Source organism: Chelmon rostratus, chromosome 22, assembly GCF_017976325.1.
Source record: "Chelmon rostratus isolate fCheRos1 chromosome 22, fCheRos1.pri, whole genome shotgun sequence".
NCBI lineage: Eukaryota > Metazoa > Chordata > Actinopteri > Chaetodontiformes > Chaetodontidae > Chelmon > Chelmon rostratus.
Window position 1 is genome coordinate 17962062 of NC_055679.1, and position 288358 is coordinate 18250419.

General features: G+C 45.5%; 2 protein-coding genes across 12 annotated transcripts; both read left to right on the top strand.

Annotated features, from left to right (window-relative positions):
- Positions 1-12012: 12012 nt before the first annotated feature.
- Positions 12013-198794, top strand: celf2 (cugbp, Elav-like family member 2). 9 transcript variants are annotated; one of them, XM_041964189.1, is made up of 15 exons: positions 12013-12201; positions 51147-51182; positions 125200-125396; positions 140311-140393; positions 155723-155771; positions 160309-160443; positions 167396-167475; positions 176558-176719; positions 178958-179021; positions 184348-184482; positions 187838-187966; positions 191723-191902; positions 193328-193471; positions 196517-196689; positions 198730-198794. In XM_041964189.1, exons 1-14 carry the CDS (start codon positions 12149-12151, stop codon positions 196642-196644), a joined length of 1575 nt encoding a protein of 524 aa, XP_041820123.1. In that variant the 5' UTR covers positions 12013-12148; the 3' UTR covers positions 196645-196689; positions 198730-198794. The 9 variants fall into 9 exon arrangements, with proteins under 9 accessions (XP_041820123.1, XP_041820115.1, XP_041820117.1 ...); XM_041964181.1 differs by lacking the exon at positions 184348-184482 and having other exon boundaries at positions 176558-176800; XM_041964183.1 differs by lacking the exon at positions 184348-184482 and having other exon boundaries at positions 176558-176800; positions 187838-187954.
- Positions 198795-214457: 15663 nt separating this feature from the next.
- usp6nl (USP6 N-terminal like) lies at positions 214458-287860 on the top strand. 3 transcript variants are annotated; one of them, XM_041963885.1, is made up of 15 exons: positions 214458-214741; positions 223078-223184; positions 263106-263179; positions 268567-268646; positions 269863-269902; positions 271273-271353; positions 276315-276422; positions 277499-277608; positions 278057-278105; positions 278409-278529; positions 279621-279715; positions 280121-280186; positions 281292-281391; positions 281474-281626; positions 285763-287860. In XM_041963885.1, the coding sequence occupies exons 2-15, from the start codon at positions 223181-223183 to the stop codon at positions 287352-287354; spliced, it is 2673 nt and encodes an 890-aa protein (XP_041819819.1). In that variant the 5' UTR covers positions 214458-214741; positions 223078-223180; the 3' UTR covers positions 287355-287860. The 3 variants fall into 3 exon arrangements, with proteins under 3 accessions (XP_041819819.1, XP_041819818.1, XP_041819817.1); XM_041963884.1 differs by lacking the exons at positions 214458-214741; positions 223078-223184 and adding an exon at positions 237388-237705; XM_041963883.1 differs by lacking the exons at positions 214458-214741; positions 223078-223184 and adding an exon at positions 255731-255909.
- Positions 287861-288358: the final 498 nt, after the last annotated feature.

Below are 288358 nucleotides of genomic sequence, written 5' to 3' on the forward strand. Positions count from 1 at the left end.
GTCTGTGAATCGTGCTTCGTCTGGCCTCGTCCCTGCGACCAATTTACCCTCCCAGCGCCCCAAACAGCACAGAGTCACAGGGACTCCTGCCCTCCTCCACAGCGATAGGGTGGGGATTCTCAGACCGGCGTGTAGAAAGAGATGTATAAAAATATTCAGGGTGGAGACAGGTGCAGGTAGGCACACACACAGTGCAGAGGTAGGGCAGTCACTGGTGACCGGGCCCCCGAGGCGCAGGTCCACAGATGCGGTTCGAGATTGTTTCCTCCTTGCGTCAAATCTGCAGGGCTTTAATTGGCTCCTGCTCTAACTGACCTCTGACCTTTCAGCTCAAATGACCACAGCACCTGAGACAAAGAGCGATTTCCCATCAGGCGCCGGTTAGTGAAAGGATTCCCCGGACTGATTTATGTTGCCGGATCAATGGGGAGGCCAGAGGGAGAAGAAATACTTTCACAGCCACTGACATGTTGGGATTTACAACATATTTTGCTCTGATATTTATTGTTTTATTCGCTTTCATAACTGCAGTATGTCCCGTCTCCTTGGCAGGATAAGAGTGGGATTTGACTAAAATATATGGGACTGATATTAGCCTTTTATTAACATGAGAAATGGTCCAGACACTGTCGTCTGTCGCTGACAGGCAAATCTACGATTTATATATGTTATACAGAATTGATCGTGACGGTTTAAAGTCCTCTACCAGAACTAATTCAAATACATTTTAATTTCATGTGGTGATATTTATAAAATTACAAATGCATGAAGCAAAGCAGTACTTAGTCAGTAAACCCCTCCAGATGAACCGTATGTTCTCAGTCTTTGCGGGGTTGTTATAGTGATATCAGCCAATCGATGGCAGCATCGGCCGTCCATCAGCGTACCGCTGTTGTCCAGACTGAAATGTCTCAACAGCTGTTTGACATCAGTAAACATTAATCCAGCATGTTAGTATGATCACAGTGAGGGTGTTAGCATCCCACCGCCGCGGTTGTCTCAAGCAGAAAAACAGAGCTGCATTTAGTTCCATTCGTTTTTGTATGTTACATTAATACATGACCAAACTTTGACAGATGCATCAGCTAAATATACCATAACAAAATGCTGGCACACATTTCTGGAGGTCGCACTTTATGTTCTGCCTTAATTTTGTGTGATATTAAAAAATGCAAAGAATTGGCTCAACATGTCGGCTGTAAACTAAACATACCGATGTTGGTATCTGCCTTGGAAAACTCGTGTCAAAGCCTGGTTTAGACCCTGTGTGACTGGTAGCGTTATTTTATTCATGATATGAGTGAATCAGTGTGGCGCACACTGCTTTTTAAGCTATTCACACAGAGAGAAGAGATGGAGAGGAAATTGGGTGAACTGCATGAAACAGAGACGCTGGGACAGAGAGGGGTTAGAGAGAGTGGGAGTGAGAGACAATGCAACACAGAGGAGGAAACGAGAGAGAAAGAGCGACAGAGAGAGAATAAATGTACCAGATTTATGCAGGAAGCAATGAGGCCACCTCTCTCCGGCAGAGCACCAAAGAGGAAGTGAAAGTGAGGGCACTTCCTGTTAAAGCGTGCCCACCGCTTTCATAACCCCCCAACAAATGCAGCAAAACAAACACTCGGCAGAGAAAAACATCCTGATCGCGCAGATAACGCAACACTTGTGCAGCTATTTGATCACGGTTTGGTAAATAAATGCAGAATAGCTAAATATAGTTTCTGCAGAAACTTTCAGAGCCTCTTGCTAAAGACAGCTGGTGGAGGGAGTGACAGACGTGCAGGAAAATCACCTCCTGCATCTCCGTCCTCTCCTGCGAAGCTGCTGAAGTCGCAGCTTTTAATAACAGCTTGTTCTCGTAATTCTATAAATCGCTCGTTGCTCATTCGTGTAAAAATAAGTGGACGAAAACTGCCGCAGGAACAGCTTCTGACCTCTTTAAAGGACATTTATGTCTGAATAACAAGCAGTCATGAACAGGACCGGAGCTTCAGTTTGTGCTGGATAAAAACACATCAGCGATTAAGACAGTTGTTATAGCTAAATTAGCGCACGCCAAACCAAATCGAAAGCAGACAAACGTCCCTAAAAAAACCCTTTAACGTCCCATAAGTGTACATAAAAATTAAATTGGCATGAAATAAGCTAGTATAAGGAGTAAAACAACAAATTAAATCCTCAAAAAGACTGCAGTGAAGCCCGAAATGTTGCTTAAATGCTTCTCAGATGTAAGCTGTTTATTGCTAAGGTTTATTTAAGTGGCATTTCCTCTGTTCTGGTAAATTAAGGGGAATTTAAGGTATTAAATGCAGAAATGTAAGACACTGAATTCATACCAAGCCAAAGCCAACAGAGTGGAGGAGAAAAAAGGGAAATGTGGTCTTAATGTTGTGCAACTGTGGCAGCAACAATGCCGCCAGAGAGCCAGAGGTTGCCGGGGTCAACCGTGGTGTCACCCGTTCCCACTAATTTCTCCCACTCATCAACATAAAGTGCAGAATAATGAATCGATGGTTAACAAGAGTTTACAGCCATGCTAGCAGCATGCACATGTAAGGACAGTGTTAGCATGCGGCTGTTTAGCTGGTTTAACGTGTTAACCATCTGAGTCATGCTAACACAACACAAACTGCAGCTGAGACTGATGGGAATGTCATCAAAGTAATGAACAAAATTTTAACCATATGATGCTGCTAGATGAAAAATTTTTGAGTTTTTGTAATTAATCCTTCAGGTGGCATAAGTGTGTGTACCAGAGTCCTTTTTTTTTTAATCCATTCAACCCCAACTCGTCTCATCTGGATGCTTGGTCTGGACCCCTTTGCGCCACATTTTAATGTATTGGGTACCGCTTTCACCTCATTTTTGTGTGTGCGAGGCTCCACACACAAGTTAGCAATAATAAATATGCAGCATCCAGTCGGGTTGAGAACAATAATAAACACGTGGTTAACTTTGTCGGTCACGCTTTGGTTAGGTTTAGGCATCAAAACCACACCTTTTAAGGTGGTATTGTAGCAAAGAATTAAAGGAAGTCATAAGATATATGTAGATCCATGTTGATATGATATGTCTTACTGAAAGAAGATTCAGATCTTCCAGTAGTATTATTAAGACATGAGACAAGAACACTACATATGCTATTTCTTAATCATGCATGACAGTAGATACACAGTATATTCACTGGCAGGTCCTCTTTGGCTTTGTTGCTGCTTATTTTGATAATGATGTTAATATAGTGGAAACGTGTCTGACAGCAAATAGTCAAACTCAGTTCCACAGTTTGTGCATTGAACACCTTAAATATATGGAAATAAAAATCCCTCTCACAGTTTCTATAGGATGCATCCACCTTGATAAACATGCATGAATCCATTTCTGATAAACTGTATTTACTGTATATTTTCGTTGATTTGTTTTCTTCCCTTCAACCAAATTGTTCGACAGTCGTCTTTTAGGACTCGATGAGCCTTCACACCTCCTGTTATTTACTGCTGTTTTTCCTCTCTGGCTCTTCTCTCCTTCCACTCCCACAATCTCATCTCAGTTTACTCACAATTTGTCCTCAGCGCTGCCTCACCCCAAACTCACCCACACACCCTTTGGCCCGTGCTCTCCACTTCATAACCCCCCCCTCCCGCCCCTCTCAGGTGATGATCACCTATCGAGCACCAGTTCACGCAATCGTTTGGTCAATGCTCTAATTGCGTTTTCTCTCTGTGTGGGCTACACAGGGAGGGATCGATCATCGGCTAATGAGAGATGTTGGGCGGGGAGGGGGCGGGGGGTGGAAGCAAAAAAAAAAAAGAGGTTCTAAAAAGAGGCTACTGTATATGAGCTCTAACCCTCCTCCTCCTCTATTAAATGCTCTCATTGCTTTCATTCCTGCATCTCAGCTTCATTATAGCCCACACAGTATTGACCTTAAGTCAGACCCATCAATATCCACACACACACACACACACACACACACTCACTGAAGGATGTATGTGCAGCTTTGGTGTGAAAAAGTTGATGAACCCTTGAAACGAGCTGTAATTTAAAGTCCTTCACTTCTTGCAGTCAGAAATCACAACAGAGTGATTTTAAAAGTGTCATTACTGTTTTCTGTTGTTAAAGGAGGGGAAACAAAAGCGTTGAGGATCTATCGAAAGTGCTGCTTTAGCCTTCAGGCCCCTGATTGGCCGGGTCAGAGTTCATGTTTAAGTGATGTCAGAGCCATCAGGGCCACATTGTTAACAAATGCTTGCTGGTAGCTATAATTTGCCAGCTTGTTAGCAGTGGTATTGAAGAAAAAGAACCACGCCGTTTAGCATCTAAACTGTCTGACGTTGAAATTCAAATTACTACACCTAGCCAGCTAATTAGCTATTTGGCCTGCAAGCTGACGTTAGCGGTGCATGTTCCCCCAGAGGACGTTTGGTAGCTCATTCATCAGGAAAAGGATAAATGTCCTTGTTTGTGGAAAAGGAGGCGACATTGTAAAGCAAGGCAAACCTAGGGTCAAGCTAAATAAAGCCTGGTAGCTAAAACCTAGCGGCGAACTGTCACTCAAAACAGCCATGCCCATAATAATGCTAGGATTTAAGCCTTAAAATCATTTAAACAAGTGAGTTATGTAAAAAATGTTTATTAGCTATTGAGACCAAGCACCACAGCTGCTGTAAAGTTGGACATGTTTATATGGAGGTCTATGGGAACTGACTCGCGTTTGGAGCCAGCCTTCAGAGGCCATTGGAGGAACTGCAGTTTTTGCCACTTCTGCATTTGCTTTGTTTTTTTAACGGGGAGGTTGCTGCTTTACAATCACGGCCAAGTAGACCTCAGTTCATCTCCTGGAAATCAACAAAAACAAGGTGTTTACAGCAGATTTTTTTTTTTTTTTTTTTTTGCCTCATTGCAATAGTCTCATGTCAAACGTACGCTGTACGTCACTTTGATCATTCCCCGTCATGTTCCAGTAAGACTCTGCTGTAATGAATGAGTGACAAAAATCTACAGTTCTGGTTTTAGGAAGACAAAAGTTCAGCCAAAGCGAATATGAGGCTGTAGAAGTCAAACAGGTGTGTTCATCCTGACAGTTGTTAGCAGGTTTAACGCCAGCGTTGTATTCCGGACGTATCCCTCCGCCACAGGGAAACACAAAGAGGTACGAAAGACGGAAAGAGACTGTAGCTTCGGAAGGTCTCCACATGATTTGACTGACAGTGCCGGACCCTCACATTAACGTCAGGAAGCTTCCACTTATTTACGACGTAGCACATCCAGGTGAAAACTGTCCTTTACGTGGAGCTTCTCCCTCTCTATGTATGTATATTTGTAACATGACACTTGCATCCACAGTGATGAAACACTCCTCATCCTCTCTGGTCGTCTCATCTGTCTCTGCCTCGTCCTGTCGTTTTTCCTGTTCTCCCTTTCACCCTCTCTTCCTCTCTCTCGCCGCCGCTTCCAGCGAGCGAGTGGGCTGCATATTGATTTTTAGTGTTGAACTTGCGTGGCTCTATCTCTCACTCTGCCTCTCGCCCCCACAGACACAAACTGACGGAGAAGTTGATTAGGAGCAGCTCTAAATATATCCTCCACCTCCTCCACCTCCTCCTCCTCTTCTTCCTCTTCCTCTCTCTCTCTCGCTCGCTCCCTCACCCACTCGCTCTCCCACACTGGTTCAATCGCTCATTCTCTCGCCCGATTCGCCTGGACGCTGCTCTGCCAAGCGCTTTCTCTTCCTCTCTTCATTTCCTTTCCACTCGCTCTGAGCATATCATTTGTCAACCCCCCCAAAAAAAGAAGAGATAGAGAGACGCAGGCAGTGTTGCCAGGTTTGGCTGAAAATCATGATAATTTAACAAATTCAGGAATTTTGGGTAGATTTTTCAGAGCGGCGTCCGTTTTCTCAGTCTTCGGGGAATTAACATGAACTTTTATTTGCAGTGGGCATGTTTAGATGGAAGTCAATGGGAACATTACTGGTATGCATGCAGCACACACATACTGCAGTTTCTCCTGTATTATCTCTACAGGAATTAACCACTTTACACACACACACACACACACAGGTAATGTGACATGCACAAAGCTTGTTCTCATCAGGTTTTCGCTAACACGTACGAATAATTTAAAAGCAGTTGTTGCGGGGGGCAGGTCAGTTTGTGAGAGTTTTGCTGGATTTTCCGTCAACGCGTCAGTGAAATTTGTTGTATCGATCACTGCAGTCTGCAATAATCAAGGTCCGGTTGCAACCAGGATGGATCAGATAATACTCAGAGGAGTAGAAAGTGAAGGGAAAACTGCAAAGAAAATGTAAAAGTTTTATATATATGTATATTATCACACTCTGAGACTTTTTGGTATCATTTTCTAATAAGGCATCCTTTATAAAGACTTAATAAGTCTTAACTGATGTCTTTATTAATGATAAATAAATCATTTACTGAGGCTCTATCGAGCTTATAAGACAGACGTTTATTGGAAAGTGGCACCAAATTTTCTTGCTTCTTGCAAATTGTTCTGATGACACACATTGTTGTTTTACAAAAATTGCGCAGTCTGACGTCGCTTTGAGCTCATTTACATCACTTTTCCCAGATCAGATCGACAAGAAACAAGCTCTAAACACAACACTGACATATGACTTACACATGATCACTTCTAACGTTGATGTGGCGAAGTCAATAGCAAACAGTTGCTTGTTTACATCCAGCAGATGCTGAGAAACATTAATCTGGAGTGTGTCCATCTGATAAAGTCTGGATCCCTAGCCGCTAAATGCTTCAGTTTCTCCACCAGGTAGTGGCTAACGTCTGTCTGCAGCAGGTTTTCAGAGCTTTTTCACTGAAAGCAATGCTGGTTCGAGTGAAACAGTGACGTTTGTGGGCCAGAAAATCAAAACAATGGGCTGAAAGGTGCTAAAATACGCCGGTAATTGTCTGTGAGTTCGGAAAAAATAATTAAAGCACGCAGGCCGGAGAGCCAGTGTTTGCTTTTTCTCCAGCTAGTTCTGCAGTGAGTGGTGTGTGAGCCAGTTAAAAATGGAGAATTTTATTTTTGATGTTATAATTCGTGGTTATGGCTGATTCTGCAGCAGATTCAGCAAATAGAAAAAGCAAATAATTCAGCAAAGGACAAAAAATGGTGACGGAGAGAGCACAGGCGAAAACACAAGTTGGTCGGTGATTCAATAGATGGAGAGAAATGAAGGATGTGAAAAGATTCAAAACCGACCCTGAATTGGCCCTTTTCCCCGTAGACAGCTTTGTAATATGTCTGTTTTATTCATGAAATACGGTGTGAGATGTAGTTTTACATCAATACATGAATTCATGCTGGTGGCTACAGCCAAACTAGCTTACCCTTTGGCTTTAATACACCTAGCATAGCATTATAACATAACACTTTATGTTGGCCTTGCCATATCTGGCTGTTGGTTTATTAAAAACATAACGTTCATGGGGAATGTTGACATGTGTAGCTTTCTCAAAAAAGCCAAGTAACAGTTTTCAATGTTACACAGCCACAAATACATACACGACTTCATGTGAGCACAGCTGTGTTAAAAAAAATAATAATAATGAGAAACACTTCCATATTTGTCCACAGGGGTCGCCAAAATCAACAGAAAATAAAATTGCTTGTCGTTGCTCGAAGGAACTTTTGTATTAGCAGCCTTAAATTTAAACAAATTTAAAATGAACACAGACAATGTTATTTATTTTGACAAATAAAAACTGGAAATAAGGAATCCAGCGTGTGTGTGTGTGATATGGTGTTAGAGATACGCAGGGTCCAGATGGGAGAGGGAGCCGCTCTGTTTATTCTGCATCTATGTCGACCGTCCTGGAGGTAAACACAGCAAACAAAGGCCTTCTGCAATTTAGCGCGCTGATTGCGGCGCGGGACAAACAAACAAACAAGCTCGCCGGGCCGCTCTCCTGGGCGCGTGTGCCACTTTGCGTCCCGCGATTTAAATCTCATTTGCCTTCTCTTGGTTTTACAGAACACTGAAGCCGAGCAGCCAACCGCTCCGCTCATTGTTGAAGGTGGTGGTGGGGGGGAGGTTCTCATAAACTGAGCATTTTTCAGACAATGAGCACGTGGGCGTATGGCTTTAGGCTTATTTGACAGGATCAAATGACTTACACAGAAAAGAAAATTCTGTCGTTTATGAAATAATCCCCCCATACTTATTTCATCCACATCCTCTCCTCTGCTTATTTTTTTTTCTTTTCTTCTCACCTCCAGCCCCCTTTTAAATGGATCGAGGTAAAATGGGAATCTGTATTCAGTGGGTGGTTTTAAGATACACGTACTGACTTTGTTTAGATTTGAAATGCACATCACATATGCATGATGACATAAAACCTCAAGGCTCGTCCTCAGATCTGCCTGATTTTGTCGAATGAAGAAGCCGAGGGAAATCCAAGGTGTTTATCATGCTGATATTGTTTTTGGCTCCATCCGTGAGCATGTGGTTTTTGATGAATACTTGAATTCATCTTAAACCGTGATGAATATTGTATCACCAGTCGATACCGCGCTTTGAGCACCGCTGCTGTCTTGGCCGCCACGGCCGTTGTAATCTTAGTGGTGCTCACCTTGTTAAATAATGGTTTAATCGTTTAAAAAAAATGTTTTGCATGCGCTTGGTGTTAAATCCTTTGCTGAATAACGGGATGAGCGATCAAACATTGACGGCATTGACGGTGCAGGGTGATCGGACTCGTTTGCGGTTCACAGAACGACGTGAGTGTGAATCCCGCGTTGTGCCCTGCTGTCGCACCTTTGTCCCACTTTCCTGACTCACTGCACCGCATCTGTTTGTCCCTGTTTTCTGCCTCACAGGTTAACAGGCGTGAATCTTTCTGCCATTTTAGTTACTGCACATTTCAACCTCCATTTTTTGACTTTACACATTTGTGCTGTTTAATTAAGTTATATAAAGTGTGACGTGATATACTTTTAATAGTGTCACTTAAATGTATTACACAGGCTCACTTAAGTTCCTACCTGCTGTCGTTGTACAGGGGACAGTTTTGAGTGTAACAGGAAGTCTGATGTGAACCCAAACAGATCAGATCGGTTGTTTTACCGGCCCAGAATGACTGCAGCACGTCGAACATCGAGAACTGAACAGAAGACATGTTTGGAAAAGAGGATGCCAAACCTTCTGTTTCTCTTTTAATGGCCACATCCATCAGTTAAACCCTGTTTCCTGGGATTTGCATGTCGATACAACCGATTTAAACCATCTGAAATATTTTGAAGGAAACGTGATGCCGCCCGGATTAAGTTGGCAAAAAATGTTGCTCCTGAACCTTCAGTGAAATGTTCGTTTTCCACCAAAATATCTGATCCTTTGTTACAACATCCTCTTGTAAAACTTTTTATGGTTCTCTTTGTCAGGCGTTAGGAAACATCACGGTCTTGGTTTAATTCAGAGGAAGCATTTAAGAGGAACCGCGTTCTTTCCCCAACCTTCACTAGAGAGCTTTTTTATATTCCTGAACCTAAACTCAGGCTGGAGTCCGGCTGGAAACTGAAAGTGCTGCACGGTGTGACTCCTGTGTGGTCGATGCTTTCGTCAATCGAAGAAGCATCATCCAAGCAGCAAGTTATTAAGGTTTAATTGTGTTTTCTGTGTTTTACGAAAGCACAACAGTTCACAAAATGCCCAATCCAACTAATCTCAGACTCTCATCTTTTACAGTGAATGAATATTTTCCATTCTTGAACACAGCCTGCGTCTTTTTGAGCAGCTCCTCCAAACACGTTCTTTAGAAGAATCCAGGCGAGAATCAGCATTTTTCTTTGTATCTGAACGAAGCTCCGTGTTTATGAATGCAGCATGAATGTTCATGTTTCTGCTTTTGTTCGGCTGATTGTGTGTTTTAGGAAAGCAGTTTTGGTTTCGTGCGAATCCCTGAAAGAAAGAGCTTCACCATCATCAGCGGGGCCGTATCGATTCAGGCGACGCTCATGAATGAGCGTTTCATTAGCTTCTCAAAACACTCGATCTCAGGTAAGAATTAATGCTAATTAATGCTCGCCTTCGTGGTTGATTCAGAAATAAACAGAAACGAGCTGTGATAGTTAGCAGGAACGCTTCAAGTTTCACAAAGGAAAACCTGGCAAACAACAAATGAAGACACATTGCTCGACAGTCGGTGCAACATGTACCGTTGTTCCGAAGATGAAAACAAAGTTTATATGAAGATGATAATTAAAAGCTCGCAGCCAATGGTCTCGCCCTTCTGTTCTCTCAGCCAGGTGTACGCTGGGTACGCATTACTAACTACAGATGCATCAACACCTTCTCCGAGACGCCGGGCCTGCCAACGCGATTATCATGCAGAATTAGAGCCGCGCCGAGCAGAGCTAAACTCTGTTTGATCTTACCGATGTGCGCACGCGTGTGTGCGTTTGCGTGAGCGTTCGTGTCTCCACGAGCGCGAGAGACAGAAATAGAGACAGAGGAAGAGGAGAGAGATGCTGTCAACTCTCTCCATCCTCCTCCTCCTCCTCCTCCTCGCTGAAGCAGATGTCCAATTGAGTCTATTTAAAGCCGGTGCGGTATGGCTGCTGATGCTGAGAGCGCCGAGCTGTAGCTTTGCATTACTGTTGTCTCACGTACAGGGCGCTCGACTCGGAGCTCAAATTCTCTTCCATGTGAACGAGCGTTTCCGCTCCGCAGGATGTCAGCTGGAAATTACCTCAAAGCTCATTACTGAAGAGAACCTTGAAAACCTTGAACTGCTGTAACTTCTGCAGGTGGATCCTCGAACTGAACGCTCAAAAACCAGCTGGTCCAGATGAAAATGCACAATGATGAAGATAGAGCAAGACTGAGTTATGTCATATATTCGAGGGCTTTTTTTCCCCAAGCCAACTGTCTAAAATGAAACCGCAGCAGTTTCCTGTCAAACGGGCCATTATCAGCGAGTGCATGTGCAATGACTAATATTGTAACCCTGAAAATAACAGACCTCTTGTGTTGTAACTCCAATGGCTTTGGCAGAGACTTTGAGTCCCAGCCTGTTCTGTTGTCTCAGACAATTATCTGAAACAGACACAGTTCTGACTCTTTTTTTTTTTTTCGCTGGGGCTCATCTGTTTTTTCCCAATGAGCAAACAGATAGAAGCTCCGAATAGGTGGGACTTGGCTGTTGCCTTGTCATTCCTCGGCAGGGATGACGCATCTGCTGCCATGTTGAGGGGAGGGGACGAGAAAAAGAAAAAGAAAAAAAAAACGACAGTTATCAACAGGATGTGGTGGTGTCAGACAGGAAGTCAGCGCTCACAGGGGTTTGCAGAAGGAGCGAGGTCTGCAGGGTTCGTGGCTGCAACACGCTGACGGAGGTCAGCTTCTGATCAGCCCTCGATGGATCCTGAAACATGAGATCGTTAATTATGCTTTGGTCTCATAGGACTAAACCTGCTTTAATTTTTGCTCTCAGCTTGTTTTTATTATTTTTTTTTTTTTTTACAGAGCATGCAGAGAAAAAAAGTTCAAATATGACACATCAGCTCTTTCAGCAGTGTAATTCCACTTGTCTCAGTGCAAACAGACATGTTACATTCAGTTTCCTCACAGTGATCTGCCTCTTAAAATATTCTCGTAAAACATTTCCACTGACAAAAAAAAAAAAAAAACATCCTCAAAGGAGAAATCAGCCTGAAACCGGAACAAAATAAGACGGATTTTTTTGCAGTGTGCAGGTTCTACAGTGTGCCAGCCCCCTGTCCCCCCCGGTGCGTTTAAAAAAGATGGGTAAATGAGTTTCCTAGGTGGGGTTTACCCTCCTCTACTGTACATCTCTGCATTTCCAGCAGCAGCCTTCCTGTCAAAGAGGGACCGGAGGAAGCTCTGAGACGCGACTGCAGAGCGCAGGCTTTGTACAGGAGGGGGCGGGGGGAGAGCGAGAGAGAGAGCGAGGGAGAGAGAGAGAGAGGGTGAGAGAGAGACGCGCAGAGGGAGAGAGAGAGAGAGCTGTGACAGCGCTCATCACCCACTGAACAACCAGGACGGGTTGCATCCGAGCAATCGCTGCCATTCGCAGACGGAGTTTACAGCCTTTGCGCCGCTTTTTCTTTCGATCTTTTTCCGCCGCACCCCCTCCCTCTCCCGGTGCTGCCCAGCCAGTCGACCATGGTTTCTATAATTTCAGACCTGGACCCTCTGAAAAGCTGGAACGTGTTAAGGTAAGCGCCCGGTCAATTTCTCCACAGCCTCGCCATTGTGAACGGGTTGATAGCGGAGTGGATGGGGACAGAAGTGCGCTGGTGTTTTGGAGAAAATAAGGGTGGGACGCGGCGCAGGCAGGAGGTCGCCGCCTTCTGGGCTCTGGTTCCGGCGCTGCGCTGCGTAATTACGCACGGATTGCGCCGTTTGGCTGTAATGTGCCCCGAGTACAGCGCTCTTTCTACTTTCTCTCCCTCTTCTCCTCTGCTCTGTCATGAGTCTGACGCATGCAAGCTGCTCCGTGTCTGCGTACATCTCATTAACCCCCGATGCTGCCCCGCGCGGCGCTCCATCATCACCAGCATCTCCAAACTTCGTCTCGTTCCAGCGTAGCAGTAAGAATAACACTCATTTATCACCATCACCCCCCCTTCCTCCCGCCCCAGCACCCCCCGCCCCAGCACCCCCCGCCCCCTCCCCTAGTTCCACCCATGCTGATCTGGTCCCTCCAAATGTTGAAGAGCCTCGTGCACTGCCAGAAAAAGTGTGCCCCTGCAGGAATTTATCTTGAAACATTTACTCATGGCTGATTGCCTGCAACAGAGCGCTTTTAGAGAACATTAAATTTTATCTCCCGAGCCGCAAAACATGTTTTCAGCGCTGCTCCAGCAACCAGCCGTTTACTGCCTGGCAGGAGGAGGCGGCTCCGACCCAGACCTGATCCACGGAGCCTCCCGTGAGGTCAAAGGTGAAACTTGTCTCGAGCTCCCTCCCTCCTTTTTTGTCAAACAGCGATTAGACTCATAGGCAGGACACGCGGCTCGATCTCGGACCTGCAAATCACTATGAATACATTCAGTGTCATTAAGCATCTCAGCAGAAAAGCCTATGAATTTAAAAGCCGGATTTTAAAAGGCCTTGTCCCTGAATATTTCAGCCATTTGATAAATAAGTCATTATTCCCTCGACACACTCGGCGGCAGCGGCGGGGGCTATCGCAAATTCTATTTTAGAAACGGAGAGAGGAGACAGAACCCTCAAGACCCTCAAATTATTCCTTTAATGCTGCCTCTCCCCTCTTTTATCATTTTATCCCCCCCCTCCCCCCCTGCCCTCCATCCCACCATCATTATCCACAAATCCAAAATAGAAAGTGAGTGGAGTAATGTAGAGCAGGCATATTTCAGTAAACTGCTGATGGACGAAGGAGGGGGCTACATGATGTCATTCCCAAACAGGCAGTGATGACCATCCAGACGGAGAAATGGGGCACGCAGCTGACCTGACACACACACACACACACACACACACTCACACTCTCTCCACTCCTCTCGGTCTATTTGCTGAACGGGGACAGATCTCCTGGTAGCATTAAAAATGTCACTTTTGGCTCATTTTAGCACCGACAGCGAGTTGATAATCGACACGCCGGCCCTGCTGCAGCCGTGTTAGCTTTAAAGGTCAAAGGTCAAAGGTCAGAAGTGAGGATTTAAGTTTTGAAAGGACGTATACGGGGCAAACTTTTTTTCACAGGGAATCGGAAGAGAGTTTAATTTTTGTTGTCGGCCGCAGAGAAGGAAGCAAAGGAGGAGAGAAAAGGAAGGATGGAAGGAGACGAAGAGGAGGTTATTTACCTTCCCTCTGTCTCTCCTCTCTTCTCTTTATTAAACCTTTGTCTTCCAGATTAGAGGCAGGAGCAGCTGTCCCTCTCCAAAGACAGCACATCTTAATAAAGACCAGCTTACCGCCGGCCCGTCACTCACACTCTCTCGGGGTCACACACACACACACACACACACTTCCACCAGCTCGATCAGTCCCACACACACACACACATACACACACACACACACGAATGAGCACTCACGCCCACAAGCGTACTTCTCAATCATTCATGATGATGAAGCACCTCGGCGGCGTTCACTGCGTCGTTTTCCCTCTAATGAGACTCACCTCCGTCACGCTCAGACACACACTTCTTAACACACACACACACTATCACGAACACAGCGTTAACCAGAAAGTGTGTGTGTGTGTGTGTGCTGCTGCTGTTGCTGCTACTGTGGAGCAGAAGCGGCGGAACAAAAGGCGGCGACAAGAAGCACAAACACTTGATTTAGTCGGGGATCATTTTCTGAATTTTAACACATGACAACGCGGCTGAAGCCTGAATTTTGTCGCATTGTGGTTGAGCGACGGCGGCGGCGGCGGACTCAGCGTTTGATTTCGATTTCTGCTGGAAAGAAAGATGACAAACAACAACAAAAAAAAAGATGCTGCACCGTTAAGATTTAAACAGGGACGTCACATCAGCGCAGATGAAAGATGAGACCTCGCTGCTGGAGCACAATTAGGCAACATGATATGCACATTAGCACAATTAGCTGATTAATGCAGCTCTGTGGAATTTGATTTACTTTAAACGCAATAAGGAGTTAATGCAACGTGTGTGCGCGCATGTTTTAAAGCCGGTGTCACCCGATCGGCGGCGGCGTGTGTCGTCTGACGTCTCACGTACCGTTTCGGCCTAAACACACACACACACACGTAAACACACACCCATGTTCCAGAGGGAGGGCAGTGGACGGGTGTTGAGATCTGTCCGTGCCGCTCACCGTGCACGCCACATATCTGAAGTGCAGTTCAGTTATTCCATAATGAGAAACAGCATGCATATTAATTCCATCTGATTACATCCAGCTACCTCTCTCTCACACACACACACGGCAAAGACGAGGTGTGTTCTGTATTAAATTTGCTCATAAATATGTCATTTTGCTCATTGCTGGATATTCGGAAACAGGAGAGACAGACGTCTGTTTTTAAAGCGAAATGCGCTCAAACTGGAGGTCTTCACGTGAAAACCTCCTTCGCTGCTCCTCTTCCCGTCCTCGATCTCTTCAGGGTCCGTTTTCACCGTCGCCCAATCGTGGAAATCCTCTCCGTCCTGCGGCTGGAGCGCGGCGGCGGGACGAGGGGAGGGCAGCGTGAGGAGGTTGACAGCGTGAGGGGGGCTTGACCTTTGACCCCGCTGTGTTGGTTTTAATTAATCCACTTAAAGAGTTCGTCCGCTTGCGTTATGTGTCGCTTTTTATCCCGCGGGACCGGGAGGAGAGGCACAAATCCATCTGCCTAATTACCGAGACCACAGTTTGAATCTTTAAATCCCCTCCGATAGTGTGTGTGTGTGTGTGAGAGAGAGAGTGTGTGTGGTGCTTTATCTAGAAGCCAGACCTTTTCAGCATTCAGGATTATGCTGCTTTTAACTAAAGGGTTGGAGTGAAAACATTTCTTAAAGGCGGTTACTGATATTTTCAGCATGAAGCTGCCGACGGTGTTTCATCTTTAAATTTGAGCATTTTCACTCATTCATCGTCAAGTGTTTCTCCCAGATTTCTTTCTCGTCGTGTTGGAAAAGGCTCGGGGAGCGCGTGTGACACGGTGGCAGGACCTGGTCAATAACAGGTAGTTTGCCGTCAGTTTGAATCTGGACTTGATAACTTTGGAAGAACTCCTCCCTTCACTTCCTCTCCGTCTTTCCATCACTTTGTTTTCAGCAGAGGAACAAGGTTTTTTTTTTTTCCTGAGCGTTTGCAGCTGAATTTGACTCATGCGAATGATGACGCTGTTTCAGTCATGTGACGTCCTAACAAGCTGTTTCCAGGAGGAAACACCTTAGAAGGTTCGGTGGCCCCCTCAGGAGCTTTGTTGCTTCGCTGCTTTGGTTTGAATGAGGGCTCGTTATAGAAAGAGAGCTCAGACTCTGAATTTACCTTCATGATTTGCTTCATAAACTTTAGCCTTGGGGGGGGGGGGTTCTGCAGCGTGGAGTCAAACTGATTGTAGGCATGTTTAAATCATAACTATAGGCCGGACATTTTTGTGGTGTTTCCGCCAAGTGATTCACCCCGACTGCAGCTCGTTTTTTAACCCCGCACCACTTTAAACGACACGGTGCAGGAAAAAGCTGGGTGACAAGCTTTTAAATGGAAGCGATGGCAGCGGGAGGGAACGAAAATTCACTCTCCGCTTCCCACATCCGTCAGTCAAAGCTTTGTCGCGGCGAGGAACAATACGGCATTCAGCATCCGAGTGACGGAGGCGGACGGGGCGGGCAGAAGAGAAAGAGAGGGAGGGCTGGATTCCTCAGAACCCCCCCGGAATCAGCAAGGGATAATTACATAGCTGAGGCGAAAGTGCGTCACAAAACACAAAGGAGATGGAGGAAAGATGACAGAGAGGGAAGAAGGGACTGGAAAAGATACAGGAAGGATTAGAAATTACAGGCGAGAGGAGGGAAAAGGGACTCATCCAGGTGTGTGTCGTCCACAGAGATGCTTATTGTTCAGTCAAAGCCACCTCTGACACCATATTTTCATTACAGGGTAACTTACTCAGAGCATTTCCGAGGACCTTGTACTTTTACTGCACTTCAGATCTGCAAAATAATCTGCATTCATCAATTGTTAAGGCGGTAAAATGGGAGAAAAGTTTGCCTGTTTTGTCTGTGCAAACCCAAAAATGTTTGTTTTGCTGTCATCTAAGTCAAAGAAAAGCAGGAAATCGACTTAATTCATTCATCTTTAAAAAATAAACAATAAGTTGAGCCTGAAAACAGGCGTTTCTGCCGCATATAAAGTCATTAAAATGAGCTCAGGCTTACATAATGTAACATAACATAATAATCCGGAACGTATACATGGCCATAACAGCTGGGGGCTTCCCTCTGAAAAGCCACATGACGACACATTTAATCTCATGATCAGTTCAGGTTGTAACGTTAGTGCCTCACGCTGCACCGAACCGTGCAGCCTGACGGGAGTCAAGCTGCACGTTCAAACCTTTTGATGCTTCGCTTACTGTAATGTGGAGTTCGTGCCTCGTGGTTTTTGCAGTTTCACTTAAGGATCTGGCTTTTTTTTTCTCTCACAGCCGGTGATGTTCATGCAAAAAATGTTATCCGAGCGGTCGCACGCAGGCGTGGAAGTGTTCATTATCTCTGGTTTGAAAGGGGAAGTTTGTGGTCAGGTGCCTTTTCGGAGATGTTTTCAGAGCATCAGGGGAAACAGAACGAATGTGTGTCAGCATGTCACCGTGTAGTCGCTCCTCCTGCTGTCAGAGAGATTGTGTGTGTGTGTGTGTGTGTGTGTGTGTGTGTGTGTGTGTGTGTGTGTGTGTGTGTGTGTTCTTGTCCTGTCCTCTACATTTGTCGGCACATTTTGCATTCATCTCACTTGATTTCCTCCAAAAGTGAGATTACCTACTGCACTCTTACAGATCACACACACACACGCTCACACTCACACACACACACACACAGGACACTGTCTGCCTCTTTAATGTTGTTTTTGACTAAAACAAGTGTTGTTGCCTGTCGTGGTGGATGCAATCGCTGCTTTTTTGTTCTTTTCCCCCCGTAGAGGGATCAGCTTAGTCAACAGCAGCCGCAGGGATTTAAAACACAACTGTACCACACACACCTCCCATGACTGTGTGTGTGTGTGTGTGTGTGTGTGTGTGTGTGTGCGTGCATACAGACAGTATATGAGTGAGCATGAGGTAATGTGACTGCATGTGTAAATCATGCTTTCAGTATAAGAAACACCAACTTTATTTTTTTCTGTTTTTCCTGCCTCTTGTCCTTTTCGTTGTCGTCTTCTTGCTTTCTCTTCCTGTGTTGTTTTTCTTTGTCCTTTTATGTCTTTGTCTTCTTTATCTCTGCGTGTTTTATGATCTCTCCAACCTTGTGCTTTCCTCTGACTTTCCCTCATTGTTTTCTCTCTGGCTTGTTCCTTTTTGTCTTTTTTTTCCTTCTCTCTCTCTCTTTTCTTGTTTCTCTTCTTTCCTTTTGTGAGGCCAGTTAGCTTTTTTCTGCTGTTCATCTTAAACTGCTCAGTGCAACCTATGCATTACCCTCTGCACACACACACACACACACACACACACACAAACCACCATTGGCCCAAAGTGACAAATCTGTTTAATAATGCACCACCTGGAGCACAGCACTCTATCTCTCTTGCTCGTGCTCTCTTTTTCACCAAACCTCTCACTCTCTCCTCTACACACACACACACACACACACAAACACGCACACACACACACACACACACATATTCTAATCATTCCCTTTGGCTGTATTTTAGTGCTGTACTTTGTTATAGTCTTATTCTCACGACGACCAGGCCCTCAAAGAAGCTTTATACCTGTCTGTCTGTGTGTGTGTGTGTGTGTGTGTGTGTGTGTGTGTGTGTGTGTGTGTGTTTGTGTGTGTTTCTCTGATGACACCCCATCACCTTTTTGCCGTATGGCTTAAGAGACACAGGAAGTATGGAGTGGACCCTCTCCTCCACCTTCCCTCTTTACCTCCCTTCTCTTTTTATAATGTCTGCACCACCTCGCAGTCTTTATCCGCGGCGGATTTCCTCCCCTCTCTTCCAACCCACCACCATCCTTCTTTTCCTCGCAGTGATCCTCTACGAGCATGTAACCAGGGGGGAGAAGAGGAAGACGATGAGGGAGAGAAAGAGAGAAGGATGGGGGGGGGGGGGGTGAGAGGGAAAAATAGATCTTGTCTGAATAAATAAACAGCTTTCGCTTGCAACCGAAACGGAAAGCTTAGTAAAGGGGGGAGCGAGGAAGAGGAGGAGGGAGGGATGAGGGGGTGAGAGTCAGCAAAGAAAGAAAAACATTGGCACTCTGCCCGGTGAAAATAAGAAAAAAAAAAAGGAATTAAATCTCTTTGTGTGTATGTGTGTGTGTGTGTGACTGATAGATGCTCAAAGTGAAGCCAAAAATGAAAAAAAAAAGCACACAATGCATGACCAGAGGCCAAATGAAAAACTGACCAATCACAGTGAGCGGTTCTGCAGGGATCAATTCAATAGGTCAGACTGAAGCTGTGCCCTACCGGAGGCTATCTGTAAAGGAGATTGTTATTCTTCATGTAGATGGATATGTTCTCCATTTATTGATGTTTTTATATTGCAAAAAAAAACAAACTAGAAGATAATGATAATTGTGATTAAGCCGATAAATGGGGAAGATATTGGCTTAATATTAAAAAGTCTGGCTCTATGTTGTCATTATGATTGATAAGGTGCAGTTTACTGTGCATCCTGGTTAAAAACACCTTCGGTTTCAATGGGAAATTTTATTGTTCCACGGTCTAAAATATGCCTTTTTCTGAATGAGGTTTGGCATGAAAATTGCCAAATTTAAAACATGCTGAATGGCGGTACAAAATATCGACCGTCAGCACCTTCATGCCGGAGAGGGTCCCAACGAGCTTTCAGAGACCGGCGTCGGTCACACTGCAGACAGAGGAAAATATAGAGAGGATGAGAGGGAGAGCTAATGAATTATGGGTGGCCTGTGAATAGAGAGAGAGAGAGAAAGAGGTCTGTGCTCTGTCGCTCTCTTCCTCCTCCTGGGTTATGGAAGTGTCACGCTGTGAGTGTTGCCATGCAGATGGTGACCCTGGAGTGGTGCAAAAAGGGGGGGGGGGGGGTAAAAAGGAAGGAAAAACAGACCAAAAAGAGAGATGAAGAGCTGTTTCTTGTATTTCTTAAATACAGGAAGTGAAGCTGATTGACTGCACAGTCGCCGCAGTCATGATCACAGTCAACGGGGTACAAGCAGTGCTGGCTTATGCAGGCTGATGCTAATAACTGCCACATTTAGATTGATGACACATTAAGTATTGATCAATTCAGCAATAAGATCAGTCCAACTACATCATGATGGAGATTGACAGCCGTGTCTGTCTCTTCTTTTTGAGAGCTGGGTCTCCAGATATCAGTTCAACCCAGGTTTAGATTTATCAAGGAGGGTTGGGGTTAAAGGTCATAGGCTGGGAGGGGGGTGGGCTTGAAGCCGAATCCAGCATGCAGTTAAACCAGAGCGGGAATAAGAAATCGGACATACACAGCTCTCATAAAGGAGACACGCTCATACTTACATTGTGTTGCAAAGGGAAGAGTGCTGCAGGGTGGAGTCCAGATCGCGAGAATACTGTATGATGTAACAACCAGAGCTGATTCGCTCCAGATTCTGAGTGGTTATGTGTGTGTGAAAGAAAGGAAAACCCCCAGTACTGAACATGAGCTCTTCTAGTAAGCCCTTTGAAATCTGAATGTAGGTTTTAGACAGTGTAATGTCTTGGACAGACTGCATGTTTATGTGTTCTGATATCACAATTTTATCTTTACAATAAATTCAAAGAGATCTGGTGCGATACTTGTGCTGGGTGTCAAGACTGCCTGCGTGATGTTCAATGATAATTCATTTATAGTGTTCATTTAGGGAATGGAGCACAATATTAGAGGTTTTTATGGGTCCACTCCATTCCTAGTGTCCGAGATCCGAGTCAGGTTCAAATTACTGAATATTGAAATCAGATAAGGCCCAGATATTTTGCCCTGACTGGGTCAGTTTGTTATTATTAATTAGCCCAGCCTGACCTCACCGGAACAACACCCGTATAAGTTGTCTGTGCAAGTAGGCAGTGACCTCTAGTGGCCGCAGTAATTATGACAGGAACAAAGGAGGAAGTATTGTAGTATAAAGAGCAAGAAAGTCTGCATATGGTGGAAGCTGGGGTGCATGAATGGGTCAAACAAACACACTTTCACACTGCTGTTCATGTCCCGTGTGAAGCCGAAAGTCAGTGTTGACTTGACACTGGTAGTCTGTGGTAGCCAAGTCTGTCCTTTTGGAAACATGATATATTCGGTCATTTAGATATGAGTTGGTTTCAAAGGTATTATAAAATATCTGGTTCCTTTGCCATCTTTGGTGTTGTTGGACCATCATTTCAACAAACTCCCGCTGCCAAAGAAGACGACAATGTGTGGAAATGTGTATGGGAGAGTTTTCAAAGGTTTAATAAAGTGGATTCTGCTCTCCCTTAGCACACAATGATCAATGATCAAAGTATTACTTCACCCTGCTCTTCAACACTGGAGATTTCAGGCTTTCAAAACTTGGGTTTCAAGAAACTTGCAGTCATCAAAAGACATTTTTAACCAGAAAAGGAAGTGGCAAAGCAGGATTCATATTACAACATTTTGTACCATGACACTTTTCTGTTGGATCTGTGCTCTGATTGGCTATCTTAGAGGCATGTGACTGTGTTATTTGTGGTCCATATTTCAGCTTGTCTCTGGGATAACTCATTGATTGTTCAGTGCAGTTTAAAGTCACGTTATCAATAGAACCTTTACCTCACATTACTTTTACCATATTTTAAAGCAGCCAGATTGAGAAGCGAGTTGTCTGCTTGACTTCACTGAACTTGGCTGTTGATCACCAGAAAAGTGGATAAAGACAGAAAGACAGACGGTGTTGCTGCAGCTGCAGAAATAGTGAGTGTTTCTTGTCAGTGGACTGTTGCTTAATGTTCTGCTGACAGTCAGATGACTAACGAAAAAGCCCTGGAGCCATCATGGCCATTACATCAAATACTGTGTGTGTGTGTGTGTGTGTGTGTGTGTGTGTGTGTGTGTGTGTGTGTGTGTGTTGTTTTCATTTGTTTTCATTACCTCTGGAGAAATAACTTAAACTCAAATTCACTTCCTGTAGTCTTACCCCAATCCTAACCTTGAGAAGTCATCACCCTGAAATTTACTGATTTACATTATGGGGTCCAGCATTTTGGTCCCCTCAAAGTTGTCGGACCTCACATTGTGAGCAGGTTTCTGGTGCTGGGACCCTATTAAGATAATGTAGAAACACAAGCACAAACACACCTCTACATGCCTGACCCCACACACCGACACTATTCCTGAGCAAAAATCAAGTCTGAACACTAAAATTTCAGAGTTTACCTTGTGGGGACCTACTGTTCCCAAAATGTGTCTGTGTACTGGTGTCCCCACAATGTGACTTATACAAGTACACACACTCAGCGGGAGCTGCCCTTGCAGTCCTGACTAAATTTCTAGCCTCCTGTCTTGGAACTTTGCTTATTTCTGTCTTCAGTTCTTTCTTGTCTTTCCTCTCAGGACTGTGTTGCCACTGTTTTAAACAAAGCATCTTCTGATCTTTTGTGTGCCTCTCTTTGACATAATCCTGGTGTCTGTTGCCGTGGTTACACTGTCTTAATGTGCCATTGATGTAACTGTATGTATTAAAAGCGTCGCTGACTCCCGGCAGAAACTTTAAATGTGTTACTCGGTCTCTCTCTCGACTGTCGTGTTTTGTTCGTGTGTCAAACACAAGTGCACCTGTCGCTGCCGTTTTCTTATTGTTAGGATTTAACTGATACAGCTGATACAGGCTGATATCTGATACTACTACTCACTGTCTTTAAAATTAAAATTCAGAAAATGCATGTTTTTGCCCGTGTGGAAGCCTCTGAAAAGCAATTTAGGCCACCATGGCACACTAAAACTCTCCATTAAAATCAATAGAAATCATATAACAAGTGTACTTGTGTGTTGTCTCATCTGAAAATGTAGAATCAAATCAGGGTTTTTCCAATACACAATCAGTCTAGTATTAATTACATCAGCATTGAACATGTAATCAGAATTGATTTACGGTTGTAATGCCGGTGTGTGTTCGGTGTTATCATCCAGTATGTGTCACATCTCGTGGCCATACACACTGAACGTGCAGGCAATGAGCTCCGCCACGGCAACATTATGACAACATTTCATCTCATCCCCTCGACGCCGTGCTTTGGAAGATGACGGTAATTTGGACGAGATGTTTTGAGGCCTTGGGTTCTCTCTCCTCGCTCGCTGACGGTCCCCGGTGCACTGCAACATTAAAGCGAGACTGGAGCGTGAACGTATGGCTGGCTATTAAATGGCAATCACACAGAGAAGAGCTCTTTTATAGATGAGCACATTTCTGCTTAATAGCTCTCGGAGCAGAGTCGTCCGAATATGACATTTCGAATGAAAGCCCTCCAAACGCCAGCGTTTATTAAAATCTTTGCTGAAATCTTTGAATTTGTCAGTTTCTTACGTGATGTGGGTCAGGATGGAATCTGGATCGCAACCTGAAATTGGCATCTTAGTGACGTGATCATGCTTAAAAGATTTTCATGAGTTGTATGGAGCAGCCGGGGTCTCTGGCTTCCTCTAATAGCGCCACGCACGGTTAACTCACCGTACATCGTTGATGTTCCAGGCCGCTCGTGGCTCCAGCTCAGCCCGTCAGCAGCATTGGGAACCTTTTGCGCCTTCTCTGCTATGTGTCCTGAGATTACTGAAACCTCTCGCCCCCTAATGGCTGCTCGAGGGCGGAGTTAATGTCATCAGCAGGCCCTCTGCTTGCCCCTGGGAGTCCCGCTCCACCCTGCCCCATTAATTTCAAGTGCTACTATCCTTGGCCCCCTTACTTTCCACCTCTCAGCCCCCTCCCTCCTTCCATCTTCACCTTGGTGCGCCCAGCCCAATCTCGGCGCTCTCCTGGCTCATTTTGAGCTGTAATTGGACAGGAGTCCCGTGGGATGGTCGTCAGCACGCCCCAGTGCCTCGCGCACCATCTCCAGAGTGGAAACGTGCCCGGCCATGGTCGATAAGCAGCGCTCCCACTCAGTCCAACATTCCCTACTCAGCTAACTTTCAATGGGAAGAAAGACTGGACACCACTTTAAAACAAGTGTTCTCAAAGAGCCCAAAATAGGCCCACAGCAAGGTACGAATGCCAAACCTCCATATGGAAAACACTCCATCTCCGTCTTATCAAGTCATTTCTGCCTGTGGTATGAGTCAGTCTGCTGTAGAAATATTTCAGCCTGTTTCCAACTCAACTCAAATTGTTTAAAGACTTTCCTAAAATCAAGTTTGCATTTTCTTGTAAGCTGCACTTGTTGTATAAAAAATCTTGAAGGAAGGTGATTAATTTCAGAAACTTCACTTGTTTGAAGAATCTAGTTTTCAGTATCAGCTTTTCTTGTGTTTTTTGCCCGGATCCTGAAACAAACAGGACTAGCGTAAAAATTGAAACTCATTGTTTCATTGAAAGGAAATAAAGACTTTGAATTGAATTACAGAGTAAAATGGTGTTCGCCGAATTAGAATAATGTCTATTGTAACACATGTATCAGATTCAGTTTATTTCAGTCCAGATTTCTTTGTATAGTGCCAAATCAGTTATCACATGAGACTTTTCATATGGAGCAGGTCTAGACCATATTCTTTAATTTACAGACACTAAGAAGTCACCATGAGCAAGGACAAACTTCTTTTTAAAAGGCAGGAACCTCGAGCAGAAGCAGGCTGTGGGAGGACGATCATCTGGTTGGGTTAACTCGTCCAGGCAGATTGTCGTCCAGGTTTTGGTAGAGGAGGATGAAGACCAGCCTTAAGGACTTCATCACAACCTGGCAACTAGGTAAACTATACCTAATAAGAAAGTGGCACCAAAGGCTCAGAATCCCTCATTTTTGAAACTGAATCTTAATTTCTGTGTGGACCCTCTGAGATCCCGGAGCTTCACAGAGAACCACAGCCAAACGTGAGTGATGTCCAGCGTTTTCATGCCAGAAGACGTCTTAGTACATCCATCGTGACTACATCAGGCATGAATATGATCCCGCCATTCTACCGGATACCGTCCGTCTCTCGCGGTCTACACACCACCCGCCATCCAACAAACACACTCATATATCTGACTGTGATGTGTTTGGATCTCTCCCTCTGCCAGCTTTTCCTCGAGCAGCATTTGCGCTGGTAATCTGTCATATGAGCCCTTCTCATCAGAGGCACAGGAACATTTGGAGCTGCGAACAGAGACGCAGGATAACACCCTAAAAGCTTCCTGCTCCTCTCTTATTGCCCACAGCTCAATCCCAACTATCTCAAATCTCTCTCCTTATCTCCTCTCCTTTATTGCCGGGGCTTGACGGGCACTTGACAGTTGAGAAAAATGCCCCAAATTGGGCCTAACATGAGCGATGTTGGCCATCAGCGCATACCTGCAGCTCCCCCCAGAGGCTGGCCCGCCGAGGCTGAGAAATGTTCCAGTGAGTTTTTGAATTTAATGATGCCTTAATGACGAAGTTATTTTCTTTGTCTCCGATCATCTGTTCATGCTGAAGAGCACTCAGACGATCTCAAAGCATCCAGTTTTATGCAATCATTCTCACCGCTGACCTGTCCTCTCGACAGCTCTGCAACAATTACAGCTGAATACCTGATGTGTGTGTGTGTGTGTGTTTGCCTGTTAGCACATAGAAAAGAGAAGAAGGCAGCCGGTGAAAGTGTGTGTTGGAGCTGTATTGGCATTCACGCGCCAATGGATGAAAGCGTCTGCGCCGTTAATAATTGAAAGAGTACTTAACAACAGGAGCGCTACCCTCGCAAGACAGCTTTTAATAACTAGGAAGGTTTCACATTTCTGGTTCTCCACTTTTTCATGTGTGCCCCCTCCCCGCCGCCGCCGCCGCCACCTCCTGCCCGCTCCTCTCCTCTCCTTCAGAAGCTTTCTCCCTCTATTCACCGGAGCAAAGGAACGCTGCTGAAGAAGCATCTGTGTGTCTTAAAAAACATAGTGGAAGAAAAGGTGTGTGTGTGTGTGTATGTGTGTGTGTGTATTTACTCTATTAAAGCGGGGCACATTGTGCTGGAATGGATTGCGTACCTTGGCTATTGACAGAGAGGTGTATTTATTACGTCTTTCACATTATCCCTCTGTCCCTGCTGTCTAGTTGAGAGATATGTATTTGTTTATGGAGGCGCTTCGTCTCTACTCTTAATGTGCTCACCGCTCACCCTCATTAATTCGCTTGATGGTCTTTGATTTGCCGGGCATCACTAAGTCGCATTAAGAAATGTATTTCCCAGCTCTTACTTAACGACGCTTCCAGAACCAACGCAATTAAATGCACATTTAAATGCTCAAGGTTTCCCTCTGCATTCATGAGCGGAGACAGGCGTTTGATTAGCACCCTGCAGAAAATTAAGCAGCTTGGGGAAAGGTGATGCCGAGCTTTTTGGTGAATGCCACCTTCTTTAGTGCACTTTCTTTTTCATAGCATAGCACTCATCCTGATAATAGGAAGCTAATAAAGGCTTTTGCTATCATGTTTTATTCAGAGAGCACTGTCAAGACTAATTGTTGTCCAATAGATGGTGCTAAGTATGATTTTAATCTACTCTTTGTTGGAAAATATTCATTCATGCATTTGTTTTTTACGCATGCTTTGACTAATAAGACATATTTTCCCACTTCTAACACATCAAACCATGCCAGTGGTTGTGGTTGGATTAACTTAGATTTTGTTGCCTCTGAAACGAGCAAGTACAATGAAAGTGATTTAAATTTAAATCCTAAAAATTACATTACCTTTTTAGACAGGTAGCTCTGGATGGTCCACAGGCCTCGCTAGGAACTATTTCTTCAGCAGAAAGTAGTTCCAGTGTAAACTTCCAGAGACCGATGACCAGAACTATCTGCACAGCTTGATGCCACCGTTAATAGAATATAATTTTTTTGTCCTTGTAGTTTGGGTGAACTGACCCTTTAAGAGTTATTGGAAGCTGCGGCCCTTTGCAGCATACCAGACAGAAAAACACCCTTGAGACATCCTCAATCTATCTGAAAGCTTGACATTGACACACATTCACACACTCTGTCTACCTGTCTGGCATGAATCTGAACTTAATGAGGAATCCAGCGACTTCGGAGCAAAATCAAACATTGGCTCTAAGATAAATAAACACTGGCATCAGTTCACCCCAGCGCTGATGTAACTACGCGGCGTTAGGCTGCTCCTCAGCAGCTGGCCTCTGAAGTCATGTGCCGCCATTCAATGTGTTGGCACTCGTGACATGACATCCAACACTCATGACTACACTATAAAACACCAATCCACCCCCATGTATGTGTACAAACAGTGTACTCAGTTGTTGCCACGCTTCACTCCGTCTCTAATGACGGCATATTTTCCCCCCAGTTTATGTTCACGCATCTCATTTGGACGTATCCATACCTCTCGAGCTCTGCAGCTGAATGGGCCTAATTGAATAGTTGATCACATATTAATCTAATTAGTCTGGTTCAGTCCTGGTCATTGTGCGCTGAATTCATTTATTCTGTCTTGTTATTGTGTTCTCTCAGGCCGGAGGCTGTCAGCGGCCCCAGATGGTTTACTATAGCTAGCGCCGCTGATCTAACCGGGAGCTTCTCTCTTTGTCTCCGGATCAGACTTCCATACTGCACTCTGATCACAGCTGTAACGGGGAGAGAGAGCGATGGCAGAGTGGAGACAAGGGATCGAGAAGTGGTGGGGAGGGGGGGGAAGTTGGGGAGAAAAGGGAGAAAGAAAGAGGCAGAGAAAGATAGGACCATTACCGTCGAGGGTGATCATCACCATATCCGAGTTTTCCATGAAAAGGCAACAAGTGGAGCCTAATGGGAAATATGCAGATGTATGCAAATGTGTGTTGGATGGGTCGCCCAGAGGCCCAGTGGGAGATTAAAGCTCTTCGGGATGGAGAGGGCTGTGGAGGAGACTAACACTATGAGCTCAATGCTGCCATATTAAACAGAGAAAACCAGCCGTGGACCAATTGTAGGCCTTGTTGTCAAGCTCATCGCCATTAATCTCTCAAATAGATTCAAGCCGATTGCGGCAGACTCTAAAGTGATCCGTCAAACCATGTGGGTAGCCAGTGAAGTGATCCACAACGGACATCTTTAATTTGATTGTATCTTTGTGATGATGGAAGCCCAGTTCTTTCATTGTTTCACCGTGATATCGAATGTGGTTACCGTCCTCCACACGGGGCCCTCCGGGGCCTTCCACGAGGATTTGATGGATGAGATCCCAGCGTCGCTATTTCACACCCTTTCGCAGGTTGATCGGCCCAAAGTGGCTCGAGCAGACTCCAGCTTTAGCTCTACACCATTCACGCTCCGCTTCCACGTTTGATCCACGGCAGTCGCTCAACCTGAGTGTGCAGCCGCTGGGATGGAGGTGATGCTGAGAGATTTACAGACTGAGCAGTAGCGATAGAAGTAACCCTGAAGGCCCTGGAAATGCTGAAGTACATCCTGTGAATTGTTTTTATAGACAGTGCAATGCAGTAACCGGCAGGTGGAGCACTTAAGGTTTGGATGGGAGTGAAACACCTGTGATTGAATCATGAGTACAAAAATGAGCAATTGCTTTAGAGAAAAAAGCTTCTTTGACTTAAGTCGACTGCATGACTCCCAAAGAGCATTTTTGTAAGATACGTCCAATCAGCAAGCTTAAAATTTAGTTGTGTTGCTGCATGAAGTTAAAGACTCTCATTAATAGAAGGCAGATAAAACATTAATCAGTTTAAATCAGCTCACTGTTGAATTCTGGGTCAACTGAGTTCTGCACTTTGCATCTCAATCAGACCTTTCATGCATAATGCAAGTCGCTGGTTTCCATCATGGCGCTCGCTTTTTCTTTTTCAACTGTATCACCAGACTGATTGATGCGGGACGATTCTGCAAAAAAAAAAAAACAAGTGTTTCAGTACAAATGTTCTTATTCCTTTATTTTGTAATGTAGTGGCAGCTCTGAATGACAAATAAGCTATTGTCAAGCTGTGGTTACAATATTGTTAAGGTTTTGAGAAAAAAAGTCTATCAATTACTGGTCTGGGACGGGATACAAACGCTGATTTGTGCCATGAAATTGAGACACATTATACACATCTATCAACCAGCCAATCTCACACCCTGTGTTGCTACATAACGGTCACACTTCTTCCTGTATTGCCCCCAAATGTTGGCATTGCATGGAAATCATGCGCTGCAGAACTGTCCCATGTAGAAGCGATTCCTGGGATGCTGGGCGGCTCCATTTCCGGCCATCTGCGAGGTTTTCCAGTATGTGGCCAGCTGCCGTCTTTGGAAACAATGTTATGACTAAAGTGCTGTATGTGCCAGCTCTGTGCATGGCCTCTGCGTCTTAAAGCCGGCCTGCATTGGCAGGTGTTAAGTCTCAAATGTTCACATCCGTCCAGTGGTATTTGGCAGCATCGTAAATCTACAGTTTACTGTGAAACATACCATTCCTGCTCAGAGAGCGCCTATAAATCAATACTCTGACGTTTGTGAAGAAGCTTGTGAAAGACTCTCATGTGCGGAGGTCATGCATGTAAGTTTTTTCATGTAACTGTGCAGTGGTTTGGTCCTCAGAGCTTAATCAAGTGTATTTTCAAGACAAGGAGGGAGACCATGAAGTGCTCGGGTTATCGCGGGTCAATTGCAGCTCTCTGACTCTCAATCTTTTGAACCCTGTTAGAGCAGCGTAGGGATGATACTCTGCTCAACTCCTGTCACATGTTTGTTGTTAGCATAGCAGCATTAGCTTAATACATTTCTACCAAGAGGGCTGCACGGGCCGGCATGTGTCGGGACCGCTGCTGCTAATTGTCTTACACAAAGAGTCGGGCCGTGCAGACGTTCCCGCCATTGTAAATCCGTTTTTCATGCCTCACCACAGATTGTCTTCCTTTACAAAAGACTCTCTGTTTGGTCGTGTGCCTTTTGCCAGGACTTCAGTGGAGATGCTCCTTCGTAGGAAATGACTTGGTTGGGAGCTGTTCTTGTCAGTGGAAACAACCTCGCTTCACCCGTCCTGTATTTTCCTTTTTGACTCGCCTCGTTCTGCCACACTCGGCTCTGCTCCCCCAGCTTGTCTTTCCTCCTCGTCGCGCCAGCTGCAGCAGGACGAAGTGAAACAAGCCGCGATCAGCCTAATGTGATTCTCATGTATCGACAGCCTCTTAGCCTTGTCTGTTTTCAACTTACATAACCTCTTCATGCTCCTCAAACAACGCCGGGCCTCTTTTCCCCAAACTTTTGGGGCATGTTCTCATAAAGTGGGAGTGTTTTGGGATGTCTTGGCTGTATCCATGGAGAAAACCAAACAGTGATGATTTAGCTGCGAGCCCAGGTTCGGGCACAGAGCCAGCCTCTGATTAAGGCTATTACTTCATAACCAGGCACTGCTGTTTTCTAGGAAAACTCAGAGCATGACATACACCAATAAAGAAATCTTTACAAGAGCTAATGGTGTGGAGGATTGTGCAGCGGACGAGAGGTGCTTCAGTTCGAGTGTGTGTTTGTGTGTGCGTGTGTGTGTGTGGGGGTGTGATAAAGGCTGACATCCCCTGGGTTTCAGACCACTCTGTCTGGACGTGCTCTTGCAGTGCTGCCTTCTTTAATGCTATTCCCCTGCACATCCACTCTCTGTTACATCCATCCGTGCTTTCATCCCTTCACTTGTCCCTTTCTTCATCCTCTCCGCTCTGCTTGCTTTAAGTACATGGACTTTCACTGCCCTGTTGGTTGTCCAAGTGTAATCAATCCAGCAGTCCTGGGTGGTTTGGACGAGCATATAATTCTTTAACAATCAAAATAAGGGTTTTAACCCCGTGCCTTTAGCTGCCTTTCCACCCGAATACTCATCCAAGAGTTACGTATTGAACTAAAGCGTCTGAATGGAGAGTCTTTTACAAAACTTACTCAATACTGTAAAAAAGAACAGTTTTAACATTTGCTTGAGGCAGAGAGGGTTTTCGTCAATAAAGGAGTTGTGCAATAAATGTCAGTCGCATTTGTCAAATAGCTGATGTTGCGACATTTACAGCCTTTTGGGTGAAACGACTGTCCACTGCAACTTCTCCAGAAATGTCACTTCTTGTTGCGGTTTGACAAACTTTACAGTGACAGGACAAGAGATTTGGATGGAGTTCAATCTGTTTCCTGGATTAATTTAATCAGCTGTTTTCACAGTAAACCGCAGATCTCAGACCGTGTGTGCAGTTTGATGCATAAAATCAGGTTTTTCATGCATCCTTTATATTTATTTCACCATAACCACTCTGTACAGTGAGCCACATTGTATTTTAAACTATTACAATACACTTAGTCTGCATGTCAGTGAGTCTCATTATGAAAAGCAACTCAGCACATCATTCTTTTACTGCACTGAAGAACAAATTTGCAGTACTTGTGCTTTTTTTTTCTAAGTGTGGTACTCACAGTGAAATATTGTATTTTTCCTTCTGTTTGCCAGCTGTACTTAAGATTAAGATTTCCCATTCAAAACATGATGATCAGCTTTTAAAATATGATGCTTTTTATAGTCTGAACTACTCAGCAGTATATCATGCAGTTAAAACTGGCTTTAACTGTGCCAGCTACATTAAAATACAGCTTCACAGCAATTTCACGAGTACCATTTTGCTTATAATATGTACAAATGTACTTATACTCGAGTAATATTCCAACGCCTAACATTTTCTCGTAATTGCGCATATTTAAATTGTGCTATTGCTGCATTTTACTTCAGTAAAGGACCTGAATTCTTCTGTGCATGAACAACTTCAGGCTTTCATTATGACTGTATGAGTAAATACACACACACATATATATATTTCCTGCACATTTGCTGTCACTAAAGAGCAAGAAGTAGATTTATCTGCTGAGGAAATTCACCGACTGTAATTCTCATTTCTCAAAGTTTCAAAAGTTATCTCACTCGCTTGACATTTTGACTGAAGGAGCACCTTCATCAAAGCCACTGCTCTTCTCCGTCTTATCTTTTTATCCTGGGGCAACGTTCCTTTATCATAAAATCTACAACATGCGCTCTTTTGTCTGCTTGTCATTTGTTTGGCACTTTCCCTCCTCTCTGCTGCGGTTATCTAACTGTACACAGTCTCCTACATGTGAAATTAAGCGAGCCCACTAGAGACACTCTCACAGGGTCTGGAGTGGGACTTGTCCACCAAGTGGGGCTAATTATGCAAATCCCTGCCTCATCCTCATTGGCCTGGGTCAAAGCTGTAATATTAATGATTAAGGAGTGACAGCAGAAGGAATGGAAAAAGAGGGATTGTGTGGGAGTCCGACGGATTAGAGGAAGAGGCTCCTTCTTCACGTACACCCCGTGTACGTGAAGAAGGAAGAAGGACACACTGTACACATGAGTACGTACAGTACGTGTGTGTACGTTCAGTTTCTTCCCTGGCAGGCGTTCAGCGGGGGAAGAATCAAGCCCTTTATCTCTCAGCAGTCGACACTTCCCGTTTCCACAGCGACAAGCTGCCGCGTAGCTGCAGCATCTGGGTTGTATCCGTGGCGACCTCGGAACCCTGACAGGCCCTAATCTGAAGTCACAGGCCGCAGCAGGCCAGATTCTGTACTCGCTCTGTGCGGATGATCTTTCATATCCATCCTCCAGAGGTCTGAATACCTTCACAGAGATAAAAAAAAAAAAAAAAAAAAAAAAAAAAAAGATGAGCAAATTCCATCAAAGTGGAGACATTTACTGAACTTCCACACGGGGCTTCAGATGAAGTATAATAATAAGGTTAAAGGATTTTTTTAATGATGGTATGCTGCTGGCACTGTCTCAAAAGTGAGATCAAGAACTATTAGCTACTCTCAAGCTAAATGTATTGATGGTCTTTGGAGTTCTTCTAGGATTTGCAGGCTAATGTGGGATTTTAGGAAGGAAATTAGCTTTAAAGTTAATGTTTTTTTCTTTTTTAGGGCCATTTGGACATGAGTAGATTTTAGCTCCCATACATACTTATCTGAACAGGTGATTTTCTATATCAAAAACATTAGCAAGAAGCTACTTCAGTTCGAGACGGGCTGAAATCTGATTCCTCAAACCACATCGAACGGTGGGAGCGAGTCCGTCTCGGCATGTGATCCACGTGTTTGTGTTAGCTTAGCTAGCTAAACCGTTATTGTTGAATTTAACCTGGTGCTCCGTACTTGTTAGTCCTCTCCTGACACGCTTCAGGTGCATGAAGGTTCATGTTGAATTTTAGCTGAAAATAAGTCCGAACAGGGCAGGAGAAAGAGTCTCTTCTCTTAGTTTGGATAGTACTGTGTACACGGAGCTCTGAAGGCTTGTGCAAAGATATTCTCCAGTTACACAGCAGGGTTGATAACAGATGCTCACATGGTCACCCCCCAGCTATGCAGAAGATTTATAGAAAGTCACTTTTTAATGCCGCTAGTTTCAGTAATTACAGGACTGCTTGATGCTTAATGAAATTGCTCTTTCTTCAGATGAACTCGGAGCTACCAGCTAAAAAAATGGCATCTTACTAGAGCTACAAAAAGTCATTTGAGTGGCAGCTGAAAGCAATGATTTCCCATAGCCACAAGGATAACTTTGGCTTTTGCGGTTGCCAAAGCGCCAATCTTCCCAAATCCTGCTTTTTCTTGTCATTCGGGGGGGAAAAAAACGCAGCTCTTGACAAGCCGAGCGCCACGAACACCTGCATGAGTAGCGTGTGAGCGCGTTAGCAGATGTGTGTGATTGTTTTAACAGTCCCCTCCCTCGGATACTGCAGGGCGTCTCATTTAACGAGTGTGTAATGTGTTTTCTGCACTGCTAAGTCATGCAGAGCTCGAGTGCGTCAGTATTGGATCTCTGCGTTAGCGTCGTTAGCTCGGAGCTGCTGAAACCAGAGCTCCTCTATGAAACCGCCTGAGCCTCGAGAGTCCAGAAAGACTGCCAAAACTGAAGCAGGCCAAATCCTCCTCTCCTCTTTCCCTCCCTCCGCTTACTCTCTGTCTATCCTCTTCTCCCCCGTCCCCCTTTTTCCTCTTCCCCATTCCCCAAGCATGAGCAATTCACAGTTAATTCAATTTTCCCCCGGCTGGGCTCACATGGGACAGCATTGGAATTCCGGTTTGTCATGATAAAATGATTACACGGCATTGTGTTTCTCCGGGCGCCTCCCAGCGCATTTATTAGAATCTGTCAGTGTCGATGTAGATCGGCCAGCCAAAGTGCACGTCTCCGCCGCTCCTCCTCGCCACGCCGCTTCCCCTTCCCTCCCCGAAACTGGTTATTCCTTATGAAATACGTCGCTCCTGGCAGACGCATAATCTGATTACATCCGCTAGATTAAAAATATATTGAATTTTTCCCCCCTGTTCTCCTCTCCTCTTCTCCCGTTTTTAACCCCTCTTTCTCCACCTCCTGCCTCCTCTTCCTCGCCCTCTTTTCCGGCCACCTGCCCTCCACAAAGCACTGGTTTGTTTTTCCGCCGGCTTTATTACCTGGAGTTTGACTGATCAGCACTGGCCTTTTTTTAAAATGAGATATGGGGCGGTCGTATCGTCCACCCTCAGTGAGACAGATGCCGATATGCCGATTGATATGTTTTATCATTAATATTTGATATTTCAAAGGCTTTTCCGGACAACACTTGCAGGAGAGGAAAATAATCAGTCCGGTAGCTTGTCATGCAGAGTAAAAACTTACGACTTGCAGGATTTGCTGCAAAGTACGAAATGTTCACAGTCACATCAGCAGGCAGTGATGTATTTAAGAAGACGTCTTTTAAGTGCACTTCTCTGTTCTCTGTCTAATGACCATCACACTAAACGGCCCAGGATGGATTTCATGGGAGCACAGAGTTCATTAGTATGCATGAAATGCTCTCATGTGCACATGATATACAGAAAATGTTTGAAAATAGATGCTAAACATGCACAAGTCAATGCTCGTTAGAGCCAGACTGATGCCAGATTATTAAGATCTCATACCAACGTTGGTTTATTTTAAATGAGAAAAATACAAACAGTGAGATTACGGGCATTAGTTTTTCATGAAGATTCCTCCAGTTTTGAATTGTGGCCAAGATTTGGACGTTTTATTCTAGAAAAACGTTCATTCATATCTGTGATCAATCTCAGGTCACCAGGTTGATGGAGCACACCAGGCAAAACTGATGGAATTGAGATATAAAAGCTGCTCTGTTTGTTTTCTCTTCACCCTTTGCTAAAGTCATTTTGGCATTTTTGTCTTTGTTCGATCCAATTTTCACTGAAAAATCTTTTTCGCCCCAAAAACAGCACAAAACCCCCCAAAAGTTTTCTCGTTAACAGAAACGAGCTCTGATTCTCGTCAGACTCCCTCATCAAAATAAACAAAAGAAATGTTCACCTAGTTTCCATCCAAAATTCATCCATTTCTGATTTTCAAAATAAACAAAAATGAATTTCAGGGGGTTTTTTTTGTTTCTTTTTGAGACATGAAAGGTAAAATCAATCACAGTGAACGACAATAAGAGACCTTCCCGCCTCTGACTGTCGATTCTTTCTTTTCTGCGCGAAGTAAGAAAACGTGAATGAAACGTGATGCTGGAAGTCATGGCTTCAACATGTAGTTTTATTTTCCTGCAGCCTCACCACCTCACATCTCCTCTGTCCCTCCCCCTCCCCTGCCCTCCCCTCCCCTCCTCTCCTGTCTGGATAATATTACAGCTTATTATTTTTCATATTTCCATTCCTCCCTCTGCCCATACCGACCTGTCAGTCAAGCTGTCATGTGTGATTTGGAGCTGTCACTCCGGCTCTGGGGTTCGGGCGTGGGGGCTCCATGGCTTGTTTACTGGGATGTGACTGGAGGTGTCACGCTGAATAAGCCCACCTCACCCTCCTCACCCCTTCCTCCTCATCCTCAAACCCCCCCCCCCCCCCCCTTGCGCCCTGCGGCCGGGCAGCCCCTGTGGCCGTGGTGGTTGGGTGGCTCGTGCCAGGTGGGATGCGGCTAATGACCATCTCGGAGTGCCACCTTCGATTTTGGGTGGTGGGTTTGGCGTATGCGCAGCCTTAGGTGCATGCACGTGAGCGTGTGTGTGTGTGTGTGTGTGTGTGTGTGTGTGTGTGTGTGTGTGTGTGTTGGCGGATGTGCGCACACTCATTCTCTCAGCCAACCAATTACTGTCCCGAGGAGCCGACAGCTGTCGCCACCGTCGTCTTCTCCTTCACCGCCATCTCTCCTCCTCCTCCTCCATACCTCCTCTCAGTTGGCAGGGGGGAGTCAGAGGGGAGTCTCAGCCCTGGGTCCTGCTCCCTCGGGGAGTCATTACACCACTGTGGGACTCTTTCTCTCACACACACACATACAGAAACACACAACTTGTCTCCTCTGTCTCTTTCTATCTATCACTGTGCCACTACACCCTTCAATTAAGCCTGTGGCCGTCGCTGTGGGGATTTGATGCACATTCACGTCAACACACACACACACACACACACACACACACACACTCATCTAATCCTAATGTTCCCTCTATATTTGGCATTACCCGCCTCCCAGATGGGACTCGGCCCATTGGGTTTTTTTATATAATAGAGCCTTGCTGATAGAAGCAGAGTGTATAGAACTGACACTTCATCCTCAGCAGCTCCAAGTTTTGTTTTTCGGACCTTTCTGCACACACCTCCTCCCGATGCGGTCGCCACGGCGGCGCTGATTTGAGCGAGTGTGTTGCCACCGAGGTGCCATCCCTCCGCGGCGCTCCACTATCTCCCCCTCACCACTCTCTTTCTTTATCTGAGACTGTAATACAAACCAGATTGGGCTTATCTCGCTTCTCTCACAACACACACACACACACACACACACACACTCCAAGCTAGCCTTATTCTCACTCTCCTGCTTGCGTCTGCATGTAAACACACACACACTCTGCTAGAGCTTACACGTGCTATCGGTCTCGATCTGTGAGTGGATATGCCAGCTATTTCACTTAACCATGCAGGGTACGAATGTTGGCGGTCGGGGGAAAAAAGAATTTGGAAGAGGCGCGGAATATTTCACTCCAACCGTGAATGCTGTGTATAGATAAGGAGCGCCTCACTCCGAGTGTGTAACTGTTTGTATATACGTGCTCGCACGTGTGTGTCAGTCTTGTAGAGATTTACCTCCGACACACTCGTTAATCACAGAATTCATTAGTCACCGAGTCTCTAATTGTTTACTTTCCCCTGCGGCGGTACAACACAAGGTTGCCGGCCCTCCCTGTTACAATTTTGGAGGAACATAATGGTAAATTAATTTTCCCGGTAGCTCCGATTCGATTAGTCATTTCTGAGTACACTCTATTAGCCGGGAAATTGTGTATTTCGAAGTCAGAACGGAGAATCTGGGTTTGATCGTGTTGCCTACCTGGAAAAAAGACAAAGTAGCAGAGACTGAGGGGGAGACCTGTGAGGAGGGGAGGTGGAGTAATGAGGGATGAGCTGGGGGTCCGCCTCGAGTGGCTCTGTAATGTAGACTGAAGCCTAGAGATAAATTGATCTATTAATAGACCCATAATCTACTAATGAACTCAAATTGATTCACTAACTGGTGGGTACATCAGAAGTGATGCAATAAAACAAACAATTCAAATGAAACGAAACACAACAAAACATTATTTTATTTCATGCATTTGAGTAAATGATTACTAACCTGCAGTCATTTAGACAGGCTGCTCTGCCGGCCTGTCTTTACATGCTTTTAATTATTGTATTTATTGCACATGTTGCCAAAACTCCTTCTGTTTCTTCTCTTTGAAACTGATTCATTTTGCCTCAATCGTGACACACAAACCACAAGAGGAAGTGACCTCTGTGAATCTGCGTTCTGTCAAAAGAGAAATCATGTGTGTGAATTATGGCCTAAATACACCGACTGACTTATCAAACCGCCGCAACAGCAGCTCCGACCTCTTATTTATTTACTGCGCAATAACCCAAAGACATGTTTTATTATTCAGATTTTGCTCACGTGCAAATCAAAATCCGCTGTGAAATTCATTCTTCACAATATTTATATTTATACTCTTTTGTTTGTGCCTTATTTCATGTTTAAATAAGGCACAAGAAGAAATAGAAGAAGCTGTTAAAGACGACAGGAAATGACCCGCTTGTGTGATGTCATTCCTGTCAAAGTGGATTTCAGTAACACGGTGAGAAATGATTCTGAAAACCAAAAACATACAAGTCCAGGCTGGACAGGACGCCTTGTTTGATAATTCGAGCAAAAGGTGTGATTGTTTTATTGTTCACACCTGCCAGTTCAGGGTGACATCACCGCGACAGGTCAAACATGTCGGCCGCTGGCGATGGTTCGACATGCCGAGTCAGCCGAATGGTCGCCGATGAGGGCCGGCTGGAGCCAGGCGGATGAACTGCGGGCGATGTTCGGCCCCTGACGTCGTGGCGTGTCGGGCCCCTGTTTCAGGCCTTTCTGTTCCAGTTTTACGCTCCAGAAACCGGTTTGCGGGCTGGTTTCTGAACCGGTTGCAGCGTTTGACTCGGCAGACAGGAGGAAGCGCAATCCGGAGCGGCGAAGGCTCCTCTGCGAGTCAGCATGTATTCACGTGTGTATTCATGTCACTCGCTGTGTTTTTATGTGTCGCGGCCTGAGCTGCATATGGATGAGCTAACGCGGGGCAATCTGCGCACACGCGAGCACGTCCACTTCTCTCACAGCACTGAAATACAGATGCAATAGACCATATCAGAAGTGAACTTACTGAAACTATGCATTATAGATCAACACACCCTCTCTCTCTCTCACACACACACACACATGCATCCTCCGTCTTCCTCCTTTCAATGAGTCTCCACGCACACTCACGCGCCACATCACAAATGATGGGATTTAAACATCAACAGTATGAAATATTCATGTGTCAGTGCCAGCCACTCGAGCAGAACTACCACCAAGGGGGATTTGCCTTCAGATCTGTGGATACTACTGCATTCATCCCTCTCTCTGCACCCCCCACCCCCCCCTGTTGTGTTGCAGCATCCGGCGCCATTGTCACGCCGTAGCGTTCTTCAGTATTGTTCTAGTTCTCTATGATACCCTCTGTACACTCTCAAGTGTTGTCATGTCTGTGTCTTGGAGGGGTGGGGGGCAAGAGTGGCACCCTCCTACTCGCCCCTCTTTGCTCTCCACTCAACGTGTGGGGAAGACGGGGCAGCGGCGGGCGAGAGAGGGCGACTGAGAATCAGAAGAGAGAGGATTTTGAGTTCAGGACCGGGCGGTTGAAGTGGATTTCAGAGCTCTGTGGTTTGGGAGTTTAAACAAGGTTCACGAAGACGTTAAGAAGTTTATCTTATGCAACACTACCACGACTTCCACCACTAATAATTATAATAACACACATACAGTCTGTGACGGCAGTTCTCGAGAGCCGAGCTACAAAGTGCGACGCACGCAAGATAATCAATTAAAAGCCACAGATTAAAGCAAACACGTCTGGATGAATAAAAGACGAGGATCTGAACCAGTTAACAAATAAAAGATCTTGTAAAATAAATAAAGTTATCTCATATAGAATCAAGTGAAAACAAAGGTACAATCAGGACAGGCTGAGCTTTTCAAACGTTTTCATTTCAAGAGTTCTCGCTGGATTCGCTGTATCGCCGAAGGACGCATGTTTCTGGCAACGTGATTAGTAAACTCACCGTCTGTTTCAATTTACTTCATTCCATGAGGATAATTTACTCAGCATCAATAAAGCTTCCCAGGGAGTCTTTGCCACGTACGTATATTAACAACAAAACAATAAAAACACCGACATCGAGCTGCAGCGGCGCCGGAAAAGCTGCATTTTGGGAAAACAAGTGACCACAAGCAGCGATGTCCGCCTCCGTCACGTGATGTAGTTAAACTGGATTTCAGTGACATGGAAAGGACGAGTGAAGCATCATTTTATTGGCTGGATTCTGTTCACACCAGTATGACATCACTGTTGCAGATTTTCCAGGAAGTAGAGGTGTTGATTTCATTGGCAGAAAGTTACAGCTGCTCTGGGTTAAGCTTTGAAATGTTGCCCTTCGTGGCCACGCCCCTTTAATGATGTCACAACAGGTGTTTACAGCTAATGGAGAACACCTGCTGTGACATCACTGATTGTACAGTTTGAGACGATGTTGTTTCCACGACACGCGTACTAAACAACACGAAATGAGAATGTCTTCCTCAGACTGGTGACTAATCGTCTCAATATTGTACATGAGTAAACAAAGCCGGCTAAAAATTCGGCCTGAAGGGTAAAACTAAAGCAACACAAGGTTTAAAAAGTTTGAGGAGTTGAGGAGAGAAAGCTGCAGAGTAAAAAAAAAAAGGCAGAAAAGTTTGATAGCTGACAGAAAGTGAGTGTGATGGAGTATACCGAGACACAAAGAGAGCCAATCGGGGGACCGGGGAGTCAGATGTGGGTCCAGTGGTCATTGTTCCTCCGGAGATTCATCCCTTTTTCCATTTAAAAGATGTGATTACGCCGCAACAATGCGCGCACGCTGTTTCACGCACGCGCTGCCGGCGGTGGTGATCCAATTTAGGAGGTTAGAAGGGAGGGATAAGGAGATAGAGGGAGCAAAGGGGGGGGTGAAAGGCAGCCATGTAGGAGATGGGAGGAAGAAGAGGAGGAGAGCTCTCTCTCTCTCTCTCTCGCTCGCTCTCGTTTGTCATTCTGTCGGCGCCGTATGCAGATGAGGAGCTAATATGATATCTCTGCTGATGGATGTTTAAAATGATACGGCAACCCTGAGCAGCCTCGCCGCATGCTGCCTGCCGCCGAGGGTGTGCGCATCACTTAGTGAAAACTGCATCCGAATCAGTGCAGCGGTGACGCCCAAAACTTTCTTCTTGTTCTTCGAGTTTGTTACGACTTGGATGTTGTTTTTCATCGTCTTCTCAGGTTACCTCAGAACATGTTGCTACGACGACGTAAATGACAGAATCATGACGACCACGAGCCATCAGAGGATTGTACACGACAGATTGATTCATCTTTGATCAGGCGCATTTTACGTAGATTTAAACTTCTATTTAAACTACAAATAAAGTGGTTTTAGGTCATGTGACTGCTCCTGTTTCCCACCTGTTTGACTCTCGGTCCTGATGTTGCCACGTTCCAGCATCTCAGTTGACCAATAGAAACAGTGGCCGAAACTAAAACTGAATTTGCGACTAATTCCCACTGATTCCTTCCATTATCGATTAACCAGTGAATCATTTAGTCCTCAAAATGTCAAACAATAATGAGACGTTCCCAGCAGACGAGCGCAGAAAAAGGCAGCACATCGTCACTGTGGAGAAGCAGCAACCGGTCCTATAGATCTATAAACCTCTCCTGTCTGTGTGATAAGTATGACAGCCAGCTGCTGTTTAGCTTAGCTTAGCACAAAGACTGGAAACGGGGGGAAACAGCTAGCCTGGCTCCTGCCGACACCTCTAAAGCTCACTCAGTAAGTCAAACTATTTTGTTTGTTTTGTTCATGCAAAAACTGGAGTGAAGGCTCCAGGGATCTTGTTGTCGCCCTGCGGTTGCCAGGCAACCAGCAGCGATTCCAGGAAGTCACTGCACCTGGCCAGGAAATAGTCTGGCACATAAACCCATCGTAAAAGCTCCTTTTGTTGCGCTGTAATAACATCAGCTGCTTGATTAATCAATTAATTTAAAGCATTAGAATACTTTTCAGCACTGTTAACTGTAATTTGTGTTCGGAGGTGCTTCATAATAGAGAGTGAAATGCACATCGACGGCTTGCTGTGGTGAAACCTGGTTTGTGCGGATCAATATTCAGTCAAACTGCATAATATCCATCACGTTAAAGGTCAAGATAGTCGCGGCCATCGCACGAGCAATCGCTGCTGCTGACAAAAAAAAATAATAGTTTCACATCTGCAGCAGTGTGAGTCCGTGCATCAGTCTGTGCATTTTTCCACATTGTCATGGTGGTAATGAGAAGTGGGGGTGGTAGTGAAGAGTGGGGGGGGCAGGACTGATTGGATTCTCCACAGACTTCATTAGTTAAAACAAAGCCAGTTGTCCATTTGGGCTCTTTCACAGCCTAATTGATATTGATTTACTGATTTGCTCAAGGGTGATTTAAAAGCATGTTTGGTGCTGTCGTCAATGCTGCTTTTCCTGCGCTCTCGCTCTGTCTCTCTCTGATGGCATTAGCGCTCCAGAAACTCGCGGCGAGGGGGATTTTTTGGCTTTCTGGTGACGTGTGTTTTCCTCCCACTGGCTGACGTTTTCTCTTCCAATCGGTCTTAACAGCCGTGTGTCTCTACACGCCGTCTCCTCCCACTTTGTCGCCTTGTTGCCGTCGCATTATTTTACGACATAATGAGAAAAGCTGAGGGAGGTAATTCTCGTTTCTACCTAATTTCCCTCCATGATCCAGGCTTGTCAGTGCAAGGAATTAGTGAGGGTTATCTTTTCGTCGTGGACTCTTCAGCCGCGATAGCGCTGATAGATCGTCGCCATCCCCGCAACTGGATAATGATAGTTATCATAAATGGTTAGCGGTTGGCTAAGTGAAGCGTTGAGATCAATGGCAGTGGTGTTAGTGGTAAAATGAAGGAGGCCTTTTATCAAGTTGATGGATGGCAGGCCTGTCTTTAATGTGACATGTTATGATCATATCAATTTGTCCTCAGTTCTCATAGACATCACTTTATTGCCTCTCCGTCTCTCACAGTCCATCACCCCACACTGTAAATTCAGACTTGAAATGGCAGCGTGCCACAACGCTCCATAAACCGGCCATTTCTCTTCCTCTGCTGCCATCCTTCCTTCTCTCGTCCACCTTTTTTTTCTTTCTGGCTTCTGCTCTTTCCCTCTCTTTAATCCACCTGCTCTTCACTCTATTTTGATACCTCTCTTTCTCTGTTTACTGTCCCCCTCCCCTCGGTCCTTGACAGGCGTCGGCAGACAGCCTGAACGAAAGAGTGAAGGAATCAGACCGGGATTAAAATGTAATATCAGACTATTAAAGAGATTAGTGGTCGAGATTTGGCCGTCTGAGCCGCCCCCCAATCTGATGAACTGGCATTCATGATATTGATTTATTCCCCGGCTGCTTTTATCGTCGCACGTTCACGTGGACGGCGATAGATCTGATACGGTGGCCTTTTATGAGGCACCTTGTCACCGGTGCCTTTGCGCTAAGCAACCGCCGCCCGGCTGCCAGGAATGATTGTTTATGGAAGTGAAGTTTATCCATCAAATCGGTAGTTCTGAAAGCGCAGCAGCAGGAGGACGGATGAGGACGTGACTGATTTCCATTTCTCAAGTGGACAAAAGGAAGGTCCTGGTATTAAAGCTGCTAATGAAAGCTTCAGATGGAACAGCATCGCCACAAAAGAGCCTTAATTATTTCCAATTATGACAAACCATCATTTCAGCTCAATTATGCTGCACATCCGTCAAGGCTAACAAGGTAGCAGGATGTGATTGAGGTTCCCTATTAGCCTCTCTGTCAGCACCTTTGCAAAGAGCCATGAGCATCACTAGCCGGGATCAACGGAGAACATTTGTAGCTCTCAGATTCTTCTCTCCATTCATGCTTTTTCACGTCCATTTGTTGTCACCTGATCCTGACTCAAGTCCGCCGTCCGTGCATCCACCTCTGCGCGCCTCCGTTGATGCATCCATTCAAACCTCTTGTCAGTTGGATGCTCCACCAAGTGCCCCCGCAGGTATTTTCAAGAACAAGAACAGTCACATGAGGTTTTTGATGGTGGCCACAGTACAGCTGGAGTCGTCGGCTGGTCCTCGCAATACAGTTTGACTTTGAGACTGCGGTTTATAGTAGCATGTCATCGCTTTCTGATTGGCTGGAAGCTGTTTTTACATCTTTACCAAGGACACCGACAGTGTAACCGCTGCTCTGAATGTGATTCTTAAAGCTTATTAAACAGCACATCATCTTATTGTGGATGACGATTTGAACAAAGGGACCGTAGTATAAGCATGATTTACACTCGAAGGTGTCCTGATAGTGATGATAGTGAGGGTGTTCTCATGGACATGGTCTGAGACAAAATCACGTGATTGCTAATGAAAATGCTAACGAATTGTCAAACCCACTGTCAAAGATAATTTGCCTTCAATAACAGCGCATATGAGCATTTTGTCATCTGTTAACTCTCTGCTCAAGTTTAGGCAACAAGAACTACTTTGAGGTTTGAGGTCCAGGAAGGATTGTGGTCATGGTTTGAAGAAACCAGCGTTGGTAAAAGATGCAAACTGCAGCCTTTGGTGTCAAAGTCTCGCACTTTGTGCAACCAGCCATCATTCCACCTCCTCTCTGCGTCATTTGCAGCGTGTACGAACTTCATTTATAATTGCTACTGACATTAAACATTCAGTACGTCATTGCAGCAACCGTTGCTGTTATTCTTTTGCTGAGGACGGTCCTTCAGAACAGTTGTTGTGCATTATGAAACACACTCAGGCAGAAGCCGATTTATGTTTCTTATTACCCGTCATGTAAAATGTTATTAATTCAGATTCATGTTTGCTGTAATTAACTTTGTAAAATTACTTGTAATAACTTTTGAGACCATAAACGCAAAAAAAAGCGCTCACAGTCAGCTGTTACGCTGAATATTCTCCTTCTAGCCCTACTTCTCACATCTAATTTTCCCCTCTATCCCGTCTCCTCCAACCTCCGTCCTCCTTCCATGTTCACTTTGCACCATCCTATCATCCGGCCAACCGGTAATGGCCTCGCTCTCGGCGCCACACGCGCTGGCATCGTATGCGTCGCCCCAATCACAACCTTAATGCATCTCAATTTAAGCACTGTTGTAGCACGCACATGCACAGCCCTCTCTCCCCGTCTCTCTCCGACACACACACACACATGCAGAGTTTATTGTGTTGCGAGCGGCGACGGGTCGGGGCGGGCGGCATCAGTAATGCGTGACGCGTGCCTCCATAACGCCGGCCTCATTTGCATGTGTGAGGAGGTCTGGGCTAATGGAGCTGATCTGTTGCGCTGTTATTAAATGGGAAAGAGAAGGGGAGGCGGGGGGGGGAGGAGGAAGAGACAAAAAGGAGGTCTTCTCTCCTCTCCCAGAGGCATGATGGATGATTCAGGAGTCTCTCCTTCACTGAGTTTGGGTTGTTGTACAATTTGCAGCGGTCACACAGCAACACACACACATAAGGTATGCATGTGTGTGTGTGTGTGTGTGTAAGCGTGCTGCAGCCAGCCTGCAGACCCTTTGAACATCACAGGGTAAATGAGGCCTAACACACTCCTACCACTTCTCCCTTTTGTCGACCCTTTACCGCTCAGGTCGTTTCTCTCGCTGCATTTAAATGTCCTCAATATGTCACACATGCATGCATGAACGCATGCACCCTGCTAACACACATGCACCCGCTCGTGTGCGCACACACACACACACACAGAGTAAATGAAGCCTGTTGGGGCATTTGTTTCAGACCCTTTTTATAGCGCACACATGCACAGTTTTACTGCTGCGTGTTGCACTGTAATGGCCATTTCCCAGCAATGCCAGCATCAAACTGTGGAGCAGTTCCATTTCAAATGCTGATTGAATAGACTGTAAAATAATGTTTTATTATTGCACGAGTTTCCACACTGAAATCAACAATCGTGATGTTTTATTTTTCATTATGAATTGCGGTTAGCATGTATTAGCATGTGGGGAAAATTAGCAGATCTAGGTTCATTTGTTTGTTTGTTTCGTTCACTGCTGTATCACAGCACCTTAAGATAATACATATATACAGTCTAATATAAGAAAATACAGTTAATGCCACCAACCTTTAAGATTTCAAGGAAGTAGATGTGGAAGATTTTTCTTTTAAATAAACAAAATCAGCATTTAAAAGCAATAAATGAGTAATTTTGCAGCAGCATCCACACATGCGAAGCTACTTTTCTCGTCACGAGTTAAGAGCTCAAACTTCGATGGAAAATAAAATGTGTGTGTCTGTCTCCTGAGCAGGGCTGTGTGGTGAGCCTCAATACTTCATGAGTGCTGAGCGAAATGTGTCCATAGCAGCGAGTGTCTCAGCTGTTGTTGGCGTAAAGTATTGAGCATAAAAAACGTGAAACCTTTCTAGATTTGCTCTCATCTGTGTTTAAAACCGATTTATACTCCCCAAACTAAGATGTCGAAGAAAGGATGCTTTTAATAGCTGAACTAAACCTCTTTTCTTGCAAAGAAGCTGGATTCACGACACCAGCGAGCTGAGAATCCATCTTGCCAGGCGTCAGGTTGTTCGCTCATGGCTGAACCAATCAGCATCCTTTGAGGAGCCACTGGCAGGTGCAGGCGAAAGCAACAATGGCGTCTCCTGAAGAGGTTAGCGTAGATGCTGCTGTAGCATCGGTTACATCAGACCTGGAGAGCATATCTGAAAGCTTCGCTCTCCTACTCCGTCACGTGGTTTGATTGGTGATTGGCTGAAGCGATAGACGGATGGTTCATCCAATCACCTGCCAAGTATTTTCTGAAAGTGCCCGCCCCTTTTTCTGACAGCCTCCATCAACGACTTCCCAGATGGTTCAATGCATCATGTCACCAAATCTCAGGTGTTTGCATTGAAACTTGTCAAAGGTCGTCACTCAGCAGCTTTGTTTTTGACAGCTGGCTGTAGAAAGTATGTTTCTTCCTCACTGGTGGTGAATGGAGGCTGCAGGTTCTGGCCGTCCACAATAGTTTTGCCAACATGTGGCTGAATGCGCTGCTTCTGGCAGTGTTTCAGGGTGCACATGAGGACGATAGCATGACATGGAGGAAGTCCATTTATCCTTTGTTTGTTTGTTTGTTTGTCTGATTTCCTGGTACATGCTAAGTATGGATGTTGCAGGACTGGTTTGCAAAGTTTCTTTCCCCTGAAACCTTTAAAATCTTGTCGCCATTAAAAAAACCTTTGATCCTAACAGTTCCGCACATGAACACGTGTGAGTCAGTGCTTTTATCAACCGTTGAGTCACTCCGAGTTGCGTCTTTCCCGGCGCACCAGCACACACCGTGAATGCAGCATCTGTCAGAGGATGATTAATGAAATGGCAGCCCGACGGTGTCGCTCAGGTCTCGATTTCATCCAATCCTCAGCCCCCCTCGGCACATTGGCGCCGCCATCTACGGGACTCATCCTCCAATGGGAGAGTTTAGATCCACCTGGAGGCGGGCCAGCAGCCCACATCTGACATCATCTTAAGACCTGGCACAGTTTGGCAGGATGACACTGTCTGTCACACACACACACACACACACACACACACACACGCACCCACCTGCAAAGGAGATAAGATTAAGATGAAGAAAGAAGTGGGAAGGCTTGGGAGGTGTGAAAGTCAAGTGCGTGAATGTATTTATCGGTGTTTAAAGACGGCGTCCTCCGTGCTGGACGTGTTGATTGGTTGGGGATTGTGGCTGCGGTATGTGAAGCCGGTTGTGTACATGTGAAAAGCAGGATGGCAGGTGAGAAGGAGAGAAGTGTTAAAAACCGAGAGTGTTAGAATGGCACAGATGGGCTGCAGAGACGAGGACGATGAAGGGGAGAAAAGCATTTTGGAGGAGAGAGAAAGAGCCGGCTCGAGCGTCTCTGCTGTCGTTTGGAACGATCGGGTATCAAACTGAACAGTCCATCGATCAGACAATCAGCAAAACACTATTTGACAACAGTTTTGATGACACGTTAATCATTTAAGCTCTGGATTTTCTTTGTGTTGTATAATTATAAGTAATATCTTTTGGTTTGGAACCGGTAGCCAGACAAAATATTGCAGCGTAACACAGCAGTGCTAGCTTCATGAAGGTTATCATTCATTATACAGAGCCGTGTACTGTCACTGATATGAATGGGGTGGACAGAATAATAGAAACATGCCAGAATAATACAACACAACTCAACTGCAGCCTCTACAAGGAGCATAAAGTTGAATCAACATCATAACCTTCATGAATGTGGGATTGTTGTGTCAGTTTTGGCAAATGAACAGTCGATGCTAAAGCTGCAAACATCCATGCATTCAGGTTAGCATTCAGGTTAGCACTGCTTTTATGCTGTAACCTGATTTCTCACATGTCATAACCTTGAGAAACCTGATTTCCATAACCAGGATTGAGAGAAACCAGAATTCTGAGGCTGGATTTCTTTTCTTGGCCATGTTTAATCCCAACCTGCTGGTTTCTGCTGGGTCTTTACAAGAAAACACCACAAAATCCACAAACACAAGTATATTCATCTTGATTGTTCTATGGCGGAGGAAATCTCGGATATCTCAAAACCTCAACCTAAACAGTCTAAATGTAGGTGCACCGACCCTTTAAAACCCAAAATCCAAACACCAGAAAGATGGATAACAGCTTCATGTGGTCTCAGTGAAGTTCAGGCACATGGCGCTGCAGGTTTTGCAGTAACCAGGTTACTGCAGTGCATGTGAACTCATTCTCTGATTTCCCTCTAACCTGATTTCTCCCAGTAACCTGGTTTCTTGTGCCGTTAATAATGAGTTAACATCAGTCCCAAAAGAGCATCAACACGGTGTCGCATGTTTCACGCCCTGGTAGAGGCATCCATGTCACTTCCAATATCTGTTTGTGTGCGTGTTTATTAAAAAGCGAGAGGTGGAGGCGGTGGGGGGGTGAGCACTTTAAAAGCTCCGACGTGGGAATGCTGTTGTCATCGATGGTGTTTAGAAGTGTGGTGACAGCTGGCTCCTTCATGTAGCACTGATGCACAGTGTGTGTGTGTGTCCAGATACGGCGGTGGTACTCGCCGGGTGCCTCCACCTGCTTCGCGGTGGCTCTGGCGCCGTCGCCCGAGGAGTCCCTCATGTTTCAGCTCCGTTTTACGTCTCCGCCAGGCCCGCGGCGGCGTGAGACCTGCAGAAGTTTGTGCTCGGGTTCGGCCAAAAAGCTGTCCGTCGTGAAGCATAAAGTCTGGCTGCCTTCCACCTGGACGCCGTTGTCCCATCTGCTTCCATCCCGCTGATCAATTCTGACCAAAATCTTGTCGGCTCGGCTTTTGCGGACAACAAGGGGCAACTGATATCCTCGAAATCAGAGCGTTTTTTTTCTGCTTTAAACAGAATTCTGATTCTGTAAAGACGTGTTTGTTTTTGAAGCAGCTAATTCTATTCAGAGGAAAATGTTGAAAGGGGAAGATAATGTCCAGACCTTAAATGTTTTTTTAAAAAAACATAAAGTTTTCACAGTCATTTTTTTAAAAAAAAGCTTTTTTTCCACGCAAATGTTCTGTAAAAACCTTGTATCGCCACTTTGTTTTTGAGGTAATCCTGCTGGATTTTAAAGGCAGAGCTGGATTATTGCTTCCAAACATTTCTATTAGCATTTGGCTAACATAACAAAGTTTCTGCTGGACTGTGAAACAGTCACCAAAACAATTTAGAGAGAAGTAATCCAGATATTTAATCCAGCCCAGCTTTATGAGAAGCCAGAGAAGAAGAAGATGAAGAAGAAGAAGGGGGCCGTTAGCATTAGCAGAGCTAGCCGGCGTTACGAGAGAGAAGTAAAAGAAACTTCCCACGGTCGCAGCAGAGGCCGCGCTGTTTGACTGACAGCTCGTCTCTGGGAACAGCAAAGCACAAACAGACCGCAGTGACGAGCGCTCATGTGACCAGATGCAGAGATTATTTTTCAAAAACAAATCCTGAACATGGAAGCGGAGCTGCAAGAGTCCATGCAATTCCACTTTTGTTGTTCACCGTCTTCTCTCAGCAAGAGCGAGAAGCGAGTTATTTCCACAGTAAATGACTTTTTAAATGAACGTTTTTCCAGGTTGGATCAGCTTCGGGCAGATAATTTACAGATTCAAACGTCCAGCACGTCTTGAATGTGAGCTATCATCATCCTCGGCTATATATCAACCCCACGAGAGGAGCTCTTGGACGTTTCGCTGTCTTCGGTGTCACCACACTCACGAAGTCACTCTAATGAAGTTTTATTAGCGTCTTTATAACCGGTTCTGTTGCATTTACGCTGCAGCTAATGTTTAATGTCCAGCTGTTAAGTCAGAGGAAGCGTGGAGTGCAAACGTTTTGCTTGTGTGGAAGTATGTGGACTCAGAAATATGAGAGATGCCGTGTGTAGTGGAGTTTTATGTGTCGTACTTTATGAGTGTCGTCCTTGTAGGTGTGTGTGTGTGTGTGTGTGTGTGGTGTGTGAACCTGAGTGCGAGCAGTGTGTGTTTGATGTTCCATTTACCCTTTTTCATAATTCATGGCATTGGGAAAATGGACTGAAGCGGAGGTGGCTGGTGTGTGTGTGTGTGTGTGTGTGTGTGTGTGTAGCAGGATAACAGGATGAGTGTTCTGTGGTCGGAGATGAAACAGACAAAAGTGTGTCTTTGAAATGCAAAGAGTGACGATAGCAGTGATTGGCCACTGTGTTGAGGAGGAGCAAGGAGTTTTTTCTCAGCATTTCATCATGATGCACACACACACACACACACACACACACACTTTCTCTCTCTCACACACACACACACACACACACTGGTTATTAATGACAGCACTGTTAATTCATTATTATTTTATTTACCTCTGTGACATAAAACCCGGGCTAATTCAGTGCAGCTCTGAGCTCTGGGGGCTTTTGTGTGTTTGTGTGTCTGTGTTGCATTGAGTGTAATGCTGGCTCACACACACACACACACACACACACACACTCAGACACACTGTCTAGTGGTGGGGCCTGGGGACCAATTTATTTACATGCAGTGGAAGAGGAACAGAGGATTGGAGGAAGGGATAAAACAAAAAGGGAAGGAGAGAGAACGAGGAAACAGCAGGGAATTACAGAGAAAACCCAGTGGAACGAACAAGTTTCTCTGCTGTTCCCAAGGACAGACAAGACCAATTTACTATTTAGATCGCTGTGTGTGTGTGTGTGTGTGTGTGTTTGTGTGTGTGTGTGTGTGTGTGTTTTGTTTTGCCTGTATCTTGTGTGATTTGTATCATATTTCCAGCTGAAGCTGCAGAGCTGCTGTGCATGTATCCAGGCAGCGTGGGTGGAGGACAGGGCCTCATTCCTGTAATATATATAATGCATACAGTGTGTTCATATGTGGCGTCATTGTGTCATCTTTCTCTCTTTTTAAATGATACAGTGAAAGTATTCTGATAGAAATTTGTTTTGCGATATTTTTAGGAGCTTTGTCACTTCCAGCCTCCGGTGACAGCAGGTTGTCATCAGCGTAAAACGAGAGAATAATTAAAGGGAATGAGATGTTTGGCTTTGTCAACACTTTGGCAATTAATGTGAATGAATGTTTTTAGCAAAACTGTTCACTTTTTGTCACCTTGGTTATATATTTTTTTTAATATTTGTTTTTATTTTTTAAGGTTATTTTTCCACACAGCTTTTCACAAATCATCTCTTTTTCTTGCCTTGCAGGCAGGACGCCAGTGACCTCTCTGGACCGATACAAAGGTACTGTTATACATCTTTTATTCTTATTCTCTTTCCCCTCACTCCTTCTCTTCCCTTCGGCCTCATCCTCAATGAGGCATGCAGCAAATCTCCAGGCTTCGGGCCAAACGCTGACTACATCAACAGGCGTTTTCCCTTCAGCGCTCGAGTGGTGTCGGCGGTGTTGTTCGGGGGGCGACGTAGAAGGACAGGACGGAGACGAGATGAGGCGGTGGGCAGGCAGAGAGGGAACTAAAGGGACGAAGAAAAGGGAAATTGGAAAGGAGAGATGTGAGATCTGCGGCCGAGGAGGGTCATTAAACCAAACCCTTCGGCGACAGAGCGACAGATCAAGCGAGGGGAGAAGAAGGTTTAAATAAGGGCCGATCTTAAAATAGCACTACCTATTTCTCATCTGAGGCAGAATTAACAGGAAAAGGACGAATATCCTGCCCTGAAAACCATCAGCGCCCCCTCCCCCATTTCTCCCAACATGGAGAGAGAGCGAAAAAGAGAAGGACACTTTATCACCTGCTCCATCCAGTTATCATTATAAGAACGCTCATAAAGAATTATAATGCAGCTGTAATGCTTGATGATCTGGGTTATAACGCTCACTGTTGCAACACTCGTTAAATATTACAGTTAGAGTGATCGACAAGCGTTGATGATCCTAAAGGCCCTAATAATAGAACGTCTCATAAACATTATAGGATCCATAACGCGTCAGCAGATGTGGCTGCAAGTCATTAACTGTTCGAACTCGTTAGGTTTGTTGTTGTTTGGGTTTGAGGTTGTATTCTGGGTGAAGGGACCCTTTAAATACTGAGTGGATTCTCTTTTATTTGTGCGTTTTTTGAACCAAGTCTTGTACGTCAGCGCGGTCGCATCTGTTTCAGAGGACAAATAAACAACACGATGCCTCAGATATCGCACCAGATAAAACCTCAGCCGTGAGTTCGGACTGGTTCGGACTGAGCAGACAAACAATAAAGAAATGTTGCGTAGAGGAAATTGTGAGCATGGTCTCTCCAAAGCTTCTCCGTACGATGCAAAGGTGATGAAATGTGCATCGGCGGAGTGGAGCCAGCTTTAAGACCCGGCAAATTCAGCCAGTCTGTAATGAAATGAACTGCGTCTAATGGCTCATGGTGGGAAACCCATTTAAAAACTCTTAAATATGGAGGATTTGCAGCAGTAATGTAAAGAATATGCGATTTTAATGGGCTGTATCATGTGCGACCACTGATGTAGTCCTTAGAGAAATGTAACTTTTATGTTATTAATCGTTGTTTTCATCGATTTTACCTTTGAATACGACGGCGCGGGAAGAAAAACGGATAAATGCGATGATCAATTCTGCAAAAGTCTGCATCATTTTCTCAGAACGGAAGTGGATGATATTGATGTTTAATAATAAAGTCCCCGTATAGTGTCGGTCTGAAGCTTCTCCTGATGGTATTCATGGGAGCCCAGCAGGTAAATCAGCTCAGATCGAAAACAAGCTCCTGCACAGCGGAGAAGAAGCAAAACACGGGAGGAAAAAGAACGAGACGATGACTGTGGCTGTGAATAATTAGGCAAAATAGTTTGCTTTTGTTTTTCTCTCTGATTGGAGAAAACAGGCGAGGCTGTGACTGGCGCATGAGCTCACACACACACACACACACACACACAAACGACGTGTGTTACACACTAATCCGCCACGCAGCTGCGTCATTCCAGAACGTGTGTTTACTTCCTCTCTGCCTTCACCGCCGCCGCCGCCGCCGCCGCCGACCCCCCACAATCCCCTGCAAACACACACACACACACACACAATCACACAAAAGAGAACTGGGCGTGTAATTTGATCCTGTGCGCTCTCCTCCTCTAATGAAGCTCTCTGGCGGTTTGACTGACACCCGGCTCGTTATTTAAGCGTCTGTTTTGGGCCGGGAGGAGGAAGAGGAGCCGGGAGGAGGAGGAGGAGGAGGAGGAGGAGGAGGAGGAGGAGGAAGGGGGGGTTTGGGAGACAGAGATAGGGAAAGTGGAGACAAGGGAGCTGAAAGAGAGGATGGGGTAAGGAATGGCGAGGATGGGGACGGATAAACGGACAACAGGAAATGAAAACAGGCTGCAAAGGTGGAGCAGGGGTGGAGGAAAAGAGGGTCGCGGGAGTCGTAGGGAGCAGGAGGAAAACATGGAGTTCAAAAAAAGAGAGGACAACAACAATCAAGATGGTTTGGGAGGAGGAAGAGCTGATGCCGGAAACAGGGGTGATAAAGGGTGTGAAGCGTGTGTGTGTGTGTGCGTGTGTGTGTGTGTGTGTGTGTGTGTGTGTGTGTGTGTGTGTGTGTGTGTGTGTGTGGGTATAATTGCAGGTCTTTGTGCTGATAATGTTCTTTGAAGGCACACAGCTGATAATTAGCGAGCGTGGCTCCGCAGATGCCTTTCAGCATCGGTCATTATGAGCCGCAAACCCGCTATTGGCTCTGACACGACCTCCTGAGACGGGCAGGACGCCGCGCCCGTGCACGCACGCGCCCCCTCACGTGAACAGAGATGCACAAATCGGCGTGAACAAGCGTTGATTAGTGTATGAATAGCATCGGCTCACGAGTGGAACAGATACAACGGCTCTCTGAAGGCCTCGGGTTCCTGTCTGGCACGAGGGCTACAGGTGTGTGTGAGACGCACAAGTGCACACACACACTTCCTGTTTACGGAGCCAGACACACATAGACAGCAGAGACTATAATTACAGGGATTCATACAATGTGGCGTCCCGGTACGCTGCGTCCGTTATTGCCTCCCCAGTTGCCACATGACAACAGCGGTCCCTCGCTACGGCGGCTGCTCGGCGCGCCGCTTCTGGCCCCGCCTCCGCCAGCATTCCCGCATCTGCATATTCATGAGAGGGGAGCAGGCTGCAGTCAGAACACACTGGCTGGAGTGTTCGCTCTCCTCGGCGGTGACAGTTATCAGTGTTAAAGGCTCCTTCCTGAGCTCTAATTTATCCCCCAGTGAGAAAATGTCCGACGAGAGCTGCGCCCCGGAAGACGGGCTTTCAAAAAAACGCTGCCAGTCAGCATAACTGGCAAAAAGGTGCCGTCATTCTACTTCTTGGCGCCAGAACTTAGACGAGCGGTAAAACAGGACGGCTGCATGCGTTCTGCCGATGGGTGGAGAGACGTGATCTCACAGGCCTCAGGAAGCCTGAAATCTTTGTCTCGAGGAAGAAAAACCTTTAACACCTCTCTCTTCCTCTTCCTCTTCCTCTTCGTCTCTTTCTCCTCCTGCAGAGCATTACCTCTGCAGCCTTGCAGACTTGTTTTCGGTTGGTTTTCAGATGCTCAGACCTGAAACGGGAGCGTGGAAGTTTATCGATGACCTGAAGTCTGTAGCCGTGTTTCCGTCTGTCGTCAAGCAAAAAAGAAGAATCGAAGAAAACGCGAGTTAGGTTTCCAAAAACTGGTTTGGAGAAAATAAACTCGCAAAGCGTAGCTCCGTCAGAAGGTGGCGGTATAAGCTGTAATAAACAGAGCAGAAGAAGAAGAATGCCGAAACCTGGAAACAACACGAGTCGCTGCAGTGACCTAAGAGACATCTGCAGGAATGTGTTTGTTGTCATTATTCTCAGCTGCTATCGGCCATGTTCATGCTCTCTGGAGACGAAGAGCATCATGGGAATATCCACGGAAACAGCCTCTTCTTCTTCTTCTTCAGGTTTTGTAGCAGAAACAGCCGACCTTCGTGGCGAATATTGCGTGTCCATCAATCTTTTCGAATGCGAGGTTTCAAAATAAGCATAAAAACTCCTCGATGGAAACACGGCTGCTCAACGCAAGGTCCCCTTACTGCGCTTCGATCCTGGCTCAGGTGTCACGTGACCGAAGCGTGGCTGCCGGTCAGGTGGTCGGATCAGCGTGGGAAATCAAAGCCTCGGTCTCACTTCAGAGAGGGTTGACGAGCGCCCTGAGATCCGGTTCAAAGCTCCACTAAGTGGGCCTCGAGAGGAGATTATGCAGATACAGCCTCTCAAAACCTGAGCAGGTAAATCCAGAGCTGACCTTCGCTCTCTCGCCTGGTGTCGCGATTCAAACCGTCGCGGCCACCATCTATCCTCGCGGCCCCCCTCTCGCAGCGGGAAGAGTGGGATTGAAATTCTCACCGGGTTTTTGATTGTGGGAGGCTGCGCTGGTGTCAAGCTCGCCGTTCATCCATTTTTCATCCAAACACATGAATTATGAAGAGCTGCTAATGACGGGGAGGGGCCGAGGGGGGGAGGAGGGGAGGAGGGGAGAGGTAGTCTGCAGGGAGCTGGGGGGACGTTCACACATCTTTTCTTCCTTCACTTCTTCACAATCTGTCCTTTCTCTCTCAGGAACGTTTTTCTTTCTCTCTGAGTGACACGAGTTCAGTTTGTGGACAAACACACACACACACACGCACACACACACACACACACACATGCACACACACGCACACACTCACACACACACTGGGTGGCAGGTGAACATACAGTGGCTCGGGAGGGGCTTACTTCTTTGTGTGTGATTCAGACCATTGACCTGGAACACATTGGGTGCTGAGAGAATAAAAACTATTACACACACACACACACACACACACACACACACACACACACAGGGCTCAGAGCTCAGAGCCTTTATTATTGCTGTTGTGGCTCTAACATTTATAATAATGATAATTGTTCCCATAACACTTTTTTTAATCATTATTATCATGTTCTGTATATGTTGGCTAATTTATTTCATTTTCCAACTTATTTTATTTTCACATTTGTTTTTTAAATGTATAATTGTTGTTATCGTGTAATTTATTATTAATTGCTGTTCCATAGAAATGGTACTACTGCTGCTACCACTATAATGCTACTACTAATAATGATAATGAGTATTATGATCCATATTTAATGTGTTATATTAATGTATTCTTTATATGATTAAATATAGCTAAATTATTTATTATTAGGTTTATTTCATAATTCCATATTTATTATTCATGTCTTATATATTATGTGTTTTTATTTTGAAAAATCTTTGCATCGCTGTAATAATGGTCTTTCATAGGATTTGATGTTTGTCATCTTTACATTATTATTATTGCATTATTTATTCTTAATTTACTCACCTTTCAATATTTCGTACATTAATATCGTTTTTTTTGTGTGTGTATTTGAGACCTTAAAGTACTGCTATATTGGACTAGTACTGCTATTGGATTATATTATTATAGCGCTTATAATATCATTATTACTGAGGCTAAGTCTGCTCCTAAGATGGCAGCAGTGACAGAGGTTACCATGGTTATCAGCAACACATCCTGACTGTTCTGTCGACGTCGTCTGTATATCAACACACACACACACACACACACACACACACACACACATCTTCCATCCTCCTGATAAAACTGCTGGTATGAGAGCAGACTCATCCAAACCACCATCGTCACACACACACACATGCCACACACACACATGCACACACACACACACACGCCACACACAGTCAGAGCGGCATGCCCCAGGGTTTTCTGGGATAGTGGAGTGTTTTCTCTTCCAGCTGATGCTCTCTGAGGTGGGGGGGGGGGGGGGGGGGGTTGCTGAAGTCGTGGGTGTGTCCTCTTCACATTCCAGTGCTCTCCTAAAACAATAACAATATTTATTTATACCACGTCGTTTGTTGTTACCGCGCATTCATCCTCATTCTGTCCTCATTCCGGGCTCGCTCTCACACCGACTTTCACCACAGCAGAAACCTCGTCGTTGCCATAATTAATCATTATCACGTTAATTCTGAGCCGTTTGTGTGATTAGCATCCCGCTCAGAATAGAGAACGATACACTGGTTGTTTTTGCTTATTAAATCATTTCTGCAAGCAAGAACCCTTCAACAACGAGAGCGTGGTGTGGAAGAAATATCTTTAGATTTGCTCGCACCTCTCTGTTTCATTTACATTTGCTCGTTTGCACGTTTCCATATTTGTCTTCGCCTGTGAGTGTGTGTGTGTGTGTGTGTGTGTGTGTGTGATGTTGGGGGAACTCGGTGTGACGTTTTTTTTGTTTTTTTTTTTACCCTCTTTTTTTGAGAGGCTCCAGATGGCTGAGAGACAGGTGAGCCAATTAGCGAGTCTCACTACACAGCAACATCATCACACCGGCGGAGCACGACAGCCAAACACACACTCACACACACACACACACACACACATTTCACATGACTCCGCTGTAGTGTTTAACATTACCACCATAACACGCTGATGTGTCTCTCAGTCCATCAATACGCCATCATGAGCCCGTCGATGTCGTCGTGGATATGAAATTGATTTCACAATATGTAACGATGTTTGGAATGATGACAAATGATCCTCTAATTTTAGCTTATTATCATGGCTGCCTGCGACGTACAGCGCCGTGTGCCTATAGTGTGGCCCATTATGCATGTTTCATACGACCCAGAAAACAGGCATAATGGGCAGATTTGAATTGATTTACTTGTGTATTCATTTATTTTCAAGGAGCCAAAAATACTTCAGCGAGCCTCGCTGATGTTCATTATAATTCTAATGAAGTCGAAATCTTCACAAAAGAGGAGAGCGGCAGGAAGACGGCAAGTCTAAACACAACACAACAACAACAACAACAGCAACTTCCATCCTTTCTCTCTTCATCCCTCGTTCTTTCTTTCTAGCCCTCTTTTTCCTCTCGCGTCATCCCTTTCGCTTCATTTCAGTGCTGAATAGCAGAATATTAGACACAGAAAATGCAGATTTTTGCCATTAATGAGCCATCAGCCGCTGTGGAGGCACCTGACCCCACACGGCTTCTGTGCGCCAACTATACGTGCACGCATATGCATCCATACGATGCGGCGCGCACACACTCACGCATTGCTCATTATTTGGACGGCTCCTGTTTGTTTGTGTATTTTTCTTTTTGTTAACAGATAATTGAGCGGCCATGACGGCTGCTTTCCCACCTAATGGAAGGGGACAAATTAATCTCCCTGTGCTAATGTCTGCAAATGGAACAGGACCGCCGCCGCCACCTCCGTGCTCAACCAACCCGCTGCGAGCGAGTGCGTCTGAGCGAGTGTCAGGTTGAGGCAGATGGATCTGATGGTGGATGTGATGCAGCTTGTTTGGTTTTTCTGTTCTCTTGGGCTTCAGGAAAGAATTTTAGACATCTTGATGACGATGCAAAAATCTGGAAATAATGATGCTTTTGGTGGCGTGGTTTTAAGGTTACCTTGCAAGGCGTGAGATCACATGACCTGTGGTGGTTCGGACAGCGTCCTGTGAGCAGCTACAGGCGAGCGTGGTTTAGAAGTGCTAACAGCACGGCTGCTCATTCAAAAACAACAATGGCGGCTCCTAAAGGTTAGCTTAGATGCTACTGTAGCATCAGTTTTGTCACTGAAAGAAGAGCAAAGGCTTTTTTATCCAAGAAAAACCTTATTTCACTCTCCTTCCTAGTCATCTTGTTGTTTGATGTGATTGGTTGAAGTTAGCCCTTGATAGATGGCTACAGACAGGTGGCTCATCCAATCACCTGCCAAGTATTTTTGACAGTGCCCGCCCTTTTCCAAACACTTTACGTGCACGCCTTCCCTGATTGTTCTGTGTAACAAACATACCTGAATGTTACCTGACTATTCAGGGTCTTATTTTCCTGGTTATGTCCAGCAAAGGTGAATGCACCTGCAAATGTCAAAGCATTCAGGATGCACTGATGCAGTTCGTACCTGTGTCAGTGCTGATAGCAGACTGACGAAGTGAGCAGGTCCTGACCACAAATCCACATTAAATACGCCGTCTTCATCAGAAATTCCTTCTGGCCTCATGCTACCTCACAGAAAAGTGATGTATGGAGGAGAAGTTCTGGTTTCAGATCAGATTGGTGCTCAGTAGATGAGGTATTAAATCAGTATCGTTGACTGATCGTACCTCAGCACAGATGCAGACAGCTGCAGACTTGCACACACACAGCAGATACGCACATCATGATTCACACTAGAAAAAAGATGGCAGCATCCCGACAGCATGAGGGGGAGCTTTGTTTGTTGAAGAAAAAGTCAAAAAGACAAACGTGGTGTGTGACCACATTAACGAGGATATGACCACGGATGGCAAAAACAAAATGACCAAATTTACATCACACGGACGCCTGATTCCTCGCAGACGTGTAAACCGTGAATTTAAGCTCAGTGCAGACTGCAAGGTGTCCTACAGGTGTTGGAGACGTCACAGGTGGAGACGGCGGGACGAGCTTTCAGCTGTGATGAAAACATAGGTGTGTTTACTGATCGCTTCTCCAGGATGTCTCTGAACACATACGTTTAGACCTACTAAACTCCCACAGACTTGTGGGATATGGTGGTGACTTGCAGTTTGCTGATGAAGACTTGTGCTTTGACTTGGACTTGCTTTAATAAGACACGAGACTGAAACCTCTGCAACGTCAAACATGCACTATAACGACTCATTAGCAGCAGCAGGCACTAAAATCTAATTAGCAGTGATCACTTTAAGTGACTTTGTCAGCACTGTTGGTTATGACTGATCACTTAAGATGAGTCCTAAAAAAATCTCTGCTGTGAAGTTGTGAGTCAAACACCTGACCGCCGTCTCCGTTCATGTTTGTTGGTATACATAATGTGTGGAGGAGGGGAGACGGGGCGGGGGGCCGGGTGAATGTCATCCTATTTTCCCATCTTAATAGCCCGTGATCCAGCAGCCGACCGCCTCCTAAGCCTCTTCCTGTGGATGACCTCCAGGGAAGATTGTGTTGCTGCTGCTGGAGTACAGAGGAGTTGATTACGCGGCAGTGCCGGGGCTTTGTTCTGAGCATACGCCCGTCCTTGGCTTTGGAGGGGGAGAGAGGAAAAAAAAAAAAAAGATGGATGAAGAGGGAGAGGAAGAAGGAGAAGAGGACTCTTATCTCTCCCACGGGGTCTCGCATCCTTTCATTCCAGATTGTCTTGGTGACCTTCCGGCCCCGCCCGGTTCATCCCGACCCTCCTCGCTTGTTTACCGTCCCATAATGACATTGTCAATGGCAACAATACGTCCGCTTATCGCGAGGTGTCGGCCACCACAATGGCTGAATGGCGGCGTAATGGAAAGGCGGATTCGTCCCGTTGTCATCTTGAAGTCTTCGGAGGCGCTCTCCTACTTGGCCGTGTGTGCCAGCGAAAGATAAGATTAATTCTTCATATCGCGGCTGATTGCAGAATCTTGTATCTAATGCAATTTTTATTTCTCACCACCACCCCCCCCCCCCCCCCTCCCGTCCCTTCGTTCCCCCTTTCTTTCAAACTGCAGAGTCAAGCATTTTTTTTTCTCTTCTCTCTTTGGGGAAAAAAATCTAAATAATTTATCTGTGTTTTGGTACATTTTTTCCTCTCCTGTACTTAGAGGGAGAGAAATGGAACAGAGACAGACAGGAGGAAAGGCAGATGAGAGTGTTTTTTCTTTTTTTTTTTTTGAATGGGATGAACGTGAGCAGCATGCTGAGGAGGGTAAGAAAAAGGGAGCGAAAGATGGCAGGAGGGAGGCGGGGGGGGCAGAGGGAGCGAACCCTCGCTCGGCTCTCGGCTGGAGAGGGGCCAAAGAGGAGCCTGCAGACTTTGGTAATCCCTCTTTTATTAATGTGAAGCCAAGCTCAGCAGAATGCCGGCTCACAGACATAACAGAGCTGCTCGCAACTGGCCGTCTTTAGGCCTCGCTGTCTGTCTCGCACATGCAGATCTACTTCAGGCCCACCCCTCCCGTAAACCGCCACTCAATCAAAGCGGCGTTCAGGCGCTCGGTCCGGTGCGCTTCCGCCCGGCGAGTCGAGCTCTCGGGTCTTTTGATCCCGCCCGGGTCCCGGCCTCGGTGTTTGCCGCAAAAAAAAAAAGCATCCCGCGTCCTCGCTGAGCCCTGCGCGTTACCATGACAACCCCCCTTACATCACTCAGTGCCCCCCATGTAGCCAATGGGCATTGACCTTTTGCTGTCAGAGTGCGTTAGGGAGCGAGAGATGCAGAGACGGAGGGACGGGGAGAGGAGAGAGAGAGAGAAGAGAGAGAGAGCGAGCGAAGCCGGCGCTCGCCGGAAACAACAAACACAAATAGGTCATTAAATCGTAAACACAATTTAAAAGAGACCGAGGCTGCTCGGTTTGAGCCGTGGCCTCGAGTTACCGCGGTGTCAGCGGCAGAGTTTGTGTGGGTTCCTGTGAATGACAAAAACAAGATGCTCGTCTTCACCAGGCATGATGTCACGGCTCAGCAGGGGGGCGAGGGGCCGCCGACACGGAGAATCTAAAAGCAGTGACTTCAATGGGGCTAAATTTGCCATTTTGCAAACAGGGAGCTTCCGGATGGTTGCCCCTCGATGCGTCCCTGAGCTTCTGTCTCTCCCGGACGCTGCCATGTGTCCCCTGTTCTCCAGCGGTGGCCCTTCAACCCTTCAACCCTTCCACGCAGATGCATGTGCAGAGAGCAGGTTTAGAGCAGCGGGCAGATGAGACGGGCCTTCACAAGAAACGAAGATGTGGAAGCACCTATTTTAAAGGCTGCAGCTGCGTTGGATTGCTTGGTTTTGAGTATTTTTGCAGATACGTGGAGTTTTATTCAGTGAATTCAGTTGCTTTTGACACGTATTTGCAGATTTTCTATGAGCTGCATGAAAACAGTGTCAGGGTCTCAACGTTCAGCTCTTATGGTAGGCTTGAAGGCTGCGGGTGAAATCTTTTGCCTGAGCTGACTCCAGTAAAGATGTTTTGATCAGATTCTACACATTCACTCATTGTAAATTCCACGTTTCTGTTTGTAGTGTCCCGCAGAGTCGATACAGGAGCGTCTGTCCGTGTCGCCAGCCTCACACGTCAGCGGTTCTTTCGGTCAGCGTTTCGTCCTGAACGGTGATGTGAGGAAACTGCACGCAACTCGCTCGTGTTTGCCTCCCCCCGTCTGACATGTGATTCCAGAGAACAGGGAGAGGCAGAACGTCTAAAGGGCAAAACACACACAGGCTGTGTCACTTAGCATCGCGTCATACGACACGCTGGACGTGCTGCCCAGACAGAAGAAGTAATCAAGGTGCAGTGGATGGTTTAAGCCGATTCGAGGGGTGGAGGTGGTGAAGTTGATGCTTTTCATGTCGTGTTGTGGGATTACTCAGAGGACTATTAACCTTTCCACATCGGGAAATAGGACAGAGGCGGTGACCTTAACAGTGATGAGTCTTGTGAGTAAAGTGTGTAACAGAGCCGTCAATCCTGCATGAAAACGACACGCATGATGAAGATGCAGTACCAGCAGGGGGCGATAATGATGAAATGTAGTTAAAGAAAGCAGGACTTTCACCCAGGAGACCGAGGTCAGTTAGCTCTACATACGTTATGTAACTTAACTTGCATCATGTAGGTATGTAACATATTTATTTAATGTAGTTAAATGCTGAACTCTGATCTTTTTTAAAGCCTAACCGGGTAGTTTTGGGTAGTTTTGGTGCCGAAAACTGGGAGCATCACCAGAAATGCTTCCCAGCAAGCTTTATTTTGAAAGTGTAGCCAGATGTTGCATATTTCCTTTAACTTGACCGCAGAATAAGAGCGTGTTCTTTTGACAGGTAGGCGAGAGTAATCGTGACACTGACACGTTGGACCAGCGGGTCTATTACATGCTTGGCGTGACAGATGAAGAAGCAGCATGCACACGTTGTGTTTTCAAGTTTTTTTTGTTTGTTTTTTTACTTCCTGTGTGTGGAGCAGTGCAGCACAGCTGATGGAGAACATAACTCACACAAAAATCTAAAGGGGGAAAAATAGATTACAGCCTCATTTTGAAGTTTAAGCTGCTAAAACACGTGTCCTTTATGCAAAAACGCAGCCTAGTGCAGCGCTAATAGCTCAATGTTAGCAGAAATATGAGCTATTGTCTGTGCAAATAATAAATCATCAGTCATCACTGTCAACCCTCAAAAATCCAAACATTTGTAGAGCTAAATTGTAAATGTTAATTTGAAAGCGTCGCTCCATTCATCGCGCTCTCTTTATGCTCTGTATTATTATGCTCTTTACATTCTGCTTTCGCTGTAATGAACAGACAACAGCGTATGATCAGTGGCCGCAGCATCTGTTTGAATCATGATCATCATTATATACGAGTGCTGCTGAGTCCTGCGCTCTTATTCACCGAGCTCGCCACGCGTCAATATTTGTCATCGCCGCGCACCCGCCGTCAGTTTTGGCTGAGACGAAGTGCGATGAGAGGCCGATCCGATTTGAATGGTAAACAACGGAGGCGGAAATGGGTAATTAAGTTAGAAGTTAGCAAAAGTGTCTGCTGCATTTTAATGGCGATGGCCCGCACGCGGCGGATAATTTAGGATTTCGACTGTTGTTGTTTTTCAGTGAAATGCAGGTGTTTTGTGAAGACAGACGATTTTGCCCTGTATGCCAAACATTCTAATGAACCTCACGTACGATCCATAATTTTAACTATCCCCCACCTGCCAGCGAGCCACGCACACACACACAGCACACAAACAGGCATAGGCATGGTACCCACACACATACACACAATATGCACTAATGAAGCTGTTCTCCTCTCTCTTTTCCGTTCCTGGCTCGGTGAAACATGCATAAATCATAATAAACAGAGAGATGAATTTTTAATCAGCAGCTCCCTGCCTGTGTCTTCAGCCCCAGCCTCCTATGGGGAGGAGATGCTGTGATGTGCCAGGTATATGGAGCGGGATCTGGCAGCGCCTCCTCCGGGAGGGCTGCTCACTGAGACATGCCTGTCTGGGCTGCCTCTTCCCGGGCACGATCTGCTGGACCGGGCCGTCCCTCCGGAGACGAGGCCGGCCCGGCCCGGAGACGCTGCCTGTACCTGCAGGAGGCTGAAGTCCAGGCAGGATGGGGCATCTGAGGAGAGGAAGGCTCGCTAATGTTATTTCATCAAGGCTGCACAGCTGCGGTGTAGCTGTAAGTAAAGAGCGTTAGTCAATCACGTTGTCAACTGTTGGCATTCATCAAAATACATGAGCATGAATAAAATATCTATTTATTCTCAGCAAAACTCAACAAACTCGACTCAACATATCTTTTTTCTTTTCTTTTTTTATTTTAATGATTGGATTGTTTTACCAGGTGAACGCTTAATCTTTTTATTTTTATTAATGTTAATTCATTTTTCTTATTTTTCAACTGGGAGAAAGTGAATAGATTTTTTATAGATGTTGTTTTTTGCCTTTCTAAACTTTGTAAACTTTCTAGCAGAGCCCCTGTTTTCCGGAAAGCATTCGCTTTTCTCTGGAGAATGCAGCCCAGTCATTTCCTCTACGTATTTCTGGAATACTTAGGTGTGAAAGAACGGGATGTGAAGATCAAAACAGTGTTTCTCGTTAGCGTCCTTCATCGGATTTTAACCGGAAACCATAGATTTTTAGAGAAACTCTGGGATTCACGTCAGGATTTGCGGATATTTCCTGTTTCTGGGGCCTCAGCGAGCTGATTTCTATCGGCCCAGAATCTCCAGAAAGGATTTGTCTCGTCTTTTTTCCTCCATTGAAGCCTTTTCGTTTGGAGAATAGAGCGACGTGGCTCGACCATTTGCTCGGGGTGTGTGGACGGCTCGGGCGAGAATGGGATGCCTGAGCTGGCGAAGGCTCCTTGTAAGTTGTGCAGCCATTGATGTAGCTGCAAACAGAAGGTCAGTGAAAACACCGCGTTTAGTTGGTTTCATCTGCTGCGACTCTGAATATATGAAGCCTGGGAGTAAAGCCAGAGCCTGGACATATTACATTACTTTGTAATACACTCATATCTTTTGAGGTTATTTATACTCTCTTAATAATCTGTGAAAATTCAGCGCACGCTTGACTTGATGTTGAACTTTCCATCAGTCCAGTACAGCTTTACTGTGATGTACAAGATTTATTTATCTCATTAAAACTTCATGAAAAGCTGCATTAAGTTTGGTTTATTTTCCGCTCCGTCCCTGGCTGTACATTTAAAGTCTGCGCTGGGCCAACAACGCCGAGATGATGTGCAGTAAATGTGAGTCGTGGGCATTGTCGGCACGGCGCTGTGCCCGACTGGGCCGGGCCCGGCGGCCTCGCGGGCAGTCCAGAGCTGGACTGGGGCTAGGCTGTTCCAGGGCTGTAGTATTAGACTCGAATAGGCCCACAACATAACAACATGAGCCGAGCTGTCACGAGGGATTACTTCAGCTCGGCAAGCCAGCGGGGTCTCCGCTGCTCTGCTGCTCTACCAGAGAGAGAAAGAGAGAGAGAGAGGGGAGGAGGAGGGGGGGCTTGTTTCTGCGTGAGAGAAAAGGGAACAACGGCAGAGGCTGAGAGGAACAAGGCGAGAGACGGAGAAGCAAAGAGCGGCAGCTTGTTGAACGACGAGCGGCGGGAAAAGGGAAGAGAGGCGAGGAGGAAGAGAGCGAGCGCAGCCTGTAGCCCGAGAAGGTGCATTTGTTTGTCTGCGATGTTGGAGCACTCGTCCGAGCTGATGTTCGTGGGGAGAGTGTGTGTCGATGGCGTGTGCCGCCCCCCTCCTGCGGCCGCCAGCACAGGATCCGTGAGGAGCGACGAGCTGCCGCTGAGGTACGCGCACACACCTGTGCACGTTCACACGCACACACGCACACACGTGGTCGCCCATCTTTCTGACCCAGATGCTGCTTCCCTGCATCCCCTCTGGGACTGTGACACCTCCAGCTCAAGGTGCGCCATTGTTGCGTGGTTGGTTTCGTATCAGCGAGATTTGTGAGGCTTCTTACGTGGGGGGGGGGGGTTAAGCAAAGAGCAGGCGCTGGCTTATTCCTTCATTTGAGAGGATCTGACATCTGGCGTGCTCGCTCCTAACAGGTTTTACTGTAACGCCTCCTACCTGGCGCTCTGTCTCAGTGTTGTTGTTTGATGGCGGGAGATTTCTTCCTGCAACTGTTTGCCCAGTCGAGCGTAACATCCAACGCTTGTACTTCTTCCCTTTTTTTTCCTTCCCTCTCGCTCTCGGTCTCTCGACTGAAACCTCCCCCCGCTGTGTTTGCAGCGTTGCGTCCAGGACGAGCAGTTAGAGCTGAAACGTTGGTAGAAAAGTCGACTGACGGCGCCATCAGCAGCTATTTGTTTTAAAATTAAATCTCCAGCAGTTCAGTGTCATTCACCTTTGACATCATGGATCCATCCAGTTTGTTTTTGTTTTATTTATATACAGTATTTATCATACAGTTGTTGTGTTTGCCCTTCAGCTGATTTACATTTTTGTGTTATTCCGCCCACATATGCATGAATATGCATCATTTATATTCTTTTTTTCTCCTTTCCTTGGTGTCAAGAGTTGTATTATCTTGTTGTTTCGGTGCTAATTTTGAAGCTTCTAATAAAAATACAATTTTTAGATTTTTAAATCCTTGAAAACAACATTTTTTCAATCTTGCCTCGCTCTTACCTGCAGAATCCTGGTCGGTTCACGTCAGCCAGGGCAGGGCTCTGCTGGTGCAGGTGAAGTCAGGTGTTCCCACACACCTAATTTCATTATTTCTGGGGTTGTTTGTTTTTGTTGCCATTGAGCTTTTTGCAGTTGATTGAAAGACATTGATTCATGTTTCTATCAGCATTCGCCGCCTTTCAAAAAAAAGGCGGTTTGATTTATGGCATTGATTATTTAAGATACATGCAAGGGCCTCCTTATTAAGAGCAGAGGTACCCACTGGACCACAACAGCGTCTGACATTTCCAAAACCACGAACGGAGCCTCCGTTTGTGTCTTTGCTGTTCTTCATCTCCGTTTATTCGGGTCTGTCTCATTTCTTGCATGTTTTATACACAAACAGAGGGATGATGGATGAGCGGGAGGTGATGGAGGAATGTCTCGCTCTGTGTGTGAAACTGTTGAGAAATGGACAAAATCAAAAAGAAAAGGGAGGAGGAGGAGGAGGAACAGGAAAGAGGGGTGAGGAAGAGCAGTGACAGCAGTGTGTAGTAAAGAGGAATCCCTCCTCTGACAAGCAGACAGCCAAACAATGGAGCTAACCAACTTTTCCTCTGCATCCCCACTGAATTCCATCTTCCTGAAAATCACACATTTTTATTTTCAAGGTGCCGTTACTGATACCCCACCAGTCACAATTCGCCTGAACTCCCCTCCTGTTGCAGAAAAGATTGAGACGAGCGTTTGCCGCGCACCTGATCATGAAAAACAGCCGCGCCGAGGTTGACTTGTTTTGCAATGAGTGAACATATTTCGTTGATGTTTGCAGGTAGTAATTTATTGCACCGTAATTTACTGACTGAATCCGCGAACGCTTCATTGGGTGACAAATGAAACTGCTTTTGAGGCATGCACTTCATTTGCAATTTCCCGATGAAAAATATGACTTTGAACGGTTTCTGCATCGAGCGGTCGCTCTGAGCGAGGAACACGGGGGAAATTTTCCAGAGGTTTGGCCCATTTGCAGGACGGTAGAGTGGCTGTGGTTGGGTTGATGTGGCGGCGTACGTCAGAGGGAAATGCCTTTGTAGTGCAGAAGTAAATAATGCAATGTGCAGTCAGAAAGATTTCAGCCTGTTCTCCAACACACTGGATATGAAAAGAAACAATGGTTGTGAAGCTAAAATGCCGACTTTCAGCTTTAATTTGAGGGTCTCCACATGCACAGTGGGTCCCCTGTTTTCGGACGATGCAGCAGCAGTCAAGGCAATGAAGTGGTCGTTAGGGCCAAATGGTCTAAGTCCAGACAGCCACCTTCAATCCTCTTCCAAGCAGTGAAGATGGCAGCTGTCCAGGCCTGGCAGAGCGTCACCTGGGACAGCACCAAGTTTCTGCTGATGACACTGTCTGAAGAGGATTTCACAGCAAATATTAGATGTATAATATTAACTGCTGCTAAACCTGCTCATGTGACGTGGACGCAGACACCCTCGAAGTAAAAGCTGTTCAGAGACTGTGCGAGCAGGCCTGTCATGTTGTTTGCTTCTCTGAAGGGAGCTTTTAACAGTCGAAGAAAAACACTCCAGGATCTCAGATTTGGCTCGGACACAAATTTCAAGGTTGCAAACCAGAGTTTTTATCAGGGAAGGAGAGTCTAACGAGAAGAAGCCGTCAAGTTTGATCAAAGGAGGCGCAGGATGGTGTGTTTTTAGAACGGGGGAGTAAAGTTCAGGATTTCTCAGCCTCTGCTTGCTTTGATTCCTGAGATTCTTTTTTTAATCTGACTCTTGCGAGTCTCGGGGTGCGGGTGTCGTTCGCTTCACTACATGATCCAAAGTGCTGAGCCGCAGAGGAGAGACCATGACGTCGTCTTGGCCCGCACAGATTCTGCCACATGTGTGGAAAGATCATCACGTTTTCCTATGAGAGTGATATTAGCCTTCTCTTGCTCCACCCCTCCACTTCCCTCTTACTTCCCGTCCTCTGGGTGTGCTGGCCGTTAAACCAAGCGTCCCCTCCCACTCACCCCACACATTGTGCCTATCTAATGGTGTGGATGATATTAGTCTCCTATTACAAATATGACCGGCGGTTTGGAGTCACTGCCTCTCTCTACCATTACCCTAGATGGGTCAGGCAAATGGGCATTAACCCCCCCCCACACACACACACACCAATCCTCCTCCCAGCCTTCTTGAATCTGCTAAACCAGCCGTCGCAACCTCAGCGAAGGGAGTGCACCTCGTCTCCGCTACAACGATTTAATCTGCCGAGCACCTTTTCAATCAAAGAGTGTCAGGCAGGGCCGCTCTCGACACGGCTCTAATACAATGCATGGACACACACGTACAGGAAGTGGGGGCGGGCAAGGGGGCCCCGGCAAATACTCGCCACACGTGCGGCACACGCCCGGGTGCGGATCGATACTCGCAATCATGCAGGTGACAATGGGCGCAGGTTTATCGTCCCCTGATTCACACCCTGCTATCGCCTTCGCACAATCACACAATGAAGGGGGGGGGGGGGGGGTTAGGCGGGGGGTTTGAAGGGAGAGGGTGCATATGTGAAAGAGGAGGGAGAGAACGGAGCATGGGAGCTTGCAGGTACATGAAATGTGTGAATATGTGCGTGAAATGAATTGAAATGGGTGTGAAAGTGCATCTATTTGCGGGCGGATGCGTACACACCTCCCTTTGTGTTTGTGTGTGTGTGTGTGTGTGTGTGCATGAGTATATTTGCAAATGGTTACTTTCTATTGTGTGCGTATATGTGCGGGCGATGTGTGATCCTCCATTTTTCTGAACGTGTGTGTGTGTGTGTGCGGGTTTGTGCACATACAGTGTGTGTGTGTGTGTGTGCGTGTGTGTGTGTGCGTGTGTGTGTGTGTCAGTTGTTATCAGAATGACACCATCCTGCTCTCTCTCCTGCAGCCCCAGAGGATCAGTGGAGCTGCACCAGTTTCAAATGAAAATAAATGAGAGGCAGTGACCGCTACTGCCTGGGTCCCACTTTAATGAGGAAAAGGAGCAGCGAGGGAGGGAGGGAGGGAGGAGGAGGACAGAGGTGGAGGAAGGAGGGGAGGACGGGGTGGGTGGGGCGGAGGCAGGGGGAGAAATTGGAAAGTGAGGGAGAGATTGGTGGGAGTTGGCGACGGAGGTGCAGGGAGACGAATGGAGGAGGGGGGTTGATGAATGGAGGGCCTCTCTCTGTCACCGATGCGATGGCCAATTACAGTTGGAGCGCGCTCCGGTGCACTGCAGGTGGAGCGTACAGTGTTTTGAGTGGCCGGAGAATATCCCTCCATCCTCCATTTGCATTGAGAGGAGAAATCACTGCAGAGTGCACAACTTAGAGCAGCTTTGGGGGTTTTACTGTGCAATTCAGTAGAACTGCATTAATGTCGTGCACCATTGTAGGTCTGAACTGCACTGAACAAGTGTGTTCTCTGCAGCCTGCGGCCGGAAAGTTAAAACCCTGTATCTCCAAATATGGCGGGTTTTCAGTTCTTAGATAAATTGTAGACTTATATGCTCCATTAAGGATTTTTGCTCTTCTTGAGCTCCGGCTAATTAAACCCTCTTGAGAGTAATAAAACGCTGCCCCCGCCAAAGTGGCCGAGGGTTGGATGTCAGCTCTGTGCTGACGTAGCTCAGTGGCTCCTGGTTGACTCGCTAACAGTGAGGAGAGTGACAACAAAAGCCGAATGCTCCTTTAACTACAAACCTGACTCAAAACGAGTTTGGATTCTGTGTAAAACACGAATACTCACCTGAAATCAGCTTCATTGATTTTTGTAAATATCTTCTGAATTCTGAATTTGATGCAGCAACATGTTTTAAACATGTTGTGACAGGAGCAACAAAAGACTGGGAAAGATGTGGAACGCTCCAAAAACACCTGTTTGGATCATTCCACAGGTAAACAGGTTGATTGGTAACAGGTGATAGCATCATGATTGAAAGGCTCAGTGGTTCACAGCGAGGATGGAGCGACATGATTGGATAAAGAGATTAATACCTGGACTCAGGAACACTTCAGGAATCTGTTTCAGTCTGTTTTTAGTTGTTTTGCATTTCTGCTTTGTTTGATAGTGACAGCTGGACAGACACAGGAAAGGGAGGGAGGGGGATTACATGCCAGAACATGGCCTCGGGCTGGAATCGAACCCGGGCCGCTGCAGCAAGGACTCAGCCTTGACACGTTGTACTCGCTCTAACAGGAGAGCTACAGCAGCTTTTTTGGACTCTGAGTTATAGCGAGGCTTTTTTTCATGACTGACATCTTCATATGTTTAGTTTTGTAATTTTTTGCAAATTTTTTTGCTTTGGAATTGAAAACTTTTCTGCAAGTTATAGCTGAGCAGGATGAAGCAAACATGTGGAGTCATTTTCTTCGAATTTTGTGTCTGTTGTGTGACCCCTGTAATTTATTAATCCTGTATTTTGCGCAGTGTCACTCGTTTATTCTATGGCTGTAAAAGCCAGTTTTGAAGGATTTTAAATGAAATATATATTTTTTCAATAGTTTATTTAGTTCTTACTTTTTTACTTCAGGTTAAAGCTGCACCTTCATCGTACTGCACAGCTTTCCACAGTCCGCTATAAGGTTGTAAAACACCTCTCAAAACTCTGCTTGATTAGAACCAAAAAGAAGAAGGTGCTCGACCCAAAACCAGCCCAAAGTCATCTCGTTGAGAGTTTGGAGATACGAGGTTCTCTCTGGACAGCAGCGAGCTGTTTCTACTTCAGCGCGGCTGAGCGTTGTCCAGTCCGGTCTAGCAGAGACCATTAAAACTAGCAGACAGCAGCACAGTATAGCCGGGAGGCCTCTTCAGGGGCAGAGGACATCAAGTGTGTTTGTGTGTGTGTGTGTGTGTGTGAGTGTGTGTGAGTGTGTGAGAGAGAGACCCACACTTTAAGTCATGTCGAGACCACCGGCGCAGACATTAGTGTGTGAGGGTCAGTGAGCAGGTCAGGAGGTATTTGCTCGACACTGTTTGACTTGATCAGAATGTCCTGTCACGCCGGTTGTGTGTGTGTGTGTATATGTGTGTGTGTGTGTGTGTGCGTGCATGTCTTCATGTGCATGTGTGTATTAGGGTTAGATGGACAGGATAAGCTTTTTTTTTTTTTTTAAATCCATCCAATCAGTCAAAAATCACAGCCCTGCCTCTCAGAGTCAGCACTCAGTGAGATCAGGACACGCAGACGTCGTACAGGTGATGACACTCTGTCTGTGAGCATGTTAGCTGAGACGTCCACCTGGGATTAATGTCCACCAATCCATGAAGAAGTTTTGTGCAAAAGTCGCACATTTGAGCTCCAGATCTGGCAAATGGTTACAACACGTCACATGACTGCAGCGTTGTGTTTGATTCCAGCTGAGCGTTGTAGCCTCTTAGATACCGTTTGGCAGCACGGCGGTTGCGGGGTCGCGGGTTCGAGCCTCGGCCAGGGTGCAGAGTGTGCATGTTCTCTCTGCTCCGTGGTGTTAAACGTGGGGCTCCCTTACCGTCAAAAAACATGCATGACTAAGGCTCTGGCGTGCAGTTGGACCTGGTCTCCGATGCTGCACCTCTGGTTAAATGCAGAAAGCAAATGCATGACTGCATGTGATGATAAAGAATCCTCTTCTTCTAATCTAGTTGATTGTTGGTTTATGTGTCCAAAAGCATGATGGGAACCTTCTTTCTTTCCAAAGTTCAACAGCGTTCAACAGTAGTGACAGCGTCATGGGCCTGAAAACAGGTCAGGACTGCAGAAGCTGATCCGTTTTACCCGAATCACAATAAATAAACATTTAGTAGAAAATAAAAAAAGCGCAGAGCCGATGCGACAGTCCAACCACAGCCCGCCGGGTCACGTGCAAAGCAGGTCGGCGAACGTTTCGAGGCCGCAGCCTCACAGGTGGAGCTGGGCTCCACGTTAACTGGAACACAGCGTCCTAACCGGAGTCCAGCGAGGACCGATAACGGAGAGGGAGAGGAGGAGCGGGCGATGGAGTGAGGCAGATGAAAGCGTGAAAGTGGAGGAGAGAGGAGGGCTGCAGTAAATATGGGAATGAGATTTGAAGATTGAACGGTGAGTGGCAGCGAGAGTGATGGAGAGGGTGTTGGAAAGAGATGTGGGGGGAGTATCCATCCACTCCATCTCTGGTTTTGTTTGGTTTTCAGTCTGGGCTTCTGTGCTTGACAGAATAAGAAAGTAGAGGAGAGTAGATTGGGACGCCTCCGTCAGCCTTTCATTTAGTAAGAGATTCATCTGCGCGTGCACACACACACACACACACACACACACGTGTCGGCTTGAATATACCCTGATCAGAGTGTGTTTTTCCGGAGTTTTTGAGCTGCGAGGATGAGCGATAGCAGTCAGGGTCTGTCTGGTTTCAGGCTCCTCACATGTCCACTTAGGCTCAAACGCAGCTGCTTGCTTTTCTGAATTATTCATGAGCCCTTCATTAAATATTCACGTGTGAAAAGCCGGCGCCATCAGCTACCCACAATCCTCTCCTGCGGGTGAGATGCGAGCAGGAAGCACAGCGATGCCTGGATGATGGTTTGCGGAGTCTGAGCGGCAGCATCGCGGCCGCTTTAGGATTCTTTGTTTTAATTTGCTCTGTAAGACCACCGCTTTCTGGCCCTGTGTCTTTGTCTCCTTCTTTTTCCTCCCTCCACCCTGTCTCCTCCTCCTCTGCCCTCCCCTCTCCTCCTTCCTAAGTGATCGATTTGTATTGTTCGGGCAGCTGAGCCCCCCTCCAGCCCAAGGTGAGAGAGATGAAGGCGGCGAGGAGACAGAAATAACTAGACAGAGGGAAGAGGCGAGAAAGACAAAAGTAGGAGAGCAGGCGAGGGCAGAGGCAGACCTTGCCATGAGCGGGATCTGGGAGAACACGGGGCCCCGGGGCGAAGAGATGGAGCGTTAGGAGAGGTGATGGGTGAGGGTGGGAAAAGAGCAGAACAACAGCAACAACCGGGAGAAAGTACGGTACAGCACAATGTCTGAAACTGGATCTGACCGCTGACACTGAGCGAGATGCGCCTCCTTCTCGAGGATGCAGCCGCGAAAAGCTGCTTTATGGCACTTTACCGCGCTTCAAAACACGGTGGCCGGCTCGTGTCGCCGTGTCCGAAAGAAGACGTGATCGCCAGCGAGGAGCAGGTGATGTTTCAGCCGAAATGAGGAGTTTGGTGAAATCTCTTCTGGAGGAGTTGGCATTGAAGCAGTATTTGAAGGTTTGAGGCTTCCGAGCAGATGTGTCGTTACGCTCCCGCCGCCCACCGAAGCTGAGGATTTCATTTTCTCAACGTTACTTTGACCAAAGTCTGACGTCCGTGTTTAATTATTGTAGCTGCTTTGCACTCTGTCGTGGTTTAAGTGTCGGCCTTGCAGAACCGTCGAGGCTGGCGTGACGGCAGCCTCCGTCTAAATTTAAGCTTGTTAATATGATTTAATATTCAGCAAAGATCGACAGAAACACACCTGGAAGCCAGTGTTTCCTCTGATCCTTTTATTTTATGAAATGCATCTCATCATTTATCGCATTGACCAGTGAAAAAATGAATCCAAAACTAATCAGCAGTTCTGATTACTGATAAATGATTAAAGCTATTAACATTTTGCTGTTTCAGCTTCTCAAATCTTTGCTGCTTCGCTACATTTAATATCATTTTAAATTGAATATATTTGGAGTTTGGACCCTTTGTTGGACAAAATAAGCAATTTTTCACAATTTTCTGACATTTTAAATATGAAAAGATGAACTGATTTACCAGCAAATAATCAACAAATAAGCCCCATCGAGCAGTGACAGTATCTCCACAGTGAACTCTCATTGCTGCATCCTTGCTTCATGGATTAGCCTTGTGTTCACATGCAAGTTCCTGCAGCACCAAACTACACCTGAGCATGAATCCACCGACAGCGTTCATTCATGCAAAAGGCCATTCAGTTCCAATTCAGTGTCAATAAGCATCCCAAGGTCCAGGGTTAGAGCTTTGGCATTCATTATCCTGGTATGCTCCATTATCACATGGAGGGCACGACGTGAGGATGTGTCCTTCGTAGAACTCAGTGCTCGCCGTACTTTCAGCCCGTTCTGCAGGGTCATGCTGTTAGGAGGTAAGTAAAGTCACCATTTCCAGACGCTGTCTTTTGCAAGTAGCGGCGTTCTCGATTCAGTGATCTGGAGTTTCATAAAAATGACACATTTAGTTGCAAAAATAACAGAGTAGTGATTCAAGTGATGCATGGAAGCATCACATTTGCTTCTTAAATCACCTGCTTTTTCAAGCAAGTGCAACATTTTTCCAGATTTTCGAGAATCCAGGACAAAACCGCAGCAGTGGTGTAAGCACCCTGTCGCTGCACACATGCTAACAAACACATATTCAACAGCTGCAGCTCAAATTGTGCATTAAAACAACGTCACTTTCCTCTCGTAAGCTGTCGGTGTCGCGCGGCTACATTGAAAATTGTTCATGTTTTATTAATGGAAGGATGCGTTTTGCTTGGCGAACAGGAGGGGAGGATTTGTCGAGAATTTGAGGCAAATGAGGAGATTTGATTGCATGATTGTTTAGCAGACGTACACGAGAACATGCGTTCCAGGCTACTCGCTTTTCAGCCAGATGCATTTTCAACGCAGCAGCTGACGCGCCTGCACGTGGTGAGACAGGTGTTCGTAAGCCTTTGGCAAACACAGAGGCACACACACACACATGCAGTTTCTCACCAATCCTCCCATCATCCCCCGCGTTATTCAATCATTATTATCATTAAAGTCTCTGGTGTAGTGGTAATGCTGAGCGCTGTCGTTCTCAGCTTGGTTTTCAGTGCAGGAGGTGTGATGTGGTTCAATTTGACCACGTTCAGGTTTGTGTTTTAATGCTTAAACTGCAGTTTGAGGGTCCTCACAGGTCCTGATATCTGATATTTGGAGGCATGCGCATAGATAGTTTCCGTTTTGATTCTCCAGATTTCAAGAACAAGAACACATGGTCTTCAGTAGAAAGCAGCTTCAATGAAAACTATTAACAGTGAGGTCTGTGGGTTTTCCAAGGTAACAGGGACGCTGTTTCCGGAAGGGCAGATTGCTGCTGAAAGGTAATTTTTCAATGGTTTGATCACCACAATTCAGCTCCATTGTGTTGTGGCGGAGGCAGGAATCTCCCACCGATTTCTCAAAACCTGCGTGTTCAAATAAAACCAAAAAGATTTGCATTAGATTCCATATGAGGAAGTTCTAATTTGTGTGAATTCTAACATGGCTACAACATCTGATGTGCTATTTAGACGAGGAAGAAGGAGATAAGACGAGGCGCCGTATCCAAAACCTGTTGGAAAGGAGCAGGTGAATCGCAGGCGCACAGATTATTGTGATGTCTTCTCTTATTGCTGTCAGTTCGCGAACGTGTGGGATTTGGGTTATGAGACGTCACCGGAAACAGCAGCCGCCGGCGTCAGTTCGAGCCTGAACGCGTGAAATCCTGCGACGGGAACGATTCAGTTGGTTAAATAATGTCCTGCGCACACCCTCCTTCTGTGAGGGGTCAAGTGCGGTGAAACATGCAGCATCGTCGCCGCTCCTGGGACTGCGCTAGCCCTGAGGCGCTGATGTAGGATCAGCCTTTCCCATCCGTGCTCTGACCCCGGTTCCTGCAAGTAAACATGCAAGCTGACCCACGAGCAGTGCCGCGGGCCAAGTCCCACCCACGCCATACACTTACCCGGCTGCATGTGTGCATACTGAGCACATTTTTTTTTCCCATTGACCCAGATACTCATATTCTTCCCCCAGAGAGCCGCCTCTCTCAGTCTAAGAGAGGCTCATTATTTTACTGGAGTGCCTCCCCTCTTTTCTCCTAGGAGGGAGGAAGTGGGGCAACCTGGTCGACGTGCTGCACCGGGGGTGCGTTCAAGCCCACTCCGGTTCCACAGGGAGGCATACAGGATCCACACAATTAACGCGCCGTAAAATAGAGTCAGCAAGTTTGCAGCAAATTATGGGCTGGTTCGTTATTACCACGCTATCCCCACACGTAATTGCGCCTCTCCAAATGTGGCCAACTCATTTGATTGTAAATCACCTAACTGGCGATGCTTCTGTTAAGTCGCCACGCTGAAGCATGTGCGATGTGCTGCTCTGACGGTCTGCAGTTCATATGCTCTGAATCACGATGTGTGCGATGCATTCACTGAGCAGCCGGGCCAAAAAGCCCTGTGTTGAAAAAAACTCGAGGGGACGCGTTGGTGTGGGCGTCGTCTGTGAGATAATGAAACATGATCCAGGAAGGCAGCTTTGAATGATGATGCACGAGTCTGAAGGTTTATATTTTACAGCCCTGGAAACGTTTGCTCGCCCCAGAAAGACAGAAGCTTGACAGCAGTCATGTTAGAAAGAGCGAGCGCTCAAACGTGCTCGATCTGCTGCCGCCAGGTGAAGCCAAGCTCTTCTGATTTCACTGTTTAGCTGCATCAACATGGCGACCACATTGAAATGAATGAGAGGCCCGCATTCGTTTGTTGTAACTAAAGATCTACATTTCATGTTGTGGCGACACAGTGACCAAAAAATCTGCAAGAAGCAGCAAGATCCTGCACAAAATAATAACTTTACCTCATTCCAGCCGTCTGTTACTGCTTCTCGTTACAGTTTCAGCGACTTTTAGGGAAAAATCTCAACAAACATCCTGTTTGTGGTGCACAAATTAGTGTGAAAGGTTAATGACAAAGGTACCAGCATGTTCAAAATGAAATATTTCCCACAAGATGTTTGTCTGATGAAAAAAAAAAGAAAAAAAAAGATGCTTAATGGTTCATCTATCTTGACATTTAGATATCTATGGTTAATTATATCCAGTGGTTAAACGATGCGTCTTGAATAAGAATATCCTGTGTTTGAAGAGCGCCGAAATCATTTCAGCCGCCTCCTATTTAAAATGCTAATGCGTCCTAATGCGTGGAGATTGAGCACATCTGGACATAATGACGCCTAATAGTTAAAGACATGCACTGGTTGAAGGCTGAGGAGACCTAATGGTTAAAGATCAGCTGCAGCGTTGCGCGCCACGCCTCCCCGACTCGGCACCTGGTCCTCCAACAGTCCGTCAGTTGCGCTGTTGCGGAGCGGATTTCCAGACAGGACCGGCGGAAGAAAACCGGCAGAAAGAAGCGAATGGGGGAGTGGGAGAGGAGAATGTGACAACTGCTGGATGCGGACAGAGTGTGTGCGGCTGGCTACACCGCCTTTGGGGAGGCCTCGGCTCTTGCACCTGTCCCTCTCCGTCTCCGCGGCCAGGCGCAGCTCGGGCGAGAGCGACGCTCCTTTATTTATCAGGCAGGGCGCGCAGCGGCGGAGGCGCACACACACACACTCACTCACACACACGCTACTGTACCCACACACACACACACACACACACACACAGGGCAGGCAGGCAACATGACTTCATCCTACAATCTGGATTTTCTGCCCGATATGATGGTGGAGAGCCGCCTGCTCGTTCCCGGAGACAGAATGTGAGTTATCTGCCGTCTCTTTCTCTCTCTCTCGCTTTGATTTTCACTCCTCCTGAAAAGCAGCTGTCCGATGTGGAAATGTTGCTCCGCTGCTGGATATGTGACTGGAATCGGGGTCACAATTATCGCCACAGCCGGCATGGCTGTATCTCTGCGTTATTGTGTTAGTTATGGCTTGTTCTTATTAATATCCGTCGATAAATTGTGCGGGGATCGCAGGAGCGCCCGCGGCTGTTATCAGCTATAGACAGGATGGTGATGAATGAACGCCATTATGGGGAATTAATGCCTCTGTCGTGAATAAACCTGGTCTCCATGAAGCTGTGTTTTCTGCTGCACGTCGTCAAATTGTTGCAGCCCGTCTGAGCGCATTTCGAGCATCGGCTTCCCATCTCGCTCCGTGGAACAGAGGAGGGGAAGTTGCTTTGATTCGCGGCTGCCGCCCATTCTCATGTCTGTGGGTCTCGCCGGGTTCGGGACCGTGCAGCCGGCTGTGGGAGCGCACCGTGCGCAGACACAGAGCCGAGCTCCCCGCTCTCTCCGTCGGGTGGGAAAGACGGGAGCGATCTCAGTCACATGAGACTGATTTCACTCAGTCATCGGGGAAAAAAAACCCAGCGAATAGCAGAGGAGAAGCAACACAGAGGCTTTTTTGAGAACATGCAGGAATGCATGGATGACTGCTATCCCGTGCGTTTCAATTGGATTTGCTGTAATTCAGTTAAAGTCCGGAATTTGTGGAGCAGGGACAAAGGGAGGTTTTCATCCCGACATCATGGTCATGCGTTTTTTTTTTTTCCACAGTGCATGTCCCACTTACGTCCCCTCAGCTCACAGCGCCTAGTTGTTGATGGATCATGTTCTCTTTTCTCCCCGCAGACCATGTAGTCTTCCTCCTTTCATCTTCCCGTGATGAAGGTCTTTTTCTGTCTGTCAGTGTGAAATCTACAGTGCATGTTCAGTGCATGCTGCACTTAACTTCTGGTGACTCATGGTGTGAAAGAATAGAACAAACGTAATGAAGTGTGTGTGTGTGTGTGTGTGTGTGTGTGTGGGAGGTGTTATGAAAAACAGATTCAGTAGACTCATTATGCAGGACGAGACTGTACAAATATCTGAAAACTTCTAAAATGATGCAGCAGCTGGAGATTTTCACTGTAAACTCACTGAATGTGCTGTGAAATACTGCATTTATATCATGGAGGCATGGAGGACAGGAAACCACTGACGTACAGGCGACATATATTGTTAGTCGCCGTGAGAATATAGCTGAAATATTTCATAAATACTGTTTTCTTTTCATAAATATCACAGGAAAAGCTATGTCATCATTAGTTAGCCTATAAAAAAATCCATATAGACCATTTAGGAACAGTAAACCCTCCGTTTAGTGCTTCAGGCTAACTACAATTCACTGTAAGGATATTATAGAAATAATAATATAGTTCAGCTATAGTTAACTGCTGAGTATACAGATGCAGTATGAATCACTATTACATTATTGTAAACATATAATTTACAAAAATGCCACTGTAAGATTATTATAGGAATATCTCACGTTAAACTCTGTGTGAAGAGCCAGAGATGCTCTTGTCAGGCGTCTCCAGTCTGTAGACTCGGCCTCTCTTAAAGGAGACAAACTGCACAAAACGCCAGAATTGCTCATAATTCTTGTTTCCACCGCGATGATGTAGGACCAGGGCGTGCACTTCACCCCGCAGAGTCTCCCTCCATTGACTCGCCATGTAGTCTATTACCCAGATGCTCCAGCGATGAGACGGCTTTCTCATTAATCAGTGTCATCGGCTCTGACGGCGTGGGCCCCCGCGTACGACCGGCGGGGGTGGACGAGGAAGCCATCACACTTCCAGCCACACTTCTCTTTCTCCCTCCGATGCGTCTTGCATCGCCAGTTGCGGGCGTATCTGCCCCGGAGTGAGGGATTTATGAATTATGTGTGTCGCCGGCATTAGACAGGCCTATCTGTGCCCTCTTACCCAGCCGGTGAGGAGGCGGACAGGTTGAGCCAGATAGCGCTTATGGAGATGACACTTTGTATTTACGTGAACACGCCTCTCGAGCCGGGCTATTTAGCTTCGCGAGGGCTGCTCTCGGTGATCTTTTGATTCAGTTGTTGTGTTTAACGCCGCTGTTTTCCAGTAGCAGCGTAAAAATTTGCATTCACTTCCCTCCATGTGACGCGTTATTAAAATTCCCCCTCTTCCTGATCCCTGACGAGTCTGTTTGGGTCCGGAATTAGCCGCGTTCCCTTTTCCAGGCCTTGCTGCTTCCTGTAGCGACTCCCCCGTTTGACACTGACAGCCCCTGACAACATCAGACTTGACAAATATTAGCTGAGATCATTTGAGAACTAAGTGGAACTAACAGTCTAATCTCTCTCCATCCAGTCCCATCAGGGCTGGAAACATGAAGAGGGGGTAAAGTGAGAGGATCAGGAAAAATGGAGCAGGACCTCTGCCCTTTGCTTTCCACTCGAGCTTCAAGCCTGAAGCCTAGACTGGGGTCGCTCTCTGGGAAATATGCGACCCCCTCACCTCCTGTGTAGAATCCCCATCTGGTTCGAAACTAGAAGGATCTTCAGGGTCTATCACACTTCTTGGACACTATTTAGGAATGATTTCTTGAAAGTGGGCAAAGCAAAGTCAGAATATGTTGCTGAAATTCAAGTTCATGTGCAGGAGTTTGCTAAATTTAACAAGTGCGTGTCTGCAGAGGAAGGCACCAGACAGACTCACAAAAATGACACTTTCTCACCAATTGTGCACACAAACCACCGCCTACAAAGACAAGCCACTGCTGCGTTCAGGGGGATGTATAGCTGATTCTCTTTGCTGACACCCTCCCAAGCCTGGAAGAACACAAATCATGAACGCAACAGCTGAAAGGGTCCTGTCACAAGCAACACGGGGGTCTCATGAGAAATTCATACGTGTGTGTGTGTGTGTATTTAGTAGCGAGGGCGGGACAGCCAAACCCAGAGGTTTAGACGGACAAGCGTTGACCACTGAGTTTTAAATCATTTTATTTAAATTTGAAGATTTTAAGCATGAACCACATGTTGCGCTCATCAAACGCCATTTGTTCAAAATCCACCAAAAGACTTGAGTAAAACCCGTGAAAATAATTTAGTCCTGGACACGTTGCAGATGTCACTTCGGGGGAAATTGCAATCTGGTGATCACAACAGTCGCAGAATCAGACATTCCCTGCAGGATTTCAGCAAAGGAAAATGGTCAGATAGGAGGTGTATTTGCAGATGTTCGCCAGTCGACACTGCATATCTAAAATGATGTTTTTTATAATGAGCCCTGGTCAAACAAAACCTGCCTCTTCCAACAAGCGGGGTTGCAAAAACATGAATGCATCAGGACTTTTTCCCCTTGATTTTGACTTCTCAGGCACACTTTAGTCCAAGGCTGCAGATTCAAATATTACAGAAGCTCCTTGCAGCACAACGCAGAAAGCTGGAAACTGCATCATTTATCATTAAAGCCACTAAAGACGTGGTCATCCGCGGTTACGGCAACCGCCAAAAAGTCTGCAATATCCTATTGGTTCTGATACAGATCAGGTTAAGAGGTTCACTCAATCAATTATGCACTGATCAACAAGTAATCAAACAAAACCGCATCTTAACGAAGGCGGATAACAGTTTCTGGCTCATTTATAGCGGGTAGAGATGATCAAACTGATGCGAGATGAAGAAGGAGAGAAAAGAGCCGGGTGGAAATTGACGTGGGCAGACTGGGAGCGGAGGTTTGCAGGGGGGAAGGTGTGAAGGAGGGAGGAGGAGTGATGGTTTGACAGCATATGACTCCCTGGACAGCTGCTCGGATTTGAATTGTGTCTTATCTGATGTGGAGATTAAGAGGAAATGTGAGGGGAAAAAAGAGAATCAGTAGTGGTTGTGGTGGTTTTATCTTTCTCCCAAGCAACAGACAGAGGCCTTTTCATTCTCTATTGTGAGGATCACACACACACACACGTAGAGGAATGAGGTGAAATGCATCAGCAACAGTAGAAGAAGCCCTCCGTCATTTCTGTTATGACTGTTTTTGTTCATAATATTGTTATTTAGGCGGGAAACACGTACAGTACGTGTGATGTATGATGTGATGGAGTCGTCTTCACGCATCACCAGCTGCGATGTTGTTTTATGTCGTTTTCCCTCAACGTGTGTGTGTGTGTGTGTGTGTGTGTGTGTGTGTGTGCGCGCGTGTTGTCATAATGATGAATGTCTTTGCTCTGCTGGGGCTCAGGAGCAGTTGTCTGTGGCTGACACCGCCGTGTGTAGGTGGTGATGTATCACGACCGTGTGTCTGAGGTCTCTCTGTGGATGTGTGTGTGTGTGTGTGTGCAGCAGGGGTGTGGTCGTGTATGAGCAGGTGTGTGTGTGTGGATGCACGGCGGGATCAACGAGCATCTTTATATGTCATAATTGTACGGAGAGGTGAAGGTGAAGGTGTGTGCGGGCCTGCGTTTTCACTTCCTGTGTGTGTGTGTGTGTGTGTGTGTGTGTGTGCTCTGCATGTAAACAACACACCGTTATTACATTGAATGCACCACTAAATTCACTTTATTTTGTTGTTATTGTTAGCTAACGCAGCTCCACTGCTAAAATTACAGTGTGAAAGCCCTACACATGACTGTTATTAAATCAATCTGTTCTAAGTTAGCAAGCTAGCTATTTTGCCCCTGCAATAATGAGAACTTTATCTAGCGAGCTAGCAACTTTGCTACTGCAATAATGAGAACTTTACCTAGCAAGCTAGCTATTTTGCCCCTGCAATAATGAGAACTTTACTGAGGGAGCTAGCAACTTTGCTACTGCAATAATTAGAACTTTACCTAGCGAGCTAGCTAACCTCTGTTGCTGTCTAAAGAGAGCCTGAGTCGTCACTTACTCGTCAAGCTAGCCTCTGTTCACCTAGCATCTGGAACTTAATGGTTTCTCGCTGGCTTTTGCTCATTAATCTTGCTGTTCCTGAGGTTGTCAGCCTATATTCTAAGCTAAAAGGCTAACCTACTACTAAAATGAGTGAGCAGAACAGTGATCAGTTTGTTAGCATTCAAGAGCTACAGGTCAAATTAGCCTTGCAGTGTTTCAGTGGCTTGAACTCATGGGATATCTTGCTAAATGCCAACAACATAACATAAGGCGCTGCACCTGATGATCTGGAGAGTGATGGTGCTGCCTTTGTGGGGGTTTTATGATGCCTGTTAGACACCGGCGGTGGGTTTATTGCACTTAATGTGTGCCTGAGCATGTGTTGTGCTTATTCTAAGCCTCCACTAGCTGATCATCTCACGATAGTCTCATTTCTCTTTTTTATCTGTCAGTGTTGCGTTCAAGGTCTGCAGAACTTGTGTTTTTTTTCCTGATATCCCTCCCTTGTTTCTTCTCTTTGGCACTTTCCACCTTCTTACAATTTTACTGATTAATTGATTTGACTCCTCAAGAATGGTTAGGTTAGCGTTAGCGTCTCCATCCGTCTCCCTTGATTCTTGTTTCCACTGCACGTTAGTACATTAGTCTCCAGCTCTTCGGTTTGCTTATTCAAGTCAAGTACACGTTCAAACAGCACACAGATACGCGCACACTTTCACACACTTTACCTTATGAACTGAGCTGTGCAAAGAGAGTATTTTGTGTGCAATTGTATGTGTGAGTAAGTCGCTGCTGTGTGTGTGTGTGTGTGTGTGTGTGTGTGTGTGTGTGTGTGTGTGTGTGTGTGAGTCTTCTGTTTTCTGAGGGGAGTATTTCATCACTTGGCCTTGAAACGAATGAAGCATGCACATACTTTCAGTGCTGCATACACACATTGCCACCCACATAAATACGCAGAATACACATCACGTGACACACACACACACGCACACACACACACACACACTCAGGCAAACACAAACACAGTCCCCATGTTATTCACATCATGTCCCTGGGCTGTAGTGACGGGCAGAAAAATAACTGAATCCTAAGAGACTAAGAGAACACAATGATGATCTCTCTTCCGCTCTTGGTTTATGTATATCTCTCTTCTGCACCACCCCTTCCCCTCTCTGTCTTTTTCCCTCCTTCCTTTGCTTCCTTTCTTTCCTCTCGTTCTCAATAGTCAGCCATTGCATTTGCACTGTGCAGCGGCATCGCTCTGCCTTGCCAGAGGGAGAGCTTACCTCATGCATGTCTCAGTAGATTTTTTCTACCCCTTCTTCCCCCATCCCTCGCTTTATCCCTCTTTGGCCTGTATCTTCCTCTCTTTCTCTCTGCACTCCCACTCTCTCCCTCTTCCTCCATTCAAGCGTGCTAAATGCTTTACCTCTGTCAACTCTTGAGTCTGAGAGGAGCTCATTATTGTGGAGAAGGAGAGGAATTTGGATTAGGAGCAACATTCGTGGACTGAGGCTCTTGTTCAGCTAAAAGAGCCATCAGAATTACAGAGAGGGATAGACTTACCTGCATTAGTTGGTGGTATTATTCACTAGTCGCCGGGGTTGAGGGTTTTACTGTGATTTTAAATTATTACTTCCCAGAAACACATTATGGTTTTCCAAAGATTTCTCGCCATAAATAACGTTTGATTTTAAACAGAAAGATGGACGATTAATTGTCAATAATTTTTATTCTCTTTCTTCAGTGTTATTCTTTGACATGTGTTAGATTAGGTGGCAATTTATTCAAAAGAGCGACAATTCCACTTTAAAGTCCACGTGGTTATGGGGGCATCCGTCTTTAGGTTATTATGCATCAGCAGGGAAGGAAAACCCGTCACATGCAGCCATTTTGACATGGTAGCATTATTCTTGTTGCAACATTAAGAGCTAAATATGCTTAAATTTAAGTACGTGTTGCATCATCAAACAATGTCTGAATCACACCCTCCCAACGTCAGAATTGGGGTGGATGCATCTGACAATTTACGCAACTTTCTGGAACCAACAGTCCAACAATCACGCCAATCGTTTGCAGTTTGTCTAACAGGGATCAGTTAGCTTGAATTCATTTCAGCTTCATTCGTACACATGAAATGTGATGTAGGTGGTTTGATGTTGAGAGAGACTTTAAAAAAAACCTTCTTTTCATTCTTCACACAACTACGTTCATCAGTTTTTGTGTGGAGGAACAAGTCTGTGTCAAATTTTTATTATTTATGTGAAACAATTGCTGCCATTTCAGCATGAAGTGTAACTGGAAGAACGTCACTGAATAGCAGAGATGTGGTCACGCTGTGGGGTTATATTAATGTCATTTCAGGGTCAGATTTGTGGAGTGTGAAGTGTGAAGGTTTCAGTATGTGCACACAAGTACACAAATCCTGGGAAAAGGCTCATTTTGGCCAGAATTCCCTGAAGTACCAGCACACCAATTCCTGATATTCAACTCCACTAATCACCTCTGACCTTCAAACTTTTCTCTTATGCAAAACGCCCACGCTGGGCTTCTTTGCATAGAGTTGTTGGGCTGGTTAGCTTGCATGAGTGCAACTGTTGGACCGCGTGAGAGGCGGCCCGGTGACATTAGACAGCACAGAAACTTCAAGGCTCCGATCAGATGGTGGTGAAAGGTCAGTGAAAGGGCAGTGCCACCTGCCATCAGCGTGCAGAGCGGCACTTCGGCGACAAATCACACCGCAGTTTTCATTCCAGGCGCTGCAGCAGCTGTTTTGGCTTTTTAAAGAGATAATCCTCCTCGCCCTTATTGTCTCATTTTTTTTGTCTTTGTTTAAACAAACAGCGTCGCTTGGTCTGTGAAATCCTTTTTTTGGTGGCATTTCTCATTTCTGTGTTTGCTCATCTACATCCATGATCATGATCCACGGAGCAGGCTGGTGAATCAGATCACTGTGCATGCAGAACTGTGGTTTTCAGGAAGGCGATCATGTCTTTAATGTGTCCTCAAACGCTGGCAGTATAGGAGGCAGCTTAGCTGGTGTTAGCGATGGAGACCTGCAGGCTCTCCGGCCTGGATGGCACTTGGTTATAGAGGAAAATATTTTTGATGGGGTCAAACTGTCCATTAATGTGCCGTTTCTTCCATGTCTAACCTTTAAAAGTTGAGTATAACCTACATAAGTGGACAGACTGTATTTCTCGCTGCTAGAATTGGCCAATAAGCAGCATCTGTATTGACCTCTTTTCGTAAATCTAATTTTTAATGAGCTGCACCACTAAAAAAAAAAAAAAGCCTGCAGGAACATTTTGTTTGTCTTGGATTTGATGGTTTCAGGGGCAGAAAGTCTAGATTTAGAGTAAAAGTGACCGAAAGAGAAAAAAAATCCTGCACAAATATAAATGACTCCTTTTTCTTGGTGATGAAATATTGAAGTATAAGACGTAAAATGATTATTACAACATTCCATTAGCCTCCAAAAGCCTTCTGGCCTGACCTTATAATGGAATCTAACTAGGAATCAAACCTCCAGCCATGCATGAGGGATTAATCTGAGTCTTCCACCCAAACCTCAGGGTGCCGCCCAGCCTCATCGACAGAGCACAGACTGTACTTCCTACCCATAAATCTCTCTGTCTCGTCTCCTCTTCTCATTCTGACTCTCTTCATTTCCATCTACACCATCTGTTTTATATGGGCGCGGCAGAACCGGCACGTGAGCGCACATACGCAAAAACACACATATCCATACACAGCTGCAGAGCTGTCAGGTCTAACCTTGACTCGCACAGAGAATGAATTGTAATGCAAAGGGGAGGGCGGGGGGGCACAAACAGGATGTCAGAGAGCTCCCGCTCGTCTCTGCCCGACCTGCCTCTTTCTTCCCCGCGGAGTCCGACTCGGCACAGTCTCTGTCTGTCACAGGTATTTTTTCTCTCCTCTCACGAGACAAAGCCGTCGCCTTTCTCTTCTCACCGAACAGGTCGCAGGAGCTTTAAAGCCAAACGCAGGTTTTGGGGCATGAGCACCTTGGTCAGGTGATGTGGACGTGAAGCCGTTCATCTGCGGTAGCTGTGTTCGTGCAGCACAGGTAGTAGCTGAATCAGCTGCCAGGCTGAATCAAATGTAATCTTATATAATATGTAGCCAAAGTCTTTGTGTCTCATGAAGAAAATGTTAACATCTGCATGATAAAGCCTCATGAGAAGCTACTTCACCGGAACAGTGGATGAACTCAGTTCAGGCTTTCGTCTTCGGACAGTTGGTGAGCTTCTGCACCACGCCGTACGGTAAACTATTAGCAACCAGGCTACAATCCTGTCCCCCAGTATTGATTCTGACCAGGTGTCGGCATACTTGTTTGTCAGGTGTTGGCTTCATACAGTTTGGTTTAAGAGTCAGCCTCCCATTCGCAGCGCTCGGCGCAGTCTCGCCTCGTCATCTGTCCCAGATTTGGAAGTTATTTGAAAGCAATAGCATGGACTCTACTCAAACTGACGAATGCTGAAGTGTCGACTGGACTGGCATCACATAAGTGACTTTGGATTTGTTCGTTCCTCAGATATCACAGTGGGTTTTCTTCTTCTGCAGTCTTCATGGACAGGTGAGAACAGTTGAGCTAAATTAAGAAAAGCAACAATGCTTCCCTCGTGATGTTTCCTGGCCAAACATTATCAAACGGGGATATTTGGGGCGTGCTGTTGGTCGATTTAGGGTCGAGACATGAAAACGTTTGCAGAGCTATATAGAGCAGAGCGGTGGGGCCTTCAGTGGGCGAGAGCCTGTGGTAAACTCCCCACTAGTGATAGATGTGTGTGTTCCAGATAGTGAAGTGATCGATGGGAGTATTGTTGGGAGGGGCGTCCAGAGTTGCTGTTATTGTGTTTCGGAAAGCTACGGGGAGATGGGGTGGGGGGGTGCAGGGGAGAGCTTGACGGGTTTATTGAGAAGCGTGATCTAGTGCACCGCCCCGGGACTCTTAGATGTAGTTAGAGAGGGCGGGAAAAGAAAGAGGGATGGATTAAAGAAAAGAAGGGAAGGTGAACGGGTGGAGGTAGAGGAAGTCTGCATCGGAGGAGAGCAGAGAGGGGGGAAATAGAAGCAGGAAGTGAGGATGGTGCAGAGGTGGGAATAAATGTGTAGGTTATCTGTTGATGTTTATCTGCCGTGTCCTGAGGGCTTGTGCAGTCATAACAGTGATCTAATCTGCACCTCTGGAGAGTGCACACACACACACACACTCGCTCTCAGAGCCCATGCCACCAATCATCCATTTAAACCGTCATTTATCTGCCCTTCACCCAATCCATCCATTCAGCCCACATTTCCACTTTTTAATTTATCCTCCCCTTTATACCGCAGAATTTCTTCCATCCTTCAGTCCGTGCTTCCACTCCTACATCCTACTGAAATCCAATTGGCCTCATCTCCCTCTTCCCCCCTCCCCCCCTGCCCATTTACCTTCTGCTGCCGTAGGGTTCGGTGGACTTTTAAAGGCAGAAACTGATGCCAAGTATTTCGGATTGAAGCTGCTGACTGCTGATATTTTGTGCTGATATTCAATATCTTCCAAATTGGCCAATTTCATGGCAAAAAGTGTCTGTAATATTCAAACGGTTGTGCAGAGTATGCAGGTGATAGGTTGGAGTGGGCATGCGGTGTGGTCAGGGTTGGGGTTTTTTTGACACAAGGGGGCGCAGGTGATGCGAGTCCGACACTCTGCGGCCTTGAAGAGGAATTTAGCAGTTTTTGATGACCTCCGCTGGTTTAACCTCTCAGTGTGCCGCAGTGACGTGGAGGTGTGCTCCAGGGTGTGTCACACTGGGACTAACATCCTCCACCCTAACTGGATGGAGTAGCAGCAACAACCGCTCACTTCAGTTACTGCTGTTCAAGTAACGACCAGCAGGCGGTTTCAAATTTATCAGATTTTATGTGTGCGGAAGAATTTTGTCATTTCAGAGCAACAATACTCTAATTTTAGAGCGAAATTAAAAATTAAGAACAAATTCAGTTCATGTTCCCAGATTATCAAACCAGCGTCTCCCTGCAAAGTGTCATCCATGGCGTCCCAGAGATGATCCTCGCAGGTGAGCAGAAGTCTGGATCACGAGACTGAAACTGCTGTTAACCTTGTTAAATCTTAAATACTTAAAATTCCAATTAAATAATCAATTCCAGTGCATTAATTACCAATTTGCACTCAAATTATCAGCCCGACCCCTTACAGGCTCGGCAAAATTGGCTATTTGTCCCGAATCTGTTTCCTTTGTGTGTTAAAAATGCATGAAGTGTTTTTTAACGTTACCATAGTTTTAGGGAAATGTCATAATTTCAGGCATGAACAGTACTGCTCCGCCAATGTGTCATTTTTTAATGAAAAGCCTCTGTTAGCTTATCAATGGAGGCTGGAGCCTCCCTCCACTGTGTGAGAAGCCACTTTAAGGCCCTGCATGTTCGCTGTTATATAACATGCTGAGCTGGCACTGTAAGGACATGTGTATGTACCTATGTGCCTGGTGTGTGTGTCACATGACAGGTGGAGGAGATACTGTATGTAATTAGACTATCCCCGCCGCCTGGGGGTACTGTGGAGGAGTGTGGGCCATTTAAAAAGTGTGTTTATGTGAGCATTAGCCACTCCTCTCGCTTGTGTTCACCTCGGGCAGATTTTAATGCATTTCCCATGTTTGGATAAAGGTTTGAGTAAACAGGCAGCCATAATAGATCAGTGGAGCATGCGGAAACCAACACTGTCTCCTCTGTTTACCTTTTCTTTTTCACTCTCAGAACTAGCGTGGCTAAACTGCGCTGCAGGATGAAGTTCAGCAATTGAAGTGATTTCTCTTTGTGAAAGTGTTTTGCATGGTGTGTGTGAGCGTCTGCATTCGGCGTCTGTGCAGGTCGGCGCCCCGGGTGAACTGGCATAGGTGGGCATATCAGCCGTTTAGCACAATGCGCCGTCTGACTGAGGTCGGAGCATCACATGACAATAACGCCCCGCTAAAACCGACATCGTCTTCTCACTCCCCGTAACAGCCAAGTCCCTTTTCAAAGGAGTGAGAAAACAGAGTGATTCTCCTCCTTCAAACGCCGCCGCTTAGGCGAGGGCACTGTAATTTGCCGCTGAGAAGCCGAAACACGAGGTGTCTTTTGAGCCATTGATTCCTGTTGGCCTAAGCCCTTTTCAGCGGCGGAGGAAACAAGAGGAGGGGAGGAAAAAAAAACGAGGACGAAGCCATTCCTGTAGATGAAACGCAAACATCTGGTGCATTTTAGTGCTTCAGATGGATGTGTGTGTGCATGGATGTGTGCACTGAGCATGCCCGCGAGCGAGGCTGCTCATCCGTGCATGCATGTACGCCAAACAGTGCTATATTCTGTAATAACTCACCACGAGGCCGGGGAGAGGAGAACGGCCTCTCGCCACCTCATGGGAGGCGAGGGAGGGCGGGAGGAGGATGGAGCTAACGTGGTGTCTGCTGATCAAACGGGCTGGAAGGCACCACTGGAACGACATTAACACAGGCCGGGAACAACCTTAAAGGAGCATGGCGGCAATCTCGACTGTTTGGCTCATTTCCCTCAGCACAGATCTATTTTACAATGTCCCAGACCATTTCCCGCTCGGGATGCTTAGCTCGTGTGATCCCTCTGCATGTTCGGATGTGTGTGTGATCAAGGCCGCCTTAAGTCAGCCTAATTTGTATAATTGAAAACAGTTATCTGATGTGCGGTCCAAAGGTTGGGCAGGCCGCGGCAGCACCGAGATGTCACCCAGCGATGCATGATTTAGGACCCAAGATGGGTTAGTTCAGCCAAAGTGTGGAGGCAGTGAGGCTTTGAAGCATCACCTCTTCAAATGCTTTATTTAGTTGCTCAAATATAGATGATTACAAGCCCGAGATATTTGTATTTGGCCGGAAAAAGTATTTTTTCAAAATGAGCCTCGAGTTAGGTGATGATTTTTATCCTTTAAGTTAAAATAAAAGTATTTCAAGTTCAGAAAATGGGCCCTTCACGAAGTTATCAGAGAGAATGAGAGAAGACGTCGTCGTCTAACCAGAAATAGTTTTATTTGTCTCTTGACATTTGGAAGGTTTACCGTGGAGGTGCAGTTTTCACACGACCGCAGCAAAAAAAAAAAAAAAAATCTCAAATATCTCATTTCAGAACAAAAAACTTCTATTTTTCTCTGCCAGACACAATGATTTAAGCCCAACTTATCCAGCGACTTGCTCCCAGTTATCAAAGCTGCCGCCCGATAAGAGTGCCAAACCTATTTTTCAACTAAACCCAGAGACATCGTTTTTGTTTTCACATATTATTGCTGCCGTTTGATGGAGTAATCTGTCAGTGGAATTGCTGATATGGAGGCAGCAACGCTGTGGTCCTGTAGCTGAATGATTGAGCTAAACGCTGCCCGGCTGGAGGGTTAGATTCCCCTCCCGGGCCACCCAGCCTCAAAACACCCCAGCCTGCTGCAGTGTGGAGCTGCGGATGAGCGGCCACAGCAGATACAGCCGAGGTGGTAATAACAGGTAATTTCCCAAATATTGTGATCGTTCTCATCATTTACACTTATTAGTCTGGGTAATTTGAGGAGGACAATTATTCTGCTTTTTAAATCTTTTACTAAAGGGGAACATCTCACATTAAGGGTTCAAATGAACGCACTAGAAAGGAAGTCAATAATACAACATTTACGTTCAAGTTCGAGGGTCGTTTTTAGTCGCTGCTGCTGCGCTTTAACATCATCACTGCAGCTGCAGCTCATGTTAAATATAATGTGTTCATCATGCCAGTGTTTTAAGATGATTTAAGTAGAACTGGCATCTAGACGAGGTGTTATCAGCCTGTTTTTGCTCTGTGCTGCTTTGTCCAGGTGCCACTGTTTCTTCTGGTTGGGGTTGAGGTTAGGTCAGTGTTGCTCACGCTTGACTCCTCCCCGACATCCAGGAATCACAGGATTCACAAAATAATAAAACAAACATGAACCCACTTCTCCGAGCTTTGCACAAAGCCTATATTACGGTGCAAGCTGTGCAGGAATCTGAATGTAAGAAGACGAGAAAAAACACCATAGATATTCCTGGTAGAAACTGTGAGTTACCTTCGGTTTGCCTCCGGGGCAAAAGAGAGCTCCTGGGCCTCTGCAGCTCGAACAGCCCTGCTTCCAAAAAAACTGTCAAGCTGTGCCCAACATAAACAAAACAGAAGGTTTTTCTTAAGCTTTTTGACATGAACTCAACTAAAAACTGCACAAAGTCAGTAAATTTAATGTTTCAGCTCATCAGCTTCATTGTAAATATCTGCTTCTTCTGAATCTGATGCAGCAACACGTCTCAAACAGGTTGGGACAGGAGCAACAAAAGACTGGGAAAGATATTACTGACATGAATGAAACCTGTTTTCATGCCAGTGATGACGGCGGATCTCTGGTCGTCATGAGTGTTGCAGCTTGTGAAGTCACGTCTTGTTGTTTCCTGAAGAGCGAAAACACACCTCGCACCTGGAAGTTCAACGCTTTCACGAACTCGCTTTAAAATGAATAGCCGCTGTGTTGCAGCAGCCGCTGATAGAAAGGGACACAGCGTCCATTTGTTCACGTGGAAACGTCTCAGCAGCTATTTCAGCGATTAGACGCTCTCACATGTGCAATGTATTTTTAAATGATAACGATCCTGCCACAGCGGTGTCTGTTAGTACGGCAGAAAAACAGCCCGAAAGGTTTGAAACGGAGTTTATCAAGTAACCATTACAGACAGATTACACATGAATCACCATCTGGGGGATTTAGAAACCATAAATCCAAGGCTATTTGAAAAATGGCCAAGCTTTTGTATATATACTGTGTGTGTGTGCGTGTGTGCAAGTGCACGGCCTCTGGGCACATTGTGATGCCGTTTTGGACGGCTGCCCTCATTCTGATGTCCCTATCGACTCCCTGGCCTACATGGCCAAGTACAGGCCTGTTTTCCACTGCAGGTCGATACAGACGCAGCGCTGAGGGGACAGCCCGAGGCTTACACACAGACACGCACACACACTTAAACACTTACAAGCATGGAAACACAATAGCATCCCCGCGGTTCAGCCGGGCCGCGCGTTGCTGGAAACACCAGCGAAGAAGACGAGGGATTAATCTGCCCGTGTGTGTGTGTGTGTGTGTGTTGCTGCATGTTCTGATGGGATTTCCAGATTAGTGTGTTTTAATCCAGATGTGTGATACGGTCAGTTATTAGCGGTCGACTGCTGTGAGCTTTTGAGGATAATAATTTTGGATTGAAGCAGATGTTTAAACAATATGTCCTGGCTATTTTCTAAATTTTCAGTATAATTACCTGTGATACGACATTTAAAGGAAAAGTCCGCAGAAAAGCTACTTTTCAGGCATCAAATACTCGCTGCCTGTCGGGCTTGTAGCTTGCTCCTTTGCAGCTTGGACTCACAGTCATGACCAGAGAGCATGTAAAAATATATTAACACCTGCACAGAAACTCTATCACTGCTTTGCAGACTGTAAATTTAGGTATTTATTAGCAGAGCAACAGTTGTTTTGAGACATAGCGAACATTATCAGCTTCAGTCCCGAAGGATCTCAACCGTTAACTGACCTGGATTAAAGGGGAACTCCAGCGGTTTAGTGTTGCACTTCCATAAAGTTGAGCTGCAAAGAGACAACTAGCAAAAAAAAAAAAAAAACACTGGAGCCTGCACTTCCCATGATGCACCTCTTTCTTTTTTTTTGGACCCTCCACTCCCTGTCACACAGTGTTCCTGCAGAACCACAGGAGCTCCTCGTGTCGCGTGAGCTGAACCATTTTTAGCTGAAGGGGTCCTTTAACTGCGGCGTTATCGATATTCACAGCCCAGCTCCTCAAAGCGGTGCTGCCCAGTCCGGGAAGAATAAAATTCAGCCTGATGGAGATTAAAGCGCCGCTTGTTCTTCTTCTTTCCTCTTGTGTTACTTTCCTCTCCAGACTCTCTCCTCCCTCCTTCCTCTCTCTCTTCACCCTAACAGCTAGAGCAGTTATTACTACTTAAAGTACTGCACTTGCTGACAGGGAAGTTCGCGGTTTTGTGTGTGTGTGTGTGTGAGAGTGTGTGTACTGTATGTGTGTGTGTGTGTGTGCTGTAAAACACTGGTCTGATGGCTCCCTTGGGTATTTCAGAAGCTGCAGTCGCTTCTCTAAAGTTCAAGCAATTACATTTTCCGACCGGGTGCCATTTGCCAAACAGTCTCTGGCTGTGTGTGTGTGTGTGTGTGTGTGTGTGTGTGTTTGCTTATATGGGCATCTGTGTTTGTTTATTATGTGTGTGTGTTTCTGTTTAAAGGCATATACTGTACCTCGTACGTAAAGATTCTCAGGCAGGTACAGGAAACAGAGCTGCTGACGACGTGACTCATTTCTTGTTTTCTTTTCTTGGTGGCAAATTGAATAAATATGCAAATATATACAATGACTGAGGCTGATCTACAGTCTGCTCGCTCACACTTCACACAGCTTGAAAAATGCTCTCTCTTTTTAGATCTATTATAGATTATTAGAAAGCGAACTGAACAGTAATCCCGGTAAAATTTTTCTTGCAGAATATTTATTGAATAAAACGGAGAGAAGCTGCAAAATCTCACATTTCAGAAGTGAGAATAAGCAAATGTTTGCCATTTTTCTTTGATCATCACCAATAAATCAGGTGTTAATATTATTGACTGTCTATCAACTCAAATCAATCACTGCATCAGTTCTTTTATTGACAGAACTAGATGCCACATGCTGCTGACGGCCCCTTCAGGGTCATGAAATGAGAGTGATGCGGATCCAAAACAGTAAATTCAGCTGTAAAGTCCCATTTAAATGCAGTAATTCAGCAGTGGGTCAGTGTACTGTGGGTAGTCAGAGTGATGTGTTTGGCATGCTGCAGTAGATGTGTACATGACTGGAATGTGTCCGAGCAGCAGGTTTGTGTCGGCCTGGTGTAGAATTACAGACTAGGATCACACCAATATGTGCTGTTAAAGGCCAGCGCGGATAATTTTGGATCGAAGCTGCCAATAGCCAGTATTTTAGTTCCATGTTTTTGCCAACGATATCTGAGAAAATGACAAGTTAACGGCGTCTGAGATGGAAGGTTATTCTGGTCGGGTTGCAGCGCGAACGTTAAAGCGCTCCGCTGAAACTCGAGATGGTGATGACAAGGCACGGACTGTACTCGCATGAAATCGGATTTAATTGTCACATGAGAGGTGATTCGGTTGTAAGTGAAAACCAGCGCGAAATACCAGACGCGAATCAGCCCAACCCAGTTTTCAGACTGAGTGAAGCCTCTTTAAAGCTGCACTGATCAGTGTTTTGGTTTAAAAAGGGGTTAATGTTCTGGTTCACGTTCGCCACTGTCATCAGCCCCATTCTGGATTTCAACAGGCAGCTGTTTGGAGAGAAAAGCTGTTTAAAAAAAAGCCCCTGAGCGCTACCTGCTCAGCAGCAAACAGCAGACAGACGCAGTTAGAGGTGAGCTGGTGGACATACTGCAGCGTTTAGCAGCTAAAGAGGCAGATATGTCCCTCAGGAGGAAGAGGAGGAGACCAAAACAGAGCTAAAAATGACGACATAATGGACAGAAACACAACTTCAAACAAGTTAAAGCTAATAATGTTGCATATCTGCAGGATGTGCAAACAGTTTGCCATGTGAACTGAAATGAAATGTGTTTACAGCTTATTATGCTGCCCCCAAATGGCCAAAAAAACCCAAAACAATTAATGTAGATATAAGTACAGAAGGAGAAAACTGGTATTTTTAGTATAGAATTGTCACCTGTTAAAAATCAATAACACTTCAATTCAATAAAAGCTGCTAACGTAGCTTTGGAGTTATTGGAATGAGGCTAGCAGTTTCCCCCTGCTTCCAGTGTTTGTGCTAAGCTATGGTAAGACAATCACATCCTGGATCTCTCTCTGTGCGGGACACACACACACGGACGAAACAGGTTTTGATGTTTACGTCTGACTGTGTGTGTGTGACAGGAAACAAGTGAATTTCACAAAATGTTGTTTGTGTTTCTTCCGGGCAGCGTTGGCTAGTTAGCGCTCAGAGTTCAGCGTTGCTGCGTTCGCGGGGACGGTCTGGTTGAGATGACTAGTGGTTTGGGAGATACAGAGCTGGATCTGCAGGGGCTGTTAAGTTTGAGATTTGGTGTGTGTGTGTGTGTGGTGTGTGTGTGTGTGTGGTGTGTGTGTGTCAGTGAGCAGAATGGGCTGCCATAGGCCTGACAGGATGACAGCTGTCACCAAGGAAATAGAGAGAGGAGGAGGAGAGACACTGCCTCAAGGGAACACACACTCTCTCAGACAAGGCCTCCAAGTTGTGTGTGTGTGTGCGTGTGTGTGTTAGCATGTGTGTGCAGCCATGTTTGCGAGCCGGAGAATAGCTGCAATGTGAGTATAATTGGTTTGTGTTTCAGTGATGTACACACTTATCTTCACATCAGCAATTACAGTATGTGTGCTGAAAAGGAACAAACGGACAGTGTTGGTATGTGTTTACAAGGTGTGTGTTCACGTGTGTGTGCGTGTGTGCTTTTCCTGTGTACATGTTTGTGTGCGTTCTATGTATTGAGTTTGGTCTGCTTCATTAGTTTGTATTGTAAAATCGATGTTGCCCATTGTGGTGCGACCTGCCTCTGTTCTTGTACCCGGCGATACGCCATTGTGTTTTTATGTGTGTGTGTGTGTGTGTGTGTGAGTGTGCTCAGTAATGGTGACCCTGGGGAGAGTGCCTGACATGGGAGGAGGAGCCCCCTAAGTGACCTGGAAAGCAGACCCATCCATCAACTCTTCCTCCCCTCAATCCTTTCATTCCCTCTCTGTTGTCTTTTTTCCTCCTCTATTGGCCTATTACAGCGATCAGTGCTCTTAAAGCTGCAGCGAGCGCCTCTGCATGTCCCACTGAGTGTGTGTGTGTGTGTGCATGTGTCGTTCGAGCGAGCGTGTACGTTTGTGAGGTACGCCGCCACCCCCCTGCCGGAGCAGCGTGAGGTTATGTGTGTTTCACCCGGGCTAGCTGGCCCCGCTAAGCCTCGTGGCCTCAGTGAGATGAAGAGGAGAGTGAGGTGGAGACTCAGTGTTTGTCTCCAGATCCTGGTTCTGATCCCTGAATCTAGCATCCTAACAACTGGTCTAACACCAGCCCCCCTTTCAGTTCACACCCGACTCTGTGAAACTGCTTTGGATCCTTTGATGTGTAAGATAACAAGAGGCGGTAACGCATCATATTAAAGGCCAACTTGAAACCAAGATGAAAAAGCAGTCTTTTGTTGTGCTGTGGTCGGGTGTGGTCAGGTGCGTGCACCTGTAGAAGTGATGTCACGGCGCACCGCACCACCCCAGTGTACACGTCCACATCACGGCAGCAGGGGTTGCAAGGTTTTTAGCTGCTATTAAGTCGGCTATTGTCAAACTCTTTGCTGACTGTCTCTCTTCTAAGAGCCTCGAGTACATCGCTTCAGCATGTGAGGAAGTCCAAAGCCTGGCAGGCCTGCAGCGCATAGTTACAGTTGCTAAGCTGTGATTGGACAGTCGCAGTTGGGGGCATAGGTTTAGCTGTGTTGTTGCTATTTAAGAAGTTGTGTTTAATGCAGATGGGTCACGTCTGGCCGATATCCGGTCCACCTAATGAGATCATTAACAGCCTCGACATCAATATTTGATTTTTCATTTATTTTTGATTAATCTTTTAACCTGTAACGATTTTAAAAGAATAGAAAAGTGCTTACTGCTGCTACTCGGAGTTTGATTTAACAGTCACAGGTTCAAAAGGTTCATTAATTATCTAAATATTTGATTTATTTTCTGTCAATTTGCTTCATTTTTGGCACTAATCGGAGAAAATGCACCTTAAAGAATGAACGTGCCGAATGTTTATTACACAGCTCAGATTTAAAGGGATTTTTTTTGGTCGTTATTAGACGACAGAGGTGGACAGGAAGTGGGAGGTCGCTGGCTGGAATCGAACTGGTGACCCGGCCTGACTGCTCTCTGCAGTTTGATTCAATACGCGTGTTTGGAAAAGTTCCTCCATGAACACTTCAGCGGAGCGAGCGAGTGCAGAGATGATTTTTATCTGGAGACAAATCCTGGAGCTGCTCTGCAGACGGTGAATAATGGAACGACTCCCAGGACACCGTGACAGCAGCCGGGCCGATTTTACCAGGATATGAGGACGTTTTCTCATTCACAGCTGGAAGTCATACATTCAAATAAAACTCATTTGGACGGGATACCTGCAGCAAAACTTCTTTGAGCTCAGGTGTTCAGTCGCTAATTTAATATCACGGCGAGGTGTCACATCACATATCACATTAATTCAAATCTTGTCGCTGGGATTTGCAGCTTAGGGAGGCAGTTGACTGATTGCAGATATTGAATTTACTGTCTGAAATCACTGGGATGATTACGGTGCATTCGGGCGCCGTGTGAAGTGGATTTTCATCTCGCTTCGTTTGACCTTTGACCTTGTTTGCGTGCAGGCTCCTGAAGGTATCATCTGCCAGCTTTAAGAAGCTGAAATGCAGGTTTGGAGATCAGCAGGCTGCAGATTTGCTCCTGTGAATTATCCTGTTTTTCCATCAGTGAAAAGTGTTAGTTTGTTTTGTGAAATAATGAAAGCCTCAACTCCAGCTTTCCTCAAATAGAACAAAATAGAGAAAATCTGTGTCTATTCTGCTGCTGTGCTTAAGAGCAGGGGGTCTAATATTCTTTTTGAGCTGCTCAAATTATAGAAATTATTTATATACAGGCTGGTATTGGCCGTTTTCTTATCATTCAGCTCAGATTTGAGTTTAATTGACTACACATTTGCTGTTTACTCACTGAGGAAACTCCACAATGTGACTCTAATCGCATTTTGATCAGGTTTCCTCAAATAAATGTTGGTAATGGAGTCGTCCACAGGCCACACCGGCGCAGGTTCACCGTGAAGCAGCCGGGCGGGGTCAAACAGCTACGCTTTCTAGCCGGGAAGGTACCAATCAAAATCAGGATCACGTTTCATTCGTTGCATCTTGTGAGGAGGTGGGTGTGAGGCTCCGCGGAGAGGGAGGGGTTAAAACGAGATGATTAATCAGGGGGCTTGCGGTGTGTGTGCGTGCATGTGTGTGTGTGTGTGTGAGCGGGGTGAATGGGGGTCTGGCATCCAAGCAGCAAGGTAATGAGTGGAGCCACAGTGTGTGTGGACCTCTAGCCTCTGCAGTGGAGAGGAGGGGGGCATGAGCGGAATACAGAGAGACGCTGTTTCTCTCCCGCTGATGGCTCTGTTGGTTATGGATGAAACAGCCCCAGCCTGTTTTAGAGGCAGCCCAGCAATGCACTGTGGGAAGCTGGGTTCATCTCTCTCATCAGCAGAAAGGATGGAGCCTTGATTTGATGTGTATCATCACAAATTATACCTTTCTTTACTCCTAAGAGGTAAAAAGGGGGGGTTTGAGGTTTTTGTCTGTGACACAAAAATCAAAAGAAGTTGAAGAAAATGCTAAATTTTCTCATCAGGATCTGTTTATTGTCGAGCAGGTTTGCACAGCAGAGGCCTTGGGGTTTTGGTGCATGACAGCAAACACAGCAAGCAGAATACTGACAATAAAATCTTAAAGAATATAAGAATAATATGTACAGTGTGAGTGTTATTTAGCTGAAACAGCTGTACTGTGTTGCAGGAGTTTTCACCAGGAAATGTGCAAAAGTTCACGGTATGAGAATGAGAGTGTGTGAAACATGCAGGAAGGATGGTGGTAAGGGTGAAGTCTGGAGGTACAGATGTGCTCATAAGCAATTCTGAACTCGCACCCAATGAAAAGAACGGAAAACTGAACTCTTTATCATTATAAGTCTAAAATTTTACAAATTAAGGCTATGGGGAGGTTGCAGCACAAACTTGTGGTTGTAAATCAAGCTGGCTGCAGCTTAGCACAGCGTAGCATCTTTGCACACCGCCGCATTTGTTGGTCAAAGATGGTCGTGGTGTCGTTATATACTGCATAAAACAACAACATCACGTCAATGTAACAGAAACTAAACAGTTTTTCATATGTTCAAGGAAAAGCTGCCACAAAGCGACAAAATGTTCGTACTCGAAGTTCAGCTTTTGAAACGACAGAAGAATAAACTGACCTGTAAGCGACCCGTTTTTACATCAGACTGCACGCATCAATAATCCTTTATGAACGCAGTGTTTGATCATCGGCTTGCACCAGCGAGCAACAGGTGTGTGTGGCAGTGTGTCGGCTTCAGAGTGAAACTGCTGCAATGACCCCGAGCTAAAGAGAATAGTGGCGTCGGACTAAAGACTGAGACTACATTCACGACATTGCTTCAACTTTGCGAAGCTCCTGAAGCCACGTGCAGACAGGCCCGTGCCTCTTAGCTGTTAGCACTAGCGTTGTTGGTGTGAAATGTCAGAAATGTCTTTTGCACAAAGCTGCTGTGTATGCGATATATTATCACAGCATGTCTTTGTGGCAGCAAGAAGTTCTTCTCATCGATGGTGTTTGTGAAGTTGTGATGCAGGTTAGCTTGAAATATTAGCCACAGGATGCTATTCTGTTGTGCATCAGCGCACTTTTTCTCTTTTAAACTTTTTAATCTGAATATTTGAACTGTTAACACGCCTACGGAATCCATGAGTTGTGTATTTTTACCCTTTTCAGCCAACATGTTTGCTTCACCTTGCCTCTAATCAGCCCGCAGAGTGACTACGCCTGGAGATTAGTTGTGATTGCGGCGAAACCTTTCTGAATAGCCCAATCAAACCGCCACTATTTCTTTCCAGGTTGTTCAGCGGCCGGCTAATGTACAGATCAATAGGAAAAGTCACTCGGTGCGTGAGGTTTGGCTCTGTGAAATAAGCAGCTGTGTGTGGCTCACATGTCTTCATGATAATTACACAGAGCGCTGGATTTATGTAAGGAAGACGCGTAACAGCCGCGGGTCAAATGTGGGAAAAACAAAGGGTGACGGAGGAGATCGTTTAAGAGGAAACGTAGCGAAGGAAAAATGTCAGTCCCTTCGTCGTGGGTCCAGGCTTTTTAGGAGATTACCAGATTCAGACGACGCCGGAGAAAAGGGCACCCCAGGTGATCACGCGCTCTTCACGGGGGCGGAGGTCACGCAGGAAGTTTGAGTTCGCGTAAGCAGGAGCACCCAAGGGATCTGCAAGAGGAGAGAACGCAGCGTTATTAACTCCCCCTGCCTGCTCTGATCTGGTCCCACTTGACATTAGCGGGAGAAAATGACATGCTTTTAGCAGCGGCTGCTCATATAAGAGGGTTACCTCTGTCATTTAGAGGCGAGGGCTGGTGGGAGCTGACAGGAGCCCCGGTTCTCAAGAATAACCTGGTTTAGAAGATGGAAGGTTAAGGGGACGGGGAGATGGAGAGGGAGGGAGGAAGAGAGGATGCTTTTTGCTGTCTTCCTGCAAAAGAGAGGGGATGTGCCATTTTCTAAACAACAGAAGGGCTTTCGTTCCTTTTCAAGGCACATGAATATCTCACTTTCTTTAAATGCTCCAACTTAACCCCGACCGATCCATCTTGTCAGAACTTCCATTGACAAGTTAATTGACTCCTGTAACCCCTAAACTAATGCTAATTGTAATCCTGGAGCTGCACGTCGTCAGCTCGTCGGGGCGTCGTCAGCTACAAATGCCAGCCAAAGGTAGCAGCTAGAAACGGTTTGAACCTCACTACCCAGAAATCCTGAAAGGGTGACGTCAGTGAACGTCAGGGAGCATGTTTTAGTTTTACAAACCGGCCCAATCTGCAGCCTCTTAAAGCTTCTCTAGGTTTGCCCATCAGTGAGGTTATAATTCATCCCGAAACCTTTTTCCGTGGAGGGACACAGCACCTCAATCAATCCGGCCCTAATTAGGCCTCTGCCTCACCTCGCCCGGCGTAATGATGGCGCGGCCACATGAAAAGCTTCCTTTGCTTGTTTTCCTCCACTTCAAAAGCCGTCTCCCCGCAGACCGCCCCGCCACGATTTAGCAGCAGGTCTTTAGGTTTGTTTGTCCTCTGTTTTGTTTAGCCATTAAAGTTGTCACACCCTGTTTGGATCAAAGCGGCTTCAGGAGCGGCACAAATTAACGTCCTAAATATTAGCGGTGACACCTTGTTAATGGGATGTAGCGTGTCAGAGGGGAAGCGGGGAGCGAGCGAGAGGCGAGGGGGGCTTTCGTTCCGCCCTGGCGGCAGCCTTTACGTTAGGGTGACTTGTGGTTTCGGTCACCGTTGTGCAGTTGGCAGCGGCGGTTGTAATTAGGAGCGCTGGCTGGGCGCTGCAAGACGTTTTGCAGGTTGTCAGGCGGTGGGCGTGGTGGTGAAGTGTGATTGACGGTGAGTGGGCACAGCGGTGGGCATTACAGCGGCTGTGGTTGGCTGAGATTGGCAGGCAGCTCTTTGTAAGTGCTTTTCTGACCGGCAGACATTATAACCTTTTGTGGTTCTCCGGGGTGCTTTCACACAACTACAGCCAGTTAGTGTGTTTCCGCGAGCGTGTGCCTCACCGCTATGATCCCTCTGAGGCGGGTGGTTTCCTCTCAAAATCTCTCGCCAGGCGCACAGATGTTCTGACACACTCACACGCTGACGGATGGACGGATGGTTGTGTTTACGCACCAGCGAGCGTGTTTAAAGTGAGCCCGGGCCAAAAAAAACGCTCGCAGATCATTCGCCGGCGCGAGCAGTTCGACGCAAACACGCCACGCACATGCACGCACGGAGGAGACGCACACTAATGAGAAAAGTTGCAGAGGTTTTTGTTTTAATGAGAAGTCCGTCTCACCTCCTCTGGTAAACAACAGCAGCTCACTGAAGGCTGTGTGTGTCTGTAAGTTAACTTTATGCTGAGAGGTTGTCTTGCATCCCACATCGTGGCCCTGGGGGCGCTTGTTAGTATTATTGTCAAATCCCTCCATGAGCACACGCGCACACACCCGCAGGCGCACACACACACACACAGATGCTCAGCAAATCAAATCTCAGCTGGCCAGACTGATGTTGAGGGCTTCTGATGCAGCTGTTGTTGGCTAGTCTTCCCACACACTCGCTGTGCACACACAGCTAAGTCATGAAATGCTCTTCTGCAGCAAATACCCAAAAGCATTGAGCTTTGAGGAGTGTGTGTTTGTATTGGGAATGAAGGTGTGTGTATGGGGGAGGGCGGTGACACTGCAGTTAGCATTAGCCTCCTTTGCCATTCCCACCGCATGGTTGTCATCCTGCGCTTAGCTTAGTGTCTTCATCTACAGAGGATTAGCATGCAGCACTAGCCGGCGGTGTGAGCTGAGCCTCCCTCTCTGATTAGGCGTGATGCATTTGAAGCCTCCGCGGGGAGAGAGGACGGCGCGCACTCCGCCGCTCGGCATATCGGCTCATTGTATTAAGCGGCGTGTGTGCAGGATGTTAAGCAGATGTTTAGTGAATGCAGCTTAGTGGAGAGCGGGCTCGTTTTAAACGGCCTACACGCGTCCGCGGCGGCAGAAAGGAAGCATTCACCCAGCAGCACCGTCCACTTCTGGCTTCTCTTATTGTGCACCGGTCCAGCTTAACTCACAGAGACGCACCTGAATTATATTTGAACCAGTTTTCAAATGAAAACAAGTTGTTTGGCGGGAGAGCCACCCACAGCGATCAAAACTGTTTTGTCTGTTTCGCTCTGGTGCTTCAATTAGTGGCCAAAAGTATGTGGACACATGAATTTAACACCCGTAAGTGATTCTCATTCCGAAACCACAACCAGGACTTTTCGCAGGGCTTTTGAAGCTGACTGCAGGGACTTGAGGTATTCCAGATCATTTACAAGTCCATAAGTGTGTGGACAGAGGTGACACACTTACAGTGACAGCTGTCCATTAGCATCAGTGGCAGAGAAGTAGAACTTAAATGAAAAAATCTTCCCTGGGGTAAAGTTTGATCGTATGGAGTGTGGTGGCCTGGTCTTTTCTAATGGGAGGGCCCTGACATGAAGATATTTGCGCACCTCTCGCACTAGTCTTTAGTTTTCTGGGCTCGGTTCGAGCACATATTCCCATCCTTCCTGTGAATGAAAAGCCCGTGAGACAGAAGCGATGGTGCTTGTTTATGAGTATGCTGTTATGGAAATGGCTGTTTAGTCTGTCTCAGGCCTCTGGGGGGAATCAGAGGTATCCCAGAAGTCTGTGCAGACCTTTTTGCGCTGCAAAAAGTCCCCCGGGTGCTCATTATGGAAAATGTTGCTCTGTGAAACAGGCCAAAAGTCTGAAACACAACCAAGATGTAGACAGGGACTTCGCTCTGCCTCACATGGCTCAATCTCATCACTCACGACGGTGGTGAGTCAAGGGGTCAAGTAGTGGGACTTCATTCATATTTTAGCACACAGAGTCCAAACTTGAGTTATTGCATGATCATAATGGGAAGCACAGATCAAGCAGAGCTGCAGAACCACAGTTGAATCTCTTCTTTCTTAGTTCTGAGCTGGTAGCTCCTGCGTTTCGTCATCCGTAGCTATTCTTCAATGCTCAATGTTAAGACTGACACATTTTCATTAATACACCGTATCTTGAATTAGAAGACGCTCACAGCCCCCAATCCAGTACACTAAAGCTCAGCACACCACGCTGAGCATCAGCCTCTTTAGACTAAACTCCCTGAATGGCCTACATGCCAGTTTCTTTGCCTGTAAGACTCAAGTTTTAATGCCTTTCTTGGCATCTTCAGATACACAGATTTTCCGCCACTTTTCCCTGCTGTAATCTTGTGTTGTTCTGGGTACAATTATGCAGCAAAAAAAAAAGCAAGGCTCATACCTCAACTGAAAACCTCGACAACTGGGCTCCTGGACTGATATTTGGGGGGCGGATTGGAGACGTATTTAGATCCTTTATTGAAGCACAACTAGTCAAAGAAGTAGATATACTCCATTACAAGGAAAAGTCATTAATTCAAGATTCTTCTAGTAAAAATGTAATTTAAGTATCATAAGTAAAAGTACTTGTTCATGCAGAATGGCTGTTAAATCATGGAGCCTTTAAGGTCTCAAAAGTTGTGATTTTTTTAACTCAAGATAATAATTCGTGCACAGACGTTATTATCCCGTGCAGCAGCAAAATAATAACATGATAATTTCTCAGGACTTTAGTTTGTCCTTTGTTTGTGTTGTTGCAGGACGGGGCAGTCTGATCAGTACACGGTGACGTCACATGACTAAACTAAACAGGACTGAACACCCACATGACAGACGACGCCTGTGTGGGTCTGCCAGGCCTTTAATCTGTAACACCTTTACCTGTTGCACCGGAGCGCACTCGCTTCACACTCTTAGGCTGCAACCTAAACTTATCCGCACACCTGTGCACTGACTGCTAACTGACTACCTGCAGCATGTGTTGTTTACAGTCTCTGCAATGACGTGCAAGTACTCTCAACATCTACTTCCCACACAGGTTAAAAACAAGCAAAAGATGGTTGGAACTGCATTAAAGTGCAGTGCTTGAGCAAATGTACTCAGTTACTTTCAACCATAGAAAAGCTGTTAGGGAAACATTCAGGAGCAAAGTTCAATCAGATCAATTACGTCTAAAAACTTATCAGCCTGTGATTTCTGCTGTGTCGCTGCTCCACTTCAAACGTAACTGGTCCGAACGGGTTTCACGTCTTCCTGACGAGTGCGATTTGATATGAATGATGCGAATCTCCAGAGAGGGAGAGAGACACTCGAGTGTAGGAGGCGAGCTGAAAGATGGAGGTGCAGACGGAGGGTGGGAAGAGCTGGGCGACGGAGAGGAGAAGAAAAGGAGGTGAGAGGCGGGTGGCAGACAGTTCCTGCTGCACCCTTGGGTGGCGCTTGCTGTGTTTGTGTGTGTGAGTGTGCGCTGCAGATGAGTAATGGCCTCTGACGTGCACGTCTCTCTTGTCTCGTCCTCCATCCGTTTCATCATTACATGCCATCAATCTCCCCGTCTCTCAATCTCCCTGTCAGCTCCCTCTGTTCCCCTTCTCTTTCCCCATCTTCCCCCCCTCCGTCACCCAGACAGGCTTATTCTACATCGCCTGCAAGGTCCTCGGGGTGCTTAACTCCTCGCCACCACTTCCTCTCCTTCTTCTCCTTCTTCCTCCTCCTCTCTCAGCATTGCTCTGTTTCTCACCTGAGCCCCAGTTTAATTTCGCTGCGAGAGAGGCGCTCACGCCCAATCACTCGCTCGCCTGACACGCACGCGCTCAAAAGGAGCTGTCAAGAGTAATGGTGTTTAGTGTAATTTACTGTACCACCGTTGTAGCCTCTGCTTCCTCAATAGGAATCATTATAGAGATTACATAATGGGGGTAATTTTTCTTCTGCTGTATACAGCGCTGTGATGGCAGCACAGAGTGTTTTGGAGGCAGGAGAAACCCTGTTAGCTGTAGCTGAGAAGTAAATGGGTCCGGTGTAGCCTGGCTAAATCAGCGCCCGTTAGCCTCCCTCCCCTCTCTTCAAATCCATGCCCATTACTCTTAACAAACCAGAATGGATCCGGGGTATTGATCCGCTGGAGGGGGAATGCTCTCTTTGTTCAAACACACACACATACTGAAAGGGGAGAACGAGTGCCGATGCTAGAATTCTTGCACAGCGGGTGGATGCACGGTACTCCACAACACCTCCACCCCCGACCTCCCACCTGAAGACCTCAGTACCCGAAACGAGTGGCTTTGCATTAAGACAGAATGTTGCTTTGAAGGCGGTGTCGGTAAAAGACGTCTTTACATCCTTAAAGGAATTCAATTTCTCGTTTGAGGATCCGATCCTCACCTTGCGCAGCGCTGAAAAGTCTGCAGCTTGTTCCTTTCATGGGGGACGGCAGCTGTCATCGGATTGGATTCACAGCAGTTGTAACAGATTCCAATGGAGACCCAGAGGCGCTGCAAAAAGCGGCATCACGCTGCAGACGGCGCTCCAAGAGAGCACCAGATCCAACTTTTTGGATCAGTTGAAAGGGAGGAGGCAGTTTGATTTGCAGTTTGCATGCCTCTGCAGCATCTGGTCACATCCGAGGATGCTGTAGTTTCCATTTAATGTTTCATGAGCATAAATGTTTCAGCAGCCTCAAACATCAGCAGCAAACATTCGGTTTTCCAACTTTCAGCGATCACAAAAGCAGCAATCCGGAGTAGCAGCTGAAGTTCCAGTTTGTCTCCCTTCATTAGCCTCAACGGACCATAATCCAGTGCAACCACCAGATATGTCGAGCGATGCCTCCGTGTCTGATGGCGCCCCAAACTTCAAAACTGTCAGGACGGTGACTGTGCTTTCATTGCTTCTTTAAAATCAGCGATTCATACAGTGTGTCTACTTTCCAGATAAGCTTTTCCAATCAGGGTAATTGCAGCGTGATCCGCAGACGAGTGCAACAGTTTAATGTGCCTGTTTTCAAAAAATCTCCACGAGCCAAATTAGGAAAAAGCGAGTTGACCAAACATCAATCACAACACATCACGGCAAAAAAAAAAAAAACATCTTCGAGTGCACTGAACAGCCCAGATCAAAGATATAAAGCTGATTTACTCACCGAAAGGCAAACCTGTCGCTTCCCCTCCATCCCATCGTCAGAATAATCTGCAAACCACAAATCTGTTGAAACTTTATGTTTCTTTATGTTTCAATTTCCAGTTTTATGTCGTGCTAACGCTGTGGTTGAAGTCTAGTCAGGTTTATGCACAAAAAAACACTTGTTTATGGCTAGAAAAAATCATTTTCAACTTAAAATACACAGTTTAGTCGCCACAAACACGGCTGGAAAAATGTCCTGGAAGCGTTGATATGATGCATATGAAACGCACAAATTTAACGTGTCGTTTGCAGGAACGTAACGCCAACATTTTATTGTGACGACTGTGCTGCTCCTTCAGAGGAAGTGTTCTGAGGAAAAGCAAAGCAGGCGGGACATAAATGTTGTTTTATGTCCTGTGATTTCGCAGGAGTTTTGTCGGTGAAGCCAAAAACACACAAAACAGATCAAAAGTTTAGTTGTAACCTCAATGTGGTCGTCAAGACCTCAAAGCCTTTGCACCCAAAAACAGACATATGGGACATGTTAGCTTGTTTATGACTGAGCTCTCTCCCTTCTGAAGCCCTCGCTGCTTTCCAAAGCAGAACCTGGTCTGAGTGGGATCCTGCAGCTCGATCCGTTTAACAGCGCCGACCTGAACGCAACCCGTGAAAGTCACTTATTAAATTTGCGAGTCCCTTCGCACTCATCCGGGCCTAAAAAGTCTTCTTCCCTGCTCCTGGCTTAAGCAAGGATTCAATTTGCGAAATTGAAAGGGTGCAACAAAATTAGGATTACAGCCAATTAATGTTACAACGGAGCACGACAAAGTCATAATATCACTTCCGAAACGACTAATAAATAATGTGTAATGCTGCCAAGTTCCGGTGTGATGGAGTAATTGACTCTCCTCCGTGGTGCTCCGAGGTCATTACCTCCCCAGTGATGATTCATGTGTTCTCTAATTGCTCTGACATCATCCATGTTGGATACACACACTGTCTCTTTAACACACACATACACACTGCTTCCTCTCTTGGCTCGGCGGCAGACGAGGCTGCCAATATTGTATTTACATTGTGTGTAATTTGATAGACCCCGAGAAGAAGTTGGCTTTGGCATCCGTATGGCTGCACAGGTGTCTAACCTTGACTCCTCACCCAGCATGGCTATTCATAGGCCATTAATTAGAGCAGGATCCTTCTAATTAACACACAGGCGCGCTCGCTTTCTCTCCGGCACACACACACACACCCGTGCACACACACTCCTCTTCCCCCTGCACTTCGCTCTCTTCACGTTTCAGTTCCGTTTAATGCGCCCTGTTTGATTTGCCCTACTAAAGTAATGAGTTTGGAAAGCAGACAAAAATTCTGAAGTGTGTTTTGGAGGAGCCTTGGGATAATTTGAAGTCCTGGGGGTGGGAGTGGAAGCACGCTCGCTTGCTTACACCCACACTCGTACACATCCGCGCGCACACAGGCGCGGTAACACACACTTGCGAGCACGACTGTGCGCCGTCGTTCGTCTGGTGTCTTATGTGTTTATTTTCACAGCGGAGTGAGAGGTTTTACGCATTTCACATGTTCTTCAGAGAATCAGAGGAGATCGCTGTGTGTTTGCTCCCCACAGCCGTTCATTCAGAAAGTACCAGTTCTGACCCGCCTGAGACAAACTGACCCCCTTTATCTCCGGAGGGTTGGTTATTTTTTTCATGAAGCCAGCCAAAGTCTTTCAGTCCCAGTTTAAGTCAACGGAGACGTAAATCAGTTAAAGCAGCTGTGAGAAGTCCAAAACAAGTCGAGTCGAGTCTCAGGTCTCATCAGAATAAGTCCAAAACAGATCCCAGGCCTTGTCGGAACAAGTCCAAGTCGAGCCTCAAGGTTTGTCAGAACAAATCTCAACTCTAGTCAAAATAAGTCCAAGTCAAGTCTGAAGTCCAGGTCAGGTCACACGTCTTTATTAGTAAATTGCTCTTCAGCAGCATCAGTTGGTGTCTGAATGCTGACCATCGAAGGGACAGAGTGTTTGAGCTGTGTGTCATTAGTGCTTTCAGCACAATGGCCTCATCATTAAATATGCACGCTGCACCGCCAAGCAAGGCCCCCCTGCTGCCCTCTTATCTGTATTTATTTTTGATCGTTCTGGGAGTTACCATTCGAAACTCGAGACTTGCATATTTTTGCACTCAAGTCTCGAGTCTTCTTGTGGTCTCAAGTCAGGCCTCGGGTCATCACTGCTGTGGCTGAAGTCTGCAGCTCCACCTGGATCCAGTCTCTTAAATCCACCGACGTCCGCTCGCCGAGGTGCGACGTATTTTCGACTGCAGCCGTCAGAAGATGAGGATTAAAAGTTTAACCTGTAAACGATGTATTCAGCCTAGATTAACAGACAAAAACAGATTTGCCGGAGCTGTTTAACAGGTAAAAGCAGCTTATTCAGAACAGGTAGAAAGATAAAGACAGCTTCCTCAGAATTAAGAGATAAAGACGAGTGCAGTAGATTAGGCCTAATAAAACAGAGCAGCATTTATCCCGCGCAGCCAAATCTTGTTGTCTAAACAACAACAGCTGTGACGGCGGAGTTCACAAACAGCACCGCAGCATTTTCACATCTTTCCCTCGTGCCAAAAATATTTGCCAGTTACATTACAAGCACTTAGGAGCTGGAACAGCGCCGCTGCACGCTTCCCTCGTGTGGTTAGCGTGGAAAAACACGAGCTAGCGTTCGCTCAGAATACGAGATACCGTCAAACCCCGCACTGTCCCACGACGGCAAAGTGCTGCCGGGCCCCGCAAATTGCAAAATTTCAAACATTAAGTGAAGAGCTGAGTGAGAACAAATGATGTATTTGGCGAGGCTGGGTCCGGGGCCAGAGGGGGGTCGAGCCGTGAAGGGGAGGGGATGCAGATGAGCCTTCCTCCTCCTCCTCTCCTTCTTCTTCTTCTTCCTCGTCAGCATTCAAACCTCATCCCCGAACCAATATGTGGTGTCTGTTAGCCTGCAGGAAGAGAGCGACGGACAAACAAGGATGAAGTGAGAAAAAGTGGATGACGGGTGGGGGCTGAGCAGCGGGGTGAGAGAGGGGCGAGAGAGCTGGAGAGACAGCGGCGGGAGGGAGGGAGACAGAGAGAGATGGTTCATTAAACATTTAGAGGGATGGAGAGCAGACAGGCCTCTCCATTTCTCTCCCCTTGCTGTTCAGGAGATAGGAGATTGAATGTAGGTCTGCATGTGCACCGAAACACCACCGTCAGTGCAGTGTGTGTGTGTGTGTGTGTGTGCGTGCGCGTGCGTGCGTTTGCTGCCGTGCTGAAATCCCTGCTTGTCCCCACAGGTCTAGATAATGGCTTGGAAATGTAACAGCATGACCCTAAATATAGCAGCCTCAGTCATGCTGTAACACTGCGCTTAATCCCTATATCACAACACACACACACGCACGCATGCAAAGACAAACACGCAGAGTAATGCAATTCCAAGGTTAGCCAAAGGAATTACGTGTTCGCCGGGCTTACCCGCAGTGTATCTGCCTCTCCATATAAACTGGAGTGTATTTACCCTTGTACACACCTCTGTGTATTGTCCCATTTAGCACGGTTCCCACTCATGCATCCTAATGGCCCCAGAGAGCCGGGGAGTCTCTGCTGTCTGTTATTAGCGAGCAGCACAGATCAATGGGCTCTGGGACTGCGGCGCTAGCCTGTTAGCGCGTCCCCATTCAGACCCACTGAGCCGTGGCTAACGCCGCAGCTAAAGTGTTTGCTAGTATAAAGTCTCTGAAGTGGGGAAGGCGCACCTGTACCCGCCCCGCTTCCACAGATGTGAAGCTGAGCTCTAAAGCCAGTTGGAAGTGAGAGGACCGCGGACAAGACGCCACACAAAGGGGCCTTTAATGTGGCAGCGTTCGGGTCCGGTGGGCGAGTGCTTAACGGCCAATTCGCTCAATTTACAAAAAACGTCTCCGGCTTGCTTCACGTGACGCCCAGCCACGCCGGTGGTTTGTTTGTCAGCTTGAAATTGCCGCCACAACACAGAGAAGGCGCCCCTGACAGTCCACAGGCCTCACAGGGACTTTTTCTACTACAGGAAGCATTTTCAGTGAGCGCTGCTAAAAATAAAAGCTGCACACAGCTACAGGGAATATGGAAATCTTGTACTTGGCATGAACCGCCCCTTTAAACCTGCATTAATCAGTATTTTTGCTAGCATCGAGCATTAAAATTTGTGAAGACTCATGATCCAACTCTGCAGTTTCATGGAGCTTTGTGGCCTCGTTGTTTTGGTTTTGTGGCACATTTAAGGTGGAATGGTTCATTCCCACCTCCGTCATCCAGCCTGCTGCTAGCTGGTGACCAGAGCGGAGCGTTTAGCCCTCTAAGGGCCCCTTGGGGAGCTGGTGGGAATCAAAACAGAGCTAAAAGGAGAGTTCATATTGATTTCCTGTTCATCAGGTGGACATAAACACATAGACACCGTCGCCACCTGTCTGCTGGGAAAGAAAATGGGAATATGTTGGCGGCTATCAGCTTGTTTTGATGTTTTTCTGCCCTCTCGTTGCCTTTACAGACTGGATATTGAGTTGTCATTGAGTCATCCCTCTGATATGATGGGTATTATACAGGTTTTTTGTTACATAACTGTCGCAGAATTGATCAATACGCCACCGGTTGTGTAACGGAAGCCTGCTGAACTGATGGAATAAAGCATTTTGTTTGAATTCCTCACAAATGTGCACTTAAAGTGTTTTATAATTATGATGAGGGTCATTAGTATGTGGAAAATGGTGTTATTATTCCTTCAGTGTGTCTCTTGACGGCCCAACTGCTTTTTCAGAGGCTTTTCAACTCTGACACGAATACAGGTCTGAGAAAAATGCTGAGTCAGAAAAAAAAGATGTTAAGATACCGAATATGAGCCTAAAATGTCAGCTAGATACAGTCTGAGACGGCCCTCAGAAACCCAAACGTGTTGGTTTGACAGTGTTTGCGTCTGGGATCTGTGAGAGAAACTGGGCTGTATGCACACACACACACACACACACACACACACACACGCATAATCAAGCGATCCGGTTCCCTCTCTCCACTCCATCAGCATATGTCAGCATATGGCTGCCTCCTCAGAGAGACTGTTGAACAGACTGATCCAGGTTTGATGCTGCTCTGGAGGTCCTGACCTGGGACGGAGGACAGAAAAGGAGAAAGGGGGAAGTAGGGAAGGGGAAAGGAAAGGAAACAGCTGTCTCCTCCTGTTGACCGGCCTGATGCTGTCATCTGGATTGTTGCTGTCAGTCTCGCGCTCCCTTCAGCACACACACTCTTCAACCACTCGGGCGTGTGTGTGTGTGTGTGTGTGTGTGTGTGTGTGTGTGTGTGTGTGTGTGTGTGTGAAGAGAGAGAGAGGCTCAACATACAACCATATTGAGCCATCTGTTCCACTACTAATTGGTATGCATGACAATGTTTTTCCAACCCATAAAACCTAATGAAAATGAACACCCCACCCGCCCTAATATCCCTTAATGCTATCACCCACTCCTCTCTGCCCCGCCCCCATCCCCCCCCTCCACCCCCACCCCTCCTCCTGTACAACATTATAGGCGTAATTACACTGTAGTGGGCATTAGCAGCCCCTCTTCCAGAGGCCCTTTTCCATCCAGGAAGCAGGTCCACAGATAGTAGAAGTCCCGCAGCTCTCAGTGTCAGGTGATCTGTCAGCCTCCTGAGATCCGACCCCCCCCCCCACCGACCCCGCTGTAAAGTTGGCTCAGGGTGTGAATTGTTGTAATTTTATGGAGTAAAGCTATTAGAAACACACGGCTGCGGCGCGCCAAGGATTTTCTCCTCCGCGCTGACGGCACGCTTAAGGAATCGGACAAGCAGAGAGGGAGAGGAAGAAGGGAGGGGGGGGGAATAAAAAGCAAAAGAGGTAATTAATAGATTCACGACATGAAAGTCAGTAGTGCTGAAGGTGAAGCATTATTGGTTAATGAGTAATTAACGAATTGGCCTCAACCTGTTTGTGTTGTGGAATAAGAAGTGAAATCAGTTGTACTTACAGTATTTGAGGGGGGGTTGAATCGGAGATTTACTTCATAAAGACTTGAACCTCGTTTTAGAAGACTTGAGACTTGACTGGAACCTGTCTACACCGGCCTGAAACTTGAATTGAGACTTGTTTTGAAAAGACTCGAGACCTGTTTCGGACTTAAGATTTGTTTTGAGAAAGCCTGGACTTGTCTCATTTGACTTGAGACTTGTTTTGACTCAACTTCAGACTTGACACAGACCTGCCCTCTAGGACCTGAGACTTGACTTGATGTTAGATTAGACGAGACTTGAGGCTTGACGTGGACTTGCCTTGACTGACTTGAGGCTTGACTTGAAGTTGTCCTGTAGGATCTGAGATTTGGTTTGACGCTCAGTTTGACCAGACTCGAGACTTGACACTTAAATTGTCTGATGACACTGACTGGCTTGAGACTTGGTTCAACCTGACTTGAGCCTTGACTCTTACTTATCATGACCACACTTGAGACCTGACTTGAATTTGTCCTTTAGGATCTGAGACTCGAGACTTGACTTGACTTGAATTGCTTTGATGACACTTGAATCTTGACTTGGACTTGCCTTAAGAGACTTGTTTTGAGACACGGTTGGTAATTTGTGCTGGATTTCGATGCGTACTGGATGTCCCCTCTGAGGTCTGGCCTGTGAGGAGCAGTGATGGCGGTTCAGGCTTTCCGCCCGTCCTCGCCGCAGGAACCCACCGAGCGACGATTTTGGCGTCACACGTGTGTTTTCCAGCTTTTATTGCCGTCGCGTATGAAAGCAGCAGCTTCGCCAAACGCTAACAGAGGTGGCAGCCGGGCTTTTGTAACCTTTGTGCCGCAAATGGCGCGGGGGTTTACTCACAATGGGACGTAATTGTGCCGAAGCCAGTACAACAAATGCGCTCGTGTTGTTAAATCAGCGGCGTTTTGTCGCCGGCGACCGGCTGCCTTTTCTCTCCCCTCTCTCTCTGGGTCTCTTTGTCTCTCTCTGCTGCTCTTATTACGCCATTTTCTGTCTCTACCCTGTGGTTTTCTGCTCACTCGTCCCCTTTAGAGGTGTCACGACCGATGTGCGTGAACACACTGGGGGGATTTATTGTTCAAGCGGGGCTCAGCGGTGGAGGTGTTACATGCTGTACAGGTGCACAATATGGAGGATTTACTGTAAAACACGCACACAGCGGACGGATGCTCCGAAGGCCCCGGTGACTTCTTTTGACCGGCGTCCCAAATCTGGGTCGGCTGAACTGAAGCGGTACCAATCTGATATGATCCCCCTCCCCTTCCGCCCACCCCCGTCCGCTCTTTCTTCTGTTAGTTAGATCGGCATTGTTGGCCCGTTTTGTGGAGAAGCATTAGTCAAATGGGCCATCATCCCCGTCGGCGAGTCAGATGATGACTTTTGGCAGAACGCAGCCGCAGCGCGATGCCAGACAATCAGAGCCGTTGCCATGTCATCGAGCGGTCGCACGCGGACGCACGTCCACGCACGCCGACTCACACCACAAACAAGCTGTTTCCCATTAAGCCGGCAAACGTGTGAGAGATCGAGTGGGAGAAACGGGAGGCGATGGCGGAGGAGAGGCAGGGAGGCGAGGGCTTCCTCCAGCAGGAGAGAAGAGACGCAGAAGAAGAGAGGAAATGAAAAAAACAAAAAACACCACTAATCTGACAAAGAGTCGAGGGTGAGGGTGTGTGCGCGCGCTCTAGTGCTGTCATCCAAAGACACACCCGCCCACCCAACGCCCAGGACCCCCAGCCACCCTCACCCCCTGCCCCTCTGACACCGCTGTTCCCATAGCAACAAGACACAGGGAGGAGGCGGGGGGTGAAGAAGAGAGGAAGTGTGCTAAAGATTAGGGTGGAATTTTGCTGCTGCTGCTGCCTGGATTTGACCAATCTGGTGTTGAGGCTTTAAGATGCTCTAATTCCTTTCCCCTTCTTTCCCTCTATCACACACACACACACACACACAGACACAGGTCAGGCTAACGTGAGCTAGAAAGCATCATTTTAGGGAGATAATTCCAGGAACTACACTGTCGAAGTGGGACGGACGAGCGCAGGTCTTAACAAAACACAAAACAGAAAAACATGAAGGTCACAATGTGTGATAAGAATTTTCCTCGCGTGGGAATATTCTTCTTTTTATCTCCAGGTGATGCGATCACCTCCGTCTGTGCGTTCTGTCCATTACTTCTCCTTGAAAGCTCGCCTTATTTTGCTCACTCACACCTCCGGGAGGAAGAGCGCTATTGACTCTCATGACCTTATGACCTTTGCTACAGCGCCACCATTAAGCCAGCTTTTCGATTTTCCAATGAGAAAATCTCCTTATTCTCTGGTTGTAAAAACACTGTGTTTGTCGTCCACATTCATCCTCCCGGCGGGTACAGACCCATTGATTTCTGGTGACCAGATCAAATATAGACGTTCGTTCATTTATCGACGGCGGCAGAAAAACACGTTATGTTGTCCAGTTTCAGTTTAACCCCCAGGAACAGTGTATTTATAGAGTGAGTACAAAGAGCAGAGTGCAAGGCGTTGTACAGGATGTAGAAACATGCTTGTTTCCTGCTTTTAAAAGTGTTGTCCTCTATGTTTTGAGGGACCATGCAAGTCATGTTTTCGCCTTTTAGCCCAAATCACACATAACATTACATTTACATCACAGGAAACCATTCTAAAAACAACGCTGCTGTTTCTCCACTCTTCCTAGCAGCCATTGATTTCCATTCATTTTGTAATGCTGTCCAAATGGGCCTCTGCTAAGATCTTCTCAACTCTTCATCGTGAACAACGTCTGAGAGGCTGACGACTCAAATTTTTGTCACTTTTGCTTGTTACATAACTTATAATCTGCCATTAATTGGTATCTGATGAATTTTATGACATTCGACGCCTTCAGGGCTGCGACTAGCAATTGTTCTCGTAATCAATATTCTTCTGATCATTTGCTTCTTCTGTTTAATCTTTTTAAAATCTCTGAAAAAAGTGAGAAACATTCTGATTTCTTGTTTTGTCATAAAAGAAAAGCATCAGTTCGAGAGTTTAAATCAGTGCTTCAACTCTTGAATCATTGATGAATCCACAGATTAAAAATTGAATTCAACAGAATAATCTGTCACAGTGAACGTCAACACTGACCGACACCCTTCAGAAATGAATGGAAGCCAATGGCCGGCAGTTAAAAACATTCAGCAAAAAGGTGAATTATACGTGATTTTATTGCTGAGAAACGAGGACTTCCTTAAACGCTGGCGTGGCTCTTTAATGTGTGCTGAACTCAGAGCGTTCTTCGGTTCTGTACATGTGCACAACGCAGATGAAGATAGCGTTCGTCTGCAGGTCAGAGTTCAGCTCTGCTGTAAGTGTGACATGCTCTGAGTGGATCTCCTCCTCCGCATGCGATGGTGCTCTCCGGAGAACACACGATGAACGTCTGCTGCGTGTACAGGAGGAGGCGCCGCCGTGACTAACCGCCGGTTTCTCTTTGCGACGGAAATCAGTGACACACAAGCAGACAAGGGTGCAAACCGAGGAGTAAGATTTTGAAAGGACCTCGCTTGTCAAAAATAAATTAGGTTAAGAGAAACCTTCAGCTTGAATAGAGATGCAAAAGAGTTATTCAGATACCAATTTTCAATGCAAGTGTTGAGTCCTTCTTCTGAGTGCTCAGCTGTGATGCATTGACAGTTATTCATATATTAAACTGGTTAGTGCTTCTCACTGAAAACTGTAGAGAGCAGATCTGTTTAAGGTGGTTCTCACCTGGATTAAAGCTGAATGCTGCCGCGTCTCCTGCTGCAGCGTGCGCATGCTGACACTGCGCAGCGTCCTCTTACGGTGAGAAGTGCTGGGATCAATCTAACGGTGAAAGCGAGCGATGAGGAAATGAGGGGACAACACAAGTGAGCTGCTGATTAGCTCTCGAAGGAATTAATACAGCAAAAACTGATTAAACTGCGGAAAGGGTTGAGGTTCTGTATCATCTGATCGAATCTGAAGAGAATGGAATTAGAATCTTTTTCAGTCTGTTTGAGTTGTAAGAAACTTCAATTCTGAAGCAGCTGAACTCAAAGACGGGTCGAGGTTTTAGTTTGACCTTCGGAGAAGGTGCAGCTGAAATCACACCTTTGAATGAATGTTAGTAAATGTGACGGTCAGTGTCGGCTAAAAATGACAAACCTGCTTTCTGAATGCTTCAGTAAGACATTTGATAGCCACGGAGCTCAATTTTCAGTACTTTATCAATCCACTGAGCGTTGTACTTTAAACTTAATGTGTTAAAATGCTAATTTTATGGTAATTTCTATGTATTTTTTTTAATCTGTTCTTCTTTTTCTTCATTTTTTCAGACGTTTTTAGCCTAAAAGCCAAATCTATTCATGTGCATCACTGCGAAGGTTCATTCTTGACCTTGTGAACAGATATTTGTGATATTTTAAAGCTTCACTTCCTGTGTTTCTCTCAGCTTTTCTTGCCTTTATCTCCCCTGTTAAACAGCTGCTGCAGAGAACGAGTTCACAAAAAGCATTTTAAGCAGGAGACATTTCTGCTGCCAATCAAGGTTTTACATTGTCCTTAATTTTCAGTATAATTCAAGTGTACATATCAAGACAGCTTTATTCGCCACAGATCTGAACGCTGCACGGACCGGCGCCTGCAGTATCTTAACGAGGCAGCTTCATTTCTGCAGAAACGCTGAAGGCTGCCACTGTTTCATGCACACAGGAAAATATGAGACATGCGAGACGAGCAAAATGAGACCTATTTCACTCGTATCCATGTGTGTCATGCGTCAGTGTGTTTTCTCCACGCTGCGTGTGTATATATACGTGTGTGTGAGGGTGTAGGTGTGTGTGTGTGTCTCCTCTCATTAGCGGGCGGCGGCGTGTGGTAGCTCGTTAGCGCAGAGCTAGCTGAGCGTCGGGGCACCGGTGCAGCTTCATTAGCCACTGTGACATTTATCTGATCGTTTCCCCGCGTCGCATGTGCCGCCACATCTCCATGGCAACCGCAAACGCACACACACACGCACACGAAGGCAATCACTCACTCTCGCACGGACCCGGCTCGCTCAGCCGCTCGCAGTTGTTCACAGGCGCTCGTCGCATCAAAGCCGTCCTCCCTCCTGCAGCGGGGAAATATTGATAACGAACATATGAAATGTGCTGCAGACAGTATGTAGCGGCGGCTGTCGTCCCAGCGCTGCACCCAAGGTGGGCGGAATATTGCTTATTGTAAAGTTCAAGTGAATCACAGGCAATATCACACTCCCTCGTTTGGCTCGAACAGGGCCCCCGGGAGCCAGTTTACCTCGCTGTAACTCAGTTACAGGAAAACTAAAAGCGTTCCAAATAAATCAGTCGATACAGTACGCCACTCATTTAGTTTGAGTCACTAATCCGCCTCGCGCCGCCGATGACAAAATCAGTTACAGAGCGGGATTCAGGGGGAAAAGCACGCCTCTTACGGCGTGTTGTGGTGAAGTTGCTAATCTTGTTTACAGTTTGATTCAGCAGCAGAAAATATTCAGGACTATGAAATGAATTGTGTGTGCGTGTGCGTGCAGGTGTTGTGTGTTCAGGTGTGTTTGAGCCCCCGTTCGGAGACTCCTTCTCTTGTGCCTTCGAGTGGGGTTGTGCTCATCACACTGAGGAGAAGAGCCCATTTTAAACCTCACAGCGTTTCTCTGTCACATTGAATATTCATGACTAAATAAGCAACAAAGTCAAATATAGACATTTAGGTGTTATTCATCACGAGTTTAGCATTCAAACCCTCAGCTGAGCTGGACCGTGTGGGTTTGGTTTGATCAGATTTTCGTCCAAACAGCCCACCAACTGTCAGCTGATTCTGATTCAAATGTTTCTGCATCCTGATTGGTGCTTGTTTTCTGAGTCTCGCCCACTTTAAACCAGCGAGAAGAGCCCAGAACGAGTTAAATATCGCAAATATGCCCGAACTGCTCTGCCTTTGACGGGAAATGCCGTGTTTGTCACTCACAGTCAGAACATAACTGACAATCGTTCTCAGTGTCGGGTGTCAGCCGGGGTTCCTCATCCTGTAGTCATTTTTCTCCTGTATGAAATGAAACCTGATGAAGAGTAAATCCCACTCCTGAGCATCTGTCTCTACAACCAGCTTGCCTTTCATTTTTCCAGACATAAAGGTACAAAGAAGAGAAGAAGATCACCGGTTAAATGGGGCTTGGCGTATCTGCGTCTGCGCTGAAGTGTTTATCTTTCGGCGCTTTCCGACTCTTTTTGCTGGTCTTCCTTAAACACCGAGCATTTCGTACTTTGGGTGCTTCTTCCGGGATTTCACGTTCACAGACTGTTTGATTCTCATTAGTTTTAGCGGCTGAAGAGCTGAAACTCTGCAGTATTTCATGTGGACCAGCGTAGTTATCTTGCAACATCTTAGAGCGTCCTCCACGCCGGGAACAGTGACGCCATGTGATCGCAGCGTCGCAACTCAGCTCTTAGTGTTTGTGTCGGGATGTTTGTGCAGCATCTTCTGCTCTCGTGCGTGTACGTGTGAGGATATGCGACTGTCCAGGTCTGTGTGTGTGTGTGTTAACATACCGCTACATGCGCATGTGTGTGTGTGTGTGTTTAGCTGACCTTGGTCGCTCCGCTCCCTCGGGGGGGAACTGATGTTTCTCACTCTGCTTGTCAACAAGATTAGTTCCCCTGTGGGACCGTTACACACCCTGCAAACACGCTGCCAATGAGAAGGAGCGTGCGACAGCTCGGCCCCTCCACAAACCCACTGAAGTGTGTGTGAGTGGTGTTTTGCGGCATGTGTGTACGCTGCGATTGAGGGGTTAAGGGAGTCAGAGAGGATGTGTGTTTTAGAGCAGAAACAGAAGGGAAAAACAGCAGGGGGATCAACGCAGCCAGCCTGAACTGTAGCCTGTGTGCGTGTGCGCGTGTGATATGTGTGTGTGCGTGTGTGCGCCTGGTTTCTGAGAGAGCCCATGCTGAGCTGTGAGCTGTGCTTACTCCTGGACCTGGCTCATCTGCATCCATCTCCTGCACCGGCTCCCTCTCTTTTATGCCCACTCCTACCTGCCTCGCTCGTCCACTCCGCCCCCCTCCCACTGTCTTCCTGTAGCTCATTGCTACCTGGCTGCCTGTTGGAGTCCAGCTGTGAACAAGGCAAACACAGAGGATCGCAGGCCGGTAATGTATTCCAGGCAGCTCATCATCGTCACAGATTACTCTTCATCTGTGGAGGCGGGGCTTATTCGTCTTTTTCCTTCTCTGCCACCATCTGATTTTTATTGTTGGGCCATTGCAGCAGTGCAGCTGCAAATGCACCTAAAGCTGCACTGATCAGTTTTTTTATAGTAACGATCATGTAACCAGATGAATATGAAAAGAATTATCACCTGATTCTGCAGCTCTCCTCACCTCTGTTGTGCTTTTTGCCATCTCTCAGCTCTTTGTTTTGGCCTTTGCGTCCCACAGCAATGAGGTTTCAGTTCATCTCCATCTCCAGGAGGAGTGGATGAGTTCAGCAAACGCACCGCTGACCCTCCTCAAAAGTGCTTCCCTCACTGTTTATTATCACGCCTCCGTCAGCGCGTCAGTACAAGCAACAACAAGCATAATGAGTCCGAAGCAGAGACGTGTCCACACGTGTTCTGTATGTATACATCAGGCTTTCACTTTCACTTTGCCAGCGCCGACACAGAGCTGGAATGAAGTGTGGATGTAGGTCTGGCTTTCACCATCTGAGGGGACGTGTGTTTGCAGAACAGCCGAAATAACTCCGAAATGACCTGTGATTGGCCAAACTCTCCCGTTACAGGCAGGGTTTTCTAAAGCCTGAGAGTAGAGCCAACAGGAGGTGCAGAAGTCGAGTTTTCTCTCAAATCACTTACTTACATAATGTGCTGAGAGGTTATTCAGGCTTTAAGTAACCTGATTTCTTGAACAATGTGCTGTTTTCTTAGCTTTATACACATGTGACCAGGTCTCTTATCAGCTTTTTGACATGTGCAGGCCAAAGATTTCAGACTGGAAACAGATTAACTAAACACACTAAGCAGCCTCTGAAGGTTTAAATGAGTTTAGTTGTTTCCACAGTTGTAGTTTTGACTATTTGTAAAATTCAATTTTGCCCTGTGAGGCCTCATTATTGGCTTGATGTATGTGTGCATGGATTTTTACAGTAACTTAAGAGAATTAGGTCAACAACATATATGATATTTGTATATGAGAGTACCAGAAACAGGTGTACCTTACCTTTGACACAGCGACTACTTAATTAGGCTTAGAAAAAATGGTGGTTTGAGTTAAAACAGGTATGTTACTGTTACATCACTGGCCCTGTGTTTGTTTGACCCTCCACCACTTCTTCCTCCATACGCAGACTTTCTTGCTCTTTGTGCGACGTCACCCGACTTCCCCCTTTGCCCCTTGTCATTATGACTATGGCCATCAGAGGAATACTGCAGCCTAACGATGGACATAGATACGGGTCATGATGACCTACTTGCACAGACGCCCTACATGATTCTGGTGGGATGAACTGTGAAGATCACAAATTGCTGTTGAACATTTCGGTTCATTTGCAGGTCAAACAACCAGGATGCATCATGGACAAAAAACTGCTTACGAGGCGTTTATGTTACTCGTTGTGTTTCCCCCAAGCCTCGCGTCTTTATGCTAAGCTAGGCTAACCACATCCTGACAGACAAGAGATTGATGTAATATTGATCTTCCCATCTCGCCGTCGGAAAGAAAGCCAATTAGCGAGTTTGCCGGGACGCTGAACAGTTCCTCTGGTACGGGGGGAGGTCTGAGGAGCTGCGAATGTAAAATGAAGATGATGAATGAATAAATAAATTATCATCGTGAGGTTTTATGGTCAATATCGTGCAGCTGGAGTTTGAGCCTGCTGTCTAATGTGAGTGTGAGGTGAGGGAATAACAACCCTCAGCAGCTGCTTCAAAGACCCATCCAGACACTTCTTTTGCAGTCTGGCTGAGCAGACACACACACACACACACACACACACACACACACACACACACACACACTCGCTGTAGATCAGCCCTCAGTCACGGCCCTGTGCTGCAGGGAGACTGGAGTGATGGAAGCAATAGTTAAGCCATTAAGGCAAACAATTGGCTCAAATTGAGAGGGAGAGAGAGAAAAGAAGAGGAAGAAGAGGGAAAGAGGGAGGGAGATGGAGAGGCCACGGCGAGAGTGGATCCACTCAACGACTTAATCTGAGCCCCAGGACACTCTCCTGCTGAGCTTCACACACACACACACACACACATACGCTAAACCTCTGTCTGCTTGCAATAACACCTTGTCAGTCTTGGCCACGGGGGCGATGGAAGGGGCGCTCGTTCCTTTGTAGCGAGGAGAGTCGCCCACTTCCAAGCGCCCCGGGAGAGACGACCGAGCACGCGATCCACACGAGACGGTTCTGTGAGCGTTCGCACGCCTCATGGCTGCGAGCGTGAAGCTATTCATTGTCTTAGCAGGAGGGGTGAACGGCGGCGGGCGCACAGGGCGGACAGTGTCCCGGAGAAGGGAGGCGCTCCTCTGACACCGGCTATTGTATCCCCCCCCCCCCCCAGTGGACTCGTTCGCTCCCCGCGGGCCTCACATAAACAGCCAACAATGAGGGATTGTCTCCAGCTATTCTTTCTCTTTCTGCTCTTTCGCGTTCTCGCACACACACACACACAGCTGATGTGTGTGTGTGTGTGTGTGCGTGTGTGTGTGTGTCGGAGGGCGACGGGATGATGTGCTTCAGTCTGAACCCAGCGACCGACGAGGCTCGTCCGATATGTGCCTAAACATCAGCCGGTGATAGGGGCAGCAACTCCTTGCCGCCGCTGCCGCCACCCTTCCCTCTCTACCCACCCTCGGGGCTCCCTCTGCGCCGAGGCCCCCGCGATTTATCGGACAGCTTAGCGAGGAGCGGTGGCTGCCCCGAGGACTGTTAGCACTGGTTTGGCTCGTTGACTCCTTCGCCGGCTCTGGCGTTTTATTTGACATGTCCTTTAAGTCCTTTAAAGAATTGGGCGTTTCTGCTGAGCGCCTCGGCTCTTTCTGCAAAAGATGGATGGCCCGCGTTCAAAGGTCTGGATGTTTTTTCCCTCCCTCACAGCCTTCCTCCATATCGCTCTTTCCTCCTCCCGCCTTCCTCCCCTCTTTCTCTTCCCCTCTTGCTGAGCTTTATAGGGTGGTATTAGCGTTGTCAGCTAACCAAGCTCGGGATTTGGCTTTGTTTTGTTTTTGCCTCTTAAGATAATGCTCTTTCTCTCTCCTGCCGAGAATAACAAAAGGGAAAGTAGAGCAATAAAACAGCACAGCCATCGACTTTGGTTTCATTAAATTGGTTTTCAGCCATCTTAAATAGACCACAGGCCTTGATGGCAGTGACGTGTGTGTGTGTGTGTGTTTGTGTGTGTGCTTCCAGCCGTTTGCGTATGATTGTCCTCAAAAACGCCGCCACACTCTGCCTCGTGCGTGCCCGGGTGTTCCCGTCTCCGTAGGGCCTCGCCATTGAAAGCCTTTACTCGCTTTTATTCGAGACGCCGTAGCTCGAGTTAACATTCCAAACACGTGGACAGAAGAGTGTGTTTTGTGGAGATAAGTGTTGTAGCTCTGCGGTGAAAAAGCACTTCACCTCCATTTCATATGCATTCCAGATGTGGAAACGTAACCAGACCAATCGGCGTGTCAGCATCTGTGTCCCACTAGAGGGCCCGGAGGTTTGCCGCGCTGCTCCTGCAGCCTAATCCCTCGCACACAGCCTCGCATCCACACGCCGCTCATCCGGCACTCGTTCACGCACGCGAGCACGCACAAACATGCACGCGTGCAGCGCGGCGGACAGCGGGCCGACATGCATACGGCGGCAGATCTCGTGTCACAAAAGCCGGAGACGCACCGCCGAGGCGCGGGGACGTGCCTTATGGGCTGCTAATGCTCTGCCCTACAGCACCGGCACCCTGAATGGATCCGCCGTCGCGCCTCTCGTACCAAACATCCACATTTGGGCTCGCCGTGATATGTCGGCGTGCTGATGCGTCCGGTCGGTGTGTACAAAGAGTGCCAGCTTCAGGGATGTTAGTCTGTAAGACCTGGACCGAGAGCTGCCTCGCTCTGCTGCAAAGAGTTTCTGTGTCCCTCTGATGGTCTAAAGGCCGTTCTAAAGGAATACTTCTTCTATTTTGTTTGAAATCAGCTGTAATCGTCTGTGTTTAACTCTAATTGCGTCTCTCCAGTGAAAACCACGTATCTCCAGTTTTGGTGATTTGGTGATTTTTCAGATGATCTGAAGAAATAAATGTTCCTTTATGAGCTCAGAAAATTCTTCCACTATTAACGATCTTTCAACCATTTTAAAACCTGATTGACACAAAGCTGGAAAACGTCAAAATCTGCTTCTTTTAGCTTCTGGAAAGTTTATTATTGAGGTTTTCACAGCACAGAAACTGTGGATTTCTGTCGGCGTCACCGGTATAAACATGGCGTCTTTCTAACCCCTCGATGTTCCTCTGTCTCTGTCTCTCAACAGTAACGGCACGGCCGGGAAGATGAACGGGGCGCTGGAGCATTCGGACCAGCCGGACCCGGACGCCATCAAGATGTTTGTGGGCCAGATCCCGCGCTCCTGGTCAGAGAAGGAGCTGAAGGAGCTGTTTGAGCCGTACGGCGCCGTCTACCAGATCAACATACTCCGAGACCGCAGCCAGAACCCTCCACAGAGCAAAGGTACAGGCGGTTCCTGCTTCCTGCTCTCCTGTCCTTTACTTCCTGCCCTCCTGTCCTTTACTTCCTGCCCTCCTGTCCTTTACTTCCTGCTTTCATCCCAATTTTCTTTCTTTTTTCCTTTCTTTATTCTTTATTCATTCCTTCCTTTAATTCTTTTCGCTTTTATTTTACTTTTTACTCTTTTCTTCTTCCTTTTCCCATTCCTTCACTCTCTGTCCTTCCTTCCATCATTCTTTCTTTTCCTTCCTCCTTTCCATCCTTTTCCTTCCAATCATTTTCCTGACTCCTCTCCCTCTTTCTTTCAGTCTTTATTCATTCTGTCCTTTTTGCCTCCATTTTTCTTTCTCTTCTTCGTTCTGTAATTCTTTTTTTACTTCATCTCACTTTTATCTCACTTTTATTTCTTTCTTCCTTCCCTTTTCCCTTCTTCCTTTTCCTATTCCTTCACGCTCTGTCCTTCCTTCTATCTTTTTCCTTTCTTTTCCAATCCTTTGCTTCCTTCTTTCCTTATTTTTCCCTGTCTTTTTCTTTCTTTACTGTCCTTTTTCTTTCCTCTTTTACATTCTTTCTTCATTTTTCCTTTCATCTGAATGTATGAGAATCGTCTTCACTCTTAACTGCGGGACTTGAATTTGTAATGAGATGCTTCCCCGTATGGACACACACATACACACATCCACACATCCACGAACCCAGAAACACACACAGAAACACAGTGTGTATGCACACGCACACGCCATTCGGTGGCTGAGTGGGCCGTCCCACAGATTTAATGGCAGAAGAAATGATATATGTGCAAAATTACACGAGCAAACACGCATTTCGTGCACCACTGGAAGACAAAGACTCTCCCAGCCAGACTTACACAGTCAATTGTGCGAAGCCGCATGATTTGCAGCTATTTTCTCTCATTCCTTTTCTTTTTCCTTTGATGAATTTGTCAAGTGTGAGAGCAAACAATAGAGACAGCAGCAACGAACGGGCAGACAATAGCGCTGCCATATTAACAGGCTTCAGCCGGAGTGGGGGCTGATGACACTCCTGATGAGACATGGAGAGTGGGAGGAAAGTAAAGAGAGAGAGAGGAGGACATCGAAGGGGGGGGGGGGGGGGGGACTGTGAAGCAAATTTCAAGAGAAGTTTCACACGGAACAAAATATGAATCAGCGGTTGATCTTCATCGCGCATGTCTGGAAACACCTGCTGACGCTTTAATGTCGCGGCGAAATCCACATCGTGGAGCCTCGTGTTCTACGTTTAAATCCTGATCCTGTGCTCTGTCAGAGGCGGTTTGGAGGGTGTTTAACTACTGCCTGGATTACGTCTGCTGGCGTTTGCTTGCGATGCAGGAAGTGTGACGGACTCGCGCTGCACGTAGGTCGTATGTGGGGATGACTTTGACACCGTAGACCAGGGTTCGTTTTGTTTTGTTTAGATTCTGGTTTTGGTTGAATATTCACAGATTATTTCATTTCATTCCATCATTCAAATCAATGTTGGCGCATTCGGTATTAAATCAAGGCTTCGTCTTTCCACAGCCTCATCCAAGTTTCCTAAAAATGACAAAGACTTGCCTGAAATGGATGTTGAAATAAACATCATAAACTGAAAACACAGTGAAGGTGTTGTTGGACTTTCAGATCGCCATGGATGCAAAAAGTGACGGCATGTCGGCTGGTTTTGGCGTTAACTGCACAGATTTTAGAGGATTTGCACCAGTGAAACACACCATAAAAGCAGCTAGCAGCCAGTTAGTAATGCTCTAGCACGGGAACACAGGTTTGGTGGTGTGTGATGGAGCTGCACAGCAGAGCACACATGGTGGATGGTCAATAGGCGCCCGTTTGCTTCCTTTTTAATAAAAAAAGATGAGCGTACAGGCGTTCTGCAGAGCGTCGTTAAGGCTGATGTCACTTTCTAAACGCTGACGTGCTGCTGAGATCGCGTTTTAAACTCCATTTAGCTTTCAGTGGTGAAAAGGTGTGGTGTCCTTCACCTGTCTGCACCCGCCGACTCCATCTCAACCTGTTTCCAGCTCCTCTCTGTCTGCCGTCCTCTCGCTCTGACTCACACGAGCTTATGAAAGCCTGAAGCGAGCGTTCTGCCAAAACCTAAATCAACTCATTTTGCACACCAACACACTTGTCATGCGCTTTGTGTTGGTGTGTTCTTAGCCTTGAGATGACTCCTTCTCCCCCCACCGGTCTCCTCTCCCTCCCCTCTCTCTCTCTCTGCTGCTGCTGCCGAGGAGGAAAAACAGGGCCAGAGTTCCTCCTCCCATCCTTCAGCTCCCTCAAATCTCCTGCTTCATCTTCACTACCCTTGAAATGAGTTGTTTTTATGGTTGATGAGTCAAGAGTATCACTCACCGGCACCTCTAAATGGGATAAGAAAACACCTACCGAGCCTTTTATTTTTCCTCTCTGAATGACAACCTTTGCCTGTATATGCCTCATTTTCATGGTCTCTCCTCCTGGGCTGCGAGGTGGAGTGTTTTAAGAGGAAATGTAGCATCTGATTGGGCTCTTACTGGCCTTGTTATTCGCAGGCTTTGAGCGCCGTTGTTGTTTTCTCACAGTTAAGCAAGCCGCCTGGCCTCGTGTGCACCCGCTCAACTCGGAGGAGCTGCAATGGCCCTCTCGCCGGCTTCAGTGTTGCACCGCAGCCGACGGTAATTTCACCGGTGTCAGGGAAACTGTGGCCCCTCTCTTCCCTCCGTGTGTTTATGTTAAATTAGCGACGGTGTTGTTTGAGAAAGATCTCAGCCATTTGGGGCAAATGAGCCCACTCCAATGCCCCGGTGGCGACCCAGAGGCACTTTCTCCTTTTTCGTGAGATAGCAGTTTGGATTTAAATGAGTTTGTTAGTCCCGCTGAGACGCTGAAAGAGTTCCGGGGCTGCAGCTCCGAGCCTTTACGACTCCACAACAACTTCTCTCGTTCCTGCTTTCAGTTTTGTTTGGATCCTCATTAGCCGACGCTTCGGCGGCCGCGAGTCCAAAAAAGAACATTAACAGCAAAAAGACAAAAACTTTGTGAATGTTTAATTGACAGCAGACGTTTGTCACGTACAAGATAACTCCTAAATGAGATGTTCGGCTCATGCATTTATGGAGGATTTAAGGACCTGAAACACTGAGCCTTGTTAAATTCAGATTTGCTGGTGCAGATTTTCTTTACATGAGTTCAACAAGATGCAGTTTCTCTTGATTTCAATGTCAGGTCGAGTCTTTAGGGAACCGAGTCTCAACTAAATGCACCTGAACACTGGTGGATTCAGGTTGTCCCAGGTGGAGGTTAACAGAAACATGGTGGACAGTAAGCTCATGTCCACTAACAGATTAATTTGTCTTTTCAGCAGCCAAAGACCAGAATTGGATCAGAATCTGACCTGAAATGATGCAGAAGCTACATTAAGCTGTTGAGCTACATGGTTAGCGTCACGTCTCTGCTAACATCTACTTTTTAAATTAACATAATTCATCGTACAATCTGACTTTTGTGCAGTCTAGCACAGGTTGCAACCATAGATAGCATAAACAGCGGACGGAGCTTCAGGGTCTGAAAAGTGAGGCCAATACAGAAAAGCCTTAAAGCTGCATTATTTGTAACAGCCAGCAGGGGGCGACTCCACTGGCTGTGATCAGAAGTGCAATTACATGGAAGCTTATGGGGAAATGATCCTACTTCTCATTTGTTTTATTACCTCAGTAAACATTCTCCTAAAGAGTTTATGGTCTCAATCGCTAGTTTTAAGTTTTCTTTAGCGGGGTGTTCAGTGTGTAAATGATGGTCACAGATAGCTGATAAAGCAGGATAAGCTTTAGGAAGTGGCTACAAGTTGCTACCATGGCTTGCACTCTCGTCAGATCCAGTCGGATCAGAGGCGTAGCAAAGCGTATCCGCAATCCGCTCCACCCTCGTGTCTAAATATGCACACTTCTGGCTCCAAGCTGGCGACGGCCATGATGCCAAACTCAAGGTTTCCAGACGGTAGTCCAAATCAAAAGGTGACGTCTCACAGTGGGATCATATTTCATTGCGATCAAGACTTTTCCAGGCTCGAAATTGAGTTGTCCAAAGTCCAAATCCAGTCTCAAGTCCTCATTTTTGTGTCTTGAGTCGAACTCAATCTGTTTTCTTTTCATTTGAATCCACCAGCGTGTCCGGTTTGTTGTAAAATATTGTTTTAAAAACGGCAGCCAGACATCGGAGCGGGACAGCTATGAATAAATTAATGATTAATTGCACGACGTGGAAGATAAAAACCCAGGACTTAATGCTCGCTCAGAGCTACGGCTGGAACACAGTCCTGCACGTCAAACCAAAAACTGGATATCTGTGGATCAGCGTAATCCCCCTGTTTTATTATTGCCATCATCTGCCGTCACACGACGGCTGTAAGTGCTGCTTGAGAGGCTTCTTCAGCCCGACAAGAAGAAAATTCCTCGAGCAAACACGAGTCATTTTCAGAATATTTTCTGGAACGAAAGAACATCATCATTCCAGATAGATCAGCTTCCAAAAATCCATATTGCAAATGCTTCGATTGATCTCTTTAAGCCTGTTTAGGTGAGTTAGAAGCCAAACTTGGTTTCTTTTAATAAGTTACCAGATTTGTTCTTTTGGGCCCTAAAGCATCCAATTGTGTCGTTTCTCTGCGTCATGCAGAATCCATTTTGCAGTTTGACCCAGGTGTACGCATTTAGGCTGTGCGTGTTTGTGTGTGTTCTGCTCTGAGTAGGACAGTCTGGGGAATATCGTGGCTCTACTGTTGGTTTAATGTGTTTGGAGTTAATAACCAGATGAGTGGATGGGCAGGGGAGGAGGGGGGGGCCGGTGAGAAATGGAGCAATTTGGCATTTTGTGCTGAAAGAGAGATAGAGATGGAGGGAGAGATAAAGAGAGAATGAGACAAAGAGAGCCAGAGGGGTAAACAGAAAATGGTCCTTTTGCTAAAACACAACCTTAAGCGCCATGACGGGTTTGTTGCAGTGTGTGTGTGTGTGTGTGTGTGTGTGTGTGTGTGTGTTTTGGCAGGGGACACACGATGTCATTTATCTTAATGATACAGCCTGCCCACATGAGCTGCTGAGACACACACACACACACACACACTTGAATTCACAGACACACATGCACAGAGTAAGTTGAATGTCTTCATTAGCAGACTGTGTCCTACGCGAGAGTCCCCGTGCACAACGTGGCCCGGAAATCACTCAAAATATAAAGAATAACGGCATAAATCAGAGGAGAAACAGACTGTGCGAATGGAAAAGAGTCATTAAATATACGGAGGATTTTTTAAAAGGCCGAGACACGAGATTCCCGTCTGATGAAGCCACGTTGTCCGTCCAAGCAGCAAGTAACACAAAGTCAAAACCAGAGCTGAACGATTCTTCATTTTTACGTTGAAATCGCGATTTCAGCTGCAGTTAGTTCATTTCGATTCTGTTCAGTTTGTTGGCTGATGTTTGGTGAAGATGCTCTCTGCATCAAGGTGTCGGATATCACCATAAATATCGAGCAGCTTTATTCAACAAAGCCCAGCTGCTCCAAAAATACACACTGCACTTAAATCTTAGTGTGTTTTGATGTGCAAACGCGAAGATACCGTCTACAAAATGCTTGATTTTCAGTGTGCACGCTGGCTAAAAGTGGCTTTAAAAATAGATAAATCAGGCAGTCCACATGCTGACAGACAGACATTACCTCCTCTCACCGTTTGTCCGTTTCCACAGCAGAGAAACAGCTGAATAAATGTGTCCTTTTGCTGTTCAAAACTGTCTTTTTCCTCATGAAGAATTTAGGCGATCCCGTTTCAGACAGCTACTGAAGCTAGCAGGCAGCTCTGCAGCTGCTGGGTCTCTCTCGGCGGAGGGTGAGATGAGAGGACGCCACTCTCTAATCTGTGCACTGAACGTGTAGCTGCAGCCAGCCGCCGTTAGCTCGGCTTAGCACCAAGACGAAAGCGAGGCGCTTCTCAAGAAGATCGAACATCGGCCGTTTCAGAAAGTCCCTCAAAACAACATGTGTGACAAAGCCCTGAACAGAGGGAGGCAGGTAACGTTATCATGGAGCGATGGACGGTTCAACAAACGTTCATTTTAACCCAAACCATGATGTTTCTGAGCCGGACCAAACGCGCCCACAGTGTTGTCACATCAGAAAACTTCATAAAACGGTGATTTGTGACGGTTTTGGAAAGCTCAGACGAACGAGGGCTCGGATCAGAAAGCGTTCGACAGATTTTGTCATTTAGTTCGGAGAACATGTCAAACTTCTCATCTTCTAACTCTCCACCTGTGAGTGAATTAGCACATTTTTAAACTGTCAAATTATAGTTTTAAAGTGTCGTCAAGTCCAGACAAGACATCTTCACCATAATCAGCCAATCACAACGCTGTTATCAGTAAATATAATGTCGCTTTGGAAGGCTGTGATTATGTTTGAAATCCACATGAGCAGCCTTTAATGTAATATGCTGATAAATATGAGAAAACCTGGCAAGTTTACTTTGAAGTTGACTGACTGGTTGAGTCCTTGGAGACCTGAAACAACAAAGATTATTGCATCTGATTCTTATCGTGTACAGACGAGACGAATTTGTGATTTGTCTTAGCCGACGCGTCACTTTTATAGAAAATAATTGCAATATAAATTGAAAAATGCAATATTGGTTTGAAAAATCACAGCCAGATATTTTCTTCAAATCGCTCAGCCCTCGGCAAAACCAATAATCTATGACATATTCCATTTTCTGCTGTCTGTCGCTGATTACTGCTGCACGAACGTGATTCAACCTACAGCCCAGACGAAGACAAAAGGGCCACCTGTAGGAAAATCAAGCCGTCGAACCTGAGAGACGAGGCGCCACGCCGCCGCCCACGCGGCTTGATTGACAGCCGATCTCTGGGGAAGAGTTTAGCGTTTAGCACCGAAGATGCTGCAGCAGTTCTTCATGTGAACCGCCTTCAAAACGAAAAGTACAATCAATACTGCCCCCCGAGAGGTGATTTTATTTCTTCACAAGTGTTTAACCTGGATGCCGGAAATAGATTTTCATCATTTCACCGTTCTCGAGCCCGAAATGTCGTCTTACAGCGGAAAAACACAAAAAAATCCAATGAACATTTGGGAAATAACTTCAAGCCGGGAGATAAACACATGCAGGCAGATTACAGCGTCTGATTTTTTCGATCGCCGCTCAGATGAAAATCTCCCCGCCTGGGCTGCTCTGATGCCGCGTCGGGGGACCCACGCCCGGCCAACGGCGGACGTCGGCTTTCCAGAGCGCCGTCCAACTGCGTCCTCTCGCTCAGCTGTGGCAATGCAGAGCGGACGCTTTCGCCGTCCAAGACAATTATCTGCTCTAATGGATTCAGTTGAGACGGGGCCGACCTGAGACGGAGAGCTGATTTATTTCATTCTTTCCTAAAGCAGAGCGGCCAATTATATCGCCTTAACTAGACGTTAGATTTTTTAGCCGGCTACCGAGGCCCAATTAGAGAGCGGCTGCAGGTGGATTTTAATGGGAGCTGGTGTGTGTGTGTGTGGATCGCAGCTCGTCTCGCTCTTTTCCTCCTCTCGGTGTTTATACTTTTGCTTGCCTCAGCGACGCACAGAGTTGCTCGGCTATGAGAGAAGTTGCAGAGCTGGAATTTTCCCTCTCTCTGTCTCTCTTTCTCCGAGCATTTCGGGGTCGGCCAGAAAGCAGCTTTGATTTCCGGAAAGTGCTCTTGTTGTCTTTGCGGTGAGGGAGGGAGGATTTGCATGGGGGTGAGGGGGGGTGACATTGGTGCTTTTCCACCAAAGTAACCAGTGGATTGTATAGATTTGTGGAGTGCCGCGAGCTGGACCAGTTCCTGCGTTGACAGGATTAGAACATCAGCCAAACGCCCGTCAGAAATGCGGCATTGTTTGAAGGCATCCACTCATCCTCTCCCTATTTTTCCATCTGACAATCTGTTCTTTATTGCGCTGTCAAATTCAGAATGTGCTCTCCGTCGTCCCTGCTGTCACTCAGCGGCTCTTTGACACACAGAAATTATACACATTAAGGGGCATTTTCGCAGCGGCGCCGACAGAAAGAGGGAACGGCTACAGGGGGAGGAAAAGCCAAGGAATCGGGAGTGTGTGTCCCGCGCCACCCAGAGGCCTGCGCGAGCTGTAATTGCAGCGGAGTGTAGTTAATGTGGGTCAGCGGTTGAGTGGAACCCCGGGGGTCAAAAGGAGTGTGGAGGGGAAGCAAAGGAAGTGATGGAGGGAGAAAGAGGGAGTCACAGTGAGAGCTGCAGCCGGCCTCGGGTGGAAGGGCTCAGGGTGAAGCTCTCCGATACACCCCCCACCCGAATCTTTCTTCCCCTTGTAATAAACCATACCAACATTCTGCTGGACTGTGGGGCATTCCTCCTTTCGCTCTCCTCCACCTCCACCTGCCCTTCCCCCCCCACCTTCCTATGCTGATTCAAGCCCAAACACTTGAGCACTGAACAGAGCAGCAGCAGCTCCCAGCCTGGAGGTTTGGACCCAAAGGATGAATCAGGAAAAATGCGACATAAGACATAATCTTACCTCCACAGACATCAAATAAATCAGTTTACGGCTCACGGCTCGCAAATTGTAGACAAACAGGATGCAACCTCTGATGAAGGGCCGTATATTTTGTTGCAATTTAAGTGGTCACAAGCCCAAAATGTTGACAGCCTTTGAAATAATATGCACTGAATTTTATATCAGTAACATTCAGCATGTGCATTTACCTGGAGAGCAAAGGTGAAAAGGTAAAGAGCTGTCGTGATATCAGATCCAGATATAATTTGGGACAAACTTTCCCTCGACGATTCTTTGATTCTGGGACTCGTGTTTTAAGAGAATCAGTTTCTGGCTTATTGCAAAGCCCGCAGACTGCTAATGGTCCAGGATTTCTCATAGATAATTCACTGGTTTGTTGTCCTGCTGGTGTCGCAGCCCCACCTGCTCATTGCAACCATAGCGGGGCCGGTTAGTGAACGTGTAGGGGGCTGCAGTTGCTGAATGGGTGACATCAACACACACGCTCTGTGAATGCAAGCTGAGAGCTGAGATAAAGCTGCATCACTTCAAGAAACCAGACTGAATCGTTTCCAAAGCTGTCGATACGGATATCTTCTTGTCAGGTGCTCATTTGGTTTGAAGCTCAGCGTGCACCTGCAGGCTCCGCATGTCAGAGCTGATATTTAACTTTTACCGTTTAAAATGCCAACAACAAGCCAAAGAAGGCAAAATAAAAAGAGTCCAGTGAAGAGGATGTCTCAGAGACGTGGGACACTGCACTGAACGCCAGGCTAATGAAAGTCTTTTAAGTAGATTAGCCGCTGCTTAAGCTACGATGACCCATCCACCTGTTCCGTGGCGGGGGAGACTTGGACGTTCCATTCTGAAATTACAATTTAAAAAAAGATGCACGCATTAATTAAATGTACAAAGAAAGTGAAGTTGCGGTGCAGGGTGTAACCTCTGAGGAGCGTCGCACGCTGGCTGGTCTGATTATCACGATCAGACACGGACAGCGTGCCCCGACCGGCGCCTGATTTTAAATAAAAAGGCGATATCGACCTGAAATTGCAACGTGAGGCCGAGCGCGGCTCCTCAACACGCCCCGCTCGGCTCCCCTGCAGCCCTGCTGTCTCGAGCCGTGAAGCCGGGGTCGACCTGTTGTTGGAGGGGGGAGATGTGTTGACAGAGGCGGGGGAGCCGTGGGTCTTCACTCAGTCAAAGGCCCCCTTCAGCAGCCATGAAGCATTTATGAACAGGCATCTCCCTCCTCTGCTCTCTATTCCACTCACAGCAGCCCTTCCTCTCCCCTCTTCTTCTTCTGTCTTGCGAACACTCCGCCGTTCTTTCCCACGTCCGTCCTCGCCGTCTGTCTCGCTCTTGCACTCCTCCACACGCGCACATCGCCGCCTAATAGATTTTCTTCCCTCCGCTGCGAGTTTGTGTGTGTGTGTGCGCATCTCTTGTGTGTGTTTTCGAGTGTCCCTCTTCAACAGCACAAGCAGAGCGTATGTCCCTGTTCTGAGCCCTCTCGGCCTTCAGGTAAATGTTTGTGCTGCGAGAAAAGAGACTATACACACAAATTGATGGAAAGAGCTTATTAATGCCAGTGTGCCGCACTTTTTTCACTTGTTCGAGGTTGCCATGCAGGTATGTTTCTCTGTAAATACAAAGCGCACAGGCTGACATACACTTAAAATAATATGCGCGCTCTTATTGGCTTTCTGGAGCTTTGTGTGTGAGCTGCGAGTGTGCTGACTCTTAAACAGGTGGAACTGGAACACTGCAGGGAATGTGTCTGTGTGTAAGTGTGTGTGTGTGTGTGTGTGAGGTCCACTCCACTGCTCTTTGATCCTCGTCTTGACAGCCCACCACCTGGGACGATCCGTCACACACCGCATGGCTCCCAGGCCCGGCTACACCATGGGAATCACAACACACAGCGGCTAACGCAGCGCTAACAGCCAACCCTCCCCTGCACATTATACACTGTCAGAATCGCTAATGCTAACACCAAAAGCTAGCCCTCCCATATACAGATATGCAAAAAAAAAAAAAAAAATGCCACCGGAATCATAATTCACAGTGCGCGGCTAGCAGCTAACCCTCAAACAGTGCTATTGGAATTGCTAATCGCACACAAGGGGCCGAAGCTTGAGCACAGGTGCAATTGGAATTATAATGGAATTATAATGTACAATACTGAGGCACTGCTAAAAGGCTCCCACTTGTACACACATGGCATTCACCCTGCACCGAGCATGCAGGAAGTATAATGAACAGACTCAAACGTTAACGTGCCTCGCGTGGAAATCATGACGTCGGATTTGCAGCTTTACGTGTGGTCAAATGGTTTACTTAAAGGGCCAGTGCATCATTTTTTACCACATGTTTTTAGATATGCTAATATACACTAATTAAATCAGTTAATTTCTTAATTGATCACAAAGTATTAGAAGGTATTAATAACTTTTTATCAGGTGTGACTGTCGTAAAATACATCACAGTCATTTAGGAGCGTCCCTTTAAACCACCTATACACACCCATGGTACACCTGCGCAGGTGTTTTCACTTCTGATTCCGGATGAGACCTCTTCTCAGGACTGCGTGGGGCTGATCGATGTCTTCCTCACTCTCCTCTCAGTTTTGCTTCACCTGTTAGAGCGGAACAACTCAGACTTCTATGGTTTTTGTGAGCTGAGCTGCGTTCAGCCGTGCAGGCGAGGGAAACCTGCTTTAAACAGGGTGCAGGAGGTGGCAGGTACGACGTTTTATCTCTATCAGCTGATACAGATTTATATGGCACATAGTGAGATGACAGGACAAAGTAGTGGTAAACTTTTTACAATTTTTGAGCGTCAGCAGAGAAAGTTCAGCACCTTTTGCATTTGCATTCACCCACGAAAATCCATGTGAATTGACGTGAATTGACCATTGTTGGTGCATGTGGTATTTTCTTTATTTGCCCCACAAGCCGTTGATTCAGTTCAGGATGAGCAGCATGTGTGGGTCAGGTGCTGGAGCTCGTTCTAGTTCATGAACGACTCACTTTACCTCCCGTAACTCCCAGCAGAAGAAGTGAAAACACACAGTACTTCTATCTTTGCTGCTTCTTGTACTTTTGTTCTGCAGTGTATGTTAAAGAGGGAAGCTGTGACTTCTTGATCTGCTTCATTTACATGACGGCTGGAGTTTGCACGCCAACATCTGACACTGATTTGAATAAGTTATTAGGTTGCATGTATCAGAATCGAAATCAGCTTTATCGTCCAAGTATTTGTTGCGCTCAATGTACTCGCGTAGGAACAAGACATGCAGCTCAACAAGGGCAAGAAGACAAAAAACAAAGACTGAACAATAAGTTAAGTAGTGCAAAAACATAAAATACACAATAAACAATATATACAATGAAATTCGTAATGTGAAAAATGTGATATAGTAAAAATGACACTGGAGACATTCAAAACTGGGATTTTTTTAAAGTGAGGATTTCTAATTGTGCACATATTATTATTATTAATGGACCATTCCTCATAATTTATTCTTAAATACACTTTACTGCTGATATTTGCTTAGTTTTACTTCCTTTTGGCATGTCTGCTTAATTTAAGGATTTGAGCACCTCCTCCTCGAGGTTATCTGTCCAGTTTTTATCATGCTAACGGGGGGCAGAGATGAAGCCGGAGCGCCACGGGTCGACGGCGTGTGGAAGCCGTCGCTTCACCCCTGAGCTTTATGTGGAAAAGCAGTATCAGTTCGGTGACCTACATGGAATAAATTGTATAAATTTTCACCCAGTGATAGTCTGTCAGTCGTGACTAATTTCCCCTCTTATCTCCGTGCCTTTAACTAGTAGAAGCTGGTGTGAAACCCTCGGTGGTAAATTAATACTGATAGTAGAAGTGGGGGGCTTAGGGTTTAGTGAAGTGACACCCCGAGCTGCCTTTCACGCTGGGGGTCGTGGAAGAAAACACTAAGCTGGGAGTTATCCTGCTAATACACAGGAACTGCAGCATTTGAATCACAACACCAATCACGTCGCCGACGCCAGGCTAAGGGCCAACTATTCAACAGCCGTGGCACCCAGAGGACACCGCGGGAATTCAGATCCATTATGCTCCGAGCCCCATCAAAGGGACTCTGGGATTCGGATGCTAAATCTGCTCCAGATGCTCACCGTTGGATTTCACTAAGATGCACTGCGGGGCAAGTGTCATAAGGGCTGATGCCAGCGATACGGCCAACAGAACCACAACCGGTCCGCCGCATTCACGCCGAGCTGATTTATGCCATAAACACAATGGAGAGGACAACAAAGCAGATGTAAACAATGGCGCACTCTGCTCATCTGTGGACAAATAAATACACAAGGAAATTAACAGATGAGCCAAGCTGGAGGCAGAAGGTCCAAACGTGAATCTGCAGCAACTGGATGGAAGAAGCTAAAACCTGCGCAGACCAGAAAACCTGCGTTAAGCTTGTTGACGAACGGCCTAATTGTGTCAGTTAAACTGCGTTGCATGGTTGTGAGCAGTCAGTGCATTTATACCTCTGCATCAAAGCGGGCTGGTTTCCGATCAGCTGGCAGGCGACCATTAAAATCACATCGCCTGAAACGACCTGCACTCTCGATCAGCATGTAAAGTCCACTCAACTGCAAACGAGCACGTGCTAAAAGCAGGAGGCGCTACGGTAGCTACTTGCTAATAGTTAAGCTAGCTCTCGCTGGTTAAATGGACCTGGCTGTGAGTTAAATTGAAGTATAAGTGAGTGTGTGAGAGGCGCCAACAAATGTGACAGTGCACTTTGAGGTGTGCTGACACGTTTCTGTACAGTATTTTTGCATACTAGAGCCCTATAGTACTTTTTTATTTACCAGTTTTGCTTATACAGCTAGCAAGTGTATTTCAACTGGAGCATTTCCTGCTTATTAGTCACATTATTTAATAGCCATATGTAAGGGATCTTTATCAAAATGGTTAAAATGGTACCATCAGTTAATATATTGGGGTCTATTGCTGAAATATTCACACACTGCAGCTTCACACGGCATCATTTAAAGCGCAGGTCTTCATCGCTTGTGATGGCGCATCCTGAATCTCTGGGCTTCCTGTTTGTTCTTCCAGTCGACCGACTCGCCGCCGCATCCTCCGTATTTCACGGTTGGCTCGAAGAGTCTCCGTCCGTCCTCCCTCTTCAGGTTTTTAAATTTCCCCGTGGCTGTCAGATAATTGAGTCTCATGAGGACGTAAATGCAGACGAGAGTCCACGCTGTGAGTTTTCTGACGTCTGACAGGAATTAGATAAAAAACAGCTGCTGCTTCCGTGAGGACAGCAGAACAGTCACACCTCTTTGTCTGGCCTGGACGTCCTCCTGCTGCTCTTTGCCTGACTGTGCAGGTCTGCGTGCTGACGGAGGATGGCCCACAACTGCAGCGCTTCAGCCCCACTCTGCAGGGATTACACCAAGATTAATGAAGAGGCAGAATCTCCCTCGCTTCCTCTCCACTTCCTTCGTCGCGTCTGCACATGAGTGCGGATGCAGTGCTGCGTGTGAGTGAGCGACTTTGTGGGCTTTTGGCAGGTTTGCCCGGCAAGATTAAACCCCATCTTAACTTGAATAAAAAACCTAGTCTGCCTTTGTTTTCTCGTCATTACTCAGCATTATTGTGTTCATGTCACTCGTTTTCTGTTTCTGAAGCAGGAAGCAGAACATCAGCACAACACCTGACTGAAATATTGAACATGTGGGCGCAATTCTGGGGTCATCTGAGTACTTTTTTTTGTTTCAACAGCATTTAAAGCTTTTAAAAGCCTATTTCAACATAGTGCTTGCTTCATTTTAAAAGCGGTTGAAGCTGCAGTATATTCACCCGGACGATTCACCTTTCCACAATATTTCCAGGTTTTAACCTCGACCTCTGGATGTCTTTTGACTTGCAAATCAGGAAATCGGTGGGAAGCAAGTGTGCGAGCTGAAGGGTGGATGAGTGAGGGAGTGAGCGCGATGAACAAATGAGTGAATGGTTGCTTTAGTGAGTGAGCGAGTGAGTGTTCGTAGATTACTCGAGGATTAATGAAGAGGCGAGCCTCTTTCTCCACCACCACCACCACCACCTCTTTGTCTGTGTTTGCGCTGTGTGCGCGTGCGCGTGCACGTGCGTGCGCTCACTTCCTCGGGGCTCGAGTCATCAGCGTTGAAACGAATCCAAAAGCGCTCTCTTCCCCTCCGCTCGGGTGTTTCGTCCTTAACATTCACTCAGCGTCTGCCAGTGTCGACAGGTGATGCCAAGCAGATGAATAGAGAAAATGCTCTTTGTTGCTCCTTATGCTCATCCCCTCTCTCTGTCTCTCTGTCTCTCTCTCTTTCTCTCCCCAGGCTGCTGTTTTGTCACGTTTTACACAAGGAAAGCTGCCCTTGAAGCCCAGAATGCACTGCATAACATAAAGACCTTAACAGGGGTGAGTGTGTGTCCTCGATTCTCCTCTGCCTACTTTCTCCTCTAATCACACACTTACAGCAGCACCCTGAGGCGGCCCCGCCCCAGCCTGTGTGTGTGTGTGTGTGTGTGTGTGTGTGTGTGAATACACAGGTATGGACGCCGCTGTGTTGCACTGCTGCCACAGTGCATTTGCGAGCGTGCGAGTGACCAAGTGGCTGAAAGTGCGGCCGACTGTCAGTGCTAGTTTGAGAGAGCCCGTGTTAAAGGTGCGCTGTGGACTCTCCTTCTAGACATTTTGTTTACATCATAAAGACGCTTTTCACTGAGGACGCTATTAAAATGGACGGTGGCTGCATTCCACGTAGCTGCTTCAGTTTCAGGGTCCTGGTATTGTGCATGCCTGCTGTCTTACTGGGACGCCTGAATAGAGCCGTCGTCATTGTATTGTGTGTGTCCTGAAGGCCTAACAAGCATGCTGTATGAGTTTTCAACTCCGCAAACGGCCTTCTTCTCCTCCTCCTGTTGCAGCACATCGCCACCTTTTACCTCCACCAATTGGTGATATGTGGGTGGAGCTGCGTGGAAACCAGTTGGTGTTAAGTAGCTGCTTTGATTTGACAGATGTAGTCAGACTCTGATCAACACATCGGGTGTTTTGATGTGCAGGCCTGGTTAGCAGCCAAAGGAAGGTACTCCTATATTATCAAAGTTGAATTAGCTGTAGTAGCAATCTAGCACTGGGCTAAATGTGAGTATTGATCATCTGTGGAATCATATTCTGGTGATGGAGTCATTCTGTGTTATCGTTTCACAAATTCTGTCAATCATTTTAAGTACTGTACTGTAGCTAAAAGCTAACAAAATCAGTTTTTAGAGAGAGTTTTAGAGCTTTTAGAGGTAATGCATGCAATTTAATCATAGTTCATTGCCCTGGATATCACTTCTATGATTTTTCATACATGATATATATATTTAGATATAAAAAACCTATTCTTATTACAAGTGCTTTGCTGATTTCAGCCACATCACCCAGCCTCACTAAATGTAGTCCGTTAAATTTCAGATCAAACCTCCTCTGTCGCCTTTCACGTCCCATTGTGCATTCGCGTTACTGCCTCATGCACTCTGCAGAAATGTGCATCACTGAGCTCGTGGCGTGCACGTCCCTCCTTGTGCCAGCAGTTATCCTGTGTAACACAATCATCAACGTATTGCTCTATAGCACCACTAGACGTCAATAGCACTTTAAAAGACAGGTGTTTGCATGCCTGCCTGCATCTACTTCCTGCATATGTGGACACTCGTGAGTGAGCCCGACTATAAATGAGGGTGTTGATGCTGTGGCATTGCCTTTCTTTCATGCTGTCTGCTCCATTCTCCGTTATTGTTCCCTCCTGCGGCCCAGGAGAGCGATAGAGGAAGTGGGCCGGAGCTCGCTCGCGCTCTCACTCTTTTAGCCCTGGGTGGATATTTAGAGGCCCCTGATCCCTTCTGCTAGGGCGATTGGCTGCTTCCCCGCCTCTCTTCTTGGCTACACCAGCTAACTGGAATCTCATCAGTTGAGCGCCTGCATTCGCTTGCTTCTGTCAGTTGGATCAGCACGTAGCCCCCCCCCCGGGGCAGGACGGGGTGGATGCTGTGAATCCCACAAGAGCTTCCCAGGATTTTCGCTCGGGTTCCAGATTCGGAGTCAAGCTTGTTGTTTTGCACAGAGTCACCGTGTTAATTGCTCGTGGAATAAGTATGTTAAATTTGCTCTGTTTTCCTACGCTGTGAGAGTTAGTCACTTATCCCTTGTTGGAGGTGTGAAACAGCCCTGGGGAGGACACATACTGCAGCAGTTTCAGGATTATAGGAACATGAAATCGCCTTCTTCTACACCGAAGCACCCTCCCTGCCTGTGTTCTGTCTGGTCATCCCTCCTCCTCGCTAGCTTCTCTCCTGCAGCATCTCTGTCTGGTTGTCAGGTTTGAAGACACATACCAACAAATTTGGGCTTGCAGGGGCACAAATTAGGTTTCAGGAGTGGAGGGCGACAAAAGAAAGTGTTCTTCAATCTTCAAGAACTTTATGCACACTGGAACCTGCAGTTATATACATCATACATCAAGTGAGTGTGCTAACCCGCCTTGAGACCAGATTTAGTTTGATTGATGAAGACCTGATATGAAATGTCCATCGGGGAGTTTTCCTGTAAGCAGACCTGCTTATATTTACATTCAGTGTTCGTGATTTCAAACACAATAAGAAACTGCAGGTCCCAGCTGTGAGGTTCAGCTTTTTACTGGGAGCACTGGGAGCAGCTGTAGCTCAGAGGATGAGCAGGTCATCCACTAATCAGAAGGTTGGCGGTTTGAGTCCTTTCAGTCTGCGAGTCCTTGGGCACAAATTGGTGCTGAGTGTGTGAATGGGTGAGCATTTTGGCTAGAAAACACTGCATCGCTCCTGCTGAGCACGACTGCCACCAGCATATGTTCGCTGTAAAGCTCTTGGAAAGGTCGGTCGACTAGAAAAGTGCGATATAAAAGCAGTTTGTTTAACATTTACTGAGGATTTTAGTCCTCGGTGAGCTCGTTTTTGTCCGTGGTCGTGCAGAAAAGCTTCTGAAAGCACAGAAAATTAAAGCTGTCCATTGAAACCCAGACGACATTGATCAAAGGCCTAATATGTACGTAATTAAACCTGCATCATATTCTTCATGTCATAGCTGGACAACACCGACCGGCTGACATCCGATTTTTAATAAAAGTCCAGTATTGACAGACGGATGTGGTTTAAACCTGATATACAGGCACAATAAACACTACACACACACACACACACACACACTTGAAAAACACTGAATCAATAGTGGCATAATGACAGATCATTAAGTGGTTTGTGCAGGATTCATTTATAGCTTCTTTTTTTTTAAACAGGGATTTTAAACCGACTCCACCTCATCTTAAAATAAAAAAAAGGGCATAAAAAGGTGGGGGGAGTTTTTTCAGCGAGACGCGGAAAAAACACGGATGACGAATTAATTGCGGAACGAGGCAAGACAAAAGGCGAGCTGACACAGAGAGGGAGAAATTGAACGAGTGATGGGCAGATGGACAGTAAAAAGGTGGAGTGCAGCACTCCAGCACGCTCGAGGGCAAAGCAATAAACGGGCCGCAGTTAAAAACCAATACCTGCTTATTAACTTCCCCGCTCTCCTGGCTTGTAAAAAGCCACTGGAACAATGTTTGTATTGGCACTCTTCCCCTCCCTCGCTCTGCCTCTCCTTCCAAACCCAAGGCTCGAACGGGGAGCGATGCAATCAGAGTGGAAAGCTGGACAGAGGCCAGACCGGAGAAAAGGGCACCGGCATGGGCGGCACCGGCCGGCGGCCATGTTGGTTTAGAGCTAGGATAGAGCAGTTGGACGGCTGCCGTTTTTTTAGGAGGGCATTGAGCGAAGGGGTCGGCGGTTAATGTGATGAATCCGTCCCTGCGCGGCGCTCAGAGAGGCAGCGGCGGTGGCAGCGTGAGCGAGGGGTTGAGGTTCAGGATAAAAAGCAGCAGCTCTTGTTGCTTCTCTGGCAGCTCCCGGCCTCTCCACACGTCTCTTCCCATCACTCCTCAGCTGTCTCTGCTGAAGACTTGACGGCACATGTATTCCAAATGTATGCATATGTGATTCAAATGCATGCAGGAAGTGCATATTGTTGTCAGCTCCGGAGCTGTTTGTCATATTTCAGGGATGAAGTCGTGTTTCCAGAGCACATGCGGGTCAGAGCAGGAACTGGATGAGGCCTCCTGTTTTCAGTTGTTACAGATTTGTGTTAAAAATGCCTGCATTTCTTTTCTTTTCTTTTTTCCAAGGAGTAGATTGGTCCCAACACACCCACAAGCTGTTGAGTCCCCAGCTGTAAGAAGACACCGATCGCTGTAGTTTCCAGCAAACAGGGTCACGTAGCGATGAGTCAGAAGAGCTCGCAGATACAGAAGAATCTTGAAAAAGAGAAAGAGGCCAAAGAAAACAAGGCGTCCTCGCTGCTACTGCAACAAGCCTGAATCCCTGCGCAGGAAATGCTGCAGTGCATGAACTGAACCTTCTAGTCTCTTTTACTCCAGCCCATCCTCACCACTGTGCATGCAGGTTATTACGACCAATATGTATGCTTATTGTTAGGTGGCGACCTCTAGTGGCTGAGCAAAGGAAGACATCAGGCAACATAGTATAAAGAGCAAGAAAGTCTGCATATGGAGGAAGGTGGGGTTAAAAAAGCACAGGAGTTTGTGCCAGGAGACCGCTGTTCATGTCTTAAATGAAGCCCAAAGTGCAGATGATTGTTTATTTTGACAGATTATGAGTGATGATGAAGTCTTATCAGAACGTCTTTGACGTCCCCAGATGGAGTCCAGACACTGGTGCTGGTGGTGCTGGTGGCTGATAATGCTGATGGCACATGACAGCAGCATGAAAGAACTAAGGCAGAGGGAGAGAATCATTTAAAAAGACAGCAGCGAGGTGATAGGCTGACGATGAAGGTGCGTTGCTGTGCCATTTGGATGTGGCCAGCTGACCAATGACGGCAAAGAAATTATGAGTGAGCAGAATTGGTGCGTTACTGTTCAACGCAGCCAGTTTCAGACTAGCGTCTGCGTCCACGCTGACGTAGGATAGCTTCATGCCTCAGTTAGACTCTGCCACCTCAGTAAATCAGCAGTTGGATCCATCGATTGGAGGTAAGAGGAAAATAATTTGGCAGATTTCTCTGCAGTAAAAACCAGAAGTAATGAGTCATGTGCGTGACAGACACATGGAGTCTGAGTGAAGAAATCTGTTTCTGACAGAACAACAGCTTTCGCTGGAGTTCTTTCTAATGACCTGCTAATGAAGCTCCGGGGGGTGGAGACAAAGTGTGTGTGTCGGTCTGAGCGTGCGCGTGTTGCCTGGAGAGCCGTGTGTGTGTGTCTGCGACTCTGAGGTGTAAACACACACACACACACACACACACACACACACACACACACACACACAACCCCCCTGTAACCCATCTATCGTCAAAAAACATGCCCTGTACCCCTGGAGTGATTTAAAGCCATAAGACCCAACCCCCGCTGCAGGGACTGATCCACACCCCTGCATGACTCTTCAACACACACACACACACTCACACACACACACACACTTTTATGTGCATATGCTCCAGCACAGTCTGAGTTTATTAAATTACGTTTTTTTCTCCCTCGCATTATTTGTTCATTTATTTATCTATTTTTATTTCCCCCCCTTCCGATCCACTGGCAGACACACCCACCTTCCACGCTAACACAGCACACACGCTGAGACACACACACACACACACACACAGCAACACGCGGCGAGTTAAAGCCTGTCAGCCCCTCAGACAAGGTTGTTTGAGATTTTCCACTAAATTGAACTCTTTCATTAGTGGCTGACAGATGTCTAAATGCCCGGTGTCTCCCCTCTTCTCCTCCCCCACCCACCACCCCTAACGCCCGCCAAGAGGGCCCCGGGGCCGCTGTTCTCCGTCTGAAGCTGGGTGGAGGAGGGAGGGTGGGGGGGATGCAGAGATGGAAGGATGCAGGGAGGGGTGAGAGCTAATCTAGGACGTGTCCTCTGGAGTGCCCTCCAGCTTGGAGAAGTTCAGTCCTTTATCCTCGCCTTCTTTCTTCTCTACCTCTCGCCCTCTCTCCATCCCTCCCTCTCCCTCCCTGCCGTCCTCTTTTGTCCAGTTGAATCTCTCCTTCCATCTTTCTCCCTCTCCATCTCTCTTTTTCTTTGTGAAAAAGGATGAAAAGCCCTTTGATTCGCAGTTTCTCTCAAGGATATTTCATTCTGACGCCGAGGCTGAGGGGAGGGGAGGAGAGAGAGGGAGAGGGAGGGCGATCGGGGTGTCGGGCGGGGTGGGTTGGGCGGTCGTGGCGGCGGCGGGCGGGGGAGGACGGGGGCCTCAGACGTGATCAGTCGAGCTCCGTCCTCCATGTGGGCGGATCAGAGCGTTTGTCGAGCGCCAAGCTTGATAAGAAGCGTGGGGCTCATTAAAAGCTACTGTCGCACTGAGACCCCCCCCCCCCACACACACACACACACACACACAGGTCCCCACCTCCCTTACCTTTCTGCTGGCAAGATAATTAGTGACGCTCCGCTGCCAGAATACAGGCGCAAGGTTGTGTGTGTTCGCGCAACCAAAGGCACATCAAAGGCCCCCATCAAAGTAAGTGTGATCTCAAGCAAGGTTAAGGTTTAAAAGCAGCAATTTACAACCCAAAGACATAAGTCATTTAATCGGCCATTTATTATTTCAAGTTGGCGCGCTGAGCTGCAGATAGAAGCACAGACTGTAAGTGATAATGTGCATTATCATTTTCAGTGATGTGAGAAATCAGATCCTTTCATGCGAAAGCCCCCGTGGTCCGAAGACTGCGACTGTTCCAGCCTTTGAAGGGAACTCGCGCCGCTCGCTTGAGAAACGACGGACCGCGAGACCCGGGCTGCGTTCGCTCCGCGGGCCTCGCCGCTTGCCGCCGCTCTCGTCTATATTTTCGTGTGACTGATGTCTGAAAGTAAACCATATCCGACAATCTGTTCAAATCAAATGCGCATCAGAGCCGGCCCCGCTTTGCAACGGGGTTTTGACTTTGCAAAGGTTTGTAAGCATTAAAGTACAAACTACGTCTTTGTTGAGAGGAGGATATACATCATGGCGGCGTTAAAGTTGGTTTTATTCATCATTTTAATGCATTAATACATGGCTGCCACTTTCTAATAAGGCATGCAAGATAAAAGGTAAATAAACGAAAACTAGTGGCTCTATTTGTTTTATTTAATCATTTATCAACCGTTCACTAATGCTTCATAGCCTAGCATGATGCTAGAAGAGGACGTACAACAGCTGAAGGGATGTTTCATAACCCAGCTGCATCTGTTTTCTCATCTATAAAGCATAAATAAATTTTTCATTGAGCATTAAATGAATGTTTTTCAAAGCTTGACGTGTGTTTTAAGTAATACTGTCTCGATTTGGTCATCAGGCCTCTCGCTTGCAACATTTTTCTCACCAGCTTCACTGGTGAGAGTCCGAATGGACGTGCAGGTTGTAAACAAGCCCTCAGTATCACCGAACGTCTTTGAAATGTTTCCATGTGTTCATGCTGGCTGTGTACGACATGCACACTGTACTCAGGATACACTTCCTGGTTTTGTTATGCTGCCAGCTCACTGTTTATGTCTTTAAATCAGCTGTGTTGCAACGCACAGACTGATATTTTGTGGCGACTCTGCCATTTTTCTCCAAAGACGTGAACATTATCTGCGTCTCAAACGGCATTCAGACGGCCGGACGCTCTCAGCTGACACCTGAGACGGAAGCCGAGCCATTCATCAATTCGATAAAACTCGTGAACGTAATCAAGACGAATCCACCACAGAAACGGTGCAAGCATAAAAGGCCGGCATTAGCCCCTTTTAGCGGCTGACAGACACTTGAGCACACCCTCAAGTGTGCAGGAGTGTGTGTTTTCACACTCGATGGTGCAGCGCTGTCAGTCGGCGCGCGCTGTTTGTTCAGGTACGAGCCCATTACACATATCGCTGCTCTATCACAATGGCTCTCCACGCGGCACTTTAGAGGCGGAGTGACAGGAAAAAGAGACGAGCTAACTCCCACTGACTGCAAGACCACCTGATTTACTCTTTAAGTTTCCGGCAGCCCGCCGCTCCCGTGAAACCAGGCCGCCGTAACCGCCGAAGGACTCTGGGTGTAGCTGTAGGTGGTGCTAAGCCTGAAACAGCGGAAGTACAGCGGTGTAGGATATTAAATTTATCATGTACTAAGCCGTGTGTCATCAAACATTCATGTGTTATAGCCTGGAGGATATTATGCAACAAGCTGAAAGGTTAGACCCCGGACAAGTGGTTTATAAAAAGGCTGAACGGAGACGGCTGACCAGTAGACGGCTATTAGAGCAACAGCGGCTAAATGCGTGTGTGTGTGTGTGTGTGTGTGGCCTCGTCTTTAAACCCTGCTCGGCTCCTCACAGATCATTTAAGTCCAGAAAAACAACAGTCGCTCATTGGTTGCAAACAGCACACACACACGCATATACACACAACCATTCCCACAGCGGTGTCATTACAGAGGCTCATTATCAAAATCAATTCAATTAAAGGCTGTAATTGCTGTAGTGAAACCCAAATGCTACTGCAAACAGGGCTGAAGGAAGGCGAGCCTCATCGATGCACCGGCCCTCAGAGCGTGTGCACGCGCGCGTGTGCGTGTGTGTGCTCTTATTTAACGAAAGAAATATTAATCGCTTGTTTCAAATTAACTTCCCTAACCCCTCTTTTCTCGCCGAGTTGGTGGCGGCGTTTAAGCATATTGATTTTTCGGGAGGAGGGCGGCTGTAAACGCGGGCCAACTATGTTAAACACTTAGAGTAGTTAGTGTGTAGACGCGACGCAGCATAGCTAATGCCAAATCCCTCAATCATTCCGTGCACACACACACACACGCACACACGCGCGCGGGGTTAATTGTTTACCGAGCTAAATGAAGTGGGGATAATGTAGGCTAACTGTGCGCTAAGTGCTGCTAAGACGAGGGATATTGTAAAGGACAATTTGATTTATGGTTGTTTGTTTGCTGAAAGGAGGGTGAGAATTGAAGTCACACTTAATCTGTGTCAAGGTGTTTGTCAGCGCGGTGGGAGAAAGCAAGGAGGAGGGGCTGTGTTTGGGATGTGCCGAGTGTGTGTGGGCTGCGATCAGAGAGGGGGGGGCACGCCTGGAAGTTTACTTTGTATTTGTGTGTTTTTGGAGTGCATTTAAGACTGTAACGTCTGGGCGTTTCAAACCGTGGCTTTCATAATTCAGATGCAGGAGGGAGAGGAGGTTGCTGGTTTCAGAGGCGTGTTTGGAGGCTCAAGCTCGAGCAGATTGAGGACTCAGCTTTAAAGCTTTATCACGAACTTCAGCCAAACTAATGGAAGTCAGTTGACATGAAAGGTCGCATGTTGATCCATAAGAAAACCACACCTGAAATCCTGATACGGCCAATACATGTGGATCTCATAAATCAAGTAGCAAAGTGCAAATAACAGGCAAAAATCACGCAAACTGATGGAAACTGAATGATCCTGCGTCTCATTTGTTGTTTTTCAATCTAAGAAGAAGTGATCAGTAATTTCAGTATCTTCTCTTTTGGAAATTACCACTCTGACGACTTCTAGATTTACTGTATTTACACACATGCTTTCTGTAATTTAGGTGCGTATTTTTAAGCCTTTCCAATCACCGTGCAGCCTCGCAGTCGGGTTATATTGGTGGAAATATATTATTTTGTGTCTTGATTTGTTTGCTTTCTGTTTATTTTCACCGGTTTTTCAGGAAGATCTTAAGTGGAACCAAAGAAATGTAGGTGAGGTGTCTGTTGTGTTCCAGGTGATGATCACCGTCTGGAGGTCACACGTGTGCATGCAGGGGCACCTTTGTGGTTGTGTGCTACACAGGCGTGTGTGTGTGCGCATGTGTGCGTACGTGTGTGTGTGTGTACGTGTGTGTGTGTGTGCGCGTGTGTGTGTGTGTGGTCGGTCGTACGGTCTCGGTCACTGATATTGAATCCCGACTGTGAGGGCCATCTGTCTGACTTTGACCCAGCAGCTCACCGTCACACCTTCAGAGAGGAGGATGTGTGTGTGTGTTTGTGTGTGTTTGTGTGTGTGTGCGTGCGTGTGTGTATGTGTGTGTGTGTGTGTGTGTGTGTGTGACACAGACAGAGAGAGAGGGGGGTGGTGTTTGGTACCATACAGTATGCACACTCCCCTGTTTTTGGCACACACACTCTGGTCATGTGAACTTGGCTGTTGCTTTGAAGGTGCCAACTGCTGGCATAGAGCACACACACACACACACAGCAACACACTCCTTATACAACACACACACACACACTCATCCTATTCCCAGCGTGAGCCTCAAGTTAGTCCTCTGGCTTTAGGACAAGTCGACCTCTGACCTTTTAAGCATCAGGGCATTCCTGGAAGACGTCTCCGGGTGAGAGGAGGCGGGGGGGGGGGGGGGGGGGGGAGCGCTGACCCAGGAGCAGCAGTTAACATTTAGGAAGTGTAGGGTTTCCTGCACTCGATACACCAGGAGGGACTATTTAACGGGCAACCGAGGGGAGGGTGGCGCACGGGTCGCCCGGTTGCCGGGAGTCTGAGTACACGATGAGAACATTAAGATAAAAAAGCTGAATTGAGAAGGGGGGGGGGGGTTAGCGGGCGTCAGCTAGCCTGACACATAGACACCTCGCCTCGGCCGGGAGGGAGGGGTGATTACAGAGACTGTGCAATGACTGGAAGGTCGTAAAATGCATCCTGGCTGCCCGCTGTACTCTCATCCCTCCGCTGTAATGTGGACCTTCTGCTTTCACTCATCCAAGTTTTTACTGACACAAATATCTGGTGATTGGCTAGGCTAATCTCGCATAGCCACAGCTGTGCCTTGTCATGCTCACAGACAAGTTAGAGCCCAATTACTGAACATTTTTGAATAAATAGCGACTCAAATAATGTGTGAAATGGAGTGACAAGCCCACATGAACTCTTTTAGCCTGCCTTTAGCTCATTGTTTGGTTTTACTTTATGATTCAGTCTGTTATCAACCCTGTTTAGCTAACGAGCTGTGTTAGCCTCGCAAGCTAGCTGCCAGCGGACAGACAACTTTAGCAGCTAGCTGGTGAAGAAAGTGGAGCATCTGGTGCATTAAAAAGACATTTATATTTTAAAGAGTTAGCAGAGACCAAAACAGAGCTAGCATTTATCAGGTGGACAAAAACAGACGCTAAATGAATGCTAAAGTTTCTATGTACGTAACAGTTTGCGAACATGTTCGCTATATAACATGTTAATAAAGAAATATTATGCCAGGCTTACGTGTTTGTTAGCTTATTGTAAAGCTTCTCTGCCCTTAATTAGCCCAAAGAATAAATTAATGCAGGTTAAAAGACGAGCTACAGCCCCTGTTCTGCTAGCTAGCAGCTGTACCAAAACTGAGTGTGTTCCTTGGCCTTTCTGTCCATATTCTAAGCTAATTAAGTCTCTGCAACTGTAACCTATAGAGAGATATGAGCACCTCTTCAAACCTCTTGCAACTAATTTGGACTTGAAGTCCTTTAGGATTTGTCAGACTTCTTGTATATATGTATAAATCATGTACATGGAACTTTAGCATGCATCCAAACGTGCTAGCTTTCAAAGATGGAGGCTTAACAAAGATATCATGATAATTGTTTGGTTAGCTTTCAACAGCTACACTTTCTAATCTGATGTTTTTTGCTTCTTAAAGAATAATAAAGTGAAATAAAATAAGCATTTCCTGTCCTGTAGGATGAATGAAGTCATCAAGTTGAATTTAATTGATTCTTTAACTGATTCTGGGGTCCATGAACCTGCTGCTCCACAATCCAGATAAACAGCTTCATAGCAGGCTAATAAACAGAACACAATGCTTTGCAGTTACTGTAGAGCAGCAAGAAGGAGTTGTTGTTCTCAGCAATGTAATTCTTAAACAGTGGGGACAACATGGTGGCTCAGCAACTCATTATTAGCAGTGTGAGTGGTGACTTTCAGTTTGCACATTAATATGTAAATTAAATGTTAATCGATTTTCAAAGGTGTGCATTTATCATGTGTTTTACGGCGGCGCCCAGTGTGACTCAGTCAATCAGAACTGAACTATGCAGTTTGTAATAAGGCAATTCAAGTGCTCTAAAAATGATTAAAAACAAATGGTGACACTTTACTTCGAGTGTGCTGCGGATGCACTGCGCGCGGATAATAAGACCCTTAAAGCTCAGACAAACTTTCACGACATAATAATCAAACATCAGGAAATTACATTCAATTTAACTTTGTGTCATTAACTGTACAGCTGCCCCGCACAGCATCCAGCTCATCTTTTTTCTATTTCATGTTTTTCATGTAAATCGTGTTCTGATTAATTATTATGCAGTGGTTTCGAGTGGCTTACGAGGACCATTTCAATTAAAGATTCATCAAAGAAAGCAGACTCTCGTCATAGCGGAGGGGAAGGGACTAGAAAAGTGTTTTTTGGGGGACCGGAGGAAGTCTCACGTAGGACGTAGCAGGTAAACAGGAAGTAGATTAAGCAGCCTACTGACTCGACAGATACGCTTGTGAGGCTAAATGCCGGCGCAGCGTCGTGCCGGCTGCACACATGGCTGTGCGGGGTGAAGTTTTCGGCTCTCAGTGCTTTTTATGAGCCTGAGCGCAGTCAGGACTTAGTAGTTTTGCTGGGCGCCTGCTGAGCGCATAATGAATGGCAGACCGCGGCTGTGGGCCTGCCAGGCAAGAAGAAACGGCACTGTGGAATTGTGGGATAGCGGAGGAGAGTCCTGCATTGTGGGTCTCAGCGGGAGCTCGCCGAGATCAAACATGCCAACAGCACCGCCGCCCGCCGGGCATTCTGGGTAGACAGACCTGAGGACGAGACGCCTGAAAACCAGACAGTTTTTGCACCTGTGTGTGTGTGTGCTGTTTGTACACACTTGTGGGCGTGTAGCAGTGTGTGTGTGTGTGTGTAGCAGCAGCAGCTTTTGGCTTTGCTTTTCAAGAGTGAATGACGGCGGCGCGCGGATGCTGTCATCGCTTTTGTTTTCCTGGTTTTGTTTTTTTGCCTTTAGAGGACAGACTTTGAAATGGATTAACGAGAACTGACTTGATGTGACTTCCAGGTTTGCTTTGACATGACTTTCCTTGTTTTGATGTGGCTTCAACACACACTCACACACACACACACACCTCATCCATGTCCCTGCTTCTGTCCTTGTGTTAGTGATACTGTACTGAGCCTGCAGCCTCGAGGGTTATTGACTATTCCTGTCTGTCCAGTGTCTATGGCCCTCCTCCCTCCTTCGCTCTTTCTTTCTTTCTTTCTCTGTTGATGGATAATTCGGTCTTTGTCTCGCCAAGTCCTTCACTCTTATTGCTGCTTAGTTTTTTCTGTCTTTTCACTCCTCTGTTTTTCTGTTTCTTTAGATATTCTGTCTTTCATGCTTCCGACCTCTCATTTTTGCTTTCTTTCCGTCTTTCTCGTCCTTCATGCAGACGTTTGCGGCTGACTACAAGCTAAAGCATTCGACCATTACACGAATTTTATTTGAGCTTTCTCTTTTCTTTTACTTTCTGTTTCTTATTGGAGGTTTTTCTTTCACCTTTGCATGAAAATTCATGGGGAACCGCAAGAACAAAGCGCTCAGTAATCACACTTCTGCTGTTTCTTTCCATCTTTTTTCTGCATTTTCTGTTTTCTGTTTTTCTTTCTTCTTCTCCTGCTTTTACCATGCAGACGTTTACAGCTGATGCACCCTGCAAAAGTGAAAACATCACCAAATTTCACTGAAAGGTCTTCCTTTTCTTTGTAAAAAAAGTCACTGAATTTCTTTAAAATTTGTTTTTTCTCTTTCTTTATTTCTTTGTATTCATTTCTACCTTCACAAAACACCTGACTTTCAAAAATAACTAATGATTGGCTAGTTGTATATCTGCATCAGGTTCAGGCTTTCTCTCCATCCTGTGTCTTATTTTTTCCATCCCCTCCACCAAAGACTGCCCCCATCAGGCTGGTTGAGGTACTAATCAACGGACAGACTAGGTGCGTGTGTGTGTGTGTGTGTGCGTGTGTGTGTGAACTGGTCTTGGAGACGAGTGAGAGTGAGGATGATAAGGAAGAGAGCAAGAGGGAGAGAGTTGGGATAAAGGTGTGTGATAGAATTGCAAGATCAAAGCCTTCTGTCACAGCGTGACTGAGCCAAGGGGCGTTATGGGTAAGACAGGGCACATACACACTCACACGGCGCACACACACACACACGCACACACACTCACGGCTGGTATTTGACTCTGAGTGTGATTGATACCGGGCTAGATTTGGAGAATCACTGTCATTCGTCTCTCCGCAGATCAAACAGCCACATAATCTCCCATAAAGGAAAGAGGGATGGAGGGAATAAAAAAGGGACAGAGGAAGAGAGATTGAAGGAGGAAGAAGACAGAGAGAGAGGGGGGAGAGACCTCTTCTCAGCTGTGAAGACCCGCCACCTTAAAAACACATCCATCATTCAGCTCCATTGAACTGCCTCTTGGGCACATTAGACAGACATCCAGTATCTAAAATAACAAATGTAAACTGAAGTATTGGACCCCATTTACACCTGGTGTGAACATGCAATCTGTACCTGCACGTCCCATCTCTGAGTGCAGACAAATGTAAATAAATGCACGCATGCAGAGCACACTGCAACCAGAGTGCCTTCAGATCATCCGGACTACAGAGGTAGATCTGGATCACAGCCAGGTGTGAGCGGTACCTGTCCAGTTCAGTCACATTAGTAAGAAGAAATATGTCCAGCAAGTTGAAAGTCACTTAAATCCACCCAGAAACCTGCAGACGAACACATTCCTCCGTGAAGGAGACTCATACAGCAGCATGCGCACCATGTTTGCAGCTCGCCTGCATAAAGTCTGTGGTCATTAAGGTCCAATCTCGTCGCCAGCAGAATCACGATAACGAGGATGTTTGTAATAGCAGCTGTAAATGCAACGGCATGTTATCAGATACAGATTGCATGCTAATTACATGTAGCAAGGGTGGCTGTGTGTAACTAGCTGTGTTCACGGGGGGAAAAAGTCTGAAACGTGAATGCATCCGTCTCTCAGGAGTAACATTAGACCAGATGCAGAATATGAAGCTCACATTTTGCTCCTCTGGAAGCGTCTGCCAGCAGTTTGTGTTTGGACGTAAACACTTCCTGTCTGTAGAAACTGAAATTATTTGCCTGCACACTGAACTTCCTGTCAGGACCGGTTGCATTTGATTGCAGGAGGTGCCGTTTTTCTCCACCTTTGGCTTTGCAACACTGAACGTGAGCGTGTTTGAGCTTTAGGGAAGCGTAGCTTTGGTTTAATACATACGAGTCAGTTATGTGTTTGTGTTAGCTCCTGGCTAGCTATTAGCTAACTAGCTGAACTGGTTTTAGGACGAGGTGTTATTCTTCTTCTCCCCCTTCCTGGCGTTGGACTGCTTCCTCTTGTTCTTCTTCTTCTCGTGTTTTTAGCTTACCGCTTTAGGTGCTTTACCAAAAAAACGTGTTTTAGGGCTGAGCCAGATTTGTGTCACGCACAGCAAAACCCAAACCTGGCGCAGCTGGATTTTCACAAACACCTACAAATGAATGAGTGTGTACGCCACATCTGAAATAACGGCGTGTGGCAGTGTTACTGCATGTGTGCATGTGCAGTGTTTCACAGATTTTCTCCTTCTTTTCTGTCTCCACAGATGCACCACCCGATTCAGATGAAACCTGCAGACAGTGAGAAATCTAACGGTGAGTGGCCACGCACACACACACACACACACACACACACACACACACACACACACACACACACTGACAGACGCATCAATATCACACACACATGCATCAGTAGCCTGTTTGAATTTGCTTGGTAATAGCTGCAGACGGGACGGGGGGCGGGGGGGTAAAAGAGCGAGAGAGAGACACAGAGAGCAGCAGAAAAGGAGAGAGAGAGACAGGCGGAAATGCTAATATATATAAATACATTTTTATATGTGTGTGATGAATTATTAAGGTGCCTGAGAAGGAGGTCAGTGGAAGTTGAATCGTTTTGGCCTCTTGGTGAACCCGCCTCTCTCCCCGGTGGCTGCTCGCTCATACAAACATGCTGCCTGCACCTTCGTCTCGCTGCACACACACACACACACACACACACACACACACACACACACTCCGTCCTCACATCACCCCGTTTCCAAACTACATATTGCAGATCCATTTGTAAATTGATTTCCTATACCGAGCCTCGTTCTCCATTCCTCCTCGCTCTAACAAGGAAGCTGTAGGCAGAGGAAGTATCAGGCCGCCGTTATTCTGTCAACTACGAAGGCTTTGTGTCCCCGCCCTGGCTGAGGCACACACTTCCAAGCCCCCCGGCTCGGCTGGGACGCGTAGTTTTTTTAAGCATCTTTAGCCTCAGCGCAATACCAGGAGGGATTTCGATTCGGCTTGATTGCGTTGAAGTGTGCGTGACCTTTCAATCATGGAGTCTCTGGAGGAGCGCGGGGAAGTGAGGCTGCACTCCGCCCACGCCTCCCTCACCTGCATGGTGGAGTCAGGAGAGGGAGAAGTGAATATAAATACAAACGCCTGTGACCTTTGACCTGCAGCGCTACAGCCCACCAGCTAAAGAAGTTAAGTGTAGATTATGTGATGAGAGGCTTCAATTTGATTGGATAAAATGCGTGCATCCACCCTCGAGTGCAGGATGAGTCATTTGAAATGTTCGGATGTTTCACAGGAAGTGGAAGGGGACGTATAAAAGCTAAAAAAAGCTGATGGATGGAACAACAGTTAATGGAGGGACACAGGAAGACAAGTGTTTTCATTTCATTGTGTCTTTTGAAGACAGTTTTACAAGCTTTGAATTTTGTTGCTCTCGTGCTGCAATCAGTTTTAATTGGTTTCATTTTGATGCCGCGGCAACACTCACTGTAGTTTGTCAGGTTCATTATGTTCAGCGATATTCGGTTGATGCAGATTTGGAAACTCAATGACAACGTTATTGAAGTCGCAGTTTAGTGTGAACATGCTGTCCAAATCAGTTTAGTGTCTTATTTTAAGGCTCTGCTCGATTACTCAGTTTTAGAAGGTTAATTCACCCAAATGATAAAATGACATGATGTAATTTCCTGCGGAGTTTACGTGTGTCGTTCGGGTTTTATCTGCATGTTTGTTGGTCACATGATGCAGGTTTTTAACGTCCGATATAAACAGAAATGTTCCACACAGAATCTGAAAGGATGGATGCTCTATTTTAATCATAATGTGACAGCTTTAAAGTGGATGTTCAGGCTGTTCCTGCTTCCGTTTCTCAGAAGGACTTTTTGCCCTTTCTGCTCTGAAATGAGGCTCTCGCTCGGGGGCCCGCTGACCTCCCGGGCCCACTTGGTAATTCACCCATGATGCTTCTGCAGACACTCAAATGTTCTGGAGATAAATTGAATTTTGATTGTGTTGCTCAAAAAAAGCCAAATAAACCAGAGCCAAACTCCTGCTTCTAATCCGGAGAGCTCCCCGCTGACGCTTCTGACCTTAGGTAGGAAAATCTGTGGACTCTCTGCGGCAGATATCTGAAAATGTTTGCAAATGAAACCGAAATTATTTGCATGGCTTAGTGAGAAAATGTGTGTTTTTGCAATTTGGGTGAACTGACCCCTAAAGATGAGTAATTGAGCAGAATGTGAAAATGGATGAAGCCGTGATTGGATGAGCTGACCATTAAAATCCAGTTGCAGGTACATTTAAATACACAAAGTTTTAAAGGCGTTGTTGTTGCGTGTGTGTGTGTGTGTGTGTGTGTGTGTGTGGCAGAGGCTTCGCCATCACTTTACATCACAGAGGAGTCCTTCTGGCTGACACACAGACGATGAAGTAGCATCATAAGTCTCCTGCTATATCACTGTCCACTGCAGGGGAATACAATAAAATGACAGTATCCAGCAAGGCAGGGGAGAAATCCTTCTAAAAGCCATCATCTGCTCCACTGAAATATGGCAAAATACGACTTTATAAGACATAACCGTCAGGGTAACGACGGCGGAACTTAATAAAGCAGCCGCTGCTCACAGCCAGAATGGTGAAATATAGAGCAGACCATACGTAACATATCCATCCACTTAAAGGTAATGACCTTTAATAAACCCGGTGCTGGAGTCGCTGTAACAGTGACGAATGGCTGCTCAGAGGTTTATTAGTTTAGTCAGTGGAGGAGATAGAAGAAGAGATGGAGAGATGTACAGTAGAACAGATGGACGACATTACAGGTAAATCTTTACTTTTGTGAGTCTCTCTTGGCGTCTCTCAAGGTGTTGAAACTCAGCGTGAAGCCAGTCCTGCTAATTTATCCCAGAATGCAGAGCTGACTCCAGATCATCCCGGAGCCGGCTTTACGGGCCTTATCGCCCGCCTCCCACCTCCCGCCTCGTCCGAAAAACAGAAACAGTCAATTGTAACGATATCTCCTCTCTTTCTTTTCAATCGACACCGAGTAAATTAATTACATTGCTGTTAGACTTGCGGTAATCTTCCTCTGGAGTGATGCACACACACACACACACGCTGTGTACAAAGGAGTTAAAGCTTTTTGAAACAACACTTATCTTGGCAGCGTATCCCGACGGTTTGTTTTTTAAACACACAAACAATTCAAACAGCAAAATAAACAAGTGCGCTATTGATTTCCCAGAGTGCAACAGACCGCTTATCTCTTTCGCCTCGCGGTAAGAGCTGACAGTTTCCTCATTAAAAATGAATTGGATTAGCATTACATTGAATGTGGCGGGAACGCACAAACACACACACACACACACATATTGTTTCCGCGAGCGATTTCGCTCTCAGCCGAATTCACACAACCTCGCTCCGAGACGAGGCCCCGGGTTTCTCGCCGTCGGGCCGCGGCCGGCTCACATTCCTCGACGTTGCACCGCAGGAGGAGGGATTGTGTCAGCGGAGGAGCAGGAGAGGAATCCGTGAGGGAGGAAGACGGAGGATAGAGGAGGAAGAGCGGGAGAGGTGGAGGGAGGAAGAGGGTGAGAGAGGACAAGTTGGAGAGTCTCAGCGAGCAGTCGGTGTTGAAGTGATAATGAGACATTGATCAGAGCCTCGCAGATGGCATGATGAAATACATGAACTCTGTCTGTGTTCTCCCACTCTCTTTTCTCTCCCTCCTCTCTTTCTTCGGCTCTTTCTTTTGATCGGTGTTTTGTTCTGTCTCGTTCCATTTTTCCACATCTCTGAATTTTCCTGTTTTTGTTTTATCTTTCTCGGTTTCTCTCTTTCTTTTTCATTCTCTTTGTTCTGACCAATCTTTGCTTCTCCTTCACCGTTTTTCAGTTTCTTGTCATCTGAGTGTGTTTAAGAAACGGTGAGCTGCAGCGCAATGAGAAGCCTGCGTGGCTAAAGGAGTAGCTCACCTGTATTTGAGAGTCACCCTGAGATCCTCGCATCCCACCGGGCATGTTTCAGAAGCAGGGTGGTTTGCCTGCCTTACTTTGTTAACTTGCTCAGATTTTGCTGATGATAGTTGTGCTCTTACCATGGGTCAGTAGGTTACGTAGCTAAATTGTCTCGTTTTTTGTCTGTTTTAATTGCCCTTATTGTTAATGTAAGATCTGCACAGGGTGTTTTATTTTGAAAATTTACCAGATACACTGCACTGTTCCAGTGTCTGGCTTCCTGTCTGGTTCGATCTGCTCTGTGCCGATTGAAATCCTCCGCAGAGCAGAGTGGTTTGTGGTGGTGGTAATGTCTGTATGGTCCGCCGGTTAGCATAGCTTAGCACAAAGGCTGGAAACAGATGGAAACAGCTAGCCTGACACTGTGCAGAAGTAAACCATTCCATTTATCCAATCATGTGTGTGTTGAACCTCGCTCCATCCTCGCTGTGAACCACTGAGCCTTTCAATCATGATACTATCACCTGTTACCAATCAACCTGTTTACCTGTGGAATGATCCAAACAGGTGTTTTTGGAGCGTTCCACATCTTTCCCAGTCTTTAGTTGCTCCTGTCACAACTTGTTTGAAACGTGTTGCTGCATCAAATTCAGAATGAGCAGATATTTGCAAAAATCAATGAAGCTGCTGAGCTCAAACAGTAAATATATTGACTTTGTGCTGCTTTCAGGTGAGTTTATGTCAGAAAGGATTAACAAATGATCACAGTCTGTTTTATTTATGTTTTACACATCATCCCAACTCTTTTGTGTTAAAGCTGTAAAAGTGATGTGAAGTCCTCCCTCCATTCACGTGTTTCTCCCTCCCTCTTCTTCTTGGCTCTGCAGCGGTGGAAGACAGGAAGCTGTTCATCGGCATGGTGTCGAAGAAGTGCAACGAGAACGACATCCGGGTCATGTTCTCTGCGTTCGGACAGATCGAGGAGTGCCGGATCCTCAGAGGGCCCGATGGACTGAGCAGAGGTGCGTGTCTCCCCGACTCACTTCCACCCACACCAAACGCTCAACACGTGAATATTATGACCGGAACGGCCTCCAGCAGCTGCTGTTCATGGTGACGACTCGTGTTTTGACTCAAATCCTGTAGGAAGTCTTTACGATGTCACCGTGTGACGAGAGTCGGCTGGTTGAAGATGGTCTGTGTCTGAGAGTATAAAGAGCTTTTTAGCATTAATGTATCCAAAAAAAAAAAGACTTCATCTGTTTATTGTCGTTATTCAAAAACTGTTGAAAAAATGACTTTAAAAACTCTAATTCAACCATTTATTGCGTTTTCTACTTACATCAAAGTATTTTGCATAATCAGCAGCTCATTTGCATGTTTTTCTGTTCACTGCCTGCTACTGGAAGTTTTTCCCGAGCTGTCAATGTCACAGGAAGATGTTGTTTACCGTAAACTGTGGTGATTAGTGTCTTCCTGCTGCAGGAAACAGAAAAAAAACTTTAGGAGACATAAACTTTCGGAGACAGTTGGTTTAAAATGTTTTGCTTCCTTTCAAAAAAAAATTCAAAAAATTGTCTTTTGAAGTTGAGATGAAACAATATTTTTTCTTTGATGGTCACCAGATTAGGAGACCATACGTTCATAAATTAATGCATGTCAGACTTCATGTTGGAACCTGACCAATCACAGCCTGACATATACGACTTAGAAGACTGGAACAAGGTGCCGGTGACCAGCTTCACAGTTCTACCTGAGAGCACCAACAGCAACTATTCACATGAACAATAACTCTGTTTGTGTCCTTCCCATTTACAAAAAAGAATGAGAGTGTGATATGAAACCAAATATTAGTCTCCTTTTGCTTCCCTGTGTCTACAGTTGCGGGTGAAAAAGTCATAGAAGTTGTCAAATTCTGCAGGTGAAGGCCCCAAAAAAATTGTTGCATGCTAGCATCCTAGCTAATCAGGTGCTGTTTTTTTACTAGAGCTCCAAAAAATCATGCCTGAACCCAAACAGATCTGGAAATGTAGCACCCAAAACCAAACCAGGCCACGCAGAGCCATGGTTGCTAATGTTGTAGCATGTTGTAGCATTGCTAATTTGCTGTCGTCTGTGCTCTCTGAGACGAGTCTGTTGTGGCTCTTGTGGTTTTGTCGTCGCATTCCTCGACCTGTAAATTCACACCTTAATGTTCCAATTTTGGAAGTTACAACACAGACACACGCGATTTTCACACATAATGCTAAACAGAAACGGGACCAGCAGTGGTAGAAAAGGACCAACTGCCCATATGAAAACTGGATCCAAACCGGTAAAAGTCCTACTTCAGGTGTTGTTTGGGTTCAGGTCAACCCGTGAAGACCTCTAGCTTCCACTATAACACGGCCCACATGATAAAATGTACAATTGTTGTGGTAAATAATTTTGGTTCCCAATGACCTACGTATGATCTGGATTTGGCATGAGCTATGTCTTTACTATTTCCCACAGAATCCAGATTAAGTTTAATGTGACGGAGCAGACCTCTCAAAAATGGAATGAATCTTCTGTGCAGGGTTCATCAGTTCATGCAGACGAGTGTCGGGGCATTAAGTTACAGCACTTGAATTCGTCTTTCCTGCCTATTGTAGCTCAAATTAGCCCTGCAGAGCGACTGGGTGGTGCGACCCGGTGTTGCCAGAACCAAAAGCTGAAGGTACAAACAATCCCCACAAACCAAACTTCCTCGTGCTGCCTCGTGTTTGAAGCTCTGAGAGGCTTCTCAGTGAATTCTTCTGGGTTGAGATGAACAGTGAAACTGAGCTTTTGTATTTCATTCTCAGTCAGACGTTGTATCAGATCCTGCTTTCAACCAGCTGCCTCTTACAAATGGTTAAGACTTCCTTCAAGGTTTTGAAAGAGTCCTGCTAAGACGTGAATACTGGAGCGACATCTGGAGGCTGCTGCGGCCACTGTGAATACATGCTTCTCCTTTTCGCTCGATATATCTCTTTTGCCTCTCTCTCTCTTTTTTCTCCCCCTCTCGCTCTCTCAGCCTCAGCCCCAGATCACTCCCCCCACCCCCTCCTCTGACCTCCTAACCTCCATTGATATCCTCCACCTTCCCTGCCGTTCCAGTTTAGCCTCGCCGTAAGCCAGTCCTAAGCTCTTTGATACCTCCACGGTGAAGCTGAGGGCGTTTTGAACCCAGCTGTCTAAAACAGGAGACGTGCTGCTGCTTGTTGTATTGACACGATGTAATGGTTTGGTCATATTTCACAATTTCAAAGCCACATTATAGCAGCCAATCGGTCAGGAGGGCAGGTGTAATAGGTGAATATACTCAAATAGAACGTTTTAAAGACATGGAGATGTATAAAAACATGCACAAATCTCAAAATATGAAGTTATCACATCAGAAAAAGTTGGGGTGAGTATGACTTGAAAACCTTCTGCTTAACGCTCGGGTTTTGGTCCAGGTGCCTCACTTTGAGGACATCTTTTTTTATTCATTTAACACAATCAGTAGCATTTTTATTCAAATGAGAAAGTTTGTGTTCAAAAATGAGCAAAAATAATCTGAATCTGTCCAGACAGAGTTGCCGTTTCAGACACAAACAGGACTGTGGTTTAAATTCCAGCCTTGAAATCACAGGAAATTCATTTTTCTCAGTTTCTCACAAGAAGTGAGAGCTCTGAGACTCGACAGGAAGCTGTTTTAAAGTCGCAAACGTTTAATCATGACGCGAAATGTGGCAGGATCTCTTGTTTGGTTGAAGGGTTTGTGCTGCGTCCACGCCAAGCCGAGACAACCTGTCGAGTTAATGGCCTGTTCTTCATGAAACTGCTAAACATTGAGGCCACATAATGTACAAAAATGGTCCGGGGCTGGTTCAGAAACCAGTCAAACCATTTGGATTTGTCGACTCCAACGAACTTGAAAAAGCCGCTCTAAAACTGGCCAAACTCGCCATTCCAGTGGAGCATCAGGTCAAAACACGACCAGCACTCATCAGTCTAATCTCACCTGTCCAACCTGGATGATTAGCTCTTGTAGTAACGCAGGGACCCCTTCCATCATCACCCATTCCTCCCCTCGGACACACACTCACCCTCCCCTCATTTCTGCTATCCCCCCTGATCCTCCTTACCTCCCCCTCCCTCTCCCCTTTGTGGTGTCTATGTGCTGAGGAGATGGAGGGGCTTTTGACACTCTCTGTCCTCCTTTCCCTCCGCCTCCTGTCACGCGAGCTGTCATTGTCATCGTCACGCAGGTTCAATGTAGATCTGTCGCTCATTTTTTTCTGTGCTTGTCGGGCGTTATGGATGTTTTATCGTTGAACTTGAGTCTTACTCTCTCAATGTGTCTTCTCTCTCTTTCTCCTCAAGGTTGTCTCTATCTAGAAGCAATCTTTGCCTCAAACTGAACTACTCAAACTCCCATGCTCCTTTGCTTCTTCAAACAGCACCACCCTCCCCGTCTCTATCTATTCACCCCGGCTGTCCTAGAATCCTCTCTTGCATCAATTTGTCCTCTTTTTCCCAGACATCCCACATCGGCCTCCTTCCCTCCCTTCACCGAGTCCTTCTTCCATCCCATTTCAGCTCTTCTCTTTTGTCCTCATGAATATTTCAGATGTGATGACCACATTCTCGTTTTCTGTGGAACTGATATAAACCACTTAGCGGCAAGAGGAAGTGCTGGTAGTCCGGCTTGGTTCTGGCTGGTAAACAGACAACCCTAACCAGGTTGGAAATAAATAGGTCTTTAAGGATTTCCTGCAAGTCCCAGAGGTCCTCGGGCCCACCTATCTGCACTGCTGAGCTCCTATTAAACCGCGGTATCAATCAGAAGAGCGCTCCGCTATCCCGCTATTAATAAAATATGGATCACACCACCAGTGGATGGCTGGGCCTTGGGAGCTACCCTACTTTCATTAAAGGACTGTTTGGTTCTCCTCTGACGACAGAATGCGGCCCGTGAGGTATTTTTAGCGCTCAAGCCACGTCCCATCTCCCTGCCGGGAAAAATAAGACACGCACCAACCGGCCAGAAAGCACGGCTTCTGAAGTTTTTTTTTTTTTTTCGTTAGCAGCTTTGACATCGATGAATCAGTTCTGCAGAATCAAGCTGCAGAAACCGGCTAAAGATAGAAATGTTTTGTGAGGGACGAAAGTATCCCGCCAACTGGAGACAAACCCAGGAGTTTCCATTACATGACAACCAATGACGCTGTAATGACCGGCTTTATAAATAGAGTCAGGACCGAGCAGGACCAGTCTGGAGGGCTAACCCAAATGGAAGCCCCCTCCAGAACTGATCCAGTTCTGGGGCAGCACTCCTCTGCACAGGATGGGGCAACCTCGTGGAAAGTAAGAAGTTAAATGACAGATTGTGGCCCGTCTAAAATAGATGGTCCCCTGAATGAGTTGAAAAAAATGACCCCTTTTCAAATGTCCTATCTACAGTCGCACCAGCTAGCGCGGCAGCCCGGCACCGCAAAGGACACATCAGGATGTTTACTAGGTCAGAGCCACAGCATCTGATAACCTTGAGTCTCTTTTATTACCATTTCACCTCTCTAATGATAAGTCAGCACGCCAGATTTATATGAAAGGTAACTATAACTTCCTGTCGGGAAGGTCAACTATGGTTCATAGAGGAGATCCATCCTGCTAAAAGTAATAATAATTTTAGTCTGAATACTGCAGATGTCGGCCTCAATACGTGTTAAAAACCTGTGATGACAAAGTAAAATATCAGATGCTTCTTCCTGCATCTTTAACCTTAACCTTTAACTTTAATAAAGGAACAATTCACCAAAACACATGCGTGATTCCTTCAGGTCTCACAAACTGATGCAGACTGCATTTCCTTCCTCATAAACCATTTGCGAAGCAGGTTTTTATTTAAGATGTGAAACCTGCATTGTTTTATGTCCATGTTTACCAGCTGGCACTCTTTGGTTTGGTTGGTGGAGCGTCGCTGCCACCTGTCGATCGTTGGAATAGAGTCAAACCATTGGCTGGACAGTCCTTGTGCACATGCATGAGACAAACTAAACTCATAATAAAACTCCGTAGCGCCACGAGTGGTCGGAAACCCCACAGGATACCTTTAACTTTGCATCGCCGTCTATTAAACGTTCGTCGGAGTTGATTTATCGCCGACAAAACTCGCTAAACCCAGAAACTCTCAATGCTCTGGCCTTGGTTTCCCATTTGTGGTGATGGTTAAAAGAAACCATCGTCCACTTTTGGAAAGAGGTGGGAACCAAACTTGGTTGTACACCCAACCATTCACCTCGGCCTTTTTCCCAAGAGGCTTTGCAGCGCTAACACGATGTCGTGCTCCGTCCAGCATCTGTAGGGTCAAGGAGATCGCAGGAAAACGTAAACATGGGTCATTTTAGGTGTTTTAGCAGCCTGTCGCAGAGCAGCCAGATGCACACCTGGCGCATTAAACTTTGCTTGATGCACACAGTGAGGCTATCAGACAGATTTTTGCCATAAAAGTGGTCAAAAGACATGATTGTAGTATTACTATAGCAACACAAGGACACGTTCGCTGTTCTCAGGGAAAAGCCTCCGTCTGAAATCGGTGCGGTGGATGAAAGCAGGAGGAAACTGACCATCCGTCACTCTCGGCCTCGTTCTATCACAGCAACAGCAGGCTTTTGATAGAGGTGGAAGAGGACAATGATCGCATCTATTCCTCAAAGCATCTGTCCTTCCTCTTCCTCTCTCTCTCTCTCTGTGGCATTTTCCATCCTCACATTTTCTTTTTCCCCTCTCTGCCCCTTCATCCCGTCCACGCAGCCAGGCAGAGTCTATCTGATGACCCAGGCTATTAGTGTTTCCCTCTATTGCCAAGCCGCGAGTCAGCCAGCCGAACCTGACCGTGTGTGTGTGTGTGTGTGTGTGTGTGTGGGCGCGTGTGTGTGTGCGTGTGTGTTGTGTGCGTGTGTGTGTGTGCGTGAGCGAGCATGTGTGTAATCAGTTCAGGCCTGGCTGCGCTAACATGGCTTGGTGAGTTTGTTAGCATATTATTAGTCCAGGGGGTTGTTGAAGCACTTCTCACATTATCTCCTCTAATCACTCCCTAAGCAGCCAGACAAACACAACCTTGCATCACCCCCCCCCTACCTACAAACAGCCAATAACAAACTCCCCCAAATCCGCCTCCGGCTGCATCCGATCTTGATTGGCTAAAATCAGCGTCAGTCACAGAGGAGGTCGACCACGCCTCCTCTCAGCTCTTCCTCGTCTCTCTGTGGTTTGAATTAATATGATTTTTCTATCTGATTCCCTTCTTTCTCGAGCCCCGGCGGATATTTCGTCCTCGCCCCGCCCCGCCGCCGCCGCCGCCACATCTCTTTCCTGTTTGACAAAGAGAGAAAGAGGGCACCCAATCAGACAAACAATACATGCCCAAATGAATTCAAATCGCTTTCATGCAAATTTGGACTGATTTACATTGTCGGATTGGAGAGAGAGGAGAGCGCTTGAACTCAGGTATGACTAATTCGGTCAGCGTGGAGGAGCGAGAGGGAAGAATACGAGACAGTGACAGAAAGAGACGAGGAGGAGGAGGAGGAGGGAGGCGGGGAAGGAAGCGGCGACAGCCAATCCCAAGCCCCGATGGCGACCGCGGTTGTCTCAGATGTCCTGTGGTGGCTGCGGAATGGCGCGAGGTGGCGGGACGGGGTCGGGTGGGGCGGGATGTGGTTGTCATGACACTGTGCTCGTTTTTCGGCTGTTGTTTCCACAGCGACTGAGAACACTGTTGTCCGCCTGTGAGCTGTTCTCTGTATCAATCTCTGTTTGGGTTTTTTTATAACAACGACGTGTCCAACCCTTTTGTCTTGTTTTTGTTCTTTCTTGTCTTCCCTCCTCCTCCTCCTCCTCCTCCTCCTGCCCTTCTGCCCTCCCCCTCCTCCCTTCCACTGTCCCACCATCCCTCCCTCCTCTCCTCCTCTCCCCTCCCTACAGGATGTGCGTTTGTCACGTTTTCCACCAGAGCTATGGCACAGAATGCAATCAAAGCCATGCACCAGTCTCAGACTATGGAGGTACTGTACTGCCCTTTCTGCAACTCTCTCTTCCTCTTTCTGTCTCTGTTAATGTTTCGTATGTCGGCCTCATGTTTGAATATCTGGAAGCCCCTCGCTCACCTCTCTGGGAAAAGTCACTCTTGCTGCTTTCTGGGTTGAGCTTGGTAACGTTTTCATCACACTTCCAGCACGGTGTGTGACTGAATTGAATGCTGAACGACTCATTTAAACAGAGACCGATTAAATGAGCGTCTTGCTTTCCGTTAGGAGCAGTTTTTTAGCACAACACAACATATTTCATGCACAAACACTCACAAAATACTGTAACTGTAATCACATAGAAATCAAACAACAGTCTTGTCATTTTTAACTGTGCTTGGGCAGTTTCTGAGCAGCAACAGATCCATAATCTGTTGAATTAATGAGGAAATTGATGAAAACATTTATTGGAGGATCTGCTCAAATCAAATCAGTGCAAATTTTCTCTCAAAGCGGTTTAAAATCTTGCAAACATTTTCCATCTCAGACCCTTGATTAATGAGAGCGAAGGAGAAAAGTGTCAGATGCACAGAGTAGAAAGAGGCAGCAGTAGTTGAACTGCAATATTAAGTAAATTGCATAGCATATAATATAAAGTGTCAACTCAACAGCATTTTGGGGGGGTTGCATCCCTCTTCGGTAGCGCAGTATAGAGAGAAAAGTGCTACCCAATCTGCAGTAAACCTGATGGGTCTTGACAAAGTGTTCGATTTCTGGATTTTGCTCCAGTTTTGGTTCATTTTGTTGCATCCGGAATTTTCTCTTTCTTGTGCTGCAAGTAGCAAAGCCCAGCGAGTGCAGCCAGCGTGCTGCGTTAGTCTGACAAGCTAACGGTCAGTAATGCAGGAAATAAAAAAAGCGAACCTTAGCAAGAGATATCAGGCCAGACTGGGATCTCTCTTCTAATTTCTTGAAAAAGAATACAGGAAGGGTTTCAAGCTGATGCAGAATCAGACGTCCGGTTGCGTTTGAGCAGATCAGATACGAAAGAGAAGCCGGCGTCTCGCTCGCTGGCCGTCTTCCCCGCTGACTTGTGTTTTCTTTGGTCACAAATTTTCCAACTAGGCCAAACTTTGGAAAGTCTCAAAACTGTGAGGAAAAAAGCAGCACCTTTGACACAGCAGCCACAGCGGGTAGGTGGTGTTGCAGACCTCATCAGCTGCACGGCGACCCCGGCGGCGCCGTAACGGGCACGGCTCCTTTGTGGTTTTTTTTGGGCGCCCTTGTCGACATTGTCAGGCCGGTGGCGGGGCGGGATGACAGGGCTGCGATTGGGAGAGAATTACATGGTATAAGACCAGCGTGAGTGCGTGTACATGCGTCAGTCAGTGAGAGAGAGACAAAAAGTGGTAATAACAGGCTGTGTTAAAGAAAAAAAGACGAGTGGCGTTCACCCCCGTAGCCCCCTCATTAGAGCTGATCATGATAATCATGGCTGCCATTGATGTGCTGTGACCCTGACATGGGGAAAACGCATGCTCCTCCCTCCGCCTGTGTGTGTGTGTGTGTGTGTGTGTGAGTGGGTACTTTCTGTTTGTGTTGTCCCACTGCGAATACCAGTGAAGTGTCTGTGTTGCTTCACGTTGCTGAGCAGCGGCGGCAGCAGCATGTCTGTCTTCTGAGCAGAAGGAGTGACACTCTCCTCCGACAGCATTAGTATTAAGCTAGAATTATCCTCGCTCTGAGCATTCGTCTGCCACAATGGGCCTGGTAAACACTGCCAGTGTCCCTTGCTTTTATCAGGCGCACGGAAAAAAGCCTTAAACCATAACACAACGATATTGCAGTGGACAATGGCAAAATACCTTCATTTCCATTTGAAAACAAGCTGTCTAGCCCCGGGCGGACCTAAATTGCCGCAACCGTTTGTTAATGTTCCTCAGTTTTGCAATTTAAAAGTAATTACTTCGGGTCCGTATGAGGGAATGAGGTCTGGTAAATAGAGTTTGGTTATTGTCTTGGCTCTATTGCACCCCACTGCCTTAGATAGAGCAAGATTGTGTGTGTGTGTGTGTGTGTGTGTGTGTGTGTGTGTGTGTGTGTGTGTGTGTGTGTGTGTGTGTGTGTGTTCCCCGGCACGTACGCAGCCCACATGTCAGCAGGAGAAAGGGAGGCTGTCCATTCGCTGATGGCCCTGTCACTGTCATATCCATTCTCATTACGCCGTGACATTCAGGTACACACTGGCGCACACACGCGTCACGCGCGAACACGCGTGCCCGCTGAATGTCAGGCCGTAATGAAAGCGGATATGAGCGAGGCAGGTGATTCGCCGTCGAACCTCCCGAAGACACACAAGGAGAGGAGCGGGCCGCGTTCGTTGTGCTGCATTCGTGTTGATTTGTGCTTTACATTATTCACTCCCCTTATAAAGACCCGTTTGGCGCTCCCCACCCCCCCGTGCAGCGTGCCATCGCTGCTGATTTCTGCTCCCACCTTTCTTTTGGTCCCACGTGACACCGGAGGCCCGCTCGCACATTATCCCGCCCTGGCTGCACGCACACGCGGCCCCCGCCAAGAATGCACAAGCGTTCAAGCGCATGCAGACGAGAGCTTAAGTGGAGCATGAGAGAATACAGGAGTCGGTTTAAATGGCGAACAAACACATCTGTCAACTGTAGTGAAGAGAGGAGGCAGATGCAGAAGGACAGACAGTGAAAAGAAGATATTAGATTAGATTAATCAGGGGTTGATGTTGTGCAAGACGCCATGTGAGGGCGGATGATCCGTAAGGAGCCGGTCTAACTTAAAGCCAACAAATCTAAAGACTCTCACTCGTGCACTCTGTGTCCTGGTTCATGCTCTCAGCTGCCAGTCTTCATCTTTCATTGAGGTTGTAATGTTGATCATTTTTTAGGCTGTAGCTGTGTCAAATTGTACTGCGTCATACGAACAGGTGTTTCTGTTATTTTGTCCGCCCTCATTGACGTATATCAAGCGGCCAAAATACTAGAAATCCAGTTCAACGGCACAAACTACCACCAAATCAAAAATGAGCCTTTCCAGGATGATTCATAGCCAATTATGATGCTATCACCTGTTACCAATCAACCTGTTCACCTGTGGAATGATCCAAACAGGTGTTTTTGGAGCGTTCCACATCTTTCCCAGTCTTTAGTTGCTCCTGTCACAACTTGTTTAAAGCATGTTGCTGCATCAAATTCAGAATAAGCAGATATTTTATCCAAAAACCAATGAAACTGATGAGGTCAGACAGTAAATATATTGACTTTGTGCTGTTTTCAGGTGAGTTTATGTCAAAAATGATTAAAAAATGATCTCATTCTGTTCTGTCCAAACTCTGGAATCAGGGTTGTGTGACTGTGACCTACTATAGCAAAACATGGATTATAAACTGAATATGAACTGTACTTGAAGGAACATATCAGATCAGCTGAACTGCAGTTGGTCTGTTCTTTCTGATGTGGTCTTCCAACACTTTAAATCTCACACAGGCTTCAAATATTGAGGCAAACTTATTTATATAATACATTTAATACACAACAGCAAACACAGAGTGCTTTACAATTTGGATAGATTTGTTGAAATAAGATGAGACAAAGCAGAACATCAACTGAGAAGACCTTGAATTGCACTGAAATTAAATCAATAAACAGTATGAAGGTATGAAACTGATGACTTTGTCAGACTCAGCAGGCAACGTGTTTGCATGGACGATGTTTTTGGGACACCACATTAAAGCAACGTGCTCAGAGAACTCAGACTTAGCGTGCAAACTCCAATAATTAACAGAGCTTCCTGTCTATTAGTCGCTGAAGATCACATGCTCTGACATTTAAAGGCTATGTGACGGGTAAATAAATGAAATGGAGAAGGTTCAGAGCGCATAAAACTCTCTTGAAAGCTACGAGAGATTGATTTTCAAGGTAAACGGACCGGAGCTTATAAGTTCAGTTTGCGTGTGTGCGCCTCGGCATTTCGGGGAAGATGGGAAGCGATGTGTAAAGCTCTCTTCACGCTTGTCTCAGAGAGTTGGCTTCAGGGAGCGAACTCCTGGCTAAGTCGAACACAAGTCTGTAACTTCCGTCGCAGGCAAAAGTTGGACTTCCTGTGTGTGGACGGTGAGACGAGGTCGAATCTCAGCCTGGAGAAGGTGCTGAGGTGTGTTTTCACAGCGTGATAAATGATCCATATGCTGTGATTACATAATTATGAATTTGAATACCATAATTATGCCAGGTGCTCGTCGCCCGGTCTGCACTGTCATTTTGTCGACTATAGGCTGTCATGCCGTCAGCCTGCAGAGACCCCATCTGTCAATCACAGGCGTGGTTACAGCACAGATGAAACTTCTGCGATTGGAGGGTTTTAACGGAAGGGATAATCAATACGTGCATCCACATTTCGCCTTCCATGAGCCAAACTTTCGGGTATGGCATGTTTGTGTCAAAGATTTGTCAAACATCTCAAGAAACAGATGAAAATAACAGAGAGGGAGTGTTTTCCCTGTAGAAACGTCTCCTGGTGAGAAAGGTTCCTGTGAGACTTGAAGCACTTTATTTTCCTAAGATGTGAAAGCAGTGCAACATGGGAGACTGTCTGCAGCTAAAAATCTGTCTCCTGAAATAGTCTAACAAATAAATCGATGCTGCACCACCAGCAACGAGTTAATGACCTGTTATTGTCAAAATATTTGAAATCAGAGACCGTTTAAGACGAAACGGTAGCAACTTTTTTACGTCTCTTTTCTTACTTTGAATAACATTAGTAGTCTGGTATGAGTGAATTCAGCGTGCTTTCATGCTTTAACAGTCTACAAGGGTGCCATGAAATATTTTGGTGCCCATAGAGAGGTAAAGTCATCACGTTGCCCCCTGCTGTTCGTGTTCAAAAGTGGCCAATTCACAACAAATCAGATGGTTTGCAGATTTAGTTTAACACAACATGAGGTGTAATTGCACCCAGCGGCAGGGTTTTCACAGACGGCCATCAGCGACAAATACCTATAACCATTAGATCGTCAAATAATGAAGCGGACTAAAAAAGGCTTCGAGGGCGGTGATAACATGTCAGAGTCAGGATGGTCCCTTCGTCGGTTTAGGAAGCGACTCTGTGGCTGCGAGCTTTTCAGAAATCGAGCCAATCAAATTCTTTCTCTCTTGCCTGTTAAAACCTGCAGCCACCGTTTACAGTGCAGCCAAACAAACGTATGGTGTGTTTTAAAATAAATCCAGAATTCAGTTATTAATCTGCCTTTTTCCTGCTCATGCTCCTGCCTCTTGCTGCTCAGGACTCCCTGCTGCATTTAAAACTGTCAAACAGAATGGGCTGGGCTGTGTTAGCATTAGCAGTGACTTCATCCAGCTGCGATACAGCTGTCAGAGAGTGAACAGCAAACAGCGAGGTTCAGTTAAAAACAGTAGTGTTGGATCACATGCCACATCACTTCCTGTGAATTCCTTGTGTCCACGGAAATGGCGGACCCCGCCACCGACAAGGAAAGCATGAAAATCTTAAGCGTTATAGCTTTAAGAAGCACGTGATGCTTTGGCTTTTGTGAAATACGTGGTTTTCACCGGACAGCGCTGTTGTTTCATCTCGCTCGTGGCTGATTTGCACGATAGTCACACAGCGTTTGATATATGAAAGTTCAAGCTGTTGCTAATCTATGATGAATTATTAAAAATCCCCCTTCGGTAAAATCAATGACGATTTGTTTCTTTGAGGGGAACCGACAGATGACACGAGCCGCCACTTTCCCCGCACGCGCTCGCAGTCGACCAAGCGGCCGATCGCCTCCCTTCTCAGGGAGAACCGGCAGCAGAGGTGTAGAGGCCCCCGGCCCTCGGCCCCTCTCCCAGGGCAGGACTCTCATTCTGGACTGCATTTCCCGGCGCTCGCCGGGTGTCAGCTGGAGTAATGAGATATTTAGCGGAGAGGGAAGGGGAGCTCCTGTCTCGGGGGGAATCGACTGCAGCGGCGCGGCCCCAGACTGACACTCTCCCTCCGAATGCAATTCCCCCATCGTCTCCCCTCCTTTATCTGTCGGCGGTCAGAATAAAGAGGGAAAATGACTGGCGGAGAGACGGAGTAAATGTGGCCAAGCCGCCGTCAGACGGGAGACACGCTCATTCGGCTGATAAAGTCGAGCCTCAGCCCGCGGAGGAGGGGTCGTCCGGTCACACGCGTGGAAACACACACGTAGAGGCGTGCGGGTGTGCTGGAGGAAAGGTGCTCGATTTGATTGGCTGCTTTAAAATGAAACAGGAAGTGAATTGCGATTCGTTCTGGTGTCAAAGGCTGCTCAGTTTTCACTCTTTATCTACAGGCTTAGTGCATCTCTCTGGCTGTGCTGCGTGTTGTTTTCAGACTGACTTAATGTGGAATGCGAGCAGAACCGTTCAAGGACACTTCATGACGGTGGGAAAGGTTTGCTGGAACAAAGCGAGCACAGACTGTGGCACCGTCGACTGCAATGTGCTGATGGCCTAAAGTGAAAAAATCACTACCACTATTCCTGAAAAAAGCATGTATGTTTTGAGTTTTGGCACTACATTTCCCATCATGCTTTGGCCGATTTGAACTGAAAGTGTAGGAGGAGTCAGTGAGCTCGCTGTGGGCGACACATGAGCACCTTTTTGCACCTGGTGTTGTGTACATTTAGGAAAATCTGCACCATAAAAAGTTACGTTGGGTTATTTATGGCACAAAGTCTCCAACCTGACGCCTGTAGTTTAACGAACTTGACACTTAAAGTTGAGAAATGAAGTACAGCTGACAGCTGTGATGTCATAGTGACGAGAGATGATATATTTCATCTTCTACTGAAGTCTCAGGAAGGACTCTTCATGCACGACAGCGTGACCATGAGGGCTTTTGCTGTGGTGTTAGCTTTGATTTAGCATCAGTTAGCTGGTGTGACACACAGCTAAAGACAGGGGATATAGAGTCGAGGGAAAAACAGACCAATCAGCAGGCTTCATTTAATTTAATGATAAAAGACTTCAGTCTCAGGTGCGTGACTTCAGGTACGTGACCCTCATACTTGATGTAACCCAAAACTTTTCCTAAACCCAACCAACGAGTTTTGGTGCGTAAATTTAACCAAACTGCCAACGTTTCACAACTTAACCCCATGTTTATTATTGTTGCCATGACGATGAAGGTCACCTGACTTCGGCCTTTCCAAATACACTAAAACAGAGTGGCTGTTGTCCTAAAAACAGGCCCTCAGAGTGATCGATGAATGAGATTTTGGTCCAGTGGAATGTGTTTATCAGGCCAAAAAAGTTCCTGCTCCAAGCTTCTCGAATGTCATGATGCTGCTTTTCTCTGTTCTCTGTTCTGAGTTTTTGACTGTTGTTAGCAGAAAACAAGCAATTTCGAGCTATCGCAATGGGCTCTGGGAACTTTGTGATGCCCATTCTTCACATTTTTTGACACTTTATGAATTAAATTATGAATCAGTTCATCATGAGTGTAATGAAAGTGATGATTAGTTGCAGCCTTACAGGAAAGACAAACAAAACAAGCTGTAAAAGTTCTTCAAACTAGATGAAATAAAGGTCTCTTGTAGAGTTTTAATTCAAATGCAATGCATGCTGGGACATATGCTAATGAGCTCACAAAGTTTCTCATCCTGAAAAGGTGTTTGAAACTCGGCTGAATGCTAAAAGTTGATTCTGCACGTGAAACGCACGCACAGCTCCGCAGTCACTTCCAGTCATGTCACTTGTGCACGCCGTCACACCTCCATTCACCCGCACGCTCTCGCTTCCACACACTTGACACATATCTCGGCTCTGACTGCGCGCTGCGCTATCTGCAAAGTAGCCGAATCCCTTCCCTCCCCTGCCGAGCGCGGATCGTGCCTCGAACTAAATGTTTCAATCAAAAGGTTTTTTATCCTCCTGTGGCAGATCGCCTTTGTTTCCAGCGGATTTGCCCCCAGTTAGGCTTTGATTGCGGCGTGCGAGTAATGGCGTGGTGTGATAGATTATGACTTGTTTCAGCTTCGCTGTGTTTCAGCCGCCGCTGCAACTTTCATCAGGAGAGTTGTGTTTTGGGTTTTTTTTTCTTTTTCCTCGGTGTGTGACAGTTCATTCACACACATTCACACACACACACACACACAAACACACACACACACACACACTGCTGCTCTGAGGCATTCAGACAATTAGATGCACTTCTTCTGATTGTCCAGATCTCTAAATCCTCCTCTTGCCCTCTCAACCTCTTTCTCTCTCTCTCTGGTCATTCACAATCAACCTCTCTCGGCCTCTCTCTCTCTCTCTCTCTCCTACACACACTAATATACACACACTAACACACACATCAAGTCTCTCTTCATGTGAGATGATGAAATAGTTGGAGAACTCGGGAAATCTGTTTCTGGTGAAACCGTTCTGGACTCAGAGATAACTGAGCCCTTGTGGGGGGAAGAAGAAAGCCCACTGGCTTTAGAGTCAAGTTTCCTGTGCGACTGTGTGTGTGAGTGTGTGTGTGTGTGTGTGTGAGTGTGTGAGATCATTTTATGAGGCATTTTTAATTGAGAATAGGTTTTTTTCCTTGCTCTCTGTGCTGATGTAAAGTTTGTTAATACAGGAGTGTGTGTTGATTGTGTGCTTTTACTCCTGTGAGTCCTTCTAGGTGTGTATGTGTGTGTATGTGTGTGTATGTGTGTGTGTGTGTGTGTGTGTGTGTGTGTGTGTGTCTTTGTCCTTTTCCCCATCGTCATAAAAGCCTACATTTTCTTGCCTTCATTACAGTGTGTTTAGTGTTTTTATTGATTTTATGTGAAGGTGTGTGTTCTACCTGCGATCGTCATGTGTTTTGTTAATCTTTGAAAAGGTGTGTGTGCCAGCACCGACCTGATTCCTTTATTCTCTTTGTCTCCTCTTCTCTTCCTTTTCATCTTTCTTTCTTTTTCCTTTTCTCTCCTTTTGTTTCCTCTTCTGTCCTTTCTTCCACCTTTCCTTTCATCCTCTCCTTTTCTCTCGTTTTTTTCCTTCTTCTCTCCCGTATTGTCTCCTCTCCTTTCATCTGCTTTCTCCTCTCCTCTTCCGTTTCTCTCCTCCTCCTCTTCGCCCCCCCGCAGGGCTGCTCGTCTCCCATCGTGGTGAAGTTCGCCGACACGCAGAAGGACAAGGAGCAGCGGCGTCTGCAGCAGCAGCTGGCGCAGCAGATGCAGCAGCTCAACAGTGCGACCACCTGGGGGAGCCTGACAGGCCTGGGCGGCCTCACCCCGCAGTATCTGGCTGTAAGGAGAGCCGCCGCGTCGCCCACCTCCACCATCACCTCCTCCACCCCTTACTGCAGCCCCATGGCCAACGCCACCGCAGTCAGTGCCCCAGTCCAAAACATCCAATCCCAAAATACTCTCACTGGCTCTTCCTCCCTTCCTCCCTTTGCTCTGTAATTCCTCCTGTCGTTGTTCCTCTCCTCCTTCCTCCTCTTGGGGTTGTAGCGTCGTGAGGAAATGAGGTCTCTGAACGACGTTTGAGAAGCGAACAGTGTGTTTAACATCTCAAATCAAATTCTCCATGCACACACGCATTTACGGAGACTTTTCTCGATTGTGATGACGAAGTAAACGTCAGGTTTTTATTCTTATTTTTTCAAGATCACAAAATAGCTGTTGCCAAAAAAACTTTACGTACAAACCCGATTCCATAAAAGTCTGAACTTTATTTTAAACATGAATAAAAACAGAATCAATCAATCAATCATCAATCAAACTGAGTTTCCTGACGTCAGTTTCCTGAAGAGTTCATGAGTCCAGGTATTAATCTCTTTATCTAATGATGTCGCTCCATCCTCGCTGTGAACCACTGAGCCTTTCAATCATGATACTCTCACCTGTCACCAATCAACCTGTTTACCTGTGGAATGTTCCAAACAGGTGTTTTTGGAGCGTTCCACATCTTTCCCAGTCTTTAGTTGCTCCTGTCCCGACGTGTTTGAAACGTGTTGCTGCATCAGATTCAGAATAAGCAGATATTTACAACAATCAATGAAGCTGATGAGCTCAAACATTAAATGCATTCTGTTATTGATGTTTTACACAGCGTCTGGGTTGAACCACTAATTTGCAATAGTAAAATACCATTTTAAAGAAATGCAAGATCATCTGGATTAAGTTTTATCACCATAGTGAGGAAATGCATTTTCCAGCCTCCTAAAGCCTTTAGTTTAAGTTAACTCAAGCAGTTCATTAAAGTCCAGGAATGATTGTCGTCTTGAGACAGGATGTATTTACTCCTTCAATACGTCACCAAACAATAACCAAATACGTACGTGGAAAAAGCATTTAGTGATGTCTAAGCATCCTTCCTTTATCTCTGGACATCTCACAGCTACTGCTGCTGTATCTTCAAATTTAGTAGATGTTCACATAAACTGCAGGATTAAAAGTTTTCTTGCTGTTCTCCTGCTTCTCGAGCGAAATAAATCCCTTTGACATAAACAGGAAACGTGTTATCGTGAAGCTAAAAACAGGCCGTTCCTCTTAGCGTTCCACAGGACGGTGAGAATGGAAGCAGTAGCTGAGAGTGAAGCTCATGTTTACAGCAGTTGTTCCAATTTATTCACTAATTGTGGTACATTCTTATGACTTTTCACGGGATTAAGCAAAAACAGCGGCTGGGGACAGCGTGGCACCCCTGGGAGTCCGCTGAGCCCCAATTTGAGGACTTGGCTGCACAGCATCTGAGACCCACATCGCTCGATTTGTTCGACTGCGGTGTTTTCTGTTTTAATGTAGAGTTCAGAAACCTCATTTGCCTCCTGTAAAAAGTCCCGCCACTAACCTTTGACTCCTCGCTCTTCAGTTTCTAAATTAACAACCTGAACTCCCCTTTAAATACACATCTGAAAAGTCTGGGATTCGATTCTCAATTTGTTTGATCCTAAGTGCAATTAGCACCTGTCTTTTCAAAGAGGGAAACCCGAGCTCAGACGACCAGCCCTCCTTCACTGGATATTGATTTATTTTTTTTGGGGGGGGGGAGAGATAAAAAGTGTTTGTGAATTGGGCTCCCAGATTTTTCTGCTCTTTCAGTCCTCTTTCTCAGTCTTTTCAAAAGATTAAGCTCTATTCTGGAAGAAAAATAATCACACGCACAATAGAAACAAGATGTTAATTTGCTGTTAATTCGAGTCTTTGAAGGATGAGTTTTTGACAGCATCAGTATTCCACTTTTGTTTGGGAATCTAATTAGTCGGCTAGATTAGAGCTTTCATGCTCAACTTGTCTGGAAGAATCGTGGTGGAATACAAACAGCGTTTGCTTAGAGGAGAGATCAAACTATATTAGCAGCTCATTTACTCATCGAGCACTGAGGCAAAAACCACATTGCTAACCCGCTCATTATGAGTTTAGCTTCTCGGCGTAGCATTGCAAAGACGTGTGTTAAGCTCTCGGTTTCCACGCCGCTCACCGTGTTTCTCCCTCTTCTTTTCTCTCCTCTTCCCTTCTTTCTTTCCTTCTTGCCATCAGTTGCTTCAGCAGGCGACCTCCTCCGGTAACCTCGGAGCCTTCAGCGGGATCCAGCAGATGGCCGGTGAGTCAAAAATCAGTTGATGAACTCCCCTGAAACCCCGATATACGACAGCTATGGAGTCTTTGTTGCGCCTCTCTGTTATTTTTTTTCACAGACTTCTAAAAGAGGACCAAAGAGCATAACAGATGAACTCGCGTGGCGGAGTAAAGAGAGATCTTTGCCCTGAAGATTTATTAACTGTTGCTAAGAATTGTCTTGATCTTTTAATGAGGCCAGACAAGAGTTGTGCCCTGGGCGTGTAACAGTAGCACCGTGGCTTTGCAGGGATGGATGAATCACAGAAAGGAGGGAAGAAAAAGAAAAGGGAGTGGAGAAAATTGTTTAAAGTGGGCTCCTTTGGTGGATATCTTGCACTGCAGGCTGGCGCCATCTACTGCTCTCTTACCGTGGAGGGTCTCTGTGATCTGTCATCTGCGCCTCCTCATTTCCTTTTAAGAGTATCTGCAGGTTCAAGGCAAATTTAAAGCCCTTTAAAGCAACGAGACTTGAGTTTAAGGCCAATTTAAAGCAGAGAGTAAAGAAATAAAGCTAATAGAATCGGCCTGTTTTGCAGCGAACGCAGCCAGTGAAAGTTTTCAAACTCTAAATGGGTTGAATCAGGAAAAGGACACAAGGAAATAGGAAATAAAGTGGGATGGGACAGTCCAATTCTCTGAAGTGAAGCTGATGCAATAAAAAATGCATATTGTATTAACCCAGTTCTGTATTAATCTAAGCCTTGAGCGTGCCAAGAAGCCTCCTATTAAATGTTGAACAAGATAAAATCTCTGTCTTTAAGAAATATAATTTTTAGGGACTTAAATTGAGGTTATTTAAGACTTTCAGGGACCCGTGGATACTCGCTCCTCATCATCTCTAACTTCCCTCTCTCTCCATTAAACTCTCCTCATTCTCACCACTCTCTCCTCTCTATTTATTTTAAGCCTCTTTTTGCAGACACCTCCCACCCTGTTCAATCACAGTTTCTTCATCTCACCTTTACGCCTCCCTCCAGCCTTCACACTCTGTTCTGTTCTGCCCTCCTCCTCCTCCTTCTTCTTCTTCTATCCTTCTGTGAGTTTCTCAGTAAAGGTGTCAGCTCTTAATTGTTCTCGGTTTAGTCAGCTGACGCGGGGAAAGCAGGACGAAGAAACAATGCCAGCCGGGTGTGATGGGAGTTTTTAAAGTGGCGAGCCTCGTCTTGTATCCTCGCTTTCTGTCGCGTTCCCTTGGGTCACAACGCTTCGCAATTTCCCCGTGGCTGATTTGAATTTTTGCTCACTCTGCTGTCGAGCTCAAACACACACATTTTCCTCGCAAACACACACTCGCACGGATAAATAGGCTCTGGGATTTGGAACCAAGGGTGAGTAACGGTGTCTGAATCTGGAGATCTGTTGGTCCTCCATCTGTGATAGAGAGAGAGGGAGAGAGAGAGAGGGAGGGCGAGCGAGCATTAGTGATTGGCAGGAGATGTGACACAGCTGAATGACATCTGGTCCCAGTCTTTAACACGAGGAGCTGCAGAGCTGAGAGGCTTCAATTACACCAATGAGCATTCAATTAGACGCAGCCAACGCCAGCCTGGTGCAGCCCAGCTCTGCCATGCAGGCTGGATGGAGCGCACACACACACACATGCATCCTCGCACACATATGTGCTCACACACTCATGTACCATCTGCACAGCCCGGATACTCCGACTCTGATGTGGGAAGTAGATTGTATTTGTCTCATACTGTCTCTCTTCCTTTGCCGTCTCCCTCTTTCTCTCAGAGCTCTGCTTTATTCCCCTCTAACCCAGTTATTTTTATCTCCCGCCTGCTCCTTCGCTCCTCTTAACTGTCTTAAAAATGTATGTTCAATGAGAGAGATAACCTTTGACAAATGCAAGGAAGAATTGGTTCGGAGCTGCTTTGAGAAAGGGGGAGAAAGAGGTGGGGGAGAGGGAGAGAGCTGCAGTGGAGTCGTCTTTGTCATCAGCTGAAAGAAAAGACAAGAAAGGGACTGGAAAAAGAAAGAGGGAAGAGATGGAGGTAAGGAAAAGGTAGAAGAGGAGAAGAGGGAAGGAAAGGTGAGGGAGTGAAAGGGCTTGGAAAAGAAGGGGGAAAGGAAAAGAAGAGGGAAAGGGCAGTTAAGGTGTGGGAGATTGGAAAGGAGGGAAAACAGATCAAGAAGGAACAAAGGAAAAGAAAAGGAAATGAGGAATAAGGCATTAAAGGCAATAAAGAAAAAGAAAGAATATTAAGGGAAACACATGGTAAATAAGTGATAGGAAGGAGGGAGGGAAAGGAAGGAAAACAGGTCTGGGAAAGGTGAAGGGAAGCAAACCATAATTTTAAAAAAAAGGAAGTGGAACTGAGAAAGGAAAAGGAAAAGGCAGAGCAGGCGAGGAAAGGAAAACAAGAGAAGGAAAAGGGAAATAAAGGGGAGGGTAGGAACAATGGAAAGGAGTAAATTAGACGAGAGGAAAAAGAAGAGGAAATTTAGGAAAGGAGCAAAGAAGGGAAGAATTCAGGAATAGGAAATTGGATATACAGAAGAGAGGAAAGAACAGGAAAAACAGAAGGAAAAGATTAAAATGTAAAAGTGGAGGAAAGGGAGGAGAGAAAGACAACCGAACAGGAAGGCAGGTAAGGTAAGAAAAGAGGAAAAGGCAGGGAAGAAACGGGGAATAAGAAGGATTGGGAAATGAAAGGGAAAAGACCATGAAGGAGATGAAAGGAAGCAGAGGAAGAGGAAGAATGAGACAGGAAGGAAGAGATAAAAGAAGAGCAGGGGGCAGCCAAGGTAAAGCGAAGGAAGTGAATGCAACACAGTGGCTCTGTGGTAAATACTCTGAAGTGGTTTTGTGGGTCAGTCTGAGCCTCTGAGGTCAAACTGGTCCTGTCGGCCCCCTTTCCAAACCCACGAGGGAGAGAGGGCGGCGAAATAAAACCCTCCTTTATTTTCTAATGAAGAGCCGTGAACGAACTCTAATAAACTGAGTCGAGTCTGAGCGAACCGGCAGCATCTCGTCTCGCTCGCGTGACGCATTTTCTGCCTGTAAAGAAAAAAAAAAAAAAAAGACGCCGAATTAGTGCGAGACTTGAGCACGCGTTCGTGATGGAAAGAATGACGGCGACGGCTGTTTTATTCCCGCCGTGCTCGGGAATCAAAATCCGTTTTAGCTTTGGATGTATCACAGAAAAACTGGAGAAAATCGCTCTGAAAACAAGATTGGTTTTGGCTTCCGTGTGCTCATAAGTGAGGCCAGATGAGTCGCACAGTCACACACACACACACACACACACATGCATGCTCATCACTGCAGGCACACACACACATTTAACTTTGTTTCCCCGCTCACACACACTTCCCGCTGCAGCAGCTCGTCACGACGACCTGGAGACAAAAAAAAAGATCATTTAGAAACTGGCAGTGGCCTTTTTTTTCCCTCTATATTTAATTAACCAATCAGAACAGTGAATCCCAGTGATGAATCCAGCCATCTGTTGTCATTGGCTGCGTTCAGTTTTGTTGTCCGGGTGACGACTATCTCTGTTCGGATGTTACAACCTCGAACCATTCACCACAACCGAGGTGGATCTTCTTCATAGTGTCTTGTTTGTGTGTGTCTATTTGTGTGTGTGTGTGTGCGTGCGTGCGTGTGAGGGAGTGTGTGTGTGAGGGTGTGTGTATTTCCATGGTACTGTATATACATCCAGCCTGTATATACGACACATACACCTCACATTGACAGTGTCCACCCTTTAACTTGAACTCTAACATGCTCATGAGTCCCAGGAAGCTCCTCGCCTCCGCTGGTAAGAACGCCTTTGATGACTGTTTGCTTTATGAGGTTTTGCTCTGATGCCTCGTAATGTTCACACACACTTTCTGCACACACACACACACACACACACACTCAGGTGAAAGGTTGAGTTGTACTCACAGAAGGTGTTTTATAGCCTTTGCTGCACCGTCATTTGGGTGTTGGCATGTAGTCATTAATTATGCTTAGGCCTGTATGCTAATGGCAGCGAGCAGATTAACAATGAGGCGAGTTCAGCCCGCAGGTGTCCTGAACTACAGGACCGCCGAACGGGACTAGGGTTCACGTTAAGTGAAGCTAAAAGGCTCGATCGTGTGCTGGGATTAGAGTCTGACTGACAGCGACTGGAGGCAGACGTCAGTGTAAAACAGTCTGTTCTAGCCGTGTAACACGCCCACACGTCTGCTGTGCAAGCAGGTTATAGCCACCCACATTTGCGCTAATTGTGAGGTGGCGACCTCTAGTGGCCGTAGTAGTTATGACAGGAGCAAAGGAGGAAGTCAGGTGGCGTAGTGCAAAGAGCAAGAAGGAGGTGGGTGGATGGATGTGTTAAACACACACAGCTGGAGGGCTGTTCAAGTCCCGTATGAAGCCGAGGGTCCACGCTTATTTATTTCAGCTTACATAACGTCACATACGTTAACCATGTGACGACGAAGATCCGGGACACCTGGCACAAAGGTCATATATGCCGTTTGGGAGTTATTGACAATCAGCTATTGATATGAGGACATGTTGGTTATATTAAAGATGTGGAAAAGCCTGTTTAGTTGTTTACTGTTCAGAATTTACCGTCATCTTTTCCAGCATTTTTCGTAGCAGCGTGAATAAAATGTAAGATGTTTTTTGCAATAAATTGTAAAAGGAGATTAAAAAAAAGATTAGTGACATCACGATCCTAAATGTTTTTTTTTTTTTTAGTTTATTTGCCAGGGGTCGCGTTCATTGATGATCAGAAAATAAATAACCGTAAATTAGCCAGATTTAGTCTTGAGGGCTAATTTTCATCCGTTGGTGTAGAAAAGGCCCCCTGCAAGCACCTAAAGGCACCTTTTTATCATCTTAAATTTCAGTATCAGCCCCGAAAGTCACTTATCAGTCAGGCTCTAATGATTTTTATTGACCAGTTGCTAGTGTCGTCTATACAAAGCACAACCTAGCTTAAATCTCAGGCGATATAACCGGCGAGAACAGCCTCGATAAACAGAATAGAGAGGTCAGATTTCCTCTCGGCTTTCCCGTTCAGACAGAAAAACCTAGGTTTAACTGAATCAGTGAGACATGCACCAAACCTAAACACCTCAACAGCTGCTTTTACTGATTTCAACACATGTGGGACTTGTTAGCGAAATCAGCTGCTGTTGTGCTGCCTTCACACACCACGGACTCTTCTTCTTCACCTTCGGACACCAGGCAGCTCACTCGTGTTCAGTTCTGTCCCCTGGCGCGCTGACCCGGTCCAGCCAGGCGACCCGGCCACGCCTCAGCCTCGCTCCCCAGGTTTGACACCACCCTCTCTGGCTCCTCTCTCCAGGTATGAGTGCTCTGCAGTTGCAGAACCTGGCCACTTTAGCGGCGGCGGCGGCGGCGGCCCAAAACTCAGCCAGTCCCTCCACCGCAAACCCCCTGTCCTCCAACGCCGCCTCCCTGGGAGCGTTGGCCAGCCCAGGTAACACCGCAGCCACTCAGGTCGGGGGGTCCGACGCCGGGGGGGCCAACGCCTGCCTACGTCCTCCGCTCTGCACCGTTACCATTACCAGTGTTGTCGCCCCATGATCCCGGCACCTCACCGCCATCACCGAAACCATCAACCAATCATCGTTGCCGACACATCTTCATTGTTCAGATCTCCGTCAGTGTTGTCGGCCGTCTTTCCGGCGCCATGGTGTGTGTATCCACCGTCTCCGCCTCCCAGACCTCCATCTGTCGTAGAGACTCCATGCTGTGTTGTCGATGCGCTGCCTACCCGCGCCCCCCCCCTGTCTTCGAGCACCTCACCTCCTCACCGTGTGGCCAATCACCGCCATCCCCTGATACACGCACTGTATATGTGTGCGCGTGTGCATGTCTGTGTGTTCTGTGCTTCAGTGTTTGCGTCGGGTTCGGACCTGTGTCTTTTCTCTGTGGTGGTCTCTCTGTTTGTGCTGCGGGGGCCTCATGTAGAAAGTTTAGGACGGTAGATTCGATGTGTGCCGGGGGACGGGTTTTGTTTTTGTGTGTGTGTGTGTGTGTGTGTGTGTGTGTATGTGTTGTCTCTGCTCATAGCTGGGGGGGGGGGTTAAAAACGACCAGGTTGATGTCTGAACTCGGCTCAGGTTAAATATCGCCACCTTCAGATTCTCTCCTTCCTTCCTCCTCCTCTTCCTCTCCTTGTGTTCCCTCTCGTTGCCCCCATCACTTCGCCGCTGCCCTCCTCTTGACAAGCCCCCCTGTTTCTGCTCCATCATTCTCCCCTTTCATGTCGGCCCGGCCTCGCTCCGGCAGCCGTGGTTTTGCTGTCTCTTTTGGAAGCGCGCTTCCCAACAGAGCATGAATATGAAAAGCTGCACCCCCGCCCCTGCAGCCCCCCTCTCTCCTCCCTCCGTCACGTTAACACTTGCGCCGCTTCCATCCCACTTCCTGCCTCCACCGAGCCGTTTCGCACTGAATGCCCGCTCGTGTCTCGTCTCTCCTCCCTCATTCTCTCCATACTTTTCACCTTCTCTCTCTTATTCCAGCCTCTCTCGCTCTCTCTCTCTCTCTCTGACTCTGAATGTCAGTCCAACCTTGAATAGTACACACTCAGGTTGAGCTCGGTGTGAATGAGTGGCGCTATACTGCATGTGTCAATGGAGCTGAAAATGTCACGGCGGTTTGATAAATATAGGCAGATCTGCATGGAGACAGGCCAGCGTTTTTTGTTTTTGCACCAAGTGCCGACATAATGCTCCCTTTTATCGCGCCATTTCTTAATATATTCGGCGGCAGTCCTGCTTTGTTGGCGCCGCTTTGATGAGATCAAGGGTAAATTAATAGATTAAATTTGTTTTTGTTGTTTTTTTTATTTTTTGGTGTGGAAACAGAACAAGGTTGCGAGCTCCGTGCGCCATCTCATCGCGCGCGGCACGCGCTTCACGTCGGTGTGCGCGCCTCCGGGTGTGTGTGTGTGTGCGTGAGTTTGCGTCCACCGTGTTGGAGTCGTGTGTGTTGGAGATGAGTTTAAGAGCAGCTGTGCTGGAGGAAGCGTCATTTCAGGTCGAATGGGAGCGCGAAAGAGTTCCTAAAAAAGATTGTGCTCTCGCCTTTCTGTACATATGTGTGCTTTTTTTTTGGATGGTCCCTGTGTTTTTTAAATGCAGCTACAGCGTCACTTTGAATGCAGCGGTCCTTCAGTTTACCTGCTTCTGTGAACATCTCCTGAAACAAACAGCTCTCTTCCTCTGAGCCGCACATGTGCTTTCATCTCCTTATAACTGTGACATACGGTTTTTATACGTGGGGCCAAGGTGCTGCACCCTCTCACGTTAATTAAAGACGTTACCGGTGATGTTTGTGAGCATAAAAGAACGAGACCACTGTGGAGAAAACCGGTTGCCTCAACGTCACGTCTTCCTTGACCTCCGCCGCCTCCTGTCAGGGAGATGTTTCTACTGTCCTTTCTTCACTCTGGCTCCACTTAAACTCCACGAACAATGTGAAGTCATTTCTCGTTGGCCTCCCAGCGTTTGTCTTTATCGCCAGGAAGCTTTAGCTCTGTTTGCGCTGCGAGAATAATGACCAGTTTCTGCAAATCTCCGAACCAACCTGACCGGAGAAATCTGTGTAACCGTGGCCCACATCTGCATGGTTACATTTGATTTATTATATTTTTTGTTTTTATTTCTTCTTCTAAATTTAGTTGCAGCGTCGTGAAATATGCTTTCAATTATTCCAAAAAGATTTCAGAAGTAATCTTTTTTGGAAATAATTTAACATGATATGTCCCAGAATTTGTAATTTTCTGAAAAAAAGAAATTAAATTGAAAATGGTGGAAAATCCAAGAACAACTTTTACTTCTGTGCACACTAATATTCCACTTTTAATCCAAATACGGTCACGTCAACAGCATTTTCTGCTCGGATTTTCCTAATTAGGCCATTTTCCGATTAAGACATGTAGGATATGTTGCTGTTTTTTGTGTTTTTGGAGCGTTCTCTGGACATGTGTACAGCACATTCAGAGCAGGCGTCTCAGTTGGGGTTTTTCCAGCACTTTGAAACACTTTACAGCCTGTTTACATTCAGCTCTGTGCGTTCGCCAGCAGTCTGCAGGGCTGCAGCAGAGACGCATGCACGAGGGGAAAGCCCACATTTCTGGTGGGAAGGAGAAACCAACTAGTCTTAAACATTTTGAAAGACTTGGATATTAACAGGTGTTTGAATGTGTGCAAATATCACAACTACGATTTCTGGAGAAGGTGGCTGAACCTGTGAAAGATGGAGGCCGTGTTTGTTGATCAGAGCGTGCACGGCTGCATGTAAACGGGAATATTAGTGGAATATTTTCATGAGCCATGTGGACAGGTTAGCAGGAGCAAAAACTGGAATATTTTGTGCATGTTGTAGTGAGGAAAGAGGGCTTTAAAGTTCTTCACATGGTGGCGCCCTCTCCACCAAATCCAAAAATCAAACTTCCATTAATTTCCATTAAAATCTGCTGATTTATAACCCCGACAAGCTTTGAAAACAGGCGGCAGCCAGTCTTCTCTGCAGTGGTTTCAGTTGTTCACAGTTATAATAAATATTTCTGACAATTTATGGATGTTAAATTTCATGTGGCTTCTGTAAAGACCAATCTGTATGAAGAAGTCTGAGTTTTAATGTGTGTTTAATGAGAAAGCTCCTGGTCGAGGGACGTTGAGCTTTGTTAAATGCTTGTATAACAAGTCTGTTTCTTTGTCTCCTACTTTCCGTCCTCATCCCTCCTTTCTCTTATCACTCTCGTCATCTTGTTCTCCTCCTCCCCCTTCCTCCCTCCCGCCCTCCCTCCTCTTCTCTCCCCCCAGCAGCGGGCACCACAGCCAGCTCCAACGCCGGTGCCATGAACTCTCTGACCTCTCTGGGCACCCTGCAGGGCCTGGCAGGCGCAACTGTGGGCCTGAACAACATAAATGCACTAGCAGGTAGCATCAACAGTGAGTATTCACCCTGTCATCGGCCACTCCACCCCCACCTCCACCTCCGACCATCCACACCCAACAGCGACATGGCTGCCACGACCTGCGAGTCGATGCAGAGAGACGCAGCGTCACAGCAGCGTTAGAGTTTGGCTGATGTGGGTTTTTGCACATGATTTTTTAACTGAACTGACAATTTCTCAGATTAATTTGGACAAATTTAAGGAAAAGAAAACAGATTTGTTGCTAAAAAAAGATGAACCTGCAGAATTTGTTTTAAAATGAGAAAAATAAACGAATGTGCTTCAGTATATTTATTATCATTAAACAAAGGTTGAGTGTATCAGAAACCCACGCAGTCGTCAGACTCTAATGCCAGTGACTACAGAGTTTTATCATGGAAATAATTTATACGTTAACTACATATTTTTAACTTGTAGGATGAAATTAGACACTTATTTGCTCATTTTTTGGAGTTTTGAATCAGTCATTTCCTTTTTTTAGTCCATATTTTAAAAAAATTAAAGACTGAATGAGGTAGAACAAAGAGTGATGAAAGTTAACAAGGAGAAAAATATAAAAAAGTATATTCAGAGCAAACAGATTTGAAGACAAACTCTGAACCAAACTGCACCGTGTTTGGTTCCTCTGTCGTCTCTCTGTGTCTCAGTTTCACTTGATAATGAATTGTCCTCACTCTCTCAATGACGGCTACCTCATGGACTCATCTGGTCACAGACCTTTCATCCGTCCATCCATCCATCCATCCATCCATCCATTCCTCCATCTCTCCATCCGCTTCCTGGTTGTGTCCTGGGTTATGCTTGCTGTAAGAGTGCTGCGGCGCCATCGGGGCAGAGCTGGCGTCCTGCTGTGGCCTCACGCGTCTGTTGTTCGCATTGTGTCGTTTTGTTGTGTCACTGTCATGTTTTCTGTCATCTCGACAAGCAGTTTGAACAGTAGAGGGCTGAAAGGGTGGCAAAGGGGAAACTCAAACTAGGTTTGCACACTTAGTATGTGTAAATGTGACATTTCATATGTCCATAGCATTAGCATTTTTGTGCAAAAATTCTCAGCAAAAATTGCCAAATTTGACAATTTCCTTTAGAAATAAATCAAGATATTACAATTTTATTCAAAAATTGTATAATTTGATCAGTTGCAGGCCCAAAAAATCCAAAATTTTCTGCCCAACATTTGTAAAATATTATATATTATTCTAAAAATTAATCAGCTTTCATGCAGGACAGTAGAAATCTGACACTAAATACATATAAACCTGTTCATTTACATGCCAAATTGTGGTTAATTTTGTGTCATAAAACACCAAATATGTGAATTCCCATGCCATGCATTCAGCATTTTCCTTCCCAGAAAGTTACAAAAATGGTCATTTTCATGCCAAAAATACAAAATCTGACCATTTTCATGGTCATTTTTATGCTAAAACAAAACAAAATCCAAAAGAGGACAATTTCATTACAAAAAAAGAAATTGACTTTCAGTTTTCTCGCCCAGGAAATTCTTTAAATCTGATAATTTTCATACCAGTTTTGTTCTTATCAGGAAGATATAAAGAGACAATAAAGGCAAACTGGTTTTAGCTTTTTGCGTTTATCAGCAGCTGTGCGTAAAGTTTCGTCAGGATTTATGTGTAAATGCGGTTCGATCCCGAGCCGAGGCACGTGTTTCCGTCCACATGTGAGCTGAATGGAGCTCACGGTCTGTGTGTCCTGCCTTTGACCTCTGGGGAGACGGGGCTGGGATCTTAATCAGCGCTGTTATTACAGCACAGATCCTGTACCACTGGCCTCTTCCACCACATTATTCTCCTCTGACCTTTACCGCTCCTCGGCTGGAGTAGCTGTATCCGCCGTGTAAATCATATACGAGTCGACTCGAGCGCACACAGGTACAGGAACACAGGACACGTGGACACGCACGCACACACACACACACACACACACACACACACACACACGCCTTTCAAACAGACCGGACCGCTTTGGTTTTGCATCCCATTTTTTCCCGCCTAACCCTTCTCTCCTCGCTGTGCCCCCTCCTCATCCCTCCGCCCACCAGCAACCACCCTCATTTAAACACATCTAGGCCTTAATTGAATTGCAAAGGTCACCGGTGCAATTATTCCTGAATAAATGAGTGACCTATAATCCGGAGCTCCGCGGTGATAATTTATTTCACTGTGTCTGACGGTGAGGCGACAGGACGCCGAGCCAATGTCAGACCCCCTCAGACAAGTTGCCCTCCGCCGCAATATTAAGCCGTTACAAGCAGCTAATGACTGTTACTGCGGCGTTCCTTCACTTTTTAAACCAGCGTCCCTCCTCGCTGCACGTGCCCGGCCCCCTCCCGCCGCCGCCGCCACAACTGAGACATCACAGGCTGGAAAAGCACATCAAGTCACACCTCGCTGATGTTTGAACATATGGCGAGATATGTCTCTACACTGAGAGCAGCTACGAGGACTCTGTGACGCTTCTGTCAGGTCGATCATGAAGATGGACCATTATGGGATTTCACATTTCAGCACCAATGCAGATCATTCGGAATTCACTAAATCTGTCAATGTGCGTCTTTCTGTGCCATTTTATGAGGAAGTCTTTGATGATAACCTGCCTGCGTGTCCCGGACTGACTGTGTTTATATTTGTTCTGTGGATAAATCACCACTATGGATTTATTTGTGGAAGGCAGAACAAGGAAAGGCTCTTTACATAAGGAGCAGAATAAAACAAACTGCAAATAGATTTTAAAAAAGCAGACTGAACAAAAAACAAAGTCGTGGAGACAGAACCATGACCCCTAAAAACCGGGCGCATTACGTCTATGGTCGGTATGCAACCCGTCCGACAGAGCCGGCTCCACCAGGCGCAGTGTTTGTGCTTTCTCGCCGAAGTCAGGTGGGACGATTGCCACCACCTCATATTTGTCCATCATAGATAGATAGATATACTTTATTTATCCCAAGCTGGGAAATTGCAGAATCATGTATGGAGCTACAGCCAGGAGTCGGTTAGCATAGCTTAGCATAATAATTGGAAGCGGAGGGAAACAGCTGGATCTCTGCAAAGTTAGAAAAAAATCCCCGTTAGCACCCCTAAAGCTAACTAATGGACATATTGCATCTTAAATCAGTCTCTCGTTCCCTAAAAACTACACCACCCACAATGCAAATGGTAACATAGCACAAAAGCCCCAAAGCTGCTGTTTTAATGACCAAACAGAGGCCAGCGGTGGGAGGTGTCCCCTCTGTTAGTGGATTAACTGTGTCGTCACATGATCACTGTGCTGTTTCCCATTGGTCCCGGTGTTCTGCGGACACCGCCGAGTCCTCTGAGTGTCTTTGCGTGTTGTTGTCGTGTGCGTTCATGCATCGCTGCGTGCTTCTGATCTGGACTACACCTGCGTGCAGCTCTGGCTGTCATCAGCTGCGCTCATACCGCACTTGACTGTGTTTAAACTAATATCTGTGTGTCCCGTGCTCTGACGTGTTAGCTGTCGCGTCTCGTGCGTAGACACGGTGTTGATGTGTCTTTTGTGTGTGACGTCGACTTGTGTGTAAGTTACAGTGCAGTCTGTGTGTGTGTGTGTGTGTGTGTGTCGTCTGGTAACAGTTGCGTAGGTTTCTGTGTGTGTGCGTGTGTTAGTGTGTATGTGTGGTAAAAACACAACCTTCAGTGGGAGCGCTAATGAGTAAGTGCACTCTTCTTTCTTTATTGTTGGGTTTTATGTAAAGTTGCTCAAATGCTCTCAGGTATGGCGGCTCTAAACGGAGGCCTGGGCGGCGCAGGGCTTACCAACGGGACGGCGGGCACCATGGACGCGCTGACGCAGGCTTACTCAGGGATCCAGCAGTACGCCGCCGCAGCGCTGCCCACCCTCTACAGCCAGTCCCTGCTGCAGCAGCAAGGGGCTGCTGGCAGCCAGAAAGAGGGTCAGTAGCCTGGGGGCGCCTTTCTGCACATCACTGCTGCTCGGTGGGAGTCACATGTTCAGTGTTTCCTCTGGATTTACTCTGCAGAACTGAAATCTAGGATGGTTCCCATCATAATAAAATGTAAAATGTCATGAATGAATCCCTTCAAGTCAAGTGTTGTGCCGATTAGTTGTGCAATTAACACGTAAACAAACACTTCGCTTTAATGGAGCAGGACCCCAAACGCCACGCACTCAAAAGTTGTGTTTCCCACTGCAAAAAAGCACATTTTATTGGAAAGTAATGTTTCTTCTGACAGGAACGGCTCAGAAAAGGCTTTTAGTAGCAGGGGAAAAAAAGCACACAAATGAGCTGCTAATTGAGTAGAAAGAGAAAGCTGAACTACATGGTGCTTTTGTCGAAATAACCCATTTTTTAAAATGTAAAAAAATAAACATAAACTCACTGATTTGTCTTCCTGAAAATAAGGACTCTACATATCTGATCCACATGCTGTGTTGATTTCTGAATTTTATTTTGAAACACTTTTCCAGAGGCTCACATTTGTTTTCACTCCCTGGACAAAAGCCATTTTTATGCCCATTTTTCGCCCACCAAAAGAAAAATAGAGGAATTCTCAATTACGCATTACTTATTTTAAAGTTTGGCAGCACAAAGTGTGGGTTTAATCAGCCGTCTCTGTGAGTGTCATCGATATTCGTGTTGATGATAGCACGGTTCACGTCATTGCATTGTGGAAGAGAAAATGTAAAATTGATCAGCGAGCATTTCGCTGCCACCTTCGCACAGAACCTGACGGCTGAAGTTCAATTCTCCCACGAGCTCTCAGCGTCGGCGCTGAATGCGAACCAGACGGTGAAAGAAGCAGAGCCACATACTGTTTGTTTGTCCACTTCTCAGCTCTGCTTCCAACAAAAGTCCATTTATAAAGACGCTTTCTGTCTTTGACAAAACATCCAGGAGTTCAGCGCCCTCCGGGGAGACAAAGACGTGGCGAACACTGGACTCCCTCCCGGCTTAATTTAGCCGCGGAGGCCATATTTAATGACGCTGAGAGATCTGACCTATGTGCGGTAGAAGGGGGGCCGACCTGCGACCCCTCTTAAGAGGGGCAACGTGCCGCTGAAAGAGCGAGTGAATCAAAAACAAGAGAACAGGGAACCACTTTTGTTAGTCGAGAGGCAAAATATAATTATTAAATGAAAACCAAAAGCTTTCATCTTTGTTCAATGTTCAATACAATTACAGAATGTTGTTTAAAAGCAATAACAAACTCAAGGTCATGCGATAGCGTGCTAAGCGCTGTGCTTCAGCTGCGTTCCTATGACGACAGCACAGCAGCGCCGGTCGCTCCTCTCCTGCAGTTCTGCTTGGTGAAAAAGCTCTCTGACCTTATAACCGCTCTGCGTCTCGTCCCGCCAGGTCCCGAAGGTGCCAACCTGTTCATCTACCACCTGCCCCAGGAGTTTGGAGACCAGGACATACTCCAGATGTTCATGCCTTTCGGAAACGTGGTCTCTGCCAAAGTCTTCATCGACAAACAGACAAACCTTAGCAAGTGCTTCGGTACGGCAGCAGCGCAGGCGTTGGCCCGTGCCTGCACTTATCTGTCGTTCGTCTTTGATCAATGTGTTTCAGCTCAGGGGCCGGATCCTCCGGAGGATACAGCCCACAGGGGTCAGTCCTTCAGAGGAGATGAAGGCCGGGCTGAGCTGGATGCCATGTTCATGTCATATGAGACTTCTAATAGCCGGTTTCTGACTGCATTCACTCCTAATTACAGCTGGAAAAGTTTCTCGGGTGGTGACGCTCATATGACGCGAACATGGCAAGAGATGGTCCTGCCAAAAATATTAACAAATTCAGGCTTTACTCACCAGCTCATGAAGTCAGACATGCTCAGGTTTAACACTAAGAAGGACAAAGCTCGACTTTGCATCTCTCAGGTGTGAAACACTTTGTTTCACAGGTTCCATAGTTTCCTGATCATTTTCTCAGCAGGAAAAGGTTAAATTCATATAAGAATGATCAGGTGAGCTGGAAACATGTAGAATTCATCCACAAGCAAGCAAACAGAGGCCAAACAGGGAGAATAAATATTCCACTATATTAATATTTACTCCGGTTTAAATGGGACTGTAAGTTTTTGCAGTTCAAATATTTTAGCAGGTCTTTCAATGAAATTCTGGAAATCATAACTCTTCTGTGTGAACTCAATAGAACTGGCCCAACTCAAATTAACGTCTTAGACGTTGCCTCTATTTTCTCTACAAATATCAATTTCCCGGAAACTTTAATTACAGGACGCGTCAAATAAATTGTTCCTCAAAACACTGAACATTTTCCTGCGTTGCCAGACTTAAAGGGCCGGTGTGGAGGATTGATCTATTGGTAGAAATAGAATCTAATATTTAATCACGTTTTCATTGTTGAATCGTTGTGTTTTTCTTACCTTAGTGAGCTCTTTATATCTACAGAGGGAGTGGGTCCACGTTGCACCGCCATGTTTCTACAGTAGCCCAGACAAGACAAACCAAACACTGACTTTAGCCTCACGTCTAATGTCAGTGAATCCGACACTCTGGTCCTTTATTGGGGTGACAAGCGTCATTTGATCGCTGCAGGAAGCGAATGATGGCCTCAAAACGGGTTGTGAGATATGGTGGCCACCGGAAACACCGGTTGTATCCTCCAAATTCAGCCAAAAGATTTTATAGTTCTGAGCCACATTTATGGAAGACGGTAAAATGGGACGAGCATTGATGGCAGGACTGAACTGGGACAGCAAGTGTCTGCTTTCCACCTGTATTAAAATTCAATCCGATAGAAAAACAGTGCAAAAACACTTCAAATCCAAGGAGAAAAGCATTTAAGTGTGCTGGTGATTTTTATTTGCATAGCATTTGTCCATGTTGACAGCAGATCCTAAATATAATGCATCTCCATCCCTCTTTAGGCAACTAAGGGAAACAGAAATAAATCAAGCATGGATGTGGGAGGGAAGACAGACAGACAGACAGACAGACGGCTTTGATACTGTCAGAAAATGGATTGTGAGGACGGATGTGAGACAAGCGAGACGAGCAGTTTACTGTCAGTTTTAGAGGTTGCGGATATTACGAGAGGAAGCCAAGTGTGCACAGAGACGACTTTGTGAGAGACAGCACGAAAATAAAACGCAGTGTAGCCTCAGCGTCTGCTCCAAAAGCCTTGATGTTGTCGTGCTGACCAGCAGTGGCCTTTGTCGACTTGTTGGTCTGATATGTTTGCAGCAGATTTTGTGGGTTTTATTGTCTGTAGTTGGATTTTTTATGATTCGTGTTAATTGTTGCAGGATTTTACAATTTTCAGAGACTCATGAAGCTTCACATCCGAGGTGTCACATTTGTTTTAGCTTTATTCTTTATTTTCACTGGTGCAACAACCAGTTCTGTTCCAGGAGTCTGTCAAGTTTAAGTGTTTCTTATTGTGTACCAGGGGTGTGATTTAGTGTAGATGTAAATGTAATCAAGATAAATCAGATCTCTAGGCACAGAAACGTGGTGAAGGTGCCTCCGGTAGTACTTAAACATCAGTTTATTATTACACCTTCATTTCGACACAGTAGTCGGTGTAAATAAACAAGTAGAAGCTTGTTGGTCTCTGCTTGTATTTTATATTATGAGTCGGATTTGGAGGGAAATCGGCTGCTTTATGGCTCAAAACAAAGAATTTATAAGTGTAGACATGAAAATTCATGTTAGACAGGAAACAATGAGGATTATGGGATATGTGGTCTTCATTTTAAGAGATACTAACATAACAGTAGAGCTGTGGAGACCATGCTCCCATTATACCATCCATCCGTAGTTTTCTTCTGCATGGCCAAGCTTGTTTCTTGACTTTATTATGGAGCATTAGCGGACACAGGCTATTGAAGACAGCCTGAATATGCCGGCTAGCTAACATTCGCTTGCTAGCTATATTAGCTAAGAGGTTAGCAACATTTTAGTCCTGCATTTTAGTTAACTACCTGGACTTGAGGAAGCCTTACAGACACTTACGGAAATAGCTAACTCAGAACAGAACGAGGTTTTATGTTGGTTTTGGCCACTAATTGAACTGTATGTTACTCCTAATCACAGAGCAGCATATGCTACAAATGGCCACAGCGAGGCAAAGCTAACGTTGCTTCAGGCGACATCAAGAAAAAAAACACATATCTTGGAAGCGTTGATGCATTTGTCCAGAAAATGACCCATAACGTAGCCCAAATTAGCTATTTTTAATTTTCAGCAATGAGTTTATCAAGTTTAGTCATTGTAATATAGCTAATTTAGGATTTTATTAAGTTGTCTTTTCACCTAGCGTTCAGAAAATCCTGATATCTGTGGCTAGCTTTTATGTTGTGCAACATGTGTTCAGTTTCTGTAAGCTAGCTAGGTAGCTTAACTCTAGTGAGCTGGCTTGTTATGCGAGATAACATACTAGCTTGGTTTAGCCACTCCAGCTTACATTCTCTCAATTATTCAACAATAATTCAGCATTTTAAAGCACTCTGTGTTGCCACGTGGAAGTAGCGGTTTGCCCCATTGTCACCTTCTTCTCCACCTCTCTCCGGTGTCCCCGCAGGCTTCGTCAGCTACGACAATCCAGTGTCGGCACAGGCAGCCATCCAGGCCATGAACGGCTTCCAGATCGGCATGAAGCGGCTGAAGGTGCAGCTGAAGCGCTCCAAGAACGACAGCAAACCGTACTGATCTTAGCACTAGGGTCTATCTGCTCCCCATGTTAGCACTGCTAGGGTAAGTCCCCCCACAAAAAACGAAAATGAAAAAAGAAAAAAAAAACAACAGCAAACCGAGCCACGACCTCTACACAGGGACTGGGGGGGCGGGGGGTTGATGGGAGGGAAGGGAGGGATGTGGGAGGGAGGGGGAGACGACCTACAACCACCCTGAGGGAGACACACACGCCTTGTTTTGTTTTTTTTCTTGTTTTTCTTGCTTTTTTTTGAAGATTTTTATGTTAGCTTTCAAGTATTATTATTTATTACAATTAATTTTTTTGACACACATGAACGCTTCCATTACCGCCATTACTTTGTGCAATTTTTTTTGTTTTTTTTTAACAATGGAAGGAAGTAGCTATCTTGGGTAGCTTTTTTAAAAAAACAAAAATTTGTTTATTTGAATTTTTTTCTTTCTCAGTGATTATTTATACATTTTTGAGGACTAGTTACAGTCAGAACCGAGGTAAAGACAAAGGAGCCATGATGATTTTTTAATTTTTTTTTCCTCTCTCTCTCTCGTGAACCCGAGGCCTGGCGAAGGGTTCGTTTTTTTTGACACGCACGCAGATATGCACATTCGACCTTTGACCTCCGCGGTGTTGGTTGCAGGCCGCCGCTGCTTCTCCAAAACCCCTCTATGCCTGCTGGCAACCCGGGAGCAAAGGCTGCAAAACGTTAGTGGCCTCTTTACATTATAGTCAGTGGCGACGTCAGCCTGCCGTACGGTTACAGTCCACCACCACAAGAAGAAGAAAAAAAAAAAAACACACACACACTCCAGCTACGTCTTATTATTTATGTGAAAATAAAAAAAACAGTTTTTTATTTCTCAGAAGATGAAAAAAAAATAATAATTAGTTACTACTTTTCTGGGTCAGATCACATTGGTCTTTGTTGTGAAAGGGATATTACAGCATGCAGAACATTTTCAAAATAACATCCAGAATTTGATGAAGGCTATAATAATAATTATAATAATAATAAAAGAGTTTATGGGTTAAGGTGGTAACTGAAAATACTTGATGTTTGTTGAAAGATTTAAAAAATAATTCAAAGTACAGAAAGCCACAGGCCTGTAAATTTTATTTGTAAAAAAAGCAGTTCTATTTTTATACAACATTTTTACTGCCTCAGATGAAAAAAAAAAGGATTTTATTTATTGCCTATCGTTAAGTTATTGGACTCCTATAAAGTATACAGCATCATTAAAGTAGACCCTCGTGGAGAAGTCTCGTGGAATTGGGTTCTCCGGTGTTTTTCATGTTTTTTCAGTGCAGAAACCACAATCACAACACGCTCCGCCGCCATCGACCCCCACCCCCCCTCCACCCTCCCCGTGTCATTTATCCACCCACACACGCATTTCTCTGTGCTGTTCATCCGCCCACCCATCCATCCACCTCTCTCTCTTTCTGCCACTCTCCCCCTCTCTCCATCCGTAGTGGGACTGACTTCTTCACTTGTCGAATTTCTACCTTTTTCCTCGCGTTTTTACTCCATTTATTTATCTTATGTTTTTTTTTCTGAGTGTTTCCGTTTTTCGTTTGTTCGTAAGCCCCCACCCGCCCCCCCACCCTTCCAAAGATTTCGACTTTATAAAACAAAAAAAAATTAAGTAAAGAAATGAAAAGACCCCAACCCCCCCCCCCCCCCCCCCCTCCCAAAATATATGACTATTTTCTCCCAAATGACGACATCCATCTGGGATCTGATGGATAAAGCTTTGGGTGCTCTGTGTGTGTGTGTGTGTGTGTGTGTGCGTGTGCGTGTGCGTGTGCGTGTGTGTGTGTTGCCTGTTAGTATAGACCTACGACATTATATCATTTAAAAAAAAAAACAAAACAACAAAATCAAAGCTAAAAAATTGCCAATGAAACCAGTGCGTGGTGTTGCTGTTCTGCCGGTTTGCATTGTTGTTGTTGTTGTTTGTTTGTTGTTGTTTGTTGTTGTTGTTGTTTCTCCTGATTTTTACAGAAATGCTGTAGTGGTGTGGTGCTCTGGCTCTCTGTGTGTAACTCTCTCCTCTCCCCTGTTTTTTCTTTCCCCCTTTTAGAACAAACCATCTCCATGCCTGTTAGCTCATCGTTTGCCTAGCATGTCTCCGTGGCGCCCCCCCCCCCCCCCCCAAAAAAAAAACTTTATAAACAAAACAAAAAATCCCCACCAAAACAAAAAAAGTGTCATCGTCCTCCTCCTCCTCCCCCGTCATTGTTTTTTCTGATGTCTTTTCCGAGCTCACCTGATCATAACCTGGTTCTCCTCCTCCTCCTCCTCTTCCTCCGCCGCCTACTGACCTTTTGAACTTTGAACTTTTAGCTTTTTTGGACTTTGATTTTTATTTTTATTTTTTTCTTTTTGTGTTTTTTTGTTTTTGTTTTTGTTTTTTTGCATGTGACCTCATTTGGATCTGTTTTCCAGGAGGGTTTCAGGGAGGGAGCGAGGCGATGCGGGAGGGGTGGGTAAGAAAATGAATCAATGTGAAAAAGATATAAAGCTGCATTCATATGAAAAACAAAAAAGACTGAGATTTTTATTGAAAAGCAAATGTTCTTTTTGGAGAAAAAACAACAACCTGTGGCAAAGTGATTTCCATTCAGTATGTTTTCTTGCATTTTTTTTGTTTCTTCTTCTTCTTCTTCTTTCTGTCAGTTGTTTTTTTTTCCTTTTCTTCCTCATTTAAAGTAAACTTGAAAGTTCACCACAGGAATTGGCGCGTCATCTCGCTTCTGGCGCCGATGAAAACCAGAACGCGGGCCAGAAGCAGTCCGCGCCAGTTTCTCTGAGAAATAAGACTACTTCCAAACAGTTTTGAGTAAAAACTGTCTGATCAATATTAGACTCTCTCAGAGCTCTCCAATGGTTTTTACATTTTTCAGGCAGTGTAAAGTTTTTTGATAAGGCCATTTTAAGTGGCTCTGTTTCTCATTCAAAGTCTATATATAGAACCACTTTTTTCTAGAGTAGTTTAAAGGTAAAAATAAAAAAGACATTTGCCCTGTTTGGGTGGGAGAAATGCTACCTACTTGTGTCACCTTTTGCTGAACTGACTCACAGATAGACAATCCGTGGTTTAAATGCACATGATGAAATGACCTATATTTTCTACTGTTTAAATGTATAGAGGAAAAAAAATACTAAGATACCTGTAACCTGCGTTAACGTCGGTGCTTCTCGTGAGTTTAGTTGTGGTTTCATCACAAGTCTAACGGTCTTAAATGTTCTCATGTTTTTCAAGAGAAGACTAAAAAATCAGTTTACTTGAACAATAGACAAAGCCTTTCATATTACTATAACAGTTACTTTGTTGGTTTCTCTTTTTTTTCTTCTTTTTTTTTAAGGAGTCCCTATTTGCTAAATTTCTCGTTGGTTAATTAGCTATATAAAATTCCTAAAAATATATATAAATATAAATATATCTATATATATATAATGTCAGCTTGTGAAGCATCAATGTCATTATTATTTTATTTCTCTCGTGGGAAACAATATTTAGATGTGTTTTGTTGTTCAGCAAAATGTCTTATAAAGAAAAAAAGACAAGATCAGTGGAGTTTAGTGCCAAATTCTGAAGGTACTTCCTGCCTAGCGCGTCAGTGTATTTCTTGTGAAATTATTTGATAACATGGGTATTTTATTATAAGTGTTTTGTATGGATCCCTCATATTTAAAATATAGATTTAAAAAAGAGTTTGTTAACTTGCTATTCTGTGGTCTTGTTGCCTGAAAATGTCATGTTTGCTTTTTTTCTTTGTAAAGATGTAAAAAAAAAAAAAAAAGTGCCCATGTGTCATATATATATCTATATACACGCACACACGGACACGCACGCACACGCGCACACACACACACACACTCTCGTGCAGACCTCACAGTTTACTTTCTTGTTGTGCATGAGAGCCCCTGAGTGTGAAAGCCTCTACAGCGACCGCTACCACGCGCCAGCGTGCGCACGCACACACACACACGTTAAAACACACGCGCACGAGAATCACGCACTGATGTTTTTAGCCGTTGTACAGCCGTTTTCTTCATCAAAGCCTTACCACGAATCTTTGCACTCCCGTTAGCATCTCACACACACACTCCAGGCTTCAGCTTGTATCGTCCTGATTGTTTTCCTCGCACGCTGTCCCGCTCCTCAGCCCCGAAAAAAAACGAGGCGAGAGTCATACGCGAAGCCTTATTTTTCTCCAAATCCTCTTATCCCTTTTGTCGGGTTCGAAACATTTCTGCGTCGTAGCCGGCGCCGTTTGCCTCAGACGGCGAGGATCATTACTTTTGTGTATCACCTCAGACGGGCGCGCTCGCTTTCATGATGTAAGCACAGGGCAAGACTCGCTCATTCACAAACGAGCCTCGATCTTTTGAGGAAAAAGCACACGCCGCCGTCGGATGGTCGAAAGCGAGGCGTGACGGTCCGGAGCAGGTTTTTCTACCCGTTTGATTCAACTTTTGTTTTCGTTTTTTTAAGTGGTTGTGAGACTTCTCCGTTAGTGTGGTGTAATGGGCCAAAATCATGTTTAGATGCCAAAGTGTGTTATTGACATTCTCATAGTCAAGCCGTTTACATGGCACAGTGTTGTCAGTCTATTCAACTGCCCCGATACCCCTCCCTGAAAGCCTAGTTTACGCTCTGCAAAAAGAAAACAAAAAAAAAAAGGCAGCATTATTTTCTACAGAAGCTCACCAGTCGCCTTAACCAGGGAGCGTTGTACCAGTATTATAAGAGTGGACGATGTTGTCAGTCAGTCAGTGATGTGTGCCAAGTCTAGGTTCACGTTCGTGTGCAGTTAACCTCCCGCCCGTCAAAGTCTGGCTTTCGCTCCGCCGCCGCTCCGCCGCGGAGAGGCCGAACCGGCCGCTTGTCCTCGCCGGAGAGAAAAGGAGGCGCCCGTTTGAAGGATGCCGCCCTCCGTCTCGGTTGTTGTCTCCCAGGCTAACCGGGGTTATTAGAAGCAGGGCTGTGTGGAGATGCGTCTTATTGGACTAGCGACAGGGGAAATAAAGCGCTTGTTGGTCGGAGAGGAGGGTTCACGTCCGCGGGTCCACACAGGCAAAACAACAGCCGCCGCCGAGACGAAGGCGATACAGCTTTCATTATCCTCGCAAAGACCAAACCCAACGCCGAACTTTATCTGATCTCATGGAGGGAGGCGAGCAGACTTTTTCCTGAATGCAGTATACTCATGAGCAGTGCCACAAAACAGCCATAACTACCTGTATGAAAGCTGGACGAGAGGAGCCCCGGTCCAATCAGCGTCAACGGGCCGGTTTTCTGACCAGCGCGTGCAGGTTTCACGCCACCGCCGCCGCCTCACTCCCGCACAATTCACATAAAGCTTGTCAGCCTGCGCGATCCAAGGCGTTTTTAACCGCCCCGCAAACCGCGCCGTCGATCGCCAGATCTCGCCGAGCCCGGCGGGAAGCACCTCGTCCTCGTTTCCGCGTCGAAGCACAAGAGGGTCGTGGACGCAGGGTTCCTGTGGAGCGGCTCGCCTCAGGGGCTGTCATCGCCGATGCTCGTTGTAATCTTTCTATCTCGTCACTGTTCACTTCTCTGTTCTCCTTCTTTCTTAATTATCTTAAGTGCTATTTATCAAACAATGAAATCTGAAAGGAAAAAAAAAATCGAACTTGTCGTTTCTTTGCATTATGGCTTATGTCAAGTTTTTTGAGGAGAAATGTTTTGTGTGTTCTCTCGCTCTCTCTTTCCGTGCCGTAAAAAAAAGAGCTTGTTGTCTGTATCCAGACTTTTCTTTTCTTTTTTTCCTTGTTGTTTTTGGGTTTGTTTTCTTTGAATTCTCAAAAAGGTTTTCAGTAGTTTGTTGTCTTGAGAGAAGCCAAAGTCAATGCATTTCAGTGGATCCTGTAAGCGTGATGTATGTTTGTTTGACAACACTTCGAAAATCTGTCACTGGATGGGATTTAAAAAGTACAAAAAATGCAGGCTTTCCTATTTCTACAACTGATTGTACTTATGCATTTTGTACCAGTGGAATTTTTTATACTGGAGATTAAAGGATACAACAAAAAAATCTTAGAAAAAAAGCTGTCTGGCCTGGTGGTGTGGCCTGACCCTGACTGGTCCCCGAGTATGATTTCTAGCTGGCATCAAGGAAGTTGGCTTTTGATATAAGATTTTCTAGGAGATCTTTGGCTTTATTTCTTTCACTTCTTTTTCCTCACCTTGAGCGTTGTTCTTTCTTTCTGCCTTCCTTTCTTACTTTCGTTCTTTCTTGTTTTTTTTTCCGAGAAACAGAGGGTAGGCGAGTGTCAGATCTTTCAGTTTTGCTTTTTAAATAGTTCTAGCGAGTTTGTCTATACAACAGCGGTAAGTTTCATTTGACTTCTGTATTGTGCCGTCTACACGATAAGACAATTATAGAAAAAGAAGGAATAGAAATATTTAGTCACCTTCAGTGGATTAATGTATTAGTTTAATAAAGAGATCAACTAATTAGAACTTTTTTGCTTTTAGCTGTTTAGATTTTTCCGGTTTCTCTGTCCTTCTCTGTGAACTAACTGTGTAGCTGAAGCAGTCAGAATTATTTTTGTAAACGTATGTTCTTGTGTGATGCAGTTTTTTGCTTCTGTCTCCTATATTAAACCATTTTTCCTAATACTTGTCTCTCTCTGTGTTGTTATGTTCCAGTGCCTGTCTGATGTTGTACTGTTTCACGACCTCTCCCTGCCATTCGCTCGTTTTCTCTCTTTCCCTTTCTTTCATGGTCTCTCTCATTCTATCTTTCCCTCCCCGTGTTCACAGTTTTGTTTTTTGTTTTTTTTTTTTTACCACATAGTAAAGTTGACTCCATCCCCAGTGACAACTCACTATGCTGTTCTCACTAAACATAGTAAATATACATCGAAGTGTTTGTATGTATATTACTGTGTAGCCCAAGTCTCCGCGTGACAGTCCAGAAATAAGCCGTCACCCAAAAACTGCCAGACGGGATCCTGGAAATCCTCCGTACTGAATCTCAACCAAAATTCAACCGGGAAAAAGAAGCACATTAGCTGAGTCGATTTTTATTTTATTTTATTTTAGCTCACAGGAAGAGTTCGACATTTTGGAAAATACGCTTACTCACGTTCTTCCTGAAATTTAAAGAACCAGTGTGTAAGATTCAAGGGGATTTATTGGCAGAAATGGAATATAATAGCCAGAAATATGTTGAAAATAAGAATCATTGTGTTTTCGTTGCCTTTGAATCTTTATTCCTACAGAGGGAGCAGGTCCTCTTCCATAGAATCCACCATATTGCACCGCCATGTTTCTACTATAGCCCAGAACGGACAAACCAAACACTGGCTCGAGAAAGCGCCTTTTTTATATATATTCTCCTACACGCTGGGGTATTCAGTCAGTTGCAATCTGCAACCTCACCACTAGATGCCACTAAATCTTACACACTGGTCCTTTAAGGCCTGGTCATATCAAAAAAAGTAGCACAGCGAAAATCATTTGCACGCAAAATATGTTGCTATTAAAGCTTGGGGGGGACTACTTTTAGAGCTCGTTGGTAGCTGTAGCTGGCAAGCTAACCACTAATAACATGCTAGCCAGCTGGGTGCATGCTAGCACTAGTCAGTTACAATCGCTCCCCAACTTGTTTCTGTTTCCCCTGGACTGGGCCGTTAAGCTTTCCATGCTAGCGAGCTTGCTAACATTGAGCTCAGCTGTTAACAGGGGTATAAGTTCACAAGTTTTATTCAAAAGACCATCTGCACCACCCCTAAAAATAAAAGTTGATGGTTGATAAACTAAGATAGCTTTGTGTGTTAAAAAGCTGTGTGTTAATCCACTAATCACAGCAGTTCCACCAGAACAAATAAATATAATTTTATCTTTAATGTGTGCATGAACAGGCCGTTAGATGATAAGAGTCCTGTTGTCATGGTGAGGAAACCAGCAGAGACTCAGCGAAGAAGTAAAACCAGTTTGTCACTTTTACACTTCAGTTTGTGCGTGGATTAAACTAACGAGCTGCAGCGCGTTAATAAGTGAGTCCAGAGCCAGGCTAGCTGTTTCCCTCTGTTTCCAGCCTTTGTGCTAAGCTAAGCTAACAGCTGTTGCTTCGTATTTGCCGTATAGATATGAGGGTGGTCTCTATGTTCTCATCTAATTCTCGGCAAGAAAGCGAATTAGCGTGAATCCCCAGAATGTCGAACTCTGCCTACAAAGTTCTGCTTTTTTTCCTTCAGTTTGATCGACGAAGCTTTAATCCAGATGAGAAATGCTAGAATTTGACTCCTGCCACCTGCTGTGATAAAAGCTTTGCTCGCTCTGGAATTGGCTGATTCTTTCAATAAGAGGGCCGACTCTGATCAGGAAGCGGGTTTGTTTTGTCTCCTCATCGGGGATCGGCCCGAGCTGTCCGCTGTCCTGGGCGAGGCCTGTCCACTGTATGTCCACTTTGTGTCCGATCCACTCCCGTACTGTCTCACCGTCACAACTGCATCCCCAGTAGAGAGAGCGAGGAAAGAGAAGTCAAAGGTCAAAGTTTTCACCTTTCATTCACAGATGCGAAGGAGCGTCGGACACGTGTTCGAACGTGAAGCGGTGCTGCCGGCTGCACGCACTGAAGGTGACCGCAGAGCGATTGTAATAGAAGTGAGGTCTTTAAAAATGGGAAGATCTGGACACTGGCTGCTTTTTGAAACTGCACATTCGCTTTAAACCAAAGCTGCAACCTGCAACGCTCTAAATTTTTAATCTTTGTAGCTTCATCCTACAAATATCCACGCTGCTGCACGTTATGTGCTCTCTGGCACATTATGGCATCTTTTGCTTTCATCACTGCACCAGTCCACTAAGTCTGTTATTAAATATTGATTGTTAGGTTCAGGCAAGGCATACAATAAACTGCCCTCAGCCCGTGGATCCAACCCATGGATAGATAATATTACACCTCCATTATTGTCGGCGTGTGGCCTCTAATTCAAGAACCTGTCTGCAGCTCTGGGTTTTATTCTTTCCGAGGTGTTTTTCTCTTTCATTTTTTCTCTTTGGGTTTTATTCCGTCTTATAGGATCGCTTTTAAAAAGCGAGAGCAGCAGGAAGGGAATGTGTTAGACGACACAGGCGATGTGTATTTGCGAGCAGAATTGAAATGCTGATTTTTACACGCGCAAACATTCAGTCGCCTTTAAAGATTCGGTGGTCCACCTGTGGGAAAGGTGAGTGTCTGCAGATGAACCTCCAGCAGCCGCCGCCCAGGATGCTCCCAGATTCAAGGTAAGGTCCACGCAGATGTGACGAGTGCACGCTTTCTTTCAATTCCCCCACTTTTAAATCCAGAATCTTTCAAGGATTCGGCAAAGTTTGACTCCTTGAGTTGAGAAGCCTTTGAAACAGCATTCAGGCCATGTGACATCACAGTGCCGCTTTCCAAATGAAGATCTGATTCACAGAAAAACTCCAATATACAATAGACAACAAAAGAGACAATCAAACTGGAGGTTTAATCTGCAGAACATCTGCAGTCATGATGGACACTATTACCTCAGTGATAACCAGTTTTTTTACTGTGATTGCATGAAATGAAATGCGTCCAGTAACTCCGACCACACCACAGTGCTTCTTTTGCATCTTTTCCCAAATTGCTGTGATTTCTCTGAGCTGAAAACCTTAAAAAAAACACAGACATGAAGCCTCTCGGCTGCGTGAATAGCACACGAATAAACCACACCATTGCATCAATATGAGTCTATTTATAGTGAGTAGACAGCAGTGATACTGGATCAATAGACCGAACACAGAGACGCTGTTTGCAGATGAAAATAGAGGAGTGACGCTCAATGAAACATCAGAGCGGGGGGGTGTTTCGGGTGCGTGCCGAGCGCTCTGTAAGTAACTCGAGTCGTATTGTGCGGCAGTTTGGATGCAGGTGAAACACAGCAGATGAATCCATCATGCAGTTGATCAGCAGGCTGTTTGTTAGCAGCTCTTAAGCCACCAAAGCACACAGCTAGTCTATCATTCAGGCCTTCACAACAGGCCGAAACAAGACGCGCCGCAGTGCCCGAGAGCACACCAGCCGTCGATCCGTCACGTTCCCGAAGGAAACCTGGAAGCTTCCTTCCTGCGAGGAGCTGAGGGACCGGATGGAGAACAGGAAATCAGTCGTAGACGGTAGCGAGAGGGTGAAAGGAAGCGAAGCGCCTGAGTTGAGCTAATGAAGATTAACTGCCAGCCGAGGCCGATGCTCTGCCAGACCGCCGAGCAGGAAGCCAGATCATCCCCGATGGCGGTAGAGAAGAGGTCAGGGGTCGTACAACGAGCTCCAAAAGAGGCTTTCTTTGCAGGATAATGAAGTTCAGGAGCGCAAGAAAGGAGCAATTTCACCTGGTCACAACAACATGGAGGCCATAACGATGACAGAGGACGCTGGGGTCGCGAGCAGGCCGTGCACCTGCTCAGGTCTGATTGCACGTGAGGACACATTTCAGTCAGTGTGTTCTCACATTTTCTACCTGATCTGCAGGAACATCCATAAATAATGAAACTAAAGAGGAATAAAGTGGCTTGAGCTCACCAGCCTCATCAATGAATCATTCAGATGATCAGAAGCTTCAGGAGGGGTTTGGTTAACACGTCCTTATTTTGATGCCGTATCTTTAATACAACAGCACAGAAGAAAACTGTGCAGTGAATTTAACACGAAAAGCAAAACACTTCATTCAGAAAAATGCAGAAATCGTTATTTACGTCCAGTTTGCACCGCTTCAGATCAATGACGTGAATGTTATCACACCCGTTGAACGAGCAGGGAGCATCATGATGTGATATCCTGACCGCAGCACTTCACTCGCTCATTTCCAAAGCGTTCGGACGCGAAGCGATGTCACATCCTGTGTCGTCAAAGAGCCCCTCCGGTGGAGCGTTAACTGCGAGCGCATCCGTTTTGTTCTTGTTGTGCAGAGCTGATTGCATTATCATTAACATCTATTTCAACTTTCAAGGAGGCGAGAGCAAAACATTTTTTTTTTTCTCCCCCCCAACTCTTGAAACTTCTCTTTGAATCCGCTGCAGCGAATGAGACGAGAGAGGCTGAAATTCCAAATAAAGGCTCTCTTTGGTATGCAGGTAATTAAATTATAGTGTTGATCAAAGGAAGGCCTGGGAGAGGTTTTGTCTTTTTTGTCTTTTTTCACATTTTCCCACCATGTCTTACGCATTCCTTTGAAGAGCTGAAGTGACTCATTCCCCTTTGTTAGGCAAAATATTCAGCGAATTGTTATGCTTATGCAATGCTTAAGCTTGTTGGCAGAACAGAGAAGAAGCAGAGGAATATATAAAACACAGCTGCGGAGGGACGCGTTCGATGATGCGATGCTGCCATCTGGTGCTGACGGAGTGAATCCTGCTGCAGTGGCTGACTCGCCGAGGCGAGACAGGACGTCACCTGTCTGAGGATAACCTTTTTGAATGGCGTGCTCTTTGATGAGATTAGCACTGTACACCGTGCTCCTCATTAACCGTGTTATTCCTCGTTGATGTTTGGGCGTGCCGGATCTCAGATCAGCCTTTGGAGCTTTTTGATCTCTGCCAGCTGACACAGTGTTTGTGTGTTTAGGAGGGACGTTTGATTCCTGTGAATACTCCTCTAATATTCTCTGTTAGCATCTTGTTTCACATCAGGCTTTAAAAGATGTTCCTGCTGACATTTCGGTCAGTTTTTTTATTAACTTGGAGCTGCAGTCGCTCTTCAGCGGCTGCTGTTTGACCACTGCGCCGGCCTTCAGAACATCTGGCCGAGCAGCCAGATGTTCCCACATTGTTTGACTTGCTAATAAGAGTGTTTGCATCCTCTCATCATTGATGGAGGATGGTGCCCAGTTGGTGCAATGAAGTGCATTTACTCGAGTACTACACTTCAGTACAGTTTTGTTTTTTCTTCTCTAACTTTCTGAATTTACTGGAGTAATTTGATTGAATGTTACAGTACTTCTACTTCACTTCATTTCAGATGAACATTTTATCAACTAATAAAAGGTGATGTATTATTATAGATTAAAGCTTCGCAGCTTTTACCAGCTGAAACATTAAAGTGATTATATCCAGTCATATGAAATGGCCCGCTCTGCATAATGTGTCCTTTAAAAGTGTTTTGATGCTAATTTTGTATATTAACTTTAATGAAAGGAGTTTTACTTGCAGTATTTCTACACTTTTACTCCACAAAACGATCTGAGCCCTTCTTCCACAGCTGCTTGGTTCTGTTTTTCTGATTTATCAGCTTTTCTACCGAGTTTTGTGCAAATATTATGAAATAATCTCATAATGTTGCAGGCCGGAGTTGCTGCAGCCTAATGAGGTTTGAGTTCTGGTGGATACAATTTCACTTAATGATGATGATTCCAGGCTGCTGTAATAAAAATATAAAAACAAAAACATCAAATATTAAGAACATTATAAACAGACATCCTATGATGGATATATCACACATACACACGTCATGTTGGCCTATAATGGACATTTATTGTGACACATCCTCTCACTCCACTATTTCCATAAAAATAAAGACACTTACTGGTTAAATTAATGTCCACACAGCAACATCTTTGACAAGAGGAGCAGGAAACAGGTGAATATCAGGTGAGACAACACAAACACTGCAGGGACGTTGTCAGTGCTTCACCTTCCAAACAACAGCCAGCCAGCAGGCCCGCTGCGCCGCTCGTTCACGCTCTGCGTCGGACTGCCAGGAACTGCAGACTCACTGTACAAACCCTGCTGATGTTGCACAAGCACGAACGTCATTTCACACACAGCAGGAAGTGCAGCGATCCACGAATCCAGAATCCATCTGATTAAACTCTTCAGCAGACCTGCACCAGATCTCAGTGTAACACACAGAGCACTGCGAGCCGCATCTGGTGGGTTTAACCAGAGGTGGAGTGTAACTGATTACATTTACTCAAGTATTCTGCTTGAGTATGTCCAGTTCATGCTGCTTTATATTTAAACTGCACCACAGCTCAGAGGGAATTATCACATTTTTCATTCATTTATCTGACACATTTCCAACGATGCATCTGATGTTTTATGCGTTTATTTACCAACTGACAGCAAATAAAATAGTTCAGATCATCTCAACCAACTGCAGTGATGCTAAATGCACAGAAATGCATTAGTAATAATAACACAATTCAACAATATATATAATAAAACACTCACAAGGGTCATTTTTAAACATGAGCACTTTATCTACATTCGGCTAATAATATTTATGTACTTTTACTTCAAATCAGGACTTTTACCAGCAGGGGGTCTGATTTTGATCTTTTACTTAAGAGACTCCACAACTGGGTTAAAGCAGTACTTCATTTGTTATTCTCTATAATATGAAATCTGCATGTACTTGTACATAACTGCCAGATATAGAAACACATGACGAGCACTTAAAAATCTTGCCATTATCATAGCAACTCGACGTCTCTGCACACTGTTTTATATTACAGCTGCAACACAGGTGACATCAGTCAGAGAGACCTTCATGTTTTGAACACATTTGAAATACACGCACAGGTATGTTACACTGATCCTGAAGTTTTTGGAGCTGTTTATCCTCTTCATCATGTGTAAAAAGGCCAGTCTGTAAAGTGGCCAGCATGTTTGACCTCCTGGCCTCCTTCAGGGAACTCTGGGAAATGACAAACTTTCCCATCACACTCCTCTTTGTGTGTTTCTCACCGCGCTGTGCAGTTGCACTCGTAGGTGGAACTGATGTAGAATTGGTTGCAGACAGCGGCGCCACAATCACCAGCTTAATAAGCCGTGAAATCAACACTCGCAGCAGGCCGAAGCCAGAATCGTGTCCCTCTCATTGCCCTCTTAACATGGTCACATGATGCATTAGGATAACAAATAGGCCGTAACGCCTTGCGCTAACAAGGTAAGCGGTGCAGGTCTGTGGCGCTGTCAGATACTGGCCTATAAAACATATTACATCACCGTCCTCTGATTAGCTGCAGGCTGTGATGCTGCTTCCTGCCACTGAGCTGTAAACCCACATCAGACTGAGGCTTATTGATTCATCAGACCACACATCCATTCAAATCGCTTGCTTGTTTGTGGGCTCCGCTGTTTGCTCTTCCTCACATTTACCTCGTGATCCGCCGGAACGTGCGTCCTTGACAACTGACGGACATGTCCAATAAATGAATACAGCAGGTTGCAAATGAATAAATCAATGGCTGACTTGGACTGAGTCTGACATTGTTGGAGAAAGTCGATACTCGTTCGAGGAATACCTCAGGACCACCGGAGCAGCTAAACCAAACTTAACTCAATTTATGAGCTTTTTTAGAGGTCTGTTTGCCGTCTTTGTTCTCCTCATTTGTACAGGTCTTATTGAATCTGTGAGGGTTTTTAGGGCCACAAACACACACAGGTGTGTGTGTTCTGTGTGTTATATTAAATGTAGTGGAATTTAAACTAGACTGAGAACAGTTTGTCCACATTTTCTTGTCTTTTTGAGGGAAGCTTATTTTACAACCACCATAGAACAGAATATATGCAGTAGACAAATACAAAAGTTTCCACTGTTTTTAGACTCAGAATATTTAAATTTGACTAGTTTTAGGCCAACAACCACACAAAAATTAACACTAATAATACATACATTTTAAAAGGACTAAAAATTGAATTTAAATGAGTCATTATATTCCCACCTGAATTGTATTTGTGGCTCTTAAACAGCCTTTACTGCCCACCTTCATGTTGGGAACTACAAAAAAAAGTCAAATAAATAATAATAAATCTGAAAATTCACCGAAAACTTTCCGCTACATTAATTTATCACATTTTTTTTCAAGTAATCTAACATTAAAGGACCCTGGTGAAGGTTTGAAGCCACTAGTAGTGCTGTTCTGCTGAGTGACAGTAGGTGGCAGCATCGTGCAAAGAAGCACAGTTCTGTGCCAGCAAAAGTGAGGAAGAAGACTGCAAGCCAGCAAACAACTCAGGATTTAAAATATTCCAAAAGTCGGCTTTGCAAATGTTTTATGAGGAAGGCGTTGAAGACATCTGTCGGGCCTCGAGGCGTTTTGGTGAGTAACTGAAGGTAAGCTCCTCTCTATAAACAGCATGCTCTCTAATGTAAACAGTGCGGCCCTGTACCCAGCCCTCATTATACACTCTGTGTGTGTGTGTTTAAGGCTCCTCGGGGGCCTCCGGGGCCGCTGTAACAGAAACACAACACAGCAGACTGAGCCTGAACGCAGCTGCAGGGAGAACGTTCAACACGTCGCTCTGCAGCTCTGTGCTGGAGAGGAAAGACAGGAAGTCTGCAGGACGTGCACAGACGGTCGAAAGACCTGAAAGACCTTCTTAAACACAAGTCTGCCAGAGAGGGACCTGTCGAGATGTCCCAACTCTCACTTCCCTTTCCTTTCTAGTCCTGACCTTTCCTTCCCTTTGCTCTCCTGTCCTTTTCTTTTCTTTCCTTTCCTTTCCTTGCTTTCCTGTCCTGACCTTTCCTTTCCTTTCCTTTCCTTTCCTTTCCTTGCTTTCCTGTCCTGACCTTTCCTTTCCTTTCCCGTCCTGACTTTTCCTTTCATTTGCTTTCCGGTCCTTTCCAGTCTTTTCCTTTCCTTTCATTTCTTGTCCTTTCCTTTCATTTCCTTTCCTACCCTCTCCTTTCCTTCCCTGCCCGTCCCTTCCTATCCTTGCCTGTCCTTTCCTATCCATGCCTGTCCTTTCCTATCCATTCCTTTCCTTTCTTTTCCTTTCCTTTCCCTTCCCTTCCCTTCCCTTCCTTTCCTTTCCTTTCCTTTCCTTTCCTTTCATTTCTTGTCCTTTTCTTTTCTTTTCCTTTCCTTCCCATTATTTCTGCATGAATTTTAAAAGCTGCCAGGAGCCATTTTTAAGATAAACAGAAATTGGTCAATAGGAACCTGCTCTTGATCACTTTCTGGTCTCTTCCTGTCATGTCAAAGTTGCATGAACTGTCCGCACTGAGGAAAGACAAATTTAAAAGACGTTTTCAAAGAGAAACAGCATCTTCTCCCTCTTTATATCTGGGTTGAACATAATCTGGGTTGTAGAAAGCCAAAATGAAGACATTTTAAGTCCCTTTTACACAGAAATATACAAGTTTCTTTCTTTTCGTGCTTTTTTTAAAAGACTTTTTAAAAAAAACAGGAACAAAAACATCACATTTACTCTCCCCGCTGGAGGCTGCAGCTCATTTTAAGACTTTTCTGAGCAGAAATCAGCCACTGAGAGCTAAAACATACAGGAAGAATGATCTGTTAAACTGGTGACCTGCAAACCCTCTCATGTCCAACCTGCATGACCTTTGGTGATCAGACGCCGTCCTGCTCTGATCTGCCTCCATCTTGCCTCCTCCTCCCGCCCTCTCCTGCTGCTCCTCCTGCAGACGCTGGATGTGGCCCCGTGGAGCTCCTCCACACACTTTCTGCCTATAGAGGTCAGTATGAACTTAAAGACTCAGAGCGTCGGCGGCCTCAGTGACAGATGTACATGTTGCGGTGATGTAATATGTCATTTACAAATGAAAGCTGTGGTCACATGACAGATTAGATTATATGTTTATGCTACTGGAGAGCAGATGTATTTAAAATGCAGCTGAATCAGCATATAAGATGCTATTTTATCAGAAAATATGCATCCATATAGTGATGAAAGCAAAATCATTCACCGCTGAGGTGAACATGAGAGTTTCCAAACACACCACGTGCGTCGATGTGGAGATAAGAATATAAATGAAATTGGGGGCCGTAAACAGGAGTTACTGAGTTCATGTGGAGCCCGTAGCGTCAAACTGTAACCGTGGCGTCTGCAGATAACTGACGTCATGCGAAGCTTTGATTTCCATCAGATAGATGGAGGGCAGGTCAAGCCTGAGCGTGCCTGACAGTCTACTTCAACATGACTTTCTGTCACATTTACTGGATTATTCAGCTGTTTGCTTTTAAAATGTACTTCTCAGTTTTAGCTCGCAGACAGTTTGACAGCAGACCTGTTGTGAATTGTGTGACGGTCTTTCAAATGCGAAAAACTCCCAAAACTATGCGCTTAAAAAAAGTGATTTGTGCACTTGTGTGCTTGTTTTTGTCATTTTGCTTTGCTGTTGTTGCAGGTTTAAACATTTCCAGCAGGCTAATCAATGTTACTTCTCTGTTATTGGAAGCTTTTTTTTTTTTTTTTGGAGCTTTTAGGCCTTAGAATCACACCTTTTCATGACACACGCTTGAATGCTATCAAAGTGATGTGAGTTCTGTGGATATAAGTGAGAAAAAACATCAAATCTATTTCCACATTTGTTTTGTGTTATTTGAAGATTTGTTTTCGATCGTTAGCTTCTACAATATGCAGTGAAGCCACTTTCTAGCCCAGTTATGACTGGTTGTATTTTTATTTATTTGTGTATGTATTTGTTTAATTTTGTGTGTAATTCAAAATGAGAGAATATATCCACCATGTCTTCGCTCACCTGAGCTTCTTTTGGATGTATGCACTCTCGGCTTGGAATAACTTGTTTAAACTTGTCTTTCAGGTCTCATTTGAACTTGTTATATCTGCCTGTGAGAATGTGTTTTTTCTTTAATTTAATTTACAGGCAGGTGTCTCTCTTGTTAAAGACTTCATAAATGCTGTAGAAGTCAATTAGAATGATGAAAACAGAAGAATGACGTGTTTACTGTTTGTTTAATGGTGATTATAATCATCAAAATGTGGTTGGAGTCAGGAACTGTATTTAATCCCTCAGTCGGATCTACAACACGGACAGAAAGAGACAGAAACCAAACATTTTCCTGGTGATTTAGTGCGTGAGGGGGACGACGCAGGCTGGACTAAGCGGCAGCGGCGGCGGCGGCAGCGGCGGTAGCAGCGGCAGCGGCAGCGGCATCCACCCGGTGAGGTCAGATCAGCCCGGCGGGCGGCGCATTGCTACCTGGCTGGGATCCTGTGCGGAGTTTGAGAAGTGCTCTGGACTTCCTGGTACGGGACCATGGACATTTTCCGCTCCAGTTCGGCCGGGGAAATACCTGCAGCGATGTGATCCGGGAGGACCCGTCGAGTTGAGAGCAAGGTGAGCCTTCGTGAGTTAGTTAGCTCCGGTGTTGTTAGCTAATGTTGGGGCAGATCGGGAACTTGTCGAGCTCCTGAAATGCATCTGTCAGTGGAAACGGTGGCGTTACTGCGGGGCTGAATGACGGCAGCTCATTAACGGTAGCTTTTCAAAGTGAAGCGGAACATGGCGTCGGGGCTCTTGGGACTTTGTTGGGCGTCTGTGTGAAATTATTCGCGTTGTTTTACGTTTACGAAAGACGGTTTATTGTGTTTTATTACTGTAAAGTTTGTGCTTATTTGTATTCACCGAGGCCTACCTAGCCAAACCCACCACTGTTCAGCTAGCAGAGTGGAACAAGTCGACTTCCGGTATCGTCCTACAAAATAAAAGTCATATTTACAAGCGTAGTGTCGAATGGTTTCGGGGTGGGATCTAGCTTGCTGTCGTTGGTATAAAGTACACAATATACCTCCATATTTACACTAAATTAAAGTTCATCAATCGCTGAAATTATGCTGCATCCATGTCTTACACTTTCGTTTGCTGCCTCCTCTTATTATTTGTATTAGTTAGAATACATAAAGGCCCATTATCAGCAGCACAGGTGTTAATATTTAGAAGAGGTGTAACTTCAGTGAATTTCAGATTAAAACAAGGTTATATGTGATGTCAAAAATAGCCAGAAGAATGTAAACGACTTGAAAAAAAAGCTTATTTAAAATGTAAAATCAAGATTATTCTAAAATGCCTGATTTAAAAATGTGTCCTTGTAGATATTCAATTTGAAATGCCAACACCGATGCCTTTAAGTTTACAGTAGAGCTCATAACTTCATTTTAATCGACTTCATCTAGTGAACTAATGTGTCTTCAGTACCTACAAACTCTTTTATTTTGAATATAAAGGCGCAGTAATTCCGGTCGTATTTTGGCTGATTGTTGCAAACTTTACACGGCCGAAACCCCCAATGCTGCCTCCCGCAACGGAATCAATGCGGCCGTTGCACCAATCACGACCTCCCATTGGCTGCAGCCGCGAGCTCTCCGGCTCCTGATTGGCTGCGAGGGCCTGTCACTCACTTTGATGAGCTTCGGAGCTGCAGCTGCTGCATTTGTAGCGTTTAAATGGCTCGAGGAGCTCAGTTGTTGACATTGTAAAATGAGAAAATACGCGAATATAAACCTGGACGCGTGGATGCGCGTTTCTCAGTGGTTTTGTTTCATAAAGTTTAGCACTGTATGTTTTTTCCTGCCTCATGTGAGAAGGGATAGTTACCTTGTAGCAAGGTGCGTTAAGCTATACCCAACTACATTCAAAACGGAAGTTCGGCGAATTGGTTGTCAAAGTAAGAGCGTGAAACGTGTCAGTTCCACATGTTTGTATATGAATGTAAGCTATAGGATGTATGGAACAACCTTGTTTTGTCGGTGAACATACTGAAATATTATTTTAAACATAGAACAAAACCACAGTTTGTAAAAACAATCAAAAGAACACGAGTTACATCATGAGGCTTGCATGCCCTGATTAGAGCATCTTAATGCTTGAATGAAGTTTTCAGCATACCTGAACACTTCTAAACATCTATTTCATAAATTGAAGGCTATGTGAAAAACACCAAATCAGTATCAATTCGTAGCAGGAGAAGAAGCCTCCCTTAGACAAAACAAATGCTGATTTTATTTTGAAAATTCTGGTAAGCAATCACATATTTTAATGTTGCTGACTTGACAGTGGTGCGTCTCTCAATCCTTCCTATCCCGCTTCAGGATAATGCGGCTTAACCAGTCAGGGGCTTTACTGTTTGAAAACACAAGGCATTTAGTAGTAGTGTGTACTCTGGTGACCGTGAGGTGTTTTTAAGATCCAAAACCTTGTCATACGTTGTCCGCTTGCAGGACTGGGGTGTTAGATTAAGTGGAGGGTAATATTTGACCTCCAGCATCAAGCAAAACTACCACAAACTGAGACAAATCAGTTATTTAAACATAAAAGTGTATTTGCATTTTCTGCAGGCCTTGGTCCTTGTATCACTGTTGTCAAAGAGTTTAGGCTGTTTTTTCGTGGACGGAGCAGCATTTCTGGGGTTCATCGCAGGCTGCCATGAAATGAGCAGCATGTCAGGATGTGTCAGGGTCAGACTATTCGCTTTATCAGCTTTTATTTGCAGCCATTGTGTCACTGCTGCGCTGCTGAGTCGCTTCTCTGGGATCAGTCCTTTCCCAGCTCTGATGCAAAATAGAGATAGAAAGCCAGACGCATCAGTCCAGGCGAAGGCAAGTGGCACTGCTGCTGCTGCCACCACTGAAAAAGTATTAATTTAACCTGCAAACACACACAACAGTGGATTCAGCTAAACATGTGAAAAGCTTCATTCTGCATTTTAGACTTCTGTTGCATCAGTTAAAGTTGCAGCATTATTTGACTAATTACTGGCAAGTTTCCGTTTAAAAACTTTTAATTTGTCTGGGGAAACTAATGTTGCATGTGGGACGCCCTGCAGACTTTATGTAGGACGATCAGACACTGAACACATGCAATAAGAAGTCTGCCTGTTCTAATCTTTGTGTTTCTTCTCCATTAACTTCCGGTACGACAGTAAATGTGCTGGATTTGAGTGTCTGCAACACCCAACATCTAGAATGTGCACTTACATCATGTGCATAAAAGTTAGTGTAGATTTAATAGACGCGCACATTGGAAAGTTTTGCACATGGACACTGCAAGAATCTGCGGGTAAAATATAGATTTTGTGTTTGTTGGAGGTTTGAATCCACTGAACTGACCCTTAAAGTAAAAGCTGTCAGGGATCAGACACCGAGCATCACCCTCACAGCTGGCCGGGTCTCACCGTCTTGCTCGTGGACTCTGCAGCGGGACGAACTCTCGCTGCTGCAGCACGCTGAACTTAAAGGTCTGATTCGCCGTCGACACTCGACCTTTTCACACACAACCCCCTGCTGACTTTTAGACATAGTCGCTGCCCTGTGTGGCATTTTAGTGAATGTGAGGCACATGTGCACCCTGCTGATAACACTGAACCACAGCTATGGATTTCTCCACAGAATCTGATTAGTCTTCATTTCAGTCTGAAGTGCAACATTTAGACATCGCAAGCTCACATTCACAAAGCGTAGATGTGTTTACAGCTGCAGCTACGGTTGTTTTTATGCTTTAAATTCTGCATTTTATCTGACCGACGGCCTAAAAGCCAAATATTCAGTTTACAGAGCAGCAAATCTGCACATTCGACAAGCTGGAATCAGCCAATGTTTGACATTTTTCCTAATAAATGACTAAAAAGTCTCAGTTTGATCAACTAATTGACCAATTCTCCAGCTGTTTCAGCACCAGCTGTGTCAAATTTGAGTCATTAGAATTAGTTAGGTTAGGTTAGTCAGGTTACGACGGTCTCCTAAACTTGTATCTGAACTAGAAACGACAGAAAATGTTCCTGCTTTCCTGCCTGCAGTGAATGTAGCACCGCATGTGCACACAGCTGCTTTTCTGTATTAACATGTGAATGTAAGCACGATGCCCACTCTGGGTAAAGAGCATAAAATGTGTGATGGATCCAGAAAAAGGTCTCCGGTGCTGATTGAGGCTGCGGGAGGACGTGTGGCTCGGTGACAGAGAGGAAATGGAAAAGCTCCGAAGTCGTCAGGGTCAACAAGCACAAATTAGTTCATCTCCTTCGTTCTGTCTCCGTTAGAGCGTCTGCAGAGCCTCTCCAGAAACACTTGAAGGTGTGTGTCTGTGTGTGTTTGAGTGTGTGTGCGTGCGTGTGTGTGTCTCTTGTTGAAAGGGCAGTCTGTTTACCAGGCTGCACGGCATCAGGTGGCTTCCAAACTCGAAAGCAGGTTTTGTCTGACTGAATGTCTGTAACGTAGCAACAGACACTTGACTGGGTTTCTCTCTCTCAGCTTCGTCTCTTCTCACAGTTTCATACCTTAAATTAAACTTTACCTCCTTTGTATGAAGGTGTGATCGCACACGAAGACACCTGCAGTCCCAGAAAGAGTGTCGAACGAGAGAGTTTTAGACGTTTTGAGGCCAGACTTTGTTTTTTACTTGCTTTACTCTTCCTGCCTCACATTCACAGCTTAAAGAAATGGATTTTCTTAGATTAGAATCAGGCAGGAAACAGCTCGAAACAAGCTCACTAAACAGCATCTAATATGTTTAGTCGACGCAAAAACTGTAGCAGCAGGTTTTGGTTTAAGAGGTATTCAAAGGTGTGAGCTAAGCTAAGCTAACTGGTTTGGCTGTAGCTTTATATCTGCCGTGCAGACACAAGAGTGGCACCGATGCTCTTATCTAACTCTCGGCAAGAAAGCGGATTAGTGCTTTTCCATAAAATGTCAAAGTGTTAATTTAAAAAGGCTTCAGAGGTGTCACGTGTTGCTTTGTGAAACCTGCAGGATCCCCGAACCTGCAGGTCAGCTGGGGTCTGATAAGGATTTCAGCACAGTGCAGCAGGATTCGACCGGCTTCACGAGGCGGGCAGCCCACCCACATACCAGATGTGGTCTACCAACACACACACACACACACACACACACAGCTTCTACATTCCCTCACTGCCGTCCAGGCCTTGGCATCGAGGTGCTGCTGCTGCCCGTCTTTATTGGCCGCTGATCCCCGCTGGCTCAGCGCGCCGCTCTCTCTTTTAATGCCCGGCTTCAGAGCAGCAGCACACAACACACCACCAGATGCCGAGCCGCCCTCTGGCCTGTGTGTGTGTGTGTGTGTGTGTGTGTGTGCAGCATTGGCTCATGACCCTGCATCAGATCTAACGAACCTCCCGTCCAACAAACACGCCGCTGTTTGGCCGGTGCGGGCTTACGAAGGCGATACAGATAATTTTGGATAAACGTGTTAGCCTGTTGCGTCAGCGGGTAGTTAAAGCGCCGCAGAGAGGTCTAACCAGTCTGAGGTTACGTGGTCACTCTTTAACGCGCCACAGCAGCAGCGTCACGTCCCTCACAGCTGCCGGCCTGCTGAGTTTACAGCAAAGAACAAAAGAGGTCTTGTTGCTCGGGCGGCGTTGTGGTTTGAGGGATTCGGCGTTTTGAAGGCTGCTGTCTCAGGAACGCAGCGAGGGGATCTCTTCACATTTGGTGCAAACGTTCACTCGGACTCAAGGATAGATTGATTACATTTTGGCGGTCAAAGGTCAAGGTGACTTCACTGTTTGGTGGAGGCAGAGAATTGTAGTTGTAGTGTGTTTTTACGTTGATGCTCGTCGTCTTACAGCCCGACTATCATGGTGCCGTGATACGTTTTATTACACCGAGGATGAAGACCAGATATCAGATAATACCTGTAATTAAATATTGGATCCGTTCAGATTAAAGGCTGCCTGAGTGACAGCTTGGTCGTCTGGCTTGCTTTTTTTTTTTTTGTTCTCAAAGTATTTTTATTGGCATATTAAATTTATACAGAACGACACTTCAAAAACAAAACTGCATGAATACAATATAACCCCCCCCCCCCGCTCAACAGAGCCCCATCCCTGCAACAATATTACTGCACCATTAAGTTATTAAATAATGATCTTATAAAGAATTACTTATACATACAAATAGATGTATATAGAAATAAGCAGATGTGAAAAAACAAATAAATCATTAAAATAAAATAAAATGAGATTGAAATTAACAAAATAATATTCAAGTATCCAAAATAAATAAATAAATAAATAAATAAATAAATAAAAGGAAAGGAATTGAAATTAAATAGGTGGGCTATAGATTATATACAATTTAGGTTCAGTTCTATAAATTTTAAGTGTTAGCGTCATCTATATTTTCTATGCATGTCAAAAAAGGTTGCCATACAGCATAAAATTTTCGAGCACACCCTTTTGTTGAATAGCGAATTTTCTCGTGAGTCCGGCTTGATTTACAGCTCTGATAAAGCCTGCTCGCTCCCTGAGCTGCACCGAACGGTGAAGGCAGAGTTAGCATTTAGCTGGAGGACAGAGCGCAGCGTCCAGCAGCTGCAGAGCAAAGAGGAGGGCGGAAACACGACTGCACGTGCTCGCTAACAAGTTCTCTATAGATCGGCTTTATGCATTCACACAGTGACGAATGTGGGTTTTAATTACTGATTTTGTGATCTTGCAGATCTGAGGGATTTGTTTTTAAAGCCTCGTCTCTAATAGGGTTCAAGATTTTCATGATGCGATAACTGGAAGCTAAAAATATCAGTTTCACGATGCACGATACTGCAATATTATCATTATCACTTACTGTGACCTTGAAAGGAATGAAAACTGTATATAAATAATACTCATGTAAATGATTATTTTCATTATTGGTTACTCTCGTCACACCAGGTTTATCTCTATAGACCAGAATCACACGTTTTGAGACCTTTATGATGCAAATAAACAGTTAAACATGTTACTGGTTTAATTTTTGAATGATCATTTAATCAATGAATTGTCAGAGGCCAACTCAGGTCCAGAGACTCCAGTGAGCTGTCTCCAAACTGTCTGTCCAACTGTCCACAAACCCCCCCAGATTCTGAGTGTGCAGTGATAAATTCGTGATACTGATTGTGATTGATAAATTATTGCAACGATTAATCTGCGATCAGAATCCTCCGCAGCTCCACTACTTGATTACTGAAAACTCGTTTCAGGCCTTCGGTATAATAACGGCTGACGCAGCGCTGGAAGCAGCAGGTCTGCATAACCAACCAATGAACTGCACGTCTGTGCGTCCACCAGATTCCATAGATCCGTTCAGGAGAGTTTGCCGTCTGATAATCAGGGTGGAAGTTGAGCCCCACAGTAACTACATCAGAGCTTAATATGCGTCACTGAAACCTCTCGACCCGAGAGCCGAGTCCGGAAAGTGACCCCAGCTCCTCGATTGGCCGGCTGGAGAGCGGCTCTGTTAGTTTCAGGCTTAATAACTGGCTGGTGGACATATGGTGCATCTAATCCCAGGTCACAGCCTCGAAGCTAATCACGGGTGCGCTCGAGTGTTATAAAGACCTCAGACCTTCACACATTCTGTCCTCAGGTCTGCTCGTTGGTGTTTGAGACCCTAAAAACTCATCTCTGACTCAGGACGGTGTCGATCAGGGCTGAAATCTTGATCATTTGTCTTTTTTTTTTTTTTTTTATGAAGCAGAAATATTTTAAAAGTGAGGATTTGTCTCCTTCATGGTTCATTGGAAACTTTTGAAGACATTACTTTGGGTGGTTTTACTATTTCCTGTCATTTCATAGAGTAAACAATTCCAATGAATGAATTAATAATCGCCTCAGCCTTTAAGTCTGCACCCGCAGTCAAACCACAGCTGCACTTCAACTCCACTGAGTTTTGAGAGCCTGCATCAAACCGTAGGTTGAGCGTGGATGGTAGCGATGGCGAGAGCGGCGTCCGTGAGGCAGCGTCAGCTCTCTCTCTCTGCACAGATTGCTGCTCTGCTGCTTGTTTCTCATCCTGCTGCTGCTGAAGCATTCTGCTGACCTGCGCTGCTTTCACTCGCAGCCCGGGAGGATATTGGATCCTCCAGCATCTGGGGGCGGTGGGCGGTGGGGGGGGGGGACTTAATTTCTACATCACCTGCACCATTTCCCCCCTCTGCCTTCCTGCCCACCCACCCCTCCACCCCTCCCTCCCTCCTCATGATCCAGCAGGCATCTGCAGAGTGATCAAATTACCCTTTATTACTGCAAACAATCATCAGATTACCGTTATTTAGTCCAGTGACTGAGCCGGTTTGGATGGATGCGCACACACACATGACGCCCGCGCATACACACACACACACACACACACACACACACACACACACACGACGCCCGCGCACACACACACACACACACACACACACACACACACACACACACACACTCCTTAACAAAAAAGGCTGTTCATTCACCCTCCCTTTGCCCTGCCATTTATATCTCAGTGAAGATGCTAATGAGCAGGCTCACAATCCTGTGTGTGTGTGTGTGTGTGTGTGTGTGTGTGCGTGTGCGTGTGCGTGTGCATGTGTGTGTGTGTGTGTGTGATTCTTGACAGTATTTGTCCATTTCAGTGACATCTGAATGTATCTGGGAAAGAAGCGGAGCCTCATTTCTTAGTTTTGTCTGTTAAATGTGAGAAAGTAGTGAAAAACGTTCCTAAAGCCCAGGATGATGACTTCAGATGTCTTGTTTTGTCCCACTAACAGTCTGCAAACAAAGTTATTTGGTTTAAAGAGGCTAATCCACAGACTTTCAGCATTTTTTGGCTCAGTAAATTCCTGCAAACAATGATTTTTGAAGTTGACGTCAAGCTTCCAAAGGGTGTGTTCTGTGATTTCACGTGTTCCTTTGGTTTCCTCCTCAGGTCATGAGTTCCTCTAGGAAAGACCCAGTGGAGAATAACCTCACCTGTCCAAAACCCCGCCCTACCTGGGCCTCACCCTGCCCCCCACCCCTGGACTCCCACCATGAGTAAGTTGATTTATTCATATTCAAACTGCCGCCTCTGTGATGCACCTGGAAGTTTCTGAAGTTGCGTGTTTAAACCACGAATGTTGAGTTTTTCGGGTTGTTGGAACAATGACGGTTGAATTGTGGGTGGAGCCGACAGCCACCATGGCTTACTGTGATAGGCTGAGACACACGCCAACCAAGAAAACATGCCCCTCCTCAGACCTCATCATCTAATATGAGCATTTATATTTTAATGATATTAAAAAAATGTGAGCGAATAATCTGAAATACTTCAGCAGAGAATTTGCTCACTGTTTGTGGCTTGGAGGGCACTTTGGATTAAAAAGATTTAGGTGTGTTAACCTGCACGAGCAGGATCCTCCTGCAGAAATCATGCATGTTATGGTTAAGTGTTTGAGGTGGAGCAGGAATATGCTGGATCTTTGCACCTTCAGCCTGCTCCTCCCTGATGGCAGAAACATACGGCACAGCGGAGCAAGTGCTGCAACCCTCGCCACTTCATCACTCATCAATCACGCTGCAAAGCATGATGGGAGGGCAAATGTAGCGAGATGTGCACTCCATCAACTCCATCTACTGTGTGTGTGTGTGTGTGTGTGTGCGCGTACCGCTGTATGTTACAGTGTAAAGGCATGGCCTCACATGTCGGCTCAGTGTGACTCATCCAGACTGCAGTGTGTTCTCTTAATGTCCCGTACTTTCATGTGCATGTGCATAACGTCACACACACACATGCACACGCACACTGCAGCAGAGGAGCTGATCATTTACATCATGAGGGGGCGTGTCCTGCGTTCTGCTGGTGATATGCATGAATCTTGAGCATGTTCCTAAGAACAGTACATGTCCTGATATAAATATGTGCAAAGTCACATGTTAAATAATCATAAAATGAGTTTTAATGTTATTTAATTCCACTGTTGTGCATTACAAAAATGTTGGATTATAATTTGCTTGAAATCATTAATTTGGAGAAAGATTTTTGATAATATTGAATTATTGCCAGGCCTCAGCTGAAGCAGAGATGTTCTACCATGGGTTTATGTAAAGCCTCTTTTCAGACACTGAATGCAACATATAACATTGCTGTGTGACTCTCACCATTCAAACACACCTGGAGCATCGCAGAATGAAGGCAGAGCGAAAGCAGACCTGAAAAACAATATGAGAGATTTCAGTGGACTCAAGTATGGATTTTTAAATCTTATTTTGCTGCTGGAGCCTTAATTAATGAGCAGCGTGAGTGCAGTGAGGGAGGCGGAGATGAATGGTCTTCATCACCTGATCAGACGTGAGAACAGTCTCCTCGACTGCACTTGGCTCATGTGTGATGTTTATTAAACTGTCTTCTTGGTGGAGAGCGAATGATAATTGAGTTTGAAAAGTATCTCAATAAGCCAAACAATGCACGTGTTTAATTTCTTTCTGTGTTTTTTTTTTACCTCAAGTGTCTGACACCATTCCCAGAACCTGGTCTCAGCGTACCTGCTCGATTCGACTGCCCCCTGACAAGAATTAGCTCCATTTACCAAATTAGACTCATTATGATCATATTTTAAAACATATGCTCACATCAGTCTATAATAATGTAACACACAGGTGATTTAGTTACCTGTTGCAGGTGGAAAGCAGGGTAACCTTTAATGCTACATCTCAGTAATACCACAGCAGCCTTGAGTCTCATATTAATAAGTTGCCCACTGTTGAAGTAGAAAGGTGCTCTTTGATATCAGGCCTCCACATTTGGCAGCTCCACCCTGTCAGACCTTCTTGTTGTCTTTGCTGTTTAGCTCGCTTCACAGATAAGGATTGAATGGGAGCCAGCACTTCCTGCTGCCGGCCGAGTTAACTCTCTCTGCGCCGCTCGCCTCTGCGGTGTGCCTCTGTGCAGAGCTGTGAGGCTGTAGATCTGTATACCAGGGGGCTGGGACTGGGTTACCGGGGCAACCCAGCGCATGTGAGGCGTTTACTGGAGGGTGATTGGATTAAGCAGCCTCTGCTGAAGAGGAGTGCTGAGAGGTTTAACCCGATTACTGCCTTTTCTTTTGCACACTCCACCAGCCATACACAAACAGGTGTGTGTGTGTGTGTGTGTGTGTGTGCATGCATGTGTCAGGGGAGGTTAGGTGGTTGATCTGATTGATTGTGAGTGATGAAGATGGAGGGAAGCGTGATTGATGAGTCGTGTAACAGTGGGAAAAGCCCACCAGCAGGTTGGTGGTTTATGTGGTAGCTTCCGCTCTCTCAAAGAGTGTGTGTGTGTGTGTGTGTGTGTGTGTGTGTGTGTGTGTGTGTGTGTACCTCAAAGGCCTCGGTGCTTTTGATACTTGAAATCAATACATTGTTGTGTTAAAAGAATTTCAAAAAGAAAGGTGATAATGTTAGAAAAACGATGACTTTGTGCCGTTCTTTGCAAAACTTGCAGCTACAAACTGCTAAAAGTCAAATAAAATCAAGCATCGTCAGCATAAAATCAGAACAAGTAAAACATCCTAAGTCAAAAAGTCGTTAAAAAGTGTTCCGGTAATGTCTCTGCCAGCCTAATCTCCTCATAAACAGCGGAAATTGAGCAAAATGACCTCAGAATAAACAAAGAGAGGAATCAGATGAAGAGATGAAACCGTTGTCCTGATGTGACCTGAACGTGTTCTGTAAGAGAGAAAACGCTTTTATGTGTTTCATTATTCATCTCAACCTTTGATAGACTCACCCTCTCGCCTGGAGATGGTTGACGATGTTGATATCCTGAGCTAATTACCTTAATTACCCCCTGACAACGCACACACACACACACACACACACACACACACACTGAGCCACCGGCCCTGGGCAGGGCGGGGTCAGCTTCCCCTAACGAGTCTGTTAACGAGGATGGATGACTTACTGTGGATGGCCAGAATTTTAGAGGAATAAGAGGGATGGAAAGAGATACAGAGGAAAGAATTAAACTCATCCTTCTGTTGCTGTTGCTGCGGGGTTTCTCAAAGTGCGGTCTGGGGTCCTTCAGGGGTCCTGGAGGGTTTGGACTAGCAGAAGTCGCAGTGAGCAGTTTTAAGCTGCTGATATGTGTTGAAACTCATCTTACAAACGTTTCTTCTCCATATCATTATCTGCAGCTGGTTTTCTGCCCTCTTCGTTTACATCAGGCGTGTTCACATGTTACGCTGTAAAATGTTTCAGTCGCTCAAATGAGCCTGAATTATTGCTGTGGCTATTTTAAAGGGTTTTTAAAATCTGGTTGAATTGACGGTTAGCAGGTCTGTGTGTGGTCTGACCAGAGGAGAAAAGCTGGACTCTGAGGTTAAAAAATTTGGGAATAAGTGCACCCGGAAATCTGTGTAATTATGCAAAATCACAACACATTTGCATCAGTGCACGAGTGCAGAGATTATTCCTGAAACACCTGAAAAGGTACATTTAGCCGTTACTCATTAAAGTCATATCACAGGCAAAATCAGAATACTTGAGTCAGTTGCTTCCATTGTAGAACATCTAAATAGAATAGAAATGAAAAATAATTAAAATATGTAAACATATGTAAATTATACTACATTATAAATCTTCCATACAGGATAGACAATATGAAATATGTAAATGTACTAACTGTGTGTATTAAGCTACAATAAATAGCAACCTACTACATAGAAACACACTACACCACATACTACTGTTAATACTAATACTATAATAATAACAATACTAAGTCATTGTCACATAATATATTGTGTAGTATATAATAATAACAATAATAATAGTAGGGATGATTATAATGATGATAATAATAATAGTAGTAGTAGAAGAATAATGCAGTTTAAATAGTATTGCACCATTACATATGAGTTTAAATAGCTCTGACTAATAATGCTCATATCAGCAGTTCATGTCTGCGTTCTTTATGACACCAGAGACGTTAAATAATCATGTAAAGTAGAAAAAACTCATGACTTCCTGTTATGATTTCCCTCATGTGTCCATGCCGCACTGATGATGGAGGGCGACGGCCATTAAAACCGTCTAACGAATTAATTACCAGTCGGCCTTCGTGACTTCATGTTTGTGCGTAATGAGTAACTTTTTTCTTTTCTTCAAATGAACCAAAGTACAGATGTGAAAAGCAGCAGCACACACTCACACACACATGCACCCACATGTCTGAGTACATAATTTGCATATACACACACAAATATGCACAAACATTGATGGGCTAGTATTACAATGCATTGATTATAAAACTGAATACAACCACTGTCATCACATTTTTTACTTTGATTTCTGATGCAGCACCGTAAGCAAATAAATCCATCCATCCCGGCGTCTCAGGGACAAAACTTTATTAGACTGTCCAATCAAAACATGCCCACATCCCTTCAGGCTTCATGTGACAGATAGTATTATCCGTGAATAGAAGAACACAGTCATTATATCTGCTAATAATACACCGCAGTCCGTCTGTCTGTAGCACAATGACTCCCAGCTTGTCCCCACGGAGCAGAGTGATAACAGCGGAGGAAGAGGAGATGGACGACAAATGAGGAAGAGACACGCACACTATGTGATGTTTTATTGGTGCAGTGTAAACAGCCCGTTAGTCGAGGGAGGATAATGGCTCTGCAAAGACAGCGGCAGCAGTTCAGTGTGTCATCCACGGACGTTAATGGAGGGAAGGAATGAGGGATAAAGGGGAAGAAGCTCTGATGTAGTTAATAAGTTCCTGTTTGTATTCCGTCTCTTCCTGTGTGATAAATTTCATGAGCAGGTGTCACAAGCGAACACCACGCCATGAAAGAGTTCTTCTCTTAAAGGGACAAGCTTTTCTCGCAGAAATTTAAACTCCTACAAAACTGTTTTTGTTACTATGATGCCTTCAATGTCAGTTAGAAATATCTAAATCGCCCTTGACTGCAACAGTTTTGTTATATATGATGGCCAGTCAGTGTGAAACAGCCTTAAAGTGCTAAATGTTGTTTGTAAATGTCAAATTTTCCGTATGTTCCAACTACTGAGGTCTGCTATTCAAATGTTATATTTTAGGCAAAATGATTTGTAATTATTTTTTACTTTCAGTTTATATTTTACATTTTGAAAACTTTTGTACATCACACATAATTTCTGTGTGTCTAAAATGACCTTTCACCATGGACGGGTGGCTTCAATCTGTTCACCTGCCCTTCACTTATTCCAACACAAACACACACACACACACACACACACACAGCTCCTTCACATCTCCCTGTCAGAGGAAGACTGATGTCATTGGGTGGCCTGCTGGGCACGGTGTCTGGGTGTGGTGCAGGATAATTATCCCCTCTTCAAAGCCTCATCTGGCCTCCATCTGCTGGACTCCAGCACGGTTAGCTTAGCCACAGAGCACACAGCGAAGGTCTTTACGCGTACCGTCCCGCTAGACCTGCGGTATCTCTTAAAGTCGGCTTAGCACGCGGGCGCTTCCTCCAGCTACAACCTGGTTTGCAGTCGGACACATTCACACCTGGAAGCTGCTCAACGCAAACACACGCTGTCTACAGTTCATCCACAGAGCAGCTCTGCTGGAGAGGTTTGCCTGAGCACGCGACACCTCGGAGAGGGTTATTAACTCAACCACATTTTCCCAGCCGCAGATCCTTGTGAACACGGCCTGTAAGCTACTGATTCCCACAATCACAGAGGGTAGATGGCAGCTAGTGGTGCTAATGTCTCCCTGCCCTGCATGTCATTCTCCGCCCAAGACATTGCCGCTCCAAATAGCTGTTAGCGGGTGTTCAAACTGAAAATAGCACTGCTTTGGTGGTGACACGCTGCTCCCGGTACCACCTATTTGATGAAGGGGGTAATGTGTGAGTCCAGTACAAATTAAACCTGCAATATTGTGAATTTAAGACAGTTTCAGTGAAGGAGTGCTTCATGTAGAAGTAGATTAATAAAGAAGAATACTTCAGTACACAGATGCTGTACTAAAACAAACGAAAGCATAAAGAAAACTCTGCAGCAGCTGTTAGCTTCAGCTGTACAAACGTCACAGTACAAGAGCTCATGCAGTATTAAAGCAAAAGTTTGACATTTTTGGAAAGTTAGGTGAGAAGTTTGGTATCAATCTCATTTCTGTCTGTTTAATATAAGGCTGCAGCCATTATCTGAGCTTAGCACAAGACTGGAAACAGTGGGAAATGGTTTAAATGAGATATAAGTTAATTATTAACTTAGGAGTTGCTTGCAGGCAGATTTGTAATTGCTGGAGAGAGCAATGCTAGCTGTTTCCTCTTGTTTCTCTCTGCTAAGCTAAGCTAACTAGCAGCCAGACAGTTGCTGTATACTTGACGGTCTGAACATGGCTTAAGTCGAGGTATTTTAGGGGTTTTCTGTTTGAGTTTGGAAGCCATAACTACGTGTATACAGTACATTTCCCGAACATTATAACAAAGCTGGTGCAGTAATAAAGCTACAGTTTGGTTTCCTGTAGTCGTATAACAGTAATAAAGCAGCAGAGGTGTTGTCACGGAGTGCATCTGAACATCTGGGGTGATTTATTGCCGTTTTTGCTTTGTGTTTGCTCAGCTTGTGATGTCACATTTCTGAAAGCACTTGAAAGTTTTTTTTCCGTTAAACCCTTAAGCCGTGAAGCGCTGGTGACACACCTCCCGGTGTGAAATGTGGCATCTTACTTCACCCAGGCTCCAGATAGTTGGAGCCTCGCTGCCCACAGATTGACTCCAGGCTAATGTCTGGAAAGCTTGGTATTTGTTTGTTCGTAAAGCACCTGAGGAGAGAGGACTGATTCGGTTTGATGTTGTTACACAGGTCGGGCAGGTTTATTAGCTTCCTCCACTTCAAGAGCTCGTCACCCCGAGCATGTTGTGGCGTTGAACTTGAATAGAGGTTAAGGATTAAAGTTAGTCCAGATTTTATGCCAGATGACATGCTGTTTTCATTAATGCTACTGTGTCAGATCCACATCTCAGCTCTCCCGCAGGAAGGAAATGAGGCAGCGCCGCGGTGGTGGAGGCCGTCTCTGCTGTGACATTTACACCGGAGACTTTAAAAAGACTGTATTTTCACCGCTGTAGTAAAGTGATCATCAAGTCTCTGCTGTTTACGATTCAATTTATTTCACTGAGAGTTCACATACCACCGAAGAAGAGGCTTGCAAAATGGAAAACATTCACAGATATAGAGTAGAATCAAAGAAGGATCCATCAGTTCTCTTTACAGCACTGCTTCTCACTTTAAAACCCTTTCTGGGGGCCACAAGACCAAATACTTCATAATGGGTCCACAAGGCCGGTCCAGTTTCAGTTAATCATTAATCATCTAACCAGTATGTGTATGTTTTTAGTCATTTTTTTATTATGGCAAAAAGACAAACCACTGACAAAACAGCATAAAGAAGACAAGGACAGAAAGAGGAACAGTGGATACATAAAGAGCAGTGTGTGTGTTTGCCCATACTTTGTGGCCATAAACTCAACTGAAAGCAGCACAAAGTCAATATATTTACTGTTTGAGCTCATCAGCTTCATTGATTTCTGTAAATATCTGCTTATTCTGAATCTGATGCAGCAACACGTTTCAAACTAGTTGGGACTGGAGCAACAAAAGGGGAAAGATGTGGAACGCTCCAAAAACACCTGTTTGGATCATTCCAAAGGTAAACAGGTTGATTGGTAACAGGTGATAGTATCATGATTGAAAGGCTCAGTGGTTCACAGCGAGGATGGAGTGAGGTTCAACACTTTGTGAACACATGATTGGATAAAGGATGTTACTTCATGGACACTTCAGGAAACTGTTAAACAGTAAACTCAGTTTGTTTGGAAATGATTTCCACCTGTTTTGAACTCTCGGTTGTATGATGCATAAACTTGGCACAGCTTGGCTCTTGAATTGCTTCAGGTCGAATGACAAACGGCAGAACTGATCTGAAACCGTCTCTCTTTGTCTGCGTGTTGTGCTGTTTTTGTTTTGTTTGCATCCATGAGTGTATTTTCTCAGAAGCATAACTTCTCCTTCTGTAGCTTTGATTAACATATTTTCGCAGCTACAGTCACACTTGAAAGGATTTTTTTTGCAAACTGGGGAATTGAATTCATAGTATTTCACTTGAAGGCAGTTTACGCTTATGCTTCACTCCAGTTTAAGTCCAGTCCGTCCTCCTGCCGCTTTATTTTCCACCTTGCTCCACCTCGCTGTTTTGTTTCAGCTCTTGTCAGTGTGTGTTCTGATGTTTGAAGGTTAATGTGTGATGTGATGCCACTTGTGTGGTGGAATGCCGTTCTTCTCCCTCCCTCTCAGCATTTTCTGTCCTTTCCTTGCAGTGGTGAATGACGGTCAGATGTCACGTTTGTGGTGACAGAGAGGCTCTCTCTGTGTGTGTGTGTGTGTGTGTGTGTGTGTGTGTGTGTGTGTGTGTGTGTGTGTGTGTGTGTGTGTGTGTTGAGTTATGGAGGGGGGTTACAGGAAGGAAGCCTTGCTGGAATATGATTACATCTCCCAGTAAACAGGGCAGCAGTAGGAAATGGATCCTCGACCCCGTCCTTAGGGCATCAGCTTCTACATACTGAAACCACCAGAGAGAGATTTAATGACTAATATAATGTTATTGAGACACACACACACACACACCTGGTAGATCACATACCTGGTAGATCACATACCTGAGCACATCCTCACCTGCTCATAACATACTTGACATAACATACTTACTTGTCAGGTTTTCCACAGATGAGGTCTTCATTTAAAACTAGATCTGGTCCAGTCAGTCTCCTGGTTTGATGGATGAGGTGCAGTTGGAGTTCCTGCTTTGGTTGTATGTGGGAAAACCTCAAACCAAGAGGTTTCTGATGGGATGTTGTTTGTTAGAGAGAAATGTGGCCTGTTACAGATGCTGTCTTCACATTTGAAAGGCAATAAGACACAGTGAAATCGACGCCTTCACTTCCTGGAAAACACTGAATCTTTAACGGTGACCTCATCCTGCACCAGAAGCAGCCAAAGTGAGCTCAGTTTAGTTATAGGTAAAACCTGATGAAACATTATGGCTGAACAAGCAAAGCAAACTCCTGTCAAAAAACACTTATTTGCCTGTTGTGTGATTTTTACTTAGAAACACCAGAGCCAAAGTGGATATAAAGCAAAATGCTCTTCTTAGCACTCTGGAGCTAGCTGTGCTAAAGCTAATGTTGTCAGCCGGTACGCCAGCATCTAAAAAGCTAAATGAACCCGTTGACTTTCTTTTCGCCTATACATTGTGTATGAACCCTGTAAGCAGACTTCTTGATCACTGTACGTGAACTATTGAAGCAGAATTTGTATGGGAGTGAATGCTTCTTGAACCGTGTTAATGGTTGATCGATGTAAGCGGTCTCCACTGTAATAAGTTGAACTGGCTTGTATTTCTGGTGCCGATTAGCGAGGACAGCAACGTTTAACTGTCTAGTGTTTGTTCTAGTTTCCTTGTGAAGTGACGACACTCCTGCCTGAGCAAATCATGACTGCCCACAACCTCTGAAGGAACCTGGAACGTGGATCCGGTACATTTGCTGGAGCAGGGCCCAGGTTTAGTTCCACGAAGAAGTCCCAAAGCAGGCACAGAACAATAAGGCAGAACCTGCAACAATTTACTGACACACATTTAGTTGCTAGTATTAATGCTCCAGCTCTAAATCCTGTTTGAATGGGAAGCTGCATCGTATGGAGAAGGTAAAGTCCACTTCATGGCTTCTTAAGAGTGAAGATGGACTTAGAGTCGTCCTTTCAAACAGACAAGTGCTTCTATGCAAAGTGTGTAGTTGCAGGGCTTTAATAATGGATTTTTGATAGGATGGATGGATTTCTCTGGGTGAGTGGAGCATGGAGGAGTTTTGATACCTTTTCCATTGCCGGTGCCGCCTCTGGCTGCAGCTGCAAAAGGCTTTGCACGGCCAACTGGTTATTTCACTGCTGCCGGGCAGCTTCTCCATACTGCTGCACTTTTATCAAGTTTTCCAGCTACATTACACAGCTCGGAGTGGACCTTGGGGTTTATGGAGGGTTGGTGTGGCTTTTATTTGCTCTTTATTCCTGATGCGCTTGACAAAACACCAGCAGACCACACAGAAGTTTGTTTGAGGAGCAGGAGTGTGATTTGACGGTGGACCACCACAAACGGAGTGAACGATCATCGCCGAGCCATAAAATAAAATGATTTGAATTGCTGTAGCTGTATCTTTAATATTCAGCGTGATGCATCTATTTAAACTCGCTTCACTTAAGAAATACTGTTCAGCTGTCTGCAAAAACAAAGTCACAAAGAGCAGAAGCTGCTCTGTGCTGAGTGCAGACTCCAGTTTGCAAACACATAAGGAAGACTCTTTGCATAAATACTGTATAATATTATCTACAGCGACATTTTCAGCTAATTGAAGCAGGAAAATTTGATAGCAACCCACACAAGTGTCTCCCTCTTGTAGGGACACACACAGTGAAATTATGGCATTGCTTCGTCAGAAGCTCTCATGGCCTCTCGCTGTTCAGTTGCCATGGTGAGCCGAGCAGAGCTGCTGTTTTCGGCGGCGGCCCTCCCGCTCAGAAAGTTTCGTCCATCAATACTTAATGTCTGGACTGAAGACAGATGGGATCTCGTACAGTGAAGAAAGCTTTGCTGTGTTTGAATGTGTGGCTTTTATGTAGTTTTTTGTTTCTGCGATCGTGGTGTGAATTCACCCAGATCTTATGTTCTCCACCCGGCCCCGTCTTAATGCGATCCAGTTAAATTTGATATCAAGTTTTATTGCTTTTGTTTTTGGTAACAGCAGTTCAAGCTGTTGTTGTACACCACAAGTGTGAGGTTATGAAAAATCAAGCAAATCATTAGATTCATATCACAGTTTCAGGGTCACAGTATGGTGTGTTTAAAGGAGGCTAAAGCAAGGAAAAGAACTAGTACAGGGTCTGTTCATGTACTTGTTGGGTTAAGTGTTAAAGGTACATGGGCCACAATTAGGACTGCTTCTTGTGATTACTTCCATTATCAATTAATCTGCCAATTAATTTCTGGATGAATCAATTATTTTATGCATGAAATGTCACAAAATGATGGAAAGAGACATCACAGCTTCCCAGATCTCAAAGTGACGTCTCAAAATTCTTTGATTTGGCCAACCAACAGTCCAAAACCCAAAAATATTCAGTTTACTTTCATATAAGACAAATAAAAGCAGCAAATCTTCACATTTGAGAAGCTGAAACCAACAAATTTCTGGTGCTTGAAGAATCCTCCTCCTCTTACTAGCTAACTAGCTACAGCTAGCAAGTAGCAGTAGCTAGCAGCTACTAGCTTCTTACCTCCGCTTGGAGGTTTATGGATAATGTTAGCTAGAGCTGTAAGCTGTGTATCATTGTGACTTGCTAAAACCATTTTTTGCAAGTAATTTGATTATTTTCGTGCTTGTTCTGCTATTTGTTAGTGCTGTAAATGTCTAGATTAGCTGATGTGCTTTCTGTTTCCTGGCTGTGAGTTCTTTATGAAGTGTAAATGTAAAACTCTCTGTACGGGCTGGGCTAACCGTACTAGCATGGTTAAGCTAACAGACGACAATGAAATAATGTCAGAGTTTAATGTGTAGTTCTGTGTTTTCAGTTAATCGTGAAAAATAATATTTGTCTTTTAATTTATTTTGAACAATGCTAACTGTAAGCAGTTGCTCTAGTGCTGTCTTGCCAAATTGCTAGCTTCTTGATCTTATCTGGGTAAGCTAGCCATCATCTCTCACTGGAAAAAAGGCTGTTTTGCTTGTTTTTTAAATCTATTATGCTGCTTCCAGTATGGACACAAGTACCAAGACATACATGGACTGTAGTTAGACCAACTCTTCGGTTTATAGGGGTACCAAGCTGAAACAAGCACCGTATGTCCAAACCGAATGTAGGATGGATTTGTGTACTAGTTATCTCTCATTGTTCAGCCAACATGCTGTTAGAGAGTCAAATGTGCTTCAGTGGTCTCGTTCATAAAGATTAGAAACACACACACATATAAGACATAACGCAGGTTTTCCTGCCAAAACATGACGCAGCTTCATCAGTTAATTATGATCAGCAGAATATCTTATCAGCCCTCAGGAAACCACATTCATAACCTCCCAACTCCACCAGAGCATCTTACAGTAAACCACACACACACACACACACACACACACACAGCCGGTGACAAACACCTCACCGCCCGTCAACCCGTGATAAACGACACACACCCTATCGACCAATGTCAAGAGGGATACACCTGATCGACTGTGTGATGTATGAATGCATGCATGTGTGTGTGTGTGTGTGAGTGAGAGAGAGAGACCGTGAGGGCGAGCGTGGGGCATTGTGGGTAATATTTGTTAACTCCCACTCCCCTGCCGCAGTCACCCGGCCTGTGTCGTCATAGATCTTCAGCTGTCTGCCCCTGCGTGCGTCAAACCCCCGCTCCTCTGCTGCTTCACCAGCTGTTTACTTTACTGCCGCCTTGTAAACAATATTGCACACACACACACACACACACACACACACACACATGCATTCGCTCACAGAGGTCTCTCCATAGAGGCTACTGAATGTGCCACCTCAGTGGTAAACATCGTGGCTGTTTGCTGTGAGGCTGGGTCAGGCAGGCCTGGGAGAGGTTAGCTCTGAGGGAGTCACAGTCAGACTGGTTTATTGGTCTTTGATTTATTAGCCTTTGGTGAAGGCTATGTTTGGAGTTTCTTACTTTTACTCCTTTATTTATTTTCTGTTTATCTTGCCGTTCAAATCTTGGAAGGGAGGAAATAACTGAAACCATAATTGAAGTGAACCCAGATATTCACTTCATTACCATAAATGAGTAAGAAAACCAGCTAATAGTCACATTTGTGAAGGTGGGACCAGAACGTTTTTGGCATTTTTGCTTAAAAGATTAATTATTTATGAACGTAATTATAGTGTAGCAAGACACTGAGCCCCAAAGGGTTAGTGTTGGTCATGCTGGCAACGTGCATGGTCACTCGCTGCCATCGGTGTATGAGGATGTGTAGGAATGGGTGAAAAACCGGCACCACAAGTCTACTACTGCTCTGTCTTTCTGCTATATCTGCAGCTCTCAGGGTGCTGTATGGTGTTCAGTCATAAAGGCCTCTGAGAAAAATGTGTGTTTCGGCCTGTATATGAATATAATTGATCTGACTTGACCTTCCTTATGGGAAAATGTGATTCTATGTTCCTCCTTTACAAGAATAGTGGCAGGCTTTATTGGAGTTTAGCATGTTTTTATGGCCATTTTCAGACATTTTTTACTTTATTAGACTCTTGATTCAGATAAGGAAAAACTCCAAACCTCAGGATCCAGCAGGATGCACAGAACCGACAGAAGGAGCAAAAGTAAAACTACAATAAGCAGAAACAGAACGAGAGCATCAGGTCAAATCAAAGTACAAATGGTGAGTTATGAAAAAGAGTGGTTTGCCTCTGCCCTCATGAAAAGCACCGCATGTGAGTCTGTTTACAAATCCTGGTTTGTAGTTTATGGGCCAGTGCAAACCAAACCAAACCACATACAAAAATGCAACAAATTAAACTGAACCATTGTGGTTGAAAGCAGACAAAACACACAGTGTCAGTGAACATGGAAAATATCTTCCACTCAGCAAGGCTCAAATCTGCTTTGTTTGATTATATACAGTTATTTATTGTTGTCTGTGAGAGGGCCTGTACCTGGAATAAAGGTTGGGAGTTCAAATGCCAACTTTTGACTTGCAGAATTTGCTTTGTTTTTTAATAAATATGTTATCAACCAGGCTTGTGGACAACAATAGTAATAAATGTCTTCTTCAGCCACAAACAGGCACCTTCGGTCGTTTTTTAATAGCACATCTTGGTGTAAAGTTTTAAGTGAGGTTAGTGTTAATGACGTGAATAAAGCAGGACAGGTGGTGCTGGAACATTTCGTAACACGCCATGTAACCAGCCATGAAGGACACTGGAGCTCTGGCCAAGGTCTGATTGGTCAAAAGGCTGCACACTTCAAACAGGAAATGACACTGGGAGGGCAAACAGGAAGTGTGAGGCAGAGCGGTAATGTTGTTCCACTGTGTTTTCTTTCCCGTCCGTTCCCATTCCCTCGCTCGCTGTGGCGCGGCGCCAGGCCGAGAGAGGAAGGAGGGAGGAAAGGGAGCGAGAGGGCCGGCGAGAGGAGGACATTCTGGGGAATCCCCCCTCCCCATCTCTGTGGTGGCTCCATCCACATTAAACTGCTCTCAAAATGCTGACTCAAAGCTATCTGCTTCATCGTCTCCAAGGAGCGTCGGACCGCTGTGACGCGCAGGAGAGTTTGAATTCAGACACTTTTGTTTCTGAGGCTGCCAGCCGTTGACAGATGTTCAGTGTTTTATTGTTTTATTCAGTGTGGAAAACACTGGATGCTGAAATAGTATGTGACACTTCAGCTCCTCTGCTGCTGGACGTCTTTCACCGGGTGGACAGAAACATGTCTCCGCTGGGATAATGCTGCTACATGTCTGTTGGAAGTGTAAGTAGGAAATGGTTTGATAGCACGTTAGCTATAATAACTTTATACAGAGATAATGTATCGGCTTTGTCGGTCTGTCTTTTTGTTTTGGAGCCAATCTGCTCCCGGGTGACCAAATCAGACACTTTCCTGCTTTAATTCTTGACAAAAGATGCAACTTTTATAAATTAGATGAACAAGAAAAAACTATCAGCAAATTCGGGTTAAAAATACTGATACTGATAAAGATACTTTCCTTTTGTATGAAAAGTGCTATACAAATAAAGTTATTATTATTACTATTAACAGAAATGCTAAACATGTTTGAGTTTAGCATTTTTTTAAAACTATAAAATATCCCACTCCCTCAGTATAGTATTTTAAGTTACTGACCTCAAAATCAGTCAGGCTGTTCTCATGTGTACCAAACTACTAGAGGAAGCTAGTATGTAATTTCATGTGAGCTATTTTCCAATTTAGCCTGTTAGCATGCTAACTTTTGCATCTTAGCATGTTTTATGTAGTTTGTAAGAGTTTTGCATGCTAGCTTGCTAACGTTAGTTTGCTGCATTAGCATTAATCTAAAAGCACTGCAGAGGCTGATGGAGTTGTGCAAGTGGACACGTCAGATAAAAGTCAGTCATCAGGATTCATCCTCAGGGGATCATGACCTGTCTGTTGCAGATTTAACCTCAAAAGCAACACAGCAAACCTGGCTGAAAACATCGGTATTAGCTTCATGAGACACTAGTGTTTGCACCGAGCTCAGTTTGAGCGTGGGGCCACATTATGAACTGATATACTCAAGTGTGAGTAGCCGTTCATGGTCATATTGTTCCCGTGCATGTTGTCTCATTGGCATTCAGCAGCAGGACTCCTGAGCGCCATGACGCACTGAAGTGCAGCGGGCAGCATTAATCAATGTGGCGAGCAATCAGCACCCGGCCTAATTCAATCACCCCCCTCCGACAGAATGCTGCCATTAGGACAACAGAGGAGTGTGTGTTCATACCGCTGTTACGTCCGTGTGATTTGTGCGCGTGCGAGTCCGTCTGCCAGCCGGCGGCGGCCTGAAACAAACCCCTTCAGAGAGACGAGTGGGAAGAGGCTGCAGATAGAGAGCGTTATGGAGAGGACCGCTGTGTAAAATTGGTGTTGCCACTTTTCTCGCAGTGCGAGAAGTCAAGACAAGAGGCCTGAAAGATGACGGCGTAGCTGCTGGTGTCATTTTCTGTGGAGGGAATTAAAGTTGAAGAAAAAAAAACACACTGTTTGCTGGCAGGCAGCACAGACTTTGATTCACTCATGTTGTGATAAGTGAAGACAGTTCTGAGCTCTGAGTGACAAAAAGGACGTACAGTAAAAGCTTCTGTCCTTCCTGTTGGACTCTTTTTGCGTCCCTTTGAAAAGCCGCCTTCTCTCTTCTTCTTGGGTAATATTTTATTTCAGGTAATCTACCAAAACTCTGCCTTTTGTTTCACCATCTCTCACATTTCCCTTTATTGTAAATTCCTGGAATGATAAGTGTCCCAAATTTTCTCTGTTAGGCGCTGCAACAGTGCTGTTTCACTTGTGTTTCACGCTTTCTTACTCTGCAAATGATAAAAACTGTCTTTCTGCTGCGTAAAGACTGAAGTTTGTGACCAAGTGGCCCTGTAGGGATTAGTGATATGGAACAGCAGATGTAAACTTATATTAAGATTTTTAATGGATAAAAGCAAATGAAACGTCCTCACATTGATGAAAAAACCATAAGGAAATCCAGAATTACCATAAATTGCACCTTTTTCTTCTTTTTGTGTGTTCAGCATTGCCACACTGGCATACTACAGCTAGAAATATTAAATGAGAGCTACTAAAAACTACAAAGGTAAATAAAATCATAATAATTATAAGCGTAATGATACTGAACATGGAATGATCAAACAAAAAGCCAAATATTGTCTGGTTTCAGTTTCTCAAATGTGAGGATTTTCTGCTTTTTCTCTGTCAGAAGTGACGACACATTAAAAATCTTCAGCTTTGGACCCTTTGAAGACCTCAGTGTGAAATCCTGAAAGCCATTGTTCCACATTGTTTTAACATTTCATAAAGGAAGCAATTAAATGAGAAAATAGGCGACAGATGAAAATAATCGTTAGCTGCAGCTTTAATTAACAGCTCCATAAAAACACCTGAATCAGCGTCCGGATCGACCGACCTGTTTCAGATCATCCCAGCTGTCCACTGTTGTCGCTGCGTTTCTTCAGCCTCTTTGTAGCGTCTCTTCTCTCCAAGATCGAAGAGCCAATCGCAGTGTTGACAGCGTCTCGGTTGCAGGTTTGAGTGAAGCAGGCTGCCGCCGGGCCGAGGTCTTATCAGAACAATGCATCAGCGACTCCACCAGACTGCCAGTATCTGTCTCCTCTCAGTCAAGTGGGTGTTACGGCGAAGTGGTGGAGGACCCATTGATCTGGTGCTTGTCAGAGGGCCCCTGTTTGTTTGTTTGGACCTAAGAGTTCTTCCAGGAGGAGACTGAAGGCTCCATCAATATCTTCCTGCTTCTCCACGACTCCGCTACAGTGATATCAGCTCAATCTATATCTCTGTAGGTGCCCCCACCTCTCTGCTGCACCATCACCTTACTTGCTCTTCCCCTCACATGTGAGCCTCCTTTGATAAGCCCTATTGAAATGCAGAATGTGAACCCACCAAAGTTTTCAGAGATCACATATTGATCCCTGGGAAAGTTCTTTCCTGTGAGTGCTTGTAAGGTGAGGAAGCGGTAAGAGGTCTTTGAGAAACCGGCCACGCGGTGCAGCAGCGTTTTATATGACCCGTGTCACCGACGCCCACGGCGCACATCGGACACGCTGCAGCACCTTAACAAGGCCACACAGCCCCCGTGTGAAGCGTAACGCAGCACACAAAGTGAATATACTGGATCCACGAGTTCGCTATTGTAGGTATTGTATCGCCTGAAGAGTCTCTCCAGCTGCAGCTAACCAGATATGTCTTTTTTTTTACAAATGTTATATTATCTATACAATGCCGAGATGATACACCTCGTCCTCTGTGACAGCTGCATCAGAGAAGTGTGAGACCCATTGGACCTATTCATCATCAGGCTGCTTGTGTGCTTTTATCAAAGAGAGTAGTCTTAAAAACATAAAAGCTAATTTAAATGAAGGACTCTGATAAAACTGTAAACTAGTACGAATGACATGTGGGACCAACAACAAACGTAACATTTTATATATTTTGATTAAAATGTAAAAATTACATTCAGGTGCAGTTATTCAACATTAACTAGCATTAACTAGCATATATATTAGTAGCATGTTTGTCTTTATTAGTCATTATAAAGCTACCAGGCCATAAATGAAGAGTTGTCCCTCAATAACCTCCTAATTGCTGTTAGGAGTGAGGAAGTTCTTGCATTAATAAGTGCTTTATAATGACTAATAAAGGACCAACATCCTACTAATATGCATGCTAATGCTAATTATTGATGAATATGTTTAGTTTAACATCAAGTATTAACAATATTATTGACTTACAATAAGGAAATAAAATGATTATTAGATTTAATTCACTTTTTTCCTACTTTTTAATGGATCATTGCAGTTTTAATTGATCCATCTTTTCTTTAATTCATCAGTAAATTACCTCTCGTTCCCTTGTAGGATGCAGTCCTGAATAATCTGAGTGGTCGCCAGATGATTAATGTTTAAGGAAGAAAAATCTTCCTGTCACACAACGTTGTTCATATTTTTCCTGATTCTTCACAAATTGCCGTTTTTGTGAAATACTGCACACTTTCACCATTTGAGGCCTCTGAAAGTCCGTCTTTGGTTGAACTGATCGCAGCTCTTGTGGTGTCTTAGTCAGCCAGCAGCAGCGATGGAAAATATGCACCCACCTGCAGAAATGTGGAGCCGGCTGCAGCCTGTGTTTGACTTTACATAGAAAACAATACATGTGGTTGTGTTGATGCATGTTAGGCGCCACTGGTCTGTTTCAGAGCGTTGCTCCCGCAGCTGCTGCTTTATCAGACGCAGGTGTTGGAATGGCTGCAGTCACTAGAAGGTGACCACCTTTATGTGTCTAAAAGGCCACACTTTCACCTCATGTAGTGGGGTCACAGCCTAGCAACAGTGGGTCTGAGGCATAGCAACAGCAGCCGCAGAGTCAGTCCAGCAATGCAGTAATTGGACCTTTTAAGTCGGTGCCGGAGGAGCGGCGCGCTAACAATTACAGACACGTTTCATCACAAGGACACATGTGCATGTAGCACAGAGCAGTTTATTTGAACACTGTTTTATAGTGACTCCATTAGTGTGAAAAATGAACCTGGCTGCTGGTGTTACACACCGCTGCTGCTCCTCTCTGCATGCTGCACTGTCCTTGGGTATGTGCAGTGTGTTCGTGTGTGTGTGTGTGTGTGTGTCTGTTCAACATGGCAGTGAGCAGTAATGTCACGGTGCGTTCATGTGCCTTGAAGCTCTGTGAAGTGTCGCTGCTCAAGGTCACTTCATCTTTAGGTCGTCTTCTGATGGGCACAAAGACGTAGAGGAGAACATTACTCACCACAGGGGCTGCTGGGAAATCCAGTCTGGATTTGAAACTGGAGGAGGAGGAGGAGGAGGAGGAGGAGGAGGATATAGAGACAGTGGTTTGAGGGGTTTTAGTGGCTGGTGGCTAGCAAAAGGTTTATTTCTTTTTATTTTTGTTGTTTTAATTTTTCATTTTAGAGTTTCTTTTATTATTTGTTTTTTTTCTACTCTATTCTTTTTAATTTTAAACTTTTATTTCTTACTGTTTTTTATTCCTTTACTTACCGTACTCCAGAATATTATTCTAGATTATAATAAATTAGCTGCACAGTAAGTAAAAATTTAGCGTCTAACCAGATGCAGTGCAAATGTGCAGATGTTTGTGGTGGAAAAGCTTCTGAATTAGCATTCAGGTCACAGAAAATGAAAAGTCTCCATTATTCTAATATTCATGATTGCATGTATTGATTGGAGTCATATTTCCATTTGAAACCCTGTGAAATGCTGATCAATTCCACATTAAATCCAAAGGTGGTTTAACAAAGCACCGTCGTGTCAGAGCTCAAACACCAGCTGGATGTCATGTAAAGTGAAAGGTCAACATCAGTGGGATGAATGTGGAAAACTGAGAAGTTACAGCCTGGACGATGCATAAACTGACTGAGTGCAGCAAGATGATGCAGTTACAGAGGAGCAGGGAGGGAGAACTGCATGTGGAATGATTAGAGGTGGAATAATGACGATGAGGAGGAGAGAAACGAGGCAGAAACAAAAAGAGATGAAAGAAGGAAAAATGAACTTACAGCTAACGAGAGAGGTGGAGAGTTTTACTAAACGTTATGATGATGTGTGCTCTATTAAGACATATTGGATGTAATCTAATTTAATGAAAGGATGATCTCAGGCGCACTGCGAGTAATGTCTAACATCATTTTTGTCCATAATTGAGTCTTAAAAGTCTTCATTTCTGAAAACGCGTAGAAATCTGCTGGTGAAGGAAGATGATTTCAACCTGTGTTGTCTATAATCTTCTCTAGAAATGAGTTTCTGTATCTTGAGATGCACCGACTGGTTGTATGTATATGAGGAAGAAGAAGAGTCTTTCCTGTTCGTGTCATCCAGTTGTATCTGATCACTGTTGGCCAACCTCAGCTTGTGGTGATCAGTCAGACTCATGCTATTGGCCTCTTCTGCTATTGCCATGTAAGAACCAGCATCACAGATATAGATCACTCATAGAAGTATAGAAACAGTTAGCTTAACTCTTTACAGGAATTGTGGACAAACCAAGCACCCAGGATGTGTGTGTCTTTGATAAAATTTTCCCAGTGTCGCCACTGTAGAGGACATGTGTTGTTGTTTTTTTACTTGCTTTCTCGTTTTTTGCATCTTTAAAAATACGTCAACTGTCTGCGAGTACCACAAACCAGCGGGTCAGTGATCAACAAGGAGTTGCAGCTACAGCCTGCAATGTTTCAAATTACAAGAAGCACAATCAGGTCTGCATCCAGCCCACAATTAACGTAATTGTGGATGCTTGCAGGTGCACGGTCACATTTGCGATAGCAGGTGCGAGACCCATGGAAAGGACCTCATTTAGATTTAAATGGAGTTGTGCATAGGGAAAAGATAGCAGGGCTTAGGATAGATCCCTGAGGAACCTCATAGGAGTTTCCAGCTGTAGAGGAGGAGAAATTGACTGAAAAGGAAAAGTTAAATCAGTGTAAAGCTGCAACATAAATACCAACCACACTAGGAAGGCAATTATTTTAAACAGTGTACCTTAAAGCACAAAAAGTAAATGATGATAAATGACTCTGAACAGAATGAGACGAATGTTCCTGATAGATGGCTGGTTTGGTAGTATGAATATCTTTTGCCATATCCTAAAACAGCAATGTGATGTTACAGATTTTCTTTGTAAATGAGATTTTTCTGTGTTGAACAGCTGTTAAAAACATCATTAAAATAGCAGACGTGCTTAGGAAGTGTTGAAAATGTGAGAGGGCGTAACCTGAGGACACGGCGTTACTGATGCTGCCGGGTACAAATCATCACTAGGACGCACCTCCTGCCGTGAATTTCCCCCTTTACATTCCGCTCATGTTCTCAGCCTCCCGGTAAATGAACACGAGAAGAAGGCGGTGGGTGACAGACAGAAAGCGACACAATGAGGAGGAGGAGGGAGGAGTGCCGGAGAGCCGAGAAAGGAAGGGAGGGAAGGAGATGCTGTGGGTGAGTGAGTGGAAGCGGTCATTAAAACGAATTTAAAGGATGTGAAGAGGAGGAGGGCGAGCAAAGCAGCCAGCGCTTGCAGGACTGAGGGAGGAGAGGGTGATGGGAGAGGAAACGGGAGTCAGAGGAGGAGATGAGAGAGTTGGACAGTTGAGAGGCATCGTCACCGGTCAGCTGTGCGTGCACTGATCCCCGGCAGCCAGGTGGTTCGTCTGCCAGAGCCACAGAAGAAGAAATAAAAGAGGATTGCTCTGTTCTGCCTCTCCTCCGCTGATCGCCGAATGAAGAGTGTGTGAGAGCACTCCAGCTGAGCGGCATCACACGCGAGGTGAACACATTCAGTGTGCAGGCAACAATCCCCCCCTACTTTCAGCAGCTGCCAGTTGTTGAGTTGAGATTTACAGGCTGTTTCATGTGGACCAGAGGCAACGTTGGAAGCAGGTGAAGCACTTATCAGGTAGTGTGTGTTGAAACGCCGGCAAAAAGTACCTGAGGACCTGTGAGTGGCATGGAGTTTCTAAGCAAACTGTGTTGAAATGTGGAGGAGAAGATAAAGATAAAGGAGGAGCGGAAGATTTAAAGATAAGGTTTTTTTGAGCAGCCAGCTGTAACACGGCACCACCCATCAACGAGCACCAGGTCTCGGAGCAGAAACGTGGTTCCTTGCCTCCCCTTCGGGATGCTGAAATCAAGATCTCCAGGAGCCGGGAGTCGAGATGTGGATTAGGGCATGAGTCCTGAGGAGGAGCCAGGGAGGGATGAGGTTGTGGGAGATGAGAGGGCAAGAGTGGGCTGCCCCTGCCCTGTGGCACGACCGGCTGCCTCCCCGTGAGCATGCAGGTCCTACAGATCGTCAAGGAGCTGGTGTCGCCGTCCAGACGCAGGGCAACGGCCAGGTTTGGAGGTGTGTGCGTGTGCATTACGTCACATTTGTTCACTGGTTGTATTTCTCTATGAAGTTGGACAGATAAAGTAAAAAGATTTGACTCTAAGCATCGAAAGAAATGCCAGAAAGTCAGTGCTGTTCACTAATATACCGTGGACATGATCAGTCTAAAGACAATTGTGGGGGTAAAGCTGAATGTGAGGACAGGGCAGCAGTCCAAAGGATTTATGAACCTTGTGAATGTTTGCAGTAGGTTAGACCAATATCAGGGGCCTTTTATTAAAACTGGTTATTGGCCAGTCCTCCCCTGATACTATGAAGGTCTGGCGGTGTGCTGTCCATGAGTCTCTTAAACCAAGAATGAAAACTTCCCCGCCTCGCTGTCAGGAGCTGTTAATCGACAGCGTCTTTATTAGTTTAATGTAGGTTTCAGTGGAGACGGTTAGTGTCCCGCAATGGTTTAATCCTGCATCCGAGGATCTTCCTCTCTGAGGTCAGTTTCATAAAGATTTAGTAGACTGATCTGTAGAATTAGGCAAGTCGTCGTGCAAACTGGTGTGCATGAAGTGGAGTCCGACCACATCTAAAGGAAGAAGTGTTTCCGGCCTTTCTAAACGGCCAAGCTCGAAGACGGGCTGAAAAACCTGCAGGCATAGACCAGGATCTTGTCCTGCTATGAATTGTACAAACGGGGAAAACAGGAGAGTCTCTTCTTGAAGTCATTTACAGAGCTTGAGAGAGAAGTTAAAACCCTCCATCACCTTCAAACATGGCTAATTCCTGCAGGACGTTGGTGAACTTGTCGTGCTGTCCATTGTCGTGACTTTGACACATACAGAGGTATAATCCACACACACATGCTCGGCGTGCACTGTTGCTAGCTTGCTAACACATTCGATACAGCAGGTTTTTGGTGCAAAAAGTCAAGTTGTGCGTATAAAACAGGGTGAAAAATGCAACAAGATTGAGTGGCCAGTCTGAATATTTAATCTGCTGTTGCTTTAGACATCAACAAATTATAAAGACAGAACATTCATGTTTTCACCAAAGTATAAGCAACTGTTCGCTGTTTGAGTCCGTCGGTCATGGACAACATTGCAAGTGACATTTTTGATACTTGAAGGCTTTTTCGGCTTTGAAATGATCAGTTTTACTAATAAAGCTAAAGATTTTGTTGTCAGTGTCATTGTGGATGAGGTTAAACTTCTTGCTGTGCCTGTGTGGCGTTTATGTGAATGGGAGGGACAGTCCCCTCGAGTCACCACTGTAATAGCTCTGTTGCTGTGGGACACCACAGTGTGTGTGTGTGTGTGTGTGTGTGTGTCTCCTGGAGCTGCATTTCTCTGGTGTGCAATGAATAATGAAGCATGGCGCCCGGGGTAATGGAACACTCTGCGACCCCTGACCCCTCGTCCTGCCTCCTGATTGGATCAGCTTGTATGCGATAGCCTCGATCCTTGTCTATTCCAAAAAAACGGCGCTTTGTTTTTTATTGTCGTAGCCAGAAGTTTATCAGGCTTTTTGCCCCTGCAGGAGGAAGAAAGACACAGCTTGTTGACTTCTTGTTTTAGTGCCTTTCAAATAAAACAGGAGCCCCTGAATTTCCAGAAGGGCGATTTGCATGAATTAAATGAGGGGTTGATGGGCAGGTAAATTGGTGCTTCTTGCAGATTTCTCCTAAAATGTGTTGTAATTAGGACACTGATGATAATTTATGATAATTTTTCCTGTGTACCTTCATTCTCTGTCACAGTGCTGGGTCTGTCCGCCTAAATTTGGGATGTGTGTGGCTGTGTTTTCACCTAGATTGGCTTTACCGAACATGAAAGAAAGTTTGAAGTGATATTTTTCTTTTAGCCTCTCCAATTTCTGTCACTGTTAAAAAAAAAATGTTATCTTATCTCTGTTTGTGCTGCAAAGCAGTAGTCTCTTCCTGATTTGTACCATAAGGCAGTTCTGTCTCTGCAATAAAGCAATCTGCTGCCAGGTCCCAGTGCTCTGAATTGGAAGCGTTAATGTGATAGAAGCCAGTGTAACAAGCTGAATGTGGCTCCTCTGGAAGCCAAAAAGGATTCACTTTTAAAGGCTTTTATGCAGGTACAAAACGCATGTTGTCTCCTGCCACCTGGCTTTGATAACAGCTTTAATTTATCAACTAACCCCACTAGTGCACTCATGGAGGACCAATTAAACCACCCAAGTGTGCGCTGCAGCTTGCATTCCATTGGGAAGTCAGTATTTTGGCAGAAATGGCTTTTGTCCTGAGTCATTGCTGGTAAATGATAGATGGAGGCAGATGTTACATTCAGGCATGCAGACGGTTCATTTTGTGGACTGTGAATGAGCTCAGATATGTCTTTATCTTACACCAGGAGCCGTGATCAAAGCAGCTTAATGTTACAGCTTAACCTCTGAACCGATACCAGGTGACTCAGTGATCATTTTAATGGATTCACCCAGAGGTGTCACCGGCTCTCTGGCCTGATACGCTGGGTTTTTAATAGGGACGGTGAAAACTGAATTACCGGTGCTGGCAGAGGTGGCATGAAGTGGGTTTTTCCTCTTGCACAGTATCACATTGTTTCTTTGTGAAAGCTGTTGTTGAATTATTTTAATAACATCACTTTCTGCCTGTATTTGGTCAGAGGCTACTCAGTATTACACAATAATTACTATCACCAGTTACTGTGACCATTAAAGGAGTGACAACTACTATAATTTCACAAGATATTATAACCTGACAGACATGTAACTTGATATAAACTTAAAATATTTCTTTTAATGACACTAAAATGAGAGAATTCAGTACTGTAGGTCTGTAAATATACATGGCATGATAACCCTGCAGCCCTAAGTGTGAAACCTATCAGTATGTTCTAAGAGGAAAACTCATTTACAGTCATTACTATTATTTTTTCATGTGCAGGATGAGAACACGGCCTGAGTGTGTGGCCCGGGGTCACCATGTTTCTGTTTTTCCTTCGTGAGTGTGTTTTGGTTCTCTGGCCCAACAAGGTTTGACTGACACAAAGTCGACAGCAAAGTTCCCAAATTGTCCAAAAAGAAGTCAAACAATTCACCCTTTCACGATGTCTCAGCGTGGCTCGACTCAACACCTCCACTGCTGCTCTAATGCCACTAAATTCATGTTGTAGTGATTTATTGATTTTTAAAAGTGGAACCTTTAACATGACGATGCTGCACTCAGCCTCCCGCCTCCACACTGCAGCAGTTCGTGACGCCGTCAGACACGGTCGTGAGTGTGTATCACACTTGACGACAAGTGTGCGAAAGTTATTGTGAGGCAGGTAAGTGTGTGTAATCAGCTCTAAAGGCGCAGACACTTAAACAGAGAGAGTGTTTCAGAGATTTCAGCTGCTTTATCGACTGCCCGGGAGCGATTTCGCACTTTCCATTTGGCTGTCGTCTTTATCTCCGTCCATCAGCCCTGCAGAGGAATTCACCTTGGTTCTTCTCTCAGCTTCGATCAATGCAGGCAGATTTAGAGATGGCCTCCAACAGATGCAACACACACACACACACACACACTCACTGCAGTGCCGTGCAGCCTCGAAGGTGCTGTGCCGAGGTGTGAGGTGCATGCCGCTAGCAGATGTTAGCGTGAGTCTCATGATGAGGGTGGAGGTTATAAGACAACACGTGTGAGAGAAAGAGAAAGGCTTACATTTCAGTGAGTTCGCCATCAGCTCTGCAGCGAAGCACAGGCGCCTGTGGCGAATCGGCAGGTTGTGAGCGTGCATGCGATTGAAATGACGAGGCTTCATCAGGAGCAGCAATTATCTCGTTAACAAGTGAGTTAAACAGAAAAGACACCGAACATTGCAGTTACAGTTTGAGCCTCTTAGCTCGTCGCGCAGCAAACCACCTTCCTGAGCATGCTCAGTGACGTCTGCTGTCGTGTTTTATGGATGACAGGGAGCCCTCTGGCAGCGGTTTCCAACCTTTTTCCCTTGTGACCCCTTAGAAGGGAGCAATTAGGGCTGCAACAGTTGTGTCCATTATCGATTCACCTGCGGCTTATTTTCTTAAATAATTGATTAATCGTTTGCTCTATAAATAGTCAGGAAGTTAAAAAATTGACCTTTACAGTCTCTGAGGCCCAGGGTGCCACCATCAAACTGCATGCTTTGTCTGTCCAAAACTCCAAACCCCTCACAATAAATGAGTTATTTTTCGAGGCCTGAAGAGTTGACAAAAATCACACAGATTACAGGACTGTCGAAAACAATATGTACGATTTCCTTTCTTATCCTGTTCATTGTCTCATGACTCATCAGATTTAGCTGGACTCCCCTTGTTGGGGTCCTGACCTCCAGGTTGAGAGCTGCTGTTCAGTGACATGCAGGTTTAAGGTGGTATTAGGGGCCCCTGTGGCTCGGCTGGTAGTCGTTCGCTCAGTCGCTGGTTTGATCCGAGTCAACATGTTTACTGTACTTAGTCTCTTTTTATTTTTATATGTTTGGTGTCTTTTAAGTCCAAGATCCACTGAGGAAACATGTGAGAGAAATGAATGAGACCTGCTCTCCTCTCTTTCATAGAACAGCTGCCTGACAGACCTTTGAGCAGGGCCTGAACACTCCATCCTGGTCCGTCTTTTCCGTCACTGTATGAACGTGAAACAGGGTATTTTGGGAAAACACGAATCATCTTTTTGTTAGTTAAAGAAAAATCTGTCAGCATATTGGCTCGTGGCTCAGCTCCAGCAGCCTGCAGGAGCCCCGAGGCCTCAACCTCGGCCTTCATTTAAAGCTCAGTTCACACTGGAGTAGAATTACCCCGGGACCTCATTATGAGTTAGGAATTCACATGTCCGTGTTTTCTGTGAGTCTTTCATAGAGGACAAACAGAACCTGAGTTTCAGTCCGATTCAGGGATTATCTCCACATCCTGTACAGCCGAAACAGAGCGGGACATGCCGAGCCTTCTGAATTTGTTCCCCAAATACTATCAAAGCACTCATTAATAATTTCAGCTGCAGCCTCTTTGAATCTCAACCCTGAAGAAAATTAAAGTAGCACAGAAAAGAAAGCAAGAAATCCAACCACAACCCACTCAGGACGGTCTGTGAGGGTCAGATGAGCCCATTAAACCACATTTCCATCCAAAGTACCCAGAACTCTGAGTCCCAGGAGCTACTTTTCAAGGAACTAAAAGGTTCCTTCAGCCTGTTGTTGTCTTCGTTTCCACTGCGGTCGAAGAAGATTAAGCAAATGAGTCTGCTGACATGAAAAAGTAACGGCAACAAACAGCCTGGATTTCTTCTGTAGCTCCGTGCTGACGTGTCAGAGCACACTTAACAAAAAACAAGCCGGTCTGCAGCTGCAGATTTTTCAAAATGACGACCGAAATAAAACACAGCAAGCACTCGACCAATTGCAAATGCTCAGCACATTGAAAGCCCTGCCTCCAAAGTTCCTGCACTTTTAGACACTTCTGACCCCAGAACAGGGGATCCTCACTGAGATCCTCCAGAGGCTCCAAGTTGGAAACATGCCTACAGAACCACTGCTCCATCCATAAAGATAAAGAATTATTTTAAAAATAATCAAGATAAGTTGGTCTGAAGGTAGAACCATATTGTCAAACTGTCATCTGTCATTCATGATGTTAACATTAGACCCAACTTTGCACAGAGGACTCGTCTCATGTCGTCAGATCTGGAAACTGACGACATTCATCAGCCTCTCTGCTCGGCTTTTGGTTTGCCATCTTTTTAAAGAGTTGTGTGTCTTTCCTCAGTGATGGGAGGAGGAGCGGAGCAGTTTGGACTTATAGCAAACCTGAAAACGCTGCTGCTGCCAAACTGCAGCCTTCTCCTGGTCGACACCATCAGCAGCCCAGTAGCTCACTGCATTATTCAGCAGCCCTGATGCTTCTCCCTCTGCCTCCTGTGGCATCTCAACACTCAACCAGAGGAGAAAACGGTCCACTCACATATTCAAATACTGCGCCTTCTTGTGTTGTTCAGGCCAACTTGTGAACCATCTGTAGGGACCATGTGGGTGCGTAGGCTCGTACATGTTTGTGCGTTTATGTCTATGTTTGCAGCTTGAAGGGAAAACCGCATGCTGGTTAGTTCAGGACAGACAGACAGTCCAGGCCCAGCGGGTATCAGGCTGAAGCCGCCCGCTGACATCCACACGGCAGCAGCCGGGCTAATTGCCTGTCTGTCCTCCCTAAAGGGCAAAGCCGCGGCGCTCTTCACGCCGCCGCTGTCGGCCGTCGTGGCAGAACGTTTCAGTCTGATCTCAAAATGCTGCTTTTCCTCCAGTGGTTCAGCTTCATGTCAGCATCTGGGCTTGTTTCATATCTTTCAGTGCTCGTGTCAGATTCAGCAGACTGTATTGATCCCGGCGTGCTGTTTGGTCTGGTCTTATTCAATAATGTATCAGACGACTCTCTGCAGCCCCCGAAACCTCATCACTGAGTTTAGGTTGTTGTATTGAATGTGTGCTGATATGATGGAAACCTTGATTCATGTCAGAAATGTGACTCTTGTCTTGTATGTTTCTGAATCAGACCCTCCACCGCTAACAAATGTGCCTTCAACCAACTCTCACACAGTTTTCTCCACTGCTGAATGAATACGTTAGGGCGGCAGTAAACTTTTGTGATGCAGTGACCTCCATCTAGACCTGTTAGCTTAACCGCCACTTGTTTTTTATATTGCATTATATTTCATATATTCAGTGGAGAAGACTCACTAATGAAGGGTTAGGCACACACTGCGCAGGAGCTTGAAAATACTGCCCAAAATAAGACTTTTGAATCAAATTGTGAGGAAGATTTGTGATGTTTCCCACCCCCTAAACATCGTGACAAGGTTCACTTGAAGCTGATAGATGATATTCATTAATTATGGCCCAGCGGTGCTGTCCCGGCACCGGATTTCAAAGAGGACTTTTAGTTCTCTCTGAATAAAATGAGGCGAAACAAACTGAATCCCAACAAGTCTTCGTAAGATTCATCAAGCGGTTTCCAGCCCTCTAGTCTGGGGTTCACAACATAAATAAAACTACATTTTAAAAAAATCACACAGTACAAACAAATTCCTTTAAAAAGAGTCTAAAACATCTGTATCTGCCTTGAAAGACATCATCCGGTCTGATCTCTGGCTGCGCTGGAAGCAGCTGACGTGCTGGTTTTCCGGTGCTATCCGCCCCGACTTGTCTGGTCTTGTTAATGACAAACTGGTGACGGTCCTGACTTTGGTTTCTCTGCGGCGTCGCAGGTTGCCGGGACGATCGGTCCGACTTGTTTTGTGTTGGAGCTTCGTCAGATTAGTGTGGGATTTGACCGTCGTGTTGCATGTGCGTTACTCACGGCTGAAGTATGTTACACGCTGCTCCTGGAGGCGTCTCGCCCTAAAATTTAAATCCATCCAACCACGGAGGCATCTTTTCCACCGTTTGTCATCTGCACATGCTCAGTGTGACAAGATGACAGTTAATTAAGTCCACTTGCTGGGATACAGCCTCTAAATCAGCCTCAGTCTTTCATTTCGACAGGATAATAATATTCTTACAGCACAGAAGTCAGTCTGGGTTTAATAGCAGTGTAATAGCAGCAGACGTGGGCGCATGTTGTTTACATGCCAGAGAAACCAGGAAATGACTTCAGAACTGTAACCAGTGAGGAAACTGGACTCGGCCTTTGAGGAACGGTCCCTTTTCTCACTTTCTGTGAGAGCTGCAGAGCTTCTTCTATCTCTGAACTATCTGCTGAAGATAATAACACGCTTCCTGTCATCTGAGAAATGCAGCTCCGCGTGCTTTACGCCAAGAGTCAACAACTGATAACAAGTTCAAAGAAAGCAGGTCATTTAAACAGTGTTTTAAAATGCAGCTGGAGTGATGAAGAGGGGTCTGATGATGGTGTCTCTCCTGGGATGTACCTGTATTTAGCTCCTCTGATCTGTACCCACATTTAGCCTCTTTGAGCGATCTGACTGCATCTGATTATCTTCCAGACGGCTGTTTTTCGCCCACTGACACACACTTTGATATTGATTAATATTTGCCTTGTGGGATTGTGTATCGGCGCTGTAGCGCTCTGCTCACCTCTCCTCTAACGTTACATTAATCTGTCCTGGTCTGTTTCTGCAGTGAAGACACAGGGAGACACCTTCCGCTCGTTTTCACTTCCTATTGACATTTAGAGTTGATGAAGAACAAGAACACACTCCTACACAAGCCAGTAGCTGGTCCATTTAAGCAAATGTTCAGTCCTCATATATAACAGCACCACCTCTGAGTAGCAGCATGTTGGCTCTTTGTTAGCATGAATACGCAGCATTAGGAGGTTATTGAGGGAAAACTCTTAGTTCAGGGCCTAATAGTTGTAGGATATGGTCCTGCAGAATAATGCATTAATAAGTGCTTTATAATGACGAATAAAGAGCTAGTATGCTACCAGTATAGATGCTAATAAGCAGCTACTTAATGGTGAATATGTGCGCCTTAATATGAAGTGTTACCACTTATATTTGAGCCAATAATCAGTGCTAATCTGATTTAAGTTCCCATTTAACCAATTGGAAAACTATCTGTTGCAGGTTGTATTGATGCTGATCACTACATTAGTGCAGATTCATTTTTCAGTGCTGTTCCACGCGTAAATCACGTATTTGGCCTTTGCTTTTGTTTTTTTGTTGATTTCTTTCACAGCAACGTTCAGGTCAGAGGTGGGCTTTTCCATCTTACTGTCGTATTCTGTTGAGTGGATTCTGGCGGTCGTGTACTTGTAATGTTGAGATCAGTTTCCTTATTTGTATCGTCATCTTGGTCTGATGTCAGAGGCCTTTTCATGAGCATGTTATCAAATGAAATTTAAGTAAGAAATTAAAGTTAAATAAGTTGACTCAACGATTCAGTTGACGTCTATGTTTTAATGAGTGAGAAGGCAGAAACAAAACTGCTTCGACAAACTCTTTAAATGAGATGAGCAGCAGAAGATGTGAAGCCCTGATTAAACATGTTTCTGACTCATTGCTCCAAACACTGAAGGCCCTGATTCATAATTATGAAGTTAATACGCATGAATTATTGATTTGATAGACTTATAAGTTTGCATGGGAGATTATGACTCCTGAAAGTGATGTGACAGGATGAGATGGATAGAGACCGGGGTTCACATCCTGAGTCCTCTGTGGGTTCAGGGCTGGACCTTAAAATCACTTTGGTTAGAGAAAGATCCTGGTTCTGGATAATGAAGTGAAGCCATTTAACCCTGAGGGTTATTCATGTGACACGACGGCCTAATGATCATGATGAACATGTCATCGGGACGTTCAGTGTCAGCATTTTACAACCAAAGTGAACATTTTCTACAACTGCTTTGTGTAGTTGTGTACTCGGCTAACAGGATCATTAGCTACAGACACAGCTGCTAATAGAGAGATCAAACACTAGACAGCTAGCCAAGAGTTTCAGCTTGGCTTTCTGACAAATAATTTATGAATTAACATTAATTAGCTACAGCTGATGCCACGGGCAACACAACAGGCTAAAAATGCTACGTCTGCTCCAGGATTGCCTGACGTGGTCCACAGAATCCACAGAAACGTGGTTTAAAAGGACTTCCAGAAAGTGGGCGTGGCGTCTGAAAGCGGTAAACCTGCGCCCCCCCCCTCCTCTCGCCGCGACCCCGGAGCTTCAGAAGTGATAGCAGCACTTAAGTCCCATCCGCCGACTCTCCGCTCACAAACGCAGACATTTCCTGTAGCGATGGAGCTCGGAGATAGAGCCGAGATGACAAGAGGACGCTCGTTTCAGCCTCCGCGCCCTCCCTCTTGCCTCTGATACGCCACATCACAAGACCCCTCATGGCAGATCGCATCCATTTCATCATGAAGTTTTAATGGAAACTGTTAATCATCAAACTGTCATCATCTGGCCACGTCAGATTCTCTCTTTCCCAACCTCCACTCATAAATACTTTACCGGAAAAGCAGCACAGCAAAGACCTTTCCAGAGAAGGTTTTATGGGCAGTTGGGAAATGTTTTAATTGCTGAATCGGTTGCATAAATGATCACATCGCTGTGGTACGATCAGCTCAATAATTGGTCCCCTCCCTCTATGAAGAACATTTCTTGGTTTTGAAATGACCAAACTTCAACTCATCCGATCGGTCACATTTTATTTGAGTGACATTTGGAAAAGTTTCCTCTCATCGGCTGGCTGTAAACAGTCCTTCCCTCTGTCCTTTCCTCTCCTCCCTCGGCTGCGTCGAACAGAGCTTGTTGTTGTTGTGTGGTTGTGTTTGGGTGGAGAATGTTGCGAGTGGGACTGACTCGCTCCTGAAGTCACATTTCTGTCTGTTCGCAGCTTCAGGAACAGGCAGCAGCATTGTGAAGCCGGCGTCTCTGATCTCACTTCTCTTTGCCTCTCGCTCGTGTTCCCTCTCCGTCTGCGGGTGTGAAGCAGTGCGCAGCCACGGCGATGGGATGAGGTAGCTCAGGTGGTCTCTTGGTGTGCTGGACCCGGTTGAACTGATGCGGACTAAGGCTCTGACTCGCTTGGAGGTTCCAGTGGATCATTTGAAAAGAGGTAGAAGATGAAAAGATTCTGTCCAGTTGTGGATTCGGACATTTCTGCTGCTTCACTAAGACAATACAGGCGAAAGACAATGTGATGGGTACACATGAGGGTTTTTGGTTTTAACAGCTTTCTATAATTAGATTTAAATGAGTTTATTTAATAGTAAAACTTGTGTGATGGTTTGTGTTGCAGTCCTCTGAGCCCTGTGGTTTTAATGCAGTCCAGGTAGTGAGGAAAAATGTATAGAAATGATTCCAAAACTACCAAAACGATTCTCCAGGAATCTGGTGAATTTCCATTCAGCGTGTGTGTCTATGCAAATGTAAAGGTGTTAAATATTGGTACAAAAATCCATAAATATCTGGCCTTCAGACGCTCATACTGAGTCCAAAACTTAATATATTTGTGGTTTTCAGTGAATATACAGTACATAGCTCCTAGTATGCATAATTTATATGTGGGGAAGATAGATGTACCCACTTGTTTCTGCAGACTGGACAACCTGCACAGCACAATTATTTTAAATATGGATGAATTGCAGGAAAACATCTGAGAATGAATCCTGATGATCTGACTTTTTATCCACCAACAGGACAAATTTACCTCTAAAATGACGACTTTCTGTCAGCCTACAGCCCTTTTTTTTTTTTTTTTGCCATGCTAAACTTTACCATGTTAGCATTTAACCCCCTGTACAGTCACTGTGATACGTGTTTACGTGCTAATGTGAGCGTGCAGTGAAGATGCATTGGGTAAGAAGTGACTGTAGCGCTCTTCACACAAACAGCACATGATGTCACACAGCAGCAGACGAGCGATGAGGCAAGTGCAGACGCTCCACAGCAAACTATTATGTGCTAGCACTCTGCTTCCAAATATAACGTCAGAATGCTAATAATATATGCTAACACAAGCACACAGTGTGGAATGTCTGCAGTTGCTTCACTGGTTGTTAAATGGGTGAATGGGTGCTACGTCTTAGCATGCTAACATTAGCATTTGGCTTTAAATGGAGCTGATCCAAGTCACCCTGAAGTCAGTTCAAAGGTAGCATTGCTTTTCCTCTGATGCCATCCTCTGGACTTCTTTTGCTCCACGTTGGTGGAAATCTTTATTTTTCATTCACGCAACAGCTTTGTTTTCCGGCACGTGAAGAGTGTGACAGTTCAGCGAGCAGGAAGTGCAAACAGCAGCCTGATCTGACTTTGTTCCGCCGTGTTCTGCAGGAACCTTTAAACAAACAAACAAAAAAAATCAGTAGTCACACATTTTGGATGCAGGATTAACTGAGTGGGTGCAGAGTACAGACACTGTGGAGGTTAATTATTTGTCTCCGATTGGCCGGTTGTCACTTGGTGTCACGTTCATGTGGTGGAGCAACACAGACGGGCAGAGGCAGATGATTGTTTTGGAAGCGCAGTAATAACATATTATGGTGTGTTGTGAAGTGTCTGCCTCATCAGTTGTTTGTTGTGAAGTGGGTGACATCATCTGGGCTTTGTGTGTGTGTGTGTGTGACATCTGCCTCAACGTACTAAATCATCACATATCTGAATGTGTGTGTGGCGATCATGTGTTCCCTGAACGCCACAGCCAAACTAAATAAAGCCTCCAATCAACCTCCCCACTATTATTATTATTCCTCTTTCTGTGCATCTACGAGAGGACGAGAGATCCACAAGAAGTGTTTGCAGGGGAGCAAAAAGCTGCAACAAGCGGCGACTCTGCAACATAAAGAACATGGAGGGCTCATCACAGCAGCCAGAAGAGGGCTTGAGGGGAGCAGAGGAAGCGAGGAAAGGCTGTTATTATGCTTGTCATGTTGTTCATTGTCAGTGCTAGTCATTAACAGCAACGATAATGAGGAACAAACGCACAAATACACCCCACAATGCTTCCTGTCACATGGCCTGTGCTGTCGTGGTCGCCAGCAGAATCAGATGTTACTGTGGAGCAGATGATCAGCCACACGTTTCGTTTTTTTTTTTGTTTTGAAGAAAACAGTCTTATCTTTGGATGTAAATGCAACAACTGCTGCAAATTCTGCAGATTATTTTCTTTATTATTATTTACTGATCGCTTGTTTTGTCATTTTCGCTTAAGACGAACGAGAGAGCGGACCAGGCTCAGGGTAGCTGAAGCTGTTAGCTTAGCTTAGCAGAGAGGAAGAGTAACACTTCAAACTACTAGTTCAGAAGAGGTAGAGGTAGTATTTCATCCCCTGCTCGTGTACTCTCAGCTGCATACTGCTCATCTTTCCGGCTGACTGCAGTATTTCTATGTTGGGGCTGTTGGGGGTGAACATGACGTTGCCTCGTAGTGTCCTGGGGGACATCGCAGAGACATTGGGAGGATGATATTGATAGAACCGGACCAGGATCAATAGATGATGTCATAAAGTGGATGTACCTTTAGTCTTAGTGTTTAATAAAATGTGATTATCAGAATTGTTGCTGATTAATTGTTCAATCAGTTAATTGTTTCCCACAAAATACCTCCACACCCATAAGCTGCTTTATGCTAATTCACAATATATTGATGATTCACTGCACCCATTGGCTGATATTATGGCTGTTATTGATATTCTAATATTGCTGGCAGCATCCTCTCTTCAATATAACAGCATACAAACTCTGAATTTGAAGTTTTATGCTGAGTATCATTAGTTTTTTCAGTCGTGATCTCACTTTGATCACGCAGTTCATCACCTTCATTAAACCTGGAATCTAAAGAGCGTTATTATATTATTCATATTATTTATACATTTTAAAATAGATGAGTTGTCACCCTTTTCAGCGTGCTTCAAAATGTATTTTTTATTTATTTCGCTGCATTGAGACCTGCAGTTAACATCAGATACTAAGAGAAATAAAACATTAAAAGAAAAAATGCTCGCTGCACGTCGTCTTTGTCTTTCCTGTTTGACAAGCGAGACAAGTGCAAACATGGAAATCACAGCTTCGAGGCTGCTGGATGAAAATACAACACAATGTGCAGCATTCACCTGTTAGCGGTAAACCCCGGTGAGGAAGCTGCACCTAACTTCCTGAATTCTTCACATGTCGTGATGGTTTCAGTCGAGTTGTCACGCACGACTCTTTCTCGACCTCTGTGGTGACGGTAAATTCCCACGTGACCCGAATGCAGCGCGAAGGGCAGAGCCGGGGACAGGGCGGCGTCCAGCTGGTCCGGCGGGTGACTGACGGGGACATTTTAATCACAGCAGGACGGGGACAGTTAGCTGGAGCTGACACCAGCCTCACCGCTGGGAGCTCAGAACAGAGGAGGTGGAAGGTCAGCATGGGGGGGGGGCTTCTAGCCTTGTAATGAAGGATAAGCTGATGAAAAGGAAGAGAGGGAGTCTTTTAAAGGAGTAATCCTCCCTGAGATCCTGCTTAACTGTTGGATGTTGTGATTATTGTATTTGTACTTCACGTGATGTCATCCTGGTGTTTTATTGTGACGCTGCGTTCAGACTTGATTTCCTGGTTTGGAAATCAGAAATTCTGAAGAACTTCCTCTTGAGTTTAACTAGATTTAACTAGAACTGATTCTCTTTGTGTCATGAATGTCTTTTTCTTTTTTTTTCACGGAAATCCATCCAGTTATTGATTTCTTTCCGCTGCTAACATGGCTACGAAACAAAGAGCTAATGTACTTACAAAACCGCACAATAAACCACGAAATGCAAAGCTCAGATGTAACGCAGCTGACGACATGGTCTCATCTCCAGGTCCACTGATTCCCGTCAGTGTCGGACACGAGATTGTGGGGTTTGATTCCCCTGAAAAATATCCCACTTCCTGACTCTTTTCAGTTCTAGTCATAATTTCCACTACTGCTAGCCCCTCGTGTCCTCTTTGAGAGCACATGATGTTGCACACACTTCCGAGCCGCTAAGATAACACACCTTGTAAACTGTGAGTCACGGGGGGTCTTCTGCTGAACTCCCCGGACCTGCTACGAGTCCGACGACGACCCTCGGCCACAAATAAAAACACCCCCCACTCGCTCAAGCTTCGCCACGGATGCCGGTGTGATATTTGAAGCATGAAAAGGGGTCTAATTGCATCTAGCTTAAGTCAGGACACTGTGGAATACTAATTTGGCCGTGAGGGGTTCAGGATCAGGGCTGAGCGTCAGTGCAAAGAAAGGGCTGAATCCCATTTCCTCCCAATTCCTCCTCCCCTCACTATGGGAACCACAGGGCCTCCCGGGGTGGAACTCCCAGCAGAAAAAGGCTTTACTGTATTTATTTATTTGCCCCTGACAGTTTTGGCTCGTTTCGCCCCCCCCTGCTGTGTGTGCTCTCGGCAGCCCACGGCGACATGCCTTTCACGGACACACACCATCCTGTCATAAAAATGCCAGCCGGCTCAATAAGGAGCGTGTTTGTTCGGAGCGTTCTGGAATTCCGGTGAAGCCTTTCCTCCCGTCGAACCCCCGAGACCCGGACAGGAAGCTGGAGAATGAGTGGAGTCAAATACTTCCTGTAAAGAGCCGAGAAACTGTCAGAAAGAGAGGAATCAGGAGCTGCAGGGACTCCAAAGATCCTGCAGTTTGACTTTAAAACTGTTTCTAGCTGACGGCGTCTTTAGTTGAGGAGCATCAGCTGTTTTCTTTATGTGTATCATAAGTTTAAAAAGTGGTTATTGAACAAACTGAATTTCACGATATTTTCATGCAACTGGATTAATCCTGATTGGTTTCTGAAATTCGTCCAATCAGTGCAGGTTTCTAACAGCTGAGCCTCAACCTCGCATCAATCCGTGTTCTTCATCATAGTAATTTACATGGCAGCGTGTTTGAAGACAAAGTTTTAAAATTCTTCGTTTAACGACCCCACACATCAGCTTGTTATTGTTGTTATCATGAGCATGTTAGCTACCAGACATTAGCACGTAGCTCAAAGCACAGCTGTGCCAAAGTGCGGCCCCAGCTGTGGGCTCATGCCTTCAAACGTATAAACACAGTTTTTGGCTGGCACGGTTCCCTAAAAGGATAATTGTGGTTTATTACAACCTGGGATTTATTTTCGCGGTTTTTATATTGGTTATAGTAACATTGTCTCACCAAAGTAATCCCTGAGGTCTGGGAAAACGGCAGCAATGCTGCAATGAAGTCTGACATGGAGAGAAACAGATGCAATCAGCTGTAAACAAACATATTATTATAAATTTACGGTTTTACAGGATTAAACATGCAGAGAGGGCGATGAAATGCACGTATCGCCTGCTAAGAGCGCTCAGTCATCACCTGTTATCCACCAAAACAGTTTGATGAACCAGGAAACTGAAGCTTCTCATGTCATGTCTCTGACCAACAGTGTCTCCGTGAACTTCCTGTGTTCCTTCATGTCAGCTGCATGGATGGATGAATGAATATCCAGCAAATCGGTGTCTTTAAGCCGTTTGCTGTGTTTTCTCCTCTCAGCGCTTGTAGGTGTGATTCATTATCAGCCTCCATTACTACGTGCGGCACACTACATTCAACATAAACACAACATGACCCCACTTAAAGGAGTGTGTGTGCCAGCTTTGTTAGCACACATCCGATGTTTGGAGCCTCTCCTGGTTGGCTGAATCAGGAAGTGTGTGTGTGTGTGTGTGTGTGTGTGTGTTTGTTAGCGGTGTGAGTAATAAACGCCGAGTGGAAGCTGTTGTGGAGAGCGTTGATTTACAGTCCTGAGGTGCACGGAGAGGTGAGATTTGTCTGATCGCTGTGAGTGTGTGTGTGTGTGTTATCGGTGTGTACAGTGTGCTGCGTAGGCTCAGCAAACAGAAAGCTTTCTGCAGCGGCGTGACGCCTCTCAGCTGTCAGTCAGAGGAGCTCCTCTCATCAGTCGGCTTCACAGAGGCACAAACACAGAAACGCACATTATTCCGCCAGGCTGAGGTCAGGCTGACGCGCTGGCCGTCCTGCGGCGAAGCTTCCAGCCGGCTTTCTCTGCTCTGAAGAGTGTGTGTGTGTTCTCCACGTCAGCTCTTGGCTGTGGCAAACTGAGGCAGAGTAACACAAAGCACGGCTGTGTTGACAGAATAATCTCATGTATGAGCAACAGCCCTTTTAACACCTCAGAGAACTCACAGGAAGTCCTCCAGCAGAGGTTTTTGGATGATTTTTACCAAAATGCAGCGCCAAATATCTCTAACGATCAGTGTCAGTTTAGGCTAAGAGCTGCAGCATCTTCCCATGTTTTACCTTTAAAGTCAAGCTTGCACAGTCTGTGACGAAGGAGCTGAGCTTTTATTTGTCTTTTAGTCATGCTAACGCTAACTAGACGGGTGGTAATGTCAACATGTCAAATGTCTGTTCAAAATTTCCACTTGAATTATTACAGGATACTCTGAAAGTAATGACTGATAGGGATGAATGAGCAAGATTAGTGCTAACACAGCATGCTAACAAGCTAAGTTTTAGATGTTAGCATTCACTTGTTTACTGTTTCCTGCAGAATAAAAGCATTTTACCTCCCGTTTGAGGACAATGCTGCATCCATTGTAAACTTTGAACTTAAAATTTGACACGTGAACGAGGTAACATGCTAAATGTTACATGCTTAAAGTTAGCATAGCAAAGCTAACATGCTGGCTGATACAAACATCAGCGTGTTCATTCCCACTTTATTACTTAAGAAAGGACCTACTGTTTATCTATTTATGCCAACATACGCTCATATCATTACATCTTGTGCAATATACATAGTTTTTACTGTTGTGTACTTATTTCTACTGCACAATCGTACAAACACTGTATTTATTATCCAATTATCTGAAGGCAACTCTTGTGTATAATGTACATATTTTTTTTTTTATTCTCCATCCCTTTTTATTTGATCTTTCCATGTCTCTCCTTTATTCTTTGCTGCATGTAACAGTTTAATTTCCCCGGGTTGGGATTAATAAAGTTTTATCTTAACTTAAGTTGCTCTGTAGCCTCTCTTGTGGCCTCGTTTGTCGTCTGTCCTCTCAGCCCAGACTGTTTCTTGTTTGAAACTACTGATTAAAAACACTGACGGTTGAGACCCAAAAAACCATCAGCATGATGTGCAGCTCACCTGCAGTTTACCAGCTGAATCTGCTCCAACGCTCTCGATTCTCCTCCAGTTTGTGTAAAAACATCACTGCAAACACAAAGCGTGTGATCACTGTTTGCTGTTAAAGTTTGTGCTGAAACTCATTCATCTTTTCTCCCTCTGCTTGCAGCGTCTGATACCGAGCAGGATGCGGCGGTGAAACTTGACCAGGAGCGGGCGGAGATAGTCGCCAAATATGACAAGGTACGGCGAGGACTCCGGCAGCGAGCCTTCTCTGTCCTGAAAAAGTTTTGGTGAAGCTGTAACTTTACAACAATAGTATTTTCTTGTGGTCATCCACAGCCAAATTCCAGCCGCTCCCTCATGCTGAGACTCCACAAACTTCACAACACTGCGGTGAAAGCTCGCAGTAAATCACCGCTTTATTGCCCGTGAAGCACAATAATAACAGCGAGCTGCGTGCAGCATCCGCCGCTCTGTATTTTAAACATTTTCATGAAGTGAGCAAGGCTGTGATTACCACGCGAGAGCCACGGTATCCTCAGCCAAAGCTCGTTAACTGCCAGTGAAAATTAACATGTAAATGAAGCGTTATGCCTTTAAAAGCCACCTCGATGGTCCACACGGTGCACGTTCAGTGGACGAACACTGACTCTGCTGCAGGACTGAGGAGAGGAAGGAGTCTATCTGTGTGTGTGTGTGTGTGTGTGTGTGTGTGTGTGTGTGTGTGTGTGTGTGTGTGTGTGTGTATGTATGTGTGTATACTGAGTGACACCTCTATTCCACAGCCCGGCGGTATCAGTCGGACCAGCCCACCACGCTCAGTTTGTAAATTAGTCTTTTTAATTTAGTCCAGCAGGCTGCATAATCAAGCCGCCTCATTAAGAGTGAAGAGACCATGGAGAGGGGAGATGATGGAGGTGTGTGTGTGTGTGTGTGTGTGAGGCAGAATGAGCACAATCAGAGCTAAATCAATGACATTGTTGCTGTCGGGGATGGGAGGAGCCGGTTATCACGCGGCCGCACGCAGCCGCTGCTCGTCACCCCTCATCAGCCGCCGCTCGTTCGCCGATATTAAAATGATTTGTTGTCTTTGCCCAAATGAAGAGTTTTGTTTCCAGATGATGTTTCTGCTCAGGTCTGACTGCTCGCTGGCACCGATGCTGATGTTTGTGCGTCGAGGCCGCTGATTGTAGACGTTGGGAGACAGTGCTTCATTTACATCTTCATCAAAACTGTCGCATATGAATCAGCTGACGTTGACGCTTTCTCACAGACGTTATGCTAATTTGTTTTCTGAGCCCTGTTAGCAGCGATGAATCCTACTGACTGTTCCTCTGGTGACACCACGAGGTCCACGTTTGTGGTTCTGAGTGAAATATATGAGCAGCTATCAGATGGATGCTCATGAAGTGTTGTACACACATTCATGGTCTCCAGAGGATGAATTATACTAACTTTGGTGATCTTAGTTTTTAATTTAGCGCCATCATTTGGTCAACATATAACTGTTCTGACCAAATACCTGCAAAACTAATGACATCAGCCTCAGCTGCACTTTTATGTTGGCTTGCTAACATGCTAAATGTCAGCATGCTAGCATTGTCACTGTTTACATTCTTTGCGGCTGAGCTCTCAGAGCTGCTAGCATGGCTGCTCAGTTTTCTTACTTTATGTTCAAATATTGCTGATTTTGGTGAAAGCACTGTAATAAATAAAGTTTTGAGAATTAAAAAATACATCATAATAAATCTATTTTGCCCTCATATTACGGGCTAGCCTAAAATATTCACTCTCTGAAGAACTGGTATCATACATTTTTAATGATTTAATAATGATTTTTAATTTTAATGAGTAATGGCTCTTGATATTTTATTATTCAACCTAGATGTTATAAATTTAAATATATTGAATCGTGAATATCAGGTGATGAAACTCATCTAAATACCGAAGCTTTCTATTATTTCTCAGATGGTCTGCGTTTAATGTCAGAAATGATGAAATGAAATAAAAATGATGAATCTGAGTAGACGGAGCGAACGCAAAGACGTGCTGCTTTGTATTAAAAGCAGAAAAAGGCGGCCGCCGCTGATTTATTGCTATGAATCAGTAAACTGCAGAAATGGCGAGCGGCGGCTCTGAGAGGACGCACACGCGGATGAACCGTGCAGTCGATCTCACGTCTGGTGACACACAATCATAGAAACGCTGAGCAGCGCTCTCATTCGCCCTCACATTGATTTTAAGCAGCGAGAGAGATCCGCCACGATTTGATGCGAGGCGGGTGGCGTGTGAGGTGGGGTTAAACACTGCCGTCGTTTGATCCTGCAGACGCGTGTGTGTGCGTGTGTGTGTGTGTGTGTGTGGTGTTTATGCAGCGGGTGTGTTTGTGCAGATGCTGGGTGAGGACAGACGGAGGAGATGAATTTAGAAATATTTCAGCTGAACATCTGGTCGTCAGACTGACCTGTGGAAGCACAGACAGGCCTTCTGTCTGTATGAAGGATCACTTCAAGATGCTTCACTCTGTAACATTTGCTTTGCAGTTTGAAAGTTGCGGTCATATTTAAAAACCATGAAATGAAGCGACTCGAGTCCTCATACAGTCACCCAGCGAGGGTCTGCTGCTCTCCTGACAGGGCAGAATGATTTATATAAATTAGCTTCATGTGTTTCTGAGTGATAACCAAATGAAACAAGGCAGAAATAAAACCATCTCTGGGATTCGTGTCCTCCATGCTCTTGATAATAGAATACTAAACTATCTCATCCTCACAAACTGATGAGTCATCAGAATTTCAGACTTTAAAATGGGGTCACAGGTCAAAAATGACGGCTATCTGTTCTATCTGAATTGTTTATCGTCCGTTCGCATATTTTCTAAATGTTATTCGGAAACAAACTGCCAGACCCAAGTTTTCACTTTCTTTCCCTTTTTATCATTTGAAATTGTGATTGCCGCTCGGCGTCGTTCAATGAGCAGCACATAAATTAGATTAATGGAATAAATAAACACTGGTAATGCACTTTGTAATCTGCAGTCGTTCAGCACAATGAGCCATAAATTACTGTCTAATGAAGCAGTACTCGGAATCACAGTTGTAAAGCTCTGTATGCTAATAAAAACAATAAGACCCAGCTTAGAGGCAGCGGGTGCTCGGCATGGCAGGTCGCACTCAACGTCTTAAAGGGTCACTTCACCCAAATTGCTATTAAAAAAAAAAAAAAAAGGGGGGTGTTGGCTGGAGAGATGTGTTGCCAAGATTCTGCGTAAGACTAAAGAGACCGTTGCATGCAGGGTTGTGAAAACAACAGGAAGTTGGTTATTGTAGTTTGGTTGTGAATTTGGCCCTTTTAGCAGTCACACTTTTCATCTTAAAGGATAACTTTGGTTTTTTACAACCTGGACCTTATTTGTAGCATTAAATACGACCATTTACTCACCCAGACAACTTTGGTGGCATTTGGAGTCGTTTTGAAGAAATTAGCCCCAGAGGAGCGGCGCGTATATCCGTATAATGCCGGCGGTCGGCTAGTTTAGCTGTAGTTTGGCACAGCTGTGGTTCGTTATTGCGTATTCGTAGCCGACCGCCGCAGAGTCAGCCGTGTTGTGGCTGGCTGCTCGCAGCGCGGCATTCGGTAATGACATCATCCACGTCAGAGGTAGTTGCCTAGAGACGCTGGATGTTGATAACATGCCACCACGGGCTCAGAGGGGAATAGCAGCATATCATAACAAAATATTGGAATATGAACGAGTTTCGCCGCAGATTATGCGTTATATAGAGGCTGCGCATGGATGCCCCGAGTACTCACATTATACGGATATACGCGCAGCTCCTCTGGGGCTAATTTCTTCAAAACAACTCCAATTGCCACCAAAGTTGTCTGGGTGAGTAAATGGTCGTATTTAATGCTAGAAATAAGGTCCAGGTTGTAAAAAACGAAAGTTATCCTTGTATGTAGACAAATGTAGGCTCAGAATTAGCAACGTTAAACTCCCTGTTTCCGTCCTCCAAAGCATTGTGGGAACATGAACAACCCTGAACTTCCTGCAACAAGTTACGGTGTGAGATTTCTAACTTTGCGTCCTCTGTTCTTAAAATGACCCTTTTTCTCACACACTCTGGCTCTGTTTGATATTCTGTCCCTGCTCTCCTCTGCATAATCCTCCCTCTCACACTCTCGTTGTGGGTTTTCTGTTTCATTGGTGCATGATGGTGAATTAACTGGAGCCAGTTTTTCGGAGGCCCGGAGTCAGACGGTGACGCAGGTGGGCGTCCGGCTCTTCATTTCACACCTGTTAATCGCCGTTCTCTCAGTCACACAGTTTCCCCGTGTCTCGTTAACACGCACTCGCGCCGACACACTTTCCCAAGGGCGCCGGAGTCGCGGCTCCCCTCGTAATCTAGCAGCCAATCAAAACGTGGTTCTCTGGCCCCGAGGAACGTGGGTGGCGTGGAATCTGGAGCGTTCACTTTATTTCAGTTGACGACCAGCATCAGACGACCTGCAGGGCTGCAGCTTCGTGATGAGCCACACTGTTCACTGATCTGTTGATTCTTTTTCAGATTAACTGATTCATCGTTTTGATTTTTTTATATGAAATACTGTCTTTAACCAAATATTTGTTTGTTAAATACTTATTTTCATCATGTGCCAAAAGTCGAGCCAGTGTTCCACACTCACTGACTTCACACCAGAGATACAAGGACTCATTATTTTAGTCACTTAAACTGTGATTAATCATTTTTTATATAAAATGTCATTAAAGGTGAAGATCAGATAGAGGTCTGATATTCAGATAAAACCTTTTATCCATCCTCATCTGGAGGCAGGGGACTAGATTTTGGTAGGGAAAGAGTTCTGGCCCTCATTTGTAGTCTGAGTGGTATCGACCAATCACAAGCTTTGGATGCATTTAGAGAAACAGTCGTTGTGGAGAACACATGAAAAGATCAACCAATCGGCTGTCGTCTGACACAGTTTAGCTCTTTATTGGCTTTTTTTTACACTTTATTTTCTACACACTGCCATTTGCTGTAGATATTCTTGTTCGTGCTATACTTTTTCATTACTACTGTTTACTATTTTGCTATTTTATTATTATGTATATAATGTTTTTACTGCTCGCTATTTTGATATTTTATTATGTATAGTTTGTTCTTTATAGTCTTATTTCACAATCTTTCACTTATTTCACTGTGTGTAATGCTGCTGCTGAACTGCAATTTCCCAGCTTGGGATAAATAAAGTATATCTATCTATCTATCTTTCTATCTATCTTTCTTTCTTTCTTTAAATTGAACCACATTGAGTGCAGATATCTTTACAGAGATTAGCTGAGATGTCCAGTTGTTGTCGAGTTTGACCTACAGGGTCCATAATAAAGAACTCCAGGCTGATGATATTGTATGTTCTTGTTTTGAGTAGCATCACTTGCTCATTGGTCACATCAGAGGCCTTAATGGACTCTGAAAGCCGCCTGAAACCAACCAAAATTAGAGAGCCAGAAGTTGCCGTTCGTTAACCTTTGGCCTTTATTTGATTTATATAGTTTGTAGCTCAAAGAGCACCTCGGTTTCAGACCTCAGTGTGATTCATGTCTCCATCTGTCTTGTTGATTGCAGGGAAAAGAGGCCACCGTGGAGCCCTGGGAGGACACCAACTTCCACCTGTACAAAGCAATCGACCGCTTCGGCTTTGTTCAGTAAGGACTCGCACAGAAAAACACCGTCGCCTATAATTATTCCTAATAACTAAATGAATAACCTCCAGAGTTTGAGTGGTGCCACATTGAAGGGAGCAAATGAGAGGCTGTAAAGACGAGCGCTGCCGGGGGACGATGTGTCTGAGGCTTCGGCCGGGCCGGTTGGGAGGCAGCGCTGTGCTGCAGTGTTATATATATAGGCTGGCACACGCAGGCAGGAAACAGCCCGGTTAGCCACAATCACAGGGCATCAGTGTTAGGACAGAGTGCTACGATCCAGACCATAGGCGGCGGAAGATGGAGGAAGACGGGAGGGGGAAAAAAACATCTGGGTTATGTGATTGTTTAAGACGGGGACAGAAGTAGCCCGAGGCGAAGGTCACTGACTGAGGCCCAGGAATGATGCTGCAGACTGGGCAGACTGGGCAGACTGGGAGCAGGCAGGAGCCACTCACGGCGTCCACGTATGTTTCAGGCTGAAGAGGCTGTGTGGGCCGGGTCTGTGGTCTCATGTGGTCCTGTAGAGTCCTTGTATTTGTTGATCTAGCTAAATAAAATGAGGAAATACGTCATTTGCACTGTTACAAATTGTGGGATGATGCTTTCACTGACACTTTTATTTTATAGGTCTCTTATTCCTCCATAACTTCTATATCTTGGGGAAAAAAATTCTGCTAATTAAAGAAAAAATGCTCAGTTTAATTTGCTTTAAAAAGCTGTTTTACAGTGAAGATTGTTGGATCAATAACAGATGGATACCAATATCTTAACTTTACGTTTCAGTTTGATTCGAGGCCACATTGAAACTGCTGAAACATGCGGGGAAGCTTTCCAGCCGAGCTCATTAAAGTGTGCGTGGCAGCTAGCGTTCGGTGTTGCTGCTGCAGATGAAACCAGAGAAACTCTGCACAGATTAGCTCCTGCAGGGACTCTGAATGGCAGATAAACAGCAGAAAGTTGAGGAACCTCTAATCTGTTACTTCCTGTTTGTGTGACCGCTGACATGTTGGCTGTTCCTGTCAGGGAGAGCGAGACGAGCGCTGACCCGGATGTCGCTCGGTGGTTTCGTCAGGGTTGACTAAACTCTTCCACTGCATGTACAGTATGACAGCATGATGAAAGTAAACTGGAGGTTAAGAGATCAGTGCTGGACTTTAACTCTTCCTCCTTCTATTTGTCTCTTATTCACTCCGTCTCTTTCTTCTTCTCTCCTCAGCGAGAATGAACTTCCATCATTCGACTCCGTGGAGGAGAAGGTGAGTTCACGTCTTCTCTGTAACTCTTGGGTTTAACCTTCATCTTGGAAACTGAAGAGCAGCCTGTTGACAGGATTACAATAGACCGAAGCTCACAGCGTGATCGCTCTCTGATGTCTGAACGGAGGCTGGAAAGACTGAAAACGCTTGAAAGGCTCTAAAGTAGCGACGATGTGGACAGTTCTGGAGTGGACAGTGTGAATCCACGTATCCATCATGGTGTATATTTAATTCTACACCGCGTCCAAGCAGCAACATCCAGGGCTGAAAAATAAAAACTGCAGTTCCTCGAATGGCCACTTGAGGCTAGATCCAAAAACGAGTCAATTCCCATAGACCCCCATATTAAAGTTACAGCAGAATAAAACATGTTACAGCCTGGGATAAAAAAAAAACAGTTTTGATCTCTACAGCTAATTTTCTTTGTTAATGACAACTGTTCATGGGAATATTTTTATATAAGTCACTCATTGAAATCATATTACGGCTTTAATTATGGGCATGGCCCACACTAAAGTACATTAAAGTTATACTAATGTGATAGTGAAAACTACACAAGCGCTCTTCGTCAGTGTTCATCCTCGTCTTTGTTTCAGCAGCACAGAGCGACGGGTTCAAGCTGTTCCAGCAGTCGTTTTATTTCACCAAGAACTCGTGTGGTTCTAACTTTAAAAATAGTTCTCGCAGTTAATCAGATCAACTCTGAAACTTTTGACTAAAAATAGACGCAGCCTTGTTGTTTTTTCCTCACGTTGTGTTGAACTTTTTTCAGTCTCTTCAGACTATTTTCAAAATGTCGTTATCTGTTCTGGTTTGATTATTTTTTTGTGACAGGTTGTAACAACACACACATCAAATGTTGCATTTCGGTGCCATGGGAAATAGGAGCTTTCACACCTTAAAAGCTCACCTCAGCTGTACTTACTTCTTGAGTTCTTTGGGAAAAGATCCTAAAAATCAGTTTTCATTTTTCTTTATTTATAATTGAATAAAAAAATTGGAAACAAATCAGTGAAACCATAATAAACAAAAGCACAAAAGTGATGTGTACGATATTAAAATCTTTATTATCTATGCAGCACACAACGTGTCTGAATTTGTGTTTTCAAATGACAAACGTGCTTTTCTGAGCTGTAAAACACGAGCTCGCTCACGAAAGAGGAAAAGCTGATCAACATCTGCTGACGGCTGAAACTAGAGCAGCTCGCCGTCTTCAAAGGCCTCTGAAGACGGCGTGCGACCACTGGCGAGCCGTTCCTTTTTAACCGCCGAGCTGTTCTGACAGAGAGTCCCGTCGGACACGAACACACGAACGGAAAAACTGACGAGGGAGGGAGATATTCATGTGTCACTTCTTGTTTTCCGCTCAGCAAAAACACACGGAGGTGGAGAGGACCACCAAATGGCTGAAGATGATGAAGAGCTGGGACAAATACAAGAACAGCGAGAAGGTGATCTTCTGTTTTTCTGTTTGTCATCATGTTATCCTCCATCTTTACCCCTTCACACTCGCCTCCATCTCTCCTTCACACAACAGACTGGGTTTCTTTGGTGTAATTAAAGCTGAATTTGTATGTTTTTGGCCACTTGGGGGCAGCAGAGCAACGAAATCAAATATTTCTGTTAAAGTGTTGCGCTAACGCTGCAACCATGCTCAGTATCGTTTAATCTGATGGTTATTTTCTCGATTAATCATAGAAAATGTATGATAATAATGTCATATTTAAACTCTTCAAATGTCTCATTTTGTTTGCTCAACAGTTTAAACACAAAGATATTCAGTTTACTGTCAAAAGCATCAAACTCTCACATTCACAAACCTGGAGCCAACAAACGTTTGATGTTTTTGCTTAAAAATGACTAAAACAATCATTTAAAATCAAAATAGTCTTCAGTTGATTAATCAGCTCTTGTTTCCACATTGACCTTCATGCTTTTAAGCTGATAGCAGACACACTGGACACCAGTGAGCTAAAAAAGGCTGATGTGCAGAGTTTGGTGATCTTCATCGGCTGATATGTCACCACAGGCAACATCTTTCACACCAGAGCACCTGAAATATATTTTCACTTTACTGTTTATCCCAATAATTAGTTCAAAACATCATCTTGCACTTCCATAATGAAGTCTACAGGAATATATAATATATATATATTCGCGCGCGTGTGTGTGTATATGTACAGTATGTATGTATGTGTGTATATATGTATGTATATGTATATATACATACATGTCTGTATGTATATGTATGTGTATATGTATGTATACATATATACATACATGTATGTCTGTATGTATATATGTATGTATGTGTGTATATATACATAAACATATACACACACACACACACACATGTCTTATTTCCATGCATCCACCAAGTTATCCTGTAATCAGCGAGGATAGTTGTGATATTGAGTTATAGTTGACAGTAATTCAACCCGACACGCCACCATGAACTCTGTATTACACACAGTTGATAAATGCAGCTCTAAATTAGACGAGCAATTCCGATGAAAATCAATAAGTGATCGTATTAATCGCGCAGCACTAACAGAGCTCGTACCGGAGTCTTTGTGCCCTCTGCTGCCGTCGTCCTGTCGGCAGCAGATGTAGAGGAGTGTCTCGCTCTCCTCCACCTCCCACAAGCACCATTAGTGCGGGGCAGGTATCAGTTATGGCCGCCTTCATCAGTGCTTGTGCAGGTCCAGGTGGTGTTGTGGTGCTGCCTGGAGCGCTTCACCATGTCCTTCATTTGTATGTTTGGTTTCTGCAGGGATTTGGTGTGTGTGTGTGTGTGTGTGTGTGTGTGTGTGTGTGTGTGTGTGTGTGTAGGGCTTTGAAATGTGAAATGCACTCATGGCTGGCACTGAGCGCGCACAGAGACTCATTCTTTGGCGTTGCCTCCTCTTTGTTTTCAAAGAAATGTTCACAGCCAAGGACACCGAGGAGTGTTTAGACCTTCCCTCCATCGCATCACTCCATCTCCTCCTCCTCCTCCTCCTCCCTTCTTCCTCTGCTTCTTTCTTCTTTAAAGCTTCAGGGATATTTCTTTTCCTCTTCGTCAGTCAGTGGCGTGCTTTCAGCTCAGGAGGAAACAGGTCACACTCGATATGTCTCTTATTTTGTTTCCTCACTTGCCAGCTGCTGAGAACATTTAGCCCGCAGTAGGAAGAGAGAGCTGAGCAGATGTACAGCAGCCTTTTTCCCCCCCTCGCACCACGCATGACGAATTCGGCTGGAGGTCGTCGTGTTTAGCACGACAGTGATAATGAAGCAGGGTCAGTTCTGCAGCGCCTTTCATCATTACAGCTAACAGATCGCAGCAGAAAGTGGTGCAGAGTTCTTCTGGTGCTGGACGTTCGGTGATGTGGTGACCACCGGCTAGCTGTTCAGTAGCTGCTGCTGGATGCAGCTTAGTGGAAGTTCCCTGTCGCTATGGGAAACGACAACATCCAAGCTAGCAACATGGCAAGTTACCCTAACCTGCTCGCTAACGGTTAGCAGCTGTTACCTTTCTTCCTACCTTTTGCAGGGATTTAGCCATTTTGATGCTAAGACTCGCCTCCCCAAGTGCAAATGTTCCATAGAAATCCTGCGCTTGGCCCCGCCCACGACAGCTGTGATTGGTTGAAAGATATACAAACGAGCCAGAGAGTTTTTCCTCCTCTATCAGACTGATCGTGAGTGCAGCCAGACTGCAGCGCTGTGGAGAAAGGTCTATCTATGAGAGACTAGTTGTGTCTAGGTTAGTAAATAAGCAGCTTTACCTGAAGTTAGCTTCCATGCTAACAAAGCTGATTCACCTGTGGTTCCCTCTGGGGGCTCCACAGTCCCCCAGAGGGAACCACAGGTGAGTGAATGAAAACATGATTATGAGCATTAATTTCCACATTCCGCCTCACTGGTCCTTTAAAGTGAGGTTCATCCAGTCTTCAGGTCAAGCTTAACTTCAGGGTTTATATAAACCAGACTAGAGGAGCAGGTTTGCTGCCTTTAATCTGCTCCTTTACAAACAGATCTGTATATCTGCACACTGTAAACACAAAGAACTGCAGATTCACAGGAATGTAAATGTTGACACACGTGTTCAAGTGCGCACACACACACACACACACACACACACACACACACACACACACACACACACTCTCTGAAAGGATGATTAGTCTAACAGATGCTCATTGACTCGCTCATCAGAGCTTAATTACAAGGCTGTTGCACTAGAAACTAGTGAGTCCCATGTGTGGTGGTAGAGGTTGATGGAGTGTAGGCTTTAGATACTTTACACACTCACACACACACAACCAAACGCCATTAATTCTGAGATGACACACACAACACGCTGCCTTTTAATAGAGAAAAGCCGCGACCACACACACATCATGTGCATCACACACTCGATGTGGCGCCTTCACGTGTCTTCGTTTGTCCGACCAAAACCTGCAGATATTCAGCTCAGACTCGACAGATGAGCATAAAGTCACAACGTTTGTGAAGCTTTAATTGATTCAGTGTTGCAGCTCTAGAGCTAACAGATCTTTCTTCTTTCACGAGGTCGTCCTACAAAGTCCGCCAGTTTCACCAGGAAACAGGTCGAATCAGCTTTATTAGTGGATTTAAAGCAGCTGGTGATGATTTTAATGAACTGTTGACCATCATTTCAGTTTCAGGCCGCGCAGACCATTAAACCTTCGTCTCACTCAGTTTGTGAATACGGTTAATTCATGTTTCTTCTGTGTTACGGACAGCTGTTAGCTAACGCTAACGTTCGCTAAACTGCTGTAACTAACCTGCAAAAGTGCAAAAGATCTTCTTCTTCTGCCACCTGCTTCAGGACTGGATGAGGGTTGGGCCTGGAAAATAAATCCAGACCGGAGGCTCAGACATGTGATCTGGCCACACGTCTGTACATGGAAGTGTTTCCTGGTTTGAAACTCTTGACGTGTGGACAGACGTAGGAGGTAGTTTTATCGCTGTTTTCTCCTATAGTTCGTACTTTGATTTGAACTCCAGGCAGGAGCTTCTTTCAGCCACAGGATGTTTGGTGAATACAGAACCCTCATGGCAGGACCGTCCTTTTCATTCGTGTCCTCCGAACACGCACATTTACAGTCCCGACACCTCCCATATCTGCCGTGTAACTGTTCCGGCCGGGCGGGTTTTAATAGCTGCAGACGCAGCTGCGATTAGCTTTGCTGCTCCAGCAGTTTGGGTTTTAAGACTTAATCTTCCTCAGCGGCAGTCCGACCGGTTTTCCGTCTCTTTGTGGACGCTGAATTACTTCGGACTGTTCTGCATGCGAAGCAGTCTCTCTGACTCTCTCTCCTGGAGCCTGTCCAGCCAGATGGTCGTGGTTCACCTTCCAGAGCCCTTTGCTTTTGCTCGGGGAGAGCGCCGACTACATTCACGCATACGCTGTTTGTATCTTTGACGGGATGAGAGCAGCTCGGTTGATGGTTCCTCTATTCAGAATCGCTTCTGGCAGCAGCCGGAGGCTCCGACTGCATCTCTGTGGCCTGCAGCAACAACCTCTGAGCACATCAGACTGTGTTTTCCACTTTCTTACAGTGTTACGGTGACCTCTAAGCACGCCATCATTTGTTTTTAAAAGGTTCTATATCAGTTATTAATGTTAATTCATGTAGATAACTCAGAGCCAGGATCAGTGGAGCCACATTCTTCAGATCAAATGAGTTGAACTCAAGGATCGTTAACACTTGACTATTTTTAGCTTTTTACAAGGTCCTACACGTGCAGGTAAAACACCTGGAAATTGAAATAACGTTAAACTTAAGTTGTCACGTACGAAATCAGTTATTTCTTGCAGAATCCATCACAGCAGCAGTGATAACTGGATGCTGACAGGAGGAAAATGTGCAGGAACAATAACAAACCAAATCGCTGTATGACACTAAATGTGCTTTTCATGCTTCAAGACATAAACATGACTTTGCAGAACACCAACAGAGTGAAAGATGGTACAGACAGGAAATACTGAACACAGTAATAATGTAGTCTGGATTATGTAAAACAAGTATTAATTAGTAAGTGAGCTGGATTTATGGAGTTTTCTTTCAGTAGACATGACAAGATGTTTGGAAGAAACTATAAAAAGTTATTATTGAACATGAGAGATCTCTGCAGGGCTCAGTTCAGTTCTGGCTGCTCGTTCTGACTATCTGTGATTTTTTGAGATTGAGTCTCTCGCAGGATTATCGGCCGCTCGCACACCACAGGACTTGTTTTCGCGGTTGGAGCGGGATCACCTGTCGCAGGGGAAGCCGCTGTGGTCTGACGCTCGGCGAAAGGCCTGCTGGACTCTGCTCTGCCGTAAACGTCGAGGCGTCTGTGGGCTCGCTCCCCTTTGAAGGCCGTTTCTAACAGTGACCTCCTGCTGTCCGTTTCCTTCCAGCTGGTCAGGAGGATCTACAAGGGGATCCCCCTGCAGCTCCGGGGGGAGGTGTGGTGTCTGCTGCTCGACATTCCCAAAATCAAGGAGGAGAAGAAAGACTTCTACGAGGTACGGCGTCGGGATCTCAGCTTAATAAAGCGCGAGCCACCTTAGCTTTATTTGATTTCAGTGAGCTGCAGAGTTATTGCAGGAGGTTTCTGCTCTCATTAGAAAGTTCAGCTGGCAGGATCAATATATCGCTGTGTGGAACTATTGTAATTATGAGCTGAGGGTGCAGACGGCAAACAAAGTGGAAAATATAAAGTACGAAAGACTGTTTCTGGCTGGTGAGCAGGAAGCTGTGTCCATAATAATCAATTTCATCTATTGTTCATCATCAGTCTGTTCATGTGCTTTAAACTTTCTGCCCCAAAATAACATCAAGCAAGCACACGAGAGCACGTAAAGTTCAATTCAGATTAATCCTCAACAGTTTTCTCACACTAGAAACCTAAAACTTCATCTGAACTGTTCGCTGAATATAATCCAGGTGGAAAACTTGCTGTAAAGTTTAATTTCAGCTCTACAAAACCAGCTGAGCTGAGATGCAGTTTGGCTGAACTGAAGCTTGAGGAGCAGAACTGCTCGTATAAATCAGCCTTTCTAGTTTATTTGTTCCAGACTCGATAATATTTGGTCGAAAAACGTTTCGCTGTGTACGAGATGTTTGTTTTTTCACCTGGACGTATCCATCAGTGTATTTTCCTGCACATTTTTAAGTATTGCTTTAGAAATAAAAGTTTTTCCACCCACTTCAGGTGGTTTTTCAAAATTAAGCTCTGATGCTGAATCTCTTTCTGCAGATTAAAACCTTCCTCACATTAATACAGGAAACATCACTTTTTCACCCTTTCAGGTTCGACTGCCGCTCTTTTTGTCTCTTCTTCTGCAGTGGTAGAATTATTTTCCGGCTGAACTGGCGCCACCTACTGCTTTTCTTAATGAACCGACTCCTAATAATCACATAACAGCCGTGGATGGAAACAAGCATTTTTTCACATTTTCTTTTGGAGACTCGATTTAGCTCTCAGGAAGATGTTTCATCATGAAGTAGGGCGTGTTGGACAGTTTAAATGCTGAGTTGTTTTCTCCCCCATCCCTGATGTCTGCTCTTATTCTTTCTGTGTTTGCTGGTTCGTCGACAGAAGCTAAAGGCCAGAGCCAGAGGAGTCTCCCCCGACATCCGGCAGATCGACTTGGACGTGAACCGCACCTACAGGGACCACATCATGTTCATGCATCGCTACGATGTCAAGTGGGTATCTGCAGGATACGACGCTGCGTCAACAGCCACCCTGTACTTTCATATGAAACAATAGAGCTCGTTAAAAAAGGAACAACAACAGCAGATACTGATATGGAAGTGAGAGGACTCAGGTCCCCTTTTCTGTGTCTGAACTTCTGCTTTGTTATAAATGTCTGTGATTAATTTTTGAGCCAAAGAGAATCAGCAACCAGCTCTCATACTGCAGGAAGTGCACCTGTTTGACGATACTTTAACATTAAGAAACATATTCATTCTTTAATTACTTTACATAACATTTCTTTATTGCACACCTGAGAGGCCGACGTGCAGCTTCCAGGCCGTACACGTGGACGTCCGAGCTGTCACAACACAGAACTATGAATTACCGTCCTGGCTCCAAACTCTGGGTTATTTTCAGGGTTTTGTGGTAACTGTAGTTCTGTGTTTGTGTTCGCAGGCAGCAGGCGCTCTTCCACGTCCTCACGGCCTACTCCATGTACAACACGGTGAGTCGTTCACACTCAGTCTGCAGAAAGCTGCGAGGTTACTCTGCGTGCCTTTTTACTCCCACTACCTGCAGAACTCAGGGGTAACGATTAATCAGGAGGTCCCGGCATCAAAAATAAACGAGGCAGATAAAAACATTCTGGCTGTCACTTTCGAAAAGGTCTCATTTATTTAGAAGCAACTGATGAAGCTAATCCAACGCTACATTTTAGGACTGATTTTGTTGCCCCACATATGAAGAAAACAGAGCTCCCAGCAAGGAATCAACTCCTCTTCATCACTCTGACTGTGTGTGTTTGCAGGAGGTGGGCTACTGTCAGGGCATGAGTCAGATCACAGCGCTGCTGCTCATCTACATGAACGAAGAGGACGCCTTCTGGGCTCTGGTCAAACTGCTGTCCGGGCAGAAGCACGCCATGCACGGTAACACGTCGAAACTCACTTTCACGGCCAAGTTTTCATCACAGTTTTCATCACTTGGAGCATATTCCGGGTTTTACAGCCAATGTCCGCCGGGTGCGGCTGTGTTGTGGTTGTGAGACCATCTGCTGCCGTTCGAGCTGATGTGTCAACATTACAGGTCACGTGACCTGAGCTGGTCACTTGTTGCTTTCCTCCGCTCAGATATCTCAGTGCTTCAGGTCTATTTCTGCATTTCTGATGAAACATGGCGTTCATTTGTAAATGTGCTTAAAAGGGCCAGTGTGTTAGATTTAGAGGGAGCTCTCATCAGAAATGGAATATTTACAGGTGTGTTTTCATTAATGCATACATGTACATGTACAGCTTCTAATGAACTTTGCAGGGACTTTTTGTTAACTAGATTTTTTTTTTTCTTAAGTAAGTAGTGAGAGAGCGAAGAAGAAGAGGAGGCAGGAAGGCAGCAGTAGTTTTCATTTAGAGAAGATAATCCTTTATTAATCCCACAGCAGTGTTACAGCAGCAAAGGGGATAAATAAGGAAACAATACAATGAGTAAAGCAGGCAGTTGTTGAATTCACATTATTGCACAGGGGAAATACGGATACTGCACAGTTTAGTACACACAGAGCGGCAACAAATACAAAACACCGAGAACGTGGTGCAACCAAAACACAACACAGCTGCATCCAGTGGACACACAGTGTGGCTCTGAAGAAGATTAGGAGGCGCACAGTCTTCTCACCATGATTATCAAACCCTTCATTTGGCTATTCTTCAACAAGACCCTGACTAAAGGTATTAAACTGTCCCCCAAAAATATAAACACACAGACACGTACATGTCCATACTGTATATGTGTGAGGAGATTAGCACCAGGTGGCTCATGTGCAACCAAATAAGGAGACGTGGACTCACAGAGCTCTTACAGCTGCTGAAATCAAGAAGCTCAACTGCAGCATCTGAACATTGTTATCATTAATGCCTGAAAGCAGCATGTGCTGCAGGACAGGCTGAAAAGACTGCGACACGCTGCACATTAAGATGCGAGTCAGACCAGTTAACCGGGCCGTCCCTTCTGTCCTCACCTGCAGGGTTTTTTGTCCCCGGCTTCCCGAAGCTGATGCGTTTCCAGGAGCACCACGACCGCATCCTCAAGAAGATGATACCCAAACTGAAGCAGCACCTGGTGAGACACGCAACACTGCTGCAGCAATTAATAATGAAACAAGTGCTGAATAATGCAACCGCTGCTCATAATCCCACAAATAAAACATCGGTCCAGATTCTGTTATTACATGACTGACATTACTTCCTGTACTTTCACTAGTATTACTTAATACACTAAGCAGTAATAATCTGATGAATAATATGACGTCTGTGTGAAAACGTGGTGAATATACTTGTGTGATTTGTTTCCTGGACATACAGAAGACAAACAAAGCTCACATTTTTACTCATTTCTATTTCATCATCAGCACCAAAGCTGATGCTGCTTCTGCCGCTGTGTTATTCTTACAAGGCACACTGAGCGGTACGTTCCCACTCAGAGCGCTGAATAGACTTTCTGTTGGGTTTGTTTGTGCTGCTGCAGGACAGCCAAGAGGTGTTTACCAGTCTCTACACCATGAAGTGGTTCTTCCAGTGCTTCCTGGACAGAGTGAGTACATGAACGGCGAGCTCGCCCTTGTTTTTTCTTGTTTTTTGGGGGCGATGGGAACATTTCTCTAAGCTTCCCACAGTCTGACATGTTTAATGTTTAGTGTCAAGTGATTCCTCCCTCATGTGACAAAAATCCACTCCTCACACTGGAGTAATGCTCTCTGGTCAGTTATTTGGCAAATAAAAGCATGCTGTCCAGCTGCAATCAGGAAGAAAACAACGTCCAGTCTGCACTGAAGGAAATGTGAAAGCTTACTTTTTTTGTCATCAAATCCCATGAAAAGACCAAAATTAACAATGAGCTGACAACTTACAGGTCCACGACAAATGCCTCCCGTCTGCTTGCTAAAAACAACAGAGCTCTTAAAGCACTGAGCATTTTTTATTTAGATTTAAATGTTCTGTAGGAACCGACAGGCTTCAGTCTGAGAGCCAGAGACAGAATAGAGAAGTCACAAACTATTGAAGAAAGTGTGTTGGTTTTGGTCTTTTCATGGGATTTGTTAACAATTTTAAAAAAAGATATAGCTATAAAGCCACAGCAAAAGCACCAAAAACTGCAGTTCCTCGAATGGCCACTTGAAGCTGGCCCCAAAAGTGAGTAAATCCCCATAGACCTCCATATTAAAATGTGAAACTTTACAGCAGAAATAAACATTTACTGTCTGGTATAAAAAATGATTTTGGCCTCTTTAAGTAATCTGCCTGTTCATGACAACTATACACGGGTAAATTTTTATACACATCACTCACTTAAAGTTATGAATAATTTTGTGCCTTGGTGACAGCTAGCCGCTAGGTTTCAACTATCAGCCTTCAGTCTCCAACCACACTCCACCTCTTTGCTCACTGTTGGATTAGACGGGAGTTTGGTGGAGTCAGGCACAGACAAGCGACAGCCGGTGTCACTGAGCTTCACAATGGCTCTTCTGAAAACTGTGGATGACGTCATGGAAGCTACGTCCATGTTTTATATGGTCTATGTGTAAAACCAGCCTAATGGCTTCTGGGCAAAGTGAGCTAAAGCATTTTATCAGTCCACAAGAAGCCTTCAGGGAAACCAGTGAGATGATCTCCTGACCTTCTGTTCTATTTGTTTCCAGACTCCCTTCACCCTCACCCTCAGGATCTGGGACATCTACATCTTGGAGGGTGAAAGATTGCTGCCTGCCATGTCCTACACCATCCTCAAACTGCACAAGAGTAAGACTGTTAACTCCACACAGTGACAGCAGCGGTGTCCAGCTCCCAAACAACAAATCTGATCTGTGTGTGTGATTTACAGAGCACCTGTTGAAGTTGTCCATGGAGGATCTGGTGGAGTTTCTGCAGGCGACCTTGTCCAAAGATTTCTTCTTCGAGGACGACTTTGTGATCGAGCAGCTACAGGCGTCCATGACGGAGCTCAGGAGGGCAAAGCTGGATCTGCCCGCACCAGGTACTGCTACAGCGTGAAGCCCGTAGACAGCAAAACCAGCTGGAATACCAAGAGGGACATTTTGACTGTTTTTGGTCCAGTGGTGATGTGGCTGCAACCCAATATACTGCTCTGCTCGTATTCACGTGTTACTACAAATCTGATATAAAACATGAAGCAATTTCTGACAGTGTATGCAGAACTGAGACGAAGCCATTTATCTCGGCTAATACAATTAAAGTATGCACAAGTATTTTAAGCAGTAGTTATTATCATTAGGTTCAGTATCCCTAATCACTTTTCATAATACATTATCACGTAAAAGTAAAAGAAATAGTGTTTTTTTTCTGTAACATATAACTATAAACTGAATCTTTTGGTGTTCAGACAAAAAAAAAAGCTATTTAAAGTCATCACTGTGGGCTTTATGAAGCTGTGATTTTCACTACTTCATGAGATTTTAGAAAGTCAGTGATTAGTCCTGGAGAAAAGGAATAATCCTTAAATTTTGGAGAAACACTGGTTGTTGTTTTTATATTCAGTTGTCCGTGAACCAAACGGCCCTCAGGTGTGACGGCTCTCTCGCAGCGTACTGCGTCTTCCTGCTGTCCTTTAGCTCGTAGCCGTGTTAGCAGTCTGTGTTTTTGCTCTGTCTCCTCATTAATCTGCCTTCTCTCCCTCTTCTTCCAAACGATGTTAGCCAGCAACAACAAAAGTGTGGCCGTGAGTGGGGGCCACATTCCCTCCTACAACAGTAACCGGTGGGCTATCCTGACTGGTCTTCCCCCTCCATGTCTCTGTCCATCTGTCCCTCAGTCCGTCCGTCCTGTCTGTCTCCCGCCTGTCCAACAGCACTCCGGTTTTTCTTAGTCTTCCAGCAGTTTTTTATCCCCCACATAATATTTTGAATTCAGTTCAGACGCATTGTTTCAGTGCTCAGTGGAGTCCTGCAGTGGCTGGCTCTCCTCTTGTACCTTCTGTTTTTTTTTTCTATCTTTTATTCCCATGCTTTGATTCCAGAAGGGTTGCTATCGGAAACTTTCACCTCTGCCCATTAAGGTCTTTCAGGTGACACAATGTGCCCTCTGGTGGGTAACTAATGGAACTGCAGGATACTGTTTTAACTGGGAACTGTTTTTCAGATCAAAGTCTGATTGATCGCTCATATTTTGCTAGCCATCTATCACAGTTTTAACCAACAGCTGATCTTTATATTGACTAAACCTGCAGCCTAATAAGAAAAAGGTTACAGGGTACAACTTGCAGCTCATAGTAGTCTTCAAAAGACAAACTTAAATTCATAAAGATGGGTTGTTGTATGTCACAGAAATATAATGGAAAATAGAAATTTAATGAATGGATCTACACTCGGTTTATCCGTGCCGTCTTCCTGCTGTATTTAGTCATCGGCCGTTTCGTCCTCTAAACCAGCAGCAGCCACTTTTTTTGGAAATATTTTTGACTTTAATACTGCAGCTGAAGAAGGAAGGAACCAGAACTTTCCTTTCTTTCCTCCAGAGCCCACACAACTATAACAGTAGCTGTCTGTTCGTTTCCCTGCCTGCTGACAAGATAATGAGCCACTTTCCCGACACTGCAGGCTTTTGTTTAACGTCTACTTGAACAACCATCTGCTGCCACATTTGCTTGTGTGCGCGGGGATATTTTTTAATCTGCGTTTTTGTATCTCTGTTGGCTGAACTGTGAGAAATGACAGTGGTTTTATGGCTCTGTAGTTGTGAACTTCACTAGGTGTAGTTTCAGCTGTTTTCCAAACCACCACTGCAGTGCAGTTTACTCTGTGCAAACACCAGCTGGATGAATCTCTGACCTAGACTGGCTTTGTCTCCTTTGTCTTTACGTAGCAGTTACAGAATCAGTGTCTGGATTCAGTTCTTCTTTGTCATGAACCCCTGCAAAAACTGAATTTAGGCCAGTATGGACTATTGACTTTGGAGACCACTAATGACTCATAATTTACGCTGATATTCATCATTTTGTCCCTTCAGGACAAAAGTAAGAAAAGCTGCTGCACACTGTCTAAAGCTTGAAACTATAACACCATAAGACTGTTTGGGAGGAAGATTCCTGTCAAAGCAGCCTTTTCTCATCTTTACACTGATGGTGGCTTGTTCAACACACCACCCCCTGAAGATTTCTGTATGAAAGGAAGAACAGCATTTATACTGACACGGTGTAAAAGCAGCTCCTCGAGGCGAGGTTAGGCAGGTCTCTTTGTTTTACAGACTGCACTCCTGATGGTGTGAAACACCCCCTCACTACACTGAAATTACTTCCTCTTTCCAGCTGTGTAAAATATAAACTGTACTAATGACTGCCAATATGGTGGCCTCGAACAGCTTAGTAATGAAGTAAAGGAAGATGGAGGACAAAATAAAATATATTCGATTCCAACAACACTTGTATGCTTTAGAGGAAGTTCACCTAAACCAGCGAGAACACACGCGTACCTGCGAAGTCTTCTGTTCCTATTTGTAGTTCAATAAGTGAAATAAATACTGAAGGAAAAGTAAACACATCCCACACTATTTGTGTCAGTTCTAAATATTTGATCAACATTTCTTGGTCCCTGTCTAGGTTTTGAAGCTACATTTCCATTCAACATAGCTATAATTCTGCCTTTTTAGCCATTACGTTATGAAAAAACATCTAAGTAGCATCGTCGCTACGTAATGTGGTGAATGTATTGAAGTTACAATGGTCTTAAAGCTAATCTGCTTGGATAAAGTTGATTCCTTTTCCAGTTTTCCTTCAAAAAGAAAAAAATTAATTGTTTAAGGTACAAATTGAAATTAAAATTTCTACTGAACAGTACAGGGAAATTATTTGCATTTCTATTTTCTGGAATAAAAAACTGTCATGCTGCATGTATTCAGGTTCTAGCTACAGGTTCTAAACATTAATTTCAACCAAAAACTCTTGTTTGTATTTCAGCAAAGTAAATTCCATACAGATATCATATCTCAGTAATAATAACAGACTAAAATCTTAGTGGACATGCTTGTGAAGGTCACTCATTAAAGGCTTTGAAGCATTTCATTTGGAAGATTCAGAGGAAGAGTAAACTACGTAGGTACTATTTATAAAAGTGTGTTCAGGAGCTGTGACTGGGTCTGTTTACCTGTATGAAGGACGGGACAGTATCCAGTGAGCAAGGACTTCTGAAAGAAGACACAAAACTGTATTAAATTGGTGCTACAAACAGCACTTTGCATCACTGCTCTTTCAGTTTCAAGAAATCATTTTAGCCAGCTGTTTGACAAATATACTCCAATTTCTTTTACTTATTTCACATGAACTGATCTAAATCAGAAAAACTTGACGAGGGAGAAGTGGATGAGGTAGTTGAGGTTAGTTTCACAGGAGGAAAAAGGCCAAGGTCAGTGGATAAACGACAGACATTTTAGTGGATTCAGAGCCAAAAAGTTCACTTCCTGGAGCACTCCCACAGCACTTCATCTTCCTCCAGCTGCAGTCTCCTGACTCTGATCACACTTTCCCTTCCAGTCCTCAACAACACCCAGCGTCACCACCACTGTGTCTGCACACTGTGTACATTCCTGTCTACTGTACCTTTTATTTCTTTTTGACAAAGCAGTAAGTTTAAGTATTAATGTCAAATACTTGTAACATGTACTGGTTGTAGAATAGTAACTTTGGTGCAAGTGGAGAACAACGTCTGCAGCTTTAATGCTCGTTCTTACGAGTCTCAGTACATTTAACACGGTTCATTAATCATGAACTATTTCTGTGTGACCTTTCCAGTCTGGGGCTCCTGCTGCAGCTAAGTGCAGTTTAATGAAATGAAGTGAAACTCATAATTTCAGAGACCACTCAATTGAGTGTCACTTCCTAATTGAGCCCCTCCAGCAAGACGGGGATTGATATCAAACAGTATTTCTGATGCTTTTTTTCTGTCCTTTGCTCTTTGCCTGTGGAGATGTGATTACGTGTCGTCATGAATGTAATTCTCCTTTATTTTTACCTCTCTATGGCAGTGGTGTTGCATGAATCCATGTCCCTGTTGTGACTCCTCATCTGATGTGAATCAGCGCCACACAGTGTGTTAAACCATCGCCGTACTGTTTTGTGTCCTGATGGTTTTGTAATGCGTTTCCTCTATTCTGATCTTGCAGGTAAAGAAGAAGAGTTTCCCAAGAAGCCTTTGGGGCAGCTTCCTCCTGAGCTGGTGGCAGCAGGGGTGAACCATGTGGCCAACGGTCAAAGCCACGCCGAGCCAGCCGAGCCTCCCAGGGAGCCAGGTCCTGTACCAGACCGTCAGCGGGACAGTCGACCCCCCAGCCGATCACGCCGGGACTCACTAGAGAAAAAGATCCGTCACCACAAGGCTGACAGGAGGGACGTCCGCTCCAGGGGATCAGGGGAGATCCCCAATGAGCAGCAAAAGCAGTCCACCTCCACAACGCCTGACAGGGGAGTAACGCCACCCACAGCCTCCACCCCTGCACCACAGCTCAGCACAGTGGATAGAAGGAAGCCTCAGAGCCACGCCACCGCCAACCACAACTCCAACGCAGCCTCCAGCTCACACAGAGACATCACTCCCCGCTGGTTCAAACCTTCTGAGACAAGGCTGGAAGAAGTCAAAGCGGCGGCAGCCCGGGAGGTCCACTTGAGCCGAGGGGCTTCACCAGCCCCTTCCAGCCCAGAAGACAGTGCTATGCCCCACCGCAAGGGCTTCGTCTCCGGCTCCAACCGAGGCTCAAACGCTTCTCAGTACGACAACGTACCAGGGCTGCCAGAGCAGAATTTCGAGATCCTGGAGCTTGAGAAACCTCCGTCCAGAATGAGGACCCCTCGCAGTGAGACGCCCTTCAGTGTATCGTCCCTCCATCAGGGCAGCCCCAGTCACAGACCCAGCCTGACTGGGAGCGTTGTCTCCATCGCATCAGGGCCCAGGATGGCCAAACACCCTCTGCCACCTCCATTTTCCCACAACAGTCCAGCAGGGGTCCAGGCCAGCTACCCAGGCAGCCATAGTCAGTACCACACCCCTCCCCAGCAGCACTCCCCAGGCAGAACTACAACGGAGGTTCCCATCCTCCATCCCGCCTACAGTGTGAGTCTGGACCACAGCGGAGAGGACAGACTATATGCTCCGCCCGCCCGATTTACCCCACCCTCCAGCGTGGCGTACGGGGAACGAGCGTATGCCACCACCCAGCGGCAGACAAACAGCCCCGAGAAGGCTCTCATGAACAACTCCTTAACCACCTACCGCAGGCAGCCGCCACCTAGCTCCACCCACCACCCCCGTAACACCAGGCCTCCCCCAGAACACTCCCTTCAGCTGGAAACCCAGGGGAGCTCCACCCCCATCTACCTGCAACAGCTCACCTCCACCACACAGGTCTATGCTCCAGTGGACTACAGGTTTGAGGGGCATCGGAGAGGCGAGGCGAACCCACACTACCTGCCAGAGGGCGGGCCTCGGCGGCCTGTAGATGGGCTGCCGTGGGCGCTGGATGATGAGCTGCCCCCTAAATCCCCCGGTGGGATGCCACGCTCCCCCAGCTTCCAGCGAGCCCAAATGTCTCCCGTTCAAGAGTTCACTTTTCCAGACAACCCAGACAGCCTGCTTCACTACAAGACACAGTTCCAGGAGCAGCAGCCCGTCATAAGGCACCAGCTCCCCCAGCTGTTTGGAGGACCACACTACAGGCACACACAGGAGGCGTTTGCCATGCAGGAGTCCATGCTGCTGTGATCAGATGATAGACAAATGGCGAGACACTGAAAAAAACTGAGGTGTAGTCACTGACACTGTGATAAAGACGAGCAGTAGTCCGAGCTTTGTTAGGAACCTGGTTTTGTTTCTGTTCTGTTGTTCTTTATGTGTAAAGTACTGACCTTCTGACTGTCATGCTGCATCGTAACGCTGCAGGACACACCAGCCTCTGACGTTTTTTACTGATCACTTTAAAAAGAGAAAAAAAATCTGACTGAAGATTTTATTTTATTTTTGGATGTAAATCGTTAACGAGAGGTGACAGTATATATCTTTTAGAGTCTGATATGTACAGTGGATTTTTTTTGTTAATATGCTGAGTTGTTATCAGTAGCAGGGGAATATTCTCCTGAGACAACAAAACTGATCAATTTTCCACCTTTATTTTTTTATATGTTACTTCCAGATATTTACATTAGAGATCGAGTTACTCTATATGCTTGTGAATACTGTTTTTCAAAGAGACGAAATAATTCTCTGTCCAAGGACAGAATTAGAAAGTAGTGAGGAACGGATCACTGTAAGTTTTGATTTCCATTTCAATTCTGAAGCACCTCCACTGTAGAAAGAGCAGGGTTTATTTTCTAGTTTGAACTTTTCAGTGATAATATTCCTTCCTGATTAACTGATGTGCAATTCATTTCTCTTTCACACATGAAGTACAGTACATTGGGTATTTACACATATGAGGCCAGTGAAGTTATTGATTCAATTCCAACCTGATTAGAAACTCAAGAAATAGACAGCTAATTTGTGAGGGCTAATAATATATATATATATGTATGTATGTATTTTTGTTTGATGGCTTTAAGCCCTTTGATTTGCTATGTAACCATAGGTAACATGTTTTTTAATTGCTGTACTGTTGTTACCACATATTGAGCACATGCAGCCAGAGATGGATGTGAACTACTTTCAGTACAAGTTTGCTTTACTTCATTATGTCTTATTATTCTCAACACTGTCATATCAACTACTGTTCA

What these genes read in the sequence shown, in the direction of transcription:
- celf2 (XM_041964189.1), top strand. Translation starts at nt 12,149, where the DNA reads ATGGTTTCTATAATTTCAGACCTGGACCCTCTGAAAAGCTGGAACGTG. An exon ending in CGGGATCCAGCAGATGGCCG is followed by an intron (nt 179,022 to 184,347) that starts GTGAGTCAAAAA and finishes TCCTCTCTCCAG; the next exon opens with GTATGAGTGCTCTGCAGTTG. An exon ending in GGGAGCGTTGGCCAGCCCAG is followed by an intron (nt 184,483 to 187,837) that starts GTAACACCGCAG and finishes CTCTCCCCCCAG; the next exon opens with CAGCGGGCACCACAGCCAGC.
- usp6nl (XM_041963883.1), top strand. Translation starts at nt 255,855, where the DNA reads ATGCGGACTAAGGCTCTGACTCGCTTGGAGGTTCCAGTGGATCATTTG. An exon ending in ATGCATCGCTACGATGTCAA is followed by an intron (nt 277,609 to 278,056) that starts GTGGGTATCTGC and finishes TTGTGTTCGCAG; the next exon opens with GCAGCAGGCGCTCTTCCACG. An exon ending in CCAAACTGAAGCAGCACCTG is followed by an intron (nt 279,716 to 280,120) that starts GTGAGACACGCA and finishes GTGCTGCTGCAG; the next exon opens with GACAGCCAAGAGGTGTTTAC.